This window comes from Oreochromis niloticus, linkage group LG7 (genome assembly GCF_001858045.2).
Source record: "Oreochromis niloticus isolate F11D_XX linkage group LG7, O_niloticus_UMD_NMBU, whole genome shotgun sequence".
In the NCBI taxonomy this organism is placed as follows: Eukaryota; Metazoa; Chordata; class Actinopteri; order Cichliformes; family Cichlidae; genus Oreochromis; species Oreochromis niloticus.
The window spans coordinates 14913909-15188048 of NC_031972.2; the positions used below are offsets into that span (position 1 = coordinate 14913909).

The 274140-nt window shown below is 40.7% G+C and overlaps 4 protein-coding genes and 1 long non-coding RNA gene across 17 annotated transcripts; 2 read left to right on the forward strand and 3 right to left on the reverse strand.

Moving 5' to 3' along the window:
- Positions 1-1585: 1585 nt before the first annotated feature.
- LOC100702373 (uncharacterized) lies at positions 1586-4674 on the reverse strand. Its single transcript, XM_005454527.2, has 3 exons — positions 4541-4674; positions 3964-4249; positions 1586-2355 (listed from the first exon to the last, which is right to left on the reverse strand). The coding sequence occupies exons 2-3, from the start codon at positions 4154-4156 to the stop codon at positions 1718-1720; spliced, it is 831 nt and encodes a 276-aa protein (XP_005454584.1). The 5' UTR covers positions 4157-4249; positions 4541-4674; the 3' UTR covers positions 1586-1717.
- On the forward strand, positions 4675-27201 carry ttll11 (tubulin tyrosine ligase-like family, member 11). 3 transcript variants are annotated; one of them, XR_003220702.1, is made up of 11 exons: positions 4675-5810; positions 10655-10754; positions 11833-11966; positions 14487-14777; positions 14878-15162; positions 15351-15446; positions 15533-15645; positions 21381-21626; positions 22474-22664; positions 22967-23073; positions 25717-25736. XR_003220702.1 is itself a non-coding variant. In XM_025908516.1 (11 exons), the coding sequence occupies exons 2-11, from the start codon at positions 5688-5690 to the stop codon at positions 26025-26027; spliced, it is 1806 nt and encodes a 601-aa protein (XP_025764301.1). In that variant the 5' UTR covers positions 4689-4828; positions 5479-5687; the 3' UTR covers positions 26028-27201. The 3 variants fall into 3 exon arrangements, 2 of the variants coding, with proteins under 2 accessions (XP_005454582.1, XP_025764301.1); XM_025908516.1 differs by lacking the exon at positions 22474-22664 and having other exon boundaries at positions 4689-4828; positions 5479-5810; positions 25717-27201; XM_005454525.4 differs by lacking the exon at positions 22474-22664 and having other exon boundaries at positions 4680-5810; positions 25717-27201.
- A 2108-nt stretch (positions 27202-29309) lies between these two features.
- dab2ipb (DAB2 interacting protein b) lies at positions 29310-209623 on the reverse strand. 10 transcript variants are annotated; one of them, XM_025908514.1, is made up of 18 exons: positions 209374-209622; positions 185552-185676; positions 178907-179012; positions 116020-116129; positions 106574-106692; positions 71284-71437; positions 69488-69586; positions 66256-66810; positions 51841-51985; positions 49774-49918; positions 48895-49131; positions 48576-48777; positions 46415-46602; positions 43105-43981; positions 40572-40709; positions 35537-35739; positions 35347-35434; positions 29310-33661 (listed from the first exon to the last, which is right to left on the reverse strand). In XM_025908514.1, the coding sequence occupies exons 1-18, from the start codon at positions 209411-209413 to the stop codon at positions 33494-33496; spliced, it is 3699 nt and encodes a 1232-aa protein (XP_025764299.1). In that variant the 5' UTR covers positions 209414-209622; the 3' UTR covers positions 29310-33493. The 10 variants fall into 10 exon arrangements, with proteins under 10 accessions (XP_025764299.1, XP_025764298.1, XP_025764300.1 ...); XM_025908513.1 differs by having other exon boundaries at positions 116011-116129; XM_025908515.1 differs by lacking the exon at positions 40572-40709 and having other exon boundaries at positions 116011-116129; positions 209374-209623.
- On the forward strand, positions 52016-86889 carry LOC112847267 (uncharacterized). Its single transcript, XR_003220703.1, has 3 exons — positions 52016-52747; positions 53107-53214; positions 85281-86889. It is a non-coding gene; the product is annotated as an uncharacterized LOC112847267 (long non-coding RNA).
- An 8100-nt stretch (positions 209624-217723) lies between the features above and the next one.
- zgc:63972 (protein CutA homolog) lies at positions 217724-222419 on the reverse strand. Of its 2 annotated transcripts, XM_003449595.5 has the most exons (6): positions 222013-222408; positions 221326-221474; positions 220260-220319; positions 219469-219514; positions 219325-219374; positions 217724-218808 (listed from the first exon to the last, which is right to left on the reverse strand). In XM_003449595.5, the coding sequence occupies exons 1-6, from the start codon at positions 222085-222087 to the stop codon at positions 218706-218708; spliced, it is 483 nt and encodes a 160-aa protein (XP_003449643.1). In that variant the 5' UTR covers positions 222088-222408; the 3' UTR covers positions 217724-218705. The 2 variants fall into 2 exon arrangements, with proteins under 2 accessions (XP_003449643.1, XP_005454589.1); XM_005454532.4 differs by lacking the exon at positions 220260-220319 and having other exon boundaries at positions 222013-222419.
- Between the last annotated feature and the right edge of the window lie 51721 nt (positions 222420-274140).

Consider the following 274140-nt stretch of genomic DNA (forward strand, 5'->3'; position numbering starts at 1 on the left):
TCTGAGCACCAAGTCTTTGATCTCAGGACTTGTGCCTAGACTTGGTTTCTTAAAAGGTTGCAGAATATATATATATATATATACGTATGTATGTATATGTGTATATATGTATGTATATATATATATATATGCATATATATATATATATATACGTATGTATGTATATGTGTATATATGTATGTATATATATATATATATATGCATATATATGTGTGTATATGTATACTGCTCAAAAAATGAAAGGAACACTTTGAAAAAACATCAGATCTCAATAGGAAAAACAATTATGTTGGATAGCTATACTGATATGGACAGGGTAACATGTTAGGAATGAAAGGATGCTGGATCATTTTATGGAAATGATAATGATCAACCCACTGAGGGCTGAATTCAAAGTGAAAGTGAAAAAAATATGTGGCAGGCTAGTGCATTTGACAAAAATGTAATTGCAGCAGCTCTAAATGTTCGGTAGTTTGTATGACCCGCACGTGCATGTGTGAATGCCTGACAACATCAGAGCATGCTCCTAATAAGATGGTAGATAGTGTCCTGAGGGTCTACACCAGGACATCACTGCATCTCTGAACAGCCTGAGTGCATCCTGGCAGCATGGGATGGACCAATACATAGCGTGCCACAGATGTTCTATTGGATTTAGGTCAGGTGGGTGTGGGAGCCAGTCAATGGGACCCATGACACCCAGGACCCATGGCACAAGCATAGAGTCTGATAATGGCATTGTAAGGTTGCCTTTGTCTGGGCATCCCTCCTTGGATATGCCTTTCTGAACCATGACTGAATGACCACCAAACTGGTGTTGCTGTTGTTACAGGTAGTATAACGTCCTCCATGGCTTCTCCAGACCCTTTCACATGTGCTCAGGGTAAACCTGGAGTCATCTGTAAAGAACACAGGGCACTAGTGGTGGACATGATAATTCTGGTTCAAATGCCAATCAGCAACCAGCTCTCCTAGAGTAACTGCCTGCCTCCTGGAATCTCCTCCATGTTTTTGGGACTGTGCTGGGAGACAAAGCAAAGGTACTACCACAAGTTTAATTGACTTGATGCTACAAGCTGATTTAAAAAATGTTTCTTTGATTTTTTTGAGCAGTGTATGACAAACAGTAGCACTTGCCCCTGGCTCAGTGCTGTAGCTTTCCCGGCATGTGAAACGTTAATGGTATTCACAGCAAAGATGAAAGTGAGGTGTGACCGCTTCAACATCACAGACAGATGAGCGAAGCTACTGAATATTTTTTGATGATGTGTTACACACCAAATGATCTGCAGCTTTCTAGAAGATCAAAGTGTCACAGATTACTTTGCACAGTTAATGCACTGGTCAAGGAGGTTAAGTGATCAAACGATACAGATGCTTCAATTCAATTCAAAACTCCCAAACCATTTTTTTAAGAGAGTTAAAATAAAGGCACTTTTTGCAGGTGAAGTCGAAATTGTAAACATTTTTACACACAGGGAAATAATTCAGAAAAAGCTGAAGGATGACTTGCATAAAAACTCAGAGGTTGTAATCTGGGAGGAAAAAATAGTATGATATGACAAAGAAATGCAGTTGAATAAAGGAGGATGTAAACACCTGCATCACTGAATGCATCATATTTAATACACAAGGTAAGGCCATGTAAGTTGCTACAGTGAAGTCACATCAATCCCTCTTGGTAAAGACACCTCAACCAGGGGAGAATGGATGCTCCTCAGGGGACTGACTGACTGACGAGTAACAACTCAGGATTGTTCCAGACATTTAGGCCCTCCAGCACATTGCTCTTTCTGCCAAAAAGCAAGGCCCCCCTATTTGTAAAAGGCCCTGCCCTGCCTCTCTTTGGCTGTAGTTCTGGATCTACTATATACCCTCCTTTAGGTCTGTAAGGAACATGTATCACAGATGGTCCGGGCTTTGCTTTTAAATTTTGTAGGCCCAGGTCCTTTTGTGCTGTTGGCCCTTCGTCGGTGCTAACTGACCCCAAGCTCTGGTCAGCTGGTGAGCTATCTGTGTCTTTATTTTTGTAATGACAATCAGCCAGAGAGCAGATATACTCTTTGGTTGATTTCTGTCCCTGAAATGGTTTTGAAGGCTTCTGACGGATAGTGGGGAGTACTGGCAAACCAGATGGTCTTCGAATCTGCTTTCTAGAGTGCAGCTGATCTTCTTTAGTATTTGGACACACACTCTCATGATGGCTTGGAGCATCAACTGAAGACTTGCTATTCTTCCTGGGGGATGATGACACGGGGGACGCAGAGAGTGCACTGGATGTGGATATAGGAAACTTCTCTGGACATGGTCTTGGGGTTTCTGTCCAGTTCCTTTTATCTTTGAAGAAGGTTTGCTCTGCAAAGGTCAGCAAAGATGAATTAAAGCAAAGAAAGTGACCCATATATCCCAAAACATGAGTGAGTGCTTTTGAAAGCATTATATTACACTAGTGTATGTTTAGGCAGGGACATGGCACTTAAAAAATCCTGAGGAAAAAAGTGTTTTAAAACCTTACTTTTTGTATAAAGCCTTAAAACTTTAATAGAAGTTTGGTAACACGTTATAATACCACCACCAAAGGGCCCAAAGATGTAATTCTCCTGTAGATAAATGGAATTTCAATGTATAATTATTTGAAATTATAATGTAATCATATTTACCTACAAATACATACTAGAATAAGGGGGTAACAAGTCAGGTTTTTAGAAACAAAGAACTAATTAAACTGCATGTAAATGTAAGAACTGTGTCAGTAATTTCATGGTCATTTTGCAGAAAAACTAACAATTTACACCGTAAATCTGGGAATGTTGGGGTGTAAACTTTTTGGAGTGTGAGCAATATTATGGAGTGGATAAATCTTGCCCGTTTACATCTTTATTTAACATTCATTATGCCTGTGAGTGTGTGATGGATTTTCTATTATTCAACTATCCTTTGAATTCCCTATAAAAATGTGATGAGGACTGTTCTCCCTTACCAGCTTGCAAGAAAAAATAAATACTGCCAGAATTTGCAGGCCCATGTTACTTTATAATGATTGAGCCAAGTCTAAATTATTATTTTTCTCTCTCACAATCCCTGTTCAAATGTAACTTTTAAAAGGAGTGCACAGGAAAGGAGTGTATCCTTTTCTATAAAATACCTGGAAGCTAGGAAATATTAAACCATTCCATAATACAGCTCTGCAACAAACTTACAATGTAAGCTAGGGGAATTTTTTTTTTTTTCAAAATTAAGAAGAAATTTTGCAGTACTTAAATATATATATATATATATATATATATATATATATATATATATATATATATAATTTTAAGTACTGCAAATATATATATATATATATATATATATATATATATATATGGAGAGAGAGAGACAGACAGACAGACAGACAGACAGACAGACTGCAATTATTTCTTCTTTCCCATAAAACACATACGTTTATATACTACTTAAAAATACCTATAGAATACTTTGTGCGTCCTTTTCCGGTAAAAGACCCACAGTTTAGACACTATTTAAAATAATTTAGCCACTATTTACCTACAATGTACAAGTACTTCTTGTTTCCTATAAAATATGTAAAGTTATATACTGTTTAAATTCCTTTTATGCAGTTCTTAAAAATACTTACATGTACTTACAGTATGAATATTTCTTAAATAAATAAATAAATAACAATAAAAACTGTCACCCCCTTATTCTAGATATGTGTGGTTAAATATAATTACGTTGTAATTTCAAATGAAATGCACTGACATTCCATTTAATTACAGAGGAATTACACTCTCAGTCATAATAAATTTGACTGATAATTCTGTAGAGTTTATGTCCCGGTAATTAATTGAAATACAGTTAACTTAACATAGGTGCCCTGAGCCGTTGAAAGAAAGCTTCCAAGTTTGTCTCTACAAGGACTTCCATTAAGGTACTCCTTAACATTAAAAACATCGCATTTACCAGACTGGCACTGATACCGGAAGATGACCTCGTTGATGTCTTTTAACTGTTCATCGTCGCTGAATTTGATCATGTTCTCCACATGTGCACACAGGAACCGTGGGATGTCATCTGGCTGCGCCAGGAGAGCTGCTCTGGATAAACACTCCAGCAAACTTTTTAATCCATGAGGTGTGGAATTACTTGCGTCCATCCTTGGTAGATAGTGGTATCTTTTCCGAAAACAGTTTGGGGAAAACTACTGCTCCGGAAATGTTTTGCGCTTGTGTTAGGAGCAGAGTTTGTGCTGTTGCCATGGAGAGAGATGACAGAGTTCTAGAATACCCAGAGCATTTGTCAGCATATAAGTGTGCTGATATCGAAAAAGAGGTTATTCACAGTGCACACAGTCACTGCATTACTTTACAACTATACATGGTATTCAGACTAGATAAATACATGGGAAAGGCACCTGCTTCCAGGTGCACAGATTACCCTCGCTATGAATGGAATATAGACTTTCTTTGTCAGAGCATTTTCCCCTGGCTTTGCAATATCACCAAATTGAATTAATAGATTATTAAACACACACACTCACCGTAATTAAAGCTGCAGGTTGTAAGCCACTTGGTGTGGAAAAAGCGACCGTTTCTCATTTGACCAAATAATACGGTGATGAGCCGTATCGGAATACTGGGAATTACGAGGAACCCCAAAGGCAGCATCAGCTGGGTTCAAACCAGATGGAGGCTGGTCGACGCGCTGTACACTGGCTTCTGCTGCTTAACAACACAGGGAGGACAACACACACACATACTGTAGAGCAGTGGACTGTGGGCTCCGTCGTAACGCTGGGCGCTGCTATGCTAAGTAGATATCGTTGCTGGTAAGATAAAGTCTATCATGAGTTGAGGGTTAGTGTCTCTAACCGGGCTCCGAGCCATGCGTGAGCCGAATGAAGTTTGACAGGCTAACGTCGGGTTTAGCTCCCTTTAAGGAGCTAGCAGTGTTGGCTACAAGTGCCGCCTGCCTCTAGCTGCCAGCTCGTGAGAACCGCTAGCTGCTCGAAGCTGATAGTTAAATATTGTGACCAGTCGGCTAACACGTTAGCTGTCAAGCCTGAGATGGTCAAGCCTTATCTTGCTCAGTAACGTGTACGTCTGAGGGCATCCCTTTGCTCTCTTTGGTAAGCGAGCTGACCGCAGAGAAATGGCTTTCATTTGTTAATTGGCCGTTTATGCCAGCAATGCGTACTTCATCGTCTCTGAACACCGTTAGCTCGCCGGCGTCGGATTACTGCACCCTGTGGCACAGCGGTGCCCTGGCCAGAGGCGTCACACATCGCGTTTCGCATAATGAGTGATCAATATGTCAAGGTTCAAGTCGAGCAAATGAAATCATTTGGCGAAGATGAAGAGAAGGAGGGAGTGGATACAGAAGAGCAGGTGCCGGGCTCCTCTCCTTCTGCCTCTGTCTCACCAGATCATCCCACCGGCACAGATGCATCCAGCACCTCTCTTCCCTGCAAACAAACAGGTAAAAGTCGGAGTAAGCCAGGCAGAGAGGACAAGAGACACACTTCTGATGTGGCATCGCAAGGCTCTGTAGTTTCCTCTGAGAAAAACTTAAACAGACTGGGGTATGAGCGGACGCTTCAAGTCAAGGGAACTGGAAAGATACTGCAGCGGAAGTCAGAGCCCAATGGCAACTATGTCACCATCCACACATCCAAAAACATCGAAGAGATGCGCAGAGAGGAGGGATTCAAGCTTGCGAAGAAGAGGAGACCTGTGACGGTAGACACTTCAAAAGCCAAAACCTCTTTGGAGGCACTGAAGATAAGCATCAAGCAGCTAAAGTGGAAAGAGGTGTGTTACAAATGGACTGTCTTTTTGTGGTGTCTGTATCCATGTGCTGTGTAGGTTTTACTCTTGTGGTAACAGGACAGCCAGTGTAGCCAAGCACCAGTTCATGGAAACATCCCGAGGAAGCCCAAACCCAAACATCAGCTTCATTCAGGTGGCTGTGCATGTGTAACAACTGCTTTCTTACTGTTGTGTAAGCATGAGCCAACAAGAACCGTGTCTGAAGTATTTAGTTCTACCTTAATCCACCGCCTGGCATCTCTAGTCACCTCCTAGTTGTGCCAGGACCGGTGTGACTGGTGGATCCTTGAACTGAGGCTTCTGGTTTTCACTTTGTACTGAACCACTACAAGTTAGAATATTTTTTTTTTACTCTGTGTTTAATAGCTGTCCCAAAAAATCCTATTATTGTAACTTCTGCTGCTTATAACTATTACCGCAGTGGACAGTCTTCTCTTCACTTTTCCAGCTCTGCCATTTTATTACAGGGCGTTCCTCTATGAATAAATATAAGTCACAAAACTTATATATATTCAGATGATGGACTGAATCTGTGTAGGAGTGTTTGAGGTTGTAAAAAAAATGAGGAAATAGATGACAACAGCAGAACTGATGCAGGAGTGAGTGGATTCCTAAAGACAAGCGACTGCACCAGCACTGACTGCTGCTGTATAGTTTTCACTGCTAAATGCACTTTAAAAGAAAAAGAAATGTCATGTGGATTTTTTTACCAGCGGCGACAACAAGGCTTGTGTTGTTTTTCCTTTTCTGAGTCATGTCTCCCTGCCTGTGTGCGTGTGTCATCATGGCAAAATGTACTCCTGGAGGCACTTACTGTACCAGGAACTACGAAGATGGTATTCAGTAATTTGGCTAGTATTTATACTTCTATTTATGATTATAATCTGTAACATAAACATGTTACAAAAGCACAAGATAAACTCAGAGATCTGATGAAGTGGGTAGCGGAGAGTTGTTTTAGACCATGTATTTCAATATGCATATTAGACAAATATGTAGGAATGCTTTCTTGCATTTGCGCAATATCTCTAAAATTAGAAACTTCCAAGAGTACTGACAGGGACTCGAAAGAGAGAGCATATTTCTCCCTTACTGGCTTCCTTTCATTGGCTCCCTGTTAAATCCAGAATCAAATTAAAAATCCTCATCCTGACATACAAGTTCTTGAATAATCAGGCCCCATCTTGTCTTAAGGACCTTGTTGCAATGCATCACCCCTATAGAGTTCTTGGCTCTCAAACTGCGGGCTTACTTGTCACTGTAGAGTATTTAAAAGTAGAATGGGAGGCAGGGCCTTCAGCTTTCAGGCCCCTCTTCTCTGGAACCAGCTCCCAGTTTGGATTTGGGAGAGAGACGCCCTCTCTACTTTTAAAATTAGGCTTGAAACTTTCCTTTTTGATAAAGCTTGTAGTTGGTGCTGGATCAGGCTGCTGGGGGTTTCCCCTGATGCACTGAGTGTTTCTTGTTCACTCACCTTTTTAACTCTATGCTTACACACCAGTCTGCATTTAATCATTAGTTATTATTAATATAATGCTGTCTTTCAGTGGATGTCTTTTATCCTGTCTCCCTCCCCTCACCCCCAACTGGTTGCAGCAGATGGCTGTCCCTCCCTGAGCCTGGTTCTGTCCGAGATTCCATCCTGTTAAAAGGGAGTATTTCTTCCAAGTGCTTGCTGATAGGTGGTTTATTTTGTGGGATTTTCTTTATTATCATAGGGTCCTCACCTTCCAATGATAAAGCGCCTTAAAGCGACTGCTTTTGTGATTTAGCACTACACAAATAAAACTGAATTGAATTAAGAACCAGTTTTAAATTGCCAAAATGTATCAGAATCCGATTCAGTCTCCTCCCTTTTAACAGGAAGAAATCTCTGGACTAGGATCAGGGAGGGGCAGCCTGGCTAGAGGGGAGGAAGAATATACTTCTTATTTTTTTCCTTCTTATATCTGTATAAACAGTTGTAAAACAGTGGCTTCACATTATTGGCGGTTTTCTACTTACTTTCTATACTGTCATAAAAATTAGAGGCAGACAGATGCACCACATTTAATAGAGCAGGCGTTTACCAACTCCACCCACCCTGTTGTTACATCTGGTTCTCTGTGACTTTGTCCAATTCACCAAAAAGAAATTCAAGTTGACTGGTCCTCATTTTGCCACTGTAGAGATCTTGGAAAGTGAAAATACTTGAGCGTGGTGGTGCAGTTCTGCCCGACTAGCCTAACTTGAATGAAAGGTTTAATGCTTTTATTACAGCTTGTTGCCTGGCAGCCACTTTTTTCAGCTGTTTCGTGGACCAAAATCAGTAAATTGGCTAACTGGTAGCTGCAAAGTATAATCACTTGTTATCCTTTAACTATCTAGATGCTACAAGACAGGATTGCCATCAATTTCGCCAGGAGCCTGAGAATTTCAGTCCACATGGGTCCAATGTATGAAATTACAGCGGGTGGCTGTTGATGTGTTCTAATTGACAGCTGTCAAACATTTATGTGCAGCCTACTTGATCCCATTCTTCTTAATCTGAGCTGTAAACACCATCTGTTAATTTTGAATGTGATGCAATTAATACCTGCTATCAGGCATTATTACCCATCTTTCATTATGCATGAGAGGTGAAAAAAGACAATTCGTTGAGACAGGCGAAGTAAACACTCCTCTTATCCACGGCAACCGTGCAGCGACGCTTACAGCTCCTTCAGAAAATGACAGACAGAAGGCCTATACATTACCACACCTGGTCCGCACCGTAACCCCCAACAAAGCCGGTGATACTTTAGATCTTGTGTCATTTTGAAAGTAGCTGTCAACCACTCTGCAGGGGCTGAAACTGAAGCAGGCAGGCTGGTTTTGCCATTATTGAATGAACATTCTTTCAGTGAGTTGTAAGACACGTAACTTTATGAAATTTGTTTCAGCAATATGTTGAAAAAGTTTGTCAACATTTTAGAGACTGATGGGGCTTTTAAGGTGCATCCAGATTGCCACGTCCCTACATCTGCACTGTCAGCTGACTTTCAGCATATGGCATTCTCTTAAACAGTGGGAAATCATTAGCCTTAAAGCTCCTCTAATCCAATCAACTTTTAGTCCTCTTTGAGGGAGAGAGGATGCCAGGGTGAGGGTCAGCTTCGGAATATTAGACGAATGACCCCGTGCATGTCAACACATGCGTGGAATTTTCATGAGGATGCCGCAGACTAAGCTGACGTTCTGAATCGATGCGTATGGATTTCAAAATACTTCACACCTAAAGGCTTCCTTGGAGCTTCTGTTGGAAACTATAAATGCTGTTTACTGGAGGCATGACAGATTGGGTGCAACTTGAAATATCTATGTTGCAGCAACCTTTAAGCCAAGTTTGTTTTTTCCCATTAACCCTCTACTGCATGAGATGCATCAAGTGGCTCTGAAAGCTAACTTTTCCCATACGTCACATGCTAACCAGTCCATGCAAACACAAGAGGGCTATTTTTGTGGTGTGATCCCTGCTCTAAATAATGACTAAGTCATTAATAAGATGTTTATCTTGCAACGAGGCAGCAGAAGTGGGTCGAGTCAAAGTAGAATTTAGGCTCGCGATGGTGTGCTGCTGACTTACCAGTGTAATCTGATGAAGCCCTTATGATGTAATAAAGTCACAGCCTCTGTGACTCAGTTCTTCCCAGCTCCGTGTTGATACTTTGAACTTGCCAGCTCTGAGATGTGTGTTTGATTTATCAGCTGTGAGGAATCTTTACAATAAACTATTTATTTGAGCATTCCTGAATATAGAACGCAGACAGTGGGGAGCAAATTCAGTGTTGAGTCGTGCTGTTGTCTGCATGGATAATATGGCAGATGACTTTTGGATAACTCTGAGATTTTAAGTTTATCTACAGTTTTTGTACAGCTTTATTTGTAAAAAATTCACATTTATTATTTGTGAGAGAATAACTCTCCTATTAACTAAAATTGTATTACAAGTATAAAAATCTGAGAGTTTAAGGGCTGAAAACTAGAGATTGTGCACATAATTCATTCTCAGAGTGACTAATTGTTCATCTGGCTTTTATTTTGCTTTTTTATTGCTAGATACAGGGTGGTAGTGCTGTGCGATACTGCAAATTTTATATAAAAATAAATACATGGCCAGTGTTGCTGATACCACTGCCAATACCGATACTTTTAACACCGATACTTTTAACTTATAAAGTCAGCTTATGTAGAGTCAATACAAAAGGTTTTAGACATTTTTCATACTGCATGTTTGAGGTGTATTTTTTCATTTCCCCCCAAAATTATTTATGTAACACAATTCAGTGGGATACATACTGAGGGTAGAAGCAAAGTATCACTCTATCATGCTAGCATCAATCCAATACCAATACCAGCACTGGTATGTACTAATACTGTGGCTACTATAGACTATTATCAATATTTGGATCGATTCCCCACACCTCTGCTAGGTGGCTTCTGTGTGGTTTGGAGTGTGTGCGTGAGAGCGAGCAGATGAGGCGTAAAGGACAAAACTGTGTTCCCTGTGCCAGCAGGATTTCCTTGCTGTGTAAATCCTCTTTATAGTATCACTTCTCCTCCTCTTTCCCAGCTCTTCACAACATAACACGCACTTACCTGCCATCTTTGGGCAAGATTATCCCCGTTCTCTCGGTTCACTGCAAGGACAAAACACCTTCCTAATGTCCTGAGCAGTCCTAATAGATTAGCCTTCGTTCTTGTTTGCAAACACAAGTTGCTTAATGAACTGTTCTCATCATTCTGTATGTTTTCAGCCCTCTGTTATGTCTCCCTTTCACTGTTCTTTCTTGCTTTTTCCCCTTCAGTTTCCTTTAGGAAGGCGAACAGCCTGTGATATCTACTGGCACGGCGTTTCCTTTCATGACAATGAAAATATCGTCTCAGGGCAGGTCAACAAGTTCCCAGGTATTTCACAGATTCTTCCTCTCACCTCTTCTTATCTTGCTACCACCTGCAGCAAATCACATATTATTTATTGTAGTATGGATTCAGGGTTCTGCTATCATAACCAGGTTTATAGTGTTGTCCTACATTACCTCAGGCACTTTATTCTGAGCCAACAAGGGTTGTTAAAATGGTTAATAGTCCTTCTCTGCAATCATTCTACTTATTGTGAAACTGGCTACATTTACTGAACAATTTACACTCGCTGTCAACAACGTGCTGGAAATACTCCTCAGACAGATTGGTCCACATTGCTGTTTGAGTACACTGAACTCATTTTCTTGTTCAAGAAACCAGTTTGAGGATATTTGAGGTTTATGACATGAAGCTTTATCCTGCTGGAAGCAGGCACCAGAAAGTGGGTAAACGGTGGTAATAACAGGCTGGACATGGTAATTGTGAATACTCGGGTAGGCTGTGGTGCCCAAAGAGTGCTAAGAAAATATTCCCCACACCATTACACCATCAGCAACAGCTTGAACTTGATATGAACCAGGATTGATACATATTTTCATGGTGTTTACACCAAATTCTGACCTCCAGCAGGCCACTGGGGTGGATGCCTTTGACTCATCAGACCAGGCGACGTTTTTCCAACCTGCTGTTGTCCAATTCTGTTTAGTGCATGTGAATTGTAGCTTCAGTTTCCTGTTCTTAGCTTACACAAATGCCACATGTTGTGGTCTTCTGCTGCTGTAGCCCATGGTTCAACATTTGCATACAGGGATGCTCTTCTGCATACCTTGGTTGTAATTAGTGATCATTTGAGTTCATTGCCTTCCTGTCAGCTCAAAACAGTGTTGGAAAATGATTAAAATCACCTTTCTTTCCCATTCAGATTCCAAATTTGAATTTCACCTGGCTGTCTTGGCCATGTGTATATGACTGAATGCACTGATTTGCTCCCGTATGATTGGCTAGTTAGATAATGGTGTTAATGAGCAGTTGAGCAGGTGCACTTAACAAAGTGACCAGTGAGTGTAAAGTTAATGTGACTGCAATCGTGTATTCAGTTTCTTATGTAAAACTGTCCTTGCAGGAATGATCGAAATGCTGCGAAAGATCAACCTCAGCAGAGCAGTTCGGACTATGCAGGAGTTGTTCCCAGAAGAATACGACTTCTATCCCCGTTCCTGGATCCTGCCTGAGGAGTACCAACAGTTTACCACACAGGTAAGTTTAAAATAAATTAAAGAAAATTGACACAAATAAAAATGATGACATTGGATAATGAAACAGTTGTTAAGCGTCTTTAACTGTTTTTCTGTGTAACTATAGAAGGGAAAAAATGGAAATTGGAGTTCTTCCAAGATATAATTTTTTACTTTAATCTGGTAAATTGAGTCCAAAAACCTCTTCTCATGTGGGGAAATATCAATAATAGTGTCTTGTTTGAAATAAGAAGCAAGGAGGAAATTTAGTTTGCTTGTGTTAATGATAAAGATAAAAGAGACAGATGAGCTGTTATTACCATAAACCACAACTAGATGTTGGTCAAAATGAGAAAAAGTCAAATTGTTAAATGGGTAGGTTGAGTCAGCTGCAAAGGCAGACCACAGCAGGCCTTGTAGAAGCATACCAGTGATAAGTGCAGTAGTAGCTGTATTAATTTTAGTGCACCAGGTGTCCTACAAATTGAGTCCAAACAGCAGCAATGACCTTAATAAATTTATTGAAATGAGTCGTTATTACCTTTTGGGAATGGCTTTAACAATACAAATATAGATGATCGGTTCACTCATGGATGGCTCAATGTTTCTTTCAAGTTTTCCAAGTTAGTCCAAGTGACGAACAGATGCTGATGTTATGTAGTCTGCTCATATTTTTCTTGGTTTTGTAAATAAAAATGTGTGTTTTATTATCTGCATATACTGTTTGTGCAATATTAAGATTTACAGTATCTAATTACAAAAAATCATTGTATTTTCTTCCAAAATATTAAAATATTAAAATAGCTTCTAATTGAGATTTCATTGCAACTGTATGTTATGTCCAGCAGAGGGCACCAGAATATTGCTTTTTATCTTATTATAAAACCTTTAGGCCATGACTCAGTATTATAAAACAAATCAGGCTGAAGACAAATATATAGTGAAGACAAATAATAATCCACTGAAAGATTGAATATTCATCTTTTAGGTAGAGGTGAAAGGCTCGGTAATGCAGGTAAATGGAGATAAAGTATCTGAATTTCACGAGTGGGACCACGCCTCCAAACACGCTCCTTCCGGTTTTTATCTATATATGATCCCCCAGTTCTACAAGCTGTTTGTTCTTGTTTACGTGCCTCAACTTCCCTCCCTTTTTCACTTCTTCCACTTCTTCACTTCTATTTAGTATATGGGAATCTGCCAGGCCTGGGAGCCGCCACCAGTCCCCTTCGAGCCTTCCCCAAACCACAGCTCAATTCGCCATTCTACTAGAACGGTGTCAAACCTAAAATGAGGACATGGGCCCAGCGAGTGAAATGTGAGCTGTTTGCAAACCTGAGGTTACCCAAATCTTTGATTACTACTTCCTGTGCAGATGAAAGTTAAGATAATGAATATATTTAACTGCACTGCTTATAAAAAATTAAAGGAACACTGTTTAATCAGAGTATAGCATCAGGTCAGTTAAACCTGTGGAGTATTGATCTGGTCATTTAAGTAGCAGAGGGGGTTATTAATCAGCTTGAGCTGCTTTGGTGTTAATGAAATTAACAACAGATGCGCTAGAGGGACAGCAATGAGACAGTGGACATCACTGACATTTTTTCCCCTCTTCATCTTTTCTGACTGTGTTTTTTTTTTTCCCCCCATGAGTTTTGCATTTGGCTAGGGCCAGTGTCACTACTGGTAACATGAACCCCACAGAGGATGGCACATCCTAGCAATACGTACCATTGCCACAAGGGTTTCCAAGGGTTTCCTTCTACAACATAGTCGTAGAAGGCCTTTGACCCATCAGCAGGACCGGTATCTGCTCCTTTATGCAAGGAGGAACAAATGACCTCCAGCAGACCATTGGTGTGAATGTCTTTGACCAGCCAATCAGAAACAGACTTCATGAAGGGCCCGATGTCCTATAGTGCCATAGCCCAACACCATGGAGCCCGATTAGTATTTGCATAGAGTACCAGAATTGGCAGGTCCAACACTGGTGCACTGTACTTTTCACAGATGAGAGTAGTTTCCCCCTGAGCACATCTGACAGACGCGAAAGGGTCTGTTGAAGCGATAGAGAACGTGATGCTGCCTGTAACAGCATGTTTGGTAGTGGGACAGTGATGGTCTGGGGAGGCATATCCATGGTGGAACACAGACCTCTACAAGCAGCGGCACCCTGACTGCCATTACCAGGGACTGGAATGAAATCCTTTGGCCCATTTTCAGGTTGGTGCAGTGGATCCTGGGTTCTTGTTGGTGCACGGCAATGTGGTGAGATTATGTAGGCGGTTCTTAGAGTGTATATTTTACAAAAAGAAACAACTGAGTAATTCACTACAACTTTTCTCCACCTATCTGTTGCTACTGCTGCTGAGACAATGAACAATAACCGTTTTCTACAGGTTCTATGTGTTTCATAACAAGTTGTTACGTTCCCAGTTCGTGTGGTCTTTCAACAGGCTGTTTCGATACCGCATCAACAATATAAACATGTTTAAACTTCTTTGACTCACACTCAGTGGTGTACCTTTTCCCTCTGCTGCAGATTCACATGGTGAAAGAGAAGGATGCTACAGTGAATCCCACTTTTATTGTCAAACCAGATGGGGGCTCTCAGGGGGATGGTATCTACCTCATCCGTGACCCTAGTGACCTCAAGCTCATGACGGGTTCGCAGGCCAAACAGGGCGTAGTCCAGGAGTACATCCAAAAGCCGTTACTTATTGACAAACTTAAGTTCGACATCCGGCTCTACGTGCTTATAAAGTCCTTGGAGCCGTTGGAGATCTACATTGCCAAAGAGGGACTGACACGTTTTTGCACCGAGCCGTATCAGGTAGCCACGATGGTGTCAGCAAACTGTGCCGTGAAGCTGTGACTTTAAAGGTAACAAATTTCGTTCTTTTTGTTTTGTTTTTTTGTGTGTTTCTGCGAAGGAGCCAAGCCAGAAGAATCTTAGCCACGTCTTCATGCACCTGACAAACTACTCGCTCAACGTCCACAGCGGCAACTTCGTGCACTCAGACAGCCAGAGCACCGGCAGCAAGCGCACTCTCTCCAGTGTGCTGTACAGGTTAGCAGCTAAAGGTGTCGACATCAAGAGGGTGTGGTCGGACATCATCGCCCTTGTCATCAAGACTGTCATCGCCGTGGTGCCTGAACTTAGAGTCTACTACCAGGCTGACATACCACCCGGCAAACCAGGACCCACGTGCTTCCAAGTAATTATACAGTTAAAAAAATATAAATAAAATAATCAGATAAGATTCACTTTATATTGATCACATGTAGATATTTTCTTAAGCCTTAATTACCTTTTCATCGATCCTCATTATTTGTATATATTTGAGAATTTTAAATATATACAGTATAGAAAGTATGTTGCTGACATTCTGTGGGTGTGTTTCAGATATTAGGCTTTGACATCTTGCTCATGAAGAACCTAAAGCCCGTACTGTTAGAGGTCAACTCCAACCCTAGTATGAGAATCGAGCATGAGCAGGAGGTAAGAGTGAAATGTCACCAGCAACATCATCATATTATGAAAGCCTCTTATTTCTTTTTGCTGTAAGCAGTACTTGCCTTTTTTAGGTGGCACCCGGAGTTTTTGAATATGTTCCCAGTCCGGTGGATGAAGAGGTCAAAGTGGGCGTGATCAGGGACACTCTGCGTCTAATGGACCCAGGCCACAAGAAAACCACAGTGTAAATATATAGACTTGCCTGCACACACACACATACAGACGCATGCACAGCCTGAAGTCCTTGCATTCTTGTCTGCATGTTCACTTTTTAAGGACATGATATCTCACTCTTCCCATCCCTCCTCGGAGTCCTGCTCTGCACTGCTCAACAGCTCTCCCTAAGCTTGTTAAATGGAAAAATTAAATTCAGCTGAGCCGTGGTGGAAATTCACACATTACTGTACGAGTCTGGTGGCTCAATCTCTCTCTGGCTGACTGGCCGTGTGTGGTGCCTGACAATAAATCTCCTCCTACATTAGGTTTTTATTTTTTTTTGTTTTCTCGCCCTCAGTCTGTTTTTCTTTATGACAATAGGATTTACAGCTTCTGTTCGGCCACCATCTCAATTTCTTCCCTTTTTCTCACTTTGCCCATCCTTCCCTCGCCTTTTTTTTTCTTTACTCTCCTCCTCAGATTATTCTCTGTATCGGAAATTCTTCTTTGTTGTGCAAGTTAGAAAGATCTGGTTAGGCATATTGCCCACATAACTGCTAAAGTCATGACCACTAACATGTTAATGTGATTTGCTTATTTTAAATTTAATCTTAGATTCCCATGCATTGCTCTATTTTTGTGCATCTGTGTTCTTAACTCGTTTATTGAGCTAATACACCATACACATTATTATATATTGAAAAGCCAAAGACCCCTGATCCTTTAATCTAAAGTCCCTTACACAATACTGTGCAAAAGTCTCAGTCAACCCTCGTTTCCTTATATTTTGCTTCCAAGGATCCAGACTATGTTATTTTTAGAGTACTCTTGACTAATAGTTCTTCAGGCTTTTTGAAGGTCTTGCAAAGTTTTTCTTTGGACTTTGGCTGCTTCGTCACTCATTTTCAGTCCAGTCTTTGTGCCTGACCAGCTCCGAAGGAATGCTTTTTTACTCTCTCTCTTTTTTTTGTTAAGTCACTGAACACTGATTTATGAAACATTTAAGCATAAAAAGGCACCAACAAGGTGATTTCCAAAGAGCTATTAGCTGACAATGTGGCATATCTCAGCATGGTGTGCAGTGTGTCCTTAAAGACTTTGAGGAAACTGGAAAAATGAAGGACAAAAGAAGTTGGGGGAATAAAAGACTATCTACAGAAGATGAGCAGTATCTGAAAGTCATGTCCTTGGCTGAGGTTACGCCAAATTACACAAGAACTGGACTGAAAATCAGTGGCAACAGATCTAATGGAGTGATGAATCCACTTCATCCCTTAGTGCAGCAATGATCCCAAATATACTGTGAGTGCAGTAAAAGCGTACCTGGATACAAAAATAATGAAATGGAGCACTATCAGTCATGTATTGGCCTCCCCATTGCCCAGACTTCAACATTATTGTAGCAGTGTGGCATCATCTAGACAGAGAAGAGAACAACATCCAAAAAGGAGCTTTGAGTGTCCCCAGAGAAGCGCAGAGAACTATTCCTGAAGACTAAAAGAAATGAGAAGAAAATTTGCCTAAGCGAGTTCGGCCTGTGCTCGAGAGTAAAGGTGGTCATACCAAATATTGATTAATATTGTTAGAATTGTGCTGTTTTTGCCTTATATGCTGTATTTCCACTTCAGTAAATTGCTGCACATACTTCCCATTTTCCTAGCAAAGAAAAGAGAGGGGTGGCTCAAGACTTTTGCACATTATTGCTTGTATTATATTGGCTTAGAATTTCACATAATAGTATGTGCATGCAGCTGGGTACCAGTAACAAAGTTGTAAGTAAATTATTAAGTACATCTCAGAAAAGATATCTCAAATCAGCACTAAAGAAAACGTAATGAAATGATCCTGATATTTTATTTAAGCACGTGATTATTTTAACAGCAGTTATCCAACCATGGTGCATAATTAAAAGGAAGCAAGAAGATTCAGAGTATCTTTAAGTCACGTTGTGATTACAGGGAATTGTTCTGTCAGCTGTGCAAATGGTGACAAAGTCTTGTGGTTGAAAAGAGAGTAATGGTAATCATGTCCCAACTAGCCATTGCTAATGTTTATTAAATTAGCCGTTAGATTGGCTCAGCGCCGAAAAATGTAATCATCAGCCAACAACACAGCCGCAAAAACTGAACTCTGTAATCATTCAGCTCCACACAGTGCGATTGCTGAACACATTAAATGCCAGTATGTCTGTGTAGGTTCTCAGTCATCCAGGTCATGGTAGTCTAAGAAGCTTGGAAAGAAAAGCAACTGAAGCTCTCATCCGAGACGCTTCTTCAGTTCTAAGACCAAATGGTGGAAAGTCCCACGTATTTAAGCCCTAGCGGAAGTTGTCCCTTAAGGCAGTCGTTGACTCACTATTGATCATGTGACTCATCACATGAACCATGCTGTGACAAAGGGTGTGGGTCATTATCTGCAGAGGTTTCGGTTGAAACTGCTGTGAGACCTTGACTCACCCTATCATATGACCTATTGAGATCAGCTGACGCAAGATGTGGATTGTAGGAGGCAGACGGTTGGTGTCTCGAGCTACTCGAGTGGACAGATGTGGAACTAAACAGTTAGACAGTGTAACAGGAGAAAGTCCTGCTAAAGTAAAATGCATTGAAGGGGTCAAATCTGATCTATGACTGTACACTGACTATGCAGGTGCTCCAGTATCCCATAATACTTATTTCAGTGCTTTTGCCAGAACCCAGTAAAACTGTTATTTATGATGCTGGATAAAAAGTCTAAAGCGGCATTAGGAGGAATATACTTATGGACGTTAAGAACTAGGAATTAATCATGGTTTGGCTGGTATTTTAACAGTTTTTGAAGTCACAGTTACTCAAAATTAAAAATCTCAGGGATCTAGTAGATTATAGGTTTGTTAGAGAAATCCTTTCTGCTTCATACAGATTTGGTGCTCTCTCTCTCTTTTTCTAAAATCCTGCAGAATTTAAGATTTATTAACAAGCAGTCGTTGTGGAGCACAAACATTGTTATGGCAAGTTAAGTAATCTGTTTACTGCACAGATGGTCTGCCAATAAGAAAATACGTGCATTGTGTTTGCTGACAGCCGGTCTGCAGTGGGATGGATGAGATCCAGTCAGTCAGAACACAGTTCAGACTGAATTCAGCCAAGTATGAATTTTACTGGTTTAAAATGAAGTGAAATGACGGCGGGAGCTGACCAGGCACACGTGCTAAAGAGCAGCAGCTGAGTTAAAAAAATACCCAAAAAGCTGAGTTGCTGTTTAAATGGTTCGAGGCAGGCTTATAGAAGAGAGATAAAGCAAATATGAAATGGCAGAATAGTTGGCGGTGGAGGGAGGAGGGGGGGTAAGTGGCATTTTGGAGAGAAGGGCGAAGAGATAAATGAGGGATTCTAAGAAGAACTGGGTGATGGTATCAGTGACTCTCAGACATGCACTTCTCTCCCCCAGCTCATTAATCCTATGTATGATGTCTCTGAGAGTGATTTATGAGTCATTATGAGAGGTGAGTGTGGCGGGAACAAAAAAAAAAAAAAAAAGTGAGATCCGTGGCCATACCTAAAATAGAGGGCGAGGCACATTATTAGAAAAGCACCATCTGGATAAAAGGAAAGAAGTTGGATGGAGGGAAGTGAATTGTGTTTAAAGTTGAGGCTTTTTCTCCAGCTTTCCCACCGGGAAAACCTCGGAAGAAAATGCTTGCTTTCTGACAATCTAATTATTTACACGCACGCACACACACACACACACACACACACACACACACACACACACACACACCAAGATAAAAAAGGTTTCCATTGTCAGTTAATGACAACGAATTGGGTACATGTGCTTTGCTTTCTGTGTCTTTTTTAAAAACCTCCCATTCTTCACCTTTTCCTCCTTCGCTTCACCACCCATCAGCTTTTCTCTCCCTCTGCAGGAATGTTTGTAGACATTCGCCTCACTGTCTGTCTGCCTGTCAGCTTCTGTTGAAGACGTGTCCGTTTTTAGCAGAGCCCGTCCTGTCTAAATAGATGTGGGTGGCGTCCTTCTGGCTTCGAGGGATGATTGATTCTATTAAACATTCAGCAGCGCTCGCTCAGTGCCATTCACACTGCTTACTAATTCATGGAGAACGAAACGGCCTCATAAAAAGTTGGCGGTGTTCTTATCCCCTTGAGTGTTGCCTTTTGTTGTATGCGTGTCTTGATGCGCATGTGCACGATTGCAATTGTTCTTTTAGCCCCTGCTGCACACTCGCACAGGTGTTCTTTACTTGTTCTGGCTTTTAGTTAAGTTTCTTTTATAGGGATGTTTTAAGGTCACAGCACTTCATGTTCCAAAAAAGAATGATGAAGGTATAATTTGTTCTGACCTGCCAGGTGAGAGCGAGGGAAGTTGTCAGTCAAGCACAGTGTGTACACACCCAAAAGACTTCCCAAGGACAGAAACGCACAATCCTTGCAGTTTACGCTAATTCCCTGTAAAAAGCATCCTGTCCCTGAGGAATATTACAGTGGGATAGCTGGTAGAAGGGACAGAGTGACAGTAAAATGGAGAAAACATGACATGACGGATTTTGAATTTGCAGCATGGTAACTAATCATAGCTGACTTTTTTTCTCTCCCTAAGGATTATCTTTATAACAGATGAATGTAAGAATTAAAAAAATAGTACCATTATCCATCACAGTTTTCCATTTTGCATTTATCTAATATTCATATATTCATTGTTTCGTCTGACAAGCAGAAGGATCTGAGATTTTAAAGTAGATGGATTAGTCTTGGTGTCACTTGTTTTTTGAAAGAAGAGCAGATTTGTTTTCATCTGATAAAATATTGGGCACCTTCAACCTGCATTAGCAGTGGAAAAAACTCGTGTTCAGGATTCTGCTCTTTTGAAGTTTTGACCATTAATGGACCATTTTTCCACAGTGTGTCTTTTTCCTGTCTTCCTCCCCTCACCCCTAACCGGTCGTGGCAGATTGCAGCTCCACCCTGAGCCTGGTTCTGCCTGAGGTTTCTTCCTGTTAAGAGTTTTTCCTTCCCACTGTCACCAACTGCTTGTTCATAGTGGGTGGTTTGATTGTTGGTGTTTTCTCTGTGTTATTGTAGGGTCTTTACCTTCCAATATACAGACCTTCGAGGTGACTGTTGTTGTGATTTGGTGCTGTATAAATAAAATTGAATTGCAACTTAATTACCGGTGTTATAAAGCAACATGCAGGCTATTCAGGTTGTTTTTAGCCTGTGTATGTTGATAACACGTTGCACTGTATTGCTTGCATGGAAGCACTTCAGTACACTGTTTTCTGATCCTGCTTATTCACTGCTTTTGTGTAACAGGAGGTCGATGGACTTAATCAAAGGTTCACGGACTTCTTTTGGTCACTTTAAGTAAACCAGTATGAGTGCTTTTATGTTGGTCTGCTTAATTCAAAGCATCATAAACAAACTTCTAAAAGCACAGCTCGTCCATCACCTAAGGTTGAAATTGAGTTGATGTTTTTACTGAGTAATAGAGAAGAGTGTATAGCCCAGTGGAGGATGAGTCTCATGTTGCTTCTATCAAACGACCAATCCTGTCTGGACCATTTAACTTGTTTGCTTTTCCAAATTTAGTGACAAGTATCAACTTTTTCCTCAACATGAAATCAACCCTTTCATTTCGAATCTCTTTCTTGTATCTGCACCTTGTTAGTTTAATGTTCACCTAGCTTGAAAATGAATCCATTCATTAATTTAAATTAAAGCTGTTTTGCTTTTCTTTGGTTTTTTGCCTGTTACTCTACACCAACAGTCCCCAACAGAGGGCCGGTGGGTTTGAACAAGGAGAAGAGATTCCCATGGAAGAAGAAACACAAGAGAAGAGCCAAGATGAAACGGGAACTTTGCCTTCGCTGTGTCTGAAGCAGGTCTACCCGAAGTACTTCAAGCAGTTCAACTACCTGCGGCTAGTGGAGCGAATCGCAGCTCTCTTCATACGCTTCCTTGGTGTGAAGGGCAACATGCGCCTTGGCCCCACTGCCTTTCGGACCTTCATCAGGTAGATACTATTATTTATTACCACCACCAAGGAGGTTATGTTTTTGGTGGTGTTTGAATGTGTGCCATTATTTCTGATCCTGATAAAGATTTGTAGGGGTGTACAGCGGGCACCTCTTACAATCCATTAAAATGTGAATTTGAATGACCAACATCTTCAAAATCAACTTAATGATTTATTGGTAGAAAATTGACACAAGGCCTTATAACTTATGATTCTTACAAGTGTGGTGTGCATTGTCAAGCTATATAAAGTACAGAATAAAGATTTAAATTGATATGTGACATTTAACCTCTGACCTCTCCTTCAAGATCAATAGCTTGATCTGAAGGTCAGAGTGATAATAATGCTAGATAGAGCTATTTAAAACTATGTTTCTCACTGCCATTGTTTGCATTGACAACATATAGGCATATAGGGAATGATGGATTGTTGAATCTAAATATCACGTTTCTTTGGACTTCTGACCTCTTTAAGGTCAAATAAGGCAAAGTTTCAAAAATGTCTTTCATCTTTAAAACTATGCTTACAGTCCTGCTGCCTCTGTTTGCATTGGTAATACACAGGAAGCGATACGGGTATATGGGGATTCTGATATCACAATCTAAATACCATTTCATATTTGACCTCTGACCTCGCTTTTACATTACATATCTGCCTTGTGGTTAAGTTGAGCCCAAAATTTGTTCTATCTTTAAAGAAAGGATTGTCACGAGAATGAGAATGAGCTGCTGAAGGTTTACACACTCAGTGCTTATTGTTATAAAAGTACATCTATGTTTCTTTATAAATAACTGCCCATGAAAGCTGGCACACTGTGTAAAAATGTAAATAAAATCACATACAGTGACTCAGCAGTGTTGGAACATGGGCAACAAATGACTGAAGAGTTGTGTGGTGCTAACAAAAGAACCTGGTGGAACATCTCCCAACAAAAGAGGTTAATAAGTGACATGAAGAGAGAATCCCAGAGAGGCGAGTCATGCCGAAGGAAAGATGCCAAAGGGGGCTCACCGTTCTGTGGAAAACTGCTTTAGGGTAAATCTTGCACAATTCATGCTTCTCAACATAAAATTGCAAATTTGGAATTTCGATGATATGCTTTACATAATATATATATGAATAAATAAATAAATTTGAGATCAATATTTTTCCATATCTAGGGAGCAAGGCTGGAATCTAATATTCAGTGGTTGTGGTCTTTGAATCTCCCTTCATTTATTTAAAGGAAGCATTAATGTTGAATGCTTTCTACAGGTTTCAGAGCAACCACACGATGTGTTTGTAAGCTAAGGCCTTGCATTATGGAGCTTATTTTAGATTTCCTGTAATTTTTTTAGGACTTGTAAACTGAGCGGAAGCAACTTCACCATGGCTTCTGTGGACATTCTCTACATAGACATCACACGCCGCTGGTCAGGCGCGACGCCCGACTCCAGAGAAGCAGGTAACGCCATACTCACAAACGCACAATAAATTATCACAAAGGGAAAAAATATGTGGAGGACAGAGAGCACGGGCATCCTCGAGACTCGGAGCAAATACTGTGCTTGGAGATAATTGCTTGTCATTCTTTGTCAGATTTCCACTGACACTGTAATTGAAATGAGCAAAGATCACAATGTGACAATGGAGAAGACTACCCGACATGAATTATTCAGACATTGCACCTTCCGAGGAATGTTTGCGAGGCGGAGCGGATGGATGGAGATCACATGGACGAGCATGGAGGGGCCTGTACGGAGGAGATTGTGGACTGAATTTAGAATGAGCTCATATGTATTCAGCAAAGCTGAAGTCAGCCTCTGTTATTGTGTGTGTGGGTGTACTGGAGGATTTGTAAGGGACCAAGAACTGGGATAAAACTTTGAATTCACAATTATATCTATTCCAGTTAGACTTGGGATATGCGACAACTTAAAAAAAATTACATATAAATGTTTTCTTGCACTATGGATCTCTTCGATTTCTAGGTGAAGAACAGAGAAAGTAGAAAAATCTGTAAAACCTAAAATTCAAGTGAGAGTCTTCAGAGATGGAGGTTGGACTTTCCTCTCGTCTCATTTAATCATTTAACTGAGTTATGCTTTAAAAAATGACGCCAGCCTCTTCAAGGCTACGACAAACATTTCTTATGTGTTATGATTACATATATAAGTTGTTCTACTCAACCTACAAACTACTGTAAAATATCCACTTTCAAGGTTTAGATCAGCGGTCCCCAACCCCCGGTCCTCGGACCGGTACCGGTCCGTGAGTCGTTTGGTACCGGGCCGCGAGAGTTGAGGCTCAGGTGTGAAATGTATGGTTTTCAGGGTTTTTATCGGTTTTCAGCGTTATTTTGTTATCGTTTTTATCGTTAACTCGGTTTTCCTGGGTCTTTTCATGTGTGTTATGAATAAATCTTCTTTTTTTCGGTACCGGCACTAGTTTTATTTTGTTGTATTTATCCGCGACACCTTAAAGGCCGGTCCGTGAAAATATTGTCGGGCATAAACTGGTCTGTGGCGCAAAAAGGGTTGGGGACTGCTGATTTAGATGATATCATTAACATTTAAGAGTATGATATTCAGACTTTGTATTGCATTACTATTAATACACTTTGTTCACCCTGTTAATGTTAATGAAACTAGCCTCAGTCACAGGCTGATCGTAGAGATGTCCCAACACTTACAAGTACAAAACTGTAGAAGTATAAATGTTGGCACTGGTGTCATCCTCTTGTGTAGGCTATGCCATAGATTCACCGTAGAAACGTAATTCAGGTGTGAGGCCTCACCGGCTGGTGACCCCTGGCAGCCTCCAGTTGCTAAAATGTGCATTCCATGATTGGTTAGCAGGTGGTTGCTAGGGGTTTACATCAGGTTAAATTGGTCTCTAAGGGAGTGCTATAGTAGCTAGCAGATTGCCTCTGTTGCCCATAGTTTGCATGGAAGATGCTGACTTGCCTGCAGAACCTCAGCATTTTCTCTCTGAGCTGCAGTGAAACTTGAAAGAAGTGCAGCAGAAACTGGAAATGAAGAATCTGTGCCTTCAAAGTAAAAGTTGTCCCTTTGTTGCGTCAACACTTTTCAAAAGGTGCAGGTTTCACTTTTAAGGCGAACAATCTCTGTTTCAAGTTTATTTCACGCTTTTCATAGCTTTGCTACCGCTTGGCAAGTAGTAGGAGTCTTTGCAGACCACATCGGGATCTTTAACACAAACTCAGGCCGACCATGGCAACCTGCCAGCAAGCAAAGCAACTACAAGCCTTTATGCCTTTTCAACCAGCCTCACACTAACGCCTGCCAGCAACCTCCAGCAAACACTCAGCAGGTCAGGGAATACACTTTTACCTAGAGATTGGTGGTTGCTAGGGGGTTGGCAACCAGTCTCCAAGCCTGTATGACTAGAAAACATCATTTGAGCAAATGCTGAACACTCTAACCTTCATAACAATAAGACTGTTGTAGGACTGTTGCATTACACAATGAGTCAACCATTTTTTTTAAAGAACTGTGACTATGCAGACATTTTTAAATCTAATAGGCTAACAGCAAACATTTCAACATTCATTAACTGTGGGCTGAAGGTCTCGACTGAAAAAGTGAAAAGTGAAAGTTGTGCAAAATTAGATTTCTATCTGGATTAAACAGAAGCACAGACCTCGGTCAAAGCAAATGCTCCGCTCTCCGTTCTAATGTGCAATCAAACGCCTCGTTAACAACCCAGCTTCATATTTTTTGTCAGAACAGTTTGGATCATTAAAAGCTGCTTCTTCTGCCCATGTGCTCCACTTCGCTGGCAGGTCTTTGCATAACAGCCAAGGTAATTAGGGCCCTTTAGAGGTGGTGACAGGTAGATTTTGTTACCTTTGGACAAGACCAGACTAGCTCTCCTCAGTTCTTTACCATCTTTTTGCTAAGCTAATGTAACTCACAGCTCACAGCGGTTTCATAGTTGCTGAACAAAAAAATGCTGTTGATCTTCATAAAGCTGCTAAGGTTCTTTCGGGAAATGTCAAGCTGTTCTCTGTGTTAGAATTGCTAGTTTATCACCTAGTAGCAGTATGAAAATACTGACTTAATGAACCTGGCCTTCTGCTTCACAGGGATGGGCTTGCAGGCGTTCGTCGAAGCCTTTTTCTACTTGGCAGCTCGCAGGTTCAAATCCCTGGCACTGAGGGAGCAGGTAGTGTCACTGCTGGAGCTGTGCGAGTCTCAGCTCGGGCCTCAGTCGGGCGTCGAGGAGAGGCGCTCTCTGAGCTGCAGCAGGGCGCTGCCGCGAACCGTCAAAACTCAGACGCCGTGCCTCGCCAACCCTCAGCTCAGCTCTCCGGCTCCCCTCCGAAGGGCGGCCAGCCAGGACTACCGGCATCAAAGATTCAAGCCTCGCTCCCTCAGAGCAAATGTGGAGAACTGATGAGAGGGAACTAGTCATCCAACCCCCCCCCCCCCAAACACTGCCTTTAGCATTCTCCACAGGAGCAGAGGAGTTAGGTGTCCACCCCTCAAGCCCTGCTGGCTGACTCGCAGGAGGACTGTTCTCTTACTGATTGCTTTTTCTTCAGAGGAGGAAGATGCCCGCAGGGGGTTGTTGGAATGGAAATGGAAGAAGATATAAGGTGGTCGGTGCATTTCCTCCCATCCTCCCGGTAGGATCATATATGAAGAACACGATCCGGTCAGGAGGAGGAAATGGCTGCTTTTAATTGACTTACTGATTCTAGAAGGCAGCTATATGCCTCCCTTTCACATTTGTCTGGTAACCCTTACGCTAAAACAAACTTTCTTTTCAGGGATAACATTAGACGCTCCACTTGAATCGATCCACACATCACACATAAAATAAGGAAAAGGGAGAATCCTCAGTGTATTATGTTCTTGAATTTGCACAGCAAATATTTCAGCTATATTACTTTTGCACAGAAATGGACGTGACTGGGCATTTGTGCGCTCAGTGTTTGAACCTGTGTGTGTGCGCGTGTGTGGTCACCTCTGTATTTATTTGCGTTTAGCTTAGCGGCGAAAGCCTGTTAACAGTGAGCGGCTCAGCTGTGCGCCCTCCACGAGCCCATTAGCGACGAGTTAAGTGAATAAGTATTCAAAGGGAAAAAGGGCCGCGCGGCCACTTATCCTCTTTCAGTTCAAGCAGCTATTCCAGTCAGGCAGCCGCAAGACCTCCAGCCATTATGTTCTTTAGGATGTAGCCACACAACTGCCATTGGACGTAGATGTCTAGAAATAATTGCATGGCGAAAATGTTTTACAGATTCTTAAATGAGATTTGGTTAGAAAACCGAATGCCTCATAATTCCAGAGTAAAATGGCAGCTGCTGCTGGAAGGTCGCTTGTCTTTTTTTTTTCTTTTATGCTAAAATTACTAAACCAATGAAAGACGTGCAGTGTGGGCAGTTTGTGGAAAACAGACTGAATTAAATATATAAGAGATTTCTGCTACACATACTGTAGGGCTAACTTATTTACTGTATTCATGATGTGAAGTAGATGTATGAGGTATTAAACACTGGCACATAACATGAATGACATGTATTGATAACACTATCAAACAAAATAAACACGTTTTGCTCTTTGAACTGAAGATGTGTGGGTTCGTGCGGCCGTGATAACGACCTGATATTAATGTACGACTCGTGTGCGCGCCATTGTTATCGCACCTTGGAGTGAATTCACCTGTGAGCTCATTAAAGGGCACCATTTGTCGCACATAATGGCACCGGGGTTGGCACTCTGAGTTGTTTACGCCGCCGTCTTCAACGAGGCTGATGGATGAATTTAAAAACGGCTCGCTTTTTACTCGCTTTAAGACGGCAGATCTGTTTCACAGCACAGCCATCTGCCAATGTTTCCCCGACCTTCTGTTGCAGAGGCTGCCAGTGCCAGCTGACGCTGCAGCTCCGCCATCTTTAGTCATCACGGTTCTTTTGTTGCTGCTGCTAATAACCAGCGGTGCTCCAAAGCGCTTGCTCGTGACCCCAGTTGGTGTGTGTAAAAGTACAGATTGGAAGAGTGTCATTACTATTATATCTTTAAATTCAAGTTCATCACTCTGTGCTTGCTTCGTTAGTTGTTGTTCTGTGTGAAGAGCCAGCCCATGGGTTTCTCGTTTATAAAATGAAAAGGCTCGTAGCATACAGTACCGTGCAAAAATCTTGTGGCACCCCTCATTTCTTTATATTTTGCTAGAAAAATGGAGAATCGATGCAGGGTATTATTCAAATGTTCAAATATAAATGGAAGTACAGTATATGAAACACAAATAATCACACAACTTCAGCCTTTTCTCCATTTCCTTTCCTTAACAGTTGTGTATTCTTATTCAAAACACCAGATGCATCAATTGGAGCTTTTTTTTGGGCTAGCTACTTCTTTTACTTCTTTTTGTCTTGTACTTCCTCAAATTTTTTAATGACATAGTGCACACCATGCTGGAAAATGACACATTTTCAGGTAATAGCTCTTTGGGGATCACTTTGTTGGTGCAAAAGTACTATTGTAAGTCTGTCAAACTGTATTATCTTTGGCAATTTTCAATGTGTTGCACTAATTAGCTAGGAAATCCCAACCATTAGCATTTGGGATGGAGCCTATCCCAGCTGTCGTAGGGTATGGATAGGTCGCCAGATGATTGCTAGGAACACAGAAAGACACCAATTAGCTCGATGTGCATGTCTTTGGACTGTGGCAAAGAGCCAGGTACCTGGAGAGAACCCCACAGATGCAGGGAGAACTCCACACAGAAAAGCCCTACCTGGTTGCTGGATTCAGGATCTTCCACGATCTTGCTGTGAGTATTTTTCAAAATTAAAGTTATTATGAATACAGAAAAATCTGGGCAGATTTTGATCCACTGTGCAATACCCGGGAAGTGTCTTTTTTTTTTTTTATTTTAAATTAAGCATTTTAGTTAGATCAAAACTGGATTGAAGGGGAAATGATGTATGCGCTCTGCATTGGATGGGAAACCATCTCATCTGAAGCAGGTGACTGTGTTTTTTCACCTTTTGGTATCTTTGAATCCTGAGTCTGACCACTGGGCACCGGTAAGGCCAGTTATTAGTAGTAATAATGCTTTTTTTGTAGTTTAGAGTTTTACAAGCCTGACATGCTGAATATGTGCCTTTGCTGCAGAGAGACACTTGGTCCACTTGGGCAAAGAAATAATTGAGCTTCACAGAGAACAAGAGGGCCTTTCCTGTAAAACACACCAGTTCGTGAGGTTGGTTGTTACAAATAAACCTAATACAATTTGAATATTTTCAAAGTACATTTCTATTTTCTTTCTGTTGCACTTAAAACAGTTATGAGGTTTTTTTAAAATATAACTTTCAGCTCACTTTACAGGAATTTCAACAAAATTACTACAAGTTTCAGGCCTGTTTTAATTTTTTACCTGATGTGGGGAATGACAATCAGGCAATATGTAGGTCAGACTTTCTGAGCAAAACAGACACTACTCAAACTTCCACAAAAAAGCTGCCTTTGCCTTTGGACCCCGCTACCGAGCATATGTTCTCTCTAGCTGCTTGTCATCTATCGCGGCCTGCCTGAGTATTTAATGAACACGTGATTCATCTGTTACGCTCTCAAACTAAGCTCCATTTATTCTATCAGAGTAGCAGAATAAGCGTGATGGATACCAGCACGAGTGAGGCGATGAGACAAAAGACAGAAAGGCACACGATTTTAAAATAGCTAAATAAAACTTTAATAGGTCTAGTTGCAAATGTACATAAATTGCACAGCCACATTTTGTCAACACAAACTCCTCTGTACATTATTGTTTTGTCACTGTCGTCAAAGGAAGCAGAATCCAGCAAATACTTTATACTTTCAACATACTTACAAAAGTATTTTCTACAAGATAATAGAAAACATACAACATCTGTTACTTTATTTATAGCTTTATATTTCAATTCATCTTTAGTCGGATTGGCTGAACTGTGTGTTAAGAGTGAGCTCATGGTTTCCTGATTTATAAAAGTAGACCATAAAAAAAACAAAACAACAACAAAAAACCAACACAAAACAAAACTGAAACATGAGGAGTCGAATTAGAAACCAAAAACTGCAATGCCTCTTCTACTTGTATCTGTTTAAGAAGTACTGATGGGATAAATGTGGCAACCTTGTATCAGTTTAACTTTTGTAAACTTCAAAGTGAGACTATGTGACTTTCACAGATTAACAGCTACAGGTAAACTGCTAAAATATTTTTTTTTGCTAAAAAGCATGAGCTATTTGTTGATTCAGAATAGCTAATGCCATTAAGCTAGTTGCCGGTACGTGGCTTACTAGTTGCTAAAATGCTAAGCTACATACTACATTTTTCTAACACCAAAATTCCAAATAATTTGGTCAAATAACAAATATCCCTCAACTTCATGGTGATTTAGCGCCAGTGCAAAGCTACTGATCAGTACTGTACCTTTTTTGTAAAACTGACCTGCAAACATTAGCTAACTGTAATCTTAGGTACATGCTAACAGTTATCTTGTGTGTTATATTTTTTATATATGCTAATGCCCAAATTTATGAAAGAAAAACCGTATCAAAGTTATTCTAATTATTTAGTTACTCTATAAAATCTGACTTACTAACTGACATATCATCAAATTAATTTTTTTCACTTTAATAGGCTCCATATAATATAAATTAGCCTAATAGTAGAGTTTTAAACAGTCGAGCATTTAGCAGAAATGCTAAGCTATCGAGCGCAACAGTGACGCCCATGATTTTAATGGCTCTGGTTCCTGGAAGTGAATTCCCATTCATTTTCTCCAGTGATGTTTCAAGAAATCCTTATATGAAGAGTTTTAAGCCTTGAACCAAGCAGGATAACTATAAAAAAGATGATGTGGCTCAAAAAGAAAAGAAAAAGTGCAGATGTAAAAGACTGTACATAGTTACTTTTAAGAATGAAAGAACTACTTATCCCAAATCTCAGCTTCCCCAGCAAAGAGCTTTCAAAACAAAAAAAACAAACAAACAGAATTTGATCCTTCTTCTTTCCTTGATCAGAATGTTGTGTGATAATACTTATTGGGTTATGATATATCGCATAATCAAAATTTCTGTGGAGAATATGAATGAGATTCTTACTTCCAGTACCTCACTGTTGACCTCCGTAGTAACAGTAACACAAGTTCACCACAGTCTGAAAACAGACTCACTAATGTGCCTTTAACCGTAAAATGTGCCCAAAAATTTGCTAATGGTACCAAACAGTCAGCAAATGCCACCAATGAAAACAGTACGCAGCGTATTTATTGCTATCTAAATTGAAGAGCTGTTTCTACTTGTCAAAGTGACACAGTCTGACTTTCACCTACGCAGATATTTCTACAGGCGGTTAGACGTCGGGTGAGATGTGAAAAGTCGTGTGAACTCATCAGTCTGAGGCAATTTGTTCTGGTTCAGAGAAGGAGGGGGGGGGGAAAGTCACATCGTTGAGAATCTCATACAAAATTTTGTGAATTCGCCATACCATAAAAATCCCTTACTTCGATTTTAAACTTTGCCACATTTTTAAACACCTGAAAAAACAACAACCAAAAAAGAAAGCTAATTACAAACATCAACCACTGAACGTAAAAGTGCATAGAGCTAGACTGATGAGAAATACAGGATTGTGCTTGTGAATCTCATCGAGACTGGACTCGACTTGGCCTGTAACCAATGAAGAAGTACATCCCAAGAGTCAAACTCCTACTTATTTTTTTGGCTAGCAATAACACACTCTAAATACAAAAGAAACCAACAACTTTAAACAGAGAACACTGAAAGGTTAAATTTGATTGTATAGTTCTACCCAATGAGGACAGATGACTTGACTGAGCCGTTTCATATTTACAATATCCATAATGGTACAGCAGAGTCTGAGCACAAGATACATTTACAAAAAGCTCTGTTAACATTAGGTAAAAATAGTGTGAGCATTTTATTTACACTATCCCAGGCTGCCCAGCCTTTTAATACACTCAGTTACACATCATATATTCATGTCATGTCTGCAAAAAGCCTCTCATCATCATCATCACCATCATCATCATCATCGTTCAGCTAGCAATCAGAGAAAACAAATGGTGATACTGACGCTACTATTGGCTATAGAGCAAGGATGAAGCATGCGCGGCCTCACGCTTGATGTATAGTTTGTTACAGAGTGAGAAAAATGGCTACAAAAATATCCAAAATACAGAGATGGTTGGGATGGATGGAAGGATTAAAAGGACCAAACCCTGTGTTAAGACCAACTGTGAGCTAGCATCTTCACATTCAGAAGAACAAGGTAAAGGAAGGCGGAGGTGAGTAAGTGGGGGGAGAAAAAAAAAAAAAAGCGAGACAACGATGATGTCACTGGGATCAACACAGTCACAGTTTGGATGCAGCATACTTCATAACCACGGACAAATAAAGCATCGAGAGCCCAAAAAATGTCAGGACTGGGGGGAGTGGGGGGGACGCCTTGTAACGGCTCATCAGTCCAGTGTATAGTATGAGCGAGCGCGGTTAAGCACGTTTCTCAATAGCTCTTGTGCAACTAGAGAAAAACAGAAAAAGACCACGCACAGAGCTCGTGATTGATAATCTTTGCCTTCAAGAGCAGCGATGAGTACCGGGTGAGACCCGATCGCTCCCGTCTCTCGCGCTGTATGTAAAGGGTTACGCGGCGTGGGATTACTCTGAAGGACGACCGAGGTGTTCACGACTGCTCGGCAGCATGGCCTCCCTCTACTCCAGGGCTCCAAAGCAAGCTACACACGACAGTCTTTCCATCGGAAGAGAAGAAAAATAAAACTCGGAAATAAAGGGCTGCTTTTATATTTGAGATTATCAAATATAGGTATATGTGTGTATAGTCTATAGAAGGAAAAAAAACTGCATACATCTATTTAAAATTTCATGAATATAGTATCACATAGAATTCATTTAGTTAAGTGTTTATAATACATCTGTAACGCGTTTGTTTCTTTACAAATCCACAGTATAAGTTGTGCCAGTATAACTTTTTTTGTTGTTGTTTTTTGCAGAAAAAAAGCTGCTGGGGAGATGTGGGAGAAAGTCGAGGTGTGTTCCTTACTTAAGGCCTTTCATGTACCAATAGCTGTTCGCAAAGTGCACTACGTAGGGAAAGGAGGGGGGAGGGGAGGGGGCTGGTCAGGGGATGCTCAGGAACACACACTCGGCAGCGGAAAGGGAAACGTAGATTGTTTTGGATTAAAAATATCAATTTTCTTTTAATAAGCTCTTATTTGGTTCTTTAAAATAAAGCACTAGTAATCCTCTCGAGAAACTAAAGTGATAATCCTCAGTACGTGCTGTTGGTTTTGAAGTGGGTCCACCTGGTCATCAAGAGGGACGAGAAGAAGAACGAGAGAGGAGGAGAGGAGGGTTGCGAGGGTGACCGTGTCTGGCGGTCGTCACTGTGTTTGGGTATATAGTGGTTCGTCCCAGGCTTTGACAGCGGCGTGAATTGTCCCAGCAAACTACGTGCATCCATTGGCAAACAGCTTCGAATTCTATATATACACACAAGCTCCGCCCCACCTCCTTTGGCCATCACCCTCATAAATGAAGGCCGTCTGGTGATCTGTCCGTCAGCGTTGAAGTTCTGCCTTTTCTGGCTGGCCCCTCAGAAGAGTGGCGGCCTCACTCCTACACCGTCTCCCAACAAAACAAAAACAAAAACGAAAAAAAAAAGAGGAAACGTCTGGCTTATAAAACAGACTCACGCACGCACACACCGGCAGTCTTGCAGTCTTTCAAACAGACATGCATCCACGTATGCACGTAGACATCCACACGCTGAACAGCTGTACACGCTCGGGCGGTCGACTCTCGCTCGGGGCAGACGCCGGGTCTGTCTTAGCAGTTGCTGCTGTTCCTAAATTCTCCGTTTTCCGTGATCTGCAGTTTGGTGGGGTTGGTGGGGGAGATGCCGTTGCGCGTCTGCATGTTGTAGCGCTCCTTTAGCTGGCTGAGAGCGCTCATCAGACGGGCGTTGGCAGCATCCAGCGATGCTATGCGCTTCTCCTGTGAATGCACATGAACACAGTAAGACCCGGGAAAAAAAATCCAATATTATAGCTTCCTCGTCAGTTGGAGGAGAAAGGCAACGTTCTTATTCGTCCCCATCCTAAACCTGCTGGTATCTGCTCTACAACCAAGGTTAGATTGTCATGGGTGTGGCTGCTTTGAGTGACAGCTACGTGCTAACTAGGCTGCTAACTGTCTGCTTAGGCTTCTCATCTGCTTGTTGTACCAACAGCTCATGTAAGATAACTGAACTGAATTCAGTTTTATTTATATAGCTCCAAATCGTAACTACAGTCGCATCGTGGCGCTTTATATTTTAAGGTAAAGACTCCAAAATAACAGAGAAAATCCCAACAATCAGGTGACACCCTGTGAGAATGTGTTTGGCAACAGTTGGAAGGAAAAACTCCCTTTTAACAGGAAGAAACCTCTGACAGAACCAGTCTCAGGGAGGGGCGGCCATCTGTGGCGACCAGTTGGGGCTGAGGCGAGGAAGACTGGATATAAAGACCAAGACTGTCATTCAGTTTTAGTAGAATTTTTTTTTTTTTTTTTTTTATGCTTTTAAGCATTAATTAGCATGTGTTTGTGTTGTGAAGCTGAAGACTATGGATGCAGCTTGCTAACTAAACTAGCACTGACTAACACCCTCTTCTATATATGGTCTTTGGCTCCAAAAGACCAACGTGACAGCAGCCAAAAATGCTAATGCTGCTAGAGGCTTTAAAATGCAAATCCACAAACCAGTGGGTAGAATCACCGTGATTATGTCCATCTTTTACATACAGTCTTTTGTTGTAAATGGCTAATTTCAAACACGCCCTCTTTACGAGACCTGGCTGATCTCCTGTGGAGAAGTTTTAAGTGTACTCTGTGTAGTTTAACGTAGATAAAAACTGCCTTTTTAAAAACACATCAACTTCCTGTCCAAGTCCACTAAAGCAGCCTTCACTCCCCGTCTTTGCAATGCCCTTTTTTATTTGCCTTCTATCTGTGTGTACCGAGGCTGACAATTCATTGCCTTACTGCAGCGCACGTGTTTGTAGATGCACACTGTCATTACTGCGTGTGTGACAGAGATTATTTGCCAATGCATGTTTGTGTCTGTGTAAACATCAGTTGCATTTCTTTGTCAAAGCTGTTGTGAAACACCTAAGCTACAAAGATGCAGATTTGCTCTTAATTGTGTGCTGCTGTTTGCACTTACAGCTCTAACACACACACAAGCAGGATGGTTTAATCCTTCTATACAGCCTGTAAAATTCATACCCACACAATCATTCTCTGGTGACAGTTACAAACCCAACGACAAACATTCAAAATTCCTTAAAAATGCTCTGAAAGAACACATTTTTTCTTTTAAGGTAGATTTTCAATGCAATTTTACACAAATATGAACCACTGTGGATTATAGAGGTGCTACATGCTGACAGACAACCAGATAAGACATTTTTGTTTTATAAGGAGGAGTGGGAGGGAGCTGAGAAATTCTGCTCAGCCATCCAAGCTTGTCAATGCCACAGCTAGACAGCTATGAATTAAACATCTCTTGTATTTCAGTGACCCTTTGTTTCCTCAAGTAGGAGAAGAAAGTGACAGCACATACAAATTTAAAACGCGCAGATGAAAAGTATCCACAAAGCCATACGCAGCCCGCGGTGGGATCGCTACGGTGGACTGACCTGTGCGTCGATGATCTTCTGTTTAGAGTCTACCACCGCCTGCATGTCAGAATGATCCTTCTTCAGCTCCTCCTCCACCGACATTAACCTGGGAAGATAAACAAAGAGAGGGCAGAGTTAGAGGAGCTGTGCAACGAAGAATCCCAAATACATCTCAGCAAATCTGCCTCTTCTTCCTCCTTTCCCCTGCCTGCTGATGATGCTCTTCATCTGGAGGTCTTTGTCGTCCTGCTGTCTGCGCAAGCGCTCCTCTGACTCCTCCAGCCGGGCCTGGTACTCCATCAGCACCTTCTGGGCCTGCTCGTCCTGACCCTTCAGACGGGCCTCGTACTCCTCCAGCTTCTGCACCGACGCCCGCAGTTTCTCCTGCAGCAGCGCGATCTCCTGCTGGTACTGAACAGAGAAGCGGAGCGATGAGGACGCTCTCATCATCGCGTTTTGTTATCAACGCTTTCATCAGCCCTAGCAGCGGGGTCCCCTTCTTCATTACCACGAGACGAGACGAGAACAAAAAAACGGCAATCTCTCAATCAGACCTGGGACTGTGCTGTGTTGTGTCTGAGATGGAGTATAATTTTTGTCTAAAGGGAATTACTGTGGGACATTTTATATGGAATGCCATGATAGCAGATTGAAAAACACTGATTGACATCACAGTGCCTTTGACGAGCCCAGTAAAGCTGTTATTGCCCCCCATAAATACCAAAAAGTGGCGTTAGAAGGTGGCGAGCCTCTGCTCTGGATCTGAAACCAATGACCTGCTGAGACATGTAACTGGCAAAAAGAAAGAAAAATCAAAGCAAGAGAGAAGGGAGGAAAATGGGAATTTTGGATGAATAAAGAGGAGGTGATAAGAAAAGGATGCAACCAGTGAAACAGGAACTTCTCTTCAGCCAACAGACTGTATATAAAAGATAGATGTAGCCACCAACCGGTCGCAGCAGATGGCCGCCCCTCCCTGAGCCTGGTTCTGCCGGAGGTTTCTTCCTGTTAAAAGGGAGTTTTTCCTTCCCACTGTCGCCAAAGTGCTTGCTCATAGGGGGTCATATGATTGTTGGGTTTTTCTCTGTATTTATTATTGTGCTATCTACTGTACAATATAAAGCGCCTTGAGGCGACTTTTGTTGTGATTTGGCGCTATATAAATAAAATTGAATTGAATTGAATTGAATATAGCTCTGAAACGTTTTCATAAAATTAACAGTGAGCTGTAAGCCTGTTTTCCCATACACTTATTTTTAAAATCAGACATGCTCACAGGGGGATTCGCCCCCTGCTGGCGATTAGAAAGATTGCAGGTTTAAGGCTTATATTGGCTTTAAGACTCGGTGGCTATGGCCATCTTTAATACACGGTCTATGCGTCAGAGAAGAGGAAACAAGTATTTTTTGGGTCTAAACAGTCTAAAGCTGGGGTGGGCAACATTTTTGGCAACCTGGTAGTGACTAATTCTTGGACTTGCATCCAGTCGGGGAATACTCGTTTTTGCCTAATGATTGCCGGTTGCCAAGGCAGTCACCAACCAGTCTTTAAGCCTGTGCGCTTAAAACATCAAAGATCACACACTGAAAAACCAACCACAAACACGACCTAAACCTGTGGACAGAACTTCTGACATTGCCATTCCTCAAGCCTCACTGCTAGTTTATAATAATATAATAATATAATTTTATTTATATTATGCCATATCACAACAATAGCCGCCTTCTGGGGTGTTATATTATAAGGAAAGGCCCTACAATAATAAAGAGAAACCCCCTCAATCAGATGAACCCCTATGAGCAAGCACTTAGTTAAAGTGGGAAGGAAAAACTCCCTTTTAACAGGAAGAAACCTCTGGCAGATCCAGGCTCAGGGAGGGGCACTGATCTGCTGTGACCAGTTTGAGGTGGTTAACAAGTGTTATTTATTACACTGGTAGATTCGCTTTGCTTCACTTTAATTCTTGTTTTTTGTGTAGTTTTGAATAAAATGCAACAATCTTTGACAGAATTAGAGCATCCAGAACGATCAGATCCAATTACAAAGCGAGGATGTTGCTCACTCTGTACCCGTTCACCCTTATTTACCCATGTCACACTACTGCTTTCCACCGGGATATTTTCCCCATCAGCCCTCTTGTTTGCAGCAGTATGAGTGACCTCCATAGATTTGTCTCATCAGCTACCCTTTTCCCACTTCTCTCTCCATCTCTGATATCCCAGATGTTCTTGTCACTAGATCCCCTGAGAACAAATGACATCTGCTGTATCTGAAGTTCCTTTGTTCTGTCCTCAGTCCCTGCACTGGTCTGCTTCAAATGCAGCAAACATCGACCCAGTGTTTTTCCTTATGCTGTCTTCTTACCGGCATTCTCTCTTTCCATCTAACCCAAAGAAAATCAAGCAGCTGTAACAGCTGTCAAACCTTTTCTGCTATCCACAAAAAAGAGAAAAAAATCACCTCCTTTCATCATCCTCTTCTCTCTCTGTATGTGTTGAAAGGGTTAGAACATTTGTTCAAGCAGCTATTTTGACAAGTAATGTTTTGTTTTTGAATATTTATCATCATGAAGGTTTTGCTGAAATATAACCCCGTGCCTTTGCCACGCGAAGCACCGCTAAATATTGATGTATTTCAGCCAAAGACACAAAGAAGATCTGACTTATTTCAGTCATACTGTCTCCCTCTGCAGATGTGCATCTGATGTTCAAGCAGGCTAAAAAAAATTAACACACATAAATATTGATAACACAGACCAGAAGAAGAGAGAGCTGGGGAAACAAAGGCGATCTGGACAGATGCATCTGTGCACCTGTTGTCCTGATGTTACATCTGACGGCATTCCTGGGTTATATTTCTATTATTGCTGACATCCGTGTATCTCTCACAGGACAGTTAAGTCAAAACAGAAGCCCAACGGAAAACACTGGAAGGAGGTTTGTTCAATTTGGGGTTTTTAGACTTTTTAGAGTCTGGTGTTGCAGGAGGTTTCTTCCTGTTAAAAGGGAGTTTTTTCTTCCCACTGTCGCCAAGTGCTTGCTCATAGAGGGTCATCTGATTGTTGCAATATAAAGTGGCATGAGGTGACTGTTGTTGTAATTTGGAGCTATATAAATAAATCTGAATTGAACTGAATTTAGTATAATTAATGCAGCCCTGAAAAAAAATACATACTATAAATATTTTCAGTCCCTGAGTCAAAATGTTAAGCATTTTACTTTGCATCATTTCTTCCAGCAACTTTGAGTCCCCATACTTTCTTAGGCAAGACCACTTTTACAGTACTGTGTAAAGGTCTCAGGTCCTGTGTCAGGTCTTTGCTGGGTCCTATTTCTTAAGGACTTTCAGATGCTGTTTATCTGCTGTAGATAGTTTTTAGGCCTTGTCCTCCACTTATCCAGTTTGCTCATTTTTTCAGGAACATATTGCACACCGTGTCGTTATATGCCCAGGTTTTGGCTAGTGGGAATCACTGTGTTGGTGCAAAAAATGCCATTTGTGTCGTCTTTGGCATTTTATGTAGATTAAACTGAAGAAATCGGAACAAAATAATGTGTTTTTGCAACAGGCTGCGTATTTATGCTCGAATGAGTCATAGGTCAGTTTGGAAGCAAAATATAACCAAGTGACGGATGGCTCAAGACTTCTGCACATGACTGTATAGCATGTGAAACTTTAAATCTACATTTTTCGACCAAGCTGATCTTCTAACCTACTTTTCCTTCTGTGTCAAAATCATTTTCAGGTGGTAGTGGGGAGTGAGCATTGAGTGACCCTAACAGGAGAGAATCATTAATCAAATCGATTAGATATTCACACTACCAACTAGATTGCCAGGATACTGTTGACACAGATTAAATTAACCATTGAGAACAAAATGAGCACAAAATGTAAACGTATCCGTTATATTTAAACACATACTGTGCAGGTAGCCAGCAAACACTCTATTTAAGTAAAAATGCACGTAGCATTTATTTCATTACATTTGTCTATACTGTCCGTATAGTGAAGACTGTATAGACCATTAGCTGCAGGAGCGTCTAAGCCACTCTTGAACAATTCCTGTCTTGTTAGCGGCTCTGCTATTTTAAGGTGGCTGTGGCTTTCTTTGTTAACACCGAAGTTATTGCCTTCTTTGGTCACTCTCCCTGCCGGGGCTGCTGGCTTCCATAACGTACGAGCTATGCTGGAATGACAGGTTTGTATTCATTAAGGATTTACAAAAAATAGAAAAAGAAAAGGAAAAAAGAAGAAGGGAGGGGGGGAAACATGTGACAAGCCAACCAAAGTGTGGAAGCTGAGAGTGAACGGCTGTAAAGGTAGCTCAGCAGAGAAGCAGCGAACGTAGGCAGAGGAAGCAGCAAAAAGCCTCTTTATGTCCCCGTCTCTCACACTGATGCGAGCACACACAAGCTGCAAGACGTCTGTGTGGATGCTGCATGTGGATACACACACACACGCACACGGACACACCTGGTTTGGACTATTAACTCTGTGTTAAAGATGGTCAGAAAGGATTAAGGGGACGTTTTTTTGTTTTCTTCTGGCGGTGAAGGGAGATGTCTTTAAAGCAGTTTAACTCTCACACACACTTCATTTCTAGTTATTTTCAAAGTTTAGCTTTTTAAATGTGACAGAACTGCACAATAATATATAGACTAATATACTTGGGTTTCACAGCTTTTTGGATTTTACTAAAAAGGCTAACGCGTTCATCAAGAAAATGAGATTAATGAAGCTGCTGCTGTCAGCACTGGAGCTTGTTGATATTCTTGCCTGCTATATTTAGCTTCACAATTATTTGCCCATGATAACTACCTCCTGCTGTAACTGCTGTTGCTATGATTTTCCCGCAGCTGCATAAAAGTCCAAAAACATCGCAGATAAACAGCTGGACTATCACCAAAAAGTCCGTTTTTTTGAAAATGTATTATTTATCGAGCCAGACCGATGCACAAAATGAAGCGATTTCCTTCACTTTTATGTTGGAAATATGCACACTGTGGCTTTTTGCTGTGACAATTTGGCTCAGAGGCAAGGGCAAAGTTTAAATGAAAAAAAAAAAAATCAGCAGATAACTGAGTGCAGAAGGGGGACTTTCAGGAGGGGAAGTGTGTGTGAGTGGTAAAGAAAAGGAAGGACAGTTCAGTGGGGGGTGTCAGGGCTGAAGGTTGTGGTGGTTTGTGAAAAAGGAGAGGGGAGGGGAGGGGGGTGCTGGGGTAGGGGGTCGGATGGCAGGTTACCTTCTCCACCTGAGTTAGATCCTCTCTGTTTCTCAGTGACTCGGGCTCCATCCCCTCATGGTCTAAATACTGCACATTCATATTCAATAGCCAGGCTGCTGTGCGGTCCAACGCACTGGGGTTCACTGGGGAGGGGGCCTAGTAAAACCAACACAAAACACACACACACACACACACACACACATACATACATGAGAGCAAGTGACGAGCAGGAGGGGGGGAGGGGGAGGAGGGAGTTTGCAATATCACCACAGAAACAATAGAAAACAAAACAAAAAAAACCAAAAGAAGCTTGAAATGCACCGACTCATCTGGACTGAAAGCAGCAGGTGGAATGGATACACGTTTCGGTGTTCAGGCTCACGCAAACCTGTAGCACACGCTCTCTGAAGCAGGTTTTTAAACACGTGGGAGTGAGAGCAGCTATAGCGTCGCACTGCCAGCTAGGGAAAGTAAACACTGTAAGATTCAATACCTGCACTGAAATCTACCTGGAGGCAAAGGCTAGCAGTCATGTGACATTGCTATCTGCTGGGGGGGTTTTTTTTTGGTTTTTTAAAAAATTAGTCAGACACTCATTTGCATTTAAGCAGTTTGAGAGATAACGTATCTGAATCTAAACATGTCAAACTGCACAAACGTGCCTGTTTATACATGTGATGTGAGTGAAACTTTACTAAGCTGTTGGCTTTCGTGTCCTCATTAATGATTCTTCGCTATATGTCCCACAGTAGCAACAAAACATCTAATGTTATTATAAACTGTGGAGTCCATTTTCAGACATTTAGCATGGCTAAGGAAAGAAAAACACAAGGATTCATCTTTTGGTGCCATGTGTGTAATAGTCAGATAGTTGAGGAACACAGATCAGGCATAACGTTGTGACCACTGACGGGTGACGTGAATAACACTGATTATTGTCTTCACCATTTTGTTTCTGTTATAGCAGCAGAAAAAAATGGGCCAGCATGGGGACTGGGTGTTCCAGTGTGCGGTGGTCAGTATCTATCAAAAGAGCTCCAGTGAAGGAACAGTGGTGATCCAGTGACGGGGTCATGGGCGGCCAAGCCTCACTGATGCAGGTGGGGGAGCAGAGGGTGGTGGATGTGGTCTGATCAAAGACGAGCTACTGAAGCACACACACAAGCAACGCTGGTTCTGATAGGAAGGTGTCAGAGTAACAGTCCATCACAGTTTGTTGTGTAAGTGGCTGCATAGACTGAAAGCAAAAACTGTGGACATGTGAGCATCAGAACTGGACCACAGAGTAATAAAAGAACATGGCCTGGTCTGATGAGTCAACATTGTCTTTTACATCCCCAGGTGAGTGTGCATCGCTTACCTGGGGAGACACCTGGCACCAGGATGCACTATGGGAAGAAGGCTAGCTGGAAGAGGCAGTGTGATACTGGGACACCTTGGGTCCTGCCATCCATGTGGATGTTACCACCTACCTAAGCACTGTTGCAGACCATGTGCACCCTTTGAGAGTGAAACTCAGGAACGAGTTTGAGGCATTGACTTGGCCAAAACCTGGCCCCAGAACTGGACAAAGAAGTCTAATCCAAGGAGGTCCCATCTCACAGCGTACGGAACTCAAAAGATCTGTTGCCAACATCTTGGTGCCAGATCCCACAGCACACCTTCAGGAGTCTAGAGGAGTGCAAGCTTTGAAGGGTCAGGGCTGTTTTGGCAGCAAAAAGTGAACATAATGCAGGTGGTTATAATGTTATGCCTGATCGGTGTATTTATAGCTGGACCACAGTTGCAAAGTGACTGATAAATGTTAGCATTCCTAGAGCTACACTCCCAGCTTGGAGGTTAATGCATCAATCCATCAATCTACACACACTGGCATTAAAGTCATCTTGCTTAATGATAACTGTGAGTGAGCCCTCTACAAATTCAATTTGTTAGTTTTTGTTTTGCTGCTCTCATTAATTCAGTCAGTCTTGGGGCGATACTGTAGACTTTTAGCACACTGGGGAGAGCAAAGCATTACAGTTATTATGCAGATGTTATCCCCTCTAGCCAGTTTGCCTGGGGCAAAAATTGATTAGTGTTTCTGATTACACCCCAAAGTCCTGACTTTCCAATAATGACTTTGCAATTTACTGTAACCGTTTGTATCCACGAGCTCTGTTTCCTGTTGTCTGGAGAGAGCACGTTTGAGCACATACTGCTCGTTAATAAGATACTAATTGTGCCTCCGCCACCATCGTTCTCAACCCATTAAACTTAACCAGTAAAACAGTGGTGAGGTGATGAGCTGCCTGTATGCAAATTACTATTATTACATGCACAGTGACTATAGTTCATTAGGGCACAATGTGCAGTGTCTGCGAGCACCCACGCAGCCCGTTTTGACGTGCATGACATAAATGGGTGTTTTGTAACAGCAAATTTGTATATTACTGTAATTTAAAGTGATTAAATACAGTGAGGCAGCTATAGCTGGCTGTGCTGAAGATTGCTCACATGACCGAGTAGTTGTGCATTTTATGTTTGCAGCTCGCGCTGCGTGCGGCGGTACCTGTTTGTGCTGAGCCCTCTGCTTGGTCTCAGGACTGTCGCCTTTGGAGGAGGAGGACTGCTGCCGTAACCGAGCCCCGCTGCCGGGCCAATCGGGCGATGACGTCATCATGCTGCCGGAGGAGGGCCGGGGGTAGGGTCCGCTGTTGAGCGGATTCGGTGGGGTGCGGCCACGAGTAATGTTCTGAGGTGGCGGTTGGTCTATTCGCCTCTGTGGGCCGGCGCTGTTCTGCCTGGGGACGCCGGGCTGGTGCGGTGTTTCCGTGAGGGACAGCTGCCGGCGGTTGAACTCCCCAGAGCGCCTGGTGTACTCGTCCCCGCTGCTCCCCCCGCCCCCTCCGCCGTGGTTCAAGAAGGAGTGCTTGCCTCCTGCTGGCCCTTCCTCATTGTTGCTATGGGAACTCACCGAGCTGTGGCACTCTGAACCCGAGTCGTTCAGTCCCCTTGGGGACACGGGCAAGCAGGCCGCCATCTGGTAGACTGGGTTCTGGAAGGACAGCGGGGCTAGCAGCTGGGCGGGTCGGCCAGGAGTGCTTTCCGTGCCTGGGGTGGTGGGGGTCTGGCCTGGCCGCCTTATGGTGGGACCTCCGGGGATGTTGCCTTGTGAGGCTATGGCTGACCAGCCTGCCCCGGAAGCTGGGCCTTCACCCAGAGCATCTGAGGAGCCGGGAACTGTGCCACCATCCAGAATGCGGGGGTCCTGGAGGTCCACCATGGACAAGCTCTTGCTGCCATTGGCCATGCCCAGGTCTGGCTCATTTGTCTCAGAGTAGCTTGAACTGCGTGCAGGGGAAGGCTGGATAGCTGAGTTCCTTGTCACAAAGAACAGATCCTTATTTTCTGGTGTGGGTGATGGTAATCTAGTGAAGTCGACCAATCTGAAAGAGAGGCACATCAGAAGCCATAACGATAACCATCCAGCTACGTCAACATGAGGTCAAAAAGAGCAAAAATAAAATGTGTCTTAAAGTATCCACAAAAGTGGATCCAAGTGTTAAAATGAGCTAAAACCACCTGATCACAACAGACAAATGTAACGTAATCTAATCAAAGAGAATCCAATAAATCAATCTTTTAGGAAAACGCGATTTCTTTCAGCCGTCCCTTCACATTTCTTCTGATAGCAGACGGAGGCTTCACTGCCAGAAGACCATTACCTTGACAGATGTGACTTATCTTCCAATAATCTCTATCATTCACATCACGCTCCTCTCCTCCTGCTCTCGGTGTCCTTCTGCCAGTGTTCCATTATCTTTCCCTCCCTCAACTTCTTTCTCCTCTTCATTCTGCTCAATCGCTCTCCTTTTCTAAACCTTGACATATTCATCCTATTTTTTGGTGGATAAGAAGCAATTAAGACAGAATTGTGGTGCGCTCGTTTGAATTTCAGTCTCACAGTTCGCTCTTGAGGTTACACCACATACACACACAAGCAAATAGTTATTGTGATAAAGTAACAAGAGCAGGGCTCTGACATGAGGTCATACAGGGACATCGCTTAATTAGTTCTATTGATCCAGATGCCTGATAAGCGTAATGATACAGACTCTCTGACACTCTTCATGCTCCTCATCTTCGCCTGAGACGCTGGATTTTTTATTTTTTCCATTTGTCTTAGCCATTTCCTGGTGATGGTCCCTCTGCTTTTATGTTAATCTTTTCAAGTGTCACCTTGCCATTGTTCTGGCAGCGAGTGAGAGGACAAGGGGATAAGCGAGACAAGGTGCCGTCTGAGTGAGTATTCATCCACTGGAAAGTAAACAGGATTTCATCGGGCTGATGTAAACAAGCAGAGGTGACACTTTTCACTGTGTCGCTGCCTCACCTGGCAAACATTAGCACTCGGCAAAACTGCCAAGCGCGAGAAGACACTGACACTGAACTCTCATCACCACCTCAAGATTACGTGGCTCCAGAAATCAGTCAGGTTTGGAGTTTTGCCCTATCCATAGACATTTGTGTAAGATTTTGTCACAACTGGCCAACACTTATGAGAGTTATGGCCCAAAAAAAATCAACTAGGTTTTTTTAGGTTTGAAAACTTCAATTCAACAGAGACTTGCACTGCAATAATGTATCAATAGAGGCTCAAAAATATAGATATTTTATTAAATAAATGAAAATGCTCTGGAAATACTATGAAAAAGATGGCTCATCTCATGTACCAGGGTCCTGTGATAACATTAGCCGAGCAAACAATAAATCGGCTCAAACTAAAACTAGTGGACACACTCACGTTGACAAACTACATCCTAATTCAGAGCAAGCTGATATCTTACTCACACATGTAAAAATACACATGTCAACCTTCTGCCTGGTGAATATATTTCATTGTTACATTCTGTGACCACATGACAGTTGCACAGGTCACCTGATAGGAGGCTTTCTGCAGACAGTCCCACTCTGACGTGAACCGACTGCAATCACTCTCTGAAGGTTTGCAAATAACTGCCGTTTCATTTATAAATGCACGCAGATTGGCAACATGTTGCCATCAGTCTGAATGAGTCTTTGTCAATACGCACAACATGAGGGGACTCGACTCAAGTGGCTGCTAGCTGCTTGTATTGTGGTTATACTCCTGTGGAACAGAAAGGTTGCTGAGTGCAAATGTGAATTTCTATTAAATGTAACTTGCCTCTGTAGACAGTAACAGATATATGATTTACAAAAATTTATTACAGTTAATTGTTGTATTTCAATTGCAGACTGATATCAGTCTGATATCAGTCTGCAAGTGACAGAGATGAGTTTCCTTCCAGCACATCTACTACCTGCAAGTAGCCCATCTCTCAAATCAATTCCAGACCCAACCTGTAATCAAATATGCCCAGAGCTGGCTGCTAGTGTTGGAGCTGGAGAAGATGTACATTATTAAAAACTGTAAACTCAGACATGTCTGCGCTATATGTTTTTGAGTGGCACGGTCACTTAAGGGTATCCAGCTGTCTAAAAATTGAACAAATGTTCCAAAACGCTTCAAGTCTATATGATTAGGAGAAGGGTGAGTCACTGGCAGATCCCATTTTTTAAAATTGTTCAGTGATAAAAGGACTCTTTCAGGACTACTTCGTTTTTTTCTGCTGGATAGATGTTGAGTGATTTTTCTATTTATAGCAGTTTAAACATGTACTAGCTGACTCTTTGGATACCACAATGGTGTGGTGGAATATACCTCAGCTGCACATACATGGTATTTTTTCAGCACAGTGGCTAAAGTTTTCAGACTCAGCAGCAGCTTAAAAATAACGTTCAAACTCGCATTTCTCTTTTTAGAAATTTGAGTGTATTTATATTTTAAAACGTCTTACCCGGAAAGGTCATTGTCTATGACCATCTTCTGCAGGCCGGTGGAAATGCTGCAGCCTGCCTCAGCAGGAGGCGAGCCCATTTGCTCGGAGGACTGGCCGGGTGTCATCTGGACACTGGACGGGTTAGACAGAGCTGTGTTCACCTCTCGCAGGATCCTGGGCAGAGGACCCAGCTTAGAGGCTGCGCTCTGCAAATAATAATAAGCAGACAGAATTAAATGTAATCCAAGTTAAATATTGCTCCGGACCACTTCAGTGGCAGCGTTAATTCAATTTTATTTAAGTGCAGTTTGATTGAGTTTCTAATTTGCATATTTTTGAGACATTATTTTCCCCACGCCACATCGAATAATTAAACTCCAGTCTGATGGACGGGGTGGGGTTCAACCAGACTTTGATTTCTGAATTATTGAAAGACAAGATTTAGCTGAATGATCTACAGTAAGAAAAAAAACATCTGCTACCACCAGCTTCCCATCTGCTACCACAGCTAATGGAAATGTCCTTATAAACCCAGAACATGCCTCGCCCCGGCCTCAGTGTGTTCTCCCCCGGCGCACTGTTTATGTAATGCCATCATAAATTACTGATGATGTAGGATAAACATACTGATCTACACTAGAGCGATTCAATCCTGACCTGCAGGATCTCACCTTTAATCGATAAAAAATAAATCAATAAACCAATAAATAAGGCTTTGTTTGTGTTTTAGCGCAAGCTAAACTCGTCTGCTTTTTATCTGCTTCCCTCTCTCTGTGCTCACATATGCTGGTCTTTCAATACAGGCAAATTTCCAATAAATCGGCTTTTATGTACACATTTTTCCATGTCAGTCAACAGAAGGACTATGAAATATTGACTCTAATGTGGCCCATTAACTGCGCGTTAACCTGTCGTCACGAGCCATTTTTCAGGCCGCGTGCTCAGCTGTGGTAAAGTCCTGATTTTAAGTTTAAATCAATGGCCCTGCTGTGATTTATGTTTACATCGGAGAGTCATCACTCAGGGAGAAATTTCAAAGTGACGGAATGTTTCATTCATGTCTGATCAGCTGCCATCCCCAACTCAACTCAATATGCTGCGCTGCTCCCATTAGCGCTTCTCTCTGTCACTCACGGATCTCTTTCTGAAAGGGGCAGCGGCACATCAGCTGCGTTTGAAATCGCAGGAAAACCCAGTTTCGACTGGGCTAAAATCAGAGGTATGTAGGAACAGGAGTGGAATAAATGGAGCAAAACCTTGTAAAACACATTCAAGGCCAATAACGAGTCGCAAAAAGGTATAAAATAGAGGTGAGTGGATCGATCCAATTATCGATAGTGACAGTACAGACACTGGTATTGGTATTAGATCAATACTAGCGTGAGAGGAGCGATACTTTGTTTCTATGTCACCCACTGAGTAGTGATTTAGAAATGTAGAAAATAATGAAACATCAAACATGCAAAATCAAAAATGTCTGACTATTTTTGTGTTGATGGTCACATCTGTTTAATTTAATGATGACTTACCTCATAAGCCATGACACACTGCTCTCCCCTACATAAGCTGCCTTTATAGGGTAAAATATCTGTACTGGTATCAGCAATACTGGCCCTGTATTTACTTTGGTAGCGGATCAATACCAAAGTATCGCACAGAGTATATTATCTATTTGGGATTTACCAAGTACTCTCAGAGATGCATTCAGATTTCTTCTTCTTCTACTACTACTACTTCTTGCTGCTTCCTTTAGGGGTCGCCACAGCAGATCACCTCACCCTATCCTCTTCTGTTACACCGACCATTTGCATGTCCTCCTTCCCTTCTTCTCTTTGTGTTCTTCCCGTTTTCCTCCTCCCTGGCAGCTCCATGTTCAAAGTCCTTTGTCCAGTTTCTAATCAAGTCCATCCTGGCCACTACTAATGAAAATCTTAACACCTCCAGCTCCACCGCCTGTGTTTTTGTCAACACCATTGCCTCCAAATCGTACATCACAGCAGGTCTCACTACTGTTTTGTAAACCTTCCCTTTCACGGCTATGCTTCTGTCACAAATCACCCCTGACACTCATCTATGCTCACTCCACCCTGCCTGCACTCTCTTCTTTGTCTCTCTTGCGCGGATGGCTGACCACACACAGATCTTGATGACAGCTAATGACCAACATATTTTTAAGTACCTGGTCCATCTGGGAGACCACCTCTGAAAGAAGGGAGTGCAATGTAGAGAGCTCCCTGCCGAGGTCAATGTAGCCCTCAAAGCCCGCTGTGTTGGAGATTGTCTCTGGGTTTGAGATTTCTAGCAGAAAACGCTGCATGTTGGTCCACTCATGCTCCAGGAACTGGTTCATGAAGGACATGTATTCTTCCTTGTTACCAAATCTGTTAGGAACAGGAAAGAGAAAGGGGGACAAAACGACGTAGCAGAGTTTTAAGTCCACAATTCTACTCTAACAATAGAAGGGGTTTTAAAAACACAAAACAAAAGCAGAAACTTACTTGGTGAAGTTTGCCAGGTTTTGTGTGACTTTAGCAATGAGCGTGAGTGTGCGTGCCGTGCGATCGTCGGGATACTCTTGCATCAAATTGAAAAGCGAGGGGGACATAATGGCCGGACAGAGAAACCGCAGGAACAAGGAAGCGCTGATCAAACGCTCGCTGATGTCCGGTCGACCACGGTTGCTGCATTCCTGCCGCCACGATGCAAAAACCTCTTTGAGTTCTCGTGGAAAGACACTGTTGGCGATTAGAGAGAGGAGAGAAGTTATTCTCTGAGATCCAAATGTAGACTTTCAGACAAGGTAGATGGCTGCCATCCCTGAGCCTGGTCCTCCTGGAGGTTTCTCCCTGTTAAAGGAGAGTTCTTCCTTCCTGCTGTCACCAAGTGCTGCTCATAGCTAATCATCTGATTGTCGGGGTTTTTTACTCTAACACTGTAGAGTCTTTACTTTAAACTGGTGTTATATAAAGAAGACTTCATTCCCGGCACTTGTGTACTTCATTTAATAATGCATATTTTTGTATGGTATGAGTATCTCATATTACTGTCTATGCTGCTGGATGTAGCAAGGTTGTAGGCTGAGTGAACATTAATCATGTGGTTCCTTCATCATGTGATGAGTCTCCTTTTTGAATTTTAGTAAGGAGCTCTCAGCAGGCTCTTTAAATCATTGTTGAGCTGTTGCTATAATCACACTTACAACAACAGTTGTTTGTATTTACATATCTGGCAACTGCTGCTACATTGTATATAACCTAATTAAAAGCCCCCTCAGTAGCAGTGTTTATAATACACAACGATGAAGCCTGAAAGTTACAATGCATGCACACTGGAGACACTTAAACACACGTTTAAACAATAGAAGCTCCAGCATTCACCAGTATGAGTTGATGATTTTGCAGAAGGCTAGCTCACAGCACATCCTCAGGTTACTCTGGTGTTCTGGCAGGTCACCTGACGAACACTTGGATGGATCAACCTCACAGTTCTCATCCGACTCGTACAGAGCTTTGATGAACTCGCCTACAAATTTTTAAAAAAGAATGAATGAACACAGAGTATTTACTTATATGTTTCCTTGTTGATATGTGATATAAACAGTAACACAGTCCCGTCCGCTTGAGCTCTCAAAGACAGCAAGAGCCGTCAGACTCAACCCAAACAAGGTCGTGCAGAAGAATTGCGTAAAGGGAAAAAAAAAAGTCAACAACACATAAAAGGAGCCAATTTGAAGTTTGGCCGTGGTCTGAGATTTTTTATTCCACTCTAATCAGTGTGACTGAAAATGGAACAGGAGCGTCTTGAGTCTCTGGTGGTCTAAAAAGGAAAGCTTGGCCGTCCTTGTGCTGCCCTGGGTCCAGTGACATCAAACGCGTAGCCAGACGTCAAACAATAAAAGCAACGCAGTGATGCATAATTTTCCAGACCTCAAATTCTGTCTGAAGTCAGCCCAGTGAAAGACACGCAAGGAAACAAGCAGCAATTTGAAGACAGCCAGAAAGAGACACCTATGTGGACAAGAAGAACACAAACACTAGCAGAATACCATAAATAAATTAATTAATTAAAATATAAAGTTTTAAAAATAGGTGGCAGAAAGGCTGGGAGCCATTTACAGATTAGCTGCTGCTGCTTTGTCTCTTCTCAGAAGAACATTTTTAGAATATTTTCTCCTCGACCGTCTCTGATTTGAATACAAATTTTTATGTCCAAAGCTTGAATTTATATAATGATCGCTGTGAAAAATGTCTTTCAAGGCCATTTCGTTTTTGAAAAACGGTCCATTGAGCCCATTCAAGCCATCTTTTCGCACAGTGAACATTAACATCTCAAAAACAATTAAAGATGAAACCCTGAAATTTTCACTGGACTCTCTTGAAATTTTCAGTCAATAAATTAAAAACATAAAATTTTCATTCATCTTTAATGGTAAAATCTGACCATTTTTAGCAAAGAAAAAAATAATTATGATTTATTATGATTTCAAAATATGCACATATTTAACTAAATTATTATCTGATAATTATATTTCGTTCTATTTGGACATTCTATTTTTTTCCTGGTACAACTTGTCATATTTCTTTAATATTTTTGAGCTATTCATCTTCAAACATTGCCTCTGATTTCAATGTGTGGAAAAAAATACTGCAAGTGTCTCGATTGGCAAAAAGCTAAAATTTCACAGCAATCATTACATAAGTCCAAACTTTGGACGATAAAATATTAACGAAAATTGGAGATGGTTGAACAGAAGGCCCATGTTGGGATGGAATGACCCAGTAATCAATAGAGCCTGTATTGCAATTTCACCCTTTAACAGAAAAACACCGTCTTTCTCCCTTATCGTCTACTCTGAGGACAAAAACAGACTTACAGTCAGCATGAGTTTCACTGTTATGGCAGATTCCCAATAAGGATATTAGAAAGCGTGGTTTGGCGGACGTCTACTTAAATGTTAGATAGAGGAGGAAAACACACCTGTAGTGCATCAACGCCGCTCTCACTGGTCCACCTGCTTGATACTGTGCTAATTATGTTATGTCCTCAGCCTGTTGCTTGTCTCTTACTTGTCTTTTCCTTATACTAACTTTATTTTCCCGTACCTTATCACCTGCCTGACCACCTCTGCTTCCTCCCCTCTTCCCACCTGAGGCTCTGTTCTCCACATGCCACTTTTATAAAGCCACACAAACAGCCATCAGTCCACTGCAGGGCAGCTTACAAGCTCACCTGGTGATATTCGCCCTTTACTAATATTTACTATAACACTGCTCCTAATCCTTCCCAACCTGAGTCGTGTACGCTCCGCTTTGGTGTTAGAAAAAAGGTCAGAGGATAAACAGACATCAGAGGAAGTGTCTACGTGCAGGAGAAGAAAGCAACAACAAGATGAACAGCAGAAGATTACAGCGGCTTTTGCCCCGGCTCCCTTTCCAATCACTAACCCAGGGCATCGTGCAGGTACTTCTGTCCCACCAGTTTGAGGTATTCCTCTATGGCCTTTGTAGCCAGCGTGTTTTCTCTGAAGATGAGGTGCTCGTTCTCCCCGCAGCGGTCCACCTCTGACATCATTAAATCTGTGAGGAAGTCCTACAGAAAAAAAGCAAAACAGGACGAGCACAAGGTTAATAACTGCTAGTCTCAAAACGCACGCACATAATGAATGAGTTGATGAAGATGTCTGTCCAATTATACAAAGAGCTGAATCGTGCAGGAAGGTGAGAGCTTGGAAGTAAAAGAACTAAACAGAAAAAACAAATGACAGTGCATAATGGAAATTCAGTGTAATGACCATGAAAACAAATGTCCTCAGGGGAGAGTTGGTGGTGGCACGAAAAATAAAAAGGGCCTGGACTTGAATACAGTTTCATCTGATTCATTTTCACCCACTTCCTAAAGAAGCCGCAAAACAAAGAAAAACAGGATACTGAGTTCCTCTCTCCCTCCACCAAGTCCAGCCTTAAAGTTATATTTGTTCTTTGGGCAGAGCACTAAATGCCGTCACAGCTTTTGAGATGCTGTAACTCACTGTTAGGAAAATTATGATCTGTTGAAAAAACTAATTCAAATTAAAATGATTGGTACTTACAAAGTTACTTTCTGTTTTTAAATGCTTTCTGCTATAAGTCTCATTCACACAGTACTTAACTTGTACATCTAATATTCACAGACACACACTGGAGAGGAGGAGCCGTGGACTGATCCATCGACCTTCTGATTGGTAGACGATCTGCTTTACCACCTGAGCCACAGCCGCCCAAGGAGATGAGCTCGTTCCAGTTCCTAACAAACCCCAGAGTTGTTTGCTTAATGTGAAAATGTGATCGTACCTCAATCCAACTCAATTACCAGGTGTGTTTTGCATTCCAGGATGTGGCGGAGTACCACAGATATGCACTGTGGACAAAATGTCACAACTAGCTGATACAATGAATTAAAATTGCACAGATAAATACAAATTCTCCGTGTCCAGACTAGTCCAGAACACAGCAGCTTCTTCCTGTATTTCCTTTCGTTGCTCCTGCCCCAGACGCGTCTGGTCGATAAGCAAACCGAATGCTCTCGAGTGTTTTGTACTGAAGCTATCGGAGTTCACGCTGTGCGAAATGAAACCAAACGCCATTGTAAAACTAACTATAGGTGTGTAAATGCCCTATCAAGAAATGGAAAAAAAAAAACAGTTCCAAAAAGATTGATTTTTGACATTTCAGAGACAGAAATGGACGAGAAAGCAGCAGAGGGGGAACGACACACACGCAATGGACTCAAACCGAGGCCCCTGCTGTGGCTTTCAGCATCCGGGTCACAAGCTCAAACAGGTGAGCCATAGCAACGCCTTTTAAGTTATACTAGCAAACTTCATAACAGACAGATCTTATGTGCTCTAACACACTGAGGGAAGGATGCCACATCCTGTTTACCAGCTAGTCAGGATAGTGACTTCTTTCAAGTGAAGCTGGTGTGATTAACTGTTTATAAAAACACTGTTGACACAGCTTTAACGGCAGCATCAGTCTTTTCTTTTGACTGTCTAATTTTAGCCACTAATATTTGGCTCATAACCTCACACGTATACAAGTACATTCAAGAAATCATATGAAAGAAGTCGCCGTGATAAGTAACGTTGGTTTACCGTTTCACCTTTTCTCAGTGTGAAACGAGAAACGGGAACAAGAACGTTGTCGTAATAAAATGAAGGCAATCAAAATAAGCCATTTCTTATATCGACACGTACTTGAAATGCAACTGTGTATGTGCAGAAAAAATATTTTCCACAATAAGAGGAGGCATTTCCTTTACTTTCATTCATATGCACAGAGTGATCTCTGCACCTCATGCAAAAGGAAGAGCAGCAAATACAAAAGATGGCTTGACTAGTTGTCAGCAGAAGCTGTGACTCTTTAAAGCATCACATCAAATTTAAAAAAGATGGATGGATGCAATATATGGACCGGACGCTCTTTTTTTTTTATTAATCTAAAAGAAAAAGCCCTTTCAATTCAAATCGATCAGGTACTCTGTAGAGCTGCAGAAACAGGTGGAGACGGGCATTAAGGTATTAAAGAAAGGGAGAGATGGAAATAGAGCCATCTGGGGATGAATCATCACTTGTTTGGATCCCTTCAACAAATTTCTGGGTGCACTCTCATGTAAGTCCCCCAGCAGCTTGTTAAGCTAGGGAACCAGCGTAGCAGCGAGGGAGACGAGACGCAAGTGACAGATGCATGGAGGGAGAGGAAGAGGAGACAGAGCGGTGGTGTTTAAAGAACGGAGGGGGAGGTGGTGGTGTGTGTTGGGGGGGGGCACACACTATCAGATGGTTTCTATAGCTGCTGGAGCAGCCTGTTCTCTGGCTAATCAAAGATACACCACAGGGAGCCAATCATCCACTGATGTGCAAAGTAGGTGCGATGGCTATTTGTGTATGAATGTCATTTTTAGATGGGTGAATATAAAAATAATTTGCCAACTGTAAAAGTAGCTGCTATGTCTTGTTTTCTAGCAAGATGGAATCAAAAGAAACTTTCTGACACTGATTCAAACCCCCCCCCCAAAAAAAACTTTAATGTTATTTATATAAAGATCATCTGGTGTGAACGGCTTTACAAGTAAAAAACAAAACAAAACACCTTTGATGACTAAGGAACACTTGCTGAAAAAGAAAAAAAACCCCACTAGAAATGATCTCATAACGGGATCACACCAGGCATGACAGTCGCCACCACATTGGTTTTTAGTCCCATGAGTACTTGATAGTCATTACTACAGTACATTATCACCAGCTGTAACCGCATGGCTGGTATTGTTTTCAGCTTGTAAGTTTGTCTGTGTGTGTGTCATCTTGGGAAAATGTGCCTCTGGTGACAGTAACAGAAGTTGCCACAATGGCAGGTGTTTATACGTCTGTCTGTCTCTGGGCAGATTTTGTAAGGAAGGGCAAAACAGAATCAGTTAATTTTACAGGTTGAGATTTAGAGGGGTGGGGTCCGATCCTTGACTAAATGGTGCATGAAGAGGGCGCCTATTAAACAGTCTTTTGAATTTTTAATGCAAGTCCCCATATTGGATATCTTTATTGGGTGTTTTAACAGTGAATATGCTCTATGAGAACTCCTTGGTGCTGGGGCTAGTGTGATCCCACTGATCGTGCTTTTCTATTTACAATGCCACTTAGCTCTACTGGGTTAGGCCACACCCATCTTCAAACTCTTGATTAATGCTCCGGTCCCACTGGGGAAACCAGTGATTGGACACTGTGGGATGAGCAAAATTGACTGGAAACAAGTAGAAATGAAATCGGGGTCTCATTGCCTTTGAAAGGGCTCGACCATTCACACTCAGTTGAGAAATTGGTGCATTAAGATGGTGATAAAAATAAGACGGAATCAGTCTGCTATCAGGTTGCAGATGAATGGAGTCAACATAAATAGAAATTAACCACTTACTTTCAGCACCCAGCCACACCTCATAATTTTGGAACTGAAATTTAGAAATTTCTTCACAAACAGTGACATAGTTCCACTGATTTCACCTGGCATCCACCTGGAATTAAGTCTCCTGCAGCAATCTGTCTGTGTTTATAAATTAGACTGCGATTATTTACAAAGCTGCACCAATCTGTCTGGGAGGGACTGCAGTCATTCCGTGTCAGACTGTGATTGTTTGCAGACAAGTTGCCTCCCACTGGGAGACCTTCACAGTTGCCTTGTGATCATAAATGATCACCCAGAAGTGTTTCACGCACAGCCTCTGGGAATGCTTGTAATCGGTTGAAAAGATCCAATGCAATTGCTAGGCAACCACTGATTTTGTTTTTCCTACTTGCAAAGAGTCTGACTGAGCCATTAGATCTCAGCTACAGTGAACTATCTATCCCTATACAGTGACTGTTATCTCATTGACCGAGAAAGTGAAAGCAATACCAGCTACTCTAATGTGACTCGTGACAATGCACTCCAGTGGGTAAAATAGAGTCCAGATCTCAGTGCCAGCGAGAATACGTGACTGCACTTAAAAAAAGTTGTTGGCTCACAGAACTCAAAGTTTTGGGAAGTCCTTGAAAGTTTTCAGACATGCAAAGCTCAGACCTATCCGAGTGGAGTTTCCTTCTTCTCATGATTAAAAAGATGCATTAAATCTATTTGTAAAACCACCACAGCAACTTCCAAAGAGGATTGAGGCTCTACGGGGAGTGTAAATCACCCTTGTTTGGATAACGTTCTTTGATAGAGGCCTCTCATCTATGCCAATTACAAGTTAAGTGTTTCTGTTGTTTATTACAAAGCTATTTTGTCAAGAATGTATCGGATTGTGCAGCTTCTTTTTTTTTTTCTTTTTTTAAATCTGTTACTAAATAAGGCAGAACAGCACACACCACATAAATAACTAAAGAAAGCTGATGGCTGTTGTGAATGGACACCCAGCACGTAATTAGACCTGAGGTGTGTCTCTCCCTTAACTCAGCTGCTTCATTTTCTCTGCTTTTTTTGTGCCTAGTGTGGCTACTGAAGTGAGGCCAGTCCCAGTGTTATTAGAGAGGACGGTCAGATGAAGGGGAGGAGGAGGGGAGAGATGTGGAAAAGCAAACAGAGAGACATCAAGACGGGTAAAATGAACAACAGTCATTTCTGCTGGTAGTTTGAAACACAAATTAGATGCAATCCCCTCTAATACAAAGAAGGCATAGCCCATGACTTCCAGTTTGAGGTGAGCAAGTCTATAATTTGTTAACATGGGCATGAGGTACACACTGCATACATTATTTTGACCAAGCTCCTTGGTGTGGTTTTTAATCTTTCATGTGGCGACTGGCAACCTGGTTCTCATTTCACCGTGCTATTAAAAATATCAGTGCTCTGACCACTCCTTTGGTTATTTTTATTTCAAAGTTGTCTAGTTTCAGTATGGTAGTGCTTTTGTGGTGCGCATATTGTCACTGTCCTTATTTTAGAGTCACAGGCTTTTTGCTGGAAACACAAAACAGAAAGGTGGCAATTTGTCTCTTCTTTTATATGCTAATACGAGCAAGATCACAATGCCAGTGAAAAAAAAATCTAAAGCTGGCGGCACGGTGGTGTAATGGTTAGCACTGTGGCCTCACTGCAAGAAGGTTCTGGGTTTGAACCTTGCTGTATGGAGTTTGCATGTTCTCCCTGTGCCTCAGAGGGCTTTTAGTGTGTGGATGAGGGACTGATCAAATGCACTGTGTGAATGTGGCCATTGAGTGCTTTGAGTGATCAGTATAAGTGCCAATTCAGTTCTTGTGTAGCTTAATGTTAACACTTTCAAACACCAGGGGGTGAATATAGAGGCATGTGGGGCCACATGCTTCATTTATTCTTTTTTTTCCTCTGGTATGTAGACCTTCTGAAGTTCAAACTGAGTACCAGAACACAGAAGAAAGATAATTCAAGTAACTTTGAAGGCAGCATGGTTGTTGGTGGCAGATGGGCTGGTCCAAGTATTGCAGAGAATGCTGATTTACAGGGATTATGCTTAATCGTACTATCCACAATCATCTCTAGGATTTACAGAGTATGGTCTGAATAAGTTCTCTGGGAGAAAAGCATTGCTGATGGCGGAGGTCAGAGGAGAATGGCCAGACTGCTTTGCGCGCAACAAGTTATACAGTTACAATCAAGGTTTGCAGAAGAGCATCTCTGAATGCACAACACTCACAATCAAGTGGGCTACAGCAGTAGAAGACCATACCAAGTGCCACTACAAGAAACTGAGGGTACAATTCACACAGGCTCACCAAAACTGGACAATAAAAGGCTGGAAAAAAACAAAATATGAACTCATCTGATGAGTCTCAGTTTCTGCTGTGACGTTTGGATGGTAGGATCAAAATTGGTGTAAGCAACATGAAAACAAGCAAGTATTGTTTCCAGCCATGTCTATCCCTTTGATCACAGTGTACATCTTCTGATGGTTGCTTCAAGCAGGAAACGTACCATGTCACAAAGCTCAGATCATCTCGAACTTGTTTCCTGAACATTACATTTAACTCACTGACCTTCACAGCCACCAGATCTCAATCTAAGAAGGCACCGTTGGGATGGGGTAGAAGAGTAGATTTCCATCATGACTGTGCAGCTGACCAATCTGCAGAGTGTAATCATGCCATTGCATCCATAAGGACCAAAATCTCAGAGGAATATCAGCCTTTTTGAATCTACGTTATGAAAAATTAAGGAAGTTCTGAAGGCTAAAGGGGGTCCAACCGGTACTAGCAAGGTGTATCTAATAAAGTGGCCACCGGGTGTACGTTGTCACATATTTGTATTTTATTATTAACCAAAAACAAATCAACTCAACCTAAGAAACTAATAAAAGACCTGAAAAAAACACAGTCGAAGAATGTGGGTATGAAAACTAGTACAGAAGAGGATGATGGGAAATGAAATAATTTTGCAGGTATTTTCTGAAAAATGGACAACAAAAACTAACCACTGGGTGGCACAAGAGGATAAACAAGGGTATTGTGAAAGTCACCAAGATTTATCCTCTGTGGACTATGAAGGTCAGTGTGAAAAGGCGTTGAGATGCCACAGCTGTTCAGTGGATTGACTTTTTAAGTCTTGTCTAGTGGTATTTCTACAATATTTGCATATGTAAAAACAAATGACTGTGTGGACTTTAAATTCAAACACAGAACAGCGCAGAGTTATTATATGCAGACCATAATTTAGTGTAATACATAACCACTGGCATCTCACTGGTCTGAGCAATCGTGTCCTAAAAAGTGTCTGGAGTGCCTTCCTTTTCCCTCCAGCCTTTTCTCTGACGCCCTCAATCCTGCTGCCTATGCCCTCGCCCCCGCCCCTTCCCTCCGCTTCAGTGCTAATAAGGAGAACTAGAACGCTCTCTATATCACTGCCACATCTCATCAAGCAGGCCATGCTTCAAAAAAACCCAACACACAGAGCGCCGAGAAAGGAGGGTGATATTACTATAGGGTCAGAGGGAGGCTAGGCAGTGCAGCAAGGCTCATTAGATCTAATAAATAGCAGGGAACAAACTCCTGTTGAGAAAGTTGAAGTTCCCTATGTATTGGTTTACTTTGCCATTAAACCGGTGTCACATCTATATTCAGTGATGTTCCCTTGCAAGTGTCTGCACGTGCTTTGGAGCTGAAATCCAAACACACGGCCTTTGAGGCCTGAAGAGACGTGATAATCTGCACGATAACAATCAGGGCTCTCACTGCAAGAGCCTCTGACAGTGACAAAGACAACAAGAAGCACTGATATTTTAAATGGCACACTTTCCAACTGCTGTGCTTTGCAAGGCTAACACTGAGACTTGAAAAGAGGGAGAGAGGAGAAGCACACAAAAAAGGGGTCATGTTTATGTTTTGCACTGGCTCAGAGATTTTTTTTGTGTTTCTATGGCAATATAAAGAAGACATCCAACAGTGAGAGCAATAAAATACCTTAAAAGGAAGTAATGGGGCAGGAGAACTAAGAGAAAAAAAAAGATGTTCGGTAACGACATGCTCTTCTGAACTCTTTCCCTTTAAAACTGTCTATATGTGTCTCTCATACTGACAGATCAATTTACCTCACATTCAGCGGCTAGAATAAATGCACACTACGCTGTGTTGGGTGTAGAAAATGTACGTGACAGAATTCAAACTACTGAAATGAATTCATAGCAGTGCTTATTCTTTTCTTTCATGGTGCCTCGAATTTGATTCCACCGATGTCCAACAGAGCATGGATGAAGGTTTCAATTCGGCATAAATGCTTTTTGTTTATTCATTTGTCTCCCTCTCCTGTGACTAAAAACAATATTTAGCAGAGCTAGATTCACAGACCGAGGAGCTACTCGGATTTATTCAAAATCACATAACATAGAAGTTATTTGTTGGTGGTTCAATTCATTTCACTCTTATTCATGTAGCCCTAAATCAAAACAACTGCCTCCCTCCACCCCCTATGAACAGCCACTTGGCAACAACGGGGAGGAAAAACTCCTTTTTGACAGGAAGAAGCATTGGTAACACGTTACAAAGTAACATAACTGATGTAATCACATTCTATTTTTCAGTAACAGTAATGTAACTGAGCAAAGCATCAAGGCAGTGACGAGCACTCAGGCTTGCAGCGCTGCAGCCTCCGTTTCTGCCTGTTCATGTTTCTAATGTAAAATCACTATGGCGATAACTTTGAAGTCTCTTTTGGTTGTTTTCATCTTTGCTTTGTGTTCACACCTAAAGACTACAAGAAAGATGCTGTTTGTCCTCATTAGGATAGGGATTTGTATTGGCGTGTGGTCTAAGGTTTATATTGTTAAATGGTAATTATGAGACTGTGCATTTTAGGTCATTTGATGGTGTAACAAGAAAGTAATGGAAGAGTGGTGTAATCAATTACTTTGTTTGGTGAGTAATGTAAGGAGTAATGTCCCCCACACTACAAGGTGGTAGCTAAACATTAGGTTAAAAACAGTAAATTAAAAAAAACAATAAAACAATACATTTGGGTGCAAAAATCATCAACATTAACATTTTGACCAATGAGCCTACTTCACTCTCCTCATCTTTCCATCACTTGCTGCCCTCTCTGGTCTTTCCCCCCGTGGACTCTGGTGGATAGTATTACAGCACTGTAGCCCTGCAGCTCTTCCTGTGAGGGTCACATTGGGTTGACAGAGAGGACCAGAGGCTGGACGGAAATGGAAGCGGTTCCTCCCGTAGGCACAGAAGTTTGTCATTGCACACAAAAACCGGAAAGCCTGCAACCCTCCTGATTTAGCTGCTGGTGCAGATAATCATTATGATGATAGATTTGACCAGGTTTTTACAGCTAATGTCATCAGCTGCAAAAAACATGTTAACAGAACTGCTCTGGATCTAACCCCTGTTTTTATTTCTGCAGGGATGCATCGTGTGGTCCTAAAGCGTTATACCCACAAACAACATAGACCTTGATCACAAGGCTCATATTAAGTCATTAGATGTTGATGAGTCATTCCTGCCTGTTTCTACTGCAGGTGTTTTTTTTATTTTTTGGTGTAAACAACACAGAACACATACCCCACTAAGATTAATATTAACTCACTGAAGGTTTGTTTAAAGGCAAAATTAAAAGTCAACATCTTGTTAGAGTGTCTGTGAAAATGCACCCGGTGCAGCAGCGCTCTGAGCCAACTCTCGGTATGCTAATATTCACACTGATGTACAAGAATGCTGATGTTTGCCAAGTATCACAGTGGCCACGATTATTGCATTAGCATAAAAACATTTGGTAATTAGCATTAGATTCCAATTTAATTTAATTAAATCCTGACCTTTGTATAATCTATACCTTATTAATTCCAAAATGAAGATTTCTTCAGAAGATTAATACATATTGGAGGATGATTGTCAGTGTTAGAAAATCCCTCCATTACATGTTAAAGTATTTAAGTCTGGAGCAACCACCCAAACTAGTGTCACATCTTTCTATGACAAAAGAGACTGAACCACATTCTTATTTATTTTTTAGCTTCATGACCATCGACTTTATTCCCTACAAGTGCAGCAAATGGAGGCACTTTCGCTGAGGGGACAGCGAACTCAAAGATCAAAAGTGACCCAGCACAAAATTGAGATGGCCTAGCTAGTCGAACTGAAGCTCACTTTGAGTGAGGCTCAGCGTGTTGCCAAAGCTGGGGAACATCAAACAGAACTTGCATATATATTACATTTCAAAATTTCATATTTTTTCCTGTTTCAGCACCGTGTTCGTGCTGTTTATTGGTATGCCTTTCGCTGCACATGCATGCATGCATGCATGCTAAGCAAGAAAATTAACTATTTTTAAAAAAAAAAAAACTGCCAGAGAGAGCAGAGACAGAGCAGAAGAGAGTGAGACTGCAGGTATTTTTAGTGCGAGCAGATATGTCAAAAGACTTCCAAGATCAATGTGTGCCGAGCATCGCTGTAGAGCTGAATGTTTTCCCTCCCTGCTGCTGTCTGGCTCCACAGTCAAAAACAGTGTTGCTACAAGGTGAAACAAAACCACTCTGTATGCTCCGTCTTCATCTCCCTTATTTAGTTTTCTCCTCCTGTTCGAGAAAATGCTGCTTAAATGCTTTCACCGCTCGTGTCACCCCACGCTGTCAGGGGAAGGTCAATAAAAATCATGGCGGAATGATTATAAAGTCAAACGGTATGATGTGCCGCATCTATATTGCAAATACACAAGAGACGATGAGAAGAGCAAGGACACTGACGTGCTTTACAGTTATTTCCAGTGTGCTGAAGGGGCCAGCACACTATAGTATTAGGACATTGTCCTCAGTGTGCCTTCTTGTGTGTATTATACACTAATCACATTATTCCTGTTAATGGGGAGGGTATCCACTGACAAGCCGCCATCATGTTCTGAATGCTCACCGGCCCCATCAAGGGACAACCGATTCATTCCGAACCACAATGAAAAAGCCCAAAGGAATACAAAAACTACCCGAGCCCTTTATGTTATGTTAGTAAATCATTTGTCACACTATATTGTGTTTGCGCAAGCCGACTGTGCCTGTGTGCCACAGCTGCGCAATGAGCATCGCTACCTGCTGATGACAGTGCAAAATACATTAATAAAACGCTTAACACAAGTGAGGCTGTGCTGCGGGCTGACTTACCAATTTACCATAGAGAATGCACAGAGGAGAGCCTCACATATTTCTCCCTCTTAAGCAGGACCGTTAGTTTACCTCGAGGAGCTGTGACATAAAACGCTACAGCATAATAACTGGGACGCCCCCGCCCTCTGGCCAGTTATCATAAAAATGAATTCTCCTTATCACCGCTTCCCACAGCCAGCTAAGATGAGCGGCAACAAAATTAGAACATAATCTTCCCGAGGGCCGAGGTGTCAAGAGGACGTGATCAATAATGCCAGTAGTGGATATTTCCACAGTTTTTAAAAAAAGGGAAGGTGAACTTCTCCGGGCAATTCCAATACAGCAGATGGCTTGTTATTGTCATTGGGGAACTTCAAATGGTGTTGCTTGGGTGTACAGACAAAACACCATTTCCCACAGGGTAAGAATGGACCTAATGTCGAGCCCTAACAGCACCAAAAACCTGCAGAATTATTAAGAACTGGATTTCTCACACAATAATTATACTAATCCCTGAATTGCAGTTAAAAGAATGTAACTTTTAAATGCTACACTTCAAGCAGTTTTTCTACATTTGGCATTTTGGAGGGATAGCCCTAACATGGTCATCTTAGGCACACAGCTCTAGCTGTGAACGCTGCCCCCCTACCCATCTGTGACTCGAGCTTTCTATTTGTGAAGGGTCAGCCAATCAGAACAAAGCTGGAAAGTGAGGATGGTCTTAAAAGGAAGGGAACTTTTTAGCTCCCTTCTCCTTAAGACAGCTTCTGTCAGACAATCGGTTACAACAAGGCTCAATATCAGATAAGTGAGCATTATTCTGAAGTGCGAATAAATATATGCAGTCTGAACTGGACATAATGGTCATGAACACAGTGAATAAACTGCCTGCTAAATTCTTGTGATCACACAACGGTGTGTGCATAATCTCTTATATGCAGTGAAGCAGGGTCTGCCTATGCTCACCGATGCATCGAGACATCAATACAGCATCAGTAATGACATCTCTCCAGAGACCTTTGGCCTCGAGATGCTACAAAGCATGAAAGAGAGATGAAGGGAGACAAAGATGGAAGTGGGAGGGGGGGGCAAGAGAAAAGGAGTGCAACAGAGCAGAATATGCAGGGCTTAATTAGTTGGTGATGGGCAATAAAATGTCACAAGAAGAAACAGAAGTCGAGGAGTGTTGTATACTGATGACTGCTGCAACCTGAAATCTGCATCTTCTAACTCCAGCTCCACTTAGAAGCTGGTTTTGACCTGTGCATGGGAGATTAAAGACAACACACATCAGCAGGACTGCAGGACCACAAAGAGACTTTCACCTCCACTTCAACCCCACCGGGTGCTGTGTTTTTTTGTCACGGTCCAATGCCACCGCAATGCATAGTCTCCATTTTTCCACGCTGCCAAAATCCAGTCTGGTGCAGACTGAATTAGAGAAAAATGACTCATGGATTTGACTTGAGCTTGGCTAGTTGGAAGACTACACAATAATACCGAGGGAAGTAAATAACCAAAGGCTTTATTAAACAATTGCAGAAAGCCGAGTCTACATGATTTCCCAGAGTCTATCTCAGCACAAATAAATTGCTCGATTCCTAAATATAACTCGCCAATTCTCAGGCAGACTGTAAGTAAGTTGGCAAGACATGAAAAACACTTAATCGCCAAATTGAACAAACTCTACAACGCACGCAGAAACGTCTCCATTTAAAGCACGTGTTCAGCAGCACAGAACATCATCATTGGGCTTAAAAGTATTTTAGAATAAGCGATTTGTTGGAAATACAGGGTGCTGTTTGGCGAGACGTGACTGCTCCATCTCTCCATCTCTGATTTATCAAGGCTAAAGGGAAAAAAACCAACACACTTTTGTGAGTAAGCCGTCTAAAAATGTCAGACCACTTTACAATGTCTTCAAGCCTTGACACAAAGAAAGAAGCTGCAGTAGGTAACGCCACAAACACTCAGCATTTCAAGAGCAGCTATCATTAAGTCTGTGTTCGCATCAAACCTCAGACTTTTCTTTGCCTCTTCTTCTAAAGGCGTCAGTATGTAGCATGCAAGGCTACATTTAAAAGGATTTTTCTTGAAACACAGATGTATTCGGGAAATTATCTGCGTCTCTCCTTTAAGATGAACATTTGGGAGTAGCACTTCTTGCTGCCAGCTCCAGAATATGTGCATCTAGCAGCAGGGAAGGAAGACCGGGGAGGAGGTGAGAAAGAACTAAAAGTTCCAGTGTTTTCCTCAGAAGTCTGGGGTTAATTGAAAGTAGTTAAGGAAGTAGCCATCTCTGCGGGGACCAGGGGAGGCCTCCCCCCCACCCATCAATCAGCAGCTATCAGTGCTGAACCTAAAACCAGCAGAGTGGCAGTACATTGTGTACTGACATCACTTCTTAAGCGCTAATCGTTCATCGCCCCACTGAGCCGGGATAAAGTCAAAGAAAGTCCAAAGCTTTGCTGACGACAAACTGACAAGCAAACTAAACAGAAACAGAAACTGTGGCTGGAAACTGACGAGGCAGAAAAGATGAAGTGATGCTGATGTGATAGACATTAATACATAGCGCACCTACAGGAGCCTTTGAAAGCCACAACTTCAATTTAATTCAATTCAGTTCAGATTATATAGTGTGAAATCAAAACAACATTCACCTCATCGTACTTTATATATGAAGACCCCACAATAACAGAGAGAAATCCCCAACTATCAGACGACCCCCTACCAGCATGCACTTGGCAACAGTGGCAAAGAAAAACCCCCTTTTAACAGGAAGAAACCTCCAGTAAAACCAGGCTCAGGGGAGAGGTGGCCATCTGCTCCATCTGAGGGGTAAGAGGAGGGAGAAAGGACAAAAGACACACTGTGGAAGCTCCCAGCACACAGTTTTTGTGCTAATGTTAATGACCTTTGAATCCATCAGGGCCTTATCTAGTATGCACCTCAGCACTTGACAACCAGGCTCTGTAATTTTACGTGATCTGTCACTTCGCTGTGGTTCCAAAACAATTCCATATAGCATAAATCCCACTACTAGTTAATCATCATAGATCATGGAATATTTAGCTGTGCTGTTAGCAGACGGTAGCGTTTTGCTACAGCACCACGCACCACAAAGGAGCCATTATTTCACAAATGTTTGAGCAAAACCTGCAACCTACTGCTTTTCTCCACATACTGTATCAGAACAATATGTGCTCATAAAACTTGAATATTTTGACACAAATTTCCACTTTTTTCATAGCTACAGTATGTAAGGTCAAAATAGCATCATGTTTTACCCACTGAAAACACAAATATTGTGCCGTCAAAGGAAAGTCAAAGGCAGCTATTTTAGACGGATGGAAGATTATTTGAGTCCCAACGACCTGCTGTCATGGGAGGCTTAGCTACCACTGTGGTGAGCTAATCTATCCCTGTGCTTGGAGTGCTACAGACAAGCAGTGGATGTATTGTGCTCGGTCCTGCATCGGTATGCTGCGGAGCGCTGCGGGGGGGATATGTGCGAGGGATTAGCTTGAGTTAAAACTGTAATACGGGCTGGTGCAGCGAGAGGAAATCACTTGTCTGTCTGGTCTTTGTCTGCTCTGCATTACAGCAGAGGAGGGGGTCAACAGTTCACAAGACGAGCAGGCAGCGGAGGAACGGTTAACCCCTGTGAGCTTTCATAATGTCTTGTCATTACCTCATGGCAAGGTACGTGGAAACATCTGAAATAAAGGATCTTTGCTACTAACCTTGGCCTTGCCAGTGCTCTGCAGAATGTGAACCAGCGCGCACGCCATCTCCTCCTTGTTCTTGACGCTAATCCCAGGCTCGAGCACAGAGCACAGTAGCATGTAGTTATTGGTAGTGTACTCTGCAAATTCTTTGTACATCTCCATGGGAAGGATGTTCATGCTCTGATAGCGTGCCTTAATTCTAATCATGGGTCCAGACGTCTTGCCCTTGGGCGGGTTCGGGGTGCTGACGGGATACCATTTCTCCACAAACTGTCGCCCGGTGACAGCTGCGACGGGGATGTTGATGAGTCCGATGTAGTTGTTTTTGTCTTTCTTTTTCTTCTTGTCGGTGTCTTTGTAGAGGTGGGCCGTGATGGTCTTGACGGCAGGCAGGTTGCTGAACTCAAAGTGCTCTCCCCAGAAGACGTTGTCGGTCTTGAGCTTGCAGGTGGTGCGGGCGTAGAGCGAGTCATCGAGGCAGAGCTCACAGTAGTATTTCTTTTTGGCCGGCAGATCCTTGGCTTCGATGATCCACAGCCTCAGCATGTTCTCGACCCGTCGGCTGTTGTCCTGGAGACGGAAGATGACAGGAAGTAGTTTGATCAAATTTTTAAAAGCAACATGATAAAAAAAAAAAATGTACTGAATAAAAAAAGGCAGTGAACAAATCCACTAAACAAACCACATAATTGGAAAAACAAACTGATAAAATTCAAGATCAGACCCTGACAGGGAAGTCTCACCGCTTCAAGAGTCAAAAACAACCTCGGCAGTATTTCAAACATTTCACTGAAGCAATTTAAAAACCTCCCTTTCTCCCTTCCATTCCCACTCATTAAAGAGCTAAGAAATATCCTACATTATTTCACAGAGTGCTAACCCATTCTTATGTCATCAATTGATTTTGCCAAGAGCGGGCATATTTTTGGCCCATTATTCACACTGCCTTTGAAAACTACCTCCCAAAAAGAAGAGAGGAGATAATAATTACATTATTTAAAAAAAGAGGAAAAAAAGGAAAAAGAAATGGCAGAGCCTTTTACAATCAGGAGAAGTACTTTAGATCTCTGGAGTGCCCAGAACTCAACGGTATCTGAATACGTTTCACTTTTTTTTTTTTAATGGTGCAGTTAAATTTTGTTTATGCTTTGTGTTTCTGTTGCTCTTCATCTTATTTTTGATGTCTCCGCCATTCATTTAAGTGCAGCTACATGAAACGGGGAGCTGAAATTTGAGGCGCTAAGCTGAGTTACAGACATCTATAAAGAAAAGACAGGCCTTTTTTTCCTCCCCAAGGCTTTTTAACTTGCTGCTTCTATTTGCAACTGAAAAACATACATATGTCTCTATCAAAATATCATCGTGCTCTTCTACATATTGCCTGGTTATGTCACAGTCTTACATAAACCTTCAAGGAATGTCAAGGGATCGCACTTGTGTTCCTTTCCAGGTCCGTCCCCCACAAATCTAGAGAATACACCCTCCAAATGATGAGCACTCACTTAACTTCCTTATTAATCTCTCCAACAGACGGCAAATATCTTGACTTGCGTGATTCATGTGCTGAGTCATGGCGCACATGATAATTAAAGCACAGTTCTACCATTTGACGTAACCAAGCAGGAAATTAAAAGGGTAATTAAATACGCTGCTGTTTGCTCTTTAAAAGCATTTTCATTCTTCAACCGCAGTTTGGTTAGGCTTTGATAAAAATACTTAGGTTTAGAAAGAAAACAATCACACAATTGGTGTTTGCCCGGTGAGTGCACTGAATGTTTTTGCTTTCTGCAACTGATTGCAAGTGGTTGACCTTAGGTTGAGTGTGCAACACCCTCAACCCCTGGACAACCAACTTTCACTCACAAGTTGAGTGCACAGGTTGCATGCAGTGTGACTTAGACTGACTGAAATCCCTCTCAGACAGACTAGTGAAGGTTTGCAAATAACTGCCATCTAATTCATGCAGACAGATTGCCAACACATTGCAATCAATCTGAGTGAGTCTGCGCTGATGAGCACAACTTCTCTGTGATGTGTCTTTGCAATAATGGGGGACTCGGCTTGGCTGGTTGGAATTTTGTTGTATTTCTATATAAAAGCAAGGCTGCCAAGTGCCTGTATCGCTTTGCCGTTAAATCGCTGTCACTACATAATTATTTGAGGAGGTATATGTGAATTTTACTCTTCAAATCTATGAGGCTCTGGCAGTATTCTGAATGTAAGCAGCTAATGGGAATTTCTCTGTCTGTAGATGACACACGATTTCAAGCTTTCACCTTGTTTATCTCAGTTAATCACCTCATTATCATAAAGAGCGTGCACCGAATTACAGACTAATTGCAAACTTGACCCAATTTAATTGCAGACTATCTTTTTCATTGCTTTTTCATCGCCATCTTGATGCCTCAAAGTTGCTTTGAAGATGGCAACTGGCTGCAACTGGTCACAGACCTGGTCTCAACCTTTCAAGCAATTATTTCAAAGGCAGCTCAATCTCAAGTTCCTTGTTCACAGTCACTATAATTGTGTTCCTGCTGCAGTCTCCAGCCACTGCCTTCCTTAGTGACTGTAATCATTAGGAAGCCATTCTGGCAGAAAGATCCGAGTGCAAACCCCTCTATCACGGTTGTGATATTTTGTACGAGATGCATGATCTTAAAAACGCTCTAGTTTTCTTGACTGTCTAACCTGATATAGATAATATCACAGCAGTGGTGGATTAGTGGTAGTAGATATATTTAAAGTGCTTTAGAGGAAAATTACGACACATTATAAAATGGTCTGCTAAAAAAATGCATTTCAAAAACACGCTTATCAAAAGCGCTAAGACAAGGAATATTCCAGAGCTATTTGAGAACCCCTCCACACCCCCAACGCCGCCACTTCTCCACATCTAATTAATGAGTAATTTGCTAAATAATGACGGATGAAAGAGTGAAGAGGCTGAGTGAGCAGGACTATTTTCTTGGCTTAAAATGTTTGCCACCTTCCCCTTGTCACAGCTGTTTGTCAGGATCCCAGATGGTACCGATACATAAAAAGCTCTTTACATGTTGCCTGTATGCCTTCTCCATCAAACCTGACGTGCACACATCGGATTCTCACCGTGTGAGTTGCAACACAGTGTAAACACTGTATGGCTCTGTCCTTATCACTGTTGCAAAGTGTGGTTTGGAATTGAGACACTTGTGTATGAACATATTACCACTGATTACTTCACACCCACTGTGTGTTTTTGCATACTCACCTTGTTTGGTTGTACAGCCCTCCTCAGATTCTCCATCCATTTGTCTCTTTCGGCTGCTGAGCGGCATGAGAAACATTTGCTTCCTGTGGAGGTAGTGACCTACCACAGAGAGAAGGGAAAAAAACTCAAATGCTTTAATGATACTGTCGGGGAAAAAAGATAGAACAGTGAAGATTTCACTAAACTTTGCTCATAAATACCACAGAGACAGCAAAAGAACGGTAGGAGCATCTTCAGTCTCCTTATATGAGAGCTGTTTTTAAAACTGGATGGTTTAAAATAAGCACAGTAGGATGAATGGTGAACAGAGCACAGGGCAGAAAACTGAAAAAATTGAAAAAATAATAATCAAATGAGCAGGATAATAAAGATTTTAGAGATTTCTGGTCTCCATAGCAGAAAGTGTAGGATAGTATTGGGTCGCTTCCCTCCAAGAAGCTCCCTTGTTGACAATTCCGCCGTTAATGCAGTGATTAAAGACAAAGTCTTTCATAATTTGTTTTGAATTTCTCTGCTCCAACAACAATAATTACAAGACATCAAATTTCATGTAGTAATTAAAGAAACTGCCCACTGTACTTCCACTGATTTTCTGTAACTAGAGAAAAGTCATCAAGAGTTAATCACAGACATTGTGTGTTCCACAATAAAGAGAAGTTGGCTTTATCATGACTTTTGATTGCGATTGGTCATCAGCACCTCATAATGAAGCAGATTTACAGCAAAGACAGGGGATTAGAGGACTCGCTGGTTCCAAAAATATTCCTGCTAGAGGCTGACTGATATAGGATTTTTAAGACGGATACCAATACCAATATTTGGGGATTTAGAACTCCAATATATCGGCTGATATTATGAATCATAAACAGATTTCCATTACACTTGTTATGTTTAGTTACTTATGAGTCTTTCTTAAGATAATATGGGAATGCAGTTTAAAAATAATGTCATTTTATTTTGTCTTACTCGTTCACGCTCTGCTCGATTTATGCTGGAATCAACTGCTTGTTGCGTTTGTGGCGTTTCAAAGACGGGTTGCCAAATGATGACACCAATATATTTGCAAATATTGTCCTATGGACTCTATTTCCCAAACTAATAATTAAAACTTGTGAATTATCAAACTATGGCACATGGGAGCCTCCTGGATGAATAGCAATACTGAAGATTTTGTTGTGACCAATAGTTTTAATTAGCTTTTTCTCAGCTTTTGAGTATTATGACAGATGGCACTGATCAACAGAATGCCCAGGAGCTTCAGCTAGTGTTGCTATTAGAATAATATATAAAAAAGTACCAAGCAGTTCCAGATTCTTCTTTTTTTCTTCTGTGATCTGAAACTAAAATCTTGGGGGCGGGGACAGATTAAGGAAATACTCAGCAAAAAAAAAGTCCTACTTTGAGTTGAGAAAAAGCCAGTTAAGGGTTATAGCAAACCCAAAATAGTGTGTTGTGGTAACTGGGAAAACAACACAGAGTCGTTACTTCACTTGAACTACAAATAAAGGCAGGCTCATTAAAATTAATGAATATTTCAGCTGTTAGCTTATTCTGGGATTCTGCTGTGCATTCAAAAAAGCTGCAGAACAAACTGTAAATCCAAAAACTGACTTTTCCTATAAGCTCAGCTTTGATGTCTGCCAGCATCTGGATGTCAAATTCAGATACAGTTGATGACTGTCAGCTATGTGTGTAGTTGTAGTAAGTACATTAACTATTGAACTATTTTATTTCACAAGCAAAGCAGCACCAGATGCATATAGGCTGTGTGTAGATGCATATAGCCCCCCTCTCACCTCAAAGCAGTAGTCCTGCCCGAGGATGCTGCTGTGAACAGGCTTGATGATAACCTCGTCCTCCATACTTAGGTCCAGGGCTTCCACAGCGCTGCTGGGGCTGAGCAGTGATTCATGGGAGCGGGACTCCTTCAGCCTTGGCATCAGATGAGATCTAAGAGCAGAGAAGAAGGAAGAGAAAACTGAATCAGCCTGCCGAGTTTGACGGGCAGAAGCGATAGAGAGAGCGAGAGAGGAAGCATATGGGCCGCCCGTAACAGCAAGCGCGAAGGAAGCGAGTGCGAGGAGGACGAGGAGAGGATGCTCCACTTGCCTCCGAGTCAGCCGACGAGCTCGCACGCTGCGCTTATATCGACACATTCACGCAGCCACTTCTAAGCACGGCGATAGCAGATGCTTTGTGGCTCCTCATTTACAAGTTGCAGCATCAATGAATTAATGAAACAAGCTCGGAGGATTGACTCAAGCTGTTCTGCCAACTAATGCAGCGCAACCACCATAAATAGGAAGTTAAGCATTTTACAGATTATCATTAATGTTCAGACACCCGTGATGTAATCATCTTCCACCGCTATAAAACCGCTTCATTGATGCTTTTTTGGATTTTCATTTGGGACCCAGAACACAACAGCATTCTCTGGCTCAGAGTGCCTTTAGAGAAATGTTCAATAGTTTGTCAAAGATGGCCCCTAAGCCCACAATTCACAGGCATTTTTTTTTTAGCCAAAGAAGATTAAGAGACAAAGTAAAGAGCTTTCCACTGTTTGCTGTGTTTGATGTTGCCCTACTTTCTGTCTTTACAGAAGAGTTGGATTGAGTGGCTGTCACTTATAAAGGGCAAATGTGTCTCTACGCCGTGTATGTATGCTGGTGAGCAACATTAATTTGAGATTTCCACATCATGAAGTCAACCAACATTATCCAGAGTCAAAAACAAGCACTTAGCCCTCGTGTGCTTCCTTTAACCACTAACCCTACGATCCCTACCGCATCGCATCTGGAAGAGGATGAAAAGTTAAATACTGTAACATTAGTGAGGGCTGCACGCAGCAACAGGCACGCTACATAACATCAGCCCCTGATGCTCCAATACTCAAGAGGAAGATGAAGACAAGGGTTCAATTGCTCATGTAATGAGTGAGAACAGTCTTTTAACAGTGCCCTCTATGGACGGCTTACACACTAATCCCCATGCATGCGTGTGCGCGTGTGTGTGTGTGTGTGTGTATACTGTACATATTTTCAGTGGAGTAGAGGAAGAGCTTTTCAGGAAAAATGCAGCAGCCGTAATGACAGATTAGTGACTGCGTGCGGCCCTTTGTAGAGTCAGCCAGCTTTGTTGCCAAATCCTCTGTGCAATATGAAGTGGATAATGACCTGGACACTGTGCTTTTTTTCAGTTTTTTTATTACTTAATAACAAACGCGCACACACACACACACACACACACACACACACACACACACACACACAAGCGTACAGTGGAAAATGCCATCCTGTGAAATAGAAGAAAAGAACACAACAAGGTGCAAAAGAAAGAAAAAAAGAGAAAAAAAAGCCTAAAGGATAGCTCTGAATATGAAAATCCAGTTTTAGAAGCTCTTAAACTACTCCCCCAGCACAGCTGGAGAGGAAGTGACTTTGCACCTTCCTCTGCTTTGTGATTGGCTGACAGGGTACTGGGCAGAACAGAGAGCAAGTAAAATAATCAGAAAGGAGGGGAAATGGGGATTTTTTTCACTTGCTTTTTTTTTGGTGGGATGTTCTGTCAGAAACAGGAAGGGAAGGGAATGTCCACGGACCACAGTTCAAACTCCTAAAGCTGCACGGATGATTCTAAGGGAACTAACTGCAGGAAAACAATCCGTCAGAGTGCTGCGTTTTAATGAACTCGTAGCACGTGCATTTCTCATACTGAGGCAGAGGTGAACAGGGAGTGTGAGCATTTAATCTGTAAAAGAATGATCCAGAATTTGACTAAAGTACGGAGGAACTGCCTCAGAAAGAATGCACTGCGTCCCCTAAAAGGCATCTATTTCATTCTTACATAATGACTCTCTTTTTTTCCCTCTCAGCATATTGTATTAGAAGAACATTAGTGTCAGTGAGAATTGTGGCAGACTGTGAAAGTATGAATTGATAAATAAATATGCTGCCTGTCATCTGCGTGGCACTGTATTAAACTGTGCCGCGGCGTGTAATTTACAGCCTATTGTGGGCCGCTTCTCCATAACGACAGTAAAAGAGTGTCTGACGTCTGAATCTGTTCATAACTTCTACATCTGACAAAGCCTTCATGCCAACCTCCTGCAAATGACAACCTGCAATACAAGCAGGACATGGTGCTTTCTCCTTTTCATGCCTACCACCCTCAGCTTCATCCATTATAAGAAAACATCCTTCTTTGTCCTTGTATCTACGCTTCCCTTCATCCGAGGTTTAGGTGGGGGTCCACGTTTTACATTGACTATCTGACACATATCTTTCCGGTGCTTTCTCTAAGTTGTGCTTCAGATTTGTTTCACTCACTGTGTTCTTCTGGCATTCTTTTTAAAGATTTCAGATATTTCAAACCAGTGGCTCATATGCAAGAAAATAAATGTGCATAAATACGTACTCGTGTAATGCTTGATTTAGACTTGTGTGGGGAAATGCACGTTGTAACCTATGACATAACTGGAAACCCCTTTCAACCCCTAAGCCATAACCTTCCACGTAACCTAATGCGCAACCCCCAAGAAATGTAACTGTAGTCCCTGATAAGTAGCCAGGATAATAAATACATTCACATAGACAAAAGACGATTGCATTTTTAATCAAGCAAGTACCTCTTATATGATGGAAGGCATGGCAGCCCCCTGTTGGGTTTTTATTAGATGCTAAAGTTTCGAGATGTTGCCAACATGAACCAAAGTCTCCTGCCTGGATTCAAACTGCAGACTTTACATGTTCATTTAAACCCATTTTGATCCTTTATGTTTTTGTCTCCTGTTGGATGAGAGACACAGAGCAGCGAGTAGCAGCATAACACAGATGTTTAGTTTTTTTCCTACCGTTACTGTTAAACCAGCTTCTATCTGCACCTTTTTCTTTTCTCGATGCCAGCTTTTCCACTTCAGCCAAATTGCAGAATCCTTTTTCTGATTGCAGAGCAAAATGTATCAACAACAACAATCCGGCTGGTTGTTCCGCACATTTAAAATAGCCCCCCAAAAAACAAAAAACAAGGAGGGATAGAGACTGGTGAAAATATTCTTTGATTGGCGAACGCTGTGTGGGAAAGCAAAGCTGCTGCTCTTCCAGTACATACTTGTCTCTGAATGACTGTTTAAATGTCTTTTTTATAATCCCAGAAACCTGGTAGTGTAGCTGTACATTCACTATTTAGGAATTTATGCTGCTGCATCAGGCCAAATCCCATCAGCCCACTGTGAGAACTAGACAGACTGTGTTCTGCTCTGCCAGCCCTAATACTGACTCCTAACTGAGTTTCCATTGAACCTCGGCAGAGTAATGGATCCTGAGTGTGTCTGGGCTTCACCCAGTGCGCTTTGTGTCTGCATCCTGTAAAGAGAGTTCATCAGATAGGCTGTCTGGGCTCCGATACAGTCTGAAACATCAGGCGCTTATAGGCGTCAGTGTACTTAGACGCATAACACTGCACTGGCTACACCGCAAGGGAGTATGTTTGTACTGGGAGCTCGAGATAGGCTGAATTAATGGAGTGCGACGCAAAGCAACAGCACTCTTAAAATCCACATCCCACTGAGCTACTACAAGAGTTTGCTTTGTTTCACTACAATCATATGAACTACAACAAAAACACATTAACGTGCACGTGAATTAGTGCTAATCTCCACATGGGAAATAAATACCCTCTTTGTGTTGTCGTTCCAATAGCGAACAACAAGAACGAGCCAAAAGATCAAAGTTAACCCTTCCAACATGACGAAAAACAATAAACCCAGGCAGAGTGTTAAGTCTTCTTGATTTTGGCGGTTACTGTGGATACCACCCCCACGTCCAGTGTTTCCACAGCATTTGGTTAGTCCAGCATTTACAACAATCGATACTCTTCCAACTTGCATGCTGGCACGACAGTTACTTGTTAATAGTCCTCTCTACCAAGCACACGAGAGACACTGTTTAGGTAAACATATTAGCAACCACAGCCAGTCAAAGACAAAGGATGACAAATTACTTGCTAAATGTTTGATGCCATCTAACTCATATTCTTTCAGAAGCGAGATGAACTTATTTTATTCCAAAGTAATTGTGAGACATTATCTAGCCAAACTTAAAAAAGAGGCAGAGAGATGCATAAAGTTAAAAAGAATTCAGAGCTTATTTATCTGGAGAAATGCATACAAGTTTAAAATATCTGTCTGTGGTTTCAGATGGAAAGTTGGAAAGCGATTCAGTTTTTACAGCAGCAGCACGGAGGGTAGAGACGGTTGAAAAGTTGCCTATTATCACTTTAACTACGATGTGTGCCTTTCTGCAACTATAAATACTGTCGGCAAAAAAAGAGAAACTCTCTGTATTAAGAACAAATATCAATACTAACTGTTAGACTGCCTGCTCTGCAACCAATCGATTGACTACAGGATCGAAAAAAAAAAAAAGTCCATAAGTGAATCTAAGATTATCCATATCTGCCACAATGCACTAAGTGCACTCTCCAGCAGCTGCCAGGCTTTTTAGCCTAAATGAATTACAAACAAATATAAAAAGGTAGTTTTGCAGCGTAAATCCCGAGCAGTAGATTCCACTGTGTATGTTCTTGTGATATGATTTTTCTATTCTGATGAGCGAAGGCTTTGCATCCAGCTTGAGTGTAGCTGTCAGAGCTATTTGAGATGCTGCTGGATGTGCCCGCAGTTAGAAAACAGGTATAAGCCACACTTATTGAATTATGTCAATTTTGATAGTGTTTTTAGATGAACTGTGTTTACGTTTAACATTTTTGGCTATAGTAGTTTGTAAAAATCAGGTCTTGATTAGTTTAGAGTCAACTTTTAGTAAACAGTTCGGAGAACGTACTAAAAAAAGGTAGATTTTGTAGTATCTTCTGGGTTAAAAGTCGGCTGCCTATTCCTCCTAACTTAAAAAAAACAACAAAAAAAACAGGTACGTGCCCCAAGGCCACTGATGTAGTGCTCTTTTGCTGTGAAACCAGTCAAAGACATTTGGGGTTAGAAACTGCAACACAATGGTTAAACCAGTTCTTTGTAACACTATACCTAAACCAATGTCCAATACACTGACTTTTCATCACATTTGCGCCTGAAGCATTCTCCAGCTTCTGCAGCTGGCCTGGCTTATAGATGGTCCTCAAAGCAAAAAAAAAAAAAGATCCAGGCAGCCAGCAGCAACTACTCCTCTGCAAGCACCTGGGCCCCTAACTCAAAGCATCAAAGAGGAAAGCATCACACTTAACAAGCACATACTGCACAAACACACGCACACACATAAACACACACAGAGTAATTGTTCCAGCTTGATTATGAAACACGTGCACTACATGAACAGGAAAGCAGACAAACAGACCATTATTCATGCATCAAGCCTCATACAATGAAGTGTCCATTATTCCCACTGCTTTGGCGCTGACTCAGTGGAAAGGACCACGGGCCGCAGTGGAACAAAAAAGTGTCTGTCACACTGACTGCAGAAAACTCTGTCATGAGTCCGATCGCTCGTTTGATCCAGGCAGACGTGGGGAGTCTCTCTCAGTGCTCAGCCTGAATAATGAGGCAATACGGACTCAGGGAGTGATGTTCAGGAAAAAAAATAAATCTCACAACACTCACTGTCAGAATTCTTTTTTCTTTTCTTTTCTTTTTTTTTTTTGCATTCGTGTCCTCGTTTCACATTTTATTCAGCGACAGAACAGCATTCTGCATTTTGGGTAAAGACCATGAACATGTACGTTTTCCTGCATCAACCAGCCATCTGTCGACTGTCATCGGAACAGTTGGGTGATGGGTAGCAAGAGAATATACACAAAACAAAAAAAAAGGGGGGGAAAAAAATTCTGGCCCATAGTAAGAGCAGGAAAGAATAGCAGTCAAAGGAAAGGAGACAAAAGGGATCTTGTCAGATGCTGCTGGTGCAGAACAGTGGATGTGTGAGCTGCACCGCTGACATGTGGCTACAGGCCTCGGAGACCAAACAGCAATCAGGCCAGCCGGAGGATCCAGTCAACAGAGCAACAGAGCAAACCTCATTCAGAGCTGAAGCCTGACACACGGTGAAAGACTGATCTCTTGAGATGAAGACAAGAGGCTGCTGATGAAATGAATCTGTGATGTGGCGCTGAAAGTGACAGTCCACTTACAATTGGCTTTGCGGGAGGACATTTGCACATAATATCTGAGCTTCAACTCTTAATTAAAAGCTCATCCATCTGTGACGTCACTGAGTTCCCTGAGTGGCTAAATAGTGTGGCTGCGAGAGTCGCAACGTTGACAGCGAAAGCTGGAAAAAACATTCATTCACATGTAAACGGGGGTAACACAGATGTCAGTCCAAAACTAGCATGTTAGCGCTTCGCGGTACCTATTCTTGATGGTGGCCAGTGGTCTTAATAGCACACAAGACAAATGAGAAATCACACTGGGAAGTGGGAATACCGACCCAGGGAATAAAAGAACGAGCGCTGGTATGAAAGTTTTTTTGCAAGGAATAATAAGAACCAGTTAGAGCTGTATGTGGACCACACATTGGCTTAGAGTATAGTATAGAAGGAATAGCACCACACAAAAGAGGGAATTTCATATACATAGAGGAAGGAAGCTTTTAAAGGAGAGAATGAGACACAGAAAGACATGCACACCCCTTTCCACACAAAAGGGACAAATACACACAGGAAAGGAGGGACCTAGCTCTAGTATTCAGTATCTCCTAAATGATCAGCTCCTTGAGCCCACCCCCTCCTTTTTAGGCATCTGTAGGGATGTCTGACTCAGAGTGCTGGCAGACACATTACAATGTGGAAACCATTGGCTGGTAGCTGAGATCAGGTGGTTGAAGAGCAACTGTTGGAGAGAGCTAAGGCAGCCGCTGAGCCTGTCTTGTAACACTCGCGCACGCACACACACACATATGTGCCCAGCTTGATTACAGTGAGTGTGCAGTCTCCCTGCGAGACTGGGAGGTAATTCAGTGTAACATCTGCCAGGACACTCGCAGCAGGAGGCCAATGAGCACTGCTGAAGAGCTGAATTGGTGTGGGGGCCGAGCTTTTGGCTTGGAGCTGGTGCGCTGAGTGAAGGAGAACAGGACAGCTGGCTGCAAAGACAATGGCTGCATACAGAATGACTGAATGATGATCTGCGAGGACTGTTTGGTTGTCATTGGCGGTGATGTCATAGCATGTGGTAAATCCCTTTTACACATTTCATTTTTCTAACCCAGGTCAGTTAAGGGTCAGAAGCAAGTGCCTATCAAAACATATTGTATAGTTTCTTCAGGACAGGGAAACCGATTGTGGATCCATAGCTGTATTCATAATTACATCAGGCATGAGGCAATCAAGCCAAGAGATTATATAGTAAGGTCAAAGGTTGTACTTATTGGTGACTCTTTAAATCAAAGCTAAAGGGCAAGGGTCACAGTATTGACCACCAATGAATTATGAGCACCGCATTGATTTAAACAATGCACTTCATGTGATGAAAAGAAGGGGAAAAAATATCCAAATGATTTATTATGATCAATAAGGTTTTATCAGTGTAACAATACTTATTCTTCCCATACAATTCATTTATTGAACCAAACCGAATCATAGAAAGAAACAACGGGACGAGCCCTGTGAGCAAGCACAGTGGCGACAGTGGGAAGGAAAAACTCCCTTTTAACAGGAAGAAACCTTCAGCAGAACCAGGCTCAGGGAGGGGCGGCCATCTGCTGGGAGCGGCTGGAAGTGCTGGAAGGGAGACGAGACCAAAGTCACGCTGAGAGATCTGGTCTCTGGATCCAAACTGGGAGGCGGTTCCACAGAAGAGGGGCCTCAAAGCTGAAGCTCTGCCTCCCATTCTACTTTTAAATACCCTAGGAGCCACAAGTAAGCCTGCAGTGCGAGAAAGAAGTGCCCTGTTGGCACTGTAAGGTATTTAAGTTGGGGCTTGATTATTAAAGAGCGTGTATGTGAGAAGAAGGTTTTAAACTGGATTGTGAATCCAGCAGGGGTTAAATTCAGTCCACAACTGAATGTCAGTTAAATCAATATAAATCACCTTGAGGCAACTGTTACACGAGCTATACAAATACAACTAAATTGTTTTAAAGTTTATCAGCATACAGACAAACACACTTTCCATTAAATATCACACATTTTTTTTTGTTCATTAGCCATTATTGATTTTTTACTTAATCTTATCACCTGGGGAAGTTAAACATATAGGCTCTAACAACAAACCTCCACTGTGACATTAATAGACTATTAGGATCAGGTCTGTCACATATTAGCGAGTATGACTCAGACATGACCGTGAGGCTGAGAATACCTAAGGTATGCCAAGGTCATGGAAACGGTGTGAGCATCTGTGCTCATGTGCTGGATTCACGTGTGAGTATTTTACGCTTTGAACATAAACTGAGAAAGAAACACAAATTAGTAAGAAGCAACAAAGCTTCTCTCTTGAACTCTTGCATAACTGCTAAGTGCTCAGGGAACATGGATTAAAAAAACAACAACATGTAAATGAGCAGAGGAGATGAGGAAGTGTGTTTTTCACTTCTTGACCTGAATATTCAAACACCCCTGTGGCTTTTGGACAAAGAAGCAGGCGAACACCGGAGTTCACGAGGAGAAAAGGGCAGAGACTTTTCTTCCCACACAACACGGGAAAACAACAAGTAGCTTACGATCGCTGCATATAGCATTTTTCCTCCTTTGCCGCCCCTTTCATAGCTGCATTTTTATTCATATCAGAGTTAGATAGTTATTTTCACACATAATTGGCTCTAAACTTCAGAGCGTGCTGTCAATACAGAGATCTTATTTGCAATCTAAAGCCAAGATTTGCCTCTGGCATTGAATAGTTTTCATCTCCAAGTCTAAACCTGTCTCTGTTTTTTTCCTCTAGCCACCTTCCTGTCCGACTGTTCAGATGTATTGCACTTTTCCTCCTTCTTTTTCCTTTTACAAATCATTTCATGAGGAAAACACTTTGTCATTTATGTACTAAAAACTAGTTGAACGCAAGCCACACTGTACAGTGAACCCTTGAGGCAGATGCAGAAACAGAGGTCTCCAGAAACCACAGAGTGCAGCTGTGCTGTAGCTATCCACAGCAGCAGTCGCTCCCCTGAACACAGCATTAAAACAAAAGTGACACTTACGATTTACTAAATAGGTGAAACATTCTCCAGCTGGACCTCTCGGAGCCAGATTCCCCCAAACGCACAACTCCACGTTGGATTGCATTCCTCGCTAGTGAACCGTCCCTGCGTTTTCCCTGACTATTTTTGAGTCTCTGGGAACGTGGCTGGAGACTCTGCCCTCTGAGTTACACCACACCGCTCCCTAAGGATGTCTGCTGCTACTAACACACACCCATCTCCACATCCCATTTAAAAAGACAGCGCTGTTATTTAGGACAGGCCTGCCCACAGTGCACTTTGAAATTACACTGGCATAAAATAAAGCACAAGTAACAGCATGAAAAGTTCAAGGGGCTTTGATATAATGCTTTGAGGTCACTGTAACTTATCCAGGATTGTGTATTCATATATGGGTGCTGCCTTTAACCACCAAGTTAAACCAACAAGTCATTTAGTTCCAACTTTTAAAAAAAGAAGTTAATCTAGCTGTACTCGCTCTCTGGGACACACACTTTCAAAGTCATCAGATCGGTCTCCTCTGCTTTTTCTCACACTGACATAGGCCCTGTACTGGCAGCCAGGAAGTCAACCCCCACCCCACCTCCACCACCACCCACCCCCCTCTCTCGTTCCCTGTAGCAGGAAACAATGGCTCAGCCTTCAGTACCATGTTCTGTGGGAAAATCCTGGGTCCTTGGCTAGTGAGCAGGAGTCAAGGAAAAAGGAGAAGAAGAAAAAAAGAATGAGAGAGGAAGGCCCACAAAAAAATAAAAAGAACAGAAAGCGAGACAAGAAAAATGAGGCCAGCTGAGTTTAGGAAATGGACACGCTGCCAGATGTGTCGCTTGTTTTTTGCTTCCACTCCCCCTCCCATTTTCCACATAGTTGGTGACCCGGTGACGGAAAACATGGCTGCTGAGACAGGCTGTCAAGAAACACCTCAATTCAAACTGATGCCCGAGTTAAAAAAAACAAAACAAAAAAACCCAGAAATGTCTGTCATTTCTGCCAAAACAAGAATTTGAAAACTTTGGCATAGACTAGTTTAAATGAGTTAGAATGCTTCTGAATGACTGGAGGATATTATACCTCAATCATTCCAAGAGTCAAGCGAGGACGACATAGGAGCTGGTAGCAATCACCTACTGTATGGCTCAATTTGCTGTGAACTGTACAGCAGAAAGCCCATTCTAGCTGCACCGATTTCCCAGCTTTCAAACAGTTTAAGCAACATTTGAAAGGTGAAACTGGCCTAGGTTGAATGTACTTGTCCCCCCCTTGATGTAATGATTTGGAGTTGTTTGCGCTTATCTAGAGTAAACACACTTGCACGCCTTGGTGTTTTGGAGAGCGGCCGGGTAAAGGTTAACTTACAAAGCCAGGCCAAAGCTGGAAGGCTAAACACTCAGGGGGGATTTCCTCATTCCTCTGGTCTAGGCCGCGATAATACCTTATTGGTTTGTTTGGAGATATAAATAAATAATAAAATGTGGGACAAGGAAAATGATGTTGTACCCACTGAAGCTCATTTGTAATCACAGTAGCACGAGAAGGACGGATCCAGAAAATTCTAATAAATCTTCATTATTCATTGGAGGGGAAAACATTCTGAACAATGATCCTCTGTATTCGGTGAGTCATCTGACTGCACAAGTTTTTGGGTTTTTTTTAGTATTCTGAATATTTATAAGTGAATTACAATGTACAGAGAAGGCGTATTTGCATCTGTCTGTCTGATGCTGTTTTGCGAGGACAAATCCACGTCGACTCGTGCCAGCGAGCGTGTTGGCGGGTATGTGCGAGGTCAGGAGCCGACTGCAGCGGCCGACAATGCAAAGGGATGAGATCACAAGTGAAGGCAGGGCTGTGTTGGCTAGCTGTCTGCTTTGCAGGTATTCCCTGAGAAGCCTCGCCTCTGTGGTGCTTTTCTTTCCCCACTAACCACTAACCTGCTCAGAGGAGGAACACCTGCATGCACAGAGGTAAATACAGAGGGGGAGAGAGAAGAAGGAGAAGAACAAGAGTAAAAATAGTCTGTGGATACAGTACATTCCAGGCAAGCTTCCACAAGTCTACATGGTGGAGAGACGGTGGTGGATGTAAAGCTGGAGACATCTTGGAAGATAGGGAGCAGGAAAGATGAGGGCAGATGAAAAGAAAAAGATGGATGGACTAACAAGATAGGAGGCTAAGGAGAGGTGCAGAACACACAGTGTAATTCAATGTTATAGAGATAAAGTAGCTCATACTTTCTGGTGGAGTCTTAGTTGAAAGAGTCATTGATGTTTTATTACTATATTTTAATATGTGGGACTGAAATGGGACTAGAAAGACTAGAGCATATTTCTCCCATATTGGCTTCTCTATATTGCCTCCCTGTCAAATCCAGAATCAAATTTAAAACCCTTCTCCTCACATGCAAGGTCTTAAAGACTTCATAGTGCTACATCACTCCAATAGAGCACATCACTCTCAGACTGCAGGCTTACTTGTGGTTTCTAGAGTATTTAAAAGTAGAATGGGAGGCAGAGCTTCAGTTTTCAGATCCCTCTTCTGTGGAACCAGCTCCCAGTTTGGATTTGAGAGGCAGACACCCTCTCTATTTGTAAGAAATAAATTAAAAGCTTTCCTTTCACACATTCATTACTTATACAATAGTCCTAGGTTGCTTTGGGCTTCCCATGATGCACTGAGTCTTTCTTCTCCACCTCTTTTCACTTTCTATGTGTTCAGACACCACCCTGCATTTAATCATTAGTTATTATTAATCTCTGGCTCTCTTTGACAGTGTGTCTTTTTTCCTCTCTCCTTCCGCTTACCCCCACAGCAGACAGCTGCCCCTCCCTGAGCCTGGTTCTGTTCCCCCCCCCCCCGAGCCTGGTTCTGTTCCCCCCCCCCCGTTAAAAGTGTTTTTTTTCCTTCCCACTATCGCCAAGTGCTTGTTCATACAGTAGGGGGCCCTCTGACAGTTGGGGTTTTCTCCGTATTGTTGTAGGGTCTTTACCTTACAACAAAAATAGAATTACATTGCAAACTGGATTATTTGCTTTCAAATGCTCAGCATGTCTTGTTCTGATATGCCTGTGTATTTTTAAAAGTGGGAGGAAAAAAGATTAGCTGTGCTGCAGGCCTAATGGAGATCACGACAACTAAATACCAATATTAGATTTAGATAAATTGGATTTATGAGATTTTTGCATCATGTCTTAAAGAACCTTGACAAATCAATTAGTTAAATAAAAGATGGCATTGTCTTGCCCTCCCCCCAGTCTTAAACTTAAGTCATTTCCTGAAAGAATAACACTGTAGTCCCCCACATCCCACCCAAATATCAGAGAGTATTTTCAGACACACAGAACTAAAACTGTTAGTATTTATGGACACAGAGCATATTAACACTAATAACTGCTGACTAATAACACCAACGGCTGTGTGAAGTCATGCACATACTGTATTTCCCTTTGGCTTCACAACATACACTAGCAAGATAAATGACTTGCTGCACCGGATCTTTTCGCTGAATTTGTTGATAGTAAATGATACACAGAATATTAGTCTTATCTAAACACTAAACCCTATCGGGGGGTTTTATCTGCATCATCCACTCCCTATTCTAGAGTCAACAACAGTTAATAAGCGCACCACATGCCCTCGGTGTGTTTCGGGAGTGCGTGTAAATCCCTCGTCACTGTGATGTCAATGTCCAAATGTAGTCAGAGGGGAACAAAAATCAATGTGTTTTTGTCAGTTTTGGCTGAAGCGCTGTTAAGACATGAAGGTAATTCAAAGACAGCGTCTCCATCTCCTGCAGACATAGGCACAGGAAGAGAAAGGAAAAGGAAATGGTACAAGGTGGTATTACAAGTCCCTGCCTTGGCTCCTTTATTCATTTCCCCGTGTACAGCTTGCCTTCCATTTCATTTCTGCAAAGCAGCTTACTGCTGAGAAACAGACGCACAAACAGAACCGAGACGCAGCATTAACATCAGCGGCAGTGTGTTTGTTTGGGTAGAAGAAATACATAAAGACATAGATTAAAAAAAAAGAAAAAAAGCATGAGAGCAGACGCACAGAAAAAGACCTGTAGGTCTGATGCTTGAGAGCTCTCCTCTCCCGTTGTTCCTATTGACTCTGCACTGTGGCCTTCGGGGCAAGAGAGCGCATGAGTGATTGAATTATTGACAACGCGCAACATTGCCTCATCACGAGCATATGTTCCTCTTTCATCTCCTCCCAGGCAAAGTGGAGGAGATGCAGAATAATGTTGCCGAACGCCTTTCATTCACCCCAGTCTGCCATCTTTCATTCACAGCGGTGAGCACTGACTGGAGCAATACACCAGCCTCCCATTTGCTGATGTGCACCATGAGTGACAACGCATTTAACTCACTGAACGAACAAGCCATCTGAAATGGGACAGTTTTGTTGGGGTTTTTTGCTTGGCCACATCGTCACTCTTGTTTTTATGCCCCAGATCCTTTTCAGATTAATCACTTTGACTAAAACAAGGCTAAATGCTATGCACTTTATATAAAAAATGGATTAAAATGAAGCATGTTACGCTGTTTAGATGCCAGTTCTAGACACTCTAGGAAAGCTGTACCCATAACAGTTGCTATGACCACCTGCCTAATATTGTGTTGGTTCCCCTTTTGCTGCCAAAACAGCACCGACCCATCGATACATGGACTCCACTAGACCCCTGAAGGTGTGCTGGTGTGCTGTGGTATCTGGCACCAAGATGTTAGCAACAGATCCAACACGTCCTGTAAGTCGAGGATGGGCCACCATGGATCTTTGGCCAAGTCAACACCTCAAACTCATTCCTGGTCTGCAGCAGTGCTTCGGTAAATGGTACGTGTCAAACAAGCATCAACATAGATGGCAAGGTTTCCCAGCAGAACATAGCCCAAAGCATCACAGCTCCTCCTTGGGTTTTCCTTCTTCCCCTATTGGATTCGGATACTAGGCGTTTCCCCAGGTAAGTGATCACATGCACCTGGTCATCCCCACGTGATGTAAAAGAAATCATGAAAATGTCATCAGACCAGGCCACCTTCTTCAATTGCTTTGTGGTTCAGTGCTGTATTCTAATTTGATTGTGTTTTGGACATTTTCAGTGCGTTATTCTAGTTTCACTATTGCCAAAAGGTTAGAGTGAGTGAGAGAATGTATGTTAACTATGGGGTGCTACGCTTCAGTGTAAGCTCCACAACTGAACTGAAGCTAATAAAGTGGACAAAAGGACGATGGAGTCGTGTCTCAACATGGACAGAGGTCAGCATGGGCACCCTGACTGGTGTGCGGCAAAGCAGCCTCATACACACCAAACTGTACTCTGTATTCTGACACCTTTCTATAAAAAACAGAATGAACTTTTTCAGCAATCTGAGCTACAGTAGCTCGTCTCTTGTATCGGGCTGCACAGACTAGCCTTCGCTCCCCATGTGCATCAGTGAGCCTAAGCCACCCATGACCCTGTTGCTGGTTCACCACTGTTCCTTCTCCACACCCCACAAGAGCTTCAGCTTTGGAGATGCTCTGACCCTGTCATCTACAGTAGCCATCACAATTTGGACTTTGTCAGACTCGCTCAGATCCTTATGCTCGCCCCTTTTTTTCCTGCTTCTAACACATCAACTCTGAGAACAAAATGTTTACTGGTTCCCTAAAATATCCCACCCAGCAACAGTTTCCATGATGAAAAGATGATCAGTGTTATTCACTTCACCTGTCAGCAGTCACTTTGTTATGTCTGATCGGTGTATACTGAAATCCCAAACAGCTTTGTTAATATACATTTTTAATCTGCTCTTTAATAAACAGACTCATTTTTCAAATTTTAGAAAAATATAAAATGAACACAAATCTGGAGATTTGTGGCTTTGTGGAAAGTAATGTTACACATTGAAACACTAAGATTACTATTTACATTCATGGACAGTGTGAACAAACACCTGCCCCTACCCATGTCGGTGACCAAGGGCTGAAATTCAAATGCTTTTCCCTCCCCCGTTTCTAAACCAGCAGTGGTCCAAACCTCTTGACCCCGCTCCCATTCGAGCAGTAGCCCCAGGCTGTAGCCCTATATGCCTGCCCGCCCCCCCACCATACATGTGTCTGATCGAATGCTCTGCTCCACTTCATCAGCTCTTAGTGAATCAATAGACATCACAAAGATAATCTACACTATGATAGAGTGCTTACACGGCGACAGAGCGCTTTGAAAACTATATAAAGAGACAGGAAGAAAAAATGGAAAGATACTGAAACTAGAAAGACACTTCAATCACAGACATTTTATATATGTATCATAATTGAGGGGGGAGTAACTGCTGCATTTGGATGTTAGCAGTTACTCCCCCCTCAATCATTTTGATCCTATTTTTATTCAGGAGAAAATTTTAAGAGCAACAGTCTGGCAGGTGAATGAACATTGCATAAGAGGTTTAGTCACCCAGAATTAACTAGTGTGCAAAATACCGGGGCATAAACAATTGCTCAGTGTCGGTGCTTCTATGTTTTGTCATTTCAGTCATTCTATTTTCTTCCTCCATTTTCCCTCTGTTGTATTTTCCCCCTTATTTGTCAATCGCTTCCTTTTTGCTCTAAATGCACATTTAAAGCTGTAAAAATAAAAATCTGATTTTCTCACACTTCCATCCCTCATCTGTCTTACGACTCCGAACTCGCGTCTGAAGGCAGTAAGCGAACGGGCATTCATATGTGCAGAAACATTTGCGCATGTATGGAAGCAGATACAGCACCTCAGGCTAGAAGGGAAAAACAAATTTAAAAGGAGGATCCTACTGTTACTGCATACAAACATTGACTGTCCCACACAATATGTAGAAGTCAAGCTCGGCTTTGTTCCGGAGCGCTCGAGAGCAGGCGACAATCAACAAGAGCCACCAGCTGAGCTCTCATGCTGAAGCGTATCTGCACACCACAGTAAACAAGCAAACTAATCATCGGCCATCAAACAACAATTTGCGTGTTTTCTAAACCAGGGGGGTGGCTTTCTCCCAAGGAGCAATCTCCTCGGAGGAAAATAAATGTCGGGCTGCTTCCTGCTCCCCACCAGAAGCTCTTTAACGTAGCTCTTCTTGCATAATGTGGCAGGGAAGTTTGGGTGTGTGGAACAGTTACAGGCAGCTTGAGGATATTATCTGTTGTCATGATACACTTATAGAATGACCAGCTCGGCAAACTGGATTAAACCATACTTTGATTCAAAGCTATGTTTGGTGCATCAACTGGATTACGCATTTATGGAAGAATCAAACATATCATCCTAACTGTAAACAAATCTGAGATAGCAAGCACAATAACTTGTAGTGCCTGAATCACATTTTGTGATATGTTATCAAGGCTTAGATGAAGTGATTGCCAACCACTTGCGTGGCCATTACAATGTTGCAACAGCACAGAAAAAAAGAAGCTTTTGCTCTGTGGAATTCGCAAACTCTCCTGTCACACACCTCTCCGACTGCTAATTGCCTCCAGCATGGGACTTGGACTGAGAGCCGCCAGCCAAAACTGGCAGGCTGACCTCACATCGTGGCCCAGTCATCTGATTCGCGTTAGCTGGCTGCCCTCTGTCACACAGACCGGCTTTGTGTGATGGTACCACAATTAGGATGTGGAAAGCACTCCCAAACAACTGCCGCAAAAAAAGAACATCTTCTCATGATCATGTCTGGGGTTCGACATGATCTCACGCATAACAAATGCACTACTTTGAATTGGGAGTTAAAATCCAATTACATAATAATGACTGAGTCCTGAAAGTGCGCAGGGTGCATGTGTGTGTGTGTGCCTGTCTCTGTGTGTGTGTGTGCGTGTGTGATCATAAGCACCCTCTCTTGCATTATCACCGCTACAGGAAAGGAAAGAAGTAAGAGAACAGCACAGCTGGAGCACCGAGAGGCAGAAGAGCATAAACAGTCTTTAATGAAGCATCTCCATCTAACAGACCAGAGTCCACCACTTTTCCTTATTCGCGGCCGCACATTCACACCCAGCAAAATAATCTCACAGTTCGTAAACCGACGTGCAAAAAGGGTGGCGAGTGACATGTTTAAAATAAAAGGAAAGACAGAAAGAGAAAGAAAGAAAAGCAGGATAACACTCACCCGGCATTGTTAGAATCTCACAGAGCAATCGAAGGCAGGCATTGAGAGAGAGAAACCGAGGTTGAGTCAGAACAAGAGAGGAGAAAAAAAAAAGGAGAGAGAGAGAGAGGCAGAGCTAGATGAGGGTAAAGGCGATTTTCAAAGCTCCATTTTTTCTCCCCCCCTTGCTGCCGATGCGGACCGTCGCCTGCCTCTCCTCTTCCTTACTTGTGGGTTTTCCTCTTCCCTCCTTCTCTCCCCTGACTACATCTCGCTTTCCTCTCGCTGCTGCTTTAAGGCGAGGGGTGGGGAATGAGCGCTACAATGGTCTCCCTCTCTCCTCCTGCCTTTCTCCCACCCTCTCTCTCTCTCCTCACCCTGCACAGAGCATGTCCTACTTCCTGTGTTGTCTCTGAAATGGGACGCACTCCCTCTTCCTTTTCTGTTTATTTCTTTCACTCCGCATGAACGAATTTAAAGGCGCCCTGACACTTGACTTGGATTTCGGAGTGATGAAGATTTCTCCCCCCTCTCCTCTTCTGTCTGTCCCTCCCCCCTCTCGGCAACTCCCGCTTAACCCCCCCTCTCTCTCCTCTGTCAGTGATTGACTGCGCCTCCCGTCTCTGTCTCCTTGCACAGGGAGGAGCCTGCATGCGATGTGTGAGTGCCTGTATGCGTGGGTGTGTGTGGATCGCATGTGTGTGTAGTTCAGCCTAGCTTTGCCCTGCCCCCTGTGTGGCTCCAGGGGGAGTTTGTATGTGTGCTCTTTGTCCTGTCAACTCTTGTGCGAGGTGTGCCGCTTTCTCTTTAAGCCGCTGCTGTTGACCCCCCCACCCAGTGTTGCTGGGACTGAGAGGAGTGAGAAATGTCTGTGGTGCCAACCAGCTCCAGAGTGCCTACAGTGAACTCAGATCAGCTGGAAGACCTGGACTCAGTACTGGAACTCAGACAGATAAACACTGTACATATGTGGCTGAAGCTCAGCTTTGGCAAAGTGACTTAACTGATGGGGGCCAGCCAAAGGGTTGGTAGTAGTGAGGTTGGAAAGTGGGCAGGAGGGTTTTGCCATGCTCAATTTAAGCCTGGAATGGTAAGACTGCAAGAGGAGAGGAGGTGTGTGTGTGGGGGGGTTTGCTATTTCTAGAGCTTACACTTTGGCAGAGCTGGCACGAGGGAATAAAGGGCTGGGCGGGCGTACTGATAAGGAAGGGCAGCTGTGGAGAGCTGGTTCAGAAAGAGCAACGGCCACTAATCTGCACTCCCTGCACGTCTGCAATGATGTCATCAAATATGACATCACCCTTACCCCTTATACTCCCAGACACATGAGACATACACTTACACACACACACACACACACACGTGCATTTATAAAGCAAATTACTGCACAATAGGGTGTGAAGTAAGGTACAAATACTGAGTTCCAGCTCCACACCCTTTCTAAACAAAAGCACAGGAGGCACACTGTTGGCTTTAAAATCACCAAGTATCTCAGCACCCCGCTACCGCTTTCAAAACACAAGCTAACAAGAGCTTTCAACTTACAAGATAAAAACAATTCAAGTGAAACTCCAAGTTAGTTTAAATCTGCAAATGTTGGGACTTTCCTATGGCAGAGATTCTGTCTACTTCTGAATAAGTGCATACACGGTAAATACACTTGGTAAAAAATACCGTAGATAAACAAAAACAACGACAACAGGTTCTTCGCCACACTTAAATGCAAACAGTTGTAATTAAAATTCAATTATAATTTAGCGTAGCCAGCTGTTGTTTGTGGATTAATTGCTCTTTCTTACAGTGAGAGCAATCCAATCCAGCGATGCTGCTGGAGGGGGGTCATGATGAAACTGCATGCATAACAGTTAACCGGTGCTGTGCTGCAAATTTTGGTATCCTTCGGATACCAACTAAATACATGGCCATTACTGCCGATACTAAAACCGATGCTGATGGTTTTAACCTGTAAAGACAGCTTATGTAAGGGAGAGCGATCACGATACATGAGATAAATCATCATTAAGTTTTACTGATCACTAAATCACTGTGATTTTTACACCCTTCAGCTTTTAGTGTATTTTGAAACTTTGTTGGTGAACTGGAAGGTAAACCTGCCTCTGTCTCTAAAGCACTTAAGGTCAACTTCTGTTGTTTTAACGTGCTGTAGGCTATAAATAAAACAAACATGGCAGTCAACCCAAAAAGGTTCAGACATTTTTCATAGTGCATATTTGTGGTATACGTTTTCATTTCCAAAAAAAGAATTGAACACAATTCAGTGGGGTACATACTGAAGCTAGAGGACTGAAACAATATTGATCCCCCATCACATTAATATTGATTCAATAACAACACTACCTTTGGTATTGATGCTATTAATCTTTGGATCAATTCATACACCTCTACAGAAAACATGTTTTCATGCATTCTCTTATGCAGAAAAACTTTTATGCATTCCCACTTCCTCCAAAAAGAAGCTAATCGGTGATAATTATTCATCAAATTCCTGCTGATTTAAACTATGTAAAAAAATTTTATATAACTGTGGCAGAGTAATTGTAATTCCATGACAGTACGGGCGCTTTTGAAGATCAATCTTTTTTCTTAACTGATCTTAATGAGGCCTTTATTAGGAAGGCTTCTGCGTTTATAACTTCCTTTTAGCGGTGCCTCTGGGCTCCTGTCCATTCGTATATTTTACCGCCTCGCTCTATTATCCTATCAGCTGAAAATCTACACGGCAACTCCTTTCTGGTTCGCTTAATCCAATTAGATGAGCCTAAAGCTACCACTCCTCTCTCTTCCCACACACAAACCAATCACTATGCTTTTTTATCAGACCAATTAGCTGCACCTCTAACATGCTGATTTAAGCTCCTGCCGCCAACGCCAACATTTAACCACCACCACCCTCTTCCTCAAGACTCCATTTAGAAATAATCTAAATGATCAAATAAGCTATTTTTTTCCCCAAGATGCAGACAGATGCACTTTGAACAAATCTTTTTCAAAGGTAGCAGCTGAGTAAGGATGAGAGCCATATTGAACTGCTTGCAATTTGAGCTATCAATCAAAATTAAGTGCTGGGTGGCTGATATATAATCTGCTGTCCCCAAACCAGATATAAACATTTAGCCTTAGAAAATAACGTTGAGTATGAGGATTAAAAAAATACCTTTGCATTGCAGCACAGTGCAACAGAATTGCAAACAAAGGCATAGCATTTGAAAACTATACAGTTTTCCTTTTTTGTTTTCCCATACAAAGAACACGATTTCAGTCCGAGTGCAGGGAGCGGACAACGGAAAGCCAACAGCTTGACCCAGACGCAATCCAGCTTTACAGTAAGAGCACTCCGTCTTTCTGATGAAGGAGTCTCAGGGTCTGACTTGCACTTCGATATTTACAGTTCATTACGTTAACATGGTGCATTTCATTGCATCAGCGTGCACCGCACTGCTCAAGTCAGTCTAGCAGTTTGCAAGTAATTGTAATCAACTAAACTAAAAAGAGAAACAAAAAAGCTGCTTCACTGTGGTTATCTAATACGGCGGTGACAGGTGAGCATTCTGTGAACCGAAATGCCCATCTGCACTCAAGAGATGGAGCTGTGAGCAGGCAGAGGTGCAAACAGGCTGCTAGGACACTTGGTAGTTAAAATTTTTTTGTTTCTAACTAGGTCAGACTGCACCATCAGAGCTGAGCTGTTTTTACACCACATATGCCAATCTCCTCTCTCGCTGCCTCTTTTGCAGAGTTTAATTCTGTTTGAGCTACGAGATAAATATTGCAGTGATAGTATTTACCAACTGAGTGTAAAATGTGTCTATTATCAGAAGAATAAAGATGCGTATATTGGTTAAGCGTAAAAAAAAAAAATACAGTATATATATATATATATATATATAAATAACCTGGGTAACACAACGTCAGGCACTGTAACCCTGGCTTCAATTCCTTTCTGTCAAGGGGTTTAATGTAGACACACCCATGCATAACGACAGTCTGACCTTGATGAAGCTGCGTCTGAAGGAGGCTCAGTGATTGGTGAATAACAAAGCACGCTGGGAGCCCATCAAGCTTCATCAATGGAGAATCAAAGTTTGAAGTGCTTTGGGCGCACCAAGGTTTCTGAACACATTTTATAACACTTAATTTATTCACAAAAAAAAAAAATTCAAACAGCACTTAGATACGAAAATTACAAAAGATAAAACACATAAAAATGTTGACCCTGTCGAAGAGGCTGATGTATGAATGGATAACATGCTGCACAAAACATGGTTTGAATGACTCGACGGTCATCCTAATGTAACACCGTCTGCCAAGTAGTGATTCTTTTATTTTTCAGACCCTTTGTTTTGTTTTTTGAACAACTATTATGTCCATTCAAAGCTTTTTAAAGAGGCTGGACTTTTTCTTTTTTATACTGATAGAGCCCTGTGCGTCACACTAAGTTTAAATCAAGGCAGCCATTAAAAACACTGACAGGTAAAGTGAATAGCATGAATAAGCTTGTTAAAAACCCCTGTGGTCTGCTGGGAATCCTTGGGCTGACATCTGTAATGCACCTAAATATTTCTGCAGACCGAGCACTGCATCCCACCATGACAACAGCACTTCACCTCAGCAGGATAACACATCCTGCCAAATCATGAAAATTGCTCAGGAAGGGCTAATATGACCAAGAGAGCAAGATGCTAACATGGCTTCGACACGCCAAGTAACCAATGGAAAGCTGAGTTTTTTGCGCAACTTACACCCAGGAGAGAAATGGAGCACACGTTTATCTGACGTCTCTTCCTACGGTGCACTCTGAATTTTGTGTCATTGCATATATGCACAGAAAGTGATGCTCTCATAGTGGTACAGATTTATATCAGTTCTTAATAAATAACTGAAAAGCCTGTGGCCAGCTTAAACTAAAGAGAGGAAGGAATTAATGAGTAAATGAATGCTTGCATGTGCACTGAGCAGTCTTTTAAGCGGGATGTGCAGAGCGCTGCTTTGATGGGGCCCTCGGTATTCCTGTCACGCCCAAGGCACTATCCATTACAGCTCATTACCCGGGGAGAGAATAAAAGAGAGTAGAGACCCTTGGCCATGCTTGCCTGAGCTCACAGAAGACCCAGCAGGGTTAAACATCAACCAAGCCACGAAAACCCACCACCTGGGCAGGTGTCAACAACACAGAATTGTAAACACCACGGGAATTGCTCTTGGGATGACTCAGTGAACAAAAATAAAGCAACCAACACTTCACAGAAACGTATCTAAATCTAAATTTGACACATGCCTATCATAATGGCACCTTTGTTTTGAAGATCATGGTTTCTCAAACTTGATCCGCATTGACCTTACACATGAAATCACTCATGCTGCAGGATGGAGACATCTGCAATAGTGACTTCTCTAAAAGCTGCCAGGATTCAGATGTTCCAATTAAAAAAAATGCGATTGGAAATGTGGGTTGAAGATGTGGATTTTTATATAAATAAAGGTATATAAAGTCTGCTTACTGACATAGTCTGCTTTTCAAAAGAAAGCTCTGCTGGTGTGGACCATTCCCCTATAACAGCTTTCACAGAACCTTAGGAGAACCGTGAGATGACAGATGTGCAGAGCTGGAAAAGTTCATGAACCTGCATTTAAATAAACTGTCTGCAAGTAAGTCTGCTATAAGTAAAACCACAGAATGTTCTCCAAAAAATAAAAATAAAAATAAATAAATCATTGCTCTACACCTGTAGGCAAGATGTTTCACACCACTTATTGGACAATTTTCTGTGCACGCATGAAACAAAAGTTGACTTTCTGGAAGAAGTTATGCTTGGAGAAAAAAGGTGGTGGTGGAGGGAGCGCCATGCTCTGTAGTTGCTTTGCTGTCTCACTGCCTGGACACCTCGTTATTACTGACGGAATAATGAATTTAAATGAAACCAAGACATTTTCAAGGAAAATGTCAAGAAAGAAGACCCTGGCCTAAACCTTGGGAAAGGATGGATAAAATCAACAACTGAATAGTCAAATAATGATGAGAAAATTTATGTTTTCGAATGGCCAATTCAAATGCCAAGGCATGACCTGCTAATGGGGGCCCAAAAGTCTAAAATGCAGGTATGAAAAAGGTGATGGATTGCTTTTAAAGAAGGTTCTACAAGTCACTGTATTGCTTAATGAATCACACATCCCTGGTTACTTAATCCAGCTTGTGCTGTGCATGATTATTCAGTGGGTTGGACCAGCATTTTTAAAGGCTTTTACATTGATTTGATCTGTGAGAGTGCATGGTCTAGTGAAAGAGCAGTCCAGTAACCAGCACCAGCCTCATTCAGAAGATTAGGTTTATCTGAGTTAAAGTACTGAAGGTACTTCGAGAACTCTGTGTACCAGTGTTCTAGCCTTGAATATCAATTGAAAACTTGTTCTGTTAGTCTCTCATTGAAACAGAAAAAAGTAAACCACTTGTGTGTGTTATACTTTCAAAACTAAATAGCCGTGTCTGTCCTTGAAGCAAATGAAGACGAGATTAATCAACCTTTCTGATTCATCTGCACCTGCCTAAGCACCAAAATATCATTGCATGACTCTAAAATGATTAAAATCTCCATTCTATCTTCCAACAAAAAGAAGCACAATGAAGTCTTGTAATCATCACCAAATCAGAGGCATTACATTTTGAGATACTATTGATGGCTTCATTCAGTCCGTTTGGGACAGAGCTGAATACAGCACAGTGGCAGCTGAAGCCTGCTCTGCAAAGCACATTATTACTCTGCTCTGTTTCATCTGCACCAAATCACGCTGATGCGTTGTAAACTCAGATGGCGAAAAGGGAAGAAAGCCAAAGACAGAAGGAAAGAGATGCAAACTTTCCCCATCTAATTATACCGCTGCAACGAACATAATTAAAGCACTGCTGTCGATTCTTCAGATTTGGCAAAAAATCTGTAACTGAGCATTTGATTGTTGTCACTACTAAATACATTACTTTATCTCTGGACAGTTTCCAAGCCATTATTCTTCATGTGTGTGCACCCACTGTGCATGAAATCATCACTTAACACTGGATCAACATTTTAGATCACAGAGTCAGAGAGTGCATGAATTAGATCACATAAAAAAAAGGATGCTTATCTTATCTTATCTTGTTTCCTTCAGAATTAATAAAGTATTTTGATAACTGAAACTTGAATAATAATAACAATAAACATGGTTGAAGCATGTGATGGAGAATGAGGAAGGCGGAATATAGTTGGTAAATTTTCCACAAGGTATGAATTAGTTGGTTGGTTTAGTAGTATAAACTATAGAAATAGATCTGTGAGAAAGCCTATTGGTGCCAGGCTGGATTTAGTGGCTGAAAAAACACTATTAAACCAGCTCCAACATGACTATTAACATGAGGAAGTAAGAGAGGGCCAGAGGGACAAATGAGAGCTATGGGCTATAGGGACAGAAAAAGAAAGAAAAGTGAAAGTCAAAGACAAAGGTGGCATATACAAATATGTCAGGGGTTGATAGATGTTCGATGCTGGAAGAGCAAGAGCTGAATGTCAGTGAGTGAGTGAGATGCGAAGAGGGGATAGGAAAAGGAAAGAGGAAGAAAGGGAAGGAGCTTGAGAGAAGGTTGGATATTACAGTCAGACCACTTGGGGAATGTTTACAGAATTTAATAACTCTAAATGTCATCACTTTATTGGATTTATGGACGGATGTCTCTCTCCCATTATGCAGCACTCTTTCCATCATCCTCTCTCTCTCTCTCACAGCCCCACCTGCAGCAGCTGCCATTGTTCACACTACTACAGTTTTATGGAAAAATGACAGGGCACTTGAATCAAGAGATCAAAGGTAAAGCTTCATATAACATTCAGGAAACCACCAAATCACCAAGTACCTTGTTTAAAAGGCAACAAAAGATTAGATCATTACATGAATGTCTAAAAGGATTCAAGTGTCCCTGCTATTATATCTTACAGAGCAATAGCATTATAGACCCGATAAATTCCTAAAAATGTAGAAATGCCTGTGATGCAGGGCTGTCAAACATGAGGCCCAGGGGCCAAAATTGGCCTGGCAAAGACTCCGATCTGGCCTGCTGGAAGGCTTTGGAAAATATGAAGGAGTGCATAGATTTTGAATTTTCAACTAAAACGTTCATAGGATTTGCAGATTATTCTGTTGATAAACACTCCACCTGCACCGCCATTCATACTACACCTTTATGTGGCCTACAATATAAAATTAGTTTGACATCCCTGCTCTCATGAGTTGAATAAAAATGTGTGATGAAACACAAATTAAATATGTCGTTTTATTTATTTATTCATTTCTTCCGAGATATTCAAAGTTTTCTAGAGTCAAATGTGTGGCTGTCAAACAGCTAAAGCTTGGCTCAAATTGGGCCACGCCACAGGACAATAAACCTAAACACACACACAAATGTATAACAGAATCACTGACAAAAGAAAAGAATCAAGGTCTTGCAATGGCCCAGCCAAAGTCCAGACCTCAACCTGACTGAAATGCTGTGGTGGAACCTTAAGAGAGCGGCGTAAGCAAATGCTTGCAAACTGAACTGAACCTAAGCAATGTTGTAAAGAAGAGTGGTCCAACATCCCTCCACGATGACGTGAGAGACTTATAAAGTAACACAGAAAACAATTACTTCAAGTTATTGCTGCTAAAGACAGTTCTACAAGCTATTGATTCAGCATGCAATTAGTTTTCCACAAGGTTGCACAGTCCTCTGGTACAGGACTGTATATTAAGTACGAGTGAGTGAAAACCCCTATTTTGGTGTTACTATACGAGCCCTAATTGAACACATTTTTATTATGTAAACCCAATTTTATTTTTGGTTCAATATTTGTCCCTTTCTGCTGCAGCATCGTGTGTGCTGTAAACATAACTACAGCATATGCAGAGATGAGAGACATGGCACGAAACAGGAAGAGAAATGTGGATGTTATAAATCAGTTCAGCTATTCTATTTGTGTGCTAATACTCAGAGCTGAAGTCTGCGACTGATGGGAAAAGAGGCTGTTGTGTTATAAAAAACCATGAGTCACTGGTGCCACCGTGCTGAGGACTGCAGTCACCCAAACACAAAGACACACACACAGATATGCATAAAATTACCGGCACGGAATTACAAGCACATAATCAAAATCACTGCATTTCAATCAACCCTTTCTGTGGGCAGAAATCCACAAAGACAACTATTCTTGTACTCGATAAGAGGCGAGATAGACAGGAAGAAGGGGGTTAGTACTCTCGACAGCAATAATGCCATTAATGATCTGGGTGCACTCAAGGAAGCTGGAAGAATCATTGCAGTACCTGAGAGAGAGAGAGAGAGAGAGAGAGAGAGAGAGAGAGAGAGAGAGAGAGAGAGAGAGAGAGAGAGAGAGAGAGAGAGATACACAGAGATACACACTCTCGCACAGACACATGCACACCTGTTTGAGTAATTAATGAGTCATACAATATATAAATGACCCTGAAATACACCGGCCGGTGACATCTAACATGATGCAACGAGGAGAAAAGCAGCAGTTAGGGAAGAGAGACTCAGAAAAGAAGGACATGACATTCTGTTCAACCTTGAGGTCTAACAATGGTGCATTTGATGAAATTGGTGTAAGTGCATTTGTATTTATTTAGTTTTTAATTTGGTGGCTTTTATTGGCACATATTTTGCACATTTCTGCCACCAACTGTTTACCAGGGAAATAGAAAAAAACTAAACAAAACACCAAGACAGATAAAACCAAGCATAGCCTGTGGACTTAATAAACAATGACTTAATCTCAAAGAAGCATTCATTGTATAATGTAGAAGATCTTAATGGAAAAAACCCCCCAAACACATCTGATAATATCAACTCCATGATCCAAGCAAGGCACTCTGCCGTTACTAGAAACTTTAAAAGCCCACGCATCGCAACTGGTTTGATATTCATCAGCGTGTCCAGGGAAGGTCAGTGTGAATCAGATGGTGGAGCAGCCACTACAGCAATAAGGGTCAGATAATCTGTGATACAAGAAGAGCATTCGGGGTGGTTCAGAGCAGCGGAGAGCAACAAGAGGTGTACAAGGGCGTGGTAAGGTCAGCGCAATAAATTGTATCATTTGCAGCAGTACAGATAACAGCCCGAAATAGAGACCTGCTGGCCAAAAATTGGTGCAGATTGAGAAATGAGTATATAATATTGATTCGGCAGATATATCTGATAATAAGGGTGCACTCAAGTCCAAAGCTAGTGATGCACTTTCCACAGCTAGGGTCAGAGTGACATAAATTTTGTCAGAGAGAGTGCACAATACTCTAATGCAGACACCCATGAGCTTTGCAGCCACAAGAGAAAAACCAAAACTAACAGGAGAGGACATAGGCATAATTTGTCTTTATCAAAAGATAAAGTCGACTGAATGTTTATTAAATTAGACGGGGAAATTGCCCAGACTGTGGAAAAAGAAAAGTAGGACTTCCTTAAAATGCTCTTTTCCATACTAACCAAATGTACAGATTTGCACTGTCGTTATGGAAGAAAATCCATATTTATCTATTGTCACTCACACATACAAAGCTAGTACTCCAAAGCTGTTTGTACATCTCTTGTCCACAACAGTAACAGAATCCCAAAAGCAATTATTTTTTCCACAAACAGCTGGATCAGGTGACCCTGAATACTCCCTTAGTAATGTTGCAATACGCCTAGATGGCTGGGGGCTTCCCATTATGCACTGAGCCTTCAGTTCACTCACTATATGTTTATACATCACTCTGCATTTAATCGTTAGTTATTAATACACTAATACTTTATTCCGTCTTCCTCCCCTCACCCTCAACCGGCCGTGGCAGAAGGCTGCCCTTCCCTGAGCATGGTTATTCTAGAGGTTTCTTCCTGTTAAAATGGAAGCTTTTCCTTCCCACTGTCACCAAGTGCTTGCCCACAGGGAGCTGTCTGATTGTTGGGTCTTTAACTTACAATATAAAGTGCCTTTAGCTGACTGATGCTGTGATCTTGTGCTAAATTTAATAAAACTGAACTGAAATTGAATTCTCATTTCATTTTATTGGTACACTGTTTAGCATTTTCATCAAAGCAAGTGATTGAAATGCATGCTTTCCCTATTCCTGCGTGGGTTTCCTGCACAGTCCAAAGAAATACATGACGGGGGTCAATTGGTGATTCTGAATTGACCATAGGTGTGAATGTGAATGGAACTGGTTCCAGACCCCCTGCAGCCCTGGACTGGAAACTGCATAGATTTTCAAAACTATGTTTATCTGAACACCAGGTTTTCCATCCCTTTCCCGCAACCGATAGCAATTTGTGCACAGCATATTGCAATCTGCAGACGACACATTGCACCTGACAACCCTTGAAAAATAACCCAATTATATGTTAGTGATAATCTGGTATAAGAATTTGTAAGCGTAATGAAATACAGATGAACAAATATTCTTTAGGCAAAACAGATAACCTAAAAAAAATAGCTGGTGCAAGCAGTGTCAGTGTGTGTGTGCACACATCGCTGTGCTTCTGTTTCGCTGAAGATAGTGTGTTCAGCGAGTGTCCACCCTCTGATTAACGCAGAAGAATATTTCATTTTCAAAGTCCAGCTGCTGCTCATCTGCAGGTCTCTCTCCAGAGTCTGCCTCAGGCTACAATCCCTAACAATGTCATCACAGCTAACAACCCACACAGTGAAAATGTATGCGTGTGTTCGCATGATTCTCTGTCCGCTCCTCTCTGCAAATAGTAATAATTCATGGCTTGAGAAATATCATAGAAGATTATAAAATAATTACTTATACAGTGGCCAGAGAGCTTGCTTGATTCTGATTGGCTGTAGAGAGACCATGGCAACAGGGACAAAGCCAAAGCCTCCATTTACATTTTATTGTAACACTAAGAAACTGATGTTTAATAACTCTAATAAGCTAGATGTGATTCTTTTCACCTATTTAGCAAATATAAACATTCTTGTTCAGTTTGCAGCTTAAAAAATGAAATAAATAAAACCAAGAAGAAAGAGGACTAAGAGGAAAAGAGTAACAATGGAAATCAAATCACAGAAAGACGACCTTGCACAGAAATGAATGGACTCTTGAATTTGAAAGCTACCTTGCCAATGACCTGAATGAGACACTGTGGGACTTGAATGCTACTGTCTGTTCAGCCAAAGCTCAGGAAGACTAAAGCCCCTGAGAGCTACTAATTGTTATTTAGCTGAATTCATGGTCAAAATTCAAGATCCGAAATGTGATGTTCAAAGCTTAAACAAGACAGAAAAAAGTACACACCAGCCTGTAAACTAAACTCATTAGAAATTCTCCTGGCCTCTCAATACACTCGTCAACTATATTTGGCTCAGCATGGTAGGGAAGGCAAGCTTGAACTAACCATGGCATCTTATATCATCCACAGAGATGATGATGGGGTTGAATATGTAAGTCTGATGCACAATCCACAAACTAAGCACCACAAAGACCTGGATACCTCAACACAAAGTAAACCAAGTAGTTTCATATTTTTGATGGTTTTTATATCATATGTCTATTTAAATAAAAGGTTTTTCAGATAACTACAGTAATAGGTGCACTGTGGCCTCCAATGCGTGGTCCAGCAAGGAGCCAATCACAGTTCACTTGCCAGGGAACGTGGTTTAAGCGATCAGCAAAGACATTATTTAACTTAATGTCTTAATGTGTCCTGCGCAAATCTGTGAAGAACCACTGTAGGTCGGCAACAGCATTCAGATGATGTGGGTGACAAGCCATCGATGCGAAGGCAGCCTGCGGGCTTACTGAGCTGCGACAGTGCAGGAGAGCAGACGAGGAGAGAGCCACGCTTTGTCATCTTCCAACGTCCCGACGACGTGGATGACGAACAATGCCCCGACAAGCATTGCCCATTATGGCCAGTCTACAGCTGTCAAACACATTTATATATCTCTGTTGAACTTCACAATAAACAGACGCGTTAGACGAAGATTAAAAAGTCAAATACAGGAATGCATCAATATAATGGATCCTGGACTCTTACACAGAGACACTAGACACTCAAAGTAGGCCGCACAGCATCCAAAACCATGAAGGTGAGTAGAGTATCAGTCCATTATCGTTCACGACGCTGACACATGACTGCTCTGCAAGTTTCAACAACCATATTACTGTTGTATGCACATCAGCAGTCAAGATGAGTCAGCACACAGAAGGGCAGTGAACGAATTGACATCCTCGTGTCAAACACACATCCTCACCCTTAACACAAAGAAAACCAAGGCTCTAGACTTCAGGCGGGTCAGTTCCAGCCATCACCCTTGCAAATTTCTTTCAGTAATTTTGCAGTGCCGTGTTATTCATTCAACACCATCACATTTTACCCTCGATCCATGATTTAAACCATGATTTTTATTACAGACTTACACCTGATTATTGTTACCATGCTTTTCTGCACTGTGCATGCCTGTTTTTAGTGGCGCTGCATGCAAAATGCTATTTCATTTTCATGTAATTGCATCTAATGTAATAATGGTCACACATTAGCGTTAGCCGATACCGGCCTATCTGCAAATAAGTTCAAGGCGGAAAGGCGGTGGTTATTATGCTGCATGACATCACTTTCACGCTGTATAAATGGTGCAAGTATTAAACAGTAATATCGCTTTATTTTCCTGGAGCAAAAGGGAGAATACACAACACAAGGAGTACAAACAAAATAGCACACAAATTGGTATCAGCCCAGAATATATCAATGCATGCATCCAGAGTCAAACTGTAAGAAACTTGGGAAAGAACTAAAAAAAAAGAAAAAAAGAAGAAAACCCTCCAAACTAGGGGTTCATCTTCTTTACTTGAGTAAATAATCATCGTCCAAGGGTATTAGTCAAACCCTTAGCCTGATGCTAAATGCCGACTTATATTTTATCAGGAATTAAGAGATGAAGTAAAGGGCGAAACAAAGTAAAGGGCATTAATTCCTGATACCGGACGTGTCTAAGGGTGTTATCCCTTACTTAAGAAGTGAGCCCCTTTGATACTGTGTTTCTGTAGTTCTCTTACCATATAGGGGCACAGCAGTGGTCAGTGTTGGAGATGTTCAATGAATACTAAAAATGCTTGCTGCCTAAACATATGCACGCCAAGGAGCTTTCAGGCTATAGATTCCTCCCCCCCTCCTCCTCCTCGCTCTCTCTTCAGTCCATCTCTCCCGCATCTCATCATCTCTTTTCTCTCTCCTGCCAGTTCCCAAGCCTGTCTTCTTACGCAGTCTCCCCCGTGGGGAGGGAGCTCTCAGCCTGACAGGAAGTGTCACCGACTCCTCTCACAGCACATTACTCTCTCATTCCGCGTCCCTTCTCATCCTTTTTCCCTATTTTTCGCACAAGCACAAAAGTGCGCGCACACACATATGCTATGATATCCATCGCCTGCCCAAATAACATCTTAGAAGAGTGTAAGTACCAGAGCAGCATTTCCCCCCTTTTTCCACTACATGCGGGTATGTGTGTGCTTGGCTCGGAGGCGCACCATTACACAGCAGTCAATGTGTGCACTTGCAGTTGAGGTCTGCGTATTTCTGTGTTAAGTCAGGTAAGATAAGACACCTCCTGGACATTCCAATTTCCTGTCCCATATTTACCTCCTTTGCTGAGCGCTTTATCAGTGAAACACATAAACGCTGATAGGTTAGGCAACCTTGCTACTGTTTGAAGAATGGAGGGAAAAAGCTGGGGAGATGGGGGGGTAAACTGAACAGTGATGAGGCTGAAATGGATAGAAGAGATCGAGAATAGAAACACAGAAGCTATAAAAAAAAAGCATGTATAAGTGGTAAGAGAATGAGAAAAGACAGCGGGACAAAGAAGGAGGTTAGCTCATTTTGTCTGACTGCAGCAAAGAGAACAGTTCGCTGTGTTCCGCACTGAACAATCGCTAGTGTCCCCTTGTGATAGTTTGACAGTAATGTTAATGCCTCATTAAAAGCACGAAGAGAGGAAGCCACTCCGCTCCCAGTTTTGAAATGGAAAGCCATAGAACATCTCTTCAAACGCAGCACCTCCATTAATTAAACCCCACAGATGGACATCCTGGCTTATTCCCAGGCACACAAAAGATATGTACTGGGAGTGATAACTGTTAGTCATGCATGCATTAAAAAAAAAAATCCAGAGTGAGACGAGGGTGTGATTACAGGTCAGCCCAGCTTGGTGTGGAATACTAATTGACACCGTGAGGCAGGGGGGCAAATATTTGCCAAGTGGCTGAACTTCTGAGGAAACTGTGACGAACTGGCCATTATCACAGCTAGAAGCAAAACAATAATACATGTGTAGCGCTGTGGGGTAGAACTCCAAATATAGATATGTGCTGTATAGGCAGGACTGATGGAAATGCATGTGGGAAATTGTGGTGGGCAGGGTAGGGCTGCTAAATATTGTCAAAAAATGATCACATTCATGTTCCTCTTATGAGTTTATTAATACACGACATTGAAACTGTTTTTAAGGAACTACTTTAATCAGTTCTATAAATAAAAGGTATCAAATGCAGACTTGTACTGACTGTATCTATGTCTATCTTTTAGAAGAAAAAAGAAAGCAACAGCAAATGTGATGTGTTATAAGGCAGAAAGTACATAGCCTGAGTTTGCCATCAAGGTGTTTACTTGCGAGCCTTGTGACTTGTTTCAGGGAATAGGTGTAATTTTGCTCATAGAGACAGTGTTAATCACCGCTTGCATAATTTATTGAAGCTGATCTTTAATGGTGATATTTTCCTGTCATTCTGCCAGCATCCAGAAAGACTAACCTTTGACCCTATATTTCAGCAGTGCGGCTCCCATTTGGGACCGCTGGATTAGCTAAAGTACCACCGCGCGCTCACGTCTTGTTACTTTGTTTATTTATTACAGCTTTTAACATTTAAGGTTGTTGTGACTGTGTGACTCGTGGTGTTCTCTGTGGTAACATGAAAGGGTTTCCTCAGAGACAGTCGATGTCTCTTTAATCTGACTTTCATACCAAAGTAATAGCGCAAGATTGGTCCTCAGGCCTCGGGGGTTGCCGAGTGTTGGAAGTGCCAAAAAAACGACAGTTCCTCAAGTGGCCACATGAGGCTGGTTTTAAAAGCAAGTCAGTCCCCCTTAAGCGTAGTTTATGGTCTTGCAGATGTGTCTGTGTGCATGTTCCCCTGTGGACCACCCTGGCTGTGCATCGCTGGAAGTGGATGAAGTATGGGTGTTCCGAATGCTGACTCGAGTACAGAAGCGAGCAACAACACAGTTCTCTGAGAACGGTAGAACCGCAAATAAAAGCTTCAAAGACCTAAAACCACGACATAAAAAGCACAGACAGTGGTTACAGTGGACACTTTTCATTGTTTTGGACACACTGTTTCACTTCAACTCTTTGTATGTTATAACTTCACTTTCCTCTGCGGCTGGCTGACAGACCAACAACAGTACAGGCAAGAGTACTCAGCACACTGGTTGTACAGTAACACATACTGTCTCCATCTGATCACAGTGTACATATGCAAACGGGCAAACAGGACATCTTAATTTGTGTTAATTTCATTGACAAATTTTCATGATAGTTTTTTGTCAAGAACCTTTTTTTCTTTACTTTTTGACAAAAAGACAATGCATTTGCTATACAATGATGAAATGTACTGACACTTTCGTCAACAAATAAAATGAGATAAAATGTCCTAGAGAGACGAGATCCAATCAGAAATATATATATATATTTTTTTTAAAGGCAATATGAGCTTGGAAGTGACCCAATCAGAAGTAATGTCCTTGCGTTAGATGCGCACATTTAATCTGCTCTCTGGAAATGGTCAAACTTTTTCTTTGGGAAAATGGTACAAGTATATCCCATACTCTCCTGTTTCTCCTGAAAACTGGCAAAATGTCAACACTTTGGAGGGAGAGAAAAGTAGATACATTTTACATTTGATGTCAAGGAAAATAGGAAGTTTTATAAACTGTGTGGAGCAATTCTCATGGCTAACAACACAACAGACTTACCCTACTTATTTTAGTTGACTGAAATCAATGTTGTATTTAATCTACTGTAATCTTATGATATTTAGTCGACTAAAACTAGACTAAACTGACAGTATTACATTTAAATTCATACTAAAATGACATTTTAGTCAAAAGAATAAGACTGAAAACTAAATCAAAGTATACAGCCTGGTGGCAAAAAATGATTTTGGTCTCTACAGCCAATTTTCTCATTTGGAACAACTGTACACAGGGTGATTTATTTAGTAAGCCACTTGTTCAAACTGAATTAAGGCTGACACAAGCTGTCTCCACTAATGTAAGTCAGAGAACTGACCTCTTGGACAGTATTTTTGGCATTTATTTAACAAAAAACACAGTTACCTTTGCAGTTAACTCACAGCCACACTCATTTGGTTTTTTTGTCAACAACAATGTAACATGACCGTCTATATTACACATGCCTAGGCCTTACTGCAAAACCAAACAAACATATATATTATTTCAGCACAAGCTCTAACATGAATTACAGACGTAACTTTAAATCCACAGCTCTACTCTGAGCCAAACATATTACTGCGTGCTATGACATGACATGAGAATGGAAGGGGGAACAAACAAAAAAAAGAGACATATGGGAAGTGACAGACTGATTGTGGATTTCCCTTTTTTCATTATTATTATTTTTTTTCAGTGCACTGACATTGCAATACAATATGTCAACGGTGAACTAAATAACCTGCCGTCGGCCAAAGGAGGGCACGAGAGCTGATATGCGAAGAAGCTGAGTGTACAGGAATAATAACCAAACAATTACCTGTCATTGTCAACGCTCCTGAAGCCAGGAAGGATGTGTCTGAAGCTGGAATTGCGGTCAAGTTTGGGTTGACTCTTGGTGCGCTTAATGGAGCCCTTCAGCCGTCGACTTAGAAAGCCCTGATGCAGAGAAAGACAGTCAATAAGACAGCGTCACTGCCTAACTTGGCACTAAGACACAACATATTAATACCAGGATTTAAGCACCACATCCTAAATTCAAGAATAGACCAAGTGTTCTGGATAGTTAAAGGGTAATAAATGGGTACAGATGTCATATCAAAGCTAGAAAAAAAGGCTCACGCTAGAAAAGAAAAGTCAGTACAAGGTTAGACGCACAAAGCATTTCCCAAGCACAAAGAGACATAAAACTACCAGCATATTGTCACAGACTTACAAAAAGAAGCTCAACTAAAAGAACATTCTCAAAGAGCACACACACAAAAAGAAGGCTGATCATGTGCATGAAGAAATTATAGTTTTTCCCCACATCACTAATTATGTATTTGTGACAAATCTTGCGACGTGCCCCCCCCCCATGCAGTGTTTCTATTGATGCACCCTTTTATTAGTTTTCTCATTCTTCTTTGTCTGAGTTGTTTGCTTCTTCCAACATCTGCAATCGCACTCCCCCAAGCGCCTCGCCATCTCCATGGCAACTGTTGGCTGGCATTAAAAGCGAGGGAATAATGAGACGTGGTGCATAAACAGTATGATGTTGCAAGTTTAGGGAGACAAAAAAAAGCCTGTTTTATCACCTTTTTGTTTTTAAAGCGTTAACTACATTATTATAGACCAAGAAAACAAAAAAGGACTCGTAATTAAGAGGGTGTATATGGCATCGTTGGGTGAAAGCACAAACTTGAGGGAATTTTAAAGTACACCTGTGTGTAGGAAAAAGTAGCAAACCGGTTAGTGGTTAAACTGATCAGGTGTTCAGGCAGCTGTTTAATAGGCTCAATATCCACTGAGTAGCTTTAGGAAACAAAGTAGCTCAACAAACCTAATACCTATAGTGATTCATCTTCATATTCTTATACAAGCTAGAGGCTAAAAGACCTCCCTGCTTCCCATTCACGCCATAAACACACCTGCATAATTACCACCTACAGTGTGAACAGGTCGCCCCAGGCAACAGCGAAATAGGGATAATTAGAGTGACTTCCAGACAGCCTGCCAGCTGATCACAGAGGAGCCCCGGCATCCTGATGAACAACACCTGTCATCCAGGAGGCACGCTGGCCTAGGAACAAAGACTTGCTAATGACAACATATTTAAGCTCACGCCAGTCATAAGAATGTTTGTGTATCGTTAGCGGGCGTGTGGTATCCAACGTCGCGTGGGATAGCCGTATTTTTTTCAAGGCTGAAGTTGGGGAAGTACGGTGACAGCACTACTGCTACTGTACTGTCAGCAGAATGCTGAGGGGAAAGTTTGTACTTTAAACAGCCAGTATTCAGTATTCACACAGAAGAACAGTTCTTTTTGAGTGTGCTATTGGTGCACACTTACCATCCCACAACGCAATGCTCAAAGGAAATGGAGGAGCTACTCTCAGCTGCATCTGAATTTCTAGATGGTAGCGAAACAACTGGAGGAACACGTTTGGAAAAAGGACCAAAAAAACTAAATATAAAAGTGCACAGAATCGATTTTAACACCTCAAAGAACCTGACGGCCCACAAAAACAACAGCAAAATTCCCTATGTGGCTCTGGAGGTCCAGTGCTGTGCAAAAGTCTCGATGTACCCCTCATTTCTTTGGATTTTGCTTCCAAGTAACCAGACATTTTTGCAATTGTTTTAAAAGTGGTCTTGAGCGATAGTTCTCCAGCTTTTCTCAAGGTCTTACAAAGTTTTTCTTTGGGAATTGGCTGCTGAAAATGAGTAAATAACTCATTTTTACTCCACTCTTGATCCTAACTACTTTCAGAAGAATGTCAAACTACTTAACAAGCATTAAAAAAGTCAAGGTATCTTCAGGCCCTTTGTTACTTTGCTACTAACAGTAGTGCTGGGCGATATGGAAAAAATATTTATCACGATATGAATTATTTTATATCACGATAACGATATATATCACGATATACCACCTGACCTGTGGTCATCTGGAAAGTATGCAGTCTTTAAACAGCGAGGGTGAGGGTGCAGTCTTTGTTTTGAGTTACTGTAAAGCATGTTGCAAATCCGGGTGCACGTAAAGCAGCACCATGTTGCAAAATAACAAGACAGAGTTTCTTTGCGAAAAATGTCATTTTTTTATACTTTATTTTCTCTTGCATAAAGTTAAGAGTATGTAAAGTGAGAAGACAACATTAATATATTTGCACAGGCTATTTAACCCTTTAAGACCTACCATAGAACCAAGTCCGCCAGAGCTTATCTTTAAATTTATTTATTTTGAGTGTCTTCATAGTTTTATTTTTGAGATACACAAATTTTTATATACTACAGGAAAAATGAAAATAAATAAATGCAAATTTGCAAAAACACAGCATGTGCATCAAAATAAAGTATTTACAGCAGTGTAATTTGACTTCTAAGCATCCCAGAAACAATACAGAAGAACATAAAGTCAAACATGACTTTTAAAAACACCAACATAGGCTTTGAAGCTTAAAAAACTACATTTTCCGCGAAAATGACGTCACTTCCGGTTTCGGACACGTAATGGCGCTGAGTTATATTCCAACGTAGGAAGTGTTATGAACAGCTGGTCGGATCGGCAAAGCCTGTTTCTGGAATATTATGTTTTTTTGCTGCAAGTCTGGAATATTATGTTTTTGTTGCTGGAAGTGCTTTTTATGCAATTTTTGCAAAGCTATATGTGGAAGGAAAGCGTTACCTAGGGCAAGCTAATGGAATAAGATGTAAGTACAACTCCTACAGTTTCATATGCAAAAAAAACATTATTGCGCTACCGTACGTGGTTCCAGTTCTACAGGGATTTAAAAATAGTTAGGCAAAACGGAGTTTGCCTGCTCCGACCGGTTTTAAAGGGTTAATGATATATTTTATGTAATAATTTGTAAAATTTGGGTTAGAAACGATAGAAACGATAGAAACGATAGAAGACAAATGGCACGATAGAAACTTTTCTATCGTCCACACGATATATATCGTCATATCGCCCAGCACTAACTAACAGTGACAAATACTGACAAATGATGGAAAAACACAACAAATGAAGTGTTTTTGCCTGTCACAAATAAATATCATTTGTTGCCATTTCTTTAGCCGAACCTACAAAAATTGCCAAAGATAAAGCGTTAGTAGCTAAAAATAATGGGGTGCAACATGTCCTTAAAAAAATTTGAGGAAACTGGACAAATGGAAGACAAAGAAGAAGCTATGCCAAATTACACAAGAACTGGACTAAAAATCAGTGGCAGCACATAACAATTTCCAGCTCTTTGCTATTATTAAAGTGGTTATAAGGTCTTGTGTGAAGTGTGAAGCAAGACACAGCTAATGTGCACAGATATGGTACTGGTATATAAAGAATTATAAAGGCTGAAGAAACAGATTATCGTAGATTGGTTATGAAGTACTGTTTTGTTTTGTTTTTCAAATTAACACCAGGATGTGGGCTCGAACAATTCAGAACAACTGTTCAATATTTATTCTAATTGTGCTATAATGACATTTGAACTAATTTTGCGCATACTGAATAGCAACAATCAGATTGATTTTCTTTTTTGTATGCAAGCCTTATATTAGCAATACCTGGCAACATATGTGCATAAGCCAACAAAGAGGTGGGCAGCAAGTGGCTGACGATTGCTACCTGCCACCAATGAACTCTGTTCAGGGGCTATTAGCTAAATGAACGGGGCTGAGTCACTGCTGTTAGAGAGCGAGACACCTGATGCTTTTGACAGGGCTCCTTTTTCTTGATCTAATTCGCTCTCAGTCCCTTTCTTGTATATTATTAGTCGTATAAATACATAATTCATTCATTCTGTGTATGTGAGTGCATGAGCATGTGGTTTTATGTGGGCATGTGGTTAAATTAGCATAGGTGCCCAAGGAAACAATGACAAATATGAGTCAGACACTGCGCAGCTGGAATGCATTTAGCATCACGGTTACCGACATGACGAGAAGTCTCAAAGACAAGGTAAAAGATTTTGACCTTCTGACAAAAAAGACGCACCTTTCTGCATTTCAACACATCATCATTCACAAAACCATGCTTCTTCCTCGTAAGCCCTAGAGTGTACGTGTGTGGGGCGCTTGCTACTGTTGGTATATTCACAGCTAACAAATTAAAATGCCCCCCTCCCTTCCATTTGCAGAAATAAGTCAGTGAATAGAAACACGTCCCTGCAGGCGAGGTGGATTGATTAGTGGCTGCTCATTTTGTTTTTACTTCTCCCCTTCCCCTGATAGATGGCCTCGGAAGAATGGAGCAGAAAGAAAATTAGAATCTAGAAGGAAAAAAAAAAAGAGCGAGAGACGCGCACAAAGCTATAATTTCTCTATTTCGCTCTCCCCGGTGTACGCAGACAGTGACGTGACATTAAAGAGAAGTGGGGAAAAGAAAAAAAGAATCATAGAAAAGAAATACAAGACACCGCTCCATATATCAGTTAACCTGTCAAAGCCCTCACAGAGCAATTGGAAAGGATACAGGTCAGCAGAAGAGAACAACCTATTCTCCCCTCACACCATTTCCTCTCAAGAATGACTGATGCCTATATTAACATTAGCTTAAGACCCAAAGGGGTCAACGAGACACAGTGGAATCTGGTCCCAAAAAATTTCAGCACTGAATTTGCCTTCAGCACCTCCAGAGAGCAAAGAAATAGAAGAAGACGAAGAAGCAGAAATAGAGGTGGGACCAGTCAAAAAACTGAGAAAATGACAGCGAGTGCCTGCAGAAAAGGGATGAGCTACAGGAGCAGGATAAATGGGAAAAAAGTGGAGCACAATGTGGAGGTGGCAGAGCATGAGTTGATAGAAGAAGCAATAGAATCAAATTAAATGAGGGAGAAAGCAAAAGAATACCAAACGAGTGACAAGGTTGCTGGCGGATGGGCGCTAAAGCGGAGGAACAGCCGATGGGAGAGAATCCAGCCGGCACTTGAAACGACAGATGCTCAAATAAGCTCGGTCCTCCCCGCGGTTAATAATCCTGGTGTTTGTCTGAACAAATGTTGCCAAACTATAGGACGCCAATTATCATACAGTAAGCAGAGATGGCTAACGTCGCTGTGGGACGCTTGACCTCTTCCCATTATATCTTGCTGTAGGTTCTCAAAGGGAAAATGGCAAGCGACGCCAACAAAACAAAAACAAAACCTGACACCTTAATGAGAGGGCATACATCACGCCGTCACTCTGCCACGCACCAAAGCAACTCGCTAATGAGAATACAATCTCCCGACGAGCTCAGCTTAACGGTGTTTGAGATCTTTACATTGATTCGCTTCTCGTTCAACAATGCTGCGGTTGGTCTTCATCAGCGTTGCATGTTTTTCCCTCTAAGGTCAGGTCCTTTGCAAATTCCTATTTACACAGAAACCTAAACGGAGGCATTATAGTGTCGCACGTTAGTGTGAATTTCATTGAGCTCTTTAATCAATTCATACTGCCACGGTTCACAGCTAATGGGAAGGAGGGTAATAGAATATTCTGCTCATCGTGCTTGGTTTTTAACAACCTGTCTGTCCTTTATTGCACTAGGCCCCTGAAACTTAATGTCTGTCAAAAGAGTCCATCTATAATTAATACGATACTTGTTTACAGTGCAGCTCTGTACATGCCCGCTTGTGTGTGAGTGTATAACAGGCCTGCATTCTTGATCGTAATCTCAGCCTGTCCAAGTTCATTAAATCAGCACTAAGAGTTTAGCTCATTGTGTAATTGGGCTTTTTTTCTTCTTGAAATTAAAGTAAATGCTTGCAACGAGTTAATGCTATTCCCTTGGCTTGGCAATTCCAGGCTCCCTTAATGGGGGCTGATAGAATCAGTGCCTGGACAATCAGCAGGGTGTTCCCTGCTTTCATGTCAACCTCTCTTGTCCTCCTCTAGAACAACCTGATGAAAACAAGAGACCTACCTGTCCAATTAGACCCCCTGCTATTATCTAAGAGGGGCTAGAAGGTAGGGAGAATGGAGTTAGCTCTTTATCCTATCTCTCCCTAAGTCAAATCAATCCACTCAGCTAGCGCAATCAGCGGGACGTGGACGTGAAAGATTTAGATAAGATTTGTTTGTCTGCTCTTTAAACAAGCACTGCACATTAGAAAGTATCAAGTTGTAACTTTTACAGTCACATTTCGAACATTTTCCACTATTCTTGACTCGAATGATTTTTGTCTCGCCTTCTGGCGAGCAATTGTTTTAGAGAAGTTGTGCTTTTGCGTGTGCATGGATTAACCGTGCACGTGCAGATCCTGAATCCAGTCGCTGCAGAGTACATGACAAAAAAACATTTTGACAGATTTAGCTCAAGGCCTAGGAGGACAACTTTAGATGTCACCACAACTCTTTTCACTGTAGAAGAAAAGTGTGGGGTGGTTTGTTATTGCTAAAAAAGTAGAAGATGCAGGAAAACCACTGCCTGTCTTCCTGTTTGCGGTCCAACATTTGTGCGCGCACCATGTTTGTATCTTATCCATCTGTCCATCCATTCAACATTTAGTTTCAATTCAAAGGGCTCTATTAGCATCAAACTATCAATAATAATAATGTTAATATGTTGTTATGATTGATTTATGGATATTTTAATAGAGTTAGTCGAATCTGAAGTTCCCACTTTGCTCTCTAAGAATCTGATGATTTAAAAAAATAAATAAAATTATATAACATATTTAATAAAGCTAAGAAAAAAATTACTTTCACAACTTCCTTTACTTGTTTTTCAGTCCTAGATACCTTATTTTCCCCCGCATTACAAACTATTAGCGCTCAAAAATGTAAAAAAAAAAAAAAAAGAAAAGAAAAGAAAAGAAAAGAAAAACACATTAAAAACGTCAAATTCTATTCATTACTAGCAAAAACCTGCAATACAGGGGTTTTTTTTGCCAGGTCTGTGACAGTTTTGCTCAAGTATGAAAACACAGACATGTTAATTTAGCATGCTATTTTTTTAATCTTCATTATGTCACAGTATATAATGAGATGGCAAAAATGGGTCTTCATAAAAACCAAACCAGTGAATGATAAAAACATATTTATCTTTATTTTTGCAAGCTAAATTTTCATTGTATAATACAAAATAATCAATTGCAGACACTGCTAGCATTGCACAACATTACACATGTCACGTGTACGTAATGTCAGCAATGCACACGTACGGTAGACGTACCGTTGCTGTTTATTTTCAGATGATCAGCTTTGTAGTGTGTATAGATTATAACCTAGGCAGTTTATATAGTAGGTTTAATCCAGATTTTTTACCATGTCTAAGATGAGTTAGGGAACACACATAGATACATATGCTATGACAATTACAGAAGGTATATGCACTAAAATTTAAAATATGTGTGGTGCTGACATGGTTATTTACTGCCTCTTAGGTTGTGGTATATTTATGCATGCTTGGCATCAAGATACATCCTGTCTCTGTCTTCAAGGAATACCTATACTTGTCATTAAGCTCTCAAACTGAGTTGAAGTTGACAGTGCTTTTCCAGTAAGTCCTGTTTTTGCACTCAGTAGGAAACAGACATCATCAGCATAAAACATGATCTTCCCTTCTCTATAGGAGGAAGAGGCCAAGAGCAGCATACTGTCTACAGTGTGAACACAGCAGGGTTATCTTTATAACAATATGGCTGTATATTAATCTCTATTGCATCTGTCTTCAGTGTACAAGTATCTATATGATCTGCTAGTCTCTGTGTTGGTAAAATCATCGTTTCCCTTCAGTAATTTAAGCAGAAAATATTGGTCACTAAAAATAATGGTCAAATGTTACTTATAACAGGTGCAGGTAAGAATGTTGCGGTGAGGGGAACTTTTGCTGTAATACCGATAGATGCCAGAGGGGGGCAGTATAGGGAAAAGTGCAGGAGAGGGTTAAACATCCCCTGAGGAAGCTTGTTTTCTTTACACAAAAAGTTACTGCTGCTCATCAATAAAACATCAGAAGCAAGTTAAGTGGTCATGTGACCAGCAGTGCTGCACTCCTCTACCCTTTTCCTTTGGAAAGTACAAAGGAGCTGCTGAGGAGATGCTTACTCAGTGTCTCGCCCATCCTACCTGAGCCTCTCTGTCTCCTCCAAGCTCTTACTTCTTCATTTGGTTCTTATATTGCTCTCCGCAAGCTTTCAGTTCTCCTTTTCTTTTTTAAATTTCGGGAAGTCCGGTTACAGTGGTAGCATTTACAATGGTAATTAAAAGGTCAGAGAACGAGTACACACACACACACACACACACACACACACACCTACCTGTCCCAATACCATTTCCATCTTTTTATAATGACAGATTAGAGTTTCGCCATCTCTAGGTTGGCAATCTGTGATCGTCTTATATGAGTAACAGACTTTATTGTCACCCTGCAGGTGGTCCAGCACTAGTGGATCTACTGTTTATTGTTATTACATTGACTGTGGGCTTTTATTAGAGCACTAGAGTCATTTGAGTGCAGAATATTGCTGATGGTGGGGGAAAAGAAGGAAATGAAAGAAAGCAAATATATAATTTCTGGTTTCAGGAATGATGCAAGAGTGTGAAGCTCTTAACTAAGTCCACTGGTGTACCTGCAAAGGCTGATGGTTTATACAAAGATAGTGTCTCATAAAGAATATTCTAATTACTGAGTGTGTGTGGCTCTGTTGGCCTAACTTCGACTGTTTACAGTTCACCTTTGGGGCGACATCTCCCCGCTCATTATTTATTAATGGAAATGTGCGCCGCTAATTGCTAATTATCTTTAAATTGATGACTCATAGAGGATGCTTTTGCTTAATCAACTGGTTGTTTATCTGCTGAATTAAACATGGCAGAAAGCATAGCAGAATTATGCAACATGACAGGCAAAGCACTGCTCTGCATTTGTGTGCGCGCTTGACCGAGGAGAGGACAAGGGTGCTAGACGGCGGATGGATGCCGTGCACGAACAGGTGCGGGAGTATGTGCGCGCCTTAGCTCACTTGAACTATTCGAATAAGAATAAGAAATTTAATAAAGGGAAATAAAAATCAATGAGGGTTTGAGTGCTGAGTAGAAACCCAAATTGTGCAAATGTATTTGTGTTGCATAGACGCCAAACATCCAAGGCCCCGTTCCAAACACTTAAAGCAAATGAGTTTCAGATTGGCATCCTTCCATCTGGATGCCAGACGAGCTTTGAGAAAAAAGGGAAAAAAGAAAACCTGTTCTATAAGAAACAGCCTGCTAAGGCACATCAAGGGGGAGAAAATGACAAAGTCAGAGAATAAAACAAAGACGAGGCAGAAAAAAGGAAAACAAAGACAAACTCACAGTACTCACGGTGACTCTGAAAGGCGTCGCAGCGGTGGATGTAGGCTCCATGGAGGGTGTGCTCTTGTCCGAGGACCCCGGCATACTGCGGCGGCGTCCTGTCCTCTCTGGAGGAGACTCTGTGAACAGAGAGAGGACTTAACGTTTGGTCTCAGAATTGTAAAAACATGAATCAAATAAACTCACTAATCAGCACCTCCAAAGCCAACTAATTAACAGGCTATACTGTACTTGGTTAAATCATTTATCAAATCATTTTATAGGAGCTGAACAGAGCTTTGGACAGAGACTAGACGGTTTCCCTTTAGTCTGCTAAGCTACATACATATGGGGGTGGCTCTTTCCGCTTAAGAAAACAATATTTCACAATAGTCGTGATGCATTTTAAATCAAGCCAAACATTATGATTGCTTTTAAAACTCGCTCAACCTTTCATTTTCAAGACAAACTGAAGAATCAAAAGACCAAAAAGAAACTCAAAGAGGAAGGAGACAGACTCCAAACATAACTTGATCAAAGTGTCAGACTGACCAGGCTGACCTTTGACACAGGCACCGTGATAGAAATAAAGGTTTGGAGCTCGTGGTGCCAAATGGGCTCAAACTGGAGTGAACTCAAAACACTCTACAAAAAGAAAAGCTTCTGATGGGGATGAAACACAACATCACAAGCTCAAACCTTAACCTAATACCTTCATCAGCTTTAGCAAAGGCTTTAAGCAGACTATGAATGCTTTCAGTGCTTATACAAAATAGTTTAAACTTTCATAAGAACAAAAATAAGCCCTTTCATTTTTTTATTTTCTATTTGACATGATATAAAGACATGCACATTACATTTCCATTTCTTATTTTCCCACCCGTCACCCATTTACTAAAGTCATCTGTGATATGTTATCTTACGTCTCTCGTGTAGTTTTCAGTTTTCCCTCTGAACTCAGACACACAGACCTTCATGATATAAGAACACAGTCATCTGAATAAGTTTTGAAAGAGCTGTGGAGTCAAAAACTGTGAATGTGCAAAGAACAAGCATATCTGGACACGTCCAAGAGGAATGTGAGTGATGTCGAGCATGCAAGTCCTCACAGATTTCAGACAGCCGTCACTGCAAAGTGCTAGCTCACAGGTAGAGAGCAGAAAGATCAGATGTTAGCCGGTGGGTGAACTTATATATTATCAGTATCATGCCTTGGGCTTAATGTTTTAACATGGCAATAATCTGGAAATGCAATGAAAGCATACATGGGTAGCTTTCCACTGTGTAGTTTTTAAAAATCAGTCTTGGATTGGTCTCCCCAGAGCCCGGATGTTAACATTATTGAAGCAGTGTGGGATCATCTGGACAGAGGCCATTGATATATCGACTTGACAGACTTATATTGACTGTCAAGCCCATAAAAATTGTTTTTCCATAAATGCTTGCACATGTTTCAATAGTTTTCTGGACTTAGTTTGTGTTTTCCAGCAGAATATAAAGAAACAAAGACTCCAAGAGACACATTCAGAGGTCTCGGTGGGGACTTCAATTAGGCCACGTTAGAACAGTTAAATGAGCTCTAATGGAATAAATTAGATTAGTGATAAATGTGGGTAGTTGTACATGACTTTAAACATCCTCACACACACACACACGCACACATAAATCTATAGTCAGGCATTAGTTTTAATAGGTGCAATGACCATTTTGTTGAGATCAGGATATTACCAAAATCTTGAAATTGTTTACAATTTTCTTCAAGTTTGACATAAGTTGTCCATTATGCATCTTTTACATACCAACTTTTGGGGAAGTTTTGATGTTGCATCAACTTTGACTTTAGGGTGGAAATATTTATGCATTAGAATATTCTGGTTTCAGCTAATTAAGGACTGAAGTGGCTCAGGATTCCTATGACATGACCAAAAACTGCATCAAATGTGACACGTGTCTAATATGGTATTTGCATTTAGAGCATATCCTAACAGGCCACACACAGACACACACGGAAGATGTGTTTGTCAGTGCTGTCTTTTCTGTTCGCTCATCAAGCTGAGCTGTGCTAAATTAGCTGTCTGCTGCTTAACAGGCTGGTTGACTGTATTAAGCGCACACAGTAATTGAAGAACAAGCATAGGAACAGCACTTCCTGCTGTGCGAAGCATAGGCTCGCATCCCGAGCCCACACAAAGAGAACAGAAGAGAAACGCACGTGGTCCAGAGCATCAAAAAGCAGACAGACATAACATGCTCTGACATGGAGCAAATTCAAGTCTCTGTAATTGAAAAAGCCCGATCCTCTGAGCAGTGATCCATTGCTCTGTGAAGGCAAGGCAAACTAGCTAAGCATTAATGTCATGGAGGCATGCTGAGCTTAGAAATGTGCAGTCAGAGATAAAATAATCAGAATTAGACTCATCTAAAATCACTATATCTGTACGAAACACAAAACTCAAGAGCCCTGTCTGTCAAGTGTGTCAAGACGAGTCCATGCCTACATAGAAGAGAGTCCATGTTTAGATAGGAGGGCTGCAGGGGCCGCTTTATAAATCCTAGGAAAACAGTGGACTTCTGTGGTGATACCTGCACCTCTCAATCTGTTATGACGCTCCACATACTATATCGTTTTTAGTATATGTTACCAGACAACAAATGCATTCAATCTAAAATAAATAAATAAATAAAATCAGAAAATCATTCATGAGAAAATGGGCTTGATTAAGGTTATCATCAGCACTGGCACAATTAAGTCAGCAGTGCGCATTTCTCCGCTCAACTTTAATAAATTTACCCCTCCAGTTAACTTCGTCTCGGAAATCTCCCCCCACTTGCGTACAGCTGGCTGCTACAAGCGCTGAAGAGGGAAGCTCGTGCATAAAGGACGCACGCGAACACACATCTTTTAGCTCTACACTAATTGCTGTGTGTGGAACTTGCAGCCAGCGCTTCCACATGTTTTCAACATCTGCGTGCGATGGATCTTCACAAGCGCGTGGAAATTGCCCCACCACCACCCTCTCGCTATAACTCGCTCCCGTATCCGACTCTACCCCACAAGCAGACGGCGAGCTGTAAACAGTCGTACTCAATGAAATTTAAATTAAAAAACACCAGTTCTAATCAGAATCCGGAAGAAAGCGATGAAAGAGCTGCGCTGTGCTGCATGTGGTGGCTGGTCTCAGACTGCTGAAACATCCTGCTTGGGGCTCTGGGGAACTGCTATTAACTGTAGCTATTTTAAGATTTAAAGGTGTGTGTGTGTGTGTGTGTGTGTGTGTGTGTGTGTGTGTGTGTGTGTGTGTGTGTGTGTGTGTGTGTGTGCACGTGTGTGTTTGGGAGCTGCATTTGTAAGGTCAGAGCATCAGAGATCACAGGAAGCTCACAGACAGCAGCTGGGTCAAAAGGGTGTTACCGGAAAACCAAGTGTCAAAGACCTAAGGCCATACAGTGCAGTGTTCTCACCTCCTTTCTGTTTCTCATTGATGATTTCTTCATTTCTTTATCCAGCTAATTGTCTTCCCTTATCATTAGCTCATTTACTTTCTCCCATCTATTCAAAAACTGCATCATCACACCTTTATCTCATACATCCCTAAAAACTCATAAAATAACCTCTCTGTCTCCATCAGCACCGACTACAAAAAGAGCCATGCTTCTGTTTTGACTCCACCCACAGCTGGAAGTGCTAGTTCGAGCCCTTGGGGGCTCAAAACAGTATAAACCAATTGATAGCTGGGAGTTTAGAAAATGTGCGCCTTTGTCTGGCCAGCAGTGCCAGACACAGTGTAGCCTGGGAGTGAATGCAGTTGACCTTTAAAGGAGAAATATTTGACTTTTTGGCAACAGCCTCTCTCCCCTAACCCTCAACTGGTCATGGGAGATGACTGCCTCTCCCTGAGCGGGAGGTTTGTTTCTGCTGGAGGTTTCTGCCTGTTAAAATGGAGTTTTTCCTTCTCACTGTTGCCAAGTGCTTGCTCATCGGGTATCATCTGATTGTTGGGGTTCTTAGTCTGTATTTTTGTAGGGTCTCTATCTTAATAAGGGGCAATATAAAGGACCTTGACACAACAGTTGTTGTGATTTGGGCCTATGTAAATAAAACTGAACTGAACCGAACAGGTGGTTGCATAGTGTAGTATTTTAAACTCGAATATGTGGATTTCTTCTCTATGCTAGTCTAAGCACACCTATTGTAGATTTGACCAGGAGCAATTTCCTAAAAGATTGAGGGCAATGGAGGGAGGACGCAGGATTTTGAGAATATCCCACTTCTTGGCCCTATACTACGAAGTGAAGTGCAATCAGGATAAACAACATGAGGTTGGGTACCAAGTTAACCCAGGGTTTCCCCTGTGCGTTCCCAATAAAGGTGTGGTGTTGGGAACATTTAACCACATTGGGAACATTTAACCACATTGGGAACATTTAACCACATTGGGAACATTTAACCAATCTTAAACATGTGTTTCACAGAAAATGATCCCTATGAGTGTCACCTACTCCAATTAGAGACTTTGTCAGTTGATAATAAAATGGTGATTAAAAACAGAACATAAAAACTATTCCAGTAAAATCAGAGCATATAGAAACTTTAGACTGGATACATGTAAACAATTATAAATATTATAGATATCGTATAACGATTAAACCTATTAAATATAAAAACAGAATTCAATAGGCTTAATTGTCATAGAAATTTGATATGAGGTCAGTAAGTACAATGGTGACCTGTTATAGGTTCCTCAATTCCTCTAATCTGGAGCAGGTTAGGATTACAGAGTGGGCTGCCATGGAGATTTAATCTGGTAAGAAATGAACCACTATCATAGGACAGAAAACCCAGAGTCAACACATGAGTTACATGGAAAGGACGAAATCCGTCTTTGTGGTATAGATCTCTGGAAGCAAACTGTGATATTTAATACTCCCAGTTAAGGTAGCATTACCTACCCAGTACACCTATCCAGTTGTGTTGATAAAGACAAAAACTATCCAAATCAGGTAGGCAGATGTCAGACAGAGAACACTGATAGCATCTAGTTAATTATCAATGTGAAAACAGGTCCGGTGTGGAATATTTTGCATACCAGCACGCTTTTTGCATGGCTGTACCAATGTGCTTCTGTTTTAAAGCACAGTGAAATAAAAACAATGCCTGACTTCCTACGTAGACATTGTTCTTTTGCATGAAGGGACTGTTTTTATAACCACAAGGAGCCAGTTGTGCTAAGTGGCTCTGTGATAACTGATGAAATTGTAAGGAAGATATTGTTGTACAGGGTTTTTAATCCACCTCCAAATGATTTGAAAAAGAACATTCAGTATCTGCACTCTATTCTGCTGGAGCAGATAATTATTCTGCTGTACTCAGGACAAGAAAAATCAGCCTTCCTTTTTTTCCTCCCCCGAAACAAATGACTAACAATTAAAAGTTCCTCTATGTCCCTGAAAACATGATTCATCTGCTATATATACACATTGATACTGCTGTTTTTACGAGTGAATACAACATAGCATGCTTTTATGCCAGATAACTAAGACAGGACACAAAAAGCAGCATAGGCCTGTTAAATGACACCTAAAGATTTCTCATAAATAAAGTTTGTGTTTTCATTTATTGTCACCAAAACATGATCAGTCATTATAACAGTGACTGCAATAATCAGGTTACATAAATAAATACATTTGGACAATCAAGACCTCCATTGGATAGGAAAAACACAATTATTGGCCAACATATACACAACGTATTCTAAATGTCAGCACTAGATTTCACCAAAACAAACACCAAAGACGCCTACCTCATTTTTATATTTACCACCAGATTTTATTTTATTTAAACTCGCATAGTCAACAACATAATGTTAATCCCTCATCACAACTGCTACACAAGTTTACACCCATTATCTGTTGCTTTTATGAAATTTTTTTCCTCAGAGTTTTTCTCCTCGTTTAAAATTTCAAACAACCTCTGAATACAATTCAGAAGGAGATTATTTTGTGCTTTGTACAATATCAGTGTGGTGCTTAGCTCAACTAAATCAGAACGTTTTAAGGCATGCAGTTTAATGAATCTTGCACTCGTTTGTTCATAATAATCAGATCCTTTTATAATTCTTATAGCGTTCCTCTGTAGTATATAAATCATTAATCCATGTTGCTACAGTTTAACTCCATGTGTGTTCTTGGGTAGAACTACGAGCTATTCTGGTTAGATGTTTTGTGAAGCTCTATTCTATACAAGTTATTTAATAGTATTCTCCTGGCAAATCAGTAGTTCAACAATGAAGGTTTAGTATTCAGTTACTCAGACCAGATACAAATTTACCAATAAATCCAAAAGGGTTCTCCATTGTTTTTGTAGCCATTTTGTCTGTTTGTTCATGTTGTTTAGAAATGTTAGGATTTTTCCCTCTTTCACCTTTTTTTTCCTTTACATTTAAATTAATTCATAGAAAAACTTCCTATACAAATACAACAGTGATACATATACACTGTGCTCTTTTTGTGAGATTTACCCGGAGACTAGCTCCTATTTATTTATTTTACTTTTAGACAGCCTTTGGTTATTTTATTTGGTTGTACTGACTTTAGTGAGAGCAGCTCTAAGGCATTTCACCTCATCAGTTTGATTTGACTCTTTCCCAAATTCCACATTCATAAATGCAAATGCTGAAAGACGACACTACACTACCTTATTTTCTTGGAGGAAAATGAACTCTGCCTACCCACAATTTATTCTTTAACAATAAGGTTTTAAAAGCCATTATTATTTGTAACTTTGTTATTATGTTTATTTGACATCATTGTAACACACACTTCTTTGTCTATTGTACTACATTTTTAATCATTAATAAATAAAACAAAAAGAAGCTTCAACATTAGTATTCTGGACACTGCCAGGTTTTGTTTTTATAAACCAGAAGTTGGATTAAATTAGCAGCAACCGCTAGCTAGCATGTTACATTTATAAACTGTCATATATTGACTAATTAGTGCCAAGTAACTAATAAACCACTAAAAACTGAAACAGAAACTTCTGGGATGATTTAAACTACCCAGCAAGCCATAATACTAGCCTATTAACGATGCTCCAAAAAGCACAAACAGCACAGACATGTTACAGAGGTCCACTTTAATGACTTGAAGTAGTGGATGATACCTAGCGGACACATCAAGGCAGCCACACCCTTTACTCAATTGAATTAGTGAAGTTCGTTAAAAAAGGGGGGGGTTTTTTGTTTTTTTTTTAAATCACTGCACTCAGAGTTGTTGTGTGGGAGAGAAACTATGTATAGAGACCAAAACTACGTTTAGTACCAGCCTTTAAATATATCTTTTATTTACAGGTATTTAAAGTTTATTATAATGTGGATGGACTCCTTTTTAGCGCCAACCTTGTGTGACACCTAGACGAACTGTTTCCCCTTAAATACTAGTGGTAAAACAAAAACGTGATTTTATTTAAACAGCTTCATTGTGTGACCAAATATGGTGTTACAAGAGTGACAACAGTAAAACCAGCTGAAAGTTTTCCTGAAGTTACAGACAGAGCTATGGAACGACTGGAAACGGATCATTGATACTTACATGTGCTGCATATTCGAACCAGGTTTAAATACAACAACAACAACAGCAAAACTGTGCTCTCTGTGCTAATGCACTGAAGGTTTAACTACAGGATCCTGTTATCAGTGTTTCAAGAAGTCTATACCCTCAGGGCTGGAAAATAGCCCCCGCAGAGATTGCAGAGTTCTTGTGTTATGACAGGAGGGGGAAAAAAGCAGAAGAGAGATCACACACACACACACACACACACACACACACATGCACACACACACACGCACACACACGTGCACACACACACAGTGTCTCTTTCGCTTCAGACCAATGGAAACTTGCAGAAAAAAAGAAATAAATAAAATCACAGGCTGTCAGACTGTGTTTGCTATGTTCTCTCTACCTGGATGACTATCTTGTCTCAGTCCACCCCGGCTCTCATCACGGTTGCTTCACAAATACATCATTTTTCTGTTTTCCCCTCAACTAAAAGAAACTCAATTTTCAGACTTTAAACAAACTTTAATTTTTTTTTTCAGATATAGTCTTTTTAGTGGAATATCTCACTTCATGCTCGGTCTATGTAACAGAAGTCACGGGAGAGGCCCACCCAGGCACACGCTGTACCGCGACCACAGCTTTGAACCATCAAACTTAATGGCTATTCTAAAACATGTTTTGGTGAGCGAGATCTGTTTGCATCTGTTTCCTCACATGTACACAGAAACCATGATGTGTTAACGCTGAGCTGTGGGGACGGCGCTGGACTTTTGACCTATGGGATTTGTATTTACTCAGTGCGGGGATGATGGGGCGATAAAGAGGTGCTGCTCAGTCTCCTTGGAGAGGCTCTCGACACCAGGGAATAAAAGAGAATTACTTCAGCCTGCAAAAGTCACTGGTGCAGACACAGACGACAGTCACTTAGCTGTGATTGGGCACCAAGGTCCATCCCTAAGTCAACACGCAAACGCACACATACAATCATCAAAGAAACATGAAATCATCCTTGAATTTAATACTAACACCTCAATGAGGAATGTGGAACCTCAGCTTTCTGTCGGGTTTGTGCAACCAGCTGACGGATAAATTACAAGTACTGATGCACAAAGCATCCAGCGGCGGAACAGCTGACTACTTCTTATCTACAAGGAAAATAGATCTGCATCCAACAACATGCAAGTGATATGAAGAAAGAGAGCAGCTATGGTTAGTGTTTAGCTTGGCGCATTCTTGCCTTTGTGTGCAGCTTGTTATGGAAAAGCACAGGAGAGGGATGGAGGAGGAGGAGAAGTGGGGCGAAGAAGGAGGAAGTTTGTGTTTGTGCAGAGGGCGACTCAGCTGCAGCATTCCTGTAAGTGCTGGCTGATATCCTACTAACTTCAATAACATCCACGAGCGCACTAGCACTCACACAGATATGGAGCCAGTGTCCCATGCTGACCCGACAAATTACAGGGAAAACCCAAACCTTTGAGTCCCTGTGGTGAGGGGGATCTGGTGGCTGTGGAGCTCTTTTCCTGACATGATTTGGGTCAGCTTGAAGAAAAGGGTCACTGCAAATCAATACAGAGTTGCTCTGAGTGTGAGAAAACACTTGTGTCCTGATGGGAATTGCATCTTCCACTATCACCGAATGGTTTGAAGGGTTTGAAGACTATAACAATTACATTCGCTAACTTTAACAGTCACCAGACTTCAGGCGAGCTGAACTTCTATGGGAGTTATCGGACTTGTGGGAGACAAGTTTCCCCCCTGAAGATTCTCGGAGACTTGAGGGGTCAAAGTCAAGATGCCCTGGAGCTCTTTCAGAGTCAAGCGATGGCGCGCCATATTAACTAGGGTGCTTACGCAGCCCTCTGTGCAAGCCTTTAAAATATTTTCCTCTGAGGAATACAAACTGCACAAGGTGAACTCACACTCCAACCTTCTGGCCTTTACGATATTTGTTCTCAAGTCTTTGTGTTTTGTCGATTGCATTATTACAGACAAGTCCCAACAATACAAACCACAATATGCGCTACAGTGCTTTCAGTGTCTCTGTATTTTGATTGTTCTTTTTGTCTGTTTTTTTACTTTGTGTTTAAACATCACTCTGCATTTAATCATTACTTAGCTCTCTTCCACAGTGAGCCTTTTGTCCCACCTCTCTCCCCTCACCCCGAGTTAGTAGTGCTGTGCGATACTGCAAATTTTGTTATTTTGTTAAGTAAATACAGGGCCAGTATTGCCGATACCAAAACCGATACTGATGCTTTTAAACTATAATGGCAGCTGTAGGAGAGAGCAGTATGTCATGATTTATGAGAAGAATCATCATTAATTTGCACAGTTTTGACCACTAAATATCAGTGATTTTTACTTTCCCAAATAATCAGTTAATACAAGAAAAAACACATTTCAGCTTTTTACGTATTTTGAATGATTTTTTGAGACCTGGGAAATAAACATGCCTCTAAAGCCCTTTGGGTCAACTTCTGTTGTTTAAATATGCTAATGGCAACCAATCACAGCACATGGCTGCCTCTCCCTGAACCTGGTTCTACTGGAGGTTTCTTCTTGTTAAAGGGGAGTTTTTTGCTTAATTTACAGTTTCTCTGTTGTACTATTGCAAGGTCTTTACCTTGTAATGTAAAGCACCTTGAGGCAGCTCCTGGTGTAATTTGACGCTATATATTGTAAATAAAACTGAATTCTGTTAATTTAAGGATGACGATGGCTAAAATGCACCAAATGTATGCTAGCAAAAAAAAAATGATATCATTAACGTCACATTTTCCCAATTTCCACTGTCAACTGTGTTTCTGTGTTCTTGCACATAAGAAAATAACTATTTTCAGTGGCACATACAGTCCGCTGTATGTTGACAGGCAATAATGTTCTATATTTCCACAGCTATTCCTCAAAAACTACTTCTGCCTTGTAATCTGAGTTGATATCTATGGATTAAGGGGGGGGATTTGCTTGCACCTGTCAGGCTGTTAGTGGACTCTTTTTTTGGGTGCTCAGAAACACTGCATCGTCTGGCCCATCTCCATGACTCACCGGGCTGGTGGGCGGGTTGGGGGGTAGACAAGGACACAGACTTCAGAAAAGATCTGAGAGTAATCCTGGGTTAAACACTGAGATGATGCAGAGAGGTTCTGATGGCTTCACTTTACTGCCGCACTGCTATATTAGCCGTCTCTCTCTTTCCTGTCTCTGCTTTCTATTATATGATCGTCGAGGCAAAGCGATAACATTATCACTCATCATCCTTTTAATACAGAACTGGCAAAGTCAGTGGGAAATACTTTTTTCTCCACGCAAACTTGATCCCACATATTCTCCAGCCTCTCGACCTGATTGTACGCATCCGCGGAGAATGAAGTCAAAAATACCGAAAGAGTCGTGTTGCCTGTGTTGATTAGTGAAGTCTTTACTAAAACATGACTTTAATCACAGAGAGGAGGCTCGGGAGCAAGCTGCAGAGACAGATCAAAGGGCTAATCTGTTTTAGAGAAAACAGCAAAGTGATTCCTTTGGCAGTGAAGTTAAGGCTGAACCTGGCACCACTTAGCTCTAATACCCTCTTTCCCCCCCCCTCTCTCTCTGTCATGTTAATATTTAAAGCAGCTGAACACTCGGGGACAGAAAGCCCGAATGCGGACTTATTTGACTTCCTGAGTTTCAGTGGGAATGTGACGTGGGAGTGAGAAACTGAGTCACCACGGCTGTCTGAATTGTTGTCAATGCGTTTCCCCATCTATCAGCCCGAACTCGGTCCTCACTTCCCATCAGTAGATATCAGCGCGAACAAACACAAGCACTCACACACAGCATAAACAACCTGACAAAAATTAAACGTGACGCAGTAGCACGGATCAAAAGTGTTTCTCGGTAATGACCCATTGAGAATATGATTACGAGCAATAGCTGTCAGTGGTAATGCATTATTGAGTTGTTATTGAGCAGTTCAAACACTTACTTGCAGACTGTCGGCAGCAACGCTTTCTGTGCTGTTGTGCTGTTTGATGCAGTTGTTACTTGTGTGACTGCACTGAATATGGTTAGGACTCTCAATGGACCAGTCACTAACCTGTCTGTGTACCTGCCGCCTTTTAGCTCATGCTATGCGCATCCTTTACTGGAGTTTACAGTACTCTCTCTTCTTACATTCAGATTATACATAATAAAACCCTCTGCGTGGACTATCAAGCTAAGTCAATTTTCCCCTTTACAAGTGCTACTAAACTTTTCCAGTAGCATTTCTTTTTTAATTTTCCCCTCCTTTGTTCTCCTCTGCAGTTCTGCCTCACTTTAAGGAACTGCAAAACTTGCTGTTGTGCATGCATACAGCCCACTGAGTGATCACAGGTCATATTAAACTGTTTAATTTTATTATAAAGCCATTATCTGATTAGTGCAGTGAAGCGTAAGATTAAATGCAGGAGGGAATGGCTAACACTCACTTATTAGCTCATGTGTGTATCTCCACAAAGTCTTGTCATTATTGTAATGCTGCCTGAAAGGCAGCGGAGACACCCTAAACCCTCAACTTTACTTCCCCATCTAAAGACTGGCTTTTAGATCATCTCATCTAATGTTTTACAAGAAGCTGAAACAGAATACATTTGCTATTTCCAGTAGGGTCTGGGGCAGGAAATAGACCATATATAAAATACAGCCTTAGTATCCAGGTCTGAATAGTGAATGATCCTTACTAATGGCCAACAGGGGGCGACTCCTCATGGTTGCAAAACATATGGAAGATTATAAAAAGGTCTGTCAGAAAATGACAACACTCCCTATTTGATTTATGGTCTTATTAGGGTTGCAGTGTAGAAAATGTTCACCACTAGATATCAGTAGATTACGGATGTCTTTCTGTAGAGTTCTATTTTCTTATCTCTGATAATTTGAGTCCATAAATATAGATAAGGTGGCAAAAACATTACATTTAGACCATAGGTCATAATGGCTGCGGCCAGCATGTTGCTGCTAGTGTTTACACTGGATCCAGATCTGCCCCACAATTTTTCCCCATCTACAGAAGGCTGTCAGTCCACAGTTTACCTCAGCTGTCAATGCCAGGTGAGAAATGTCCACTTTTTTTGCTCTATAAGAGGCTTTAAAACTTTGTGAAAGGACTCTGAAGGTGCAGGCACGAATTTAAATGTTTCTCTATAGCACAGGAACACCTAAGGGTTCACTTCTCCTCTGCCATTGGCCTAAATAAAATGCCATTACTCAGAAGAGAGACGTAATTCCTGGCTACTGTATTCAAATATGGTGGGTTAACATGGCGGCTCCCACAAACCGCAAACTCACTTCAAATCTATTTTTAATAGACGCACAGATGCAGTTACACACTATTCTATGTATTATTATGAGTACAATATCCTTTTTTCCATTAAATACCCTCAAAAAATTACTGACTGTACCTTTAAACATTTTCCTGAGTATATAAGCTCCATCCTGAGTTAAATGTCTATGTAATATAACATGATTTTGTTTCATTTGATAGAGCAGATTTACAATACTGTTACCTTGGTTACACTGTAACTGACGTTTGAGCACACAGTCGTCGTTTTCTCATTCAGATCCACCTCTTACTTGTCACATCCATCACAAAATAAACCCAAAAAACCAAGATGATAACTGCACTTCAATCCACAAACCAATTTAACTGACATACAAGTCAAAAATACAAATCTCTTTTACACTCGGTGGAGCAGGATGAAGGTTAGAGAAGTTGAAACTACTCAAACTAATTTAAAACACTAAGATTTCTCAGATGAAAGGAAAATCAAGGTAATCTAGAAGGACTGGGAGAAAAGAATCACTTCCTGTGGTGTTCAGGTGATGTTTTGCCAACTTTAAAGTCGGGGAGAAAAAAAACATGCAAGAGCAGACTGAGATCAATGGACAAAAAAAGTCAAGTCATTTCTATCTCAGAGTAACTGGCAGATTTGGGGGGAGAGAAAGATCCAAACTTTCCAAAAACACTCTTTAGGTAAGTCTGATATCTGTTATCAGATTTGTACCTGAAAGATCTGCTGGTAAGTAATGACAGCTCAACTTTGCTGTTAGAAATGTGCCAATATGGAAGGATATCGTTTTCAAAGACCCAATTTTGTTCCACCGAACAAAAACATCTCTCTGAGGAGGCTGAAAAAGTTTAGTAGAGTTACCTTTAACTTTTTTTTAAAGCTGTTGTGTAATGCATAAAGACTCTTTGACTGACACAGAGGCGATAAATGAAGGATTCTGTTGTGAAAAACAGTCAGTACTCCAATCAGAGGACAATTCTGATACAAGTTTCATGATTGCAGCGGGGTGGGGGGGGGGCTTCGAAACACGCAAGTCAGAACAGGCCGCGCCGCTCTCCCTTTTTCAAATGAGCGATAATTTTGTATGTAAATGTCTCCAGCCCTGGCAGAGCAGAGGAAACAGATCCAGAGTGATTCTGAGGGTGAACCTTCCTGAAATTTTCCATTCACAGATAACAATGCGCAGACAAGCTCACGCTCAGAAAACAATAACACATGAGCTCATGCGGCTGCCATCTGATCGGTGCCACTGACTGTGCCATAGACAGGAGAGGCTACAGCACCTTCCCTTAAGATATGGTGTGAACAAAACTTTTTTTTTTGTTCCATGCTTTGCTGCTGGGCTTCACATGCGAGACACATCTCAACAATAGCGAATCATCTTGCTTCAGGCACACTAAAGTGTTTACCAGAGAGACCTCTTCTTTCTTTCTTCTCTCCCCACAGATCTCATTACAGCAAATTAAAGAAAACCTACCATGTGGTTGTAGTACTATTTGTTCTATGGTAATACAGTCATTCTGGATGAGACGAGAGAATGTACAGCTAATCTAGACATGACTGACAAAGCCAAAATGCTTACAAGTTGCAAAGACAGTGCAAAAAGAACCAAAAATAAGTGCAGCCACCCAAGTAAGAAGGCAACCGTCCACTTTCTGCAGCAAACCTTCCATAACTGGAGTAAGGAATAAAAAAAATTCAATCTGATTTCACCAAGATATATTTGATTTCTCTGCCGTACCATACAGGTGCATAACAAAGAGTTACTTTGTTTCTAACCAAACTAATGCTGTGAAATAGCAGCAAGACTGCCAAAGCCAAAATTTGCTCATTTAAACTTTTGAACCATCTGGAGCAACAGTAGCATTGATTCAGGCTCCCGATTTTGGCTGCATGAAAATAAAAAGTGTTAAATTTGTGCTAAAAAAGAAAAACTATGTTGTAATTCTATTAGTAAAGGCTCGAGCCTCTCTGGAGAATTAGGTGAGATATAGCTGCTTGGCTTTAATTCTGTTTGCACCACTGCAAATACACAAGATCCTCACTCACAAGCGGTGAAGGCTCAGATGTCTAGTTGCACTATTTGCACACCTGCACAATCTGACATCACAAAGACTTGGGTGGAGGTTTAAAGGCCGGTTAATATGCGTCAGGTGACATATAGAAAAGTTCAGGGCTACAGTGCTCTGCAGTGTGTGAAAGCAGCTTCATACTCTTCTTCCAAAGAGTGGAAGTGAACTAAACAATGGGCTGAATTCATTGCAGAAGTACGCGGTGTATTATATTCTAGCTCAAAAGAATATAATACACTGCCTTTCATTTGAGAAATGAAAGTGTTTCCTTTTTGGTTTAACACAAGGTGGACAACAAGTAGCTTCTGAAGCAGTCTGCTAACACAGTGCAGCAAAAATACTGAAATATGTGCACCTGGTTACGCTGCATGTAAACATGTAGCTGATTTTACATGTCACCAGATTTAATTAGCTATTTTATTTTTACTTCATTTCACAAGCTGCATACGTACATGCGGTGACCACTTCATTAGGGACACTTCCTAGTACTGGCTTGGACCACTTTTTGCCTTCAGAACATCCTGAATTCTTTGTGGCATAAATCCAACAAAGAGCTGGAAACATTCACATGATAGCATCACACAGTTGATGCAAATTTGTCAGCTGCACATCTATGATGCACATCCTGTTGCACCACATCCTAAAAGTGCACTGCTGGATTGAGTTCTGGTGACTATGGAGGCCATTTGAGTGCAGTGAACTCACTGTAATAGTCAAGAAACCAGTTTGAGATGATTTAACCTTTGTGACATGGTGTGTTTTCCTGCTGGAAGCAGCCATCAGAAGATTCAATTCAATTCCTACAGCATCAAATCACAACAGTCACCCTGCAATAATACAGAGAAAACCCCAACAATCAGACGACTCCCAATCAGCAAGCACTTGGCGACAGTGGGAAGGAAAAAGAAAATTGCTTTTAACCTCTATTGTCCAAGTGTGGTGACCCCATGCAAACTCTAGCATCATTTTCCAGTTCTTAGCTCAGAGTAGAGGCCCTCCTGTTGTAGTTTTCTGCTGCTTTGTAAATGCCGAAAACTGCTTGGTTTAAACTTCATCAATCCCCCTTCATCATGTCTGCACACGTAAATGCACTTGTTGTTTCCTTATGATTGGTTTATCAGATATTTGCATTTGCAAGCAGCTGAACAGGTGCAGCCAACAAAGTGGCCGGTGAGCGTACATTGTTCTTCTTACTGCATATCCATTTATTTAGCCCTACAAGCTAATAAAGCTCTTTTTTTCCCCAAATGAAACATAAGTGGGAATCTAACTTCAGTACTGCTGGCTTTTTGCCAAAACATCACCACCACAACCCGTCCTTACCCGTCTGTGTGTCACCGTATCAATCTGCAGCCTGTGTGTAAAAGTTTTTTGTGCGAGGAACTTGCACTTAGCCACAGAGATCAAGGCAAAGCGTGTTTTCGTGTGCCTTTGTACTTAAACTCGACGCATGTGTGCGTGCATGCGTGTGTGTGATCTCTTTGGAGGAGTGAATGACACAGAGTGGAGACTTCAAAGCATCTCTTTCATCAGCTGGAGCGAAGACATACAAAGCAGGCACCTACACACTGCATTCGTCTCGCTCTCACGCTCAGGTCCAGCTTTGTCCGTCTCTTACTATAGAACAGATGGAGCACAAACAGCATTAAGTCTCAGTGAGCGAGAGCCACATTTTTTCCTGAACTATCCTCACTTTAGGAACTTCTGCATCACATCCACTGCAGAGTAAATCACATAGTAATCATAGTTTTCGTCTTCATATCCTGGTTGGCACCTTACTGCAGCTCACTTAGATGGAAAAAAATCAATAGGCTGAAGATTTCAGAGATAATTCTTTCCTCTTCATTCAAGTAAAGTCAGCAAAGCCTTGGGGGCAGACTTCTCACTATAACCTTGCAGTTCGAACACTGCAAGCACTATGTACAGTGATCCAGAGAAGCAGCAAAGTGAACAAACACACTGCTGGAGGGCACAGAGTGGCAAAAAAATAAAGACAAAGCAGTTATGCAGTGCAGAAAAACTAACAGACTTCAAGCCTTTTCTTGGTTGCTAATAAGAAAAAACACACATGTGGGCAGAGTGCCCAAACAGGGTGGAATTCATCAGATTCGCGATGAACTGTAAGCTTTCAAGCTTTGATGGTGAAATGTGAGAGCAGCATCACTTTGCGAATAGTTACGCCAAACTGTCAACTGACAAACTCAAACTTCTTCTTAGGAACACACAAACACGAGCGGCGGCACACAGCTTGTTGTTGCCAGGACTAAAAATAATGCTACCAGAAGAGAAGTTCTCCTATGAGCGACGAGAAGAGATGTCAAAAATTAGAAAAGAGGAACTGCCACGGATTACAGAAATATGAACTTTTAAATGTGAATCAGAAACAGTATTAATGCCCTGTCAGCGAGTTTTTATCTAAACTAACACTGTGTACATGAGGTTAAAACTGCTGCATGGTGAGCTTTTTTTTTTAGCAGTTGTAGTATTTATTACCCCTGCTGGCAGACGGCCTGGTGCGGCTGCGTGACCGGCTCCGCTGACGCTGCAGTCGGGATTTGCCCAGGAATCTGTAGTAGTATGAGGGTCTTCCAGATCCCTTCCTGGTAACTCCAGCCATGGTGTGATTTCCCACTCCGAATCCACCACTAAAAATCTGAACAACACTAAAATCCAAGTCCTCCTGAGGTGCTACCAGCGCAGAGAAATGTGAGGAGAGGTTTTCATGGATCACAACTCAAATTTATGGCAAAATTTCACTCAGGAGTCCTCTTGGAGACATTCACATCTACTCAAGTCCTCATAGGTAGTGTCAGGACAAAATCCCAACCACTGTGAAACCATTTCCCGGTGAAGAAAGAGAAGATTAATCCATCGAACATTTACTTCAGCTCCAATACTTGTGTCTAGTCCCACAAGCTCAGATTACTGCTCTGAAGCTCTGAGCACTCCCCCTCCTCAAAGTTTCCCACACTGAGATCCCAAACGCATGATGTCCGGAATAGTGTGAGCGTGTATCCTGAATGACAGGAAAGCTGTTCCTGCTCCCGGTGCAAGAGTGCACTAAAGGAATTTTAGAGACAGTCACAAAGCCAGTTCCTCACATTCAAACAGCAGCGAAGGAGAATTTGTCACACAGCTTTACACAGTCAAAACAACTGTCCTCAACCCCTGAAACTCAAATCCTGTGAGTGTAGAGAAGACAACATGCTATGTGGCTGAGAACAACAGGGGGGAAAAGTTTGGGATGCCTAGAAAACAGGCAAAGCCTTCAGTGGAATGGAGTTAACAAGCCAGCTATCAGATCACAGCAGGTTTCAGTTCCCTCCCACAATCAAACTAAAGCTGCTGTAGACACACAGACAAGACAAACTCTGGAGCAGGAAGCAACACTTGCTCATAAAACGTCACAACTCTTGACATTCAGTGGCTCCGGATCCAGTTTTGTTAGTCATACTCCAGGTTTTACACTTCAGCCACTAATTTGCCTCCCTAGGCAAAAAAAAAAGCATGCCTGGGAGTGACAGCCTATCAAATGTAAATAAGCTATAAAGAGTGATAAAGTAGCCAATCACTGCATGCTTTGAAGAAGACAACCCATAGTCCACATCTAAATACAATGGAACAAATGCAGACATGTGTGCACATTAGGGCTTAGTTATGGAAGAGCTTTTAGCTTCTTCCTGACTTCACATAAGGCTAATTCATACACAAAAAGCTTGCTCAAGAGCTGGATTTTCTGGAGAAGCCAGTCCTTAAAGCTGAAAGCTGATTTACTTCAAATAACTGTGAGTTGCTGAGACACCCCTTGAAAATGGTTACAGGTATTTTTGTTGAATACCTAACAGAGCTCTTGCGATCTTGGCATGACTCCAAAAACGTAGATGATGTAATGTGTTTAAATAAAACAGGTTTCACCTGTCACTTCACATGAAATTTCGAATACTCATTTTCTGATGTTGGGTACGGTTTCTAAGCAGATCTAACTGTGTGCTTGTTAAAATATGTTTAAAAAAGACTATAGTGAGTCCCAACAAAGTCCATTGATTTCTCCTCTATCCCCTTTAAGGCTGTCACGTTGTGAAGCACAGCACAGTTTCCAGCACTCCTATTCCAGTCATGTTTTGGCCAGTTGGACTCTCATCCACTTTGTCAAAACAGCCACCCAGCAACCTGAATTTTATTTGGGTGAGTCAACGGGAACAAACAGGTTGGGTGATGAGCAAAAACTGTACTGGTGTAGTCAAAAAAAGAAAAACTGCTAGGGACATGGCCACAGTGTAAACAGTCTGCGCTAAACATCCTGCCTGCAAGCCATACTCGGGTTTATATACCATGATTTCTTCCACTAAAGACTGCTGCTTGGACTCTGCCTGTAAGCTGGAAACCAGACTTTTGTCAGTTATGATCCTCTGAATGACAGCTGGGTTACTTTGACAAATCTATGGTTAAACTGCATTGATTTTTAACTGGTCAAAGCAAGCTGAAGTAGCAGGAACACTCATAGATAAATGCCCAGCTGATATACGACTTTTAAGAACAATAGAGATACTGATATTTGTGAATTTTAAAATCCAGTATTCCAATATATTGGCTAATATTTTTTTTAGACACACAAAACATGAACAGGTTTCATTGTTTATTTGCTTATTTATACACTTGCGCTGTCATTTTAACTGTCGATGTCTATTCAATCAGCTGACTTTCAAGAGGAATATTGGCTGAATTCGCAAACTTTTTCACTGTAGACACGTAATTACAAATTGAAGGCAGAAAACTCCCCAAAAAGAATAATAAAATTCAGCTCCACTCATGTAAAACAGCTATTAGATCCAGCTGGAAACTGACTAAAAATTCACAAGTTAAGTTAAACTTATTACGAAAAAAGACACTTACAAAAATCAAGATATCTAATCAGAAACACACAATCATAAACAGCTCAAAAAAAGGTCAGTTTTATACATTCTTGTAATCAAAGTCTGCCATGGTTTCCAAGATGAACGGATTTCTGTGTTGATTGTACCTAATCAAAGTCTTCCTCTCTTTTTCTCTCATACTCGCTCTCTGCGATACATTTCCTTCCTTCAGTGGCTGCTCAATTGTTCACTGTGATGCTGCTTGTTGCTAGTGAGAGCAGTGGGGACCATAACGCTGCATGCTGTGAAGAGTTTTTGTCATTACCCCAGTCCATAAACTCCCATCGACACAATATAGCAGTGTGTGTTCGTGCCTCTATGTCTTATAACATAGACTAGGCATTCCCGAGGTCCCACAGAGCGTATTTAGCAAGTATACATCACTCAGTATCAAGCCAGAGCCTCCTGCTGCGAAGCAGGAGAAATGCACAGCCTCCAGGCTTTGCATTGCTGCCACTGAGCTCATGAAAAACAAAAAACCCCTGAAGAGTGTACATATTTTCTGTACTTTTAAAGGTGAAAGCAGCAATAACCACACAACACGCATAGTCTTAACCTAGTCTGTAAGGTTACTGAACTCATATGGCAGTTGAGTGCTATTCATGCACACAAAAGCGGCGCGTGTAAGGCCGGACCGCTTTCTTTTTTATTTCAAAGCAGATTGATCTTGCCAGCATGATAGTCGCTGTGGGAATAGCTACCTACAATGAGTTCTTGTTTGACCAGCCAGGAGTTTATAGACAGGCAGTCCAGGGTCAGGAAGAGTTCGTGTACAGCTGGTGGCTCCCCTCTGCCTCGACGACAAACACACCAGTGGGCAGTCAAAGGGCCAAAAGGAAAAAAGGCCAAGAAAAAAGTAAAGTAAACCACAGGCTTTCATTTTAATGTGTATGCTGGCTGCAAACTCTTGCGGTATAATAGGACCAAATAAACTTTAGCCGGTACTAATGAATATGGCAAACTTTGCAAGAATTCAAATTGCTTTTCAAAATAAGACCTCCAGAACAAAATGCTAATAAATCTGAGAATAACAGCTTAAAAAAAACAATCAAAGGAGAGTTCCACCAGCAGCAATATAATTTGGAATTGCAAAGAACTTTTTAATACTAAATGAGTACCAAACTATTTATTGTCAACAAAGCTTATAGCATGACTGATCAGGATATGTGCAAGGTTTACTTTTTTTTTGTTAATGATCACATAGCTCCTCTTAAGTTCCTGCCATGACGTTCAGGTATTCTATCAGACTGAGATCTGGACTTTGACTGATGCACCTCAGTGATATAGATTTGCTGCTGTGCTTGAGATTGCATGTACTTTAGCATGACCCAATTTTAGCCAGCTGTTAGCTGTCAGATAGATGGCCTCATATTTGACTCTAGAATGATATACAGAGGCTATACAGAGGTGAGCTCAATGACCACAAGGTGCCCAGGTCCTGGGGATGCAAAACAAGCCCAACTCATCACCCCTCCTCCACCGTGCTTAACCACTGGCACGAGGTGAAATGTGGTGCCGTACATTTCCTCCAAACATCTCAACTTTGGTCTCACCTGTCCAAATAATATCATTCCTGACGTCTTGTGGTACATTTAGATGTAACTCTGCCAACCGAAGCTGCACTGCCATGCTATTTTTAGACAGGGGAGGCTTTCCAAACAACCCACACTGGTTCAGTTTTTTTCTATTTTTACTGGCATGAAATTTAACTGTAGCTCTTGGGTCACTCCTGGTAAGATTGTGGCATTGTATAGACGCATTCCTGCACCAGATCAACGCTTTTATAGAGGCAGTAAAGTAAATTTGATCAGTAGCACCTGGCTGTTGCTTACCCGTTTAATTCTTTTAAAAGCTGAAAAGGTGTACTTTGTTTTTGATAAGACTGGTTGTGATAGGATAGGTCTAGAGGACATCTGAGGTCTTATTTTAAAAAAAAAAGAAATTTAATAATAATCAATATATTTTCAAGTTGTGATGAATTTTCTTCCAATTAATCTACGAAAACTAAAATCTGCAGTGAAGTTTATTGGCAGTTTTCGATTACTTGGGGCTTGGTGTTAGTTGGTTTTGGTCAGTTTAGCTCACAGTAACATGAAATCTAAAACCTGCCTGCTCTATTTACCTTACATGAACATTGAAATGTGCACTATAGAGATAATACAGATGTGCAAGTTTCTTTACAATCTTTTTGACAGCCTTTCCTCAAACCCAAGAATCACTAGGAGTTATTTAAGTGACTATTTTCCAGTCAGTCAGCCACGTGAATTGATTATTCTCAAGAGCAGCAGAGTGGAAAAGGCTTTTTAAATAAAAAAGTCCTGCAGTGTACAGACAGAGTAATGACTCGATCTATCATGATAAATGTATTGCACTGACTGTACTGACTGTACAGGCCATTTAGGGCATTGAGAACGAATTAAGCAAGAGTCAAAATGGTGTCTGCGGGTAAACTCCTGCAAAGCCTTTTAGCCTTTTAGTGCCTGCTCCACTCGACTTGACTTGTTTTCAGTCATTTTGCCTTACAAACTCGTACAACCTAATATGCTTATGGTCATTACAGCATGCGACTGAAAGTCTTGCGACATCATTTCTATGAGACATGAACGCCACAGCAACTGATATCGAGGAGTTGGTATACGTGCTGGTCAGTTTAAGGCTTTTTGTCAGACTCAGGGACCACCGTGTTGTTTTTTTGTGCAGTAATTTCCTGAATTATCAGGTTTCAAAATTAGCGGCTTTGATTTTTGTGAAGGAGATTGTCGCTCTTATGACTCAACAAGTGATACTACTGACTAGCCAATCAGTGGCATGCAGTCTGCTGACATCACATTTTCGGATTGCCTCAGATCACTTGGAACCCCAGTCGAGTAGGCACTAAAAAAGCACCTGGTACCAAGTACTACCACCTAATGGACAAGCCTAAAAGCTGTGCCAAGCAGATCCGAGTAGGTACTGTTGGAAAATATTTTATTAGTGTTCCTGCGTTTGACTAACAAATAATGGGCTCAACAAGATTTGATGTAAAAGGGTGTATTACAGTAAATGGGAGTAAATTATTCTATTTACTCACAACAGCAAAGTCTTTTAGAAAATGAAGTAGAAGATGCCTGAATGCTGCTACCTGAGAGAAATAGAAGTGAAAACACCACATCGGGAATCTGAAGTCAATCTGACCTGTTCAACTGACCACATTGTATCCAAAAAAGAAGAAAAGTAGAAGTTTGTCCAACTAGCACTAAAGATTCATGTTTCACTCTGTTTCTTTACAAGTTTCAGCTTTTTGTCTAACTCTGACTTCACAAGAGTATTTTACTTGAGAGAGTGTAATTAGCAAGGCGTACTCAACCCAAACCATCAGTGTTAAGATGGTAAGAGCAATGACATTTCAGAGTTCTGAAAGTGAGACCTAAAACCCAGAGAGGCACTAAGTGAGCCTGTTGTTCTCTAAAATACTGCTGCTCTGAAGATGGAACTAATTCCACTTTCCCCACAAACAAAAAGACAAAGGGAGACGTATTGATTCTCAACACAGCTCACTCTGTTGTCTCCACACGGATACAGGGTCAAAGACAGGAAAGGGGAGCACAGTGGCCATTACTGCTCAAATACAGCCAGCCATTAAAAGCGAAACATCTCAGACAGAGTCACGGGGATTAGACAGCTCTAAGAAAGCGTAAAGATTCAAGGACTGAGTGTCTCGTTCATCTGGAAATGGAGAAATGCATTAGTATGGATTACAAGCAGTGGATAGGCCGAAACTGATGGCTACTGCTACTGCTGCTGGAGTCTCCTTGGGCAGATCATAGCTTCCCCTCTAAAAGACAGCTTGACTTTATTATATGTAATAAAGTCACGATGGATTTGGTGTAAACAGCAACAAACTCATCCTACAAGTAAGGGAGTACGTTTATTTATACAGCACTTATCAAGAGCAACAAGAACAAAAGTCACAAGCTGCTCTACAATATCAAGTAAGATACAGCAATGAAAACAGTACAAATGGATAAAACTAAATAATAGCAGGCGGGTCTTCAGCTTCTTTTTAAAGATATCGGCAATGTCCACATTCTCACAAGCCACGGTCTCATTTTGTCTTCAGCCTGGACCCAGCTACTGCCAACAAGCACTGATCAGATAGCATGGAGCACATTGCGTATCATTGGTCTTCCTCTATATCTCCCTTCCGAATAAAGGCTAACAATGTACACAGTTATACAGACAGGCCTGTGGCATTACTGACTCACTATGTCTTCTCTTAAAATGGACATAAAATTTTTTTAAATGTTGCCAAAATATTTTCACAATTCTGTTTTCCTATAAAACCTAGTTAGTTATGTTATGCAAATATAATGCAAAGTACATGTTTGTATTTATAATGGAGTCAGTATGTATACAATACTTAAACAGTAGATCATAATTGTATCAACACTGACCCCTACTGGAAAACATGGTAATGTACAACTCGGTGACACTGACAACAGTCTATTTAGTCACCTTAAACAGTCCATAAGGTAGCTGATGCAAACACATACAAGACAGTTGGAATGACCTTAAAACCACTGATGACTAAATATGGTGTGCCACGCCGTAGGAAAAACTCCAATGCTGCATACTTTTATGACTGACTTTTAAACACAGTATCAGCCTTTGGTTAAACATATAAGTAAATAAACTATTGTTTACCATGATATGCAGGTTTCATGTCCAGGACTGTAATCATGAAGCAGCAGAGAGACGGGGAACCGTGAAACCATCTCAACCTACTCATACTCTTCACTGTCCCATGCAGACGGTAATTAAGTTAGCCGATCCAAAATTTCTCTTTGAACACATTCAACCTACCCCTGTATGCTGCTATAGTGACAGACTGCTTACATCTATCTATGCGTTCTTTTCTTCCTCCTCTTATTCATGCCTCCCACTCCCTCTTGGCCAGAGAGTAAAAGGCCAAACTGGAGAATGTCCTGTCCCAAGCAGAGCTCATTATACAAGCCTAGAGACAGAAAGAGAACAGGCGAGCCTGTGTGACACCGTTGGCCAGAGACAAACAGATATGCGAGATGGAGGGGGAGGAGAGGAGATGAACTCCTCTTAAGCTTTGATTAGAGGAAGAGCGCAAATCAGCAGTGACGAAGGGAGAGAGATGAGAGGGAGCCTTCGCTTATGAAACAGCCACTTGAGAAAAGCACAGAGGGACCTTTGACAGTGTTGTCTTCAAATGTAATATTAAAATGCCACAAAGGGCACATGCACAGTCATATCCATTATGTAAAGTAACAAGCAGCTGCTTTGAAAGTCCTTCCAGAGGCAAGTCTCGCTGCTCGGCAGCTTTCGTGGTAACACCTTTGAGTAGTTATTTTGAAGTCTTTATTAAATGAATGAGAGAGGCATTTGAAAAAACCCCCAAAGAAATAAAGAATAAAAAGAATGATACACAAAACTATGGCTTAATTCAGTCCTGGAGAACAGCCTGCCACAGCTTTATGAAATCCTCTCCCAGATTTATGTCTCTGTCTGAGGTTTCTTCCTGTTGAAAGGGAGTTTTTCCTTCCCACTGTCATCAAGGTCTTGCTCAAAGTAGGCCGTCTGATTGTTGGGGTTTTCTCTCTAATATTGTTGGATCTTTACTATATGATATAAAGTGCCTTGAGGTGTCTGTTACTATAAATAAAACTGAATTAAAACTGAGTTGGGTTTTAAAGTGAGAGCAGCAGTGAAATCCATGCTTTTATTACAACTCGGCTGGATTACTGTAACTCGTTGTACATTGGTATTAGCCAGTCATCCTTGTCACATCTTTAGCTTTTAACTGGTACTCCCATTTTATCCTCACTGCACTGGCTGCCTGTCCATTTTAGAGTTCATTTTAAAATTCTTTTATTTGTTTTTGCAGATTCCAAATTGTGGAACAGTCGTGGCCATTAGAAATTAGAAAGGTCTCCTCAATGTCGATATTTTTAAATCTGGTCTGAACACCCACCTCTTTGGTTTGGCTTTAAACCCAGTATAGAATTGTTTATTTTATTACATTGTTTACTGTTATTGTATTTTTATTTTTAGTATTTATACTTTTTTTTGTTTAAGGTTGAGCACTTTGGTCAGTGCTAGCTGTTTTTAAAGTGCTTTATAAATAAAGTTGGCTTGGCTGAATTGGATTGGATATTTCAAAGTTGCTTTGCTCCAGAAATACTAGTTGGTTAAAGTATTTAATTAAATTTTTATTAGGTATAAAAAAAACAATTGGCTGCATAGCTCAGCTATGTTAGGATGCCACCCGCCACAAACCAGGGCTGCAGTCCCAGTACACAGCAGCGCCTGTCTGGTAATAAACTGTAAACAATTAAAAAAATGAGCAGATGACAACTGTGCAAACTAGGTTCCAGGTTCAAAAGAGAAAAAATACAAGAATCAACTTAACTTCTTAAACTTGCTAAACTGCATGATGTAGAGGGCACTCAGCGGTAAAACAATTAACTCAAATTAAAAGGTTGATTTTACTGCTCTGTGTGACTAATCACCAGATTAACTTGCATTATTTGCAACAGTGTTTCATTTTACTGTTAAACTTTTATGTTCTTTACAGGGTTTTATCACCATGTTATCATCTTCATTTGTTAATGCCTCTGACTGTAGTAGGCGGCACTCAGGGGGATCATTTTGTGTGGAAAAAGAGTCATATGATCTGTGAAATGCCCGTTTTTATGTGAAGGCACACAGACCCTACAGCAGAAAGCTCGGCTTAACAGAGAAAGTCCATTGTGATACTCTTTATTTTTGACCAGTGTTTTAGTTTTGAAGATTTGTGCATCTGCTTATTAATACTTGCGACAGTGTACTCGACTGTGTCTCCAAAAAGTGCTGTTTTTTATTGAAATATCTACTGTGAATATAAAAAAGCCCATGAAAAATTATAATTACATGACAGATTAACTCTGAAACTAATAAATCGAATAAATCTGAAAGTGAACTTTCAAAGAATAAAAACAAAACTGAAAAGAGCAAACTCACTCTGGAAACTAACTGAAATGAAACTAAACTGAAAAAAGGAAAGAAAATTCTAATAATTGGAAAGCATAAAACTAAAATAACTCTGCAGTACTTTGAGTAAGAAAGTGGTATTATAACCTGATCAAAATGCTACATTCTGCACAGCTGCTTAGATGACAACCTTTATAGAACAAGCTGTGTTCCCTTTGAGCAGGATCAGGCGCCTGCTGATCAACTTATTAGCATACTATCATTATACTGGAGGCTTCCCTTCTGACCACCTCACTCTTTTACTTTTCCTTCCTATACCAACATGCAGGTTGACAGTAAATGAACACAGTCATGCACGGCTGTGTGCAACACATATCAAAGAGACAATGTAAGGATTAGAGCATGAAAAGCCGATACTCTGCTGTCGACATTTAAGTGAACGCTTACACAGCAAAATATGTTCCAATCGAGCCATAGACTGCTGGACAGATTCTAGCAACCCGCAACTCACAAGTACAAACACATCTATATCAACTACACTGAGATTTTACTCAAGCAAATGGGATCAATCCTTTGTGGAAAAATGCATGTTCTAAGCATGACGCACAGACACATAATACATGTTAAGCTTGCCACAGGTTTTCACTTTCCATCTCCTTTTAGCAATTTCTCATATAATCCAGATGGAAAAGTCCCCTTTAAATGTCAAATACCACGCTGTTCCTCCAGGAAGGGAATGGAAGAATAAAAGTCCTCAAATAAATAAATAAATAATCATGTCATTATAAAGGCTTAAAAAATCTCCATTCACATAAAAACACAAAAACACAAATGAGCACAAAGCAAACCAATCTGAACCTTCTTCTCTGTGCTGTACTCTACAGTTTCAGAGCCACCTCATGTAAACCACACCTCATGTAAACAGTGTGATATTAGACGTCACAGACTCAGTCTACCTCATCTACACATCAACTCTGGAGTTCTTTCTTTGACCTGAAACTCTGTATGTGTGGACAAATGGCCAATAATATACATGTATATGTGTTTTCAGAGCCAGTTTTAGAGCGCTTCAAGCAGACATTATTGAGGTTTTGCAGTCACATGACAACAAACCTCACAACTAAATTGTCTGTTATTTTGGATGTGTGAGAATGTAGGGTTGGGTGAATAAGGGCCCAATAACTTGGGTCTAAAGAGCCAGCAAGTGACCTCCTGGCAACCACCGGTGAGGGAAAAATGTGCCTTCAGCGATTGGTGGCCTTGAAAGTACAATTTTTGTGAAAGTTTTAGCTGCAGCGTTGGAGAACAACTCTAACCTTGAAGGTAAAAGTTCTCTGTTTCCACTTTGAGTTGCAATATTTCAAGTTTTACTACTGCTTTGTTATTAGTTGGCAAGCGTTTGCAGACAAGTTGCCATCTTCCATCTAAGCTACATGTCACCAAAGCGATCTGCTAGTGACCAGGGTAATTGTAGTTCACTAAAACTAAACTACAAACTAAAAGACACAATATGACAAAAATAAAACACTAAACTTCTGGAAAAAACCGAAACTAATACAGTTTTGTGAACCACAAGATGTCCACAAGACTGAGACTCAACTGCTTTCATAAAATTATGGTTTTTTTATTGGTATTATATTGGTATTATATACACCAGTGCTGATTTTACTAAAATTTACTAAATTTTACTAAATCTTGCCTCTGAAACTAACACTTTAATAAAGTGTTAGTAATAAAAACTAAACTAAAACTTAACAAAAAAGAGACTCAATAAAACTAAACTGAATTAAAAATAAAAAGTCAAAATGAATTTAAAATAAAAACTAATTAGAAAATACAAATCTATTACTCTGCAACCGATTTCACCTGGCAACAACCACCAGCAACCACTTGCCAACCTTGTGACATTTAGTATATACAACTCTTGATGAATGTGTGCTTGGTGCCGCATGAGAAACTTCTATACTAAATAAACTGAACAAGCCATTAAAAGCTTGTGGTTGGAGTGTAGCTTCAAAGCAAACGTTTGAACTTTCATTTGAACATGATGTACTGAAAGCTTGTTCATTCTGATGTCAAACAGTATACAAAAAGTGTTGTCAGTCTTCTTGCTTCACAGCTATCAACCAAGGTAGCTAAATTATGCATACACACTTCTGAAATAGCGTACACGACATTTTCTTTCTTGTCAGGAATCTATAATTCTCTTTTCTCCTACAAGACCAGCTCTAGAGACAGAAAAAATTAGAGGACAGGCAGAGCCAGGAAGTTGGATTTTTTGGGTAGAGAAACATGTCATTACAGAAGCAGAACTGTATTGCTTCAAATTATCCTCCTCAAAAACACTATTCCTCAGCTTTTTATTGCTCTTTCCCTAACTTTGCCCTTGCAATAAAAAAGCACCGTTTCTCACTTCTCCTTTAATTACTCACTTTCTCTTTGCTACCATTCACATTTAGCCTCTGCACAGAACTCTACTTAAATAAAGCTTAAATCAGACCAATAAAACCTTAATGTGTCTCTTACTTTATTTAATTCCACTTCACGTTCCTTATGTTGGAATGCGTGGAATTCAGTCACAGCCCATGTAAGGGTCACTGCTATCCATTCAGTCACAGAGGCTCCATTGTCATATGAACAATAGGCATAATTTGTTAAACGGCCATGTGGAATTTAAGTGGTCCAGGGAGGGAGGCTATGGAGGGGTCACTAGAGATTTGGCAGCGATACCCAGGGTAGTGCTTCTCTATCCATCAACCACTGACCTTTGCTGTGTGCAAATGTGCCAACTGTTAACTGATCTCTCACCTGCATCTGGCATGCAATCACCCACTTTCTTCTGAAACTGTGGCGGCTACAATGAGTCAGTGCACTGCACGAATTTGTATGCATGAACACGGAGTCTAGACTTTGTTGAGGTGGTCCTCTTAAAGCACGAGCAAAGACCCACAAGCTGTGCCGCCCAATCAAGCTGACTTACATCAATGGGTCAATAACACTTGGACAGGGGATACGCTACCAGTTATGATGCCCCTGAATTCAAATCAAACATGGTATTATGGGGCCCCCCGCCCATACATAGGAGTATTGGCTCTAAAGAGTTAGCACCCCTGCATTTAGGCCCGCATGTGTACTTAATACAGCCCTGGGCTCTATTAAGCTCCAGAAAACAGACGACAATCAACTGGGAACAGTCAATGATTTTCTCCCAGAGGGGTTTTGGATATTATAACTGCAAAGTCATATGCACAAGTTAAACAAAACTCTGACAGAACATTTGAAGGAACACAGTGTCTCTCAGTGTCTCGCACAGCGCACAGACTCCCATGGTGTTGCTGCTGGGTGCTAAACAGTACAGATGGAGGTGTTCCTCACTCCGAGCTAGAGCAAGAGTTCCCACATTTTTTTTTTGCTTGATGCTTATCAGAAGGGAAAAAAATGTTTTTTAAAAGAAAGCTGCTGAAGAAGCCTGAAGAGTATTTAAATCTAGCAAAAAAAAAGTTTCTAAAAAATGCAGCAAATAGAAGCATGAATATCAATATTGGTGCGAGCAAAACAGAGAAGATGAGGTCGTGCATATTTCCTCATGATCTAAGCGGGTGGCCTTGTAACTTTTATGCCTGTGACTTCTACCTGACACAAGTGCCATCAGTGTAAATTAAAGATAATAACTGTGACATATTTGCATCTAAAATGACTACCTAACAAGTCCTAAACAACAGAATGAGTGTTGCTTTGTTCTCTTTGCATAGACAGAGAGAGGAATGGAAGAGCAACAGGAACATGAGCTTCACAGTGTTCGTAGCATTTTTGCTGGGTGCATTTTGGAAGAAGGGTTACTAAAAAGTGTTATTTCTAGATGACACACTTGGAGCAAAAAAAAGGTGAACTGCAGAGTGACGATCAGGTCTGACAGTGAGAGATGCCACGGGGCCAAGATGATATTTAGATAGGTAGATATTTTCCACATTTTTTTAAGATTATATCTCATAGAGTCTCACACAAATTAAAACAAAAGAATAAAGAAGTGCATCTTATCCACTACAAATAGAATAAGGGTAGGTATTTATCCAAGAGTTAACAGCAGGCAAACATCATATTAAACCCTGCAAACATGTAATACATAGCTTAACTGTGTAGAAAGGTATGTGTTGGGGTGTCATTCCACTGTGCAGCCCTGATGTGCAAACATTGAAAAAATACCCTCACCTGTGACCTCTTCACAAATTCAATGTCTATAGTTTCCAGTAACACCTGGATGTGTTAGCTGTTTTGCTAATCAACTGATAATGATAGATGAAGACAAAAATGGACCCTAGCAACAATTTTCAAAGGTGTACTCAGAGAGAGAGAAAGAAGCAGTATTCGATTAAAGAACACCGCCTTGCCAGCTGTTTATATTCTGCTTTGGGGTTGTGGGACAGATGGTGGCAAAAAACATATTATACACAATGGCTTATTCCAGAATTCATTATATAAGCTATATGCTATTAGAATGACTCTTACAATACCCCTGCACCAAAAAACAAAAATGTCTGTAATTTCCCAAGGGGTGTCCAAGCTTTTGCATAAAATCGGAAGTCTGCTCTTCAGCCGACTCAAATTCAGACTTTGTGGACAATAAAACCCATTTGGTGTCAACGAAAATCCCATATATTCTCCTCTGGCTTCACAAGGAACAGCATAAATATTGCATTGAATACACTGGAGGTCAGAATAAATGCTCCCTGTCCCTGACCTTCTAAAGATCACATTTACCAGTATGTTTTCTTATATGTGGCATATTATTTTGCATGGACCCACGGCTCCATTATATCACTCTTATGGTTTACCTTACATAGCTCCAAACGTGTAGCTCCTCCTGTGGGTCCTTGTGTATCTAAGAAATCAATATAAAATTTCACTGTACCATATCACTCTTCTCTCTATATATCTTCCTTTATGTTTGTTTATAACAACCCATATGCCTGCAGCACACACTAGAACTTGGCAACTGTGAGATTTACTCTGTGAGTTGTGTGAAGGTATTGTACTCTAGAGCCTTACATAATTTATCATTTTGATCTGTATTCAGTACAAATTCACAGCAGGGTATTTCTGGGCTCCCCTGCAGGGCTAAACGAAATGTACTGAGATCAGGATGGCAAAGTAAGAGAATGTAGAAAACAGAAATTATGCTCAGTTTCTCTTCAAGACTGATTAACATCAAAATGAATCAACCTTCCCATCAGCTGGAGCACTACATTGTGTTAATGAGGAATAACATAAATGATGGTATTCCATAATTTATTTGTCTAAAAACTGAACAGGTTTCTATGTAGCTTGACTGTGTAGCTTGCAAAGAAGACAACTAGAAAAACTAGCAAAAACCCACCATACGGGATGGGTTTTTGCTAGTTTTGCTAGCTCTCGTTTGTGATACCACCATAGCAATCTTTGCCTTTTTCAACTCCAGAAGTTGCTGCTTGGTCAGACTCTTATGTTGAAATGCCTAAACTTAAGATGTTTACAAGCCGAGAACAGAGAAACAGCTGTGGACTCCATGGCAAGTTTCCTAATAATAACAACTGAGAGGTTTTTGTTTTCATTACACAATCACTACACAAGAAGACTTCCAAGAGCACTTGGAAGAATACTGGTTTGATTTACTTGTAATTTATGATATTGTGGTTAATCCTGGATTATATGACTTGATCAGTGGTATATATTTTATAAAAACTCCCTGGAATGAAAGAAAGATTTACTGAGAAGTAAGTGTTCACAGTTGCTGGCACTATACAAGCTGATCTTGTGCTATATATTTAGTTTAGAAACCAGCATGACACTGTTCTGTTTGTAAAATCAAGTGTAACAGCAAGCTTTTAAAAGAAATCTACAAACCGGATAGACCAAAGGAAAGTGTTTGTTTTTGTTGGGGAAAACCATAAAGCTTTAACAGCTGATCAAAGTGAGCATCACCTTTTCAATTTCCTGTTGTGTGGAAAGAGAGTTGGCCAAAAAAGAAAAAGCGCCTTCTGATCTCAGTCACTTTCAGTCAGACGCACTGTAGGCAACACAGCTAGTGGAATCTGTCAACAAGTCTAAACACACACAGATGCGTGGAAGAAAACACATGAAGCAAAAACAAAAAAACCCCATTGAAACAGACATTTAAATTATGTTTCCCATAATTTGCCCATAAAAGCGTAGGCATCTGACTGATCAGCGCCATTTCTGTGTGGGAATCCACATCCCAGCTTGTAAACAATGATCTCCCGAGTCTCGCTCTCAAGCACACACATGCATGCTGGTGGGTGTATTTGTGCATCCTTCCGCTGATGAAATGGTACTTGTTAGAAAGGGAGGAAACAGATGGATTTGGAGTTCTGTATTTGAACAGCTTCAATCGCCTAACTGAGCAGGCGCGCTTTCATCTGTGTGGTGTTGCTGTGTGTGGAGCTATTCAGAGAGATCGAGGGCAGGACACAGGAGGAGTGTAACTATCTAGGACAGTGCAGTCTCACACCACTGGGTCTATATATAAAAAAAAAAAACACTAACAAGCTACTCAACTGTAGCTCATTGTTAAAGCAGGCTTTCTATCAGTATCACTAATATTTGGCTTATTTGTCATTAAAATAGCTGTGGGAACGTGTAAGTACGCGTGTGTGTGTAAAGAGCTAAAATGAGTGGTGGGAAGTAATGTGACAGGAAGTGAGGTGCACTGCAGGGAATGGGGAACCTCTGTGATGGGAGTTCATTTTCCCCTATTTCCTGTTTTCTGATTCGTCTCAGCATATTTGACCGCATTCTTACGTCACCCGAGTGCTTTCTCTGGTCTGTGTACGTCCTCGTACCTAAACGATAAACTGAGAGAACGACTGTAAGATAAACCTTGGAAGGGAACTGATAAACAAAGACTGCAAAATATTTCTCAAAGTCGGCGTTTTTAGAAAGTCTCTTAAACATCACTCCATTTTTCTAATTGCTTAACCAACTGTGGGGCTGGAGCCGATCCCGGCAGCTGTAGGTCAAAGGGCTGGCTGCACACTAGACTGGCTGCCAGTCCATCAACGGGGCTGAAACAGAGCGACACACTCTCACTTCCACACCACACATTGGAGAGCTCATTTAAAAACACCCCCCCAAACAATCATGCAAACTCCGTACAGAAAAGGTCTCGCCTGACTTGATGTGATGTGATTGTGCCAACCAATGCACCATTATCCCATAACTAACATTACAGCTGGTAACACCCACAGATGTATACATTTTTTTTTTAAATCTATTAATCTGTCTCCCAAGGAGCATGTGTAATTTAGGTGGACCCAAAATTGCTATGGCTCAATATAGCAGATTTCCCCCACAAAGAACTGCAGTAGTTGTATTTCAAACTGTACAGGATCTAACAGCTTTATTTTAGTGGCAACATTCAACATTTGAATGAAATCTGAATGAGACTCATTTTAGGTTCCAGCTGGGAGACAGACGGTAATGACGACAGCTTCCAGGAAGATGAGGAAATGAATTATGGATAAAGTTCTAGATTAAAAAGAAAAAAAAAATTCACAGCCCACATTCTAACAAGGCCAGTTTTATCTGAACGTATCAGAGTTTACAGTACCAACATCTGCACGCAGCATGGTGGTACACTGCACATATGATGACACAGCAAGTTTAAACCTAGCATGAATGAAACCAGACGCACAAAGAGCACATGCGTCTATTCCACAGGCAGGTTAATAGGTTAATAATAAAGGTGTGGTTCAAGGGCCGCATCATCTGAGTTTATTCATTCAAATAATTACTCATTAAGGAAAATATGCTTGATATAAACTGACTGTGTAGCAATCAAGAACATTTAATTTGACAGATTCCATTAAATCACACATTTTACATTGTACTTGCGCAACAAAATTACACAGAAAATTTACATGTAACTCTTTTTTCCTTTAGTGTAGGAGTCAGTAACATGTAGGTGACCCAGTACTTTTCTACACAGTGTTCATACCTCAGACTACAGATTAAAAAGCATTGTGTGTTTACAACTCGCAAGATAGAGAGCCACACTTTTGGGCGGTTCAAAGTTTGATGTAAAATTGTTTTTGTCCAAGACAAACAAATGTAAGTAAAGAGCGACTGACTTAAATGACCTCCACTCCTTAGTGGTACAAATGTTGATGCTGATGGATTAGTATTGGTATGTTTATTAAAACTATTCTCCACATTTTGGCAAAAAAGAAGGCTTGGAGCACATCGCAAAGATCACAAATGAGAAGCTTTCCAGGATATAACATGCATCTTCCCATGACGATTGAGACAAACTCCTGAATTAGTTGTGAAAATTACTGAATTAGCAAACGTTGCATGTTTATTCTACACTTCTATTTCCTCCCACTCGCTCTGTACTGTAGTATTAAATAAAGGCAGAAAATGCTCACAGCAATATAAAGAATTTAGGCTTACAGAGTCATTGCTTTTTGGTTTTTTGTGTGTTTTTGGGGGGTAGCCCTAAATTCAGAAATTACACAGCAGTCATTAGTCATCCAGTGGGCAAACATTGAAATGGCTAATTGAGTTTGATAACAATGAGCATTGAGTGCAGTGAGAGTACAGCTGCACCCACGTGTCCAAACATGTAATCTGAAATACACAGAAACACACTGAGAAGATTATTAAACACAATCTGACACACACAGCATATGCACAGAGTGTGCTCTACAAAACATCTGTTCAGTAATTGGATGTCGTAATTGTACCCTCTTCTGCCCCCAAACCTAAAAGCCACATACACAGTCAAACCACCTCTTTATCCTGCTGTCAAACATGTACTGAAAACCCCTTTTGTTGTCGGTGATTTATGACTCTTCTTAATTACACAAGTTTTTTTTTTCAAGGACTGGGTAGGAAAGGTAAAGGAAAGCTGGAAAGAGTACAACAAATGGGTGCAGGTGGTTTGATTTCACAATGATCGGAGCTTCGAAACAGGTATGATCAAGACAAAAGATGTTTATCTTGAATCTTCTCCGAATCATGCTGTTTGGGATTTACAAAGCCAACTGATGTATGAATTTGTAAATCCACGTATCTTATTTTTATTTACAGTTTTTATAGGGTATCAACTATTTCGGAATTGTATCATTCAACAGTAAAGACGGGCACACGTTCAGTCATCATATCATCAAAAGACTTCCGAAAATCTGGAGAAATCTCTGTGCGCAAGGGACAATTGTATTGCGGCACATTTTGACCAAAACGGTTCACTCTTCAGTAAATATGTCACAGCCCGCAAGCGTACAGAAAACTCAGCATGGGTCATACATATAAAAATAAAGTTCAAAATGAAATCTGCAAAAAGTTAGGGGATAACAGAAAACACGCACTGGAGCAAAGTTTATCAAACACCACTGCTGAGTGGCACATTTCACTGGAATACACACCAAAGATTTAGAAGGTCAGAGAGGGAGTGATAGCAGAGACACTGAGCAATACTGGAATTCTATTGTGCCTTTAGCCAGAGCGGTGGCAGTTTATCACAGCAGTCAGTCCCTATCTGCAAGTAACGTCCTTCACTTTCACTTCTTAAGAACACTTAATCAGCTCCCACTGCCTGGGCCACTAAATACAAAGTTTCTACAGATGTTAAGTTTTAAGTCATTCTTTGCTGAAAATGTCTGCTTTGTGTCTGTTTTGGATTATTTTAAGTGTTTGTAAAAAAAAAATAAAATACAGAAAGAAATTAGAGAAAATTTGACGCCCTGAAAAACTCAGGTCAACAAATCTGCAATCAAGCGGTCCAACAAAAACAGGATCTACAAATACAGCCAAGTGCACTGGTCCACATCACTGCTGACCTCCACCCTCTTACGTCTTTCCAGTCCCTCTTATTATCCGCACCGGTCCTTGTCTGGTGCTCTGCTTCACGCATCTCCCTCTCCAACGGCTCTGCCAACTTAGGAATGCCATTCTAGCAGTCACTCCATAACTCTTAACTCAGTGTTCCAAGTAATCCCTTTCCTCCGGCTGTTCTGAACCTACTTCCTTCCCCACAGCTGCTGGCTGGCCCGGCTTGCTCTAATAATAGGACAACAATGAATGCCGCACACCCGGACACACAGCATTGCACTACTACTTCAGAGCGGGGGGGTTGGGGGCACTCAACAAAATTGAGTCTAATTTAAGCTCTGAAAAAAAAAGCAAAATCATTTATGCAAAAAAAATAAAAGGGTCAGTAAATGGTTAATATCCATCCTCAAAAGTGTAACTATCTAAACTGTTGACATTCTGCCCTTATGTAAGTGGATAACAGACTGAAGCATGTAAACACATGTTGGTGGAAGAATGATGATGAGGCTGCACATTCAAGTAAAGCTGCTATCTTACTAGGACACTGTAATCACACAGGAGCTGATAAATGAAGACTACACACGGCTAAAGTAGTTAAACACCACCCTGTGCCTTTGCCACAAGGTGGTAGTGGAATGAGAATATTCCTCCAGAATAAACACACAGAGACGCATACAGACACATACAGAGGTGGTGGATAAATGTATAATTTATATTACACGGCTCTGTCAGGTAAAGCAGCCCCCAAGAGGCGTGCACAAATGCCTAAAGAGAGGGAGCCATTAATCAGAACAAAGAAAATCTGGAGAAGCTGAGATTTGAACTGATTTTTCCTGTTTTCATCTACTGTCGTCCCACTGCTGGAACCCCAGCTCGCAATCACATGCTACAGGTCTTTTGCTGCAGTACCGCATAAAAAAAGAAAGTGTAATCTTTCCTTTCCCACCTATATTTTGCTTCTCCCTCTGACAGATCAGTCTGATAATGATCCTTGCCTGACATGTGAAAAGCTTCCCTCCACACCTCCTTTCCTTCAGCTCCCCCCACTCCAACCCTCCAACCATGCGCCATTCCACCAAGAGAGCAATCCCACACACAAACACTCACAAAAGTTGTAACTCTACCCCCCCGTTCTTTTTTTAATTTCTCCTTTCTAGCACAATTATGAGGCAGTGAAAGGAGAAGAAAAAAGCGTGGCGCTGGTGCTCACCTCAGACAAGGTCCCATAGGCGCTGGGAAAGCAGAAGGAAAATCATCTTCAGTCCACTCGCAAAACCAAGAGCAACAAGTAGTAACACCAGAGATCCCTCCTCCCCTCTCTCACGCTATACTTCACGCTTCCTTGCTGGGTTTTGTCCGTCTGCTCTGAACTTATTAAGGCTGCAGTACCTGCAGCGGACTGAATAAGTATGTGGGCATGTGTGTGTATGGATGTGTGTATATGCATGTGTGTGTGTGTCTGTGTGTGTGTGTGCAAGTATGTGTGTGTCAGGGTGCGAGTGAGAGTGTGTATGGTCTGGTGGACTCCTACAGGGGTATTGACTCTTTCTTAGCAGGGTTCAGGTCCTCCCCCTTCTCTCCCAGACTCACAGAGGGAGGAAAAGAAGCACACCCACACACACACACACACACACACACACACAAACATAATCACAGGGCAGGAGAGTACTCTTTCTTTTGTCACCTATTCTCACTTTCCTTGAAATATCTGTAACTCCCTACTCTGAAGCTCCCTTTCATAGGGGAAAGCAAGTGACATGGAAATACTTAAGTGTGCGCGCACACTGGTGCACAGGGAATGCCGCTGTGCCTCAACACCCGGGGCTGGGAAGGAGGAGGAGGAGGTGGAGTTTAGAGCTCAGAGAGCCAAATTCCTACCCCACCTCCAACCAATCAGAGGCCTTGTTGTGGCTGACCAAAAACCACGGGGCCAGGCCGGGCCTCACTACCACACTCCAGCTTTAAAGCATTAGCTGAAGTTTGGCTGGGCACTCAGCAAACCTCAGCAAAGGTGTTGCTGATGATGGTGACGATAATGACAACAAGGCTTTTTACCCTGTCGGATTCACAGGAAAAGTCATATTTTTCCATATTAAGCATAGTTCAGGCAGGAAATCTGTACATTGATATTGCATAAAAGCTGCTCCCAACACATATGGCATACATTTACATCTACAAATAAGTCAAATCTGTTTCCTCTCTGCAGGAGATAAACTTTTCAGAAACTAGTCGGCAGAGCCAAACTAAACGCAGCACAACTCGCTATAAATACGAGAACCCCACTTTGAAAATTTTTCCCTCTCTCTACCCACAACTCCCTCCCTCCTTCCCCACTAAATAACAGCACTCTCATGTTTCTGCTCTTGTGCTTGGACAGGCATTTGTCAAGCAAGGCATTTGTCCACAGAAACAACAGAAGATTCCCCCCACTCCCACTCCCAGCCACCTCCTCCTTATATTCACACTTCTTCTTCTTCTGGCTACTTTACCTTCTTTCCTCACTCTTCTCTCACCACATCCAGTCACACTAACTAAAGCCTTAGGGGTGTTTATTAAGAAAAAAGAAATCATGTGAGGCTTTCAAAAACGCCTCTGTGCTGCTGCAAAATTTGTGGTTGTGCTCTTTTTTTCTCTTTTTTTTTACAGTATCCCAGCAAAATAAACCGATATTTTTGTTTATTTTTTTCCTTTTTAAGACCGTTTAGTTCTCCATCGGGCACATTTTGTGTTGGGAGGTAAAACGATTTGCGCCAAGGATTTCACATATTTGCGGTGACAAGATGTTTCCTCAACTGAATTGCTGTTAAATTAATAACTAAGCCACCGGGATTACAGAAACACTTTAAAGTCAACAGGTTAGGATGCAGTGACGACAGACTGCTGCATGTTTGCTCCACTAAATGCAGAAAGATGCTGACTGGTCTGGTACACTGGTACACAGTCTGTGACATCACCGTAGATGGAATAAATATGCCTATTACTTTCACATGTTTCATCCTTCTTAGCCCTCCACAGCGCGACATAAAACTCTCTAAGACCTCATGTCATTGAGCTCATCTTTGTTGGTACTGAACAAAAGCACGCCGATGAGTTATTTGACACATTTGGCATGTAGTAACTTTTTTTGTTGTTGTTTTTTGGAAGAGCTGCTTAATGAATTCCAAATTTCCAAAGCAGTTTTTGACAATTAGTGGCGCTTTTTATCCATATTGCCCCCACTTTTGCAAGCTACATGCGATGTCTCAAAGGCATTCGCAGGTTCTGAGCTTTCAGTATCCATGAAATTCTAGCTAAAGCTTGCATGTTTAAGTAGAGCATGTTTTGATGAGGTCTAATCTCCCGGTCGTCAGGCAACAAACGGGAAAAACCAGGGGGTGAAATGAGAGGGGTGGGGTGGGGGTGGGAGTACAAACGGGAAAGACAGAAACCCAAAGGGTGAAACACACACACACACACACACAGTGAGTACTTTGGTATGTGGGCTATAGAGTTACCCAGGGACAAAAAGTGAAGCACTGAGGTCCACTCCTATTGACAACTTGGACACACCTCTCCTTTTATCTTCCTGTTTGTCTCCCTTTCTGTCTCCTTAATCCCTCAGCCCCTGTCACTCTGTTTATGTTCACATGTGTGTGTGTGTGTCTGTCTAGGAACTTGTAAAAAGCTATGGGCATAAACAGTGAAGGCCGTGTTTAAACCTGCGTCTTTGTTTAGTCTATGAATAGATTTTTGACATTTTTTTTAGCACCACGTGTAAGTTGGGTTCACAGCAGCACAGTGAAAAGCAACAGGGATTATTCTGCTGAAACAGACTGAAGAAAATAGCTGCAACAATGGAGAAAAACAAAATAAAGAGGGGAGATGAGCCTTTAGTATTACTTCTGTCATTGCATATTCCATTTGATGCTCTGGTACTTTAAAAAATATGCTGAGCCACAACTTAATGCATAAACAAAACCGACATTACTCTCTTCGGGAAGCTGAGTAAGAGAAAAATTATCACATAAAGCAGTCGGCTTACATCAATTCAAATCAGTTTGCCTGGGTTAAGATTGCCTCTCGCCGACAGGGGCACAAAAGAGACAATGTGTGTGTGTTTTTAGCTGGAGGAAGAGCTGGACGAGGGACAGCCAGGAATGCCAATATCTGCCATTTTAGGGACAAAGGCAATTGTGTGCAACACGTGGGGTCAGGCTGCTACCGTGTCCACTGGGCCAGCAAGGGCTTTTGGCAGAAAAATACCAAAGGGAATTCAACTCCTACAAACTCTTCAACTGGAGCAACTTGTGCATACATACCATATAACTGTCCAGGCCTCACTTTGATTAGTAGCAGCCAATCATCTCCCTCCAAACTATTTCTGACACTATTAGCTAGAGCCCAGCCGATATATCGGGAGGCCGATAATTGGTATTTTCTGATTTATCACTATTGACATTTATGACAGAAGATAAATACAAATGAAAAAAAGGAGAAAAATGATGGGAAAAGATCCTTCAACAATATTATGAGTGTGTAGCTTTTCCACCAGAGGAACAGAAAGTGAAGCAACTTCACTGTTGGGCATGTCTGAAATATCACACAAACACAACAACCAGCTGATCTCAGCAGAATCAGGCAGAATAGTAAATAAGAACAAACAACAAAGCTTGGGGAGATCTGTTTAGGTTTCATATATATCAGATTTCTGATATCAGATTTTTAAATAATCTAATATCGGGATCGGCACAGGGTTAATAACGGGTTTTGTGAGTTCCAATAGATTTTTCTGTACAGGCTGTGGTCAGCTGGCCTGGGCTGCTACACTGATATTCACTGTTTTTTGTGAATTTTGCAAACTGCATTCAACAAGGTATGAGCAGAGAGCCGTATGTTTGATTTCCAGTCCCCATACAATATGAAGATAATCTAATCAGCGTCATCACTTTTGATTTAAATTGATGTCTCCTACTCTTGACGTTTACTAACACCACAGCTGGCCTTGCATCTGTCAGACATCACTGCAAAGCGCAAAACAATAGCTCAAACTGACCAGGTTAGCCATTAAAAAAAATTAGCATACCTAGCATCATTCACTTGGCTATAATTCACTTAGTTTTAAGTTTACAGTTTATAAAATTTTCCTCGCTGGGCAGTCCTTACCTTTGAACATAATCTCTCATCTTCCACTCACATCCTCTCTTTCTTATATCTTTCTACATCTCTTGCTGTTTGCATGTTTTTGTTTTCTATCTGAATTTATCTCCCCTTAGCTGTGCTCGCTCCTCTTCTGTAGCGCTAGCTAGATGCTGAAGCTTTTGAGACTTCTCTACTACTCAGCTGTGTGCTGTAACTGTAAACACCAGTACTTTACAGCCAGCACAATAACACTTGAGTTGCTGCTGTGCGTTTCCACCCTTTTTTTTCCTGAAAAAGAAAAACGAATGAAATTCTGAAATCCTCTTTACCATGTTTTTTCTTCAAACTATCAAAGCAGAGGAGCTATACAAACCGAATCAGAACAAATTGAACCTATTGGATTAGCAATGTGAGAAAGCCAAAGGCAATTATAGTCTATTACATATTACAAATCATTATTATTATTTGTATACTTTGTTTACATTGTATATTACTATCAAGAAGGCAAATGACAGCTGTAACAATCTGAATTGAACTGAACTATAAAAGAAGCTTTACAAAATCATACATATTAATTTTTATAATAGAAACTTCAACATCATTGTAAAGAGAACCTTAACATTTTGGAATTCCTGAGACATTACCAACTGAATTACCTAAGAACTTATCATAGATACTGATTATCTCAGACATTGCTACTGTTGTCATAACTTGTTTTTAATGTCCTCGTGATCTTTTACATACAGTTTACAGCCTGTGACACTTCACTTGATTAGAATGTAAAGATAAAAACAAAGGATTTATAGCAAATACCTTAAGTTGTATGTTGCTGCTACTCCAGAGGTCTAATTTTAGGCTCAAATAATCAGATTTTCCCACCAGCACTGGCACTGAAATAAGTGCTCCAGTGGATCATGACAAATCTGTAACTGAGTAAACCAAATAAACAATAAGGAAGGATAAACACCAATTAAGATCAATTTATCTTAAAAAACTTGAGAATCCTACTTTTATTATAGGGGGGTGGGAGGTGTTGCCCAAGTGTGCCATTCATGCCATTCCTTGTTACTTTAGCAGTTACTGTTCCCGTCACTCAGTCAGTATTTTCCATTTCTCTTTCCTTGGCTCATTCCCTCGCCACTCTCGGCTTCTCTTTTGCTCGGTGTGCTCCATTTACAGAAGATTTACGGAGACATGAAAAGCATACAACCAACATAAATTTGTTGTGAGCATGTAACGCGCTCACGGCTGCACTTGGCTCCGTTCCTGGCCCTTGCAGTCACTTCATCTTAGACACACATCACACACTTCAAAAGCAAAACACACCACAGATTCGCACACAAATGTACACACGAACCACACCAACACACTTGTCATCTACACAACACGCTGCAAAGGCATCATCTAGATTTCTACATTAGCGTTCCAATTTTCCCTTTTTTTTAACCCTCTGTTGTCTCAGACAGCCTTTTCCTCGCTGATCTCGCTAAGCTCTGCTTTCCCTCTGGTTGCAGTGCTCTGTTGACTGACAGTCTCCCATCAGGGAGGCTTTCTGACAAATGGGGCCAGATGGAGTCGTGCCACTGTTGCTGCTGGCCACAAGACAGCTCTCTGAGGTTATTGCTTAGCTCAGCTTTTACAGTGTTATTTATATACACCATATACACCACCAGACTAGTTTAAGTGTTTGATTAACTTTTCATGTGTGATCTCCTGTGTATGACTCGCAGCTCTGAAACATTTGGTTAACACTTAACCTATATATGTATATTACGCAGCTATTCCTTTACTGCTGTTTACATTCCAAATAAAAGCTTCTTTTCACTGATGGTCTTTTTAGGAACTTTAGAGGCTCATAGCTCTGACCTTTCCATGTCCATGTAAGACTAGAGCAGGCAAACGTCATTAGGGTGCCCTCGCTCACATTAACCAAATGGAGTGCTTCTAGCATCCATCTACCACCTGTTGTGTGTAACTTCTTAGAGAAAGCGATCTCAAATTTTAGTTTCTGCCTCAGACAAAGGTGGAACTTTTTAACTTGGCCTGTAACCAACAACAAACACGCCATTTAAGGCCGGGAGATTGCAGAGCATATCTGACGCAGTAATGATTTTGAGTCAGTATACAGATTTTTACTTTGGTGTTACTAATGACATGTAAAATCACTTAAACATTCTAAAAACAAGCATGATAGAGAGAAAGCAAATGGGAGGAAACAAGTGTTAAAGATCTGCCAAATGGTCCTCTGTGCTTCTATTCTATGAAGAGGCAAACTGTGCACTGCAGCAGAAGAAGAAACAAATGTTTGCGGCATGTCTCCTGTTGAACGTCTTGCTCACAGCATCGCAAATCACACTTTTAAAAAAAGTGTGCATATAAAAGTCATGCAGCGGCTGTAATGTGTGATTAGTTTGGATTTAATTGTAGTGAAAAACAAACTGGAAAGAAGATTGTTTCTTTTAGGACAATTATTAGTAGCAGCATCTCAAAAAGCACAGAGGACACCTGACTCCTCGAATTCTGTTTGCACAAAAAATCACATTCACAGCGAGGAATACACCGGCCAGTCCAGTACCAGCTCAAACAGCTAGATCTGGTACTGGTGAGAAATTAATAGATTATCCTCAATCTATGATGCCAATCTATATTTATACTTTGTTTACTAAGTTTACTGAACAAGCAGCCGGTCACCAGCAGCGCATGAGAAAGCCAACAGCAAAGGGTCACTAGTCTGAAGGTATTTCATGCTCTATATTAATACATATATTTTTCAAGTTTCCACTGATTTCAGCTATAACCACAGTCAGCAAGTGAGTTTGATAACCAAAAAGCTCCATTCAGTGTTGCTCTAAGTCTTTCCCTCACTCTCTGTATCTAAGTCTCAGCACTTCACTAACATAATGAGCTGTCCTCCTCAACTTGATTACTGTTATTTTTGCTCCACTCCCTGTGCACATGGAGTGAAACTGAGAGCAGAGGAAAGAAAGGAAGGAGTGCAGAAAGACTCCCACTGAGCAGAATGAACACAAATGCAAATAAAACAATTCATTTTCTCTATCTTGGTGCTGTAGTTATGCATTATTTTATTAACAGATTAACTAAGTATGTGTATACTACAATGTATTTGTATTTCACTATCACTGAAGAAGTGGATCGATCCAAATATCGATAGCACTGAATCCAAAGCTGGTATTGGTATCAGATTGATACTAGCGTATTAGGATCGATACTTTGTTTCTATCCTCAATGTTCAATTTGTAGTCCACTGAATTGTTTTAAATAAAAACATAGTTTAAACACACCCTATGAAAATGATGTGATTTAGAGCCGGGCACATTTACATTCCAGGTCTCCAAAGAAACAGATTCAAAATACATGAAAACCTGCAAAGTGTTTTTTGCTTTGTTAATTACTGTGGAAGGTAAAAAAGCATCGTGATTATTAAAATGTGCTGAGAATTTGCAGATTAATGATGATTCATCTCATAAATCATGTCACAATGCTCTTCCCTACATAAGCTGCCTTTATAGGTAAAAAGTATCAGTATCACTATTGGTATCAGATCAATACTGGCCATGTATTTATTTGGTACCAGATCAATACCAAAACTTGCAGTATTGCAAAAGTACTAGTATTTATGTATTTGGAAAGCAAGATTTAGGCTCTTCCTCTCTTCTCTCTTCCTCACAGTGAGGAATACAGCTTATTCATTTACGGTGACAAAGGACGGGTACTGGCTAATGACAGATAGCCAAAGCCAAGATCTTTGTATTGGTATTCAAACCTAAAAAGTTGGAACAGTGCGTCCCCATTTGCAAGAAATACAGCAAATGTGACACTTTCTTCTTTCAAAGCACCACCTAGTCAAGTTTTATACAGACAGCTTGAAAAACTTTCAAGCTCAGAAGACTCAGGCTTCTCTGTGGTTTCAAGGTCTTTTGTTGCTGGGTTTTCCCCCCTCATTTTTTGATGTTGTACTATCCATTATGCAATTATGCAAATAGCCACAGCAATCTTTTTGTGTGGCTCCACAACTACAAATGTGTGTGATGGTTTATTTTTTCACTTCAGAAACATTCACATTATTCCCCACAGAAAAAGTCAAATATACTGTTAAGTGTGGAAGCAGAATCCCATCATAAGCAGTCAAATGAAATGCATTTGTGGGGAATTTAAAATCCAAGTGTGAAATGCAATCAGCTCGAACAGATACAATCTGGATGTGGATGACACAAGGTCTTAAGTTACAAAGCTATGTTCTTTTTTTTCTTCTTTTTTTTCAAATACATATGTAGTCCAGTACCAATGAGAGGTGGACAGCTGTGGCTATATTTGAAGGTAATGCCTGGTTTTCATTTCAAAATAACATCAGAGGCTCTTTAGTTAAGAAACGCCTTTGCCACAACACACAGCCTGTCATTTGAAAACTGCTCCTGACATTCTTTTCCTTGCCAGCTAATCCAGTGGCAGGTTGAAGAGGTGCTCCTTTGTTTATACTTTGGCTCTTAATGACAGGTTGTCCGATAGATTTGACTTCCCTAAATTATAGTATGAGGTCATCATGTTACATTCTCAATATCCAGAAATCAAAACTGACATTTGTACACAATGTGACATAGTCTTTGTTCTTACCTCAATAGAAGGGTAATGGTATTAAAAGTTAAAGCCTTTCTTTGTAACGTCACTGGATAATTTGTAATAACATGTATCATTTGCCATGACACTAAAGGATAAACCATTTATTATTATACTTGTAAACATAAGGATATAAATGTACTTTAAAAAAAAAGTAGTATGTTTTCCATATTCTTCTTCTTAATATTATTATTGTTTTATTATTAATTATTTATTTTCTATTATGATGTAATTTTTTATTATTGTACCATATAGAAATGCAATTTTTTAATGTTCTAATAATCATTAAGTAATAAAAATTAATCATTTATGTCACAATATTATCATTACCTACTGGTGGGATGGAATCAGCGAGGCAGAAGTTGGTGGTAAAGAACGCTATTACCTAATATAGGCAGCATAAAAGGGCATACCTAATGGTTGCAAAAAGACTTGTGGTTGTGAAGTGAGCTTCACTGACTCATTGACTCGTATTGTACTCCTTTCACAATGGACACATGTTGACAGCTAACTCTCCCTTGAATTGGGAGTGTTAAGGGAGGGGTAAGAAAATGGCTTGAGGCTTCATAACAGAATTTCACAAAAACAGTGGGGGAGATTATGATCTCTACCAGGCCTCACAGATGAAGCGTGTGAGATACAATGATATTAGGCATCACTGCATAAGCATGAGAAACATATAAAGCACAAGGACAAACTCAGCAGTCAAAGTTGAGGTTTAGAGAAAATCTAGCTTGTCTCAAGTCTTCTACAACTATGTGAACCGCGTGGTTGCAGCAGATGGCCGCCCCTCCCCAAGCCTGGTTCTGCTGGAGGTTTCTTCCTGTTAAAAGTGAGTTTTTCCTTCCCACTGTCTCCAAGTGTTAGCTCATAGGGGGTCGTCTGATTGTTGGGGTTTCTTTGTATTATTGTAGGGTTTACCTTACAATATAAAGCACCTTGAGGTGACTGTTGTTGTTATTTGGCACTATATGAATAAAATTCAGCTGAATTGAATTTCATATGAAGTTATATGAGGTCCATATAGGGTGGGTAGTGACATTTCCAGTGATAAAGTTCCCTAGAGGATCCCACTTGTAGTGTATCATTTAGTTATATACTATCATCAAGACCTAAAAAAGAAAATGACAAATTGCAGATGTTTTTCCATAACTGTTGGATTTTTCAATTAGCAGCTGTGCTGAAATAAGTTTGCTATGTCAGACTCAATTAGTTCACAACAGTAAAGTGTATAGAAAAGTAGAAGCTGCCATTTAGTTCAGTGAAACCAAAGTGAAAGTTGATTAAAGAAAAAACAAAACAAAACAAAATCCAAAATTCTCATCAAGAAAAATTAACTTCACCGCCATCATCAACATTTTTCAATTAAATTCACTCCTTTTGATCAGTGGAGGATGTTTCTCCAATCAGGTTTTACTCACTAGCTCCACTTTCTCATCATTCACATGAGAAAAATAATGTGACAGCTCTGCAGGTTTACTGCAAGTCTGGTGTTCTGGGACAGTGTTACCCACAACCTTAAATCTGGGTCCTTGAAACTTTGACACAGCCCTTTTAGGAAGTGGGACAGAATGACCGCATATTGTCTTTCCACCAGTTTTTGGCCTTTTTGCAAGATAGTGTTTCATTTATTAAAACTAGATTACAAGTGTTAAGCTGACAGCCCAGTTCCTAAATTTGCTCCTGCTGTACCACCCAGCTCCAGTCTGCTAGCTAGGTTTAAGCACATGACAATAGGAGCAAGAATAAATCTTTTATTAAAAGCCAAGCATTTTTAATGACAAAGCCCACAGCACTTTAAACCATAAAACCACAGCTCTGGATGGTATATTTAGAATGGTAGTCAGACTATGGGGTCAAAATGGAAAACAAAGAGAAAGCCCACTGTTTTTCAGGAATATCAAAAAGCCCAGCTGGTCCAGTCTACCCATTTAATGTAAGACAGGTTAAAGCCCACACTCACATACTAGAAAACATTGCTATATTTTGTCCTCCAGTACATGAGCAGGCATTCAACCTTTCTCATCTAGGACAAAAACATGCAGACCTATTTACATGTCAATGAAGGCCATGGATAAGGACTCTCTCTCTTTTTACTTCCCTTTCTGAAACCTCCACTCCTCACCGCATGCCCCTGCTATAAACTAGCACAGTGCATGTATTTATTTGGATGCCCAAAACGGCAAGGCTGCTTTATACTCACATGCTTCACATTGTCTTATAATTAAAAGATGTGCCGACCTGATCGGGAGCAGTATTATGACTTATCCCATCATATCATGACAGATAAATGTGTTTTATTCTATATTTAAAAAGCTACTCTCCTTTATGACAGCTGCCCTTGGTAGAAGATAAATACACAGGAACACAGGAAAGTGACAGCCCTTTGGCTATGTGCACTTCTGCAGTGCTGGCATGTCACAGGATGGATACATAGACTTACTTTCAACATGACCGATATTGTAAGGCACCTGAAAAGAAATCAGTATGTACTGACTTCAGTATAAGCTGGTGGCAGAGACAAAGCAACGCCATGGAAACTCTGGGGAGCATCTGCTGAGAGTGAGAGTAGTTTCTTTAGCGGTGAAAAGGTCAAAAACTTTACTGGGGTAAATTTAAGCACAGGATGAGACTACAAATATGTAATCCATGAAAAAAAAAAAAAGTTGCATTTTTTTCATATATATATATATATATATATATATATAACAGTAATAGTTCTGACTATTGATCTCTTTTTATTAGCTTGTCTGGTAGCAGTCCCACTTCCACCCAGTGCTATTTCATAAAGTAATACACAGCATCAGCATTTCTCTGCTTTCTGCCAACAGAAATGGGAAACAGGTAGATTCAGTCACAGATCAGTCCCATAACAATCAGCCAGATGCAGACAAGGACTCAACATCTACTTTAAATGTAAAATACCCAATGCAGTGGGTACAACATGTAAATAATAAGCTTATACTGTATAAATACTACTCTTAGATTTGTTGTGTGCATGAAAGTGTGTGTGCATGCAGATGAACTGAAGTCTGCAAGTCTCGGGAAGTGTGAATTCTTCCTGTGGCTTGCAAGCCTGAAGTGAGAATGTAATTGGACGATATCAGATTATTGCCTTTCCTACACCAACTTTTCCTTGTATATTAAACCTTTTGAAAGGAATGTGAGGAGAGTGCGGTTGAGAGGAGACAGTTGATGTTAGAGCAATGAAGCTGCCGTTTTATCTCGGGACAGCCTAATAGTGAAGGTGAGGGAGGGAAAAAATAGAGCTCAGTGTTCGCGCTTATTTAGGTTAAACTTTTACCAGAAGTTTCGTGTCTCAAGGGATGGATGAAAATGCCAAAGTTTCATCTAATGGTTTTCTTTCCCCCTTTTCTTTGTCTTTTCCTTCTCTGTCGTGGCAGACAGCCCAGTGCATAAAGCAATGTGGCTTAGACGCTGGCAAAGGGAAACTATGGTCTCTTGGAAATATGCTCTCTGTTGACTCATTCTGTTAACCGCATTCTTCATCAGCATTACAGCAGAGTCTTTCCCCGTTGGTCATGAAGACAAAACATCGTCTTTTCTGGCCCAGTTAATAACACACCATTTTTTTCCCTCTCCCTTTTCTTTTTAACTATCTAGTTTAGGCTCTAACATTTTGGAGTGGTGGAAGAAAAGAAAAGGCAGTGGAAAATGAGGGGGAAGAGAGAGAAAGAGTGGCCTACAGTGCAGTCTCGATCCCCCTGGATTTATTTGTGTACATAACTCTTTCTCTTTCTGCCCCCCCTTCTCTTTCCCTCTGTCTCCTGCTTTCATTTGTTCCTGCTGCTCTGTGTCTCTAACACAAACACCTACATGGTACAACCACTATACAGCCTACAAATATTCAGATTGAAATATCTCAGTGCATTTGAGATAAAAAAACACCCAAAAAATAAACTGGTCCACCCACGGACCTCACATATTACACGTTTAATTATTCTATTCAAAGACCGAGAAGAGAGCTTCCGGCTGCATGAAGCTCATACCAAACGCAGTCAACAATTGAAGGCAAATCCCAGAGAGAATCAGCACAGCACAGAGGTTTGAACTTGCTCACATACAACAAAGCCAAAAACTAATCCTGCTGAGACAAGTAGCGTCTTTAGCAGGCAGCCCATTTCATCACATTGCTATGTAACGCCCTTCACCCCTTAACCCCCTCACTCAGAAGAATAGACTGAAGTCCTATTCATCACTGACCACTGAGGCCCTAGTCAACAGCTCAAGAGCCAAACGAAAAGCCTAGTCATAACAGAAAGCTGACAGGAAAAGCATGTGACCTAACTCTCTTTTACATATGTGCCTCAACTTTCTTTCTTTTTTCCACTTAAAGTATCAATTCCATCATTTCTCATCGTTTTTCCTCCCACTTACCATCCTGTGCCTCTGGATGATTGCTGGTGTCAGTGTCCATGTTAAATTCACAGAGTGATGAGCGCTCGGATCAACACACCCATATCCTGAGGCAAAGTTTACTTGATAACTCGGCTGCAACCGCTGGAACTACAACTGCAAGTCCTGTTTTATCTCGTCTGCCAGTGCCGTCTCTGCTCTGCAGTCCCCCCCCCCCCCCCAATTTGGAGCTGTAGGCGCTGGTCTGGCCCCTGCAGCCTGCCAGCTCAGCTCAGGCTTCCACCGCTGTGTTACATCTGTCTGACTGAGCAACCTCTCTGGAGAGCAGGCAGAGAGAGAGAAAGAGAGAGAGAGAAAGCACAGAATGGGAGGGAGGAGAGAAAGGAGCAGTTTCCACATGGAGAGAGAGAGCGCGAGAGAGACAGATACGGGTGGAGGAAGTGTTGGTAGTGTTTCCACTTTGATCAATATTACACTTTATATGTATTTTCTCTCATCATTAAAAAAAGCAACAACAAGTTTGTAATATCAGTTTTGGAAAAAAGTACTTGCAGAAGAACTTCAGAGCTTATAACTCTGGAGTTATGAGTGGGTGCAAAACAGCACATTTAAGTTCAGAGTTCCTGCTCCATTTAAAAAAGTCATACTGAATGTTTTTAAAGATTGCTTTAAGACCCACAAACATTCAAATTCCATTAAAATCAGGAAGTGTCAGAACTATGTGTAATATTATTGCCTCTACATAACTAATAATCTCCTTCTTCTTTCCACACTTGACAGTAAAATTATGAAAATGTTTGTATGATCAGTGGTTTTAAAGATGCTCATTAGGGGTTTTGCAACCTAAAGTTGGAATTTTGCATTTGTAAAACTCTTTATATATTTAATATTACAACCTCAACTTGGCAAGTGTATTTTATTTGAATAGGAACCAAATTCAGTTTTCACACTTTTACATATTTAGTCCTATTGCTGTTCTGTTTAGTTTGATTAAATCTACTTTGCATCATCGTGATGAATTTTCTTAATGATCTATACATATCGCACTTGAGCCATCTCTCGCAGGTACAATGGTTAGTTGAAATGTGTAAACATTCATAGAAATACAGCATATAAGCCAAAAACAGAGTTTGTACAATACTAATGAACTGGAAAGTCAATATGAGTACCTTTATTCTTCAACACAGCCTGAACTCTTTTAGGCAAGTGTCAGCCTTCAGGAATAGATCAGCAAAGAGGAGATCAAAAAAAGGGCCAGAAACCTCTCTCAGGTTCGGTGTCACGTCTTTGCTGGATTTGTCCTATTTTTTTAAGGACTGTTCATCTCCTGTAGATAGATTTTTAAGTCTGCCACTTCTTCTCTTGCCCTCTAGTTGTCCAGCTTCTTCAATTTTTTAAGAACTCACTGCACACCATGCTGAGATATGCCATATTTTTGCACAAACAAGAGCTGTTTGAGACTCATCCATCCGTCTGTCCATCCACCCTCTTCTGTTAATCCAATTCAGAGTCACGGGGGTGTGTGGAGCATAACCCAGCTACCATAGAGTGAGAGGTGGGGTACACTCTGGACAGGCTGATTGGTCAAGACCACTTTAAAAAAAATTACAAGAAAGTCTTGATCCTAAAAAAACATAAAGAAATTTGAGGTGGGTGGGGGTTGTGGTTGTAATGAGTAGTTATTTGGGTTACTGTTGTCTTCCTTTCAGGTTGAACCAGTTTGGCAACTGTCAGCTGACCTCTGGAATCAACAAGGCAAATACTAATCTCACTGGATATTTTCTCTTTTCCGGACCATTCTCTGCAAACACTAGCTATGCTTTCAGTAGATCATCAGTTTCTGAAATACTCAGACCAGCCCGTCAGGCACCAACAAGCGTGGCAGATTCAAAGTCACTTAAATCACCTTATTTTCCATTATGATGCTCGAGTTGAAATTCAGCAGATTGTGTTGACCACGACCATGCCTAAACGCACTGAGTTGCTGGCGTGCGATTGGCTGGTTTTATATTTGCATTTCCAAGCAGATGAACAGATGTACAAAGTGGCCGTTGAGTGTACATGAACCTATTTCTATTGCAGAAATAGGTTCGTGTACAGTAACACGATGAGTCAGCACCTACACTGCAATTGTTTCTGTTCAATCCTTTCAGCATAGTAATTCAACCAAATGGAGCCATTAATCTCTATACATACAGCACTTGAGCTTATCTAGCTTATATAGCTATAGGTTAAGAAAATGTATAGAGAGATATAGCTGATCTAAAATAAGATAAGCCATATATCCACAATATTTCAGATGGTTTTTATTTCAAGGCAAAATAATCAAATACTGATCAGCCCAGTGTTAAGTGGCACAATGTGAAGAACACTATCACTTTTAGTTAATAGTAACTAATTGTAATTAGACACTCTGTGAAGAAAAATGACTTGAGGGACTTAGAACACATGTGAATCAGTATTTGGGCTGTAAGGCTTGTATAAATCATTCAGCAGCCTTTGGTCAGTTATCTAGTTCTACTTAATCCTATCTAAAAGATACAGCTTACAGCAAGAAAAAAGGAGGAAAATAGGGCAGCATGTGCCCAAGAACCAAAAGTTGAGAACTCTTCTGAGGCTAAAACTTTCACCTTCATGAAATTAAGCTCAGTTGTTCTGGTGGGAGCATAACAAGGCTTTCGCTCTTATCGGTGTTTGTGCAGAAAACTCGACGAGTTCAAAAGAATCGAGGCGGCAGCCACTCGCTATTCAGTCTGAGGATGAGATGAGACCGCTCTCTGATTTGTGCTAGATTCCTATTCATCAAAGTGAAGTTTTTATTCATCACACTGCTTGTTTAGAGCCCGTGTCACACAAGGACAAGAGCGGTAGGGACCTATGCCAATGAATAATTTAGTAAAAAATAGACAGTGAGAGTGTTTGTAGTGTTGTGATGTGGATCAAGATTAGAAAATGCTACAGGTGCAAAACACGCACACACACACAAAATCCAGCTTTAAAGGTTACACACTGGCAAGGGGATTAAAGCACATATTACTACTTGCTTTAGGAATAAATTTAGAAACCCTTGTGTCAGTTTAGGTTTTTGAAGTGATCTGTTTTTTTCTCTTTTTACTCCTGTACCAGTGAACAAGTGCACAGGAAATGATATTTTAATAACACTGAGTCATTTACTATTAGTTTTCACTTAGTTTTGGAGACCATCATGTTTCTGCTGCAAATCTGCACTCGATAAGGTAACATAAGTTATTTTTATCATGACTCGTTGGACTTACATTTAAAGACTTAGATCGGTTTTGCAGTACTATCCATTTAATGGGTTAAAAAATGATGTTTTGGATCTAAAATGTAAATTGCAGTTGATTGCCAGTACAAGAAAAGTACCCTGTAATTAATTTTTTGTTGTATACTTTATTAATCCCCTGTAGGGAAATTACTCTCTGCGTTTAACCAATTCACTCAGTGAAGCAGTGGGCAGGCACCAATTCAGCGCCCGGGGAGCAGTGTGTAGGGACGGTACCTTGCTCAGGGGCACCTCATGGTAGCCTTTCGGTGGATTTATTTATAATACTATGCTCCGTTTCATTAGTATTAATAATTTAATAATGGCAATTTTTTTTATAAGAGCAGACATAATGACACATTATGTATATCCATTCCCTTTCACTCAATTAAGACAGTACAACATACCGTATAGGATATCATGGACACACATACTATATGCTCTATATGCTCTCATGCCTCTGCTTCAGGGAACAGAGGTTATAATTGTTCACTTCAACTTTTATAGTGACAAAATGACTGGCATGGTTGCAAACATGCTACCTCTTGCTAGTTGCAAGAGGGCTTGTTGACAAAGTAGACACACTAATGCTACATAGCCCCGCAGATGACAGGGCACATGTCCGACTTGGAAAAGATGGAGGCCAAAAGACAAGTGGGCCTGGTAGCTAATGGATTTTCAAGAGCAATAAATTAGTTGAGAGTGACCGAATATAGTAATCACATCTATGCTCTAAATTTAGTCAAACAAGATTATGAAAAGCAAAAAGGAGGGCAATGCTAATCGATTATTTTGGTGTAAATGTTTTGGCTAACTTATCAATGCAGCGCCATTACCAATCTATATTTGAATGATACACTTACACCAGGGGTGTCCAACTCCAGGCCTCAAGGGCCGGTGTCCTGCAGGTTTTAGATGTCACCCTGGGTCAACACACCTGAATCAAATAATTAGTTCATTACCAGGCCTCTGGAGAACTTCAAGACATGTTGAGGAGGTAATTTAGCCATTTAAGGACACATCTTGATACCCTTGAGGCCTGGAGTTGGATACCGCTTTACACTGTTACACTGTTAATATTAACTTTATCATAACTCGCAAGCTACAAAAAGTCAGGCCCTCACACGTACACAGATCAACAACATGTAACAATAACGTTACTGTATATTCAGTCAATACTGATAATTACATGTACATAACTATTTCTACTGCAAGAAAGAGCATTTGGAGTCTTATTAAAGACTTTAATAAGTTTAATAAGTGATATCCACTAATCATCAGAGGAATCACTTAAACTTAAATCAAATATGTAAAAACTACAAAACACTTGACAGCATATAAACAATGCCATATTTGCTATGGCATTGTTTCAGCTAGCATCGTGTTGTGGTTTGCGCTCACAGTTGGAAACTGCTCGCTTTCTGTGTGGAGTTGGCAAGTCATGCCTGCTTAGGCTCTCTGCTTTTCTTTCCTACAATCCAAAGACATGCATGTTGGGTTAACTGATGATTCTAAATTGACTATAGGTGTGAATATTTGTGTAAGGTGTACCTGGCCTCTGTGACAGCGAGGATAGGCTCCAGTCTGCATTCAAAACGGATAGATCCAACTGTATCAACTTATCTTTAAAGTCAAATTGTGTGTAATATGGCAATTCTATTAAAAAATAACAAGATGAATTTGCCTACATACTCTCAAGGTAAAGGAAGACTTTAAAGAATGAGGCTACATTTTAACTTCTGACATAATAACTGCTACATTAATATAGTATTAATGTATTGTAATGTATTCTACCTAACGCTCAGAATAGATTATGTTGACTATGGAAATGCGAATCAGCAGTTCTGAAACTGTGTTACATAATCACCATGGAAAATGTTTGTGATTGTCACTGGCAAAGTTGCAAAGGTACCCTGTAATTATGGGAGTCGACAGACTATTTATTCGTTTAGCCTCCATCTCTTCCCAAACAAAATCAACCTAATCACAGAGATGCCGTGTAATCAAGTGTCTTCTGCTGATTTCCCATTATCATGTCATCGCTCGAATCAGTCGGAATGGATGGCAAAAAAAATGGGAGACACATGTTGCAGAAGAAAATATTATATGTGTATGGCATTCTGGGTTGTCAGCTCATTTAGAATGAATGTGGCCGTAACATTGAGACTGACAGAAAGACCTTTCTGCTTGTCACATTATCTAGCTCTCATTATTCTAACATAACAATAATGCGGCCTTACTTGGGCGGTAAAGGTTAACGATATGAGTCAATAACAGAATGCAAGAAGGAAGAAAAATGTAACATATTTAAGACATTTTAGCTGAGAATACAAAATAAACTAGAAAAATTTGCATTTCCTGCGAAAATGCAGTGTGGATGCTGTAATGCTGAAGCTGTCTGCTGAAACTAGCAGAAAAAGCTGAAAAGTTGCAGAATTTGTAAAAACTTTGCAGAAGAAAAGGAACTTTGCTAAAATGTAGTAACTTAGCAGAACTGCAATATCTTAGAGGAAACATAATACTTGGCAGAAATACAATAGCATAGCAGAACTTAGCAGAAATATTGTAACTTACCAGAAACACGATAACTTCTCAAAAATACAAGAATTTAGGAGAAATAGTATAAGATAACAGAAAGAATATATTTAGCCAAACATTCTTAAACATTACAGAAATACTATGATTTAGAAAAACAGTACAACATAGCAGAAATGCTGCGATTTACCAGAGACACTGTAATTTACTATTAATATTGAAATTTTTTTTAAAAAATACTATGTTTTAGCAAAAATACTGTAATTTGACAGAAATACTATCATTCGGCAGAAATACTATGTTTCAGCAGAAATACTCTGGTTTAGCACAAATATTATAACATAGCAGTAATACAATTATATAGCAGAAATGCTATATTTAGAAAGAAAAATATAATATAGTAGAAATACTATGATTTAGCAGAAATACTGTAATCAGCACATATACTGTAACATGACAGAAATTCCTCCACTTAGTAGTAATACTGTAACATACAACAAATGTTATGATTTGGCACAAAAACCATAATTTGGCAAAATACTATGATTTAGCAGAAATACTATGATTGAGCAGAAGTACTAAGATGTAGTAAAAGTACTTTGATTTAACAGAAATACAATTATGGAGGAGTAATACTTTAAAATGGGAGAAATATTGATACACACACACATACACAGAGCCTAAAGGGAAGAGTATTTGTGCCATGGACTGTTAACAAGAATCTGAGGTCCATATTAGAAAAGCTGCTAAAATCATAAAAGTTTGCAGAATTGTAATAAATGATGAATATCAATTACTGGTCTGGAAAACAGGGTGATGAGCAGTCAGAATTAGATTGCAGTGAGAGGCGAAAAACACAGTTTTTTGGAGTTACAAAACGTCGTGTAACTCAAAAACTAGGTGCACTAGAAGCATAATTCTTGTACTGGGTGAATCAGCGTACTTTCGTGTACTTTGACTGTGATTTGCATTGCTCTTTGTACATCTGTCGCTGATATATGACGAGAGAAGAAAGGGCAGACCTCAGATATGATTGGCTGGCTGGGAAGCCGTGCAGGCCCTGATATGTAAATTTTATATGTATCAGTCCTCACAGAGGATTAGCTGCCTGGGGACCTGGCAGAAATATATACAAATAGTATGATTAAGCATAAATACTACATTTAGTAGAAAAACTATGTTTTAGCACAAATACTATAAAATGGCAGAAATACTATAATTAAGCAGAAATACTATATTTGGCAGAAACACTATATTTAGTACAAATCTTATGAAATAGCAGAAATAGTATGATTTAGCAGAAATGCTGTATTTGGCACAAATCTCATAAAATAGCAGAAATAGTATGATTTAGCAGAAATGCTGTATTTAGCACAAATACTGAAAAGCAGCAGAAATGCTATGACTTAGCACAACAGTAATAACTTATAGAAAAATTGGAAAAGCAAAATGGACAGCTGGAAAAATCCTGAACATGCTACGGGTCCCTCAAATCTAATTGTTAATTGAAAAAAAGAAAATCAGCAAAAAAAGTATAACAGTCACACAATCACAAATATGGGCACATATGGAAACACACATGCACAGAGAGACACACACAGGACCAAATTCAGTCAACCAGTCTAAATATATTGAATTTAAGTGATATAATAAGATGCTCCCATCAAAGGGCTCTCTCTCTCTCTCTCTCTCTCTCTCTCACACACACACACACACACACACACACACACACACACACACAGAGCCTAAAGGGAATAGTATTTGTGCCATGGAGTGTTAACAAGAATCTGAGGTCCATATTACAAAAGCTGCTAAAATCATAAAAGGTTGCAGAATTGTAATAAATGATGAATATGAATTAGTGGTCTGTGATAGTGTATTAATTTGTAGGGAAAAAACACATGTTGCCCAAGGTGTAATTGAACCCACGACCTTTGGGTTGCAGACCTGTGTCATTACCAACTGCGCCACTGGGAAAGAGAGCGCGCGCCTGGAAAACAGGGTGATGAGCAATCAGAATCAGATTGCGGTGAGAGGCGAAAAACGCCGTTTTTTGCAGTTACAAAACGTCGTGTAACTCAAAACTAGGTGGACTAGAAGCATAATTCTTGTACTGGGTGAATCAGCGGACGTTCGTGTACTTTGACTGTGATTTGCATTGCTCTTTGTACATCTGTCGCTGAGATATGACGAGAGAAGAAAGGGCAGACCCCAGATATGATTGGCTGGCTGGGAAGCCGTGCAGGCCCTGATATGTATTTGTATGTATCAGTCCTCACAGAGGATTAGCTGCCTGGGGACCTGGCAGAAATATATAGAAATAGTATGATTAAGCATAAATACTACATTTAGTAGAAAAACTATATTAAGCACAAATCCTATAAAAAGCAGAAATACTATATTAAGCAATATAAATATCCTCTAAAAATCCTATAAAAAGCAGTAAAACTGTACTATGATTTGGTAGAAAAACCCTAATTAATCAAAAATACTAAATTTGGCAGAAATAGCAGAAACACTATATTTAGCACAAATCTTATGAAATAGCAGAAAGAGTATGATTTAGCAGAAATGCTGTATTTAGCACAAATCTCATAAAATAGACATAGTATGATTTTGCAGAAATGCTGTATTTAGCACAAATACTGAAAAGCAGCAGAAATGCTATGACTCAACACAATAGTAATAACTTAAATAGAAAAATTGTAAAAGCAAAATGGACAGCTGAAAGAATCCTGAACATGCTAAGGGTCCCTCAAATGTAATTGTTAAATGAAAAAAATCAGCAAAAAAAAGTATAACAGTGACACAATCACAAATATGGACACATATGGAAACACACATGCACAGAGAGACACACACAGGATCAAATTCAGTCAACCAGTCTAAATATATTGAATTTAAATCATATAATAAAAACTCTCTCTCGCCCTCCCTTTCTCTCTCTCTCTGTCACACACACACACACACACACACACACACACACACACACACACACACAGGGAGAGACAAGCAAGTTTCTAGGTCAGTCAAGCAGCCTGGGAGCTGCTAAATTTGAATCCACCAATCAGAGAGGCTGTGTACTTTTTCCCGCCAAAACAGGTGCAGCCGTTTTTACACACACAGAGCACAGAGACAGGATTTCTGCAGTGTATTTCTCATAGTGAGGATTCCTCACAAACAAATGGCCATAATTTCCTAACCGTAGGGGCTAGAACGGTCATTCTTACACCGTTTTGTTCAGAAGAGATGGGGGAATCTTAAAGTGTTGACACTTTATCATTAAAATATGAATTATTGAAGATATTTGACTTCTAATGCACCATAACTGAGTAGAGGCGAAGCAAAAACTGCCTTGACCTGCCCTCAAACAACGCTTTCTAACTCTAAATCTATTTGGAGTATCGATATAATTCTTTCACCGTAAGAGACAGCAGGCTTTGGTGAACAGTCATGGAAATTTTCAGGTCTTTGTGGAAATCTATCAAAAAGATATGACGAGAGAAAAAAGTGGTTCATTTCCAGAGTTTGAAAGCTGAAGAAATCTGAGCGAAGGACGAATTTCCTACCCTCAAACAAGTCTAACTCATTTCAGAACGGTAATAGGTGAGAAAAAAATTCTTGAATTGTGAGCGTCAGGAGTGTCTGAAGATATACGGGGACAAGCCTCATGTTTTAACTTCGCTTCGTTAAGGAGATATGACGATTCGAATATGCCTCTCATTACAGAAATCAAGCGATGATTTTGAACAAACTCTCCATTGACTTTCTATGGAGAGTTTTCTGACTTTGTGTTGGTCTGAGGAGATTTGCCAAAATTCTATAAATCTCACAACAATGATAGTGACATTTTCTGAAAGCCAGCAAAAATACCTACGTTTTGATGTATAATTTGTGTGGGTTGAGTGAAAATTGAGCGAGTAGCAAGAAGTTGTTCGGACATGAAGAGAAAATTGCCAAAGGTACAGTGGCTCACTTAGAACCAAGTGCATAGCAACCATAACAACGCATGTATTTTGTGAAAAATCACAAAGATGAAACTCAAAACTTAAAGAGGGACAATATGAAAATGGTAACAGATATGAAAAAGCTGAATCATTCATGAATAGCCCAATAATTTGTGAACATTTTAAAGTTTGAATGGTTGTTCTAGGTGAAAGTATGAGAAAGTAGTTAAGTTTCAAAAACAAGCAAGTTTTAGCAGAATTTTGGAAGTTTTCCATTCATTTCAATGGGACAAAAAATTGCATAAAAAGCTTAATATTTTAAAAAGTTTAACAGCAGAAAATACCAAAAGTCATAGCAGGAATTAGCAGAAATAGCAGAATAGTTTAAAATTTGAACGGTGAAAATCGGCTGAAAATTGTGGAAGTAGTTAAGTGCCAAAAAATGTACAAAAAGTGGCAACTGGAATAATAATAAAGTAGGATAATAAAGAATAAAGAGAAACAGGAACTCAATAGTGTGGATGCTTAAAGCATCCACACAATGAAAACATTTGTAATTCACATGCTTTTTAAAATTTTTTTAAAGTTATTTCCACTAGTGATGGTTTAACAGTGCAGTCGTTTCTATGACCCCTCACAAAAAGAAGCATAAGCTTATATTTAGCACACTAATTGGGTTCAATCTATATGTACCAGCTATATGTATCAGCTCACAAGCTGACAGACAGCAGCCACATTTATTCCAAATAAGCAGCAATACACACTCACTCACGAACATAGAAACAGACTCTCTCAAAAACCTCACGGCAAGAAAAACTACCCAGATTTTTGTTTGTGCCACAGTGCTTAGAAGAAATACTGCTATAAATAAAAGCAAGTGCATGCTGAAAGAAACAGTGCTCTCATAGTAGCTGGGGTAAAAAAAGAAGATGGAAATAAACAAGGTAATATTCACTGAAACAAAATGTAATGTAAATAGAATCATCTCTTCAGAGGAAAAACAACGGTCCGCATTAGATACGGATACAAGCTTCAGGTGTTTAGGATGTACATTTGATGCAGTCCCATTATAAAAAGTGAAGAACGTGAGCAATAGTATTTGAACAACATGACGCACATGTAAGGGCACAGTTACTACATGCAAACAGTTGCAGGCTCCTATCAGCGAAGTGGAGATATTGGCAAATGCCCAAACAAATCCACAAAAGCTGATAAAACAAGTAAACCAGAGCCACTCACTACTAAAATCACAGTCTGGGAAAGTAGAGTTAGCTGTTAAAATGAGCTAAATGGCTCCCTCTGATGGTGATGGTTGGTGAAAGCTGCAAATTCCACTCCAAATCAACCAAGCCTTAAACTCTAAGAGCCAGGTTTACTAAACAGGGTGCACCAGCATGTGAGTGCAATCCCCAAAAGTTTTTTAAAAAGTTTTTTTTTTAAACATGTATTTCAGTAATAAGTGCAATAAATAAATAAATGATAAAATCAGTTCACCTCCGAGAAGGGAAGTCTCAAAAATACATATGCAACAGGCTCAAAAGTCTCTTGAGGTCTCATCCCTTACACACAATTTTGTAACTGGGATGTCGTTGTAAATACTTGTAAAAATACACATCTCTAAATCTATCCCTAAAACTAAAACAGATAGACAGGGAGGGGAAAATCACAAAACTAAAAACTTGAGCATAAAGCATGTGCAGCAATCATGGAGTCGGAGCTTGTCATCCCAAAGCACCATAGCAGAGCTGGCTCCACACCGGCACAGCATCGGTTGGAAAGCTGGTAGTGGCGTCTCATTTGGACCGATCGCAACACAACCACAGACTCTGACAGCTTTCAGTGACACAACTGTCTACACATGTACCTTTAAAAAAAGAATTCGACACACTATTATCACATTGTCATAAAAGCAAGAGGAAAAAGTCCAGTGTAACTGCAGCACTTGGAAAGAATTTTTCCCTATCTCTCTTAGCCGTTAACATGAGACGCCACAAGTGCAGAGAAGTGCTACAAAGCAGCAAGCTCTCCATCTAGTGGATATACAGTGGAAGAAAAGAATTTTCTAAGTCTCACCCAGGCATGTAAGCAGCTCAAGGCCCAGTTGCCTCAATTAGCTGTGTGACTCTTTATATCACAAAGAAAGCACTTCTCAAGATAAGTTGAGCACTAAAATTCAGCAGCTTTGGAGACAGAGGACTGAATCTAAATAAAAAACCTCATCAAAAGTCTCTATTCTTAACATATTAACAGAATTATCAATCACTCTACTTTAAGTAAATGCCTTTTAGAAAGCAACAGGAGTATTACTAATAAGTGCATGTGTATGAAAGCATATGTGCGCGTGTATCCTCGGGCAACTCACCGCTCTCGGTGGACAGCTGGCTGTGGAATTCTGGAAACTGTGTTTCCACCGGGACGCTGATGGTGCGACGCAGGAGATGTCCCCTGGATGACGCAGAGCGCCTCTGCTGCAAAAGCAAGAAATGCATCTAGCTGAGAATAAGAGTGATTCAAGGGGACACAGATGCAGAGCAAATGATTCAAGACAGATACAATCCTCAATAAATTCCTCAGAAAAAGTAGATAACAAAGAAGAATGGTTAAATAAATGGTAGTGTTAAAAAATAAACAAAAAAAACTAATGAATTACACAGACAGACGTCACTGAGGCTCCTTATCTGTTGTTGTGGATATTCTGGTCACCATCTTTAATGCCGTGCTAAGTCATCAGTGCACAATAGCTGTAGCAGTCCTGATAAATTAGCAGTCATTGACTAAAACAGAGCAGGCATTAGTGGCACATCAGTCAGTGTCTGATCATATCATCCGACTGCTTGCATACCAAATGTTTGGCTCCAAACGATTAGTCAGACAAAGGAAGAAAAGAATGGTTGCGGTGAGAAAAGTGGTGAGCTGGGGGAAGAAAAAGAAAACAAGAGGGACAGAAAGGGCCTGTTGTCCTCGAAGTGGAGTGATAATGGCTTATCGAACATCCTCACACCTCTCAGCTCAATGCAGCACCCTGTCTGTCTGCTTTTCTGTACCCGTGTTTCATGTCCATCTGTTTATCTCTCTTTCTCTCTCTGAGTTCCTCTCTGAGTCTCTCCCTCTCTTTGCCTCGTGGGACTTGAGTTTTAAGGACAGCTTGAACTGACAGCATCAGTGATAGTGTCTGGTGGCAATAATGACTTTGCAATATTGGCTGTAACTTGAAGCACGTTTCTCCGACACAGTCTGCAGTCTTATAAGCTACAGTACTGCAGATTCTAGAACACTGGTTTTAAGCAGCGACTTGAGTAAAATCTGTGGCTTTGTTGTGATAATCAATTATTTAAATCATCTTAATCACCCTCTCATCAAGCTATTAATTTTTCAAGCTCAGTGACAGTGTAATAATTTATCTGAAGAGTGAGCGTACTCTGCATTCGGATGCCTAAAATATTGAAAGACTAGAGATGATATTTTACATAACCTGTGCTTCCTTTGCTCTACAAAGGTCTTAACCTGAAACACACTCTCCCAATCGGGGTTTCCCCCCCAGTCAATTGAGTAAATTCATACAGGTCTTGTAGCTAATGGCTAGTAATGGCACAGAAGCATAAAAGGTCACCTGATTAAACAGGAAAATCAGTGTAAGAAATGCTAATAAGGCACTATAAGCACTGATTTGGTTACAGCGGTAACCCCCCCCCAACCCCCGCAAAACCACACTAACTTGTTGAATTTGTGTCTTGGGCTTTTTTTAAAACATTTTTTTATACCAGTATAAAAGTTCTCATTGTTATTAACAAGAACCCCTTTGATGGGCAGTACTGTGCATCTTAGAAGTATACACTCACAGCCACTTCTATAGGTTCACCTGTTTGATCACTTGGTAATGCAAATTTCTAATTGACCAGTTGCATGCATTTAGGCAGCAACTCTGTGGATTTAGGTGTGTAGACATGGTCAAGGCAGCCTGCTGAAGTTTAAACTGATGATCACAATGGGGAAGAAAAGTGACTTTGAATGTGGCATGAATGTTGGTGTCCGATGGGCTGGTCTGAGTATTTGACAAACTGCTCATCTGCTGGTATTTTCCCACACAACCATCTCTAGAGTTCATAGGGAATGGTCCAGAAAACACTAAATGTCCAGTAAGCAGCAGTTCTCTGGCTGGAAATGTTGTGTTGGTTGCAGAGGAGGATGGCAAGACTGTTTTAAGCTGATAGAATGGCAACAGTAACTCAAATAACCACTCTTTACAACAAAGGTATGCAGAAGAGCATCTCTGAATACGCTTCTGCTGCAGAAGACCACACCGGGTGCAATTTCTGTGAAATGGAGAGAAATGGAAAACATCACAGCTGTACTATTGCCGACCGTGCCCATCTCTTTATGAGCACAGTGCAATCATCGTCACCAGATTCCAATCCAGTAGAGCATCTTTGGGATGGCATGGAGCAGGAGCTCGTATTACGATTGTATTACGGTTCTGAAGACAGAAGGGAGTCCAACCCGGTGCTCGATGGTACAAGGTACAAGATGTGACTAATGACGTAGTGTAGTGTAGATTTAGTGTAATGACTGAGTGGATCACAGTGTGCTCTATAGACCGAAGGAAGGCTTCACAACAAGCTTGGATAGTATAGACTGTAGAAAGCCTTCAGATATCACACCTTTGTTTCAGTTTTATCACCTACAGTTCGCAGTGCAGCCCTCAAAAAATTTAAAACGCCTGACAAATTTAAGACTGGTATCCACTCAGCTTTGCCTCTTTTTGCCTGCCGTTTGTGTTTCTAATTTGTCATGTGTTAAGGAAGAAACAAATTGGCTTTACAAATCACAAAGGACTTGCATGGATTACGCGAGCATCGGCTGTCGTCACGCTATGTTTTTCACATCTTTCTCATAATGGTTTGCAACGCACAAATAAGGAAGAGGAACAGGCGTAAAAAGACAGGACTGATGAAAGCAGAGATTAAGTGAACCGAACAAGACAGAAAAACAGAAAACGACAAAGGATGAAACAAAAAGTCAGAAACAAAAACAATAAAGAAAAGCGAGTATTTACCAAAAGCCCTACAGCAAACATCATCACTGCAAAGAAAACAATCAAAACTTTTGTTCAAAGACTTTGAGTCTCGCTGTACTTCTACGCATTGATTACTTTTTTTCTTTTCACTTCCACATTTTGTTTCACTTTGGTAGCAAAGCTAAAGAATGAAGACAGAAAAATTATACAGCACAATTACAGCTTAAGACTTAATTTACTTTAAAAAAAAGACAAGCCCACAATTAATGGAGCTGTAAACCTTTTACTGAGGCTGAAGTCATGTTTTCTTCTAATCTTCTTATGTCACTTTTTATTTTTGAACACAGAGAATGAAGAAACTGGAGAGTTTTTTTTTCATTCCTTCAATTTCAATTGCTTCGTTTTTCCACTTGCTCACCTCTGAGCTTCAGTATCAGGGCACGCATCACTATTGTAGGCCTGACCAGCTACATACCATGCTGGACAAGGCTGGTCTGAGCTAAACGTATATGTAACCCTGTATGCCCAAAGAATATCATGCAGTGCTTCTTTTGTTTATATAAAACTTACTCCTGGAAAAAATGGTAAGTATTTCAACTGATAATATAATGAATACATTATCAAGTTAGATTTGCTGTTAGCCAAATTTACATTGCTGATGTTGATTTGCTAATGATAGTTTTTAGTAGCATAATGCTTGGCTAAAGCTAACTGAATGCAACAAAGAAAAAAACACACACAGACACAGACACACCAACAAACACACACACAAAACAGAGCAAAAGCTCACAAAAAAACACCCAAATATCACAAAACACAGGTGAAGTGTTTTTGGGGTGACAACAATGCGACAGAAGAGCTGCTAAAGTGACAAGCTAACAGTAAACGGCTAATAGCAAACATGTACCTTTCTCTCCCTGTGCAATCATTTGCAGATTTTTGTTTCTGTCACCTCCATAGTTATCGTTCCACATTATCATTTCCCCAAATACACTTTATGAGATTTTGTTTTATTCAACTTCTTTTTCTTTTTTTTTTTTTTTGCTTTTGTAGCATTCACATTTTTTCTATTTGCTGGTGTTTTCTTAAGTTGCAGCATGTTTGACCTTTCAGGGTCGCCATAGTGGCCAAAAGACAAATAGGACATCCACAACCTGAACAAACCACCATATCAATGTTGAAAAACAGAGGCCTGAAACAATGTTGATGAATGCTTTGAAAAGTAATTAATATGTGGACAGAACCTGCTTGCTGTATATTCAGACACACTATATGGGCTACATCTTCTAATTTTTGAATTCAAGTGCTCAGTCCCATTGACACAGGTGACTAAAAATCAAGCATGAGCTATGCAGTCTGCTTTTACAAACATTTGTAAAAGAACAGGTCATTCTGTTTAGGTGTGGCACTATAATAGGATACTCCGCGATCAGCTGTAAGCAGTATTATTGCAAAGTATAAATGTTTAAGAACCACAGAAACTCCATAAAGTTACAGAGTGTGGGTTAGCAAATGCTGAGGAGCATAGTGCTTTTAAGTCCCAGATGCTCTGCTGACTTAGCAGCTGCAGTTCCAATCTTCTCTGGCAATAACATCAGCATGAATCGCAGTGTGCCAGGAGCTTCATGGCCTGGGTTTCCATGACAGAGCAGCTCCTATAAGTGCAACATGTAGTCCAGTACATAGTGTGTAAGGTGTCAATAATAACAGACTGAACTGCTTTTTTTTTTCTTGCTTTCCAGTGATCTATCAACATCATTACATGCACCTGCACATAAACATCATAAAATACTCACATAAAGAGCTATCTCTACAGCAATGCATGCTAAATGAGCGTTAATTAAGCTATTCTTTTGTTGCTGTTAAGTCAAACCACTCACTTTGTGACTAAGTATAATCCTCACCTCAGAAGAAAATGTTACTAAAATATTTGCCATTACATAAATGTCCATTAAGTGTATATAATGGTTTGACCCTGAATGTATGATTCCTTGTTCACTAGAGGTGAGCTTGCTTAGCTGTCAAAGCCAGGTCATCACACCGTTATGGTTTGCTGACATGACAGAAATCCAGCCATACTAAGAGATAACCTTTTCAAGGCTGGGTCTCTAGATGGATGCATTTAAAAGCTGTTGTCCTTTTGTTGTTGAGAAACAAAAAGCACTGTGGAGGAAAGACTGCCAGTGGGTCGATTGAAATTACTCCTCCCTGCAATTATTGCTCTGTTTCAGTGTGGCATAGCCGGGTAATTGCATACAAAGAAACACTGAAGCCATGCTGTTCTTCCCAGTTTCAGTAGTCACACTGGTATATTAAAAGGTTTGGTAAATCCAATAGCCATGCCTTGTTTTTGTGCTTTTGGTCATCACTATTTTAAAAGTTAATGCAAAGGTTCCTGTAGTCCCTTCGATAGAGGATGTTGTGGGCTGCTGCTGCTGGCTGTTAGATCAAAGCATCTGTTGAAACTGAAACATGAGCTGCCTGGCAACATTATCCCTAAGACACCACTGCAGTAAAAGACAGCTCTATGAGGACAAAGGAGATGTTCTGAGCATCCTGTATATTCAAGCAATTACTTTTTCAGAAGTCCCAGTTCGAGTAATTTATTCCAGTATTTATTCATTTAAAAGGGGTCTTATATAATTTGATTTTTTGTGCCATTCATTGCAGGCTTGAATCAGCCTCAGCCTCAACTGTAATCATCAGATCATTTCATCTATAGCTGCTTTATACAGAAAGTGAGCCAAGCCCCACTGTGGCTCGATCTGGTACTGCAAAACACACACACACACAAACCAAAACCTCAACTGTTTTCTGGCTTTACAAAGCAAATCCATGCATTGTAAGGTCAGTCTGATCATAATAAATGATTGAAAACATGTTACTCTGTGTAAATAATCATCTACTTTGAGCAAACAATTCGACAGTAGTGTTTTTTACCATTAATATTAAACTGGCTACGAAGATCGGTAGTATCACAGGCCTTGAATATTACAATACTATCTCTGCCAAGGAGGTTATGTTTTAGGTAGCATTTGTGTGCGTGTCATTCTCTCTGTCTGTAAACATGATAGCTTAAAACATTTTGAGTGAATTCTGATAAAACTTTGTAGGAGTGGAAAGTGGGGAAGCTATGATTCTTACAAGTGTGGTGTTTATTGTGAACATATAGAAAGTACTCTAAAACTTTAAAACATCATGTATCATTTGACCTCTGACCTCTCCTTCATGGTCAACAAGGACAACATCAGTGTCTGTCCTCACATGTGCGCTTTTGGAAGAATGGTCAAAAATTCCCATAAACACTCCTAAACCTTGTGGAAAGCCTTCCCAGAAGAGTTGAAGCTGTTAAAGCTGCAAAGGGTGGGCTGACATCATGTTAAACCCTGTGGATTAAAGATGTGATGTCACTCAAGTTCCTATGTGTGTGAAGGTAGACGAGTGGATACTTTTGGCAGTATAGTGTATACTGTCCAATCCCTGCTATATCTAGGGATGTATGCATTGAATGTGATGAAGACACCAAAGCAGCTTAAAAACCATTAAATGTGCTTTGTTGTAGGTATGTTGACACTTTGAATATAGGCTTACAAACAGTTGCTTCACAAGGACAGGTTATTGCTGAGTGGACAGTGCAATTTAGATTAGCGTGTTGACTCCTGATCTCTGCTGAACCGGACCTGTAATCTTACTGAGACTTGCATAATCCGGCGTGACACTAATAAAAACAATGGAGGCAAAGAGCCAGCTCACCCAGCTACTTACAGACCCTGCACGAAGATGAATTTAAATGTGATACTTCAGGTTTCACTTAGAATGTTTGGTTTGCCCAAACATTCTAAAAAAAACTTGCAAATTTGGAGATGCAATAAATCTATTTGGAGAAAAATTAATGTAAGAAAATTAATTTGTAGAGAGGGGGAAAAGGAAGAAGAACAATAGCGACACAGAAAGATGACAGACAAGAGACTGGACTGTAAAGTCTGCTCTCACCACCTCCTCTTCATTCAGAAGCAGCATCTGACAGTCAGCAACCACACAGTACTTTGGGTTCCACACACTTCGCTCTTCATAGGAATGACCACGTGCCATCCGGTGTCTCAGCGGACACCGCGTATCTGAAGAGGGAAAGAAGAGACAAAGCACAGCAACAAAGAAAGATATCAATTATAAAGGCGGAGAAGCGGCATTGTGTATTTAGTATTTGTGCGCTTGATAATAGAGTAGAATAAGATATCATAATTATATTCTTTAAAAAGTGATGAATTAAACTGAAAAGAGGAGGATTCAGATTTAATGGGCTCCACATCTCTGGGAGAAGAACTTGTCCAAATAACTGTTTTGCTGAGCAAACGTCCAAACTCTCCTTAATCACGATTGCCACCAGAGAGGTAATGACTACCGCACGCTCTCCACTTTTTTTTTTCTCACTTCAATCATTCTGTGGATGTCAGGTGAAGAAAGAACCCATTTAAAAAGAAACTGAGACACGCGTAAATTGGATTCTCTAGCATCTGACATAAATCTCAGAAAGGCACTGCATATGTAATTCATCAAGCCCCACACGCCGTATCACCGTTACACCACGTCAGTCAACACTGAGCACATTCAAAGACTTTTATTCCACTTCACTTGAGTGATTAAAATGTTAAAAAAACCAAAAAAACACTGAAGCTTCTCAGCTGTACTCCCTGCACACTGCATGGCTAACATCCACCACAACATTTCACTGATAGTCACAATCACCTGCTGTGTTGTGTGAATGTCAGCCAAAGGCAAGTGAATGCAGCATATGGGTCAGGGTGTGCTACTCCGATGTTACTGTACATTCCCACGCTTTGGCCAAACCGGTTAACTACATGCAGGGGTGCTGTGTAATAAATGTTGATGCATCACTCAACACACTGTGTCCTCTTCCTTTAGTCACGCAATTATAATTGTATAAATAAATAAATAAATATATAATTATCAGGAATATTGTTAATACTTGGATGAAAATTCTTTCCAGTGAATAACCATGGACATCACCAAATGCTGTGTTTTCTCTCAACAATCTTGAAATACTGCTTGTTTGTGGATCACTCTGCCTTCAGTTTTGTCTTCACACTGAAAAAAAGGCCATGTTGGATTTACTTAATTCAATAGTGGACATTGGTTGCACACAACTGTTTTGCTTTGGCAGAAACTTAAACAGCTGAGATAAATCAACACAACTTATTCATGTTCGATAAACCTGTGCATTTTGTGTTGATAAAACGTGATTGAGACATGTTTAGATGAAGTAAGTTGAGCTCTTGGAATATTTTAATCCTTCACAATTTTGTCATTTTATTTCAACACTATTCAATAACTTTTAGCCCAGTACTACTTGGTCATTTAAATACTACATGTTGTCTTCATATTACATAATGTTCAACAAAGTCTGGTTAACATAAAAACTGAATGGATCTACAACAACTACCACCCTCCTCTCTTTATTCTGGTTGCAGCGGGAGTACCCAGAAGTGATAGGGTAAGAGGCAGGGTACACCCTGGACAGCTCACCAGTCTATCACATAGCGACAAACAACCATTTGAACTCACATTCAAGGGTAATTTAGAATCACCAATTAACCAAACTCTAATGACTGCATGGCTTTTAACTGTGGGAGGAAACCAGAACACCCAGAGAGAAACCACTGTAAACTAGCCAAACTCTGGATTTGAACCCTGGACTTTCTTGCTGTGAGGCAACAGCACTAACCCCCATGCCACCAATCCAGGCGTAGCAAAAGTGGGAAAGCCTTGATTTCAAGGCTTGATGCAGAATTTTCTGTACATTTTTGTCCTTGACAGGTTAAACCACAATAAATAGCAATAGCATACACGTGATGTGTGTAGCTGTCTGCCTCTTATAACTCCAGCGATTTTCCTGCCGTTTGAAATCTCATGTGATCTTGTGAATTTCGTGAGTCCAGCAACTAACCACTAGATTGTATCATGTCATCTCAACAAGAACAAATTAAGTTGTTGAATTTCATACAGATCCTACATGATTTAATTACGTTAAAGAAACATGAAATTTTTGTGTTCAAATTACAAGGTAGACTTTTTTAATGTAACCACCACCCAATTTACTTTATTCGGTATACCAAAAAAAGTAGAGGCGGCTGCTCGGCTTGAGATGGATGCCTCCCTCAAACCATGATCCAAAGCGCGCGAGACTGAAATCCTGTGCGTTGTCGCGAGATTTAACATTGCTATATTATTGACTTACTTCACTCGAACATGATATGAACAATTTAATATACCCTCTCTGCATATCATGTAGTTTCTACACTATAGTTACACTTAACTTTAAAGCATGAGGCAATTGTGTTAAATACACGCAAGATGCTTACATAAATCCAAGAGATGGCCAATCCCTTTTTTCAGTGCAGTAACTGAAAAGTATAATCTATTGAGCTGAGTTGAGGTGTCTTGCATGGCCATTGAAGAATATCCCATTTATTTGGCTGGAGAAACTCTGCAAAACAATCTCTCTAGTGTTTGTTTTGCAGTATGCTCTGGGTCATTATCCGTTTGCACTGTGAAGCACCTTTCAATCAGTTTCACGGTATTTGGTTGAATCTCAGCAGAGAGTGTAGCTCTGTACATTTTAGAATTCATCCTGCTTCTTCTAGCAGCAGTCAAGTCATCAATAAACACTGGTGACCCAGTTCCACTGGCAGCCATACATGTCCATAACAAAACATTCCCTTCTTCATGTTTAATGCTCTTTTAGTTCGCAACACTTTTCTCTTCCCATCATTCTGGTGTCACTTAATCTTGAATGGTTTGTATTAATCTTGAATAATCTTAAAATCATTTGTACAACAGTTTGTTTTTTTTTCCAGACCTGGACAGGCTCTTTTGGTTGTTTCCAAGCAAAGCCTAATCTGGCCTTCCTGTTCTTGAGTGTAACCAGTGGTTTGCACCTAGTTGTAAACCCTCTGCATTTTCATTCATGAACACACCGATCTCCTCTCACGTTAGTTAGACGGGTTTTTCTTGACCAAGAAAAGAATCTTGATCATGTAGTTGTCTTGCCAGTGTATTCCTTTCTTTTTACGAACGTACTACTTTGTTGATTTAGCCACATCTGATGCTTTTGCTATGTCTCAGGTTTATTTGCCACCTTTCAGCCGAATGAAAGCCTAGTTTACTCACATCAACAGATCTTTGAACCTTGTTTTCTCTGCTTAATCTCCTCATGAGGCTGTAAAACTGCTTGGGGAACTATGTATAAAAATGTCTCTAATTCCCAAACAGTGAATGCAATATTTGTATTAAACCCCTTGAAGGTCTTCTTACCCTTCCTAATAAAAGTGCATAATCCTAGCTACAGTGGTGGCAGTAGTACTGATATATTTTCGTTAGTTTTAGTTTGTTTTCTCTAGAAAAAACAGCTCAATTGTGAGCTGTTGACTATATGCTGAACCTTTCTGACAGTAAAACTGCTGTTTTTGCTGTTGCTAGCCTCTGTTAGCTGTTGTTAGCCTCTGTTAGTTGCTTTTTGCTGTGAAACTGTCCTGGAAGTGGACGTAACTTTGTTGATCTCTGATGCTTAGTGAATAATCGCGAGACAGAAGCGTCACATGTCTAGTACTGACAATAAGTCGTTCTAACAATAAGGAATAAATAAACATGTATGCATGTTTTTGTGCGTTAGAGCCCTGATTTCAGTTCAGGAGATGAGGCTTGAGATGAAGAGGATTTTATTAAGATGCCGGTGGCTTGTCTCTTTTCATCTTGTTTTTGCTTCTTTGGTGAAGGGGACCCCATTTCTGAAGATACAACGTAGGTATCATGATTCATATAAATTATAGAAATGTCGGCAGAAACGAATTAAAATATCCCTCAACGGCAGTCAAATTCAAGTTATCTTCTCCTCCGCCTTCATGTTTTGGTGGCCTGCCTGCACCTTTAATTCAAAATTCACTGTGGTGGTGTACAGAGGCAATAATAAAGTCATACAAATACTTATGGACCTAACTATATAACATGCAGTATCTATACAGGCAAAATTGATTTAAAAAGTAATTACAAAGACATCTAAGTCTTAGTTTACTTAAAAGAAAAAGACAGAGCTCTGTCTTGTTTCTTTTACACAAAAAATGTTTATGCTTGCAGGTAGCATCCTTGAAACTGGAGGTTATCATTGTTGCTCTTTGAAATGTAAAACTGAGAGAGTGCTGTCAAATACTCTACAGTCATGCTGAGTTACGAGAATATTCAATGCACTGCGATGCACTGACAAGTTTTTAGCATTTCATTTTTTAATAATCTCAGTTGCAATATTGTGTAATTAGAGCTTGTGTACACTGCCTACTGGTTTATGGTTGTGTCTCTCATATCCCAGATAGCCTCATAAGTATGCAATTAGAGAGTAAGTCCCGAGTGCACAAACAAATTAATGCGCAAACATACACAGAGATACACTTTCAGCATATGGCAACTGTGTGATCAGCTTACAGTCACGAAGTGGACAGGCGAGGTCAAAGATAGTTTTCCATTAGCCAGAGCTTCTTAAGAGACAGGTTTCTAATCCCCCTGCTGATTAAATTATGCAATTTGAAATCAGCTGCATAAGCTTTAGCGTTATGATACAGAAACAGATAGAAAGGGAGAGACGATCAAAGTGAAGGAAGTCTTCTGAGTGATAGGACATTGCTAAGTCTGTCTACCTTCATTTCCTTCAACTGAGCAATGAGGGTAAGGCAGAGCTCGTGTGAAGCGGAAGTGCTCCAAGTGTTTAAGACTAACAGTTTAAATCTCCTAAACACTGCTTTTCAGTATGTAACCCAACAGAAAATAAGGACAGAAATAAAAGGCCCACACATCCTTTTCAAAGCTATAAAAGTGCACCACATTTCTAAAAAAGATCTTCAAGACAACCTACTGACTTTGTGTATACAGACAGATCCAAGGCCAACTCACTGATATAAATATAGATTTAATTTTTTTTTATGGCCCGCCTGATTTTTTCCAGGCTTATGACGGGTACATATTCTGCTGTCAGTCAATACAGCACTGCTTCCTCAGGTAAAAGCCTCAGCTGACATGCACATACTGCATTTTCCTCAGAGGAGTATACTGTAGTACATAAGCACAAGTGCAAAACGAGGTGCACCCACACTCAATATATATTTTGTAAAAAATAAAAGAACAGTAATTAACCGTCTCTTCAGTGTGTCTGCCATCCAACAGGCTGACTCCTTTCCTTCCTGAAGTGCAGCCGGCGACCGTAGAGTCCTTGCTCTATTCTGGGGCCTCAGGGAACTCATGAACCTGTTCTTCACCTGCTGGGGTTAGAGTGACCCTCTCACTTGCAGAAAAAGGCTTCTGTCACCAGCAGCAGTTCGTAACAGTGAAAGTCAAAATCTGTCCAACAGTGGGACAAGAGACAGTGGTGTCTGTGGATAGGAAACACCAACTGGGTAGTATTTTTAAAAATTCATGCTTCGGAAACACAAAACACAGCCCAAATTAAAATAAATGATACACAAACACAAAAAACACTATAGCCAGAAGATGTCCACTGCATGAGGACATAATAATATAAGAACCATACAATACGAACCAGATAAATTGTCTTTTCAGTAGACTGGCAAGGCATTCCCCCAAATGTGAAAATGAGTCAGGTTACTCAAGAAAAATGGCAGCATAAGCTCTGGTCCAGTGAGTGTGAATCTAACATGTGTCAAAGCCAAAACTGGGCCAAAACTGTCCTTTTGTACATTTTAATCATATACTAAACTTCAGTGGCTCCATAGTGTAGAACTTTAACCACTCACCTATTAAATTCAACGCTCCCCGGTTCAGTCCCAGAAGGGCGCACAAATTCCTTTGGGGTTGTTTCAGGAAGGGCATCTGGTGTTAAAATCTGCCAACTCAAACATGTGGCTGTAACTGCTGTGGTGATCCCTTTTGGAAAAAGGCAGCAGCCGAAAGTAGCTCAGTCACAAACTGAACAGATGGCCGCACCTCAGAAGTACCAGCTCGTTAACACAGACCGACACAATACAGGAAAACAGACGATTTTAAGATAAAAAAGCAAGCCGGGACTTTTTTCCCTCTTTTTCCTGAGTGTAAAGTGAAACCCGTGAATCCATTTTCCACAAGATGATCTCAAATTCTTTGTGTTGTCATTTTGAATCCTAACACCAGCAGAGATATGGAGCCTTGTGCGGCGTGCGGAGGCTTTATGTGAGCTGCTCAACTAAAAAGAGGCCAAAAGTTGTCTCTGTGCCAAACCTCAAAGTGATGGAGCTGTAATGACAAGTTTCATTATAGTAGAGGAAAAAGATGAGTCTGGCAGGCCGTTCAGAGACGGGGAAATGCAGATTCGGTGTTTGTGGGTTTTTATGTCCAGCCAGGTTCTAGAGAGGGCCAGGCTGCATGGTAGAGGTGGGTGGATTGATCCAAATGATCCATAACATCGAGACCAATGCTGGTATTTGTATCAGAGTAATACAAGCAGGATAGGACCTTTTTGTGTTGACTGTAGCATCTATTTTTATAGTCGCTAGTACCTTTAAACAACAGAAGTTGAGTCAAAGTGCTTTAGAGACAGGCACATTTACATTACATTGGTTCAAAAAGCCCAGTTTCAAGATACATGAAAAGCTGATAAATGTGTAAATCATGACACACCGCTCTCCACTACATAAGCTGACTTTATAGGTTAAAAGTACTAGCGATACAGGCCCTGTATGTGCTTGGTATTGGATCTAATCAAAAATGTGCAGTATGGGACAGCACTACTGCATGGTACTGGTTACTCAATGCCTCACACTACCTACCTGAATCTGAGATATCAGGTTTTTGGGAGCTGGCTTTCACATGTGCTACAGCAACTTGTTTATTTTTGGTGACTTGTTGAGGGCCATGTGAACCAAACTGTATATGAGAAGATTATCCGCAACATGCAATAACATAACTGAGAACATTTTACTTTTTCTATCAAATTAACCCCCAGTGTGACCCTCAGTGTGATCATCCTTTCTCAGTGTTACTTTAATGAAATTGAATTCAACACAGTTGCAGCTCTGAAAGAAAACAATTTGTTTGTCGAAAACACCTGGTGAATGCCACAAGAATGAGTGTCTGCAGGCAACAGTGAAGCACTTCCTGGCAGATTTGGAACCGTATTTCTCCAAAAGGAGTTGGAGACGTGGTTTGGTTCTGAGAATGATTACTTTAGATTGTTACCCATCACAACACAACCAGGAAGGAATCCAATTTATTCAAAAAATCATTCTGCTGCATGATAACAATCCCACACTAATAAGCACAAGCATCCCTGTAACAGATGGTATGGTTCACACAAAACACTGATAACAACATCACTGAATCATTCTGGGAATACATGAAGAGACTGAAGGAACTGTGACAATGCAAAACACAGATACAACCTGGCAGAATGATCTTATCTCTTTTGTGGGAAAGCAGATACTTGTTTTTTTTTTCTTCAAAAACCATATTAACCACAAGTTAGAGTACAAGCTCCCAATACACATACACTGTTACATGTAAAAGAAAACTAGCAAAGTCTAAGTATCAGCAACCAATACATTACTTGCTGACAATTAACCAGTAACCACATACTTATCAAACTTTACCAGTATCAGAAAAAAGAAAAATCTTATGGCACACCCCAGGGAAAGTTAGCAAGTTTTTGAGTATAAATAACATACTATAGAATTTGATCATTTGCATGCATAAATAACTTTGTGTACACTATGTAATAATAGACAAAGTTAGAAGAGTGAGTACTGCTATCTCCTGGTAAAAAATCTGGGTAGTGGAGAATATATGGATCTACATATGGAGTTTTAGTCAAGCAGCACTCAAAGAAACAACAGCCACCCAACACGAAAACGATATCTCACCAGAGAAGGAAAAACAAATGCAGGAGACTAGATCCTGTGCCACAGGGCAACTTCAAGCTGGTGTTCCAGCATTATTATGACCAGAGACCTAGTACCATCTCCAAATTGAAGGCCAAGTCAGAGACAGGCCTTGAAGTGGGCGTCCTACAGCACCACAGGAAGACTATTTCCTCACCCTGTCAGCACTTGTAGGCAGTCTTTTACAGATTTCTACAGACACATTTCAGTTGGAAATCAAGGAACTAGAGTGTGTAGGATGAATGTAGAGGGATCTAATTCAAGGTGTCTCGAGTTCAGCATAAATTTCTGCAGTCTGACATGCTGCATGTTGTTGGTGGCTGGTCCACTGTGTTATATCAAATGTGATGTCAACACAGGAGTTTTCAGAGCACTTCATGCTTCCATTTGCTCACAAGTTTTATGGAGATGCTGACTTCCTTTTTCAACAGGACTTAGCACCTACCCACAGTGCCAAAAGCTTTGCCAAATGATTTACAGATCATTCTGTTACCCTGCTTGACAGGCCAGCCAACTCACCTGACTGGAACCCCAATGAGAAACAGTGAGATATTGTCAGGAGGAAAATGGGAAACACCTGACCCAAAAAACAGACAAGCTGGAGGCCACTATCAAAGCAACCTGGGCTTTAATATCACCTCAGCAGTGACACGATCCAATCACTTCAATTTATATTAAATGACCTAACAACAAGTACAGAATGTGTAAATGAACATATGTTTCAAAAGTTGGACATTTCTGTATTGTATTAGTGTTTTAATTGATTGTTAGGACTATTAATAACTTGTGATACTTGATTTCATAGTCTCATCAGCTATACATCATAACAATTGAAAATAAAACATACAAGTTTGAAATGTTTCACTTTACATGCAGTGAATCCAGATTATGTGAACTTTATGTTTCTTAATTAAATTATTAAAGATAAACAATCTTTTCTCGCTGTTTTACTTTTTTTGAGATGATAGATATAAAAATTTAACCATCCATTTTATGTTATTTACACTTTGCACCTCACATCATTTACATAACATTTCCATCAATATAAAACACCTACGACATTATAGTGAACCATTAGGTCTAAATAAGTCACTTGATTACACACACAGCATTGGTTCCCCTTGTGCTGTGTCCGTCCTGAAGCCACAAAGTGCTTTTCTGAATAAGAAGTGGCACATCCACACTGGTTCTTTGTGAAGTGTTACCTTCCATTGTGCCACAGTTATGTAATAAAGCATGTTTTTCAAATGAACAGGAGCATCGAGAGACAGTAGGTCACATATTCATTGGGCTTGTGTGCATTGATATTTGTATGTTCATGAAAGTGCAGTGTCACAGATGAGTGTGTTTCACTCTGGGTGTGAAAGATAAGGAGTGCTCCAGTCGGATAGCAGATATATGCTTAAATCTAACCCAGATGACACATGCTTGGCCACATTGGATTTGCATATATTTATGGCCATGCTGTGTTGCTCCCTCATGTATTTTACATATTACTGGCTGACTGAGTAGATCAATAATGGCACAAGATTAGCATTTATTACCCCTGCATCAATAGCGGCGCTTAGCAATCCGATAAAAACTACTCGTTGCTACAGAGGCCTTCCACCATGGTGTATTGGCAGAAAAAATATAAAATGGTTTTAAATCAATAATTTCAGTTTAAAATGTTCTTCTGTGAACAGTGTAGTGAGTGATGGCCGAAACTGAGAGATTGGAAGCAACAACAGGTGTTTAGGCTGAGTGGTGGAAATGTCATGCCAACTCTGGCTGGAACCTAATCTGACGAAACTTTACAGCGAGGTCTTAAATTTAACTTCCTTTTTTGTGGATGTTCTCCGTTTTGTTTGAGGTTACTATTGAATTGCCATGCGAGTCACTGCACCTACAACTCCTACATGTTATGGATTTTTAACCTGCCAGCTCATCCAAATAAAACTCTTACAAGAGTCTTACAAGGTTTGGAAAATATCCAGTTCCAGACGTATAAATAAGACCCAACTTTTAGCTTGCTTCATTTGTTTATGTTTCACAGCGTTGCTATAGTGTATCAAGACCCACATATCTTCTTTATATGATCGTGTCTGTAGACTGCTCAAAATGTTTTTAGGACTTCCTCCTAATCCGTAATGGCAGTCAGGGCGCCGTTGCCCATGTTGTAGAGGTCTGTGCGTGACTCCATGGATATGCTTCCCTAGACTATCAAGCTCACCACCAACTGGTCATGCTGAATGATGTCACAGGCAGCATAGTGCTCTCCATGGCTTCTGCAGAAACATCTGTCACATGTGCTCAGGGGGAACCTGTGAAGAGCAAAGGGTGCCAGTGGTGGAGCCTGCCAATTCTGGCATTCAATGACAAATACCAATCAGAATTTACAGTTCTGAGGAGTGGCACCAGTGGATGCCAGGGCCTCGGGCCACCTCCATGAAGTCTGTTTCTGATTGTTTGGTCAGAGATATTCACACGTTTCCTGCTGGAGGTTCACACTGCAGGCGAAAGCGCATCAAATCCGACTTTTTTGACCCTATGCGACCCATATCCGATCATGGTATGACAGCTTGAAGAGCACAAATCCGATATTTTCAAATCCGACCCAGGTCACTTTTGTATGTGGTACTGAATCCGATACATGTCTGACGTTTTAGAACGCGACTGCTGTTTGAATCGTCATGTTGCATTAAATCCATCTTTTACGTCACTGACACAAGACAGACACCAATTATCAGCGCCAGAGAAGACAAACGAGAAAGCACGGGCTCTCTTTTTTCTCAGTGTCCTTCTCTCTTTAATTAATTTGTCAAAATTCTGTCGGTTACGACTGTGCAGAAATTGATAGACTGCTGCAACAACACCTACTAGCTGTGTAGCGGCCATTTTTACTCCCGTAAACAGAGCGCGTTGCGTGTGACGTCTTCTTTTGCGCATGCGGGCCGCTTTGAGAGCCCTGAACTGTTCACACTAGAGCACGTTTGCTGTCACATTTTATTTGTACTGTGAACAACCAGACAAAAAAAATCAGATTTGATCAAAAAATCGGAATTGAGCATTAAGACCTGCAGTGTGAACGTAGCCTTAGTTCCTCCAATCAGATATCGGTCTTGCTGATCGGTTAAGGACTTTCTACAGCCGTGTCCTGCTCTCCTAGAGTATCTGCCTCTCCTGGAATTTCTTCCTCCTCCTACTTTTGAGACTGTGCTAGGACACACAGCAAACATTCTGGTAATGGCACACATTAATGTTCCAAACTTAGCAGGGAAAAAAGTCAGTGGTCTCTAGGGGTTGTCTCATTGTTGCCCCTCTACTGAATCTTTTGTTAGTTCCATTAACACCAAAGCAGCTGAAACTGATTAATAACCCCCTCTGCTATTTAACTGACCAGATCAATATCCCAGAACTTTAAAGACTTGATGCTATACCCTGATGAAACAGTGTTCCTTTATTTTTTTTCCTTTGTTAGTTCGGCTGTGTTGCATTCAGGTGCATCTGTTTCAGGACCTTGCTTTTGCATGTCCTGATTAATTGGAATGTGGTATAGTTTCAGATACCAAAAACTGGGAGTGCAGCCTTGATTTATATAACAGATTCTGCATATCCCACTACACACAAAGCTGGCATAATGTTTAAAGTTTCAAAGATGGAAACTGACTTGGGAATGGGATATTACAAGGTAATACGCATTCATCATAAACCACTGAAGAAGCACTTAAAAAGAGATGCATCCTTTTGAGTAGTAAGCAATAAATCCTGCCTGTCTACATGCTGCTGGCTACACAAGTACCTTTGCCCTAATGCAGCAGTAAGAGAGATTTAGAGCTGCTGGATTGGCTCCACTTGTGATCGAAAGCTTCATCTTCTTTTCTGCTCATACAAAGCTACATAGCAAAGGCCACAAGTTAAGGCCACATGCAGAGACGGTGATTGAACCTCCTCTCAGAGCTTTTCAGAAATGCCATGCAAGCATATAAATGTCACGGGCCTGCCTGTGACTTAAAGCTGTGCACCGCCACCAATCACAACTTAAAAAGAAGTGACAGACATGATGAAAGCACACAAATAAATAACTTTTTAGTCTTATTCCCACATGGCTTGGAGAATTCTACAGGCAACATTTGTAGCTGTGTCACGATACTCTTGACAACTCCTCATTTTTGCTGTCAACAGACTCAAAGATGAAGCCACACTAAAGGCACTTAAGCAATATGAAGCTACTACTGGCATGAGGCTAGAATTGCTGTGTAAACCACATGGTGTTGGTGCAAAGCTCACGAAAAGAAGTGAAGTATGTGCAGATCTTTTTTTCCACATGGTATACATTAGGCTTGAGCAATTTTGTGACTATGGGGCATCAGTTAAAATGTAATGTACAGTTCTGACAAGTGACAAAACAATCACAAATCTTCTACGTGTGACAGCGTTCAAGCTTCTTTGAAGAACGGTCACCACGCTTGGCAAAAACAGACAGATACAACCCTAGTTACTGAAAGCAGCCATCAGAAAATTGGTACAGTATGATCATTTTAAAAAATGGACATCGTCAGCAACAATAGTTATGTAAGCTGTGATGTTTAAACAATGCTCAGTTGGTACTGAGGGCAGTTAAGTGTGCCAAGAAGTCTCCCTCACACCATTGCACCACCTTAACCAGCTTGAACCACTAATACAAGGCATTCAAATGTCACAGCAGACATTGGTGAGTTGTAGCTTCAGTTATTCATAGCGAACAGCAGTGGCAACACAGTTACTGTTGCCTTCCTATCACCCTGAAGCAGTCTGGCCATTTTGCTTTGACCTCTAGCATCAGAAAGATATTTTAACCTGGAGAACTGCCGCTAGTTAGATATTTTCTCTTTTTCCCCCTGTAAACCGTGGTAAAGAGCAGTTGAAGAGGTGTCACAACATGGCTGGTGAGTGCACAAAACAATATAGCAGCCAGCACTGTTGCTTCTAGATGCTTTTTAGATTCAAACTCTTCATCACAAATCTTCATATAGGAGTGTAGAAGAAGGGTTGCTCTTTTTTAACCTGGCTAGTTGGTAGCATGGTAACTTGTTGTCTACACATAACCTGAAGCTTCGGTTTGAAAGATAAAGCATCACAATCACACAAAAACCTTTCCATGACAGTGTCTTTGAAGCATGAATGTCAATGAAAGAGTTGGTGCAGTTAAAAAAGTAATGGAAGTCTGGAGGTCTGTATTTTTTTTTAATACTTTCGGAATTTCAAAAACAAAGAGAAGATGGATTAATATTAAGAGATATTTGTATTTATTAATTAATTTAACCTTGATTTGTTAAAAAAAAAAAACTTCATTATGGGCTAACATCAGAACTAAATGCTCTTCTTGAGTGTCATGCTTTTCACTGGTACAATTGAATGTTTTAGAGCTCTGGTGTGCAACCGTGACATTATTATGATTGCATAATTATGTGCTTCAAAGTAATGACATTAACTCGTGAATTTACCAGAATAACAATATTCCGTGGTTGAACTTTGTAGCTGTTTTTGCTGTAATATATTTTAACATCTCAGCTCTCCAATTCTCCTCCAGGTGGCACTGGATCAGTCCATTTTGTGCAGAAGGGAGGTGTTGCAAGCCTCCTTCTCTGTAAGCACACAGAAAGCTTTGTTCAATTTAATTCAGTCAATTCAATATGATTTATATAGCACAAAATCACAGCAACAGTTTCCTCAAGGTGCTGTGTATTGTAAGGTAAAGACACTACTGTGGTGGACCACTGGAGGGCTCCACTCACACCCAGTTCTCAGGAAGTGTTGTTGTTATGTTTTGGAGGGAAAAGTGTTCAGTTCTGTGGTGATGAGTAATAAACGAGGAGTGTTAATCGAGAGCTCTCGTGTCGTCTGTGTTTACCTCCACATTGGTGACCCCTGACTCGAACATGCTGCAGTCCGATGGTGGCACCGACTCCGCTCTGGATGCCTCAGCAGCCGCCAGCCCTCTGCCTCCGGCTGCAGCTGCGTTTGCTGTGCCGCTCGAGCTGCCGGACTTGTGGCTTCACGATCCCCCGTCGTGGTTCGTGCACGTGGAGGCTCAGTTCGCCCTTCGTGGCATCTCGGCTGACGACACAAAATATCACCAGGTGGTGGCCTCTCTCGACCCGCTAGCCACCCGTTGTGCGTTGACTCTCCTCCGGGACCCACCCGCCCGAGGGAAGTACGCCGCCCTTAAGGAGCTGCTTCTTCGGCGCTATGCCCTCTCCGACGCAGAGCGAGCCGAGAAGCTCCTCTCCCTCTCAGGCCTGGGTGGCAGTACGGCTCTCGAACTGATGGAGCGCATGCTGTCCTTTCTCGGTCCGGACGACGGGGGATTCCTGTTCGCCCACATCTTCCTCCGACAGCTGCCGGCGGCCGTGAGAGCCGGCCTCGCCAATTCTCCGCTTCTGGGCACGAAGGATTATCGCTCCCTGGCTGAGGACGCGGATCGTATTCTCTTGGCTACCTGCGCTTTCCACGATCACGACCTAGTTCCAGCCTCGCCGGCGGCGCCTTCTACTTCCCCGCTGACCTGCCCCGACGTGTCCACTCCTTCGCTGGCGGCAAATTTTCGTTTTTTTCTCGAGGGTCGGAGTTTCACCGCGTACGTCGATCATAAACCCTTGACATTCGTGATGTCCAAGGTCTCTGACCCGTGGAGCGGGCGCCAGCAGCGCCAGCTGGCAGCCATTTCCGAGTTCACAACTGACATTCAGCACGTGGCTGGTAAGTCCAACTGCGTGGCTGACTGTCTATCCCGCGCGCTGGTTTCTCCCGTTTATGTTGGCATAGACTTTGATGCTATGGCCGCTGACCAGCGGGCGGACCTGGACGTCCTTGCCCTTCGGTCTGAGCAAACGGGCCTTGTACTGGAGGACAGACCCGTGTGGAACGGCGGGCCTAGCCTGCTTTGTGACGTTTCCACCGGCCGACCACGCCCTGTAGTTCCACTTTCATGGCGTCGTCGCGTTTTCGACTCCGTACACGCCCTCTCTCATCCGGGCGTCCGGGCCTCGGTCAAGCTGGTCAGCTCTAGGTTCGTTTGGCTGGGCCTTCGTAAATCGGTGAAAGACTGGGCAGCAGCGTGCATCCCATGCCAACGCGCTAAGATCCATAGGCACACATAGGCGCCCCTCGAATCCTTCCGCGTTCCAGGGAGGCATTTTGATCATGTACATGTGGATCTGGTTGGTCCCCTGCCGCAGTCACAAGGTTTCATGCACCTTTTGACTGTGGTGGACCGCACAACCCGTTGGCCTGAGGCAGTGCCTCTGGCGTCCACTACAGCAGCAGCAGTGGCCAGGGCATTTTTGTCAACGTGGGTTTCGCGTTTCGGTCCCCCCGCCGACATCACCTCAGACAGGGGCCCCCAGTTCATTTCCGAGCTTTGGTCTGCCATGCCTGACGGCCTGGGCGTCAAGGTCCACCGAACCACTGCGTACCACCCGCAGGCCAACGGGATGTGCGAGCGTTTCCACCGGTCGCTTAAGGTCCGTGCTTCTCTCACAGATGGCAACTGGGTTGACCGCCTTCCATGGGTTTTACTGGGGTTGCGCTGCGCGGTTAAAGAAGACCTCGGGGTTTCCCCGGCTGAACTTGTCCTCGGTCAGCCCCTCCGGGTCCCCGGGGAATTCTTGCCCGAGAGCCCACCCCCGTGCTTCGCTCCCTCTGTGCTGTCTCTCCGTCCCCCGAGAGACTCGTTTTCTCTTCCTGGCCCAGTGCACCATTGTCTGCCCGACACCTTTGTTCCGAGGTCGTTGGACTCTTCGCAGTTTGTTTTCGTCAGGCATGACACTCATAGGCCTCCGCTGCGTCCACTGTATGACGGCCCCTTTAGGGTTATTCAACCGGGCCGGAAGCATTTCCTTTTGGACTTTGGGGGTCGTCAGGAGACTGTTTCTATTGACAGACTTAAACCGGCACATGTGCTGCAGGATGATCAGTTGGTGCCGGCTCAGGCCCCCGCCGTGGCCGCCCGCCTTCCACTGGACTGGACAACCCTGCTTCTTCCTCTGGGAGCACCCCCCACCTGGCAGGGCCCGAGCTATCTTCAGCTTCTCCTGGCCGCCCATGCCAGCCTGGTCCTCAGGCTCGTTTCCCCTCAGCCAGCTCTCCACCTCCCCGGTTCAGCCGTTCTGGACGTTTGATTAAAGCAAGGGTTCTGGACTAGGGGATGACCCTACTGGGTGTTCGGGGGGGGCATGTGTGGTGGACCACTGGAGGGCTCCACTCACACCCGGTTCTCAGGAAGTGTTGTTGTTATGTTTTGGAGGGAAAAGTGTTCAGTTCTGTGGTGATGAGTAATAAACGAGGAGTGTTAATCGAGAGCTCTCGTGTCGTCTGTGTTTACCTGCACACTACAATAATACAGAGAAAACAGAGAAAACCCCAACAATCACATAAACCCCTTTGAGCGAGCACTCTGGTTACAGTGGGATGGAAAAACTGTCTTTTAACAGGAAGAAACCTTCAGCAGAACCAGGCTCAAGGAGGGGTGGCCATCTGCCGCAACCAGTGTTAGTTAATGCCATTGTACTAGCCATTGTCTCTGGCTGGTGTTTTAGGTTTTGTTGAGCTAGCTAACACAAAGAAAGTCTGGTTATTTTAAATTTGGTTCAAAGAAACCCCTCTGGTCTTGCAGTTGCTCATTTTCTTACAGCAAGGTGCTTTTATTGGTCTTCATACTTTGTATGCCTGTGTTGTGTGAAATAGATAAGTTTGTCTTAGACTTTAAGAGGTTAAATGAAGAAAAAATTGAAAAACAAATGATAAATAGAGACAAGTATATTCATATTTTGGAGCACATGGCACTTAAGTGAGGTGGTTGAGCATATGTTTTCTAAATAGATTTAAAGTATGTAACCACTGGTAATCAGTCTCTTATCAAGAGACGGATAAAACTGTGGACCTTTTCTCTATGATCTGATTTAGGTGCATGGAGAGCAGAAAAGATCTGAAAGTTGTGATTGCTGATGGTTTGGATGGTTGTTTGTTTATTGGAAGGAGGAAGGTGAGCTGGTACCTCCTGCTGTGTCTCCTGGCACATCTGTTTCAATTCAGGATGACTGGCCTGTTAGTACACTCACACTTTCTTTCACTGCTCCTTGGGAAAAACGAGCAGTCATTTTTGCCATTTTTTCCCCATTTAGTTAGCTGGCTTTTATTGAGACAATGTTTAAAAAAACCAATGTGGCCCAACTTGTCAACCGTTCTCTTGTTCTCTGAGGAACAACTGGACTGTGAAAACTATATGTGGAAAAAAAAACTGTGTGTGCACAAGTAACATCGTGTCCCTGTGAGCTTGTATGTGATGACAAAGAAGAAATAAACAAACAAAAAAAAGCCTATAAACCAATTATAGATCATACTTGAATGCCCCCCCCCTCTCCAAAAAAACAAAAAAACAAAAAACAATAGAGTAGATTTTGAGCCATCTCTCTTGGCTGGTGAGTAGGAGTTGTGTAGGCAGTGCTACACTTGACTTTAATGGAGGATGTTTTTTTGCACAGATCCAGACTTTGTACTCCCTCGGTAGCTACTGTTTAAGCATCATTTGTCTGCCCTCAGTCAAAAAGGAAATATTATGTATCTATATTTCTGGACACTGAACCTCTTAACTGACCTGTTTTAGACTAGGGATAAATGGACAGGATGCTCAGTCTTCATCTGAGCATCTGAATTAATGATGGCAATGCTGCTGCTGTTTTACTGCTGTCTAAAAGCACAGGAAGCTCTTTATGCTTATTTCCTGAAGTCGACCCTTTTATTCCACTAATGACCCCCAAATACTTAAAGTGTTGTGGAGCAACTACACCTGTTGGAGGTAATTCAGAATCCTGGAGGGCCTTTTAAAAAAGTCCATGAAACTAAGCTGCAAGATCATTCCCCATAGTGTGCTTACACTCTATCTAAGGAATGCTAAGCATTAAAAACATGCTTAAAATAGACATGTAGTCTCATGTCCAGCTTCATATTTTTATTCTTTTAATAATAGTTCAAAATAATCGTCATTTATTTTATACTAGGGTTAGGGAGAACCAAAGATAATAATAACTAATGATTAGATGCACCATGCTTTATAAACAGAGAGTAAAAAGAGGTGAGTGAAAAAGAAAGCCTAGGGCTATTGCAAGGTAACCAAGAAAGAGTTCATATCAACTATGCGCTTTATCAAAAAGGAAAGTTTTAAGTCTAATCTTAAATTTACAGGTGATACCTGCGTCCTGAATCCAAACTGGGAGCTATTTCCACAGAAAAGGAGCCTAAAAGCTTAACGTTCTGTGTCCCATTCTACTTTTAAATATCCTAGGAGCCACAAGTAAGCCAGCAGGCTGAGAATGAAGTCCTCTATTGGGGTGATACAGGTACTATGAAGTCTTTAAGATAAAATGGGCTCTATTTATCCAAGACCTTATATGTGAGGAGAAAGATTTTAAATTCAATTCCGGATTAAATATGGAGAAAATGAAGAGAAGCCAAAATGGGAGAAATATGCTTTGCTGTCTTTTTAGTCAATGTCAGCACTCTCGCTGTAGCGTCATGGATCATTCAGGGAGGTTTTAGAGCAACCTTATAGTAATTAATTACAATAAAGTCACTATCCTTATAAGTGGATAACTTTCTTCTGATTTGCTGTCTCTTGTAAACTTTGAACAGTAGGTGGAGCTACTGTGAGTATCTGCAGACTGTGACTTAGATGAGGACCTTCCTTCTTGTCATACAGACATTAGGCAAGCCCAAAGGTACAGAAAAGACTGAATTTTATTGTTGGGCTTGTGATTTCGTCTTATATAAAGCCAGCGCAGACGACAGTCAAGAACAATAATGGATGAGATGAGAAAAGCAAACTTTGTGAAATAAGGCAGCTCAAGGAAGAGAGACGAGGCTGGAGCCAAGCAGCACGTGTTATTTGGAATAGTGGGGTGACAAAGAAAGCCAATCATGTAACTTGGAAGTGTGTTTGCTCTGCTTCACCACAGACTTGGACACAAATACGTCCAAAACTATCTTTCCGGACTTACTTGACAAGAAGGATATTCAAGAAGACTTTGGTTAAACACAACAATATTTCCACATCAAAGTGAGATTGTATTTGGAAAAACTTACAACTTGACTATGGCTTTCATATTTAGATTAATAAGGTTGGTTCGCTTTGAAAACCAGGCCTCTGGCCCTTGAGATATTTGAGCACAATACTGTACACTCAGAAAAAAGATTATTTTCCCTCATAAACATGAGAAAATTCAACTGAAATATATAAATTGGAACACTTATTTATTCAAATGATTAATATCCTTGGTATAAACCAGTCAAATACATTTCATTTGCCATTTGAGAGTGCATTAAATTTAACGTATGGAACTATATTTCTATTACATAGAAAGTGGTGTAATCAAATTACTTAAAGCCAATGAAGAAAATAAAAGAATAAATGTGATCCAAAGGTGAATGAAGTGTATCTGAAATGATTACAATGAACTTTTAAATCCTAAATCTTTGATCTCTGCCATTGCAGACGCAAAAGCTAGAAGGCTAACGCAAAATATCTTGACTTTATTATTTTCTGAACTTGGAGAAGTTGTTGGTTATTCCCCAAGTCCCAAATTAATTCACTACATTTCGTAATCCTGGTCAGGTGTCAGGTGGTTGGATTTCTCTCTCTTCAGGCAGTCAGGTGTAATTGCTGGCACTTGCTTGGCTCCAACATAAGGTCAGTTCATGTAGCGTTGCCATTTATAACCAGCCTAGGCCTAGCTAAGACCATTTAGAGAGTGGGGATGTTTCAGTGGAAAGAAAGAAGCTGCGTTCAGGGTCATTTGCTTTCCTTTATATGTACTGTTCTTATGTTGGACAGGACATCTTTTCCTTTTGCTTCTCCCGACTGCGCTTCCTCAAACTTGCTTTTCTGCTTCTTCTCTGTGGAAGACAGTGTTGCACTTCATTCATGCTTTTCTTCTATTTGCCACAGCAACTCTTGTTTATGCACAAACTCATCACAGCTCCAAGCAGTGGAAAATAACAACGCCCCCCCCCCCCTCAAAACTCAAGCAGCTGTTTAGAACTGGCGTGTGTGTTTGCACTGACATTGAATTAAGAACAGAAAATGATTTGCCACTGGATTGAAATGTTACACCTCAAATCCGAAAAACCAAAAAGAAGAAAAAGTACCATATGTTTCAGACTGAGTTTACCATATAATTGAAAGGAAATGGTGCGAAACTTTTTGCCTAGGTTGGCGATTTGTATCAATAATTTGCTCCACGAGTTTTGTAACCCTACATATCATTCTGTGGAATTTTTGCTGATGGACATTCCTTTGATAATTGTGGCCTAGCATGCATGAGGAAAGCTAAGCACAAATTACAGCTCCGTTTAACCCTTTATGAAGCCTGATCCTGATTAAGAATCATGGTATCTTTTTACCACAAAAGGGTTTTATGACTACGTGCAAATTTAGGCGGCCAGCATACGGTCCACGCAGAGAGACACATTCACACATTAGTGAACGCGTAGTATCAGGCGGTGGAGATTTATGTTGGAAATATTTTCACTGTATTTGAAGTGCCTGTTGCATTTTTTTAGCTCTTAGGAAAAATTTTAGTCTGCATTGATAGTTACAACAAAAGGGCTGAGGATTAAGAGACGTTCACCCTTGGTCTCATTTTGTATGACATGAACTTTTGATGAATAAAATGTAAAATAGTGCGCTCTGTCCTTGGTCACAATAAATGCTCTGCTATTGGCTTGTACTTTGAGGACCCTGTTTTTTTTTAACCATGTTACATATTTGATGGTTTCTCTGGTTTGTTGCTGCTGTGTTTGAGAATACATGTACTTGAGTCCGAAACATATTAAATCAAGGGGAAAATGTTTTCCCTCTTCAAGGGGAAGAGGAGAGAATTGTTCTTTATGTGCTTCGTTATTATTGCTGATTTTATTGAGTACACTGTTTTAATTTCCTGTGACATAAAAGATGGTCAAAGTCTTTCGTGAAAATGGAGTTTGTTTCAGGGAAATGCTTGCTGCCAGCTCCTTTCAGTACAGTTTGGTTCTTTGATTAAGAGTTTTTTTTCACATTCAAACTGTTGTAGAATCTGTGCCAAGACAATCAGAAAAAATAGTACTGCTGTCAAAAAGGGAAACCACAGCGGCATGCAGCTGAAATGCAAAGAGGCTGACAGGGACGATTCTTTACTTTATTTCTATATTAAATAAACGGTTTTGCTGATGGTTTACCTTTTTCCTCACTTGCATTTAACTTCCTGTGAACCTTCACATTTCTCTCTTGCACTCACACAGATTATGTAACCCTTCTGACCAGCTATTATTGTCAGTGCTGAGGTTCCAATACAACACACAGAGTAGATTCTGCGTTTCTTGTTCATATAAGGATAGCTCTACTAATAACAGCCTTTCGTCTACGGGAAGTACACATCTGTGCCACGATCATCTCGGCACTGTGCAGCTGTGTTTTCTGCTGTTGTCTTGCTCACAGATGAAAAGCAGCAAAGGAGATGAGATTTCACTTGGAGCCTGGATGAAACTTGCGATGGGTGACAGGTGTCGTGTCAGAACAGGAGTAATGTGTCAGTAAATAATGAAGAACACTGTGGGAGTCACTTTTATTTTGTCTTCCAACTGCCATAATGCACAATACAGCAATGTTAGTCATTTAAACAAACGCCAACTGTTTTCAGTGTTTTAAGAGTGCAATAAAGATATTCACTACTTAACTGTAACTCAAAGTGCTTTGAAAAAATATTTGCCCCCTTCCTGATTTCTTGGTTTGTTTGTTGCCAGGCATCCTCTTAATTTAATTTTGGTTAATGTGGCCAAAGGGGGACTTTTATGTTGAAGACTCTTAAACATAAAAGTCCCCCTTGCCCACATTAACCAAAATAAAAGACCAAATGCTATGATCAAACAAGTTAAACATAAGTAGATGGGATGAGGCATCAAAATTAGATGAGGGAAGAAATGTTCTGAGAAACCAAACCCTCTCTATTTAACACTTAGAGACAACTTATCAATATTTTATTAATGGGTTTTTAATGTACTTGGTGATGTTATATACATAAATACGTCAGTCAGGAACTATGTTACACAGCTTGCTGATATGGGATTTTTAATACCAATACTAATATTTGGTTATTCAAAAAGCCAATATTCCAATATTTTGGTGGATATTAAAAAAATAAATAAAAATATCTAATAAAAGGAAACAAACAGATTTTCCTTTCATTTGTTATGTGTATTCTATATTTACTCGTTTATACTCTGCTCAACTGCTCAGCAAGTTGTATTTGTGGTGTTCAAACTATGGAACGTTTATATTCATAATTATTGAATATGGGTGTTTCTCACAGCTCTACTTTGCTTTTTTATTGTCATTAATCAGCTGTTATAAATGCCAAATCAATATATTGGCAGGTAGGTAATATCAGCTGATAATAACATGTGACAACCTGGTTGGCCTCTATTAACTTGCACATAATCATTTTCAGTGTATGAAGAAGTCTTCACATTCTACTTAAGACATCATCTATGGAGGATCAAAACTGCCAACTAAGAAAGAAAGAAAGTTAAATGTCATCAGTGTGTTACAAAAAAATAAATAAATGAGCATTCGTTTATAAAAATGTAACATGGACTGATGTTTCTATGACAGTTTTCTAATTTCTAAGGTTTAGTTTTTCTTCATTTTCCTCAGTAGGCAAATGAGGGGACTGTCGTAGGTTCAGCTTTGTACCTATTAGTTGGTCAAGAAAAGCTCAAGACAGAAATGGTTCATGAGACTGTTAGAGTAAGGTGCCGAGCTAATGTAGCTCAAAAAACAAACAGGCAAAACAACACTCAGTACTGTTAAAAAATATGAATGCAAATCAAACTAAATCAGCTTGTTACATTTCATAATTTAATCAGTGCCAAATTATATTTGTTTTTGGTCCATTTTTGGTTTATCCATCAGTTTTTTTAAAAATCTTGGGCCTCTTTACATTTACAGTTTCAATTTGTTCTCTACACCTCGCCAAGTTTTTTTTTCAAACTTCTTGTTCTCACTAAGTAGCCTTAATTAGGTTGATGCTGAGATTCCCGCGACACATTAACAGAATTATCAAACCTTTCATTGTACAATAAATCAAAGTAGGCTTCACTGAGGACGAATTTATCCCTCTGGCTCTAATCAAATGGATTACACAACAAACGACCAATGAGTGCGAACAGTCTAGTTCCCAACTCAATACACAGCAGGATCATCCTCATCACCGAGGGCAGCTATCAACCTCCACAGACCAAGCACAGCAAATGTAAATGTGCTCTAACTCAGCCCGAGCTACTTGCTTTGATCTTTCATGGTTTAAAATTCACATACGACCTGCATGCAAATTATGTTGTCACTCTATAGGAGCAAGCTCAAACAACACTTTCTGGCAATCAGCCGCAACCTATTAAACACTGTAAGTTGAAGGAAAAAGCAGCACAAGCCTTGTCAGTATATCTAGGTCAGAAGAATGCAATGTTTTCTAGTCCGTATCCACTTTCTCAGCTATGAAGTGAGGTAGTCATAGTAGCACGAGCAACTCCACTTTAATGTACTCTTTCAGCACTGCCATATGGAAAAAAATACAACACATACACACACACTATGTAATTTACAGTTACAATCATCATGGTTATCACCTCTTTTAACACAACACTTGCACTCATGGACATGCATACGAGGCAAAGAATTACACAAACAGAAAGTGCACAGATGGATACAGAGAGGGAGAGAACTGGAGAAAGAATCCAGAATTCTAACACTGAAGTAAGGAGAGGAAACAGGATGACTGGTGATGACAAGAAATGGGAAGGAAGGCAGAGAAACACAGATCTTATTCTTGCTTTTACCTGACAGGGAATCAGAAGACATCTTTCCCTGCTGCTGCATCTTCAATGCTTGATCCAGATTGTGTGGCTGTAGAGTGAGCGAGCCAGCACGCCTCACTGTGTGTGTTTTGATGACGGAGTCTGTGTAGCAGCTCGGGGAGTGAGCGAGCGAGGAGCGAGCGAGCAAACAGAGCCAGGAGAAAGGTGCGGGAGAAGAAATGAGCTGCTTTTATTGCCTCGTCAAGTGTCTCCAATCTCATTCTGACTTTCTCTCATTCCTGCTCTCACTTGCTGCGAAAGTGGATGTGTTGGACTTACATGGAGCACATGTACTGCAGATGAAGATTTATGAGGTACACAGGGGCAGGGAAATGGGAGGAGCATGAGAGGAGAGGGGAGTTGCAAAGGTTGAAGAAGAGGAGGTGCTGAGGAGAGGAAGAAAGCAATCACCTGCTAGTGTGGGCTTACTCAGTCAGGCACTGAGGCATTATTCTTCCCTCCCCTCTATGTAACCTTGCAACGCAGAGCGCTAAGCCAGTTCACAGCTTACATGTACTGCATCACTTTGACTGTGTGTGACAGATCCAATCTTTAGTGAAACTGCAGTCTAAATGGTATAATACCAGCATGTCTACATGAGGGCACGCAGGAAATCAACACGCTCATTCTTAAGGCTTGGGGAGCTTAGTATAGTGCACAAAGAAGAGCCGCAAGTGCAGAAAGCTTTGTTCTTTTGTCTTAAGCTGATGTTTGTATGGAGACAGGTCGGTTAATGTTCTGTTGTTCAAACTCTGTCTCCACGATAAATAAATGAAGTGGGATTAGAAATTCTTAACAACCTTGGCGGCTTGTAGGATGAATGACTTTTCGCTTTCACTTGATTAAAAAAGGCGTAACCATTAGATGACATCAGATGTGCACTGACTCTACAATTCAAGGAATGCACCACGTTTTTGAAACACTGCGGGATTTATTTGCACCTGCGAACATACCTCTCATTATGCATTAAGGCTGTCAAAACTGACCAAAAATTTGATTTAATTGTTCTTTAAAAAACACAAACATACATAGTTTAGACTATTCGCCTACAAATGTCTAATAACAGGAGACATATGTGCTTATATATGTATGTCTATGCTCAACGGTGGCTTTGTTAGGTTCATCTGTTCAACTGCTCATTAATGCAAATATCTAATAAGCACAAAACATGAAAGTAACTCAGTGCAGGCATGCAGGCACGGCCAAGATGACCTGCTAAATTACAAACTGAGAATCAGAATGGGTCATTTAAGTGACTTTTAATGCAGCATGCTTGTTGGTGCCAGATGGGTCTAAGTATTTCAAAAACTGCTTATCTCCTGGGATTTTCCCACACAACCATCTGTAGAGTTTACAGAAAATCATCAGAGAAAGGGAAAATATCCCGTGAGTGGTGGTTCTCTGGGTAAAAATGCCTTGTTGGTGTCAGAGGTCTGATGAAAAATGTCCAGACTGCAGCAAGCTGAGGTCAACAGAAACTCAAATAACAACTTGTTACTTCAAAGATATGCAGAAGAGCATCCCTGAATCCATAACATATTGAAGCTTGAGGCAGATGGGCTACAGGAGCAGAAGACCACAGTGGTGGCTACCCTGTCAACTAAGGACAGAAAAGCAGGGGTACAGTTCTGACACAACTGGAAAAATGTTGCCTGGTCTAATGAGTCTTGATTTCTGCTGTGACATTTGGATAGTAGGCTCAGAATTTGGTACAAATAACATGAAAGCATAGAGCCATCATGCCATGTAGCAATGGTTCAGGCTGCTACTGGTGGTGGAATGGTGTTGGTACTCAAATCATCTCAAATTGGTTTTTTTGAACAAAAAATGAGTTTGGTGTACTCAAATGACCTCCACAGTCACCAGATCTCAATCCAATAGAGCCCCTTCGCGATATGCATGACTGCACACCAATCCACATCACTAACACGGTCATCAAGTTTATAGATGACCGTGTTGATGTGGTGAGATTAATACACAATGCTGATGAGTTTGCTTACAGGAATGAACTGTCAGTATGGTGCTCCATCAATTACCTGACACTCAGTACCTCTAAAAGAAAAAAGCTGATCCTGAGCTTAAGGAGACAGAAGGAGAAACTTGTCACATTACACATGGGTGGAGACACTGTGGAGAGAGTGTCCAACTTTAAATTCTTTGGCACACACACATCCCTTCAGGACGTCACATAGAATATAAATACAGCCTCTCTGGTGAAGAAGGCTCAGAGGTGGCTCAACTTCTTAAGGATGTTTACAAAAGCCAAACTGTCCAAACAGTTGCTGGTGTCCTTCTGCCGTAGCTCAGTGTAAAGTGCACTCAGCTATGGAGTTTTGGTGTGGCATTCCAACTGCAATAAGGCTGACAAAAAGGCTCTTAAGAAAACCATCCAATCGGCACAACCAACAACACTCACTCACACTGCACTTGAGGAGATCTACAGAACCCTGGTGCTCATGTCAGACCCCGAACATCATCAAGGACTCTTCTTATCCTGGGCGCCGCCTTTTCACTCACTTGCCCTCTGAAGGATGCTACAGATCAATAAAAGACTGCGGCTCCAGACTACAGAAAAGCCTCTGTCCAAACTGTCAAAGTGCTCAACTCTGTCTCATAACACACTCAAAACATCCTGTGCAGTATCACTAGGGGCTTCTCAGCGGATGTGTGTGTATTTCTTGTAATTCCTATGTGTGTGTGTGTGTGTGTGACCTTTCTTTCGTCATTGTTGATGATGATGATGCTCCCTTACTGTATTTGCTTGTTTCAGTTTGACTAACATTTCATTTCACTCAGTGTAAGACAGATGTTGTTTGAATCCTTCATGCTTTCAGGCTTTATACCACTGTACTGAAAGTCCAGCAGCCTGACCTCTTGTCAAGCTTAAGCCTAAGGTAGGTTTGTAGGTAAAGATATTTTGTTGAAATAAGCTGATACATTTCAGTTAGCTACCATACATTGTTGACCCGCCGATAACTGTTAAATAAAAGTTTACGTAAAAGTTTTAAAGAAAGAATAAAGAGAAAGTATAACCAGCTTTGCGTCATTTGCAGCTCAAGAGCAGGGAGTTGGAACTGAATATATATTTTTCTTTTCACAAATCTATGTAAGGTTTGTTTTTTTCCACCCCCACATCACTATTTATCATACTTCTGTTTTTTATTTGCTAGAACTGGAAGTTTCTTTTTCATCTTTGCCAACACAGATTTATTTAGCTTTGGGAAATACATGCAAAGTTCCTCTTCCTCGGTAAAAAGTAAAAAGCCCCAAAAAATTGGGTTGAATTTGACAACTGGATCCATGTTACTTTATGTGCTACATTTATGAAATATAAAAGCTCAGCCTTTCTGAAAGTTCCATCTTGGTCCACTGTGGTAGGATATAATTTAATACAACATTAATAAAACATTTAGATTTTCTTAAAGCAAAGCTTTACAGAAAGAATTTTAATGTGAATGCATTATTCTAAATTAAGAGCAGACTTTCTGCTCTGGGAAGCAGATCTGGAGTTCTCCCTCCCATCCTATTACTGAACTGCGTGTGACTAATATATTCCTCCTACCTACAATGCATTCACCCGACTCCTTCCCCCTTATTAGAATGTGCCGCGATAGTATACTGTACATATAACAGGGTCAAAAGAAATGACTTCATTATGACATGTTCTGGGAAACATATGCATATTCAGAGAGTCCAAATGGATTTTATTGCAGGTTAATGCAGATACAGTACAGTGCTCCTCCAGGAAATTTAAAATCAGACAAAGAACAACATAAATAGCCTCTTTTCACCCACAACTAATGAGAAACTTTTATCTCAGAATATATTAAAATGAAAATTCTCATTTTTATCAATAAATATGCACCAAACAATGTGGTGCGTACCATGCCAAGGATCCAGGCATCTAAAAAATTGAAGATGATGTGCTATTAGTGGTAAATGTTAAATTCTGTGAATGTCACTACATGCCATTTTGCTCACTGTCATCTTTCCATAGGTTATATGTAGCCTCAGGGCTGAGCCTGTTCCTTTAATCTACCCTCGTGAATGGCAGACCGATGAACTGAGCAGACTACTGGCACAAATACAGCCAGTGTCAGTGTTTGAAAACCATATAAAAAAAATATATCAGGCGAATGTATAATGTGTCTGAGTTTTCTAACTTGTATGGGTTTGGAAACACCAGTGGACTACTTGCAAAAGCAACACCATGTTGACTTGTTAACTATGTGGTGTGCTGTGCTGAATGGATGCACGGCCAGCAGTTTGTCAAATTCTTACTGTTAAGAGGTCATTAATAAATCGGTCGTGCGTTTGCCAATTTCATAAGAAAGCAGCTTTGTTATCTGCAGTTGTAAATGTTTAATAACTAATTTATATGTGGGTTTTCCCACAGATTCCCCACAGACCTAGAGTGGTTACTGTAAGCAGTGACTTCCAGGGCTGCAGTTCCTACTATTCCCATTTAAGGCTGGCTATAGAAGCAAGTTTAAAGGTTTAAAGCAGGTGAGTTATACATTTTTTTTGTTATTTTACGATAAAGGTACAGGTTACATAAGTGGCTGGTGGTTCCGTTTGTTATTTTCATATGTACTAAAATATACTTTGAGTAGTTTGCAGTTCAAAGAGAGGTTGCAAAGATGGAAATACTTAGAAGAGGTGATGAATGAAGAAAAATATGAGAGTGCTGAGGACAGATAGAAGAAAAGATAAATAAGGGCGTGTAGAGGATTAGTAAGGCGGAACTCAGGGCGGCTATGAAGAGGATGTGGACTGGAAAGGCAGTTGGTCCACATGACATAGCTGCGGCGGTATGTTGATGTCTAGTAGAGAAGGCAGTGGACTTTTTAACCAACAGTCTTGGCAAGTGAGTAGAGATAAAATGCACTGGTACCAATCTTTAAGAGCAGGGCTGGAGTGACCACAGAAAGATAAACTTGATCAGCCATACCATGAAGCGATGAGAAAGGGTTCTTGAAGCATCAGCATGGTTTCAACCTTATAAACAGTACATTTGCATGATGACTGAAACTAGCACCACTGAGGGAACAATGGGCTGGGAGGTCAGTTCCTTGATCAGTGGACAACCGCTGCCTAAGTGAAAACCCGTAGTGATCCCAGACACAAACAAAATAATATAGTGTACGCTGTAAAGTGACAGGAGGATTGCCATGATTTATACATCGGGGGAAACCAAACAACCTCTGGCTAAATGGATGGCCCAACACAGAAGAGCTAACTCGTCAGGCCAGAACTCTGCAGTCTATTCACACCTACAGGCCAGTGGACACTCTTTCAATTATGAGGGTGTACACATCCTGGACAGGGAGGAACGCTGGTTTGAGCGCTGAGTCAAGGAGGCCATTTATGTGAAAAGGGAAAGACCATCTCTGAGGAGGGGGCCTAAGGGTACATCTTTGACCATCTTACAATTCTGTGATTGCAGCCATTCCCCAACTCTCTGTGAATGGTACTCATGGCCATTGATCAGTGGTGTTTGATCAATGAGCCTTGATCAGTGGTTGTTGTCATGAGAATTTGCATATTAATGATCAAGGAACCAGCCCATTGTTCCCTCAGTGGTACTAGTTTCAGTCACCATGCAAATGTACTGTTTATTTGTTTACTGTTTAAATGTACTGTTAAGGTTGGGGAAACCTGCAGTCAGCTGAGACTGAAGAAGTCACTTGGATGAGTGACGAAACGTTTCTGCCACTGAAAACGCTACGTCCAGATAAACAGAATCAACTTTTAGGGATTTACTTACCTGGATGATTGAGCATGCATCAAAACTTATGAGATAGCAAGGAGGGTGGAGGAAGTGTCCGTTTCACTCACTGTTTGGTCTTGTTTTACTTTTTGTTTACTTTTACTTTCTCTAACTGTTTGATTAGGTTTATTGCTGTATTAGCAATTATATATATTATTATATATAATTATATATTAGGTATTGCTGTTTGGTTAGAGTCAGGAAAGATTATAGTGTGGGTTAAATCCAAAAAAAGATTACACTCAGATCAAAAATCTCAAATAAATAATTTTATAATATTATATAAAATGTTATGTGCAGTATTGTCATCTAAATACAGATGATCTTGTCGCTTATCAGCTGCGAAACAATACATAAGAGAAACCTACTTTCATACTAAACTTTGAAACCACTGTCATATACTATATAATAACACAAACAATAACAATAATTAGTAAAAATACACAATTTAATAACATATCAGTTATAAAGTACTAATCAACATAGCAAAAAAAAAAAAAATCTAAAACAAATTCTGAGATACCTTCTATTACACTGGAAAGACGGAACAACGTCCTTTGTAAATAAATCAAAAATTTGGGAAATGCTGACTACTTGGACATCTTGTTGTCTCTGCATGTGTGCTATCCTCAGTTTATTGAATTTCTCAGCGGGAGCGTCATGTTAGAAGCGTCTGTTTCTTACAGATTACTTTTAATTATCATGTTCTGAGCTCTGCATCCAATGGAGAACTTAATCAAGCACAGGAAAGAAAAACAGCCAGCCATATGTCTCTGTGTTGACACAATTTATGACAATATTCGTGCAAGGATATAAATGGTGCTTTTTCAGTTGCCAATTAGTTAAAGGATAACTCTTAATAGTCACATGTATTAAATATTAATAGCAGAGATTTTACAGTGTCTCAGTACTTTACAATAATAATGATATCATTACATGGGACAGCTATATTAAACACTTTGTTGAATGTATCTTATAATGAGCACACTGTGCAAGAGGGCTCATTATTGAACTTTATGTCAAAATACTTAAAGTAGCACTGACTAATACTGGGGCCAGACTCTTTAACTAATAAGAATTACACTGGCTGGAAATGAATAGATGATATTTTAGCTCTATCACTGCAAAAACTACAGGCATTCATTCAGTATGACTCACATGTGATTGTTTAGGAATGATGTCGTGTCTGTTTGTGTATTAAAACACTGCCATCTAGTGAACATTTAATCAAACTGCATGATAATTAATTTTTTTTGTCACAACATGAACTGCAGTTTATATTTTATATAGCATCTTTTGTCATTGCACAACCATATTTACCAGCCAAGGCAAACACTGTATACACATGCACAAGTATGAATGTGGCTTACTAAAAAACATGGGATGTATACCTATGCATTGGTGTGGGTGTAGTTACAGTTGAATAAAAGGAAATTCATTGAATTAACAGCCACACATGCACACTACCACCAAATGGCCTAAACTCTGGACCTGACAGGGAGGATTATTTTGGCTCCACAGACACAACACCAAACTAAACCATGTCTGCAGTTTCTTTGTTGAGGCCTCATGCCGGAAACACTTTATGCACACTCAGGCTTAGTGCATACTTCGGTTTAATGAGTAAGCTTGCACGGCTGACAAAGTTTTGCAAAAGTGCAAATGTGGGGTGGTACACCTATCAGATTTGCTATAATTACCTGGTTTTGAAATTGAATTAAGTTAAATTTTAATAGTATCTGAAAGGTTACAGGCAGCATATTTGCTCATGTACACTTTGTAAAATTCATACGGGCAACAAGACTCTTACCTGGCCTGTTCACATAATAATAAGTGCCATTTATTAGAAAATTAAATAAAAAAACATTTTGGACTCATCTATGAAGATCAAGGACAGCTCAACAGCTGTTTTTTCAGCTTTTAGAGTTAGGAAGGAGTGCTAAAAGTGGAAAACTGATATTAAAATCAAATAGATGAACTTACCCATAGTAAGTTAGATAAAAAGATATCTTTTTATTTTTAAGTGAGGTTGTGCTAATTGGTAGTAAATGTTTTATTAACACAGGCAGAGCTAATCTGGGACACTTATGCAACACGTTCATGCTGTTCTTTGTTGTATTTCAGTTCACACTAATAAAGGATGTGCCCATGTGGACAAGTGTTACTCTAGAGCCTGACAGATAATCTATAAACTGTGGGTACGCACAGATTGCTCTGATACCCTGTCTTGCTGCATGCGCAGATTTCTCAGTTTGCCTATGCTTTTGGGAAGGGCTTTAAAAATACATAACTCATAACAATAAATATATTATAGGGTAATATTTCAGCATGGGCCATGCTATGTTATCTAGGTGACAGTGATTTACTAATTACTTTGGTACTGAGCTGTTTGAACATTTCTTAATGCACATAACTTCTATTAAGTTAAGAAATAGGTTATTAAACCTGTATTTTACCATTATTTCATTATACACAGCATATGTATGGATGACAGGTATGGAAATATCGGAGAGAAAAGGTTTGTCCTCGAGCGGAAAAAATAATTCAAGAGATACAGCGGAATAGTATAAAATATAGATGCATTTATTACAGACGAGAGATGAGCCCATAGGTTTACAGCGAGTGTGGAGTTTAACCTTGCATAGAGGGTTTTCTTTATGCATTCACCCAAAATAGGGTGAAACTCAGTGGCCTTCTACACTATTGACATGCAGCTGGTCTCCCTTGAAGCCTTTTGCAGATGCAAAATAGAAAACTTGGGTCTAACAAAATAGAGAGGTCAACTCAAAAACTCTGTAACAGTTGAGACAAATTATATAAATGCACACAGGCTACATTCCAGTGTGTTTAATTCCTGGCCCTACTGGACTGGTGAGCACAAAGAGAAGTGCTGCAGACTGAGGTTCCATAAAATTCACTTTTTTTTGGCACTTCCTATATGACAGTAGCAGTAAAGCATATATGCAATAATGCATAATGAAGGGCCTTTACCATGCAGGTGAGTTAAGGCAAAGTGGAAATAAGGGGCAATATGACTGTATTACTTTCTTTATTACATTATACGTCTTGATTATTGATTATTATTGTTATTTGCTATTATTATTATAACATCTTGGTTATGTGACTTGTCACATACCAGACTCAAAAAGTCTTTTTTTTTAAGTTTTAAAGTTTTTTTTAAACTGGAGAGAATGATCTGGTAACATACCATAAAAAAGAACTGATATGCTTAAAAGCACCATAAGAGTTCGTGTCCATTTCCTTACAACAGATTACCTGAGTGGAACTTTGACTCTTTCATGTCATTTTTTTTCCTTTTTACAAGCAGTGTTTGAAATCCAATCTCTGCAGTACACTTCCGGTTAAGAAGGTCAGGCCAACAAAACTGCCTTGTATTAAAACTTTAATGCTACAGAGCACTTCCTGAACTTTTAAAACCCTCCAAATCCTGGAAAAAAAAAGTTAAGAGCAACAAACACACATGGCTCAGTTTCCTTGTTTGACGGCAGTCCCGGCTGAGATTAGCTTTGGCCTTAATGAAATATCAGTCATCTGGAATGGCTTCGTCCATCCATTTCATGTACGCCAAGCTGCCGTCATCTACTGCAAGACTGAGGACTTCTGGGTTCCCGTAGGGATGTATAGACCTAAAGACACGCAAAGAACGTGTTCATATACACTCAAATCTGTTTAAAGTGGTTCTTGATTCCATTTCTTCCCATCACCTAGGACTAACAGCACTGCAGTGCTTTAAAAGCCTCACGATGGAACCAGTGCAGAATAATGCTGACAGTACACTGAAGATGTGTGCATATGTTGTAATTATGCAGTGTTTTTAACGCTCTAATCCTGAATAGCCCGAAAAAGTGAATTGTCATGTAGAATGAACAATCTCTAATTATAAATAGTGTGAAATACTGACGCAGAATTGCAGAAGCCGGCGGATGGGCTTTTATTAAAAACAAGACAAACCTCATCATCTATTACTTCTATTTTTTTGTCCAAACATGAAAGTATCAGTGTTCGAATGTGAATGTTTGAACTGAAAATAATGTTCAAACCGAAGCCATGAACCTGGCTTTTTTCTCCCTTTAATAACTCTTCTTCACAGAACACAAGGCGCAGTGTCCAGTGCGAGTTTGACAACGTGACAAGCCTCTTACCTCACGTAGTCCACCACCTTCTGGATCCTGGAAGTCTTTGTTTTCACCAGCTGCAACAACAAAAACATGTCATCTCACCAGTCTTGTATTTCAACATGCCCGAGTGCATGCTGATCACAGAAGGAATTGTCTCCGAGAGCTTACCATCAGGATTTCATTTGCATCCTGGATTTCTCCTTTCCAATAGAACCTAAAATGACAGAAAGTATCGGAACTGAAGCACCGCAGGGCTACTGACCGGAAAGTACAAGCAGACAAATGGAGCCTTCAAATTTAACAAAATAAGAGCTTTCATGCAAAGAACTAATAATAGTTTATTATACCCTACAGTGGCTGTCAGATTGTTCTTGATATGCTTCTGTGGTGTCAGGAGCAAAACTCCCTCTTTGTTTAAAACGTGGTTTTAAAGCACAGGAATGTCAATAAGTTTTATGCTGACATTTAAGATACGAAGATAACCGAAAGCTCACGGCATACCTGTAATAACATACCATGTCAAGTCCAAGCCAAACCTGTATTTTCACCTCTATTTTGTAAATAGGCGTTAACACTGACATTTCTGTTCAGTTACTCTTATTTGTCCAAAGTTCAGCTTACTCCCCCTCTAACCTAATCCCCCCCCACCCACCGCCTTTGTGCTGTTATGCATTGACAGGAAAGCTAATCCATGCATGCAAAAACATGCCTACTTTGAAGGCTAACTGCCATTCAAGTTTCCAGCGGAAGTAAGGCTAAACAAATAAATTCAGGTGAAGCGCATTTGCTTTGTGGTTTGTGAATAAAACAGATTCCCCTTTGTGAACAAAGAAGCATGTGCTTTCATTGTATTTATGAGCGCGTACATGTGATGGACATGGTAACTAATGGGAGCTTTTGTGACTGTGTGCCGGCTGGGTAGAGAGGCGTTTCAAAAATGGAGGTCAGGTGTAATTTACATTGTGGAGGTCTTGGAGAGAATGTTAACGCTGGCCGCCAACCGCCTTTCCATGATTGCCCTAAAAGAAGTAAAAAGAAAGAGAGAATGGCGAGTACGGTTGGATGTATTGGTGGAAATGAAATGAAGGAGGCTAAGAGGGAAAAGAGAAAAAAAAATCAAACACAAGCCAACAGCTGTTTATCTATTAAAACTGGGCCCTTCATTATCAAGACTCATGAAGCAAGCTGAAGGGGAAGGACATCTGATGGGAATTCAAGAAAAACAAACAAACGGTAAACTAAATTTTATTACCACCTTCGCATTGCCCCCTTCCCTGAGCGAGGAGCTGTGAAGGAGGTGATTTACATATATGGAAAGCGCACTGTGGCTGTTTTCCTTGACATGGTTAATAGATGGAATCTCATTTGCATGCAGCTAAAATGCCAACAAAGGGAGACGAGAGTGCAAACACAGCGCTCTGCTCCACTTGTTGGTTTGACAGGATTGTATCTCTTCTCCGGGCAGAAAAGGCAAACTTATGTCAGGGGAAATCACTTCAGTCACTTCAAATCTTTTACAAACCACAAGTCACACGCCAAAAAGGAGAAGCTTTAAATGAGCATCAATACTCAGTTATTTTATTTTTTCACAATTAGCAAAGTATTTTTCTTAAATCAGATGGGAAGATTGGAAAGGCTCTGTTTAATAAATGTGAAGCTATTTGGAACTTCTTGTTGCCTGGCAGCAAATGAAACTTCTGTTGTTGCACAGTTTCATAAAAACTAAACAAAACTAATAATTAAAAAAGAAAATGTGAGCAAAAGTGCTAATTAATAAGTGTTAGAGGTGTTTCCAATTTCTGAGCTAACTGGCTGGTGGCAGGTTTATAATTACTGCGCACGCCAAACAAGGGTGATAATAATGTTTTCAGCTGAACAAGAAAAGGCATAAATATTCTTTCACTTTGTGGAAACACTGAAAAAAAATAATTAAGGTGCATGACACCTTAGGACACTGAAAAATGCAATGCAAGTGTTTAAAAAGACCAAAAAGACCAAAAAAAGACAAAAAAAAAAGCACCATACCTGCCAACGTGCTTTGCTGTTTGCTCATTGGGAGTGTTGATGACAAGGACAGAGTAGTGACCTGGTACATAGCTCCCTGTGAATACAGAATGAAGCTGGACCCCAATGGACCACAACCCAGGGTACATGCACACCAGCAGGATCAAGAACTAGAAGGGGATTTGTGAGTGGAATAGGACAGGGCTGTCAAACGCTGACATCTCAGACACTGCAAGAGCTGGGTAATGTTTATAAAGCCTGTCTATAATTATTACCACATTTAGATGTCAAACTTATTTTTTTCCTCTTTTTTTTATGCTGGGATGAAGGAAAGTTATAACTCAATTTAATTATCCACTGGCCTCTGTGGGGATTGCCATGTTTGGATTGGATTCAGTATTTATCCTCTTATTATTTGGCACTGTCTGTCACAGATAAATTAGTATTGGACTTGGCTTGGACACAGTGACCAATTTATAAGCTGCCCTACTTCTCCGTATAGCACTGCTTCACAGCCCGGCACAGATGCACGTAAAATCCTCCACCTCCCCCCAAACAAGTCATTGTAAAGCAGGCTGAATTTTTTTTTTTATTTTAAATTAGCGGCCAACATTAAAGCACCAGCTGTCACCAGAGCAACTCACAACTTTTACCAGACTTTTCGTTAAAACAAAAACGTTCATGTAATTCCACAAAATAGTATCTCACCAAACACGACACGAGCAGCACCGAGCGAAAGTTCAAGACGACCTCTTTATGGCACCGCTGGAAGAGCCACTCCATCCTGCTGGCTCTGACTAATATCCTGCTCCGGAGCCCGGCCAGTTTAGACAGTGCAGGGGGGGACTAACTGTGCCGAACTTCGCCCATTTAAACCGCTAACACTGTCACTCGTGATAACTAGTGTTACGACATTATTTTTTTAGAACTTTGTCAGTCCTGCTTAGCACGAATTTAGTGAGAGAAAACACGCTAAATACTTGCTAACTTTAAATAAGAAGCGTATACAGTAAAGTTGACAGGTAGGTTGAATAGACAAATACAGTGACAAATCTCTGCCCCTTTCAATTGGTTGCCTATGACTTCCTGCCACTCCGGCGACCAATAAAATTGCTAGTTCACGTCCAGTGCTCTGCTTCCGGGCCTGGAGCATAATCGGCTTTGCTATCTTGCTAGATAAACACGTCTCCCATGGATTGTGCTGAAAACATTATGACAAAGCCACAAATCTTTAAGGTTACTTTAATTTGATTTATTTCAAGCTGAAATAGAAAAATGAAGTCCTTTTGTCAGAAGACCTTTTTTCTTATTTAATCTCCTATAACGCGCTCTTATCCACAACCCCCGAAAATATATGACGTTTTTTATACATCAAGCTTATAGGCTCGTTTTTATATTACCCTCTCCATTTTGGGACAGTTTGACTTAGTTTTACTCTTTATTTGTCAGGGACCATGCACAAAATCACTGATCTCGCAAGACAAAGGATGACTTGTTCCAGATGTAGCAACTAACTTTCATTTTGCAGTCCCCAGGCGGGTACACACAATAATAAATAAGAAATAAAATAAAAGTACATATCCAAGATGCAACTGAGTGTAACAAAGTCAACTATGCACAAGTATCCATCCATTCGCTTCCGCTTATCCTTTCCAGGGTCGCGGGGGGCGCTGGAGCCTATCCCAGCTGTCATAGGGCGAGAGGCGGGGTACACCCTGGACAGGTCGCCAGTCTGTCGCAGGGCCAACACACAGTGACAGACAACCATTCACGCTCACATTCACTCACACATTCACACCTAGTGACAATTTGGATTATCCAATTAACCTATCCCCTCAAACTGCATGTCTTTGGACGGTGGGAGGAAGCCGGAGTACCCGGAGGGAACCCACGCAAACACGGGGAGAACATGCAAACTCCACACAGAAAGACCCCGGCCTGATGGTGCACAAGTATGAAAAAACAAAACAAAACAAAAAAAACATTGACCCACAAAGCTTCATACCTGCAGAGCTGTGAAAAACCTGTACTTCCTGATTTCGTAGTTGTTGTTGTTCGCATTTTAGTCGCACTTGTACGGAAGCGTAGAGCTGCCACCCAGGCAAAAGAAAAATAGAAGTATATCACGTTATAACGTGAAAAGTTTATTGTTCTAACAAGATACTTTTCATGTTTGTACAATATACTTTTCATGTTTGTACAATATACTTTTCACGTTTGAACAACATAATTATCACGTACAATATAATATTTATATTGTACGAACGTGATAATTATGCATATTGTAATAACGTGATATTATATTGTTCAAACGTCAAAAGTATATTGTACAAACATGAAAAGTATCTTGTTAGAACAATAAACTTTTCACGTTATAACGTGATATACTTCTATTTTTCTTTTGCCTGGGTGGCAGCTCTACGCTTCCGTACACTTGTACATTTCAGCTCATCAAACAAATCTGAATGTTAAGATATAATGAATTCATAAGTGCAGTTTTTTAAATTATTATTTCATGTATTAGGGGAAAACCTACCTGACCTTTGTGTAAAAAAATAATACCCCCCCCTTGTTAAACCACAAGTTTTAATTTAATTTAATTTTTTTGCCTGTCCTGTCTGGCAGTGTAGCAAGAATTATTGTCTAAAGGCCAAGAAAAATGCCCCACACATTTACTTTCCCAAGTAGAGCTTTACGCCTTTTGCTATACCCCTCCACTTGATAGTCATAGTTTATTAGATTTTTATTAGGGTTTTTAAAAAAAATTATTTTCAGTTACTATAATCAGAACAGACAGAACTGGGGACTGCAAAGAGTAAAAAAAGAGACCGAAAGGTTTGGAAGAAAGTTAACAGAAGGAGAGGGAGAGAAAAATAGAGGAGAAGAGGGATAGAGAGAGGAAAGACACTGAAAATCTGCATCACCACCTGCTGAAAAGAAAACAGCAAAAAAAACAAAAAAGAAACACAGCAGGGAAACCTCAGCAACAAACAACATATGCAAAAGGAACAGTAAGTAATAAATATTAAATGTTACTGAGCAGCACACAGTACTAAGATTACATGATATGTTTAGAGGCAGCAGCCGACCAAGATAGAGTGCGTCTGTGCATACCTGTTTGTACATCTGTGTGTGTGAGTGCACTTGTATTCATAAGATTTTTCTACGTAAATGTCTAATATTGAGTGTAGGGAGCCATAGCCCTGCCCCCCAAGACATGAAGCAGGCATGGAGGAGATCTGGGTCCCAGCCATCCAGAGGCACGAGAGCCCAAGGAGGATCATCGCAGGGGCAATCGTGCCACCCACCTAGAAAAGAGCTGAGGGGTGCCTTCTGCACCCAGCAGCCACGGTGCAGAAGGCACAGGGGGCCGCAGTGGCGAACCCGCAGGCTCTGCTGGCAGCATGTCTCACAATCTCAAGAAACTCAGATCATTGAGCTCTATTGGTCTGGAAAGGGTTACAGCCATTCCTAAGGCATTGGGACTCCAGTGAACCATGGTGAAAGCCATTATTCACAAATGGAGAAATCTTAGAACAGTGGTGAAGCTTCCCAGGAGTGGCTGGCATATCAAAATTACTCCAGAGTTCCAAGGCGAAAACCTCTGCTGGCCAAAAAGAACACAAAGGCTCATCTCACATTTGCCAAAAAAATCTTGATAATCCTCAAGACTTTTGGGAAAATACCCTGTGGACTGGCGAGACAAAAGTTGAACTTTCTGGAAAGTTTGCGTCCCGTTACATCTGGTGTAAAACTGTCACTAAGACATAAAGAAAACATCATGCCAACAGTCAAACATGGTGTCGGTAGTGCCATGGTTTTGGGGATGATTTCTGCTTCGTCAGCTGGGCTACCTGCTGTAATTGATGGAAAATAATGGCTAAAATGACGGTTTGGGAGTGACCTTGTCAGACTGAAATCCAATTGAGATTCTTTGGCAGGACCTTAAACAGACCGTTCATGCTTGAAAAACCTCCAGTGTAGCTGGATAAAAACAATTCTGCAAATAGGAATTGGCCAAAGGTCCTCCACAGCGAAAGCCTCATTGCCAGTTATCACAAATACTTGATTGCAGTTCTTGCTGCTAAAGGTGGCACAACCAGTCATTAGGTTTAGGAGGCAATTACTTTTTCGACACAGAGCCGAGTAAGGTTTGCATAGCTTTTTCTTCTTAATAAATGAAATGATCATTTAAGAACTGCATTTTGTATTTACTCACTTTATCTCTGTGTAATATTAAAATGAGTTTGTTAATTATTGTGACAAATATGCAAAAAACAAACAAGCAGATTTTCAGAGCATTGTATAAACATCCTTATTAAGCATCAACACTATGCCAGGATAAAAATCAGGATGAGAAAAGTTAAAAAAATGTAAGGATCTTTACATGAAAACTCTGTCATTCAGCTAGTTTTCTGATTAAGCCCTTACCTAGACTACAAAACCAATTATCTTGAAAAATATGATACATTTTGCAACACATTTAGCATCATAAACTGTGCAATAATGTAAAGTTGTTGACTACAGAGTACCTTGATTTGTGGCAACACTGAAATGCTGCTCGAGCAAATATTACTGTGAGTGCTTGTCATAGACAAAACTGTTAAAGACATAGCATGAAAGTGCTGTGTGATTGTCTGAACGAGGCTTTTTAAGTGGTCAGCTACAGTAGAAAAGTGATCTATAAGTACCAGTATATTTACCGTTTACTTTAAACGGCTCTGTTAGGGTTCTCTACATTATCACCTGAAAATGGTGCAAACTGAACATTTGGTTGCCATAGTGCTTTTCTACATGTGTGTGGTTAAAAAAGGTCAGAAGAGGTTAAATCTTCAGCAACACTTGCAGCATAAAGAACAGCTTTCCTGCTCGACTGACGCATTTTGGCTTATCATCGCAGACCATGTGATGACTCTGAATGCTGTCAAGCATTAAAGTTTTTCTCTATACTGCAAGTGCTGTTACATTTTAACCTCTTCAGAGTTTTTTTATGCACCTTGGAAGGAGATGAAGTTCTGCCAGAAACCTCTACTAACAAAAAAACCCAAAAAACACAACCAAGAAATATCTTGGTTCCTATTCCTAGTGCCTGGAAGTTGTACGGCTGATTTAAAAGTAAAATCAATATGACAACAAACTGTCCACATATAATATTAATAAGGCAGTAAAAAACAAAACCATCAGCATCACACCTCTAAACCATCCCCTACACTCAACTTTAAAGAATCGAAACTAGACACCTTTGATGCAAATACTTTTTTTGGATAGAAGGTAGAGATGGATAGGAAATACAGTAGAGAGCCACAGGTCGGATTTTAACCCAGGCCACCGGGTTCCAGCCACGGGGAATGTGGTTGTGGAGCTAAACGGGCACCAACAAACGCTTTTTAATGTATAAAGAATACCAACAGTCTGACACAGTCTGTTGCGTTCAGTGGCATGTGGTGATAAACAAGCACATTTATTTCACATTGTACATTTTCATCTTCTTAGAAAATAATCAGTGCTTAAAAAACACACACACAAACTAAAATGTCGTGCCAAAGAAATCCTAATCTTACAATTTTTGTGACTCACTCACACGCAGACACGCAGATGGGGGTACGGGTACCGCGCGGCTTCACAGAATGTGCGAGTGAGCAACGCCTCACATAACATATGCAGAAAAAAAAAGGGAAAAAAAACTTCAGTTGGCATGTGAAACTGCCAAGTCTGGTGGAAACAGTATATAAATAGAGAAAACAGAAAGGAAATTACGTCAGCATGACACTAAATTTGTCTGCGGGGCATAAATTTAATATTAGGCTCTGACGAGATGCCACTGATACAAATCAGTAAAAAGATTTATATACTTTCTTTCCCAGAAAAAGAAAAAGAAAAAAAAGAAGCAGTTTTGTACAGGATGCCCACATGGGGGAGTTGTGGTTGCATCTACAGGCTCCTTGTCGCCTCCTCTACTTCCACTGTGAATAAATCAAATACAGAGTGCTCATTTAGCATGTATAAAACTCTCGACTAAAATGAAATGTAAATGTTCCAACACAGCAAACTGCATGACTCATCCTATTCCCATCCCACCTTTTTTTTTCTCTGACCTCTCCCCCTGCTAGCTTGTGTATTTTGTTTTGCTCGTCCCCCCCACTCCACTCAACCCTTTCAATTCCTCCATTGGACAAGCACAGATCAGAGCTTGAACAGCAGGGGGCGCCACAAGAGACAACGCCTCAGAACAAACCAATTTATTTCCCCGAAGCTCACACAGGCTTCATTTGAGAGCCCATCAGAGAGCTCCAATAGAGCCACTTAAGCCACTGTTCCCCAACATGAAAGAAAGCAACCAAAATAGAGAGAGATAGAGGAAGAAAGCTGAGGAGCTGGCGAAGAGGCGTTTGATCTGCTTGTTCTAGGGCGTCACTCAAAGCCCTTCCCCCGGAGGAGCGTAGAGGCCTGTTTGTCCCTTAGAAGTCTAATGTGAAAAATAAGATACATTTTTATTTCCGTCCGTGCTTCTTGACTGTTTGTATGTAATGAGGCCACAAGGTCCACAGTGCAAGAGTGAAGAGAGGGTGAAAAAAAGAAGGAGGAACAAAAAGCACAAAAGGACGTGGCAACGGGTGCCATTTCTAATTTGCCATTAAACTGAATCACTGAAAGAAAACAAATTATAGCCACGAGAACTGGAGAGTTTAGGAGAGAGAGAGAACAGATAACTCTGTGTGAACAAGGAAACAGGGGTTACGGAAAATGAAAACTCAGAGAGCTACAGTTCCAAGAATTCTGCAGCCTCTCTCTGCTGTTGTCTTCTTCCCTGTGTGGCAGTGCCATTACAGCATTGATTGAGGGTGGGAGGGGGTAGAGGTAGGGAACAGGCAGACAAAGAAACTGGACACACTACTGGACACTCAAAGGTCAGATAGGTCCTAATTGTTGGACTTTCTAGGCTGTGATTACCTAGGCTGGTCCTCCCAAAGAGGTTAATTAAAGAAGTCACAGGGGCTGGAGCAGGGAAGTGTCTCTATCACTGCTGCGAACCCTGGAGACCCCTCCATCCTCTCAGAGAGACATGGCTATCCGTCACAGCTGATTTCTGGGCTGCCTTGGCTCCTGCTGGTTCTACAGAAATCCCAGAGTGGCTGAAAACACAGGAGTGCATAGCAGCACCACAACACTGACAAGCAGCAAAAAAGAAAAAAGAAGAAAAAAGAAGACATCCCCTGCTGAAGTCCCTCAGGTAATGAAACCCACCCTCTCTCAAGGATCAGAAAAACACCATATCTTGTCATCTTTCGCCTATTCTCTCCCTTCTCTTTTGCCCCCTATGTCACAACCGGTGAAACACACAAAGCCCATTCCTCAGAAAACTGAACTGTCACATTATTTATTTCTTCTGCACTTGTCAAAAATCTTGCGAGAAGAAAACCCAGAGCTTTTTAGTTTTTTTTATATTTGTCGAGCAACATAGGCACATTTTTCCAGATCCAGAGCCTGAATTTAAGCTCGGTGTTTTCAGTGAGCAGAATGAAGGGAAGATTAATAAAAATAGAAGAGACAAGAGAGAGATGTGCAGCAGTTTTGCTTCTTTTGGTCTGAGAGAGGACAAAGTGCCCTGGAGCAGTTTTACAGGGGAAAAAAAAAAGATAAGTTAAACAATATAATTCTGTTCTTGCAGAGTTCACCTGCAGCGATGGTGACGGGCTTAAATCACATCACTCTCGTTTGGTCGAGAGGGTGAAACCTTTCTTGAGTGCGGGCGGCCACCTCCGCCACAGAAAGACCCGGGCTTCCTTATTACACTTTCTTCACCGAGCCGTCTGCAGCATAACCGTTCCTTGTGCTGACGCAGGTAGAATGAGCTCATTCCCCCTCTCCATTCACAGGTTGAGTGCACCAAAATTCAGAGAAGGGAGAAGGCATAATAAGCTCAGGCTCCAAGTTAGTGTAGCTGCAGGCAATAACATGTGGACTTAAAGGGCTGTGTGCGTGTGTGAAAGGAGGCTACAACTGCAACAGAAAAAAAGAGGAAAAAACTCTCTCAACTGGACTATTTCTAGTTCACTAATCCTTAAGTATACTTTAAATATTTTTCCACAGTGGACGCAGTGATTGATGATACCTGAATTTGAAATCATGAAGTGAAATCCATAGTGATTTTGGTGGCGATGTTGAAAACTGAACAAAACAGGGGTTTATACTTCTTGTGTCTCCAACACTGCACATAATAAGTATTTCCTGCTAAAAATGTTTAAAGGTTCCTGTCTGCAAAATTTCTGCCTGCAAAGGCAAGGTCACTTGGAAAAAAACATGCTGCTTAAAAAAGAAAAGAAAAAATCAATACACTCATTGACGCACCATCCAGTGCAGATCTAACTTTGAGCTTTGTGTATAGTCAAGCTGGAAGTGCATGCGTGTTGGTGCGTGTGTGCGAGAGAGACGTGCAACCATCAGAAGTTATGTTATGGAAATGCTGGAATCACCATAAAAAGGGCAGCCAGAGGCATGCTTAGGGCAACCTTTTAGAGACCGTAATCAGCCTGCCAACTGCCTTTGCTCCTATTTACCCTATTTATGAGTCACCTCTAAACCTGCAACCACTTCATCTAATCTCCTCGCCTCCGTCTTCATCTTCTCTGCAAAGAAAGCAGCAGTTCCACTCCTGGATAAAGTTTTTTCCACAGCAGCTTTGTTTAGCTCAGCTTATTATTCAGACCTTCACTGCTGGTCAGCTGATAACCTCCAACTGCTGTGAGCAATTAAGCAGACTTTGCCTCTACTGTATAGTGTCTAGAAGGAAAAGAGCCCTTTTGAGCCAGAGGAGAAATAGAGCAGTTAAGGTCAGGAGAGAACCAGGAGGAAAATGGGAGCAGAGAATAAAGAGATAAGTGGGTGAAAGGATGGACAGAGGACCATTTTGTGGTCATTCAAAAGGAAATCGATGCTAATGAATGGGTTGGTTCAAGCTTTGTGGTGATAAGGAAATGACCAGCTAAAGAGGATGCTGCAGAGTGTGTGTGTGAGTGTCTGTGTGTGACCAGAAACCAATAAGGATGTTTGGCATCAAGGAAGAACAACAGCAGTGTTGCAAAGTACAGCAAACACAGGTGTCCAGACCCATTAGGAAGCAGTCTAAACTAAAGGCCCGGTCAATATCTAGAGTGTTGCATTGATTAAGTGACTTTGACTGGTTTGCTGTGGTTGAAATGTTTCAGACGATGCAGATTATTATCAGTTTCCAATCAAAACATAACACTGGTGCTGTATTGATTGAGCTTCAAAAGGCCTTTTCATATTGTAGACCATTCTATACATTCTATGTTAGAAACAAACCTGGAAGATATTGACTTAGATGATATATGTTTAATGTGCTTTAAGTCTCATCTGGAAGAAAGAAAGCAGTATACGGAATTAAACAATAATTCTACAATGTTACTTGTGGTGTACCACAAGGATCTATTTTAGGTCCTTTACTTTTTTCTACGTATATTAATATATCTCAGGCTGTTTCTTGTGACATTTTTTTTATGCAGATGATTCTACTCTAATAGTTACTGGGAAAAAATCTTAAGGATGTTGAATTTAAATCGTCTCCAGAATGTGTTAGGAATAGGCTCAAAAAACTCTAAAAAAAAAAAAAAAGAAGCTTTCGTTACATTTAGGGCGAACTATCTATTTTTTGAAAGTAGCCAAAAGTTATAACAATAACTTTTGATAATAACAATAGAGCAATAATAAATATGTCATATGTTATTTCAAGGGCAAAACCACAAAACTTTAGATGCAGTGCTACAAAATTTAAAAATATAATGTAAAAAATATTCCATCTAAGTATTTTTTTACAGTTAAGATGTAAAGCACTACTTAACAAATTGAGGATTGTGGCTAATTTACCTTGCTGTTGCTTAGCATGTTTTCTTGTCAAAAACTGTTTCCGAAAAAGGTCCAAAAATGGATCTTTATGATTACTTTTAAGTGCTCCTTGGGAGTATCATGGTCTAAATAGTTCTAAATGTGTCTGTGATATTTTGTTGGTTTGTGATATGTATTGGAATGAAATAAAATGAATAAATCAACCATTCAACCATTCAAATAAACTAAATATTAACTCATACCAGAGTTAGAATTGAAAGAGCCAAACAAAACATGCAGCCGGTGTTAGGAAAAGCCTTAGTTTTATGTCAACTTTCACACTTCTTAGTCTCATCCAACATGGACAGATTGTACTTTAAAAAAAAAGAAAGAATAAAAAAGAAAAAGAAAAAGCTTCGGTCTGCTCTGCCTCTCAAAAGCTGTTATGTTTTGTCATGTGGAACAATACAGTGGATCTTTATCCAGCTGCAGCTTGTTCACAAACACCATCAAAGCTGCACCGTGAACATGAGAAACACCACACATTTATTTACCTTATAATAGGTTTGTTTGGCTTAACGAGATTCCCGTGGGGAGGATGACGTGGCTACGATTTGCCAAGCTAGACTGAATCAGGTGCGGCTGCCTTGCTGGGGTGAGGTTGTTCTCCAGAAAGTGCTAATTAAAGTGGGAAGGTGTTTAAAAATGCTACAAATTAGCTGTGTCCCAGTGGTATCAAGAATTTTGCAGGTTGCATGAGAGGAAAAAAAAAAGTTTCTTAATTCTGCCTATTTATCTGCGCGTATCTGTTGGCCTCAACACATTCACAGTGCTACGATGATTAGAGTTGGGCGGGTGGAGGTTTTGCAGCAGATAACAATGGAAGCAGGAGCGGCGGAGATCAAACGATTTTTATTTCTGTTGTAACTGGGAGAAGGGGGCTCCTTCGGTGTCTCTTGTGGGACTGCTGCTCCAGATTCTGATACCCATTTTCCCTTTGTTTTCTCTCTTGGCCCTTTGAAATATTTAGCGTGAATCCGTGACTAACACATACAGACGTCAAGTGTGTGCTTGTGTATGTGCTCACACATCGTCTACGATCGCTACTCTCCCTCCAGGCGTCAGACATCAACTGTGCCTCACAACATCTGGATGTGGACAGCCTTTCCCTCAGGACATACAAGAGCACTTCTCCATTTTAGCATAGCATCCTGGGGGACTGCTTCTTTCAGCCCACCCCTTGGCCTCTCATTCTATTTTACCACTGGAGGCTCCACTGAGGAATATCCCGTCAACAACATTTCCTCTCCCATTCTTTTCTTTTCCATCTATCTTGCCCTTTTTTGAAGCAGTGCAACCACATCCTCCCCTCATGGCTTGGCCTGCCTCTCTAGAGTCTTCACCAAACAGTCACTAACAGTGTGACCTTATAGTTGACCTGTTTAAAAGGTGGCCATATTTACTGTTTGCAAAAACAGGTCAAACATGAGCTATTTGCAGGTCTTCAGTCTGGAGCATATAAAATATGACCTCCCACAAGAGCAGCACACCACAAGTCCACCATGCTGCTGTAGCTCAACAGTCCCAAGCATGGCCTTTAACCTCAGCAGAGCGTAACCTCGACGAACCTCCCTGCAATCTGTACCACCTTGTTAGTGCACAGTCACCATCTGAGGCCTGTAGTATTAGGTATTCTAATGCATGTCTTGTTATCCATATAGATGAGAGAAGGAACAGAGCAACAGATGGCCGGGGAAAGTGGGAGTCACAAAAACAGAAATCATCCTCCAGAAATGGGAAGATCACATGCATCCTCTGCACACACCTAGAGACTCACACACGGACACACACGGACACACACGACACTCTCCAGCACCAAATGTTTCACCACTTTCCAATTCTGCTCGATTCTTTGCAGCATCTTGGCGGTGATCCAGTCAGCCGATTGTGTGTAAAAGTTGCACAGGGGGCTGCCAGCTGAGATTTAATCTCTGCTCCCTCTCTCCACGAGCTTCCTGCTGGATCTGTTATCGCCACGTCTGAGAGATATTAAAGAGTATCAATAATATGGTTATTTCCCAGATAGGAATCTTCAGAAACTATGAGCGCTCCAACGCTATGCCCTGTAGGCTTTTAAACCACCAGAACATTTTATTAACTATTTGCAAACATGGCTAGCTTCCATCGCTGGAGGAATCCCACGTCCAATTTCAAAGGATTTATCTTCTCATAAAAGACATTTGCAAAGGTAATTGGGGATTTATTTGTATATGCAATGCCACTCGATTTGTTTAAGATTAGCAAGATGTGCATATATGTACACAGAAAAAAAATCTTGTCAGTTAATGGACCACAGCATTGCAAGCATTAACTGACATGTCTTTTTATATTTTAATAAATAAAACCAAACACATGCAAAAACAAACACGCAACAATTCTGCACTTACATTCTGTACGAAAACCTGCCTATCATTTTTTTAAAGACTGATAGTCATAAATTGTTTATTAATCCCGTATAAGACATTAGGTAAGATATGCTCTTAGCTGGAAAATAGATCCATTAGTGTGTAACTGCATGAAAGGAAGGAAAAAGAGAAAGGAAAAAAAAAAACCTTAAAAGGTTTTTCTATTGCATCAGTTAGCTGCCTGGCAAGAGGGGAATGTCAACAGCATGAGCAAACAAGACAGAATGAGCTGCACTGTAGGTAAAGTCGAGGCTATGTACAGTATAAGGTGTTCTTTAGAATTTTCTTGGCTTGTCTACACGACATCAGCTTCATTTTGTAATGTGACTCTATTCAATTCAATTCAATTCAGTCCACTTATCCAATTCAGGGTTGCGGGGATCTGGAGCCTATCCCAGTTACCACAGGGAGAGAGGCAGGGTACACCTAGAACAGGTTGCCAGTCTGTCACAGGGCTAACACAAAGAGACAGGCAACCATTCACACTCACATTCACACCTATGAGCAATTTAGAATGACCAATTAACCTGACCCTACTAACTGCATGTCTTTGAACTGTGGGAGGAAGCCAAATTACCCGGAGAGAAAGCATGCAGATATGAGGACAATGTGCAAACTACAGAAAGTAGATTCAAACCCAGAAGCTTCTTGCTGTGAGGCTAACCACTGCACCACTACTGCCCTCTCAATTACAGCCATACGACCCTGAGCATGCGTGATCTCATCAGTTCAGTTCAGATTAATTCTATTTATATAGTGCCAAATTACAACAACAGTTGCCTCAAGGCACTTTATATTATAAGGTCAAGACTCCAATAATAGAGAGAAAAACACAACAATCAGACAATCCTATGAACAAGCACTTGGCAACAGTTGGAAGAAAAAACTCACTTTTAACAGGAAGAAACCCCAAGCAGAACCAGGCTCAGCAAGTGGCAGCCATCTGTCGGTTTGGTGTGAGGAGAGGAAAACAGAACAAGAGACACACTGTGGAAGAAAGCAAGAGTTTCATATTAACCAATGATTAAATGCAGAATGGACTATAAACACACAGAGATTGAAAAGAGGTGAGTGAAGAAGAAACACTCCAGCCCTCAGGAGACTAGGCCTATTACAGCATAACTAAGGAAGAACCCAGGCCCTAACTACAAGCTTTATCAAAAAGGAAAGTTTTAAGTCGATTTTTGAAAGAAGAGGGTGTCTGTCTCCTGAATCTAAACTGGGAGATGATTCCACAGAAGAGGGGTCTGAAAGCCTTCCATTCTACTTTCAAATACCTTGAAACAACAAGTAAGCCTGCAGTCTGAGATCGAAGTGCTCTAATGTGTTGACACGATAGTATGAAGATAAGATGGGGCCTGATTATTCAGGACCATTTATGTGAAGATATAGATTTTAAATTCAGTTCTGGTTTTAAAAGAAAGTCAGTGAAGAGAAGCCAATATGGGATAAATGTGGTCTCTCTTTCTAGTCTTTGTCAACAGGAAGCTTTTCAGGGAATTTGTAGGATATCCTGATAGTAATGTATTACAGTAGTCCAGCTTAGAAGTAATAAATACATGAACTAGTTTTTCAGCATCAGGCTGAGACCGGATGTTTCTAATTTTAGAGATATTACACAAATACAAAAAAGCAGTGGTACATATTTGTTTAATATGTGCAGTGAAAGACATATGACTCCATGATTCCTCACAGTGTTGCTGGAGGCAAAGGTAATGCCACCCAGATTAAGTATTGGGTTATAGAGACCACGTTTTTAGAATTTTTTGGCCTGAGTGCAATAACCTCAGTTTTATCTGAATTTGAAAGCTAAAAATTAGAGTTCATCCAGGTCTTCATGTCTTTAAGACACACAGTTTAACTAAAAACTCTATGGCCTGCTTTTCCAGTGTGACACAATGAAGACGGACGAGCTGCCCCGAGATGCGCTCTGTGCTCTGTTTTGTTCAATCTTTCCCTCTGAGGGTTTCTGCTGCCACACGCCTGCTTGGGCTACATTTAAAATGTGTTCCTTTCTGGACTCTTCTATACAACCATGCAACGCTTGTGAACACTTACATGAGAAATAAACACACAGAGACACACACACAGCCCTCTGCATAAGTGTGCCATGCTTACCTACACACATAATCGGTAATGATTGACTTTCACATCATGTCTTCCTGCATGTGTGTCTTTAAAAATTAATAGTGAAAATGGGATTTTAATACATGTATATAAAGAGCAAATTATGTGGAAAAACGGCTTTCACTTGCTTGATCAATCATATTTACCTTGGATCAAGCTCCATGTGTTATTAATGTCTCAGATAATCAACCTGTAATGTAGGCTACATTATGAATGAGTGCAACTCATTGGCTTTGAGTAATGAAGTGAGGATGTACTTCACACTCCGAGGAAGTAGCTACGCTCCAAGTATAGCTTTTGATTCATGTGTTTGGCCTACTCCTAGCCTATTGGGACTGATACAGAGGACCATTAGTTTTGTTGTCATTGCTAAGTGCATCACACAGGAGACTTTGCTACACAGCGAGAATATTGCTTTTGCAATTTCACTTTCTTTTAGATGTATGGACTCCTGATATACAATGAGTTCATTGATTTCCACTCAAACCTTAAAATAATCCGGAAAAACCTTGCACGTAAGGACAAACTGCAAAAAAACGGCTATCAACAGTGTTTCATTTTCTCTCTCAGCTCTTTCACGTCAGTCCATCAGTGGCTCATTCCACCCACTCAATCTCATCACTTGTCAAAATATTTTGCTGACTGTGGGGATCCAGGCAATAAGTATTGCCGGGTGATGCAGTCAATAACATCAAGTGGACTCGAGGATTGCCACCACCGTCTCCTCATCGGCAGCGCGCGTATTGAAAATCGATGTCTATAATAATGAAAACCTTTCACCACTCCCAGCGTTTTCTGTTCAGAGCAAAATACATCAACTGACCCACCGTCGAACATATCAGTGATTTGTTGACACCTGAAGGGATTTGGCACCACTTGTTCACAGTTTACTGAAGTTTAGACAAATAAGGGCCGTAACACAAATTCAGTCAGATGTGATAGCCTCTGACTTTGTTTACTATCCAAATACTCTAACAGGAAAAGTTTCCCAGCCTGAGCATTCCACTAAATAAATAAATAAATAAATAAAACAAAACTTTCACAGGCTCTTTGAAAAAAAAAGAAGAAATCTTTGTAGAACATATTGTGGCATAAGACTGGAATAAAATCACAATCCAAGTGAAAATTAGAGATGGCAGTACTCCCCGACTGCCCTGTAATAGGGATTTTATGTGCGGCGGTATAAAAAAGAAACGTAGTGATCTGTGGAGAAAAAAAAGAGAGCGAAAAAGAGAAGAAAAATTACAAAGCGCCTCTGAGGGCCTGTCTCGTTATTATTAGTTTTAGATGAAAAACACAAGCGCTACCCGAGAGGCAGCGGCATGCAGCAGGCACGCGTTCTCTGACATTTGAAGAGGTGGCAGACTAGGAGTGGGAGATGTTGGAAAAACTGCTAAACCGCCCCGCGAATGAAAGAAACGGGGAAATTACGGCTGAGATAACTTTTTCTCGACACATTGCTGAGTCATGCATGAGACTGACCCGATGACCAGATTTCCTAAAGTCAGAGCTTTTGTTTTAAAGGCTACAAAACATACATTAGAGATGGTTTTATGGTTAATGCAAAAAACTATCAACTCGAATGTGAGTGTGAATGGTTGTCTGTCCCTGTGTGTTGGCCCTGCGACAGACTGGAGACCTGTCCAGGGTGTACCCCGCCTCTCGCCCTATGACAGGTGGGATAGGTTCCAGCACCCCCCGCGACCCTGGAAAGGATAAGTGGAAGCGAATGGATGAATGGATGGAAAAAAAAAAGTAGTCCTAAATGGCGTGAAGGCAGGATGGGAGCTTATGATGTCTTGCCCGAAGACATGCTTTGCCAGCATCTGTGCATAATGCAGTTGCATCAGTTGCTGCACTACGAAGAATGGTGGAGAGTGAATATGAAAAAAACAAACCATTGTCAGGCTCAGCTGTCAATGCCAGGGTTTCATAAACAAATCTTATCAGATATTATAAAGAAAAACAACTAAAAACTCTGTCAGTCATTTTAATAGGCAGACTCAATAACACAAAATAACTTATATAATGTATTATCTAACAAATATCCAGTGCATTTACTATAACAATACACAGTCCACAGTCTTAGTTACTCAAATCCCACATAGGTTGCTATGAAAACCCCTACGCAGCAGTTCAACCCCACCAGCATGTTAAGCGGTCAGCAGATGGTTTGTAAATATATATTTTCGTGTGAATATCAAACAAGCATTACTGGCAACACCAGCTTATTCCTATTTTACTTCATATCTGCTAGACTAAAGCATGGTACTCAGCAAGCTTCTGCTTGTCTACACATGTCAGTCATCTTGTTATGTGTTAAAAACACAACCGTGTGGGTAGTACTAAGTGTTGACTGTCAGTCATTTTAACGGAGACATAATACAGCGAAGGCAAGTGGAAATATATTTCGGTTAGTAGCATAAACAGCGGGCAAAATGAGTATGGAACACTTCACAAATTTTCGAAGGAAATATATTTCTTAAGGTGCTATTGACATGAAATTCTCACAACCAGTCCAATCCACACATGCAAACAAATCAAACCATAGATGTCCACAAATTAGGCCATGTGTAAGAATGAGAAATGATACAGGGAAAAAGTATTGAACACATGAAGAAAGGGGCAAAAAGGCATGGAAAGTCCTGGCACCTGCTGCAATCTCTCAGTAATTAGGAAGCCATTATGTGAATTTGTGCAAATTCATATCAGCTGGTTCAGTCTCACACCATCCCATGTGTTGGATTCCCATGATGCACTGAGTATTTTTTTCTTCAGTCACCTTTCTTACTCACTATGTGTTAATAGACCTCTCTGCATCGAATCATATCTGTTATTAATCTCTGTCTCTCTTCCACAGCATGTCTTTTATCCTGTTTTCCTTCTTTCACCCCAACTGGTCGCAGCAGATGGCCCCGCCCCTCCCTGAGCCTGCTTCTGCCAGAGGTTCTTCCTGTTAAAAGGGAGTTTTTCCTTCCCACTGTCGCCAAAGTGCTTGCTCATAGGGAGTGATATATGATTGTTGTGTTTTTCTCTGTATGTATTATTGTAGGGTCTACCTTGCAATAAAAAGCGCCTTGAGGCAACTGATGTTGTGATTTGGTGCTGTATAAATAAAATTGAATTGAACTGAATCCCACCCTATACACCATGTTTGCAGCTCAAAAGTAACTGCATATTACCCCCAAAACACCATAGCAACAGTCAAGTTGGGAACAATAGGTGGGAACATCATGGTGTGGGGCTGTTTTTCAGCATATGGCACTTGCACACTTCATATAATTGAAAGACGGATGAATGGAAAAATGGACAGAGACATTCTTGATAAAAATCTGCTCCCATCTACCAGGATGATGAGGATGAAATGAGGGTGGACAGTTCAGCAAGACAATGATCCCAAACACACAGCCAAGGAAACTCTCAGTTGGTTTCAGAGAAAGAAAATAAAGCTGCTAGAATGGCCCTGCCAAGCACCTGACCTGAATCCAATTGCAAATCTCTGAAAAAAACTAAAGCTCAGCGTTCATAGAAGGAGCCCACGAAGCCTTCAGGATTTGAAAACTGTTTGTGTGGAAGAATGGGCCAAAATCACACCTGAACAATGCATGTGACTAGTTTCTCCATACTCCTCCATACAGGAGGCGTCTTGAAGTATCATCATAAACAAAAGCTTTAAGCGTGTTCAGTACTTTTTCCCTGTGTCATTTGTCATTATTACACATCATTTATGGACATCTGTAGTTTGATTTCTTTGCATGTGTGGACTAGATGGGTTGTTGCCAACATGAAGTGAAAACTGGTGGTGTCAACCTTAGAAAATGTAGAAAATGTTCAATACTTGTTTTAAATCAAATTTAATCATGACAGAAAACGTGAGAGGATGTAAGAGGATGAGCTGTTAATGGTGCCTTGCATTTTAACACCTATACACCCAGTAATGAGACAAATGAATGCTAATGTTCTGCACTTGTTAGATTTGTGAACATTGGTGTTTTTACCTGGAAAACGTTTGTGGCGACCTCCCACGTCTGCACAGATGTGACTGGGATTGAGGAATTAACTGTTTTCACATTTTGACGTGATCTGCTGAGTCGATGGGATGAACCCACACGAGCACCATTCTCTCTTTAACTCACTGGCTCAGCCTCGTCAGAGTAGTGCTTGCTTTGTCGAGTAAGTCTTATTTTGCTGTTATCTGGAGGTGCCATCCCCCCAGATAACACATTGGAGGCAGATGTTGACAAGCTTAGCATTTAGCCATGTTAAATTGGATCTTTTTTTTAAACAAGAATTTTGGTTAATAACAATACCCAACAGCAGGTGGATCCTGATGCATCGGGTCTGAGATTTTCTTCCAAAGGCCTGTTTTGAAAAGTGATATAATGGACATGGGGCCATCGTCATGTAGCAATCTATCCAAACACCAATATGAAACTCCAAGGCATTATAAAGCACAGTACAAATAAACTGTGTCTTAATAAACAATTAGTCTCTGACATATATTCCCCCTCAACTTAAAAGATTACAATATGTTAGCTTTAGAGTTCACATCTTATTCCCAGGCTCTCTATGTGACATAGCAGCCATTGTTGCAAGGTTAAAGCGAGGTCAAGTGAGCAAGGCCCTCAAGGCAAAGAGCGACCCATTTCCTTTTTGACAGGTTTTGTCTAGTCAGTACATAAATACTAAATTCCATGTATTATTTATTGGAAATGCAGACATAACAGCAGCCTTCACATTAGAGAATGTAACCCTGTTAGCTACCGAGGAATTCTGCGAAACTGTCACCTTGTCCTTAAATGAAACAGACGTAGGGATTTTAAATAATTATATTCCTCCAGTGAAACAGAGATGTCCTTAATAGGGCAATGCGAGTAATAAGTAATCAAGAAAGACAAAACATAATGTAATAATACCCCAAAGTGGGGTGTTATAATCATTACAAACACAGCAGTCCAGTGTGTGCACACTCCATTCACAGTCACATCAAGTAAATATCATCTGTCTAGATAGTGAGAAAGAACATGCCAAATTAATCTTAAGTCTACATTAAACCATAGCGTAACTACTGGTATATTCTATATCTATTATTTTTTTAAATAAAATGTACAGCCCTCATGCTCTCAGAGTTTCAAAAGACTGCCTCGAATTCTCCTTTTGAAGTAATGACTGTATAACGAAGGGGATCATTAAGCCTCAGCTCTGCAGTGCCTTTTACAATCTCCTAACTTGCTGTTTTGGTTTAACGACCAGCGGTTTTACAATTCTGGACCCGATCCTGATCGCTTTCATTGACTTCTTTTTAAACCATAGTACCTACTCTAGTTGTTGTTAGCAAAAGAGATCTCAGAAAATATGTTAGCAACTTCATGATGGCTATAATGTGGCTGTTATGTGGTGGCCCTGAGAGGTCAAATTTACTGCAACTTATGAAAACACCAGCAAATAGAAAAACACTACAAAAGCACACAAAACATACTGGAAGATGAATAAATCTCAAAGGAAGTTGAATAAAATACAGTGAAAGTAGAAAAAAACCAAAAGCTCACAAAATGAAGTGGAAGTGTTTTTTCTTTAGACATTAGCTGCAGAAGGGAAAGAAACCCAAGGCTCTGTGGCATGGTTAAAAGAAACAGAGGATTCAGTGCTGGGTATTAATCGTATGATACATATAATACTGTAGGTACATATGCTATTAGCTTGTGACTTCAGGAAGTGTTCCCTCACATTATTGTCTCCCCAAAAACACTTTTGTTGCCTTTTCTGAGCTGTTTTTTATTTTTATTCTGTTTTATTTTGTTTGCTTTTGCAGCATTTTTTAATTTGATGGTGTTTTCTTAATTTGCACTGCATTTGACCTTTTGTGGCTACTGCACAGAGATAGCAGATATGAGTCAGATTGAGTCATATAAGCACAAAGTACTGGGCCACCTTCATATTGCACCTCAGGGAGCTATTTGGCCATTGAACCCCATGCTATGAAGCTCCTGGTGCACAGGTTTTGTGCTAATGCTATTTTGGAAATCTTGAGTCCGCAGAGTATTGTTTGACTTTGGCAGTCTGTGTTGCACTCAGCAACCCTGCTCTGTAAATTATGTAGTGATGTTGCCATGGTTCCTAAACGCTTCCCCTTCACAGTAATACCACTTAAGATATTTTTATTTCTTCTTGGTTAGATTATTGTAATAGTCTTTTACCAGTTATCAATCAGAAACCATTACATATAATTCAGATCATGACTTCTTCCAAGAACCAAGAGAACTGGCCACATTATACAAGTCTTCTACTTATGTTGCTGTTCCCGTGTTTGTTGTTAGGGCTCGTCAGTCCAGCGCAAAACCCAGCTCGCCTCATCAATGTCTCCTTTTAAATCAGTGATAAGGACTTCTTTGTAAGGTAAGTTTTTTTTTGTTGTTGTAAATTTTAGTACAGATTTTATAGGTTTTTGACATTCATTTTGAGAGCTTAACTCCATCTTATTCTTTTAACTTTTTAATGTTATTTTTAAGTTAGTTATTATGATGAAATCACACTTTATTTCCTTCTTATTTTTATTTCTGTGTTGCGGCATTAATAATAAATTGTTTTTAGAATTTACTCTCCTATGTTAGTTCTTCTACTCTGTGCTTCTGGGAAGCACACTGTAATGCTGATTTTGATATTATAAAAATAAACTTAATAATAATAATGATAATAATAATAATAATAATAATAATAATTTTTTTAATATAAATTTCTCTCCTCAACTCCTACTAGTTGTGGCAAATTGTTGCCCCTTGCTGACCCTGGTTTTGCCAGAAGTTTTATCCTGTTAAAAGGGAGTTTTTTCTTCCCACTGTCACCAAGTGCTTTATGATTGCTGGGCTCTTCTCTGTATTATTGTAGGGTCTTCATCTTACATTATTAAGTACTTTAGGCAACTTCTGTTGTGATTTGGAGATATATAAATATTATTATTGTTATTATCATTATTATCATTATTATTGTTCATAAAATGTATGAAGGAATAACCCTTTCTCCCTCACTATGTGTTACTAGACCTCTCTGCACTGAATCATACTTGTTATTAATCTCTGGCTCCTTCTCTCTCCCCAACCGGTCGTGGCAGATGGCCGCCTCCTACCTCCCTCAGCCTGGTTCTGACGGAGGTTTCTTCCTGTTAAAAGGTAGTTTTTCCTTCCCACTGTCGCCAAAGTCCTGCTCATAGTGGGTCATATGATTCTTGGATTTTTCTCTGTATACCATTCAAGTATAAAAAAGGGCTCTTTTGAAATGAGATTATACACTTTTTTTTTCTTCAATCATGGCCCAAGTCTATCTCCATAAAACAAGCCAGGTCATCAACATTACAATAAACTGTGAACCCTGAAACAGTAAGTTCATCTTTAAAAACTTTTTTTTTCTCCCCACCGACTGTGTTGAGACTGTACTTTCCAAGGTTACAGATGGCATACTTTTTTGAAAATGACACCATAACTATTCATTTCTTGTGGTTTTACATTTAAGCCAAGCATTTAATACAGTGGGCTCTGCTATCTTTTTGCATACAGAAGCATAGAAAATGGGTAGGTCACCACGGTATAACTCATGCCTCATTGCAAATTTACCTTTTTTACAGAATTCAGTCTGTTGGGGGAATGGCCTCTTTTAATCTTATTCTTTTTTTTCAATATATATTATCAATGCTACTAATAGCAGGTCTTGGAACTCTTCAAATCCCCCACACTAGACATTTAGGTAATACTTAGGTAATTCATTGGAAAACTTGTCTTTATCAGCACAACATATAAAGTAAGTCTGTGAAAGCACAGCAGTCTCTGCGGCATTGGTAGAAGATTGCTGTTACTGTAGCAAAATCATGTACTGCATAAAGTCCATTATGAACATTATTCCTGCAGCGGCTCGGCTGGTTCTCTTATGCTGCAGCTGTTGACTTTCTCAGATGTAACAGTGGCTTTGTGTGTCTGTTACTGAGAAGGAAAGTAGGCAACAAAACACCAACTGCCAAAATCCCATTTCTCCTTTAACACTGTAGACATGCGCCAAAATTAGAACTGTTAAAAATGAACACCATCTCTAACTGAACTGAGAGGCATCATGCAAAAAAAACCATTACATCTTCTCATTGTACCAGCAGGAGTCTGAATGACTCTGTCTTGACAAAAAAAATACAAGCAGAAGCAGAAGGGAAGAATACTTCCAGGACTTATTTGACCTTACAGATTGGGGCTTGTGGTTCTGTGATGCACCACTAAACGATCAATAGCAATACAATGCAGAGATGTCCCCAAGTTACCCGGTGAGTTAGTTCAGTATTGTACCAATTGAGCTGATGTAAAAGACATTGATGTTTCTGGTGTCCAGCACTGAAAGCTGTAGAGGTTTTTGAAGCAGAGAGTACCACTTTATGGCACGGTTTGTAGGAAAATCGTGTACTTATCCTAATTGACTTCATACACATGCATAATTAGACAGAATGCTGGTGAAGTATGAAGCATGTCAATACACATCTGGGTTCTCCTGCTAGGATTTTACGTAAGAACCCATTTCGGCATGTGAAAAAATACACGCATGGCAGGTTATTTGACGGGATGACATTTCTTTATGAGAATGAATCACCGGCATCAAAGCATCATCCCAGGCTCATGCCTTTTCATTTACATGGCTGTCTATCACCAACATGGCACGCATTAGCTGTGAAAGAGAGAGATAGAGCGAAGTAGGTGGAGAAAGAGACCAGTAAAGCGTTACCTTTGAGCACATCTGTGTGAGGAGACATGTAATGCAGCAAGAAAAGATGAATGTCACACAGGAGCTATGGACATACATGAGAGAACACAGGAGAGAAAAAAATAAAGAGACTGCACCGACTGTCTTAAAATCAATATAAAGATAGTGGAGATTATGAGTTTTTGAAACAAATCCAAACTTTTACATTCGATTTTGAATCCATTCTTTATTCTTATCTTCTCTTTGATTCATCGCTGTGCTTCCAACCGTAATATATTTGTACTATAGATTCGTACCAGTTATTTATAAGTGGAATTTCTAAATAACAAACATATAAAAGCCACTAATATGCAAAAAGACACCATGATATTCTTTCTTTTAGTTCAGCAGCTGCCAGAGACTCTTCTAATAAGAGTGTAGCCACTGATAATGTGGAAAAATGTAACAATACGAAAGCTGTCACTAGTAATTATTAAACCTAGAGAGATAATTATCACCCGATTCTGCTGTTCCAATCTGCTTGGCAGTGATTAACTGAATTTTAAGTCATTTTCAGCTGTACGGCTCACGACTTTGATGTGATGGTTCACTCTTACTGCTCTCTGTTGATTTCGGCCATAGCGGGCAGCTGTTTTCAGCGAAAACGCACTAAAAACCAACTGCTCGTTACCTGCTTAATGCTAAATGGCAGAGATGACATTAGCAGCTAGCTGGTTAGCATGTTTAGCAGATGCAGTGACATATGGTATTTTCCTTCCTCAGGTGTTAGGTGCCAAAAAAACAGATCAAAAAAAGTGAGAGGATGTTGGGTTTACACTGATAATTGCCATAAAACTAATCATCGTGAAATCATGTGTGTTTTCAGTATGAACTTGTTTCACTTTTAAGCCCCATGTGCCAAAAAAAGGGAGAAAAATATCAGTTATTGTTCAGTGGGTTTGACGGGGAATCTCTTATGCTTTTTTCTTTATTTTCTGACAGAAAATAAGGAACAAGTACAAGTGATTCCTCTGAGCCACAATCTCAGGCTTCAGACTTCTGTAAGCTCTCGGTTTCAAACACTTTTTTCAACTCTTAGCTCTGTATATCAGTGAGGAGTGAAAACCTTAATATGGTCTTCCCAGGCACACAAATCCAACTAATCAAGGCTTCACCAAGGCCCAGTATAAGATAAATGAGACTTATTTTGAACTACAAAATACATCCATCCATCCATTCGCTTCCGCTTATCCTTTCCAGGGTCGCGGGAGGCGCTGGAGCCTATCCCAGCTGTCATAGGGCGAGAGGCAGGGTACACCCTGGACAGGTCGCCAGTCTGTCGCAGACTACAAAATACAAAAAAAGGAAAAAAGCTTCTTTTGCAGAACACAGAAATTAAAATAATAAGCATCATGGGTCTCGTTTCATAATGTGAATCACACTCTAAAACCACTGGAGCCTACATAATGGTACTTGATAGCTTAGTAAATTTGAAGCCCCTCTTTAACTTAAAACTGAATTCAGGCTTTCTCTTCTAAACATGTCTCCAAGGCCTGCGCCAAAATAACTCCAATAAAATAAACAGGGTTATTTTCACATGTGTCACAGCTTTAGCTCGTACTCTAAGGAGGAAGCAATGTGGTAAATCCATTTCTCAGCTTAGATGTTGTGATTTGTTTCCAGTTTAGACTTAGTTTCCACTCTCTAATTTTCATGTGTATTCATGTTTAACTGTTGCTTTTGCTTATTGCGAGTTTAGGGTTACACAAAAATAGCTGCTCTGGTTTACCAAATGGCAGTTGGCATGTCAAAGGTACCCAGTGCGTTAATATGACACTGATAGATCCTGAACATATGTGATGAGTAATGAAGGTATGATATCCATCTTACTGTGGCCATAAGTAGGAGATAGAAGAGGAGATTTGTTGTGAATGAGATGTCAGCGGTTGTGGCATTTCAAAGAAAGGCCGTCCAAGTCTATTTCTTGGGGAAAAAAAGTGACAAACATTATTAGGCTATGCATTATCCCATGAACCCTATCAATCTTGTCTGCCATCAGCCCTGATGTCTGGATTAATAACACGGAACAATTTCGTTATGTGAGCTGGACAGATGTGACCGTGTTCACAATCTTTTTCAAAGTGGGTGAGCAAAACACTATTGATTTCTCCTCTGCAGATGGATTAAGAAGCGCGTTTGGCCTACTCAGGAGAGCGGTCTTGGGATGACTTCGGTGTAAATATGAAATACTTGTGTATGTGTGTGTATATGTGTGTGTGTGCGTGTGAGTATTAGTGGACAGACAGAAAGATAGATTGCTAGCTGAAAGTCTGCCAGTGACATTTGGCTGTTTTCTGTCAGACATTTCTGCAGTCAAACAAACAAGGTCCAATCTGTCAAGAGCAACAGAGCAGTATATTGAGATACCTGACTAGATAAAGCTGACAGAGAGAGAGAGAGAGAGAGAAAAGAGGCAGATTGTTTTAGATAAATTTTTTTTTTAAGTTTAATTAAGATTATGATCTACTGCAAATGACCAATTATTTTAAAAGATGGCTAACTGAAAGAGAAACATTCATTGTCAGTAGATATGTGATGGAAGGTTTTATGCACATTCACAAGGGCACACCAAATAACCTTTGCTTTTTTTTACCCCCCCCCCCCTATTGATTTCTCTTTAACTTTTCATGTTCCAATCATTTTTTTCCCTTGTTGTCCTTCATCGCCTGATCTTGTATTTTTTATATTTCACTGCCTTCATTTTCCTTTTCATTCAAACTGCCTGTACACATGTGCGGAATATAATTATATTTGTGACTTTGAAATACAAGCCAAGGTTGACATATTATATAAGTACAGTAAAAAATAAAACAAAATAAATGAAAATAAAAAAAATCTAAGATATAAGATTTATATATGATGGAAATATGAACTGAATATATACTAGAAGGATGCATAAGTTGGTTATAATATATACCACATATTGGTTACATTGCTTTGGCAACAGATTTAGTTTTGTTATATACAATCTCTCTTTTTGTGTCATAAAGTGTGCACACTGAGGTAGTGACAGTGCAGATAAGTTCTAGTTGTCGGCCTGTATTTTCCTGCCTCTCTAATGCTGTCTTATTACCAGCACCCATCCCACAGAAAAAGACCTCTTTCTACCTGTGATCTTCCAGTGCTGACACTATCTTCTCAGTGTCTTTGCTTATGCTATGCAAAATGACAGCCCCAAGTCCTCTGTTCCACTGCCAGATAGCAGTGCGAGGAGGGCCGCGGCTATAAAGCAGAAAATACCGAATCACATTCAGCTAATACCCTCAGCGATGACAGCCTCCGTCTTAGTTCAGTTAAAATTTGCTGCTTCAGAGACACCAAGGGCTGTCCTGCTCTAGTGGTTCTGCAAGTTTGCTACGAAAAATGACGCTTTTATTGAGTTTGCATTAGGGCGAGCAAAGAAACTGTCGAAGAAAGCATCAAAGATGCAAGAGGGCTGTTTAAGTGGTGACAGTCATGTAGAAGAGGCATGTTTTGAATGATTTTTTTGTTTTGTTTTGGGGATTTTTTTTGGCTGTGGGGAGAATACGTTGGACAGGCTGAAGGAGCCTGGAGCACAAATGTTGCTCCGTCATGCAGGAAAGAACTAATTGGGAAAGTTTTGACGTCTGATAAAGATGATCTATTGAATTGGGGAGTGGGGATTTTCTAGGGACATAGATCAGAGTGAAGCCTCAGAATGGATGCCATTGTGGTATAGGAAGAAAAAAACAATGCAATTTAGAGGATACATGGGTCTAAGCAGTAGTATTTGGATAACAGTTATTATTTCCTAGGTACACTTTGAGCCATCTGGAAAATCTTGCTGTAGGCAAGATTGACCTTCAGTGTCGACTTAGTCACTGACAGCAAGATCCCAGCAGTGGTGGGATGATTTCCAGAAATCTTATATGGCATGCTAGAACAATGCTGAGGCTGGGTTGTAGCAGCAACACCAAGAGAACTGCCCTTATAAAAGTACACCCAGTGCCATTGCTTGATCTAGAGCATAACAAATATGCCTTTAATCAACAACCATAAGTACAAAGCTTCCCATAATAGCCTCAGAGTGTATTAAATAACATGTTCTTATGTCTCTTTAACACTTTGAGGTCTTAGTCAATGATGATCCTACCACTACTCTAACCCCATATTTGGGGAAAGGTAAAACAGGCTTTTTCATGTAAAGATTAAAATAGTTTATGATGTGTGTCAGTTACAGTCATGATTTTTTTTTGTTTAAGATTTGAGAGAACTTTAACATTTCCTAGGGTTAAGGTTGGGATCATCACCGATGATGACTAAGACATCAGAGGTTTAAGTATCCAGGGGATGCACACTTTAACAGGGGAGCTATGGTGATGCCCGTTCTTCAGCGCTATTCTGAAAACCAAGATACTAAGCTATAAAAAAAGCAATGACATCCCCTGACCATTCTCATCTCTGGCTGTTTTAGGTGATTCGAGGGTGATCTTGTGCATACACATTCTAAAGCCTTAGGTCTAAAAATAGGCTTCCCTGCTGTCCCTATGATAGGCATAGCAAGCTTACATGTTGGCAGACAAAGGCAGTCTGTGTTGGCATCAGCAGGCTAAATCAGTGGAACGTGAGGAGGACATATGTGCAAAATTGACTAGACCTGCCTTGGTTGGCTCACTATTCCTCCCACATTCTGCTTTGCAGGAAGAAGAAAAGGTAGAGAGTGGAAATATATTCTTGACCGTCTGGTGCTCTGTTCAGGTCTCCCTTAAGGTTCAGGTTTGGATCTGAGATGAGTCCAGTGGGCATGTGAGATTTGTTGTGTAGGAGGCATACAGAGCTGATGCTTTACGATCTGCATGAGTTGGCTGTTGCTGTCTCTCACCTCCTGCTTAGTAGGTGGATTGGATGATATGCCAGATTTGTCCCAGACGACTTGGTGCCCACAGTCAGTGTAACAAAGCCTTGGCTGTTTAAAATGGTTGGATAAGTAGAGAGGAGCATGTCACCTTAAAGAATAGGTACGTTTTTTTCCAGGTTTATCTCATTACAACATTCATGTTCCAGCCCTACATGTAAGTGCTGCTTTGATTCGGAATATTTAATGAACGGTGGACCGAAGATCTGGTTCACAGCCTGTGTAAAAATAGATTGTGATGATAGGAAGATAAAGCGCCATCAGTGTAAATGGCATATATTAACACACGTCTATACTTCAACTTCATGCATGCCAGTGTCACAGTATTGGATGCAGCTCCTGTAAACTGTGACTGCAGGGAGAAACTATATTAGGAGTGTGGTGAAGCCGGTATCAGTTTTATGACAACAGTGTCTAATATCTTAACAAGGTTCAGATCTGTTACCATGAACATTTGTTCAGACATATTTCTAAAAGATGTATCCCACTGACTTTGGTGACTCGTGGCTTTTCCTCGCATCAAACAATGAGTGTTTTAACATCTACTGAATTTCATTAAACTTTTAAAGGATACTTGGTACAAGAATGTGTACAACAACATTTATTGCTGCATTTTTATTTAATACCTTCAGCTTAAGTCAGGTTTTTTATGTATTTAATATTTGTTTTGTGACTAAACATCTGCAGATGAGTGGCAATCCCATCAGCGTTTCTTTGTGTTTAATGCAAATTGGAAAATGTTAGCATGCTGCTTAATACTGGGATTTACATTATCATAGCGTTTTAGCATGCCAACATGTCTGCGCGGCTCAGTAGCTTCACTGAGACTAGTGTGCCACTCCCAAATATGTCTCTGATGGTTCCTATTCCGTTTAATTAAGCCCTGTCTTTATCCTTAACGGAACTTGGGCTCACAAAACCCTCAGCTATACAATTTAGGAAAGCTTAGAAAGGCTGAATTTGATGCAAATATTTTTCATGCATGACACGCTACAGTCGTGCAAAAGGGACACATTAAATTGATCCAAAGATCAGGATAACCTCCAGCCCATAAACAGGACCAAAATCCCTGACTTGGACATCTTCTGTCCTTTTGGTGTTAACAGTTACAAATACAAATACAAGTCAGCAATGCTATTAAGTAAATTGTGCCACATGGAATACACAGTTATCAGACACAAAATGAAAACTACCTTTCGAATATTGTGTAGGTCCCCCTCGTGCCAAAACAAAACAGATCAGGACATAATCTCTTAGTGTCCCAGGGTTTCTGGCAGAAGGATTATAGCAGCAGTTCCTTTGCATCCTGTAGGATGCACATGGACTACCAGATTGACAATTGCTCAGTTCCTTTGGCTCGTTGTTCCTCAAGCTATTCCAAAGTAGTTTTTGCAGTGTAGCAGGGAACATTGTCCTGCTGGGAGAGTACATGTCATGTTCATGAATGCCAGATTTACCAGCGGAACGCTGCATTGTTACAGTTAGACCACACACCTTTAGACGAAAGTCTCTTCAGGACAGATAATGGAAACTACAAGTTTGAATGCATTGTTGATCTTAATCTCAAATTCCAATATGCCAATAAGAACTTGTGTTCTTCAGTTCTTTACAAGCTATATGTAATTACAGGGTATAATTTCCCTGTAATTAAATTGAATTTCACTGTATTTTATTTGAAATTCTAATGTATTTATATTTACATGCAAATACTTAAAGGTAGGTACACTAAAATAAGGGGTTAACAAGTCAGATTTTACAGGAAACAAAGAAATAATTATACTGCAAGTAAATGTAAGTACTGCCTAATTTCCTGGTAAGTTAAAAACAAACAATATTTATTTACATCATAAGTATGCTGTACTTTTTGGGGATATTGTGCAGTAGTTTAACCTTCAGGAAGTTAAACTTCAGGAAATTATGCCATACTATTATAATTATTTACAGTATAATCAGTTCTTTGCTTCATGTAAAAACTGGTCTTGTTTACTTTACCTTTAAGTATGTGTATGTAAATATAATTACATTGCAATTTCAAATAAACTACACAAACATTTCAGGGTAATTATGTCATCTTTCTAGCCATATTATGGAGCAATGTAGTAGCTCATCCAGGTCCATGATCCACAACATTTCACAGGTTATTATGTGTGAAGTTCAGAAAGAAAGTGAACAGTTTTCTTGCCACTGGTTGACCGTATGGCAGAAACTAACGAGAATTAAAATTCACAGAGAAGTCGAGGAGGCTTGAAAACAGTCATATCCAGACAAATTAATCAATTTAAATTCTTAGCATGAAAATATGTAAAGCATGTCATAGCACTGACCATATTACTGATGTAAGTGTGACAGGCAGGACTACCTAACCCTTTTATGCATGACAACAATCTGGATTTTTTTCTTAAGTATTTTCATTCATCTTTAGGTATGAAAAAAAGATTTTTGAACTTCATTTTTTTTAAACATGTACTTTTTAAAGAGCTGTTTACATGTCCACTTAGGTGGACAACATCACCTTTGGAGTGGGTGGCAGGGTGTGGAGTGGTTTATGTGCAAGTATGCCATCAACACTGACACAAATACAAGAAAACAGCCTTTGAATAGCTGTCCACTGTAGTGACCACTATTAAAGGGCTAATGTAGGAGTCAACTCCCTCCATGATCTCGACCAATAAGATCATTGTCATTACCATCTAACAGGATGAAACTTACCTGTAACATGTGTGACATTTTTCAGCCTGTCATTTTGTATTTCATGAAAGTCTTTCTTTGTCAATCTAGTAAGATCGACAATCGTATGTTAAGGACTTTTCTAAATGGCTTGAACTGAAAAAAAAAAACAAAGTACATCAAGAGTGAACATTTTGAAACTGCAACAAGTGTTCATGAAGGTTATGTTACGAAAACGAAACAACAAATGTCGTCTTGACCTTTAGCACAATTTGGGTGAAGACCCATTACTTTATCGCTATGTGAAAGTGTGATTAAATTCTGACCAGTACAAATAGCCAATTTGGGGATTATTGACGAATGGCCTGGCGACTCTTTGCCATGGCGGGAGCTCATTGGTCCTAGCATAGATGAGCTAAAACTGATTGCACTGTAATCTGACTGAATGGAATATAGTCAACAACAGAAAACAGAACTTGCCTGCTGCTTTACTGTTGAGTTAACTCATACTTTTTGTGATAAGCCTGAGCATTACATAGTTTCCAGAGCTACTTTTGTTGGCTGGGTGGATTTTGCATCCCATGACATTAGCTGGATTTTCATGGACTTTTCTTTTAATCATTATTTCATTGATGACAAGCTATTGAATATGCATGAAAGGCTGCACTAAAAAAAAAATGTCTCAGTGACAATAGACTGTAGATTACAGTCAATCCCTCAAACTGGGAGTGCAATGTGGATGTCAAAACACACAAAGGGATAAAAAAAGAAAAAGCACATGGCAAAAACAACCAAACAAACAAACACGCAAACAGGCACAAACAACACTGCAAATCCTGTCATCTTCATACAAAGATGCATTCAGCAGGCTGTTTGGTATTTCTGGTGCAAACCTCTCAAGACATTAATGAGTAAAATGTTAGCTCATGTTGGGTGGATGGATTTTCACACTAGGCAAATTCTGCCAGAGAGGTTTCACACAGAGACATTGTTTTGTGATTCACACATGCCAAAGGAACGCAGACACACACACACACATCCACATGTGCGTGCGCATACGCACACAGAAATAAACACAGATTTAGGGAACACTTTGTTTGCTGGAAGTTGCATACTCGCGGGCATGGGGCTGCTGCTCTATATTCAGTGGCTGCCTATGGTTTGGATATAACTCATTTCTGAAAGCAAAAGCCTGACAACCCACTGTGTCTCCTATTGGCTTAGTTTTGTTTTTGTTTTGCCGCTGCTCTAATATTGAATTCCCAAGCTTGCTCGCTTGAGAGCAATCTGCCTGAATTTACTGCAGCTGTAATGCCAGTTTCCCCGGGAAAGGTGACCTCCACTCCAGGTGTGGTGAATCTGTCAGAGCTTCCCTCCCACCACCATCCCTGCAATCTAATGACAACAATTTCTTTGCAGTGCATCTTCAAGGAAGTTGATTGCCTTTTGTGGCTAAAGGGATATTTCAAGCTCAAGTGTGATAAAGCCTGACATAATTAGCTGCTTATTCGCACATGCACATATGGTCGTGGTATAAAAATAATCCTACACATTCATATATCAAGAGACACAGAGGATGATAGAGATGAAAAGCCTTCTTTACACATTATGCTTCTCTGATTAATGGGAAAGAAGGGGGCTGAAGGCACTGATAAAAGAATCTGTATTATTATCTCCTCATTTGATCATACTACCAACAAACAAGTGTGCAAAAGGCAGCATGAGTGAAATTCATGTTTTGTTTTCAGTAGAAAGCAGAAGGTAAGAACTTATAACAAGACTTGATAGAAACTTGTATTTATGTTGCATTATAGATCAAAGAGTCTCGACAAAGTAGAAGGATAAAAGCTTTTGAAAATGTGCCAAATTTGGAAAAAAACATCACTGTGACAATTTTACATCAACTAACAGTAAAGCTATGATTCCCCCACATGTTCCCCTCACATGTTCCCCTCAACCCCCCACCTATTTTTTTGTTGTCTCAAAGTAACCTATTTTACTGTGTGGCTACATCACTGTATACATTTTTAAGGTTGGGAAGGTGAGGTCCAACTTATTGTAGAAGTCACATCAGCAATAGCCCGAGGTCTTGAATAATCAGGGCTCATCTTATCTTGAAGACCTCATAGCACCATACCACCACAGCAAAGCTTCACTCTTGGTCTGCTGCCTCACTTGTGGTTCCTAGGATATTTAAAAGTAGAACGGGAGGCAGAGCCTTCAGTTTTCAGGCCCATCTTCTATGGAACCTGCTCCCAGTTTGGATTTGGGAGAGAGACATCCTCTCTACTTTTAAGGTTAGGCTTAAAACTTTTCTCTTTCACAAAGGTGACCCTGAATGCTCCCTTAGTTAGGCTGCAAGAAGCCTAGGCTGCTAGGAATGTCACATGATGCACTGAATGTTTTTTTATTCACTCACCTCTTTTCCCACTTTGCAATTAATCGTCTTTTATTATTCATCTCGGCCTCTCTTCCACGGTGTGTTTTTTGTCCTGTCTCCGTCCCACCACTCCCATCCAGTCATGGCAGACGGCTGTTCCTCCCTGAGTCTGCTTCTGTTGGAGGTTTCTTCCTGTTAATAGGGAGTTTTTCTTTCCTGCTGATTGTTGGGGTTTCCTCGCTATTAGTAGGGTCTTTACCTTACAATATAAAGCGCCTTGAGGCAACTGTTGTTGTGATTTGGCATCATATAAATAAAACTGAACTGCAATTAAAAGGATAGTCAATGTAGTTCTGAAAAAGATGAATTCTTAATTTGTGCAACTTAAACGACTTCTTTAAACGATTTCTGTGTTTTACTATGAATTAAGCATTAAACAATCATTTGATCACGTCATGTTGATCATGGAAAACGTATGTACCAGCTGTGCAAATGCGGGGAAAGAAGGCAACGCCATCTGCGGTAAGACGATACGCTGGTTGAAGGCATTCTGAGAGAAGTTAAGTTCTGGGTATAGATTTATTTTCTTTTTTGGCATGGTACTATTAGACATAATTTACATTGGCAGGAACTAGGTCAGCATTCTCATAACATGACTAGTGATTAACACCCTTGTGGACAACCAGTAATGTGCTGACTAAGGTAAAGAACAGCAATGGACATGCTCATAACTTGAAGCCCAGAGGTGTATAATGACCACTGGTTACCATGTATCTGATGTGGAACAGGCTTCAGGGCCATGCAATGTAAAACAGGCCACTCCATTTATATCACAGGAGCTGTAAAGCTGTCACTGCCACTCCATGCTCTTCTCACATAAAGCTGATTTGTGATGGCTCCAGTCCGCCAGCCCTCAGTCTCCCTAATGATGCCGAGATCCATCACACTCATTTAATCAGGGCTGTAAGGAAAGCAAAGAAGATGTATGAGCCCATTGTGTGCCTCAAAAGGTGCTTTATAAAGTCACTCTTGTACCCTGTCCCACACCAGCGGAAATTTAGATGCTAACATAATCAGTAATTCAGTGCAGTTGAAGATGTTTCGTTCTCCTTTTGTTATCACCCGCTTGACACTAATGAGAGTGGAGCACAAACACCTCATACTCCTGAATGAATGTTAACATTTGATACAGTACAATTCCCATTCTTTAAATTCCACAAAAAAGAGGATGCGACTGAAGTCCTACAAACAGATTACCTTCCCAATATGATCACACCATAAAGGATTTTCACGTTTTTGATCAGGCTAATAGTAGATTTAAGCACTATAACCAAATTCAGGCACTTCTACTTCTTCGCTTCTTTCTGTGTGTACATTACTCTGGTGTCTCTGCAATCAACATCAATTTCTTTTCCTCACATCAGTTATGATAGGTGCATACAGCGAGCATGCATGACAGCTGAATGCCTGAGGGTGGAGGCTGAGGTGGTGGACTTGGTGCCCGTGGAGGACCTGGGAGTTCACCGTGCAGTCAGCTGTGCACGATGGGGAAGCTAGTGGAGAGTGCTTTAAAGAAATATGGAAATAAGTCCATAATTCTCTGTCTGTACAGCAGGAAAAGTCTTTCTCGTGACCTCAAATGAATAATCCGCCATGTGACCCGCCCTTCAACTCACACACTCACAGTGTGGTAAGACAGATAATGAAGAAAGCATGGGAAAAAGAAGAAAGCCAGCATCTTAACAAACTGCTCTGACAGAGAAGTGCGTAAAAATCAATGCAAACTTAAAAAGAACTAGCCAGAGTGATGCCCCCCCCCCCCTTTTCTTAGTGCTTTTGATTCTGAGAATAATAAATTTAAGTTATTGCTGTTAGCTTCTTTTGTTTTCACTCAAGACCATTTCAGAGGTCACTGCAACGACTGGCTTTTACCCGTGCTTGACTGCAGACAATTCCACATCATCAGGTGCGAACATTACATCAGCAATTTAGCAGAAAGCTGCCAGTTTTATTCTGTTCTGAACCACATCATCTATGGTAGTGATTTTCAAAGCACTCCTTGTTGATTCAGTGGTCTGAACCAGAACTGGTTCATTCAAAAGACGTGTTGCCCATCGCTCAATACCACACTGGCGCTCTGATGACAAAGTCCCACTCAGTGAACTGAAACACTGCTACTGAGCTATATTCCTCATAATCAACCAGCTAAAGAAATTGGAATGAGCCAGCACGGTGGCAACGCAGCGGTGCGGTTAGCACGGTGGCTAGGACAGTTGTCTCACAGCACGAAGGTCCTGGACTCAAATCCACCATCTGTGCGGAGTTTGCATATTCTCACTGTGTATGCATGGGCTCTCTCCGGGTATTCCGGTTTCCTCCTACTGTCCAAAGACATGCGGTTAGTGGGACTGGGTTAACTGGGGATTCTACATTCCCCATAGTGTGAGTGTGAGTCTAAATGATTGTCTGCCTCTCTGCGTTAGCCTTGCAACACGCTGGCATTGTGTCCAGCTTCTCGCCTTACGGCAGCTGTGATAGTCCCTTACACTACCTGCGACCCTGAACATCCTGAATTAGATAAGCAGAAGAAAATGGATGGATAGACGGTTTTAAAATAACATCTAAATCTCAATTTATGAACCCCAACATTTTAGACGGTATCTCTCAAAATATCAGACACGCTGTTTTTTCACATTGATCTACAATTCTGACTGTTACTTAAGATAATGTTTTCATTCTGGCATAATGACTCTCCACTATTTCAAGTACAGTGGTACTTTAAAGTTTTGATCATGTGGCTCTCTAAGAGTAACCACCTGAAGACTTGGGCCATCATCTCTTCGGGCTACACCTATGTTCACAGAATCTGGGATTACCGTACATAGCCAACATTTGCTCCAAGGGATACACTTAATCAGTCACAGGATGCAAACAAATCAATGACTTGCATCGCTTGCTCAGTGAACGAGTGCATCCCAGTACATTAGCCTGCAACTGACGGAGAACGTGTCATTTCGGGAAGTGATTTTGCTCAGCTCGTTTCCTCAAACTGTTCGCTCTTTAAGGTGCGCAACTGTAACAACACCACCCTGTGCAGATGCCAGCATGCATGGTGGATGCTGGTTGATATACTGGGGTGAGAAACTAGAGAAGAGGGTTGTAGCATTATGAGGGTGTTGGAAGTGTGCAGTCACCCAAACAAATAGCTGACTCTGTATTCCTCCAGGCAGAATTAGGTTACTTCTCCAGTGAAGCTGCCCAATATACTGCGCAATGAGGTTAGGGTCATTGACAGGCCTCAGATCATCACTTTACCTATGTGTCACTGTGTGTGTGTGTGTGTGTGCAAGCATGCATTAATGAGTGTATAGCCATGATGTAAGGAAAATCAAGAAGAAAGAGAGACAGGAGGAAAAGACCGAACCAGAAATTGAAAGGGAGGTGGGTGAAAAAAGAGGAGGAACACTCAGAGTGAGACACCCACCGTCGCTGCTTGCGAGAGCTTAGCCCAGTGGGAGAGCCCATGCCACCATATTAGATTTTCTGCCTTATTGCCTCAGCCAGACTCTCTCGCCTCAGGTCACTTTCTTGTGTAAAGGGACATGCATTACTCCAATCTCCTGGAAACCTCCCAGATATGTTGATCCAAGGCCAAGGCTTTAATATCAGCCAGGTAACCTCTCACTGTGTACCCCAACTTAATTCAATTCAAACAACTTTAACAATGAACGTGTCAATATTGGAAAACATTAGCTTCGATAATACATGTGGGTATATGCCACTTGAACAGTTGCAGGTCCCCAGAGATCAGCGGGATTTATCTTAGCAGGGAGCTGCATCAGCAGCCAAATCACCTCTCATTTAGTTCATAAAAGAGGAACACTGTGTAGCTAAAGAAGCCTCCTTCACTCTTTTTTCCAAACTTGTTCGAATGTTTTCCAGATTGAGATCTCACTGTTGTTAAAGAAAGGAGCAAAGAACATATATAAAATAGTGATTATTTATTGCCTTTGCTATTTTGCTATCTGGTGAAACTTGAATGATTAATGAAAGGCAGTTCATATCACACATGTGCAGACTTGCAAATGATTTAACATGAAGTAGCCAAACACTGCAACACTCCTGATGCCTTCACTATACATTAGCTTTGCATGTAGATAAGATTGACACGTTGAGTCGCAGACGTGAAAAATATCCCAAAGACTTGAAATAAAGCATGCTCATCATTTACTTTAACGTTATCCCAAATATAACCTTGAACACCACGTTCATTCAGGAAATATGGCTTACAGGAAAGGATACGGCAGAACTCCTGGCCCTGTACAGTGTGTTACAGATGGGGATGCGGCTCTGCAGGTTATTACTGATGTCTGGAAACAAATGAGGAAATTACGAACAAATGCTATGACTCATCTATCATATGCATCCGTGACATGCCTCGGCGTGTTCTAATGCGCACGAGTCTTTCTAATCCCCTTTGTGCAAATTCATATACTGAGCTGAAACCGTGAATCAATATCTGAAGAAGCCTTAGCTACATTCAATTTGTTAGTTTAGCTGCACTGTGCCATTATCAAAGAAAAATCGTTTGCATTATGCTTGTTGCATTTGAAGTCCGTGTGCTGGATGTGTACCTGGGTGAACTCAGAAAAGATGATTGGGAAGGATATACATAAAAAAAATCCATTATCGCTCGTGTCATTTGCATTTTCTTTAAACAGAGAGCCACAGCAAGGTTTTCTAACAGCAGCACTGCCAGGAAAAAAGTGACTGAACTCTCCATGGCATGATATGCAGAGACTGGGGGAACAAAGGATGACTAAGAAAGACGTTTGTGTGGCAAATTAAACAGAGATAAGGGTTCTCTCAAAACAGAGGAGAGAAAAGAGGCATTTGCCGAAAACCGAAGTCATTCCTAGGTCATGCAGACAGACGAAAAACAAGCTGAGACTGCTGCGGAAGCTGTATCAGCACTATTGTTATCTGCACGGTGACTGGTAACAACCTTTTCTTTCATATATGGACAAATGGAGATGTCACTGAAGTCTGAATTCATGAATGGCATTTCCAAAGGAAAGGCAGCTTTAATGACTCAAAATTCCTGTTTTAATAGAAAAAGACTAAATTATGTAACTTAATTCGCTCTGCTACATTTAAAATCCACTGGGCTTAATCTTTGTGTAGTACAGAGACTAGTCAGAGCTACGAGTTCCACCCGTCTGATCAGCTCCACGGTGCTGCAGTATCAGTTTGTTTAGCTGAATGTATGGAAAAGAGGCGAGGGTCTGGAAGCCCAGGCTCACACTTCTATAGCACAGATTACTCTCCAGATAACATTTTAATTCAGTGCAATGATTTATACATTTTCTACATAATAACCAATGCCAGGCCTGTAATGCATTACATTCCACTGTACAACTGCATTTCAGGTTATTAAACTTGTAATATTTACTTTTCAAAAGGGATTTTGAAAAGTAAATATCTGTCCATAAATTTTAAGTAATTTATGGACAGAAGATCTAGAAAATATGAAGTATGCAAATATAGTGTCCACATCCTTCATGTGCAGATGGTTAGCCTTCTTTATAAAGTTCAAGGCTTATCTTTTCAGATGGAACTCAAGCGTATCTTCATAAAAGGTGGCTAGAGAGAAAAGTAAACAGAACTTCCTGAACACCAGACGTCCATCAGCCAGTCGTGACATAGAAAAAAACAGTTTTCCCTTAACCTCTAAATCAGTTTACAAGTAAAAAATGCGTAAAGGAAAAAAAAACAAACCTTGAATTTAAACTGATTTTTTGTCATTTACCAACTTACTGCTTATGTTCAGTTTCAGTTTTATTTGTTACATGTACGTGTCATGGTCCTGGATCTGCTGCTCAGAGTTTTCAAGGTCTGTTGAAATATGTTTATGTTGCTAAGTTTTGATTTCTTGTATTCTTCCAGAACTTCTCCTATATCTCTTGTAGGTTATCTTTAGTATTTTCAGTGTTTCATAGTTTAGTTATTAATGTTTCTAGCTCTTAGTTTCTTGTCTTAGTTAGTTCCCCCTTGTTCTGTTCATCTTAGTCTTTTCTCTGTATGGTCTGGTAGTGTCCCCCGTGTCATTCTCCCAACCACCCCTTATGTTGTCTCAGTCTCCATTTGTCCGTTGTTAGAATGTCAGTAACTTTCCTCTCATGTAGCCTCAGTGTCCCACTTTCTTGAGTCCTTTCCCGGTGTAGTTTCTGTTAGCATGAGTTTTTCTATTTTGTATTTTATCTCCCTCCTTTGTTTTGTACTCAGACCACCAGCCAAAATAAACGGCTTGCTTTGGTTTACTACAGTTTACGTCTGAGTGTCTGTGTTTGGGTCTTCACACGAACTTCACAAGAACTTTTAGCTCTTGTCGATGAGTCCATGCTATAACCTAACACTGACCTCATCTGGGCTATAACTGGTAGCTCCAAAAGTTTTGAAAGACATTGAGATCATCAAAAAGCAAAGACAAAATAAAGAAATAAAAGTAATCATGCAATAATCTGTCACATGTGTCTTTTAATACGTCATCTTAATAACGTTATATTTGGTTGTGCATGGCTGTGATCAGACAGTCACAAAACAGAATAAAAATAATAGTAATGGACTTTTTGGTTTATCTAAACTTACTGGTTCTATGCATTATATGAAAAGGTGGTGTGGTGGTGGAGAAATTAGAACTGCTGCCTCACAACAAGAAGCTTACAGGCTTGAGTCTTCGTGTCATCTGAGCAGTTTGCAGAGGTGTTGAGGAGGAAACAATGTGTTTTCGCTTTCAACCAAATTTGGACATTTTTTCATCGACGTGAGAAAACAGCTTTTCACCTTTCCAGCACATCTGATTGTTGTTCTGACGTCTGGTAAAATCATTTTCAGCATCTTTTCAAAAGCCCTTTTCTTTTTTTTTTCTCTGGGTGGCGGTACATAACTGCCATCTAAACACTCACATAGCATCAACAACACAAGCTTCCCGTAATGGTTCCACTTCCTCTGAACTCTGGTCTTTCACTGACACTAAATGCTGTCAGACACGAAAAGTATTTTCCACAAGGAAATGCTCAAAGAATGGTTAAACACTATAATAAAGATTTATTGTGCCTTGACAAAAATGTCTCAGCTGTAAATCTGTCTTGAAGTTTAATTTCTAAAAACTTTTTTCTCTCTATGAGATTAAAAGTGTATGTAATGCTGCATAAAAGAGATATATGAGTGTCACCAGCCTCTTGTTTAGGTTCTGCTGACTCTAGATTTATGCAACACACACAGGATTTAGAGTCAACTGAAAAATGTGTCCTCTGTGAATAAAAATGAGAAGGCCATTAAATACCTCCAGGCTTAAAGCCAGTAAAAAGTGACAGTTTCAATGTCTTTCCAGCATTAATTAATAAGTAGCCTACTAAAACTTTAATTATTGGTCAATCAGAGTTCTGGTTTAGAGGGCAGCATAAAAGTCACTGTAATAATAATAAACTGTACATACCATACGAGTAAAAACAATTTCAGACCTAATAGTTGGCTTGTGATGACAGCCAAAGGCGTATGTATCCTTTACAGAGGAGACATTATTAATTTTTCTATTAAAGCCAGCATTTTTGGGTGGTGTCACATTGACATTGGATGTTGTTTAGTTTCTTTACTGAATTCAACTTGTAGAGCCTGTAAGCTAAATTGTATACACTTCCCCTTCAAATCCTCTCAGGTCCTCACTCAGCACTACATATGTAATTTCATATGAGAACCTGAAAGTGATGGGTGTACAGTAAGTGGCTGAAATGCATGTGTAGGCAGAAACCTGCCACTAATGACAGTCTTTCAGTAAATCCCAATACTGACTATGGGAAATCACAACGTGTCGATACACACAAAAGCGCCTCATTTTTCTGGGGCTTTCCCCCTTCTTCACACACACTCAGATGTCTTTGTGATGTTGAGCCATGTACAGGACTTTCATCATGCGTTCTGCCATCTTGAGAGTTTCATCGATGAATCGTGTTGGGTAAAAAAGGCATCTTGAACATTGAAAAAATGTCTTACCAAATGTTTTTTAGTTTTTTAGACACTTCCACTGCAACAATAGGGCTTAACAGTTAATCGTGTAATATCTAGAATGTGAGAAATTTCACAAATTGACTAGTTGCAACAGTAGCACAGTACCACACTCAAATTCAGTAAGAATGACTTTTTCTTTCACAAAAGCAGACTGCATGGCTGGGTGCTTGAATACACCTGTAGCAATGGGGCTGAAAACACTTGAATTCAAAGATTAAGAGGTATTGCCCAATACTTTTGTCCATATTGTGTATGTCCCCTGCAAAGCTTCCCTGACATCAAAATCTGAGTGGGAAAAGTCACCGTCATGAGCAAGGCAAGGTGGAATTTAAAGTCAATCCATGCATGCTGTTGTATTCAGAGAGGAAGCTTACTATGCATGGCTACTGATAGGACATGACAAGATGTGATGAATAGTAGAAAGATGTACTTCTGATCTCTGCCTTGAAATACAAGGGAGATTTATTTATTTTTGCCTTCTCAGAGTATCCTCATCGTTTTTTGTCTTTCATAAATATCTCAGAAAACAATCCTGAGTGCTGTTTCCAATCAGAAATCAGAATGTCAATGACACAGTAGCTCATCTGACTCACGATCCATCACAATTCACAGATTAACCTGGAAAACAGCAAATGTGATCTTGACCTTGAGCTCAGTTTGGGTAAAGACCCAATCCGTAATCTCTAGCTGTGTCCCAAAACGTCGGCTGCATCCTTCGTCGCCGGGCTGTGACGTAATCGGCCTTCAAATGCGGCCTCCGGAGGATGCAGCCGACGTTTTGGGACACAGCTTCTGTGAGTATGTTTGATGAAAGTCTGACCAATACTCGAGGACGAGTAGTGATTCTTGTGAATTACAAACAGAGAAAATCTACGACAGAGTCCTCTCCTTGCATAAGCTCAATATACTTTCACCCAAATGAAATAAAAATTGTCACTAGAATTTAACTTAATAAATGTTACATTAAGTTACCATTCTTTTCTTTCATAATTCAGAGAGAATTAAAGCAACACAAAGGGAAGGTCACGGACAATTATGCTGCATGCTGGAAGCTTTCTATTCAAACAAGCAACGGCCAATTTCATCCTTATGCAACTGTCAATTTTTTCACGCACAAATGAACACAGACATACAATACATACACAGTGCTGACAATACAAAAGGTAGTCAAAGCTCTGAGTGAAGTAAATGCTCTGTAATTACCTTCAGCACACACTTTTTTTTGACCCCATTTGCCTCTTAGCAGCATCTTTTGAAAAACTATTTAATATACTGGAATATAAATCTTGACAGAAAGGGTTTAACTACTGTTAAAAATGCAGAGTTGTTCAAGATAGAGACCTTTTAATGTAATTATGTATTACAAATGCACGAGTTTAAGGACTTGTATAAACAATAACATTTAGAAAAATGCCGTAGTCGGGTGTGCCCTCAAGGAATTGCCCCTCACTGCTGTTTGCCATATGACAACCACAATTTGACAAAAGACAAAATCCTTGAAGCGTTTTCAGATTTCCAACGACATCTGCCTTTACATGTGTCTATCAACGTATCAGGGTTCTGGCTCCATTGACAGCAAGCTAACAAGAGGAGCTCAGGCATCATTTTGCCCATCCGTGTGCTCCAAGCCTTGTGTAGGGGAACCCGAGGCATCCCTAGACCAGTTGGAATACATAATCTCTCCTGGGGCTCCTGGGCTTCCTCCCAGTCAGACATGCCCAGAATACCTCAACAGGGAGGCTTCAGGGAGACATCCTAATCAGATGCCCCCACAACCTCAGCAGGCTCCATTCAACATAAAATAGCAACTGTTGCAAGACGAGGTTAGGAGCTTAGATAGGGTATCACAGAATCTGAGCTCCCAAGCCTATCCCTGCACAGAAAAACTAATTTCAAAAGCTAGTATCTGGAGTTTCATCCTTTCGGTCATGACCCACAGCTCGAGACTAAAGGTGAGAGCTGGAGCATAGATGGGCTGGTAAATCCCAAGCTTCGGCTTCAAACTCCAAGCACGCCCACACATGGAAGCAGTATAAGTTATTGGAGAGAGAGCTGCTGAGGCTGATAAATAGATAATGTACATGAGGGAGTCAATGATAATGGGAACACTGTTGTTATGAACGGACTTTCTGCCTTGTTGTGTTGCATCTTGATCACAATGCTTAACTCACCTTTGTGCGACAGTCGCAGAACCTCTAGGCTGAGCAACCACGAGGCCTGTGGGAGCATCGCAGTTCAAGAATCATCAAGTCCACTAGAAATTCACGATGTTGTTCAGTTTTCTGTTCTGTGTGATAGGGCACTGTTGATGGGTACATTCACACTGACAGCATTACGTAACCAGACAATGTAAGGGAGACCGGGGATGGTTGTAACAAAGAACGTAACACTATCACTTTCACTAACAAGGGATAATCTAAGAATCATGTACTCGGTTTCATGCATGACAATGTTTTCCCTGCCCTTGCATGAGAAACTGGGAAGCTGTGTGAAGAAGCATTGGTAATTTACAGAAACCAACCAAGAAAGTACTTTCTTTGATCAACTCTATATTTTCATGAGTATTGATGGTCTTCAAATTATAGTTAGGAAACTTGTAATTTTAAAGACGGGTGTCTAATAAGTAAAATATGAAGCATTTCACCTCTGCTATTTACAAACCACCATGCTACTACAGCTAGCTAAAGAACAGCTGACAGGGGTGCGAAGGATTTTAATAACTTTAAAAAAAAACAACCTAAATAATTTCCCCATCTCACTCCTTTTTTTAAAACATGCCCTTCCTCTCTTTTTTATATTTTATAGCATTTTGTACGTACTGGAATAAGAAGTGTTACTATTATCTCCAGCTCACAGACACAAAAACACCAATGAGTGCATAATGGTTCTGAAGCTGATGCTGGATTTATTCATCTATTTATCATCCGTGGTCTTGTGTTGAAGTCTGAGTATAGGAAGTTTTTAAGAAGAGAGATAAAAAATGATTTGAAGTGCATGAGGTCAGAATAAGAATATATAGGTGAACATTGTAAAGAGGGCTGTTTATCACTGTAGCTAATTCCAGTTGGTAAGATAGCCAAGTTTTGTGGTCAAATGCTGTGAAATGAATGTTTAAGCATTTATGTGCTTAAGTAAGTATGAAAACTTTCTATGACAGTGAAAAGATAATTTTGTATATACTGAGAAAACAGGTGCATGTTTTCATGCTAGTTAGCCATGTGCTAGCCAAGTGTGCTGTGGTTGGTAATACCTGGTTACAGCAAACATGTAATACTGTTGTTTAACAGTGTATTGTGGTAAGATTTAGGTAAATGCAGAAGTAGTATAGTATAGTATATTAGTATATAGTAAATTCAGTCAGCAAGGAGCTCTTTATTTTTTGGCTACATTCAAATAGATGCACCCCCCCCCCCTCAGACTTTAGTCATAAGTAAAAAGACAGTCTGCTGTCAGTCTGCCTTTAAATCGCTCAACTTGGCAGTTATGTGCAATGTGTGATTGTGATATTATGGTGATTAATGGACATGTTGCCAGCTTTTGGAAAGCTGTTGCTGACTTCATACACAAATATCAACATGAACTACTTAAATTCATTGTCCAGCCAGAACCTCACACATTTGAAACAAAAATACTTCCACAAACAACAATCTAGGTGCTGCAGTATGCTGTTTTAACTGGAAAATGAGAGCCTCTCCACAACTTTCCTTCTATGTAGGAACAAGAATACAATCACTTGGCAATGAGTTGAGTCCCCTATTGTTAAAAGGCGCATTGCTCTTCAGTCCAGGCTGACTCTGACTGATTGCAGTGTTTTGGCAATCGTTTATAAGTTACACAGTAACAGTTTACAAACCTTCATCAGTCTGCCTGAGAATAATTGCCTCAGAATGACTCCAATCAGTCTGAGTTGGATTGCAACCATTTGGAGATAGGTTGCCTCCCACCAGGTAACGTTTACTATCATCTTGTGATGTGGTCACCCAGAGGTTGACCATGCGCCACGTTCGACTAGTTGGTGTCTGCAACTCTTTGCAACTGGTTCCTGAATGTAAAAATATTTACATTAGACAACTGCTGATATTTTTTCTTGGTATGAAGGAGGTTGTCATCGTAGTGTACAGATCCATACAGCACTTTTGTAAGAATCACCTTTATCTCCTTTTGCTCTGTAGATTCTAATTAGCAAAGCCAATGTAAAAAGATAAGCCAATATGTTTGCATGCATGTGTAAAAAGTGGACACGTGCGTGCAACCTAGACCGTGTATCAGGATTGGTAAGTTGTGTTTCAGACCCAGGAACAGAGATCAGTGTTACCCCAGTCAGAGTAAAGTACAAGGCTAAGATTTACAGATTTTAAAAAAGAGAGATGAAAGACATTTTACTTACCAACATGTGAACTGAAACATTTGGAAAGTTTCATAAACTAAAACCATACTCACAACTAAGTATCGTGATGCGAATAAAACAGAATTATGTGGAGGGTTGCCAAAATCTCACGATCCAGAAGCTTATCATCATACACAGAGAAAAAAAGCCTGAAGAGGAAGAACAATGCACTACTACATCTGCAAATGGCTGTGGTAAGAGACAGCTAAAGTGGTGTTTTTCATTTCAGAAAAAAAGAAACATTGTTGAGTGTATTATTGATTTGAGTATAATTATAATACTTAGAATCTGACTTCTCTGCAAAGATGCAACAAAGAGACCATCCACAATTGTGTGAACAGAAAGAAAGAGACATGCCTGAAGTGTATCTGAATTAAGCTGTAAAACCAGCTGAAATGCTCACTTCTTATTGTCATAAAAAGCGAGGTAACACCAGTGTGAAACACATGAAAGCAACACCCCAAAATAAAAACCCGCTGCAGTGTGACTTCTTGCTGTATTAAATATCCCACATCAGACTCAAAGGCATGCAAAGTGTTGCTGAGTTTGTGTCAGAGTGTGCGTGTGTCCATGAATGTGTGAGTGAGAAAGAGAATTTGAATAAAAGGTGAGGAAAAGTAGGATCTGAGAAAGAAGGAAAACATTATCTAACAGCCTGCAAATCTACTAAAAAGGACAGCAAAAGTGGGGACATAGCACTCAGAGAAAACCAAACAGAAATCTACGGGAAATTTCTGTAATGCCAGACGTGGTTGTCCCACTCCTTCCCTCAAAGACCCAATCATCTGCTTTCCAACAGTCGAAGCGGGGGACATTAAAGCTAATCACGTTGTTGCACTGCGGCGTGCTCACAGTTGAGGTTTGCAACAGTTTCAATAGTGTGGTTGCAGGAATATTGTAAAAATGTAGGTATGCGTGTATTTGTTTAAGTGCTCTGGTGGGATGAGTGAGAGACACTGATCGCACCCTTAGTGCTCCCAAATGAGCTGCAGACAAAGACACACAGCTGTGTAACTTTGTATGTGCGTAGAAAAAACTTTAAACCTTACATTGTGGGAAAAGTCACGAAATGTTTGAGCATATGTGGCTGGTGGTTTTATCTGTGCAGTTTTCGTGTCTTACTGAAAATGCAGGTATGTTGTACAGCCTCAGATAACATAACAAAATCTGAGATCAAATGTGTCCCATAACCAAGCGCTATACAGGGGATTTGCAAACTTTCTTTCTGTCAAGGGCCCCATAAAGTCATTGATGCTGTGCTGCATACTTAAATCTGGATTAAAAAGATAATTTAAGATAAGATGTGTGCTGCCATTTGAATGCAGAGCCAAATAATTCTGGGAGAGCTTCTCATCTGGGATATACAGGAGGACCAGTAAGGACTTTCACTTTCAGAAGGAGATGCTGGCAGCTACCTCTGAATACATCACCATTTTATTTTTCAGCAGTCCCCAACTGCACATCTTTCTGTACTGCCCCCCTTACCCCTCAGAGACATGCCTTGGGGATGGGTCAATGACCTTCTCAAGTGCAGTAAAATCTTAAATGTGTTGGTTAAATCTTATGATCAGTGATGTGAGCACATTCGCATACAACATTCCAGTTTTTCTACTAAAATTTAGCTTTTAGGGAAATTGAACACAAATTAGTTGAGAGTTGGAAAGTCTGCAGCACACTTGTCACTGACTTTCTGCTGAATTAATTTGGTACACATCAAAATAATTTCATGTGTGCATAATGTTTGACACAAGCTGCGCGCCCATCTTTTTTAGCATATGCATACAGCCAGTCGGATCAACAAAGTGTCACTTCGATTCTGAAGTTATGCTTTGGAGTTTGAATACATTCTGGCTGCAGGTCTTATTTAGCCACACTTTGTTGAAATTGATTTTGATGATTGATGCACAGCAGTGAAGGTGAATTTGCTTCAGAGGAAAAAAATATGGTTCCTCACATGAATTCTAATATATAATATCAGCTTTTTTCCATGAAAGAGGAAACTTACATATACCTGTATGGTTACTGACATGCACATTATGGCTGTATAAATACAGAGTCACTTGGCACATTTGCTTACCTGAGTTATTACTTTATTATTTGTTGCAGTGTCCCATATGTGGCCGGAAGCAAAGAGGAAATTAAGGTTCCATGTGTACATGTTCATCCTCTAATGATGTCAGTTATTAAACACACACACACAAACACAGTGGTACTTAATCAGGCCAATATAAATATCTGCTTCTCACTAACAGTGGTGTAAGTGCCACCGAGTTAGGATCTACAAGATGTCTCACATTTAATGACGCATGGATTTTTTGTGTGACTCTGTTGCTTACTATAACAATACAGGAACTCTCATACTGCGGTAAATTCAATCAGTATCCATGTATTAATTATCAAACTACAATTGCACTTTCTGATTGAAATTCACTCCATCCCATGCTCAGATATATCCTTCTAACTGGTTTCTAGCTAATTTTATGAATATTAATGGTCCCTATTCTCTGTGGGAAGAACCTTTGTGAGAGAAATGTGATGCCTATGTTAGTCTTTTTCCCCCCACAGTGACTTAACTTCAGCTTCAGAGACATTTTCTGTTAATCAGATGCGTAGAATAAAGCAAGTTGAATATTGAATATTTGATTTTCATCTTATCTGTGCATTTGCTCAACAGTAGTCTCGAGTGCTTGAAAAGAACTGGACTCCTTTTTGGTTTGTGAAGATGTTTCACTTTTTCAAGAGGCTTCTTCAGTTTTAAAACCACTCACCAAACAAATTGTCCATTTTAAACCCAAATCACACGTTGACTCAGGTGACCTCAACAGAGTCATGGTAAGAAGAAAGCACACTTGCTTCAAATTCTAATTCAGGATATTAAAAAAATAATCACAAAAACATGACACATTACACTGTATTTGTATTTTATTGATTAAAAAAACTACAACCAAAAAAATACAACCGTACTAATACACAGAAACTAAGAAGGTAAGTAGCAGACAACTGTTGCTAATCAAATGCGGTTGATAAACTGATCATCAGCAAGTATGAGCACCTCTAAAAAGCAGAGGTTTTGGCAGATTGCTAATCTGGAGCATCAATCTGTGAAGCGTTAAAAGCCCATTTCCAAACCATCATTTTATAATTAGAAAGATTATTCACAAGTGGAAAATATTCAAAACAGTTGCCCATTTCCCCAGGAGTGGATATCCCAGCGAATTCGCCCCAAGGTCAGACAGTGCTGTGCAATATTTAGAAAAACAGCAACTGCTATACTCTGCAGGTCACAGGTTACAACTCCAAACCGCAAAACTAGTGGAATAATGTTCTTTGAAAAGACAAGACCAAAATGGAAATATTTGCGGACATGTTTGGCTTTCACCAATCTCAACGCTCGCCAAACACAGCATAGTAGCACAAACACCTACCAACTGTTAGTAAGGTGATGGAAAATTGATGACTTGTGCTTGTTTTGCAGCCACAGGATGTGGGCATGTGGCAGTCGTGGAGTAAACCAGTGGCGTTTCCTCAGGACAAAAGGCAAGCAGTGCTTGTCTAGTGAAAACTAAAAATGGACATCAGTTTCTTTACTTTCATCTCACACAGTGCTGTCTTAAAGCTTCTTTCCTGTGTGCATTCATTCTTTACATTACTCCTATCTCTAGCATGTCTTGTTTCATTGGCATGTCCTTGTCCTGCTAACAAAAGGTTTGAGCTTGTCAAGCTGAGAGGCCAGCATATTAGCTTTTTCTGGTTGTTTGCACGTGTGCATTGTGAATAAACCTCTGGTCTTTGACAGGAGGCTGATGGGAGATTAGTGTACTAGACAAGCTGCTGATCGCTCTGCTGTCACTGCTCTGAGCTCAGTTAGGAGCTGCACTTTGTGTGGAAAAGAGCTGCAGTTATATGAGCTTCTTTGAGTTATCCACACTAGTAAATAAAGCCTTTATGATGGAGAGGGAAGGTCACCTCTGAATATGTTTGGTTTAATAAAACAGACAAGTTGAACTCAGACAGCACTTTCTGATTAGCATGTCTGAGAAATCACTCGGCTGAATAAATATACAAATTCTAACCAGCTGATTTGCTAAAACACCGCCAACACTTTTCATTAATATTTTGAATCCCCCCCGTAGGTAGGTTAACTATGCCACACACTGCTTATGCCTTTTATTTCAGCTGTGATTTATTATAAATATATATAATATGCTTTGTTAAATCAAAGTTTTGGTCTGTTTTTCTGAGCTCCCAGCAGTTTTTTTTCAGATAGTAGTCACAGTGCAGCCATATTTTAAACATATCATTTTATATCACAGTAACAATTTGCCAATAATATAGTTTTATGTGTAATGAGATGCTTTCACAGGATTTTATTTGCTAATCTTGCAGTAATGGTTCTTAGAATTCCTCCAGCACTCATCATGTCAGCTAATACTAAATATTTAGATACATAGTAAACATTTATTAAACTACAGAAGTATTAATGTTTTACAATGTTTTAGCCAGGAATGAGTGCAGAAAGATGACGAAATTCAGGAAAAGTGCAACAAGCTGAAGGAGGCTGTCAGAATATATAGAAGAATAAAAGACAGGCAACACAAAATCTCATTTTTTGTTTTGATCGAATTTGTCGTGTTAAACAGTATCTTAAGTATTTTTATTCATCTTTAAGCATGAAAAGATGAGTAAAAATACTTGAGAAAAAAATCCTGATTGAGGTTGTCATAATTCATGCATGACAGGGTTAAATAACAATAATTACAATGAAACGTGTCATACACCTATAGTAACATTAAACAGCCAGTGGGTGGCAGAGTATGAAGTGACACATCAGTGTCCAATGTAGTGGTTTATATGCAAGTATACCATCAACACTGACACAAATACAAGAAAACAGCCTTTGAATAGCTGTCTGCTGTAGTGACCACTATGCAAAAGGGTTAATTTCAAATAAAATACCAGGACATTCCATTTAATTGCATTGAAATTAAGCTGTGTTATAAGCTGTTCCCAACGTTTTCTTCAACTAACATGACATTTGCATGGAGGTCATCACTGGTGATGAGAGCTGGACCTCTGACTTAAACCCAGCTGTTTTCAGCTGAACAGTCCACAGTTTCCATAACCGAAAGCAGACTTTATGAACAAGTGTAACCAGGAACATGTTTTTTTTTTTTTTGACATTCACACAATTGTGTAACAGTAATACAACCCTGAGGGTGAGACTGTCAACACAGAGCTTTACTGTCCTGAAATGTCTGTGGGAGGATTTTTAATAGAAATGACCTGAAATGTGGTGTGTGCTATTTTTTTCACTGGAACATGGCACATTGAAAATGCAGGACTTCAACGCTTTCCCAAAATGAAAATCATGTTGGAGATGCCATTTCGACTTACTTGGGGAGATCCTGTCACGGAGGGGACAGAATAGGACTTCCAGGAACTGATCTAAAAATAGAAAACCTGCTAAAAATAGTTTGGAGATGAACAGGAAGATGATTTTGAAGGGGAGATTACCCAAAGAGAAACTAAGAATAGTTTTACACTTTGGGGTTGCTGTAGCTCAGGAGGCGGAGCGGGTCAACTATTAATCGGAAGGTTGGGGGTTTGGGGAATATACCTCATGTATCTTTATCTTTGATTATATCATTTATGTTTTATCTTTTATTACACATTTACATTTTGCGCTTTAATATAGAGTGTTGAAAGATAATGCCACATCCATACAACACAAGGCTGTAGTGGAAAATTACTCGATACAACGGACAGGGGATAGATTCTGGTGTGTGGGTAGTTAGGGAGGGGAACCAGACCATTTACCGTTTTTAATTTTTATGGGTCCCAAAATATTTTGATCACACCTCATGTGAGAATAAGAGAAAACATTTTGACCAACTACCATGGAGAGACATTTCTGAAACTACTGACAATCCATTAAATAGTTAGTAAGATTTTTCAGTCTGCATGAATTCTTACCTCAAGTATGTTCCTTGCTGCTTCTTTAGAGGACCAGTCCAGAACCATTTAGGCTAAACAGTAGAAGTTGAGTTCAACCTTTTATTCCCCCCAAAAAAGTGAGAGCCTTTTTTGAAATTTGAATAAAAGCCTGGTAGCTGAAATCTCCTGCCAACATCCTTCCATCAAAGGCTCTCATGGGGTCTACTTAGTTATTAGCCAGTGCTCCATATTTGTGAGGTGTCACCAGTAATAAGCAGGTTCCAGGTTACCTTTGCCTGTGTCTGTCAGGCAGGATATCAGTTCCACAGCTCCCACAAGGCCCCACTGGGACCTTCTACCTGGCAGCACCATCAATTAGCCTAACGTACAATAATGTCACACTCCATGGGGATATGGGGACACGGAGACAAGGCTACCTGGCCTGAGATATTTTCACATATGCTGTACATACCTAGCAGGAGAAGGGGAACCGTGTAATATATGTCTTGCACATAGTGGCACATGTGGATGGATGCATGCAGGGACAATTATTTGACACAGAATGCGCTGAAAGATTTTGAGACTCTTGTCTGACAAAAATAACGCTCTACCTTGGTGCAAGAGCTCTATCCATCACTAAAAAGAGACACCAAAACAGCTTCATGCATCTAATTCTAACTTTTCTCTGCGGCAGTACAAAGATGTAACATTGCAAGTATAAAGACCAATAAATGCCCCGAAAACACATTTTCATTATGAGTAGCGGGGTCTTACATAAATCAAAAAATCTCAGCTAAGGTTAGAAGCGAGATTTCTGTGGGTGTTTTTGTTTCCTTTTTCTCACTGGGAATGAAGAGGAGACGATGTGTTTAGAAGAAGGAGATTTATGATCTTTTGTGCACAAGTGAGGATTTAGAAATATCTGATGGAAATAGAATCGAAAGCTTTTTGTCACTTTACAGAATACAATAAAATTAGGAATGCCATTTTTTCCAAGGTGGTGGGTTATTTTTAGCAGTTACTAAACTGTGCCCAAATTTGCAATCAGCCAAAGGTCTAACTGATGATACCTACATATATTTTACTTTGATTGTTGCATTTTTTTTCAAGTATTTTATGTGTACAGCTGTACAGCAGCACACTTAAAATATATCTGAACCAAATACACTGTTCAAAATTAACTGAATGCTTTTTAGTCAGAATATAGCATCAGGTCAGTTAAACTTCCTGGATAGTGATCTGTTCAGTTAAGTAGCAGAGGGGGTTGTTAATCAGTTTCAGCTGCTTTGGTGTTCATCAACAGGGGTACTAGAGGGGCAAC

Coding starts and splice junctions, on each gene's coding strand:
- LOC100702373 (XM_005454527.2), bottom strand. CDS start 4,156: ATGGACGCAAGTAATTCCACACCTCATGGATTAAAAAGTTTGCTGGAG. Junction 2,356..3,963: donor CCGGTATCAGTGCCAGTCTG/GTAAATGCGATG, acceptor TGACCTTTGCAG/AGCAAACCTTCTTCAAAGAT.
- ttll11 (XM_005454525.4), top strand. CDS start 5,298: ATGAGTGATCAATATGTCAAGGTTCAAGTCGAGCAAATGAAATCATTT. Junction 15,646..21,380: donor GGCCACAAGAAAACCACAGT/GTAAATATATAG, acceptor CTACACCAACAG/TCCCCAACAGAGGGCCGGTG. Junction 23,074..25,716: donor GCCCGACTCCAGAGAAGCAG/GTAACGCCATAC, acceptor TCTGCTTCACAG/GGATGGGCTTGCAGGCGTTC.
- dab2ipb (XM_025908513.1), bottom strand. CDS start 209,413: ATGCAGCAGCAGGGAAAGATGTCTTCTGATTCCCTGTCAG. Junction 179,013..185,551: donor TTCTGAATGAAGAGGAGGTG/GTGAGAGCAGAC, acceptor TTGCTTTTGCAG/CAGAGGCGCTCTGCGTCATC. Junction 35,435..35,536: donor ATGAAGAGCATCATCAGCAG/GCAGGGGAAAGG, acceptor TTATCTTCCCAG/GTTAATGTCGGTGGAGGAGG.
- zgc:63972 (XM_003449595.5), bottom strand. CDS start 222,087: ATGGAGTGGCTCTTCCAGCGGTGCCATAAAGAGGTCGTCTTGAACTTT. Junction 221,475..222,012: donor TGCTGCTCGTGTCGTGTTTG/GTGAGATACTAT, acceptor ATCCCCTTCTAG/TTCTTGATCCTGCTGGTGTG. Junction 220,320..221,325: donor ACAGCAAAGCACGTTGGCAG/GTATGGTGCTTT, acceptor TACTTCTTTTAG/GGCAATCATGGAAAGGCGGT.